Source organism: Lucilia sericata, unplaced genomic scaffold (assembly GCF_015586225.1).
Source record: "Lucilia sericata isolate MDLA Ls3-8-SP2 unplaced genomic scaffold, ASM1558622v1 Contig000396F_arrow, whole genome shotgun sequence".
Lineage (NCBI taxonomy): Eukaryota > Metazoa > Arthropoda > Insecta > Diptera > Calliphoridae > Lucilia > Lucilia sericata.
Genome location: NW_023994414.1, coordinates 31,319 through 319,676, shown reverse-complemented (window position 1 = coordinate 319,676; position 288,358 = coordinate 31,319). Strand labels below are relative to the sequence as shown.

General features: G+C 29.9%; 6 protein-coding genes and 1 long non-coding RNA gene across 8 annotated transcripts; 5 read left to right on the top strand and 2 right to left on the bottom strand.

Annotated features, from left to right (window-relative positions):
- Positions 1-12,807: 12,807 nt before the first annotated feature.
- On the top strand, positions 12,808-35,163 carry LOC119604456 (the record flags this gene model as incomplete). The annotated part of the gene is made up of 3 exons (XM_037957080.1): positions 12,808-12,955; positions 14,380-14,478; positions 34,535-35,163. Coding segments are annotated over 3 exons (348 nt in total), but the record flags the coding sequence as incomplete, so codon positions are not given.
- Positions 35,164-60,426: 25,263 nt separating this feature from the next.
- On the top strand, positions 60,427-62,368 carry LOC119604457 (cysteine and histidine-rich domain-containing protein). The gene is made up of 4 exons (XM_037957081.1): positions 60,427-60,673; positions 61,021-61,360; positions 61,432-61,843; positions 61,927-62,368. Exons 1-4 carry the CDS (start codon positions 60,613-60,615, stop codon positions 62,194-62,196), a joined length of 1,083 nt encoding a protein of 360 aa, XP_037813009.1. The 5' UTR covers positions 60,427-60,612; the 3' UTR covers positions 62,197-62,368.
- Positions 62,251-63,330, bottom strand: LOC119604458 (RWD domain-containing protein 1). Its single transcript, XM_037957083.1, has 3 exons — positions 63,279-63,330; positions 63,114-63,199; positions 62,251-63,057 (listed from the first exon to the last, which is right to left on the bottom strand). Exons 2-3 carry the CDS (start codon positions 63,187-63,189, stop codon positions 62,402-62,404), a joined length of 732 nt encoding a protein of 243 aa, XP_037813011.1. The 5' UTR covers positions 63,190-63,199; positions 63,279-63,330; the 3' UTR covers positions 62,251-62,401.
- A 113-nt stretch (positions 63,331-63,443) lies between these two features.
- On the top strand, positions 63,444-64,291 carry LOC119604459 (ATP synthase subunit e, mitochondrial). The gene is made up of 2 exons (XM_037957084.1): positions 63,444-63,565; positions 63,692-64,291. The coding sequence occupies exon 2, from the start codon at positions 63,756-63,758 to the stop codon at positions 63,999-64,001; it is 246 nt and encodes an 81-aa protein (XP_037813012.1). The 5' UTR covers positions 63,444-63,565; positions 63,692-63,755; the 3' UTR covers positions 64,002-64,291.
- Positions 64,292-65,506: 1,215 nt separating this feature from the next.
- On the top strand, positions 65,507-222,463 carry LOC119604455. The gene is made up of 4 exons (XR_005231514.1): positions 65,507-65,804; positions 68,737-68,763; positions 171,352-171,369; positions 222,394-222,463. It is a non-coding gene; the product is annotated as an uncharacterized LOC119604455 (long non-coding RNA).
- On the top strand, positions 72,855-75,821 carry LOC119604454 (DNA repair protein XRCC3). The gene is made up of 5 exons (XM_037957079.1): positions 72,855-73,397; positions 73,470-73,601; positions 73,656-73,999; positions 74,277-74,480; positions 75,411-75,821. The coding sequence occupies exons 1-5, from the start codon at positions 73,343-73,345 to the stop codon at positions 75,639-75,641; spliced, it is 966 nt and encodes a 321-aa protein (XP_037813007.1). The 5' UTR covers positions 72,855-73,342; the 3' UTR covers positions 75,642-75,821.
- On the bottom strand, positions 78,707-222,264 carry LOC119604453 (putative mediator of RNA polymerase II transcription subunit 26). Of its 2 annotated transcripts, XM_037957078.1 has the most exons (5): positions 221,950-222,264; positions 221,261-221,528; positions 152,830-154,302; positions 131,687-132,048; positions 78,707-80,283 (listed from the first exon to the last, which is right to left on the bottom strand). In XM_037957078.1, the coding sequence occupies exons 3-5, from the start codon at positions 154,235-154,237 to the stop codon at positions 79,027-79,029; spliced, it is 3,027 nt and encodes a 1,008-aa protein (XP_037813006.1). In that variant the 5' UTR covers positions 154,238-154,302; positions 221,261-221,528; positions 221,950-222,264; the 3' UTR covers positions 78,707-79,026. The 2 variants fall into 2 exon arrangements, with proteins under 2 accessions (XP_037813006.1, XP_037813005.1); XM_037957077.1 differs by having other exon boundaries at positions 221,261-222,264.
- Positions 222,464-288,358: the final 65,895 nt, after the last annotated feature.

Genomic DNA, 288,358 nt, shown 5'->3' with positions numbered 1-288,358 from the left:
TTTTTCTCTTTGGTAAAATTTTCTATCGCTTATTTTCTTCTTTAATAAATCAATTAATTTACTCTTTAGTTAAATTTTCGATCACTGATCTATTAAGTTTCTCTTTAGTAATAAGTTTAATTACTGATCGATCTAGATTCTCTTTAGTAATTTTTCGCTCATTGATCGATTAATTTTCTGTTTAGTAAATTTTTTAATAACTAATCTAAAAAATTAATCTATTTTTCTTCACTTTTCGATCACTGAGCTATAAATTTTCTCTTTTTTTGTTTTTTACTGATTGTTCAAGTTTCGCACTTTCGTAAAATTTTTATTCACTGATCGATAAATTTTCTCATTTTAGTAAATTTTGAGATTATCGATAAGTTTACTAACTTTAATAAAATTTTCGATCACTGATCGAAAAATTTCCTTTTTTTAAATAAAATTTTCGATCACTGATCGTTATATTTAATTTCTTTAGCAAATTGTTTGATGATTGATTTATAAACTTTTCCTTTTGTAAAGTTTTCGGACACTGAGCGAACAATTTTCTTTTAGCAAAATTTATGATCACTGATCGATCAAGTTTCTCTTAAGCAATTGGTTTTCACTTTATTAAATATATTGATAACTAACCGAAACATTTTCTCTTTATAATATTTTTGATGACAAATCGATCTAATTACCCTTTAGTTAATATATATAGTTTTAGTAAAACTATCGATCAATGATCGCTAAATCTTTTTTTTTGTAAAGTTTTTTAGGTCACTTCTCTTATTAGTAAAATTTTCGATAACTGATCTTTAGCAAAATTTCTATAAATCTATAATATTCCCTTTTTAGTTACATTTTCCATATATTATCTTTAAGTTTCATATTTGATCACTGATCGATAGTTTTTCTATTTAGAAAAAAAACTCGATAAATTTTTTCTTTAGTAAAACTTTTAATAACAATTATGATTAATCATTATAATAAATAATAAAAAATATGTTGGTGATTATTTCAAAAAAAGAAGTTAATTTTTTTTTTGACAGACATTTTACACTTATTTTTATAACTCCAACAAATTGCCCAAACTTATAAAATTGTTACATAAAATTTATAAAAAATATTAAATGTTTACAATTTTAAAGAAACATAAATCTATAACTTTAGACACCAGACCTCAGGTTATAATAGCACTCATACATATTCATACATAAATTTTTATTTTAGAAAATTGTTAATATTATTAGCTTTGGGTGATTCTTTATTACCGCCATAAAGTAGATGGAAAAAAATATGTATTTTATGGTTAAAAAACAATTTAATATTTTAATGAAAAATATAATACAATTTAAATACAATTAACAGGCCACGTTATTGTTAATTTGAAACTAAACTATAGCTAATAAATTTTTGTAATCAATTGTATAAAAAAAAAAATAATTTATAAGCTAAAATTAAAAAAAACTAAACTGTAGGAGTAATTTAAGTTTTAAAATTCTAATTCTTTAGAATTAATTTTATTAGTACTAAAACAATTAAATGCTTAGCAATTATTTATTACTAATTAATTGAAGCAATTAAAATTTTCTTTAATATTTTTTTCAAGCCTTTAGCATTTAAGCTGTTAAATATTTAAAAATATAGATTAAATTGAAACGTTTAAATTAAGTCACCTTCTGTGTAAAGCTTTGTCTCTTTCTGCTGTTTTGCTGCTGCTGTTACCTGACCAAGTGACCGAAAATGTTAATGGTTGCAATAAATCTAAATATAATCAAAACTCTTTTATTAAAAATAACAATATTGTGCACATACAAATAGATTTAAGTCCCCCCCTCCATATATGTGGGCTGGGGCTTAAGCTAAACGAACAATTCAATAATGTTATAAATTAAATGGAAATATATGTATTAAACTTTTCTTTTTTATATATGAGGAGGATTTTTTCATTGTTTGGAAAAAAGTAACAAAGTTGTTACTAACTCTAGTTGGTTTTTGGCCAAAAATATAGAGATGAAAATGTACTGTTAAGGCGTAGTATTTAAAAGGGTATAGAGGAAATTATCATAATTTTCAATCACTGAATTTTCTCTTTTAGTAGAATTTTTGATCACTAATAGATCTATTTTTTCTATCTTTTTGTTAAAAATGTGTTATTCATATAAGTTTCGAGAATATTCTCAGAGTTTGTTTTTGATTGATGAATTAACTCTCTTAAGTAGAGCGGTTCGATCTCTAATCGATCAATTTTCTTTCTCTTTTGTTCAAAATTTCTTATTAATATAAGTTTCAAGACTATTCCAAGTTTTTGTTTGATAAATTAACTCTCTTTCGTAGAATGGTTCGTTTCCTAATAGATCAATTCTCTCTCTCTCCTCTTTAGTTAAAAATGTGTTATTAATAAAAATTTCGAGAATATTCCTAGAGTTTGTTTTTGAGTGATAGATTAACTCTCTTTCGTAGAATAGTTCGTTCACTATAGATCAATTCTCTCTCTCTTTTGTTAAATATATCTTATTAATATAAGTTTCAATAATATAATTGATGAATTAACTCTCTTCAGTAGAATGGTTCTATCACTAATCACTTCACTCACTCTGTTTTGTTAAAAATATATTATTCGTATAAGTTTCGAGAATATTCTTAGAGTTTGTTTTCGATTGATGAATTAACTCCCTTTAGCAGAATGGTTATATATAAATTTTCTCTCTTTTTTTTTAAAGTGTCTGGTACATATAAGTTTCGAGAATATTCTTAGATGAACTAACTCTCTTTAGTAGAATGTTTTGATGACTAATAGATAAATTGTCTCTCTCCTAGAGTTGGTTTTTGATTGATAAATTAACTCTCTTTAGTTTAATGTTTCAATCACTAATAGATAAATATTCTAAGTCTTTTGTTCAAAATGTCTTGTTCACATAAGTTTCGAGAATATTCCTAGAGTTTGTTTTTTATTAATAAATTTTCTTTCTTCAGTAGAATGTTTCGTTTACTTTTCGATAAATTTTCACTTTCTTTTGTTGAAAATGTTTTAACCATATAGTTTACACAATATTCCTAGAGATTGTTTTATTCTCTTATTCCGAAAAACTTTCGAGAATATTCTTAGAGTTTGTTAACGAAAAATATTAAAATTCGTATCATAATTGTATGAGATTAATCTAAATATTGATTGCATTAATAGGGGCAAGATAATAATAGTGATCAAAAATAAAAAATATTTGTTTTAATCGAGAATATTTAAAGAACTTCTTTTTTCGAGAATATTCCTAAATTTTTTGTTATTTTTTAATTCTTTCCTAATCAATGATTTAAAAAATCGGTTTCAATGAAGAATATTTAAAAAATTTGTTATGCTTGAAAAAATACTATTTTTTCGAGAATATTCCAAGAATTCTTATAAATTTATTACAATATATTTTTTTTTAAATAATAAAAAAATTTGCAAATTTAAATTTGCAATTATTTATTTTATATTTTAATTTTTTTAAAGAAACTCATATTGTGTGTGTTTTTTTTAGTTTTTAAACAGCAGGCAGGCATTTGTTGACGTTTAAATGATCAAAACTCAGCATCGGCTGCTTTTGGCCACAATAAAATAAACTGAAAAGTATTTAGATACATTGTCTAACACAGCGCCTGAGCACCACTGACACACAGTCAAATCAAGAAGTAACAAAAAATATGAAAAAAACAGTAGACAAAAGCTCTCAAATAATATATTGGCATGCTATAGTGCAAGAAAAGAAAAACTCTTAAAGTTTTCCGGCAGTTCTGGGAAAATGTCCCAAACTAGAGAGGTATCCTATTATTTTGGATGATTAGGTGATTGTCAACTGACTATTTAATAGATAATTTTGGAGGAGAAATGAATCAGTTCTAAAAAATATTGAAAAAAAAGTGTTTACATTATTGTTTACATGGGGACACTAAAGTGACAACTGACTTTAAGCTAGTTTACTTGTAAAGTAACTAAATGATTAATTTTTGCATTCCAAACAGCCGATAATATAGAATATGGATCAATCAATTAAATAACCCTATAGAAGACTAAGTGACTACTCTATAGTTTACTTGGGGACACTAAAGTGACAATTGATTAAAGTAATCCATTAACTTGTTTATGTATTAGAAAGAACTTACAATGTATAAAGGCGTACCATCTTATCTTAAAACATTACCCTGTCTACTTTGTTAACTGCTGGGTAGTTAGTTAGATTTTCTTTTACTAGTAACTACCTATTGTGCCATTTATACATATGCCTTGTAGTCTACAACATGTATGTTATTAATCTCACGAAATATAGTTTGTAAGTTTCATTTTCCAAAATAAATAGTTTTATTTTCCTCTATTTCAGTTTTCCACAAAATATGCAAGATACATGATAGGGAAGGCAAATAGTATATACAGAACATCAGGCTGTTATTTAAAGAAAAAAATTATTGAATTTAAAACAAAAAACACAAACAAAAAGTTATACATAAAATAAAATTAACACATTCATAATAGATTTGTTTTATCCTAAACATAAATCTTATTTTATGCTTAAAATTAATAAACAATTTAAATAAAAGTTTTTTTTTTTCATAAAATTTAAAAAAAATAAATAAAATAGTTGTAGCATAAGGCGGCTTAACAAAGAGTTTAATATTTTATTATTCGATATGATGATATATTTAATTATATTTAAGGCAAGAGGGAAAGTTTTGTTAAGGAATACCGACCAATAGACAATATAGTCTAGTTCAAAGTCCAGCCATAGTTTAGCCCATAGTCTAGCCAATAGGCAAATCCATAGACTAATCCATAGTTCCTAGACTAATTAATAATCTACTCACATAGTCCATAGTCTACTCAATAGAATAGTCAAAGAACTAGTCAACCGATTTATCCATAGTCTAGTTTATAGACTTTTCAATAGAGTAATTCATAGTCTCATCGATATACTAGTCCATGGTATAGTTCATAGAATTGTCAATAAACTAATCAATATATTAGTCCATAGTCTAGTCAATAGAATAATCAATAGATTAGTCAACTAGTCAATGGAGTAGTCCATAAACTAGTCGAAACATTAGTTAATAGACTATTCCAATTACAAGTCCACAAACTAGTCGATAGCCAAGTCCACAAATACCAGTCTACAGTCTAGTCTTGTCCATATACACATACATAAAGTATATAGAAAAACCAATATACTAGTACAGTCCATAGACTAGTCCATAAACTAGTTCATAGACTAGTACAAAGTCCACTGACCAGTCCAAAGTCGATAGATTAGTCAATAGACTAATAAGCCGAGGGAATTGTCCAGTTTGTTTTTAATCGATGAATTAACTCTCTTCAGTAAAATGGTTCTATCACTTATAGATACATTTCCCCTCTGTTCTTTTAAAAATATTATTCATATAAGTTTCGTGAATATTCATAGAGTTTGTTTTCGATAGATAAATTAAAAGGGAATTGATGGTTCATTCACATAGATCAATTTTCTCTCATTCTTCTAGTTCTTAAATGAACTAACTCTCTTTAGTAGAATGGTTTGATGACTATTAGATAAATTGTCTCTCTCTCTTTTCTTAAAAATGTCTTGTTTATATAAGTTTCGAGGATAATACCTAGAGTTTGTTTTTGATTGATGAATTAACTCTCTTTAATTTAATGTTTCAATCACTAATAGATAAATATTCTAAGTCTTTTGTTCAAAATGTCTTGCTCATATAAGTTTCGAGAATATTCCTAGAGTTTGTTTTTCATTAATGAATTTTCTCTCTTCAGTGGAATGTTTCGTTTACTTTTCGATAAATTTTCACTTTCTTTTGTTAAAAATGTCTTATCCATATAAGTTTACACAATATTTCTAGAGATTGTTTTATTTCTCTTATTCCGAAAAACTTTCGAGAATATTCTTAGAGTTTGTTAACGGAAAATATTAATATTATGTTAAAATTCGTAGCATAATTGTATGAGATTAATCTAAATATTTATTTCATTAATAGAGACAAGATAATAATAGTAATCAAAAATAAAAAAATGTATGTTTCAATCGGGAATATTTAAAGAATCCTTTTTTTTCGAGAATATTTCTAGAATTTTTGTTATTTTAAAATTCATTCCTAATCATTGATTAACAAAATTGGTTTCAATCGAGAATATTTAAACAACTTATTTTGCTTAAAAATAATATTTTTCGAGAATATTCCAAGAATTCTTATTATTATCAATTATAGGGTAGGCAATTGATTTGTTCATAATTTGTATAATCTTTTGGTAAAGATTAGTACTAATCAAATTCCCTACCTAGTCCATACATTCTTATCACAACAATATAATTCTTATTTAATAAAGAATGTTTCCAAACAGGTCTTGAAAATATGCAATACCAAAAGTGCTGAATATTTTGACATTAAATAAAACCATCAATAGTAAAGTAAAGAAAATGAGTTCTTGGAATATTCTCGAAAAAATTTTAATCTTAAAGATTTGTCATAATTGATCACAATTAAAAGTATAAAATATTTCGACTTTAAATGCAACCGGCAGCAGTAATGAAAATAAAACGAGTTCTTGGAATATTCTCGAAAATTCTTAGAAGCAAAATTGTTTACTTAAATTTGAAATAAACTTATTTTATATTAATTATACAAAGATTTAAACAAAGTTTACAAAATGTATATTTCTATCAGTGCTTTTAAAAAAAACTAACAGCAGTAAGGAACAAAAAACGAATTCTTTGAATATTCTCGAAAAATTCTAAATGTAAATTTTTTATTTTTTTTTTAATAAACTATTTTTAATTAAATTATACAAAATATACAAATTTCCTCAGTGCTACCAAAGATTTTGGTAAATTGCTCATTCACTGACCATATTAATTTTTTTTTTTTGTAAATTTTTTCAACTTTTTTAATCGTTTATTTTCTCACAAAAATATTTTTACTCAATTTACTTGTCATTTGTTAAGATTTTTTTGGTGACTAATTTATAATTAATTGGTTTTAAATTGTTTGTGAGTTGTTGCAGTTTGTAGTTTGCTTTTAAATTGGCCATATCAAATTTATAATTAATTAAATTGTTTATATTTTTTGTTATCAGATTAAAACGGTTTATTTTGTTTCACACTTCTCACCAATAAAGAAATGTGTTTTGGCAATAGAAATTTTTTAAGGTGTGAATTGCTTCAAATTTAAGTTACAACTTTCAAAAAAGGAAATATTAATTAATACATTAAATTTTGGAGAAAAATTAAACTAAACAAAAAGATATTATTATGTTTAGAAATATTTATGAATTTGACTGATTTCCTCCTATTAACTATTTTTCAACGTCAAATAGTGTTGTAAATAATTGCTAACAAAAATTTATCAAATTTTTGCCGACTGATTTTTATTTAACACAAAATTACTCTCAAATATTTTGACTGTAACATATGTTTAAAGAAAAAGAATTACTATTAAAAAAAAACAAAATTTAAAAAGTGTTTTTGTATAAAATAAAACTTTAATCATTTGGGTGTTTCACTCGTTACAGCTCAAATTGCTTTAAATGGCGGTAGTAAAAATATCCTTGAAAACTACTTTTTTTCTAATGCAAAGTTGACTCATTTATTTTCCACTATTTTGCCATTTTATTTCCAACACCCAGCCCCCTTCCTAGTTGAGATCTAATTTCTTAAGCTTTTGACTACAATTACAAATTAGTTTAAATAAATGACCTTAGTTAAGATAGATTTCGTAATGTGGCAAGTGCCGACCGAGATTGTTTGCTGCTTGGCTGCCACAAGTAAGTCAAGTAAATTGTATTTAAGAGAGCACTGGAAACGAGAGAGTTAAAAATATAGAGAGCTTGTTTATGTTAACTTTTTTAAAAAGACTTGAATGGACTTCAGCTTTAAAGTGAAGTGATTTTGTTGAACAAGTTCGGTCTGGTCTATTAAGGAATTAAATTATGTACACTGGGGAAATTTTATAGAAAGGTGTTTCCAACTGAACTAGAACTGAACTAGAACTGAACTAAAACTGAACTAAAACTGAACTAGAACTGAACTAGAACTGAACTAGAACTGAACTAGAACTGAACTAGAACTGAACTAGAACTGAACTAGAACTGAACTAGAACTGAACTAGAACTGAACTAGAACTGAACTAGAACTGAACTAGAACTGAACTAGAACTGAACTAGAACTGAACTAGAACTGAACTAGAACTGAACTAGAACTGAACTAGAACTGAACTAGAACTGAACTAGAACTGAACTAGAACTGAACTAGAACTGAACTAGAACTGAACTAGAACTGAACTAGAACTGAACTAGAACTGAACTAGAACTGAACTAGAACTGAACTAGAACTGAACTAGAACTGAACTAGAACTGAACTAGAACTGAACTAGAACTGAACTAGAACTGAACTAGAACTGAACTAGAACTGAACTAGAACTGAACTAGAACTGAACTAGAACTGAACTAGAACTGAACTAGAACTGAACTAGAACTGAACTAGAACTGAACTAGAACTGAACTAGAACTGAACTAGAACTGAACTAGAACTGAACTAGAACTGAATTAGAACTGAACTAGAACTGAACTAGATTAGAACTCAAAACATAAAAGAACAAATTTGGTTCTTATTCCCAGAATTTTTAGAATCGTTTTTATTCCAAAAATTTATTGAATCATTTTTATTCGTGAATATTCCCAAAGTGAAAGTTAAATCTTTAAAACATTAAACTAGAAATTTTTTCGAATATTATCAATACTATAAAATTGAATCAAAATGTAGTTAAAAATGGTTACAGCAATCATTGAGAGCTCACAGTCATCATATTTTTAATTGTCTTAACCATAATATGTTAAATCCTCCAGTTAAATGATTACAGTAACCAAGTATACTTTCAGTTTTATTGTTGTAAGTCATATATTACGATTACGGTAGCCATTTGAATTTAATGTAATATGGTTGCAACAAATAGAGATATGATTAAATTTAGCATAATATTGTTGAATTTTTGAAATTGTTTCTCTAGGTGTATTAATGTTAATTTTCTTTAAACACCCACCCACTCTAAAATGCTTGTTAAATGTTCTTTTTAAATAGATTTTTTTATGATTAAATGCTGATAAATTATTTAAAGTTAAAAAATGCCTTCACTAATACACTTAAAACTTTAAATATGCATTACATAGATACAATAAAAAACCAAGAATTTTAAATGCATTTTGATTTAAAAAAATCGATCTATATCTACAAATACAATACTTAAACCATGCAACTACATGTGGCGTACAAATTTAAACATTATTTTCAATAAAAAAAAATCATTCATTCATTTATTGTTTTTTAAATATCTGCCCTATAGTAATGGAATTTTTCAAATTGTTTTTTTTTTTCTAAACATTTCCTTGTTTGTTTAATTTTCTTAAAAATTAGTCATAATTTTATTTTTATTATATCTTTTTTATGACTTTTTTTGTGTTACTAAGCTTATCTCCGGTTGTAAAAATAAGAAAAAAAATTAAAAATAAAACGTGATACTTGGGCTTGTTTTAATTGTTATTTTTGGAATATAGTAATTTATTTATAATAACATTAACATTAAGTTATGACTTTTAACTTGGCAGAGTGGACATTAATGTCTCTATAAATTAGTGGGATTTTTTTCTTGGTTTTATTTTTAACTAAAGTTAGAAGTGTTAGTTTTCTTAACAAAGAATCAGGCTTGATTTTTTTTCTTTAAACGGAAATTATAGCGAGATTTTTATAAGAATTTAATAAATTATTATTTTTATTAGTCTATTGATTAGTTTATTAACTAGTCTACTGTCTAGTCATTTCAACGGTATATTGACAAGCCTATGAGCCAGGCTTGGCTGGACTGTGAAGTAGTCCATAGACCAGTCTGTTATCTAGTCTATTGAGTAGTATGTTGACTAGTCTACTGACTGGTCTGTTGACTACTCTACTGACTTGTCTCTTGACTAGTCCATTGACTTGTCTCCTGACTAGTCTATTGACTATTCTACTGACTTGTCTCTTGACTGGTCCATTGGTTATAGACTGGTCCACTGACTAGTCTGTTGACTGGTCCACTGACTAGTCTGTTGACTAGTCTATTGACTAGTCTATTGACTAGTCTATTACTAGTTTTTGACTTGTCCATGGGCTATTCACTAATGAGTTGTCTATGGACTATTCTACTGACTTATCTATTAACTAGTCTATTAACTGGTCTATTGACTTATCTGTTGACTTGTTATTGACTAGTCTATAGACTATATACTGACTAGTCTATTGAGTCTATGGACTAGTCTATGAACTAGTCTATGGACTAGTCTATGAACTAGTCTCTGGACTAGACTATTGACTATAGTCTTATAAGTTATCTATTGACTATTCCACTGAATTGTCTATTGACTCAGCTATTGACTAGTTTCTTGGCTGTTCTCTTGACTTTCTTGAGTCTATTGACTACTCTACTGACATGTCTATTGACTATTCTACTGACTTGTCTATTGACTATAGACTGGTATATTGACTAGTATCTTGACTAGTCTGACTTGTCTATTAACTAATCTATGGACTATAGACTGACTAGTCTATTGACTAGTCTAATGAATTGTCTATTGACTATTCTACTGACTTGTCTATTAACTAGTCTACTGACTGGTCTATTGACTTGTCTGCAGACTATAGACTGACTAGTATATTGAGTAGTCTGATGACTAGTCTATGAACTAGTCTTTGGAATAGTCTATCACTAGTCTATTGACTTGTCTATACACAAGTCCATAGACTAGTCATATCTATGGACTAAAGACTGACTAGTCTATTAACTAATGTAATGATTTGTCTATTCTACTGACTTGTCTATTAACTAGGCTATTGACTAGTCTATTGTCTAGTCTATTGACTATTCTATTAATTAGTTTATTGGCTAGTCTCTTGAGTAGTCTATGGACTATTCTATGGACAAATATATTGACTAGCCCCTTGACTACTCTAAGTATTAACTAGTTTGTTTACTAGTCTATTGAGTAGTCTGTTTACAACAGACTATTACCTATTCCACTAACTAGTCTATGGACTAGTCTATTGACAGGTCTATTGACTACTCTGTTGATTAGTCTTTTGGCTAGTCTGTTGGCAAGTCAATGGACTTATCTGTTTACTAGGCTATTGATTAAACTGTGAACTAGCCAGTTGACCAGTCTGTTTACTAGTGTATTGACTAGTCTCCTGACTAGTGTATTAACTAGTGTGTTTACTAGTCTCGACATGTTGCTAAGCGCAAGACTACATTATCAACATGTTGCTAGCAACATTTTTATTTACCATCAATTTTTAGAATTTCAAAAATTTTCTTATTATTCTTCCCGTTTCTATAAAAAGCCTTTAAATTTAAACAAAAAATTACACAATTAAACTTTCAACACTTACACTGATCTATAACTTAAGTATTTAAACTCTTGTCTAATACTATTATCTAAAAACTTTTATCTAGTTCATTTTTTTTTCGTAACTTTTCCTCTAAATAAAAACTATTAACAAGGAAGTGTTTTTTTTGTTTTAGCAAAAAATTAAAACATTTGGTTGTAATTGTAAGTTAAGTTGAAACTATTTGGGTCTGTTGCAAAGGAAAAAAATGTATTTGTAACACCCCCTTCTAAAAGTGAATGTTATTAAAGTTGACCAGTCTTGGAGTTTTTTTTATGAGCCATAATTTTATCTATTTAGTACTTATCATTGTTTTCTTACTAACGTTTATTCATTAATAATTGTTTTTCTTAGTATTTGTTGTCGATTTTTTGGGACAATCATTGGTGCAACATGTTGTTCATTTAAGCAACAACATTTGGTACGTTTTTTTTAGGTTTTTTTGGAATTAAACGTTTAGTTTTCTTAAAGTTATAAAATACACTTTTAGAAATTTACAAGAAATTTAGAAAAAATTATTCTTAAATTTTATTTGCAACATGTTCTTAGTTATAAATTCAACAATGTTTATAAACATGTTGCTTTCTAAACATTATTATTCTTTTAAGTGTATTTTTGCCATAAAATAATTAAAATCATAAATAATATCTTTATAAAATATTATTAAAACTTAATGCTTTTTTTCCAATAAAAACCCCTGCAACAATATTTAAATCTTAACTTTACGTTAACACTCAAATAGTATAAATCCAAACTAAAGTTGAAGTTCAATTCAATTTATTTTCATAAATAATAGTTGTTATTGTTAAAGCAATTTCTTAAATGTTTATAAATATCTTTTATAGATTTTTATTTTTTGCTTTAAAGGCATGAGTTTGGGAAAGTATATTTCAAGGTTTCCTAAAGTGTTGTGCATAGTCTTGACTTAACTTTCAAATGCGGAAGCCTTAAGTGGCAGGTTACGTTTTATTTTCAAATTATTTGAAAAAGCCGTAAGAGGCTGGTGGGTTGGTTGATTTGGCCAAACGGTTCAAAGAGGCCAAAAAGTAGCAGTAGAAGTAGTTGATGTTATTAAACGCCGATAGTTTAATAAATGGTTGCTTTACTAAAGGGCTGAACTTGAGGTTAAAGTGATGATTGTTAAATGATTTTCCACAAAATTTATCATTAAAACACTTCAAATGAGTGAATGATTAATGAAGTTTTTAAAGTAATAAATTTGGTGAAAAGTGTTGTTGGTAGTTTTGTTTTTTAAATAAATGAATGATTTGCTGTTTTTTGTCATTTTAAGGAAAGTATGTTTTTTTTCTGGTGGATTTTTTATTAAACAATTAAAAGCAAAGTCTGGTTATTTCCCTATTGTTTAAATGTATTAAACTTATCTTGTTTTTTTTTACCATTTTAGTTAATGATCGTATTTGCCATCTGCACTTCTTTAGTTTTGGTTGCTGGCCAAAATTTCTTATTCGGCCCTTTGCCCAACAGACAAATCAATTTCAATACCTTGGATTTCCCACAACCCACACAAGTGAGAGATCCTAGACAAAATAGAGGTAAGTTGTATAATGTATTTTTTTAACTTTTTTATATGTGAAAGCTTCATTCTTTATTTATAAATTTTAGCTTTTTGAATAGCTTTCATTTGAAATTTCTTTGAAAAGTTTCTTTAGAAAAGTTTTCTTTAGTTTACATCGAAAGTTTCTTAAGAACTTTGAACAGCTTCTTTAGAGAAATTTCTCTAGAAAGCTTTGAAAAATATATTTTTTTAAACTTTAAAAAGTTTCTTTGGAAAACTATGAGAAGTTTCTTTACAAAAATAAAAGGAGTTTCTTTAGAAAACTTTGAACAGTTTCTTTACAGAACTTTAATAAATTTCTTCAGAAAACTTTGAGAAGTTTCTTTAGAAAGCTTTGAAAAAATTCTCTACAGAACTTTGCAAAGTTTCTTTAGAAAACTTCATGAACTTGCAAAGTTTCTCTAGAAAACTTTGAAAAGTTTCTTTGGAAAACTCTGAGAAGTTTCTTTACAAAAATAAGAAGAATTTCTTTAGAAAACATTTAAAAATTTCTTCAGAAAACTTTGAGAAATTTCTTTAGAGAACATTGAAAAATTTCTTTTGAAAAATTTCTCTAGAAAACTTTAAAAATTCTTTTGTAAAACTATGAACAGTTTTTAGAAAACCCTGAGAAGTTTTTTTACAAAAATAAGAAGATTTTCTTTAGAAAACTTTAAGCAGCTTAATTAGAAAACTTTGATATGTTTCTTAGAAAACTTTGAGAAGTTCCTTAGAAATCTGTAAAAAGTTTCTTAGGAAAAAGTTTAGTTTCTTTAGAAAGCTCAGAGAAGTTTCTTTAGAAAAACTCTGAGAAGTTTCTTTAGAAAACATTTAAAAATTTCTTCAGAATTCTTCGAGAAGTTTCTTTAGAGAACTTTGAAATATTTCTTTAGAAAATTTTGAAAAGTTTCTCTAGAAACTTTAAACAGTTCCTTTGGAAAACTATGAGAAGTTGTTTTTAGAAAACTCTCTTTGAAAACTTTGAAAAGTGTCTTTGGAAAACTCTGAGAAATGTCATTACAAAACTCTAAGAAGTTTCTTTACAAAAAAAAAGACAAATTTCTTTAGAGAACTTTGAAAGTTCTTAGAAAAGCTTAGAAAAGTTACTCTAGATAACTTTAAAAAGTTTATCTAGAAAACTTTAGAAAGTTTCTGTAGAAAGCTTTAAAAAGTCTCTCTAGAAAACTTTCTTTGGAAAACTATGAAAACTGAGAAGTTTCTTTACATAAAAAAAGAAAGGTTTCTTTAGAAAACTTTGAAAATTTTCCTCCAAAACCCTAGAAAAGTTTCTTTGGAGAACTTTGAAAGTTTTCTTTAGAGAACTTTGAAAGTTTTCCTTAGAAAGCTTAGAAAAGTTTCTTTGGAAAACTTAGGAAACTTATTTGAAAATATTAACTAATTTTTTACTATTATACTTTATAGGACCCGTTGTCTTCCCCCCATCTCCACCAGACGCAATTGATGAATCCAGTGGTGTGATTGTAGGAGCCTCTGGCTATGGTTTTGTGCCACCCCAACAAAGTAATTCTATTAAAAAATTTTAAATTTAAATTAAACACTCTTAACAAAAGATAAAACACAAAATTATTTAATAAAATTAACTAAATATAAAAAAGCACCATGTAGTTAGAAAAGCACTAATTTTAAAAACAAACAACCAACTCAGTGAATGAAATTTTTTAAAAGCTTTATAATAAAATAGTGCAATATTTTACAATTTATCATAATTATTATTTGTTAAATAATTTTATTTATATTTTTAATTTGCTATATTGAATAATATAATTAATTTTTATTTTATGTTTAATTAACAGCAGCAGCAGAGGTTAAAAATTTATAAAACAACATACATCCGCACTTACAAACACATATACATTAAAACAACTAAGCAAAAGAGCATCTCAAAATGTAACGGAACATTAAACGCCATTTTATAATCAAGTTAACCACACACATACACACACACTGTTATCCTTAATTATTTTTTTACATCCTACAGTGGAGTTTATAGAGCGCGCCATGTACCATTAAATTTATTAATAATTTTTTTAACAATAATAAAAATTCGTAAAATTACACCATATTAAAAGCCCACTAACAATTTTATTTATTTATATTTTTATAATTTTACTTTTTATTAAAAAAAAAAAACAACTGCAATTTGTTAATTGCTTAATTTGAAAATAATTATGCTTTAAGCAGCAAATAAATATTTTATTGCATTATATTTAGAATCAAACACCATTTACAAACAAAATTTTAAAAAATTAACTGAAACTATTTTTCTTTAAATAATTTCGAAAAAATTTACTTTTTTTTACTTTTAAACTTTTTGTAAATGGTGTTTTAAGTCGTTATTTGTTATTGCTACCGCTATTAATTGTTAATAAGTGCTACTGTCTACACAAAAAATTAACATCCACACACAACAACTTAACTAATGGTGCAAATAATTATGATCATGACTGACACTATAATCACGTCTTGACGCAAGTTGAGATCATCGTCATTATGATCAACATCGCCAACATTATAGTCAATGGATGGGTACTAGCAGTAAAATTAAAACTAAACGTGACCAACGAAAAAAAAAAACAAAACTTTGAAAAGTTTATATAGCTAACTTTATTCAGAAAAGTTTCTTTATAAAAAAACTTTGAAAAGTTTCTTTAGAAAACTTTGAGAAGTTTCTTTAAAATACTTTGAGGAATTAATTTAGAAAACTTCGAGAAGTTTGTTTAGGAAATTTACTTGCTAAATTTTTAAAAGTTTCTTTAGAAAACTCTAAAAGTTTCTTCAGAAAACTTTAAAAGTTTCTTCAGAAAACATTCAGAAGAAAACTTAAAGAAATTTTTTAAGAATACTTTAAGAAGTTTCTTTAGAAAACTTCGAAAAGTTTTTTAGTAAATTTCGTTTGAAAGTTTTGAAAATATTCATAAGAATGCTTTGAAAAGTTTCTTTAGGAAACTTTGAAAAGTTTTTTTTTGAAAAGCTTGTTTAAAAAATGTATTTATAAATCGTTAATAAAAACGCAGAAGTTTCTTAAAAAAATCCAAAAACTTATTTAGAAAACTACTTTACAAAGGTTTGAAAACATTCATAAAAACGCTTTCAAAAGTTTATTTTTATATAAAAACTTTGAGAAGTTTTAAAAGTTTCTTTAGAAAACTTAGAGAAGTTTCTTTCGAAAAGTTTCTTTAAAAACACTTTGAGATATTTCTTTAGAAAACTTTAAAAAGTTTGTTTAGAAAATTTATTTACAAAATTTTGTATTTCCAAAGAAACTGGAGAAACCCTTCTTTAGAAAAGTTTGTTTAGAAATTTTCTTTACAAAACTTTGAGAACATTATAAGAACGCGTTGAATAGTTTCTTTCGAAAACGTTGAGAAGTTTCTTTAGAAAACTTTGAAAAGTTTGTTTAGAAAATTTCTTTACAAAACTTTGAGAACATTAATAAGAACGCTTTGAAAAGTTTCTTTACAAAACTTTGATAAATTTGTTCAGAAAATTTCTTTACAAAACTTATAAAAACGCTTTGGAATGTTTCTTTTTTAGAAAACTTTGAAAAGTTTAAGAAATTTCTTTAGGAAACTTTGAAAAGCATCTTTATAAAGTTCTGACAAGTTGTGACAAGTTTCTTTATAAAACTTTGACAAGTTTCTTTAGTAAACTTTGTCAAGTTTCTTTTAAAAACTTTGGCAAGTTTCTTCAGAAATCTTTAAAAAACTTTTAAAACATTCATTAGAAAACTTTAAAAAGTTTCTTTAGAAAACATTCGAAATTTTCCTTTGAGAACTTTCTTTAGAATACATTTAAAAGTTTCTAAAGAAAATTTTAAGAAGTTTAATTAAAAGTTTAAAAATTTCTTTAGAATACTTTGAAAAGTTTCGTTAGAAAACTTTCAAAAGTCTTTGTAAGGTTTTTTAGAAATTTCTGAAAAGTTTTTCAAACATTTTTAGAAAACTTGCATAAGCTTCTTTAGCAAATCTGAATAAGTTTCTTTAGAAAACTGAGAAGTTTCTATAGAAAGCTTTAACAAGTTTCTTTAGAAAACTGAAAAGTTTCTATAGTTTCTTTACAAAACTTTAAGAAATTCTTCAAAACACTTTGATAAGTTTCTTTAGAAAACATTAAAAAACTTTGAAAAGTTTTTTTTGTAAAACTTTAAAAAGTTTTTTTTGAGAATATTTGGAGAAGATTTTATAGAAAACTTTGAAGTTTCATTAGATAACTTTTTAGCAAGTTTCTTTATAAAACTTTAAAATTTTACTTCAGATAACTTTGAGATGATTTTGATAAGTTTCTGAAGAAACTGTGAGGAGCTTATTAAAAAAAGCTTTGTCACATTTATATGGAGAATTTCAAGAAGTTTTCTAGAAAACTTTGAAACGATTTTTTTTGGGCTTCTTCTTAATGAAACAGTTGTTTTGAAAAAGTAAAACCTTTAGTGTTTATCAATCGGTTGATTTGCTATTTAGTTGGTCACGTTAAGCAAATTTTTTTAAATCACTTTGTATGTAGTTAAATTCATTTAGTTGCAACCAAAAACTTTGCATCTCTTCTCTGATATATAAATTATAAAATTTATAAAAATTAAATAAAACTGGTTAAAAGATAAACCTGCTGTAAACATAACAAATATGACATTAATTAACTTTATAAAATTCACTTAGATAAAAGAAAACACTCAAGTTTAATTTAAATATTTAACAAAATAATTACAGAGTAGTAGAAAATTCATAATAAATAAAAATCTTCCTCTTTTTTATTTAAATTAATAATATTTAATAAACAATTATTTGTAGTATAATTAATGCACTCTTAAAACTTGGTTAAATAGTTTTAATAAAATGTAACAAATTTTTATGATTTTTTTAAGTTTTAAACATTTTTCAAAGAATTTATTTTATAATTATTAATAAAATTATGATTTTTGTTTATTAAACTAAATTTTTTTTCCGTTTATTATTTTACTTATTTTATATTTTTATTATATTTTTGATTTTGTTTTATGTTTTTTTTTCCAAAATTTTGTAATTTTATTTTTTTTTATTTAATTTATATTTTATGATTTTGTAATTATTATTAAAATTTTTAATTTATTTCTTTTTAATAAATTTCAATAAAAATAAATATACACAAAACATTGTTTGATTATATCCCTGCCTGTTTCCCCGATTAATGGAAGTTGTTTAACACAAGGCTAGAGCCAAAAAAAAAACTTGTAAATATCTAAATTATTAAATTATTAAAATTAATTCTACTGTTGATCAAAATATTTCATCAATATGTTTCCAAATTCTTACAAGTCTTTCATTAGTTCTGCCTTAAATCCCGTTATAATTATACTCGAATTATATATATTCATGCACCTTAAATTTTTAAGTGCTTGTTTTTATTGCAACTAACTCTATTATTTATGAGTTGCATAAAAATTATTTACTTTTTACTATATTTTATTACTTAAACTTAATACAAGAAACATTTTGTATATTGCAACAAAATACAATACAATATGGGTGAAAGAAACTAACAAAAAACCAAAAAAAAAAAAAAAAAATTAAGTGTTTATTGGCCAAATGGTTGTTGGAAACTAAAATGAGTTTTTTTTTTTTTTTCTAATATTACACAGAATGCCAAGAAATAATTTACACATATAGTTTATTAAAAAATAAACACATATTTTTATATAATTTTTTTTTTAAATAAATTTTAAGTTCTGCAAAGATCGTCTAGAAAATAGGAAAATTATACTTAAAAAAAACTTTTTTTATAAAATTTAAGAAATTCGCACGAAATAATTTGTAAATTGTCCACTCAGAATACGTATCATCATGCTAACCTCAGACTTGCTTATTTTTAGAAGGCTTGTCGTCATGCTCTCGTTAAGGTCACACCATAGGATCTTTGTGGTTCTACCAACCGTTTCAAAATTCCAACAGTACCTAGGGGTTTTTCTCACTCTCGATGCGTCAAATGGTTTTGCGTTCGTCAGGTTAACTATTGCGAGTTAGGTAGTTAGTTAGTTAGTTAGTTAGTTAGTTAGTTAGTTAGTTAATTAGTTAGTTAGTTATTAGTTAGTTAGTTAGTTAGTTAGTAGTTAGTTAGTTAGTTAGTTAGTTAGTTAGTTAGTTAGTTAGTTAGTGTAGTTAGTTAGTTAGTTAGTTAAGTTAGTTAGTTTTAGTTAGTAGTTAGTTAGTTAGTTCGTTCGTAGTTAGTTAGTTAGTTAGTTAGTAGTTAGTAGTTAGTTAGTTAGTTAGTTAGTTAGTAGTTAGTTAGTTAGTAGTTAGTTAGTCAGTTAAGTAGTTGTTAGTTAGTAGTTGTTAGTTAGTTAGTTGAGTTAGTTAGTTAGTTAGTTAGTTAGTTAGTGTAGTTAGTTAGTTAGTTAGTTAGTAGTTAGTTCGTTAGTTAGTTAGTTAGTTAGTTAGTTAGTTAGTTAGTTAGTTAGTTAGTAGTTATGCCGACGAAAGTCCAAAGTTCCATATTTGAGGCCTAGAGTCAAATTTTTGCTACATTTCGATTTGTTATGACAGAATCGACCGGAAAATAATTTCGTTCTTTAAACCAAAGAAGTTGTACTATTTGAAATATTTGCAACAGATACAACTTTGCATGCCAATCGACTCAGAACTCACTTCCTGAGTTCGATGAAATTGGATACCTAACCTAGTCATTAGTAGTAGTATGTAGTAATAAGTACTGCAGTGTATTTTGACTGATTTCGTAATAGAGTCTTCATAAGAAGGCTAGAATCAATAATAAATATGTTCTTATTGTCAGATTGAAATACTTCAGATGGGTTCTGCAGCAAGCACATCATTTTCTTTGTTCATAAAATTCTTAAGGCCTGCAGTAATCATAGATTTGGAAAATTTTCAAGAATCAAATTCATTATATATACAGTTTTAAACTGTATATAACTATCTCTTAAGAAACACTAAACTAAATTAGTAAATTGTTTATACCTTACGTTTGCATATAAAATTATACAAAATTTACTACCAAACCTAGTTTTCCATCACAACATAATAAATGAATGATTATCATCCATTTATAAAGAAAAAACAAACGACAACTTAAACTTCAGAAAAAAAAAATAACAAAAACATGAAAAATGAAAAAATAATGTAACAAAATACTTGTTGTCCAGTTGTCCAGTTGGATTTGGTACCTACTTAAATTACATTTACATTTTTAACGCTAATCATTACTTATTTATTATGTAGCAAATGTAGAGAAGTATTTGTTTATACTGAGATGAATTTATTTAAATATTTATATGTAATTTGCTACAATTTTTGATAGTAATACGTTTTATTGCTTAACTGAACAAACATGAGAGACAAAAGAAGCCTTGTACTAGGAAAAAAACATTAAAACAAATGACAAAATCATGTGATCGATATGCAAAAAAATTTTATAAATATATAAAAAATTACTACATGATGAAAAACTGAAACATGAACAGTCGGTCAGACATGGGACAGAACAAGGAGCGAACAAATAAAATAAACAAACGAGACCCATTACAATTTCGACAAAATAACCCACCACTAGTGCAACTACAATAACTAGTGTTCACTCACGTAGTTACTCTGATTTTAAATGGTTTAAACATGGACAAATGAATTGAATCCAAGAAAATATAAATAATCTGGAATAAAATTTTCTCAAAAAAAAAGTACAGTCAATGTTTGATTTGACTCAGTGGGTATATATTTTGAAGTTATTATATGTTTTTCTTTGTCTGAATGAGTGACCAGTATTCATATTTTTTTTGTGAACAATTTGAAAGCACTTGTCGCTTCGTACATGAAAAATAAATGAAATGAAATAAACGTGATCATACAAATTGACAAAAGCCTTTGGGATATTTTGTTTTCCGGTAGTTTTAAGAGTAGTCAAGATAGCCTTTTTATATAGACATTTTCACAAATTTTTTATTAGTTTGTTAGGAGTATTTTGGGTCTATTTACCTTTGTTTGGCAAAAAAAGGAAAGGTAATTGATTACTTCATATATCACTGGTAATCTAGAATGGTAGCATTTGCTACTGTATTGTGTCAAAGTAATTTTGGTTCGTTTATCTTTGTACTGAGAAAAAAAGTAAAATGACTACTTTAAATACCACTATTAATTTGGGAATGTAGCCCAATTGTCACTTTAGTGTCAATTGGTAGTCTAGAGTGTAATCAGTTCAAAGTTTTTTTTTACCAATTTATCATTTGTCACTTTAGTGTCCACAAGTTGTATTGTTTATTAACCTTTGTAGCGCCAAGAAGAGAAGATCGGTTATTTCACATAACGCTGGTAATCTATGATGTACCCAATTGTCACTTTAGAGTCTCTCAGTAGTTTATATAGTAATCAGTTTTAAGTTTTTGTTTACATTTCATCCTCTAAATTATAGTCATTTGTTATAAACCTTTGTAGTTTCAAAAAGAAAAGTCGATTGATTACTTTACATAACACAGGTAATCTATAATGTAGCCAATTGTCAATTTAGTGTCTGTAGTAGATTATAATGTAATTAATATAAATTTTACTTTCATATTCCAATCGTAATCCTTTTCAGTCCTAAGTGGTTTTGTTCTATTTTCCAACAAATAATTCCTTTGATTACTTTACAAAACACTGGTAATCTATGATGTAGATAATTGTCACTTTAGTGTTTCTAATTAGTCAAAGCTGTAATTAGTTTAAAGATTTATTATTTTCATTCGAAATCATAGTCTTTTGTCATTTTAGGGTTCTTAAGTAGTTTTAGTTTATTAACCTTTGTAGTGTCAAAAACAGAAGTCGTTTGTTTACTTTACATAACACAGGTAATCTATGATGTAACGAATTGCTACTAAGTAAACCAGACTGTAATCTGTTTAAGGTTAAATTTAGTATTTTAAAGATTAGTTCAGTTTATCAATGAAATATCTATTCACTTCCACCTTTGTTATTCTGGTAATGAAATTCACCCAGTTCTGCTGGGTTTTCCACATTCGTCTGATTTTTTTTCTAAATATTTTCATCTTGCCAAAAGATTTGAATAATAAATGAGAAAATTTGTAATATTTGTTACAATTTTGATTTACTTTATTTTTTGTTGTAGTTGGTGTACTAAAACAAAATAAATTGTATTATTAAAATCATTGTATTTAAACTTCTAATGAGGGAAATGTTTGCACCACAGTATTATGTATATTATTAAAAAAAATCAAGAAAAAAAATCATTGTAGTTATTTTAGTTCAATTATATACAATCTAAATAGAAAATATGAAGAAATTATAAGTAATAAAAAATTTCCTTAGGAGTCAATAATTTGAAATTATTGGTAATGACTAAGCTGACCATTGCTGCATTACTTAGTTCAACACTTTTGCAATCTAATAATAGTGTGGATAGTAGTTATAGGTACACTAAAAGAAACGAACTAGCAATAGTGGGTATGTCACACGCCTTGGAAAACTAAAACAGCTAGACTTTCCAAACTTTGTACGATAAACTGTTGTGTCAATATGAACATGGGCGGACAAGAAATAATGGGCATGGTACCTCCCAAAATAAGTTAATACCGAAATTATTATATCTGGAAAACTATAAAAACTAAAGTGTTTATATTACGACTAATATTAGTACAAATGGGTAGACTAGCTATAGTGGGCGTTGGAGCCATTTTGGTACCAATATGAATATTTAAAACAAATATGGGAGGACTAGAAATAGTGGGCGTGATAGCTTCCATATAAAGATAATAATGAAATTCATTTATCTGAGAAACTATAAAAGCTAGAGCGCTTAAATGTTGCAAGAACAACTGTGACATCCTTGGAAATAGTTGTCTAAACAAATTGTCTAATTATGGGGGCGTGGTCTCTCCCATATGAATTAAATACAAACTTCGTATATGTGGAAAGTATTAAAGCTAAAATCAGCAAATTTTGTACGGAATGTGAACACCCTTTTGTTGTCATGAAAGATTGCATTATTTAAAATGCAATCCCCATCAACTTATGACCCATTCCAGTGCATTCCTTAACCTATTAAAGCCAGTGCAACCACACTACTGAGAAGGCTCTGTTGATTCTACAACAGCACCTAGAGATGTATTTGGTAATCCGAAATACCCAGCCAATAAATCAGAATCCCTCTGTATGTCAGATAATGTAACAAAGAATGTAGGAATTTCCAAAGTCAATTCGAACCCAATAATTGCCCCGACAAGTTGAGTAGAAGGCCTCAACCATAAGTCGGGTAGCATGAAACAATATGCATCCTGTTGAGATGGCAACAGCACCGAAAACTGCCCTGAAATAAAATGTCTACTACATCAGTACTAATCTCCTGTTGGGCAGAGGAGTCTTTTCCGATCGTTCACCAACTTACATCAATTCCATTCTCAGATCATAAAGGACGGTCTACGACAGGCAACTATTGAGTGTCGACCTGAAAATTCCACAACTCTTTCTGGCGACCTTCTACGCAAAGAGTAAGAGATACTCAATGGGTTCAGGAATCCAGCATAAGTTGCTCTGTCACATAACCCAGTGACATCTGTTGAGATGGCAACAGCACCAGAGAGAGAATCCAGACATATACATATGTCATTTGGATATATCAGTCCTTAAACCAACATTCTCTAAAGGCGAATTTGGGTTTAAACCCGAAGGAATCTCAACCAACCGACCAGCCAGTACAAGTCTTGCGGGCAATTGGACACCTGTAGTGCCAGATTATATGGTGCTCTGGTTAGATCTCATTTCAAATCATTCCAAAGAATGATCGGGGATACATTTGATCATCATCAGTTTATAGTCCCGGCAGACTAGAGGAATTGGTAGCACCTAATTTTCCCCGGAATATTATAATAACACTAAGATGGACATTTCACCAAGGGTGGTTCACAAAACATACAGACAGATGGACAGACAGACGGAATTTGAAAACAAACTTAACTAAAAAAGGTGGTTTGCGTAGACGGACAGTCGGACATTGCTAAACCGTCTTCGATACCTATTAGGAGTTACAAATTGTATATGCACCTTCTAAGGTCCAAAAATTTAATTTTGGATATTATGAACTGAATAACAAACTTACCCAGCAAAAACAGTGTAATGACTTGTACCTACTCAACAACTTACTTTTCAATGACTGTTTGCATTACTTAGAAGGAGTCTAGTAATTACTTACAAATAATATATTATGTAAGTATGTACTTACTTTTTACCCTGGACATGTTGTTTTCAAAATTTGCGAAAACTAATAGTAGACGCGCTGGAAGTTTCCGCTGTGGATATACCCTTCTCATGAAGGTGGAGGGTATAAAAAGAGATGTCTATAAATTCTACCTTAAATTAGAGAGAAAATTATTCTTTTTTTAAATTTAAATTGCAGAAATTAAAAAAAAAACATATGCCCAAAGATTTCTTATTAATAACTTTATTTGCATTTTTAAAGCCTGTAAACATTCCACCTTTGTTTATAGCAAAAAAAAACTAAACAAATATTTTATATAAATTGGACATGATATTTGTTTTTAGGCTGAAACTTTAGAAATATGTTTTCCGATTTAAACAAATAGAAATATTTATTTTATTTTAATATGTATTTTAAATTGTTGGAAAAAAACTTTGGAAACTAAAAAAAAAACACATGTGCATAAATTAATAGTGGGAGTTGAGTTTTCAGTTGAAAAATAAATAAAATAAAAACGTAGCCGCAGAAAAACATGTATTAACAACATCTTAAAATACTGCATAAAAAATAATACTTCTGCACCTTTTTGGTGCTCAGGCAATTGAAATCAAGAAAATAAAATGGTTTTGTTGAAAAAGAAAAATAAAATCAACGAAAATAAAAGTGAATTTAAATTTAGTTACATTTTATGTATAATATTTCTTTTTTTGCAAATTTTTATTTTGTTTAAAGGTATTTTTAGTCTTATACAAGTGCGCTCAGGCTGCTCATTCAAAAGTTTTTGGGTCATTAATCTCGAGGTTTGTTGTTTTTTTTTTTTTTTTTTTGTTTAGTACAAATAATATACATTTGTGTTGTTCATAAGTTTTAAAACTAACAGCTGAGCTGAAATTTAGAAAAAGTTACTTGAAATATTAACAAGAAAAAGGAGTATTTGTTACTCTTACTAAACTAAATACTTTTTTCCACCGGCATTTTACATGAATTTACAAAGATTTTTCAACTATAGGGAGTTTTAAGTATGAAATAATTTTTTCTTTTTGGGATTTGTTAAAGGCGAAACATTAAAAAACAATGTATGTTTACATACATTGTTTTTTTTTTTTCTATTTAACAATTTAATTAAAATTGTAAAGTGTGGTTTTATTAAAATTTATTGTTGTTTCTTTATATAAATTTTAGTTTAGTTTTGTTTTCTGATATGTGTTTGTCTAATACTTCCTAGTGGTGTTAAGAAAACAAAAGATTTAAGACACAAACTTTGTTTTAAGACAAAACCTAAAACACTTTCAAATTTTTTGTAAAAAAGCACTTTTGTATAGGTAAGTTATAAATTGTTATGGGTAATTAAACGGTATATAATTACTTAATTTAAAAATTCTTTTAAAACAACAAATTAACGAAGAAATATTTTCATATTAGTTAGTTAGTTAATTAGTTAGTTAGTTAGTTAGTTAGTTAGTTAGTTAGTTAGTTAGTTAGTTAGTTAGTTAGTTAGTAGTTAGTTAGTTAGTTAGTTAGTTAGTAGTTAGTTAGTTAGTAGTTAGTTAGTTAGTTAGTTAGTTAGTTAGTTAGTTAGTTAGTTAGTTAGTTAGTTAGTTAGTTAGTTAGTTAGTTAGTTAGTTAGTTAGTTAGTTAGTAGTTAGTTAGTAGTTAGTTAGTTAGTTAGTTAGTTAGTTAGTTAGTTAGTTAGTTAGTTAGTTAGTTAGTTAGTTAGTTAGTTAGTTAGTTAGTTAGTTAGTTAGTTAGTTAGTTAGTTAGTTAGTTAGTTAGTTAGTAGTTAGTTAGTTAGTTAGTTAGTTAGTTAGTTAGTTAGTTAGTTAGTTAGTTAGTTAGTTAGTTAGTTAGTTAGTTAGTTAGTAGTTAGTTAGTTAGTTAGTTAGTTAGTTAGTTAGTTAGTTAGTTAGTTAGTTAGTTAGTTAGTTAGTTAGTTAGTTAGTTAGTTAGTTAGTTAGTTAGTTAGTTAGTTAGTTAGTTAGTTAGTTAGTTAGTTAGTTAGTTAGTTAGTTAGTTAGTTAGTTAGTTAGTTAGTTAGTTAGTTAGTTAGTTAGTTAGTTAGTTAGTTAGTTAGTTAGTTAGTTAGTTAGTTAGTTAGTAGTTAGTTAGTTAGTTAGTTAGTTAGTTAGTTAGTTAGTTAGTAGTTAGTTAGTTAGTTAGTTAGTTAGTTAGTTAGTTAGTCAATTAATCAAAATATTTTATACTCCCGTTTAGAGACTAGTCATTTGAGTTGTTCTTTGACAAATCATAAACTGGTAGATGTACTTGTTAATAGATTTGTCCATAAACTTTTCAATAGAGTAGGCAATAAACTATTCAGTTGGCTTGTAAACAAGCTGGTCCATAGACTAGCATACACTAGTCAATTGACTGATCCATAAACTACTCTGTAGACTAGAACATTTAATAGTCGAAGATTGCTTGATGGAATCACCAGTTATCTGATTCATAAACTAGCCAACAGACTAGTTCATATATTAATAGATTTGTCTTAGACTATTTCAGAAACTAAACATTAGAATAACCAATGAACTAGTCATAAATTTATTAGAAAATTTTATTTTGTACCCGGTTTTGAAACGAGTTTATTCATTTATATTATTATTATAATTCTGTCACTTAAAAACTGTTTCATTTAGTCACTAGGTCAAACTTTATTAATCTCTTTAATAAATTCAGAAAGCGCTAGGGCGTCACCCCCATAGACGGTTTTTTTTTTTGTTTTGTAAACCAAGTGCACACGTTTGCATACAAAATAAAATTTAAATAAATACAAATGTTAATAAAAATAGTTGATTTTAAACACCTGATTTGAGACTCATGGAACTCTCAAATCCATACAAAACTTGGCTCATTAAAAAAAAACTAATATTCCGTCATTCATTTAACAGTCATAGCAATTTTAATGTATAAGGACATAAAATAAATCAAATATTTAATGCAGCTCATAAAAGCTTAATTGAAAAAAACCAACTATCAAAATTTGTAACTAATAAAGTGACAATTGTGCCAAAAAGTATAAAAAAGTACCATAACTAACCTTTCTTCAATGAAACGATTTACTATAGTTGTTTAAATAAAACCAACGATTTTAACAAATGGTCTCTAGCACGCCTAGCTAAAAATAAACATTTACTGGTTAAAGGCTTCAAGTTTAAAATAATGTTTTCTATGATTTTGCTAAAACAATATTTCATTCAATAAATCTTGCTACTCTTTCAAATCACTGCAATTTCTATGTTTAAATAACAAATTGGAAAATTGCCCACAATTTAAATCAAAAATTGAAGACAGACACCTAAGCAGCAAATAATAAACCATTGAGTTAAACTTAAAGAGCAGTTTGTTTGTCTGTCAGACAGTAAGTACCAATAACACAATAAAAATAAAGAATTTGTTTACTACAATTACAATGGAAAACAATTGCAAAGCAGTCAATATCCTCACCACCCACTACCAACCTCCATTTAGCCATGTGTCCAGTCATCATTGTAACCAGCCAATCGTTCATTTAGTCAATTTATACAACAAGAGTTGACTCTTGTTTTAACTGTCAGACAGACGTCCATCAATGTGGCATTCGTCAGATAGATTATGTTACTTTAAAATGTTGCCTCCAACGTGTTTAACCTTCGTGAAATTTTTAACATAAAATACACATATAATGTCTGGACATAAATCCCTGTAAAAGTAAATAGCAAGTTTATGGGTGTTTAAAATGGAGGCACTTTTATTGAAATCAGAGGTCAACACAAAGAGAACATGTCGAACTTAACAAATGATACAAAGCTATATACAGTTTTGACATATTTTATTCTATTCGTATGTATTGTTCATTTTTAACTTTACTCAAATAGTTGCTCTCGGCCCCTGTTGTCTGTGACAGCAGATCAATGCTTTACATTATTGTATTGATTGATGTTTAACATAAAGTGTGACAATTTGTTAACAAATTCAAACTAAACTTATTTCTTTGGCAACATTTTTCAAGATAATCGTCGTTTTAATTTAGTTTCGAAAATGACTAATCGATTTGAATATTTTTAAAGTTTGGCTAACAAGCTTAAATTAGAATACAAATTAAGTAAGTGGAGTACATGACTAATTTCTTAGATATTTGAATGTTTAATACTCCATTTAAATTTAAGAGCACTTGGATTGAGAATTTTGCCCTTAAATCTTATTTACGTTGGTAATGATGCTGATGATTTAATGGTAATAATGATGATGATGAAAATTTTCAAATTGTAAAACGGCCTCATGGTATGATCCTAATGGTAGTTAGATTCTATTGTCCATAGACTGGTCTATAGACTAACTAATATACTAGTAAATAGACTGTGCTACATACTACTCAATAGAGCAGTTTACATACTAGTCAACAAACTAGACTAGAGAATAAAGTAGTACATAGACTATTCCATAGATAAGTCAATAGACTAGATTATACATTAGACAATAGACCAGTGTATAGAGTGTATAGAGTCAGTAGATATCTCCATAGACTAGTCAATAGACTATTCAAAAGACTAGTATATAGAAATAAACTAGTCAACAATACACATACATATATACATAGTTTATTGTACAATAGAGTAGTACTTGGCTATAGAATAGCCTATAGACTAGTCCATAGAGTATAAGGATTAGATAATTGACTAATCCAAAGACTACTTCGTCAACTAATCGATGTACCAGTAAAAAGACTAGTAAGTAGACTAGTCTATATATGCTACTCCACTGACTAGTCAATAGACTAGTTAAGAAATTATTCAATATAATGGAATATAGAATAGTACACAAACTAACTCGTAGATTAGTCAATAGACTAAATAGTTAATAGACTTTAAGCCAATAGACTAGCCAATACATTACTTCTTCAAAAGACTTAAACACTAGTCAATATACTATTCAGCAAACTAGTCAATGGACTAGAGAATAGAGTAGTACAATAGGCTAGGCGAAAGACTTTTCAAAAGATTATTCAATAAACTAAGCAATATACTAGAGTATAGAGTAGTATACAGACTGTACAGTCAATAGACTAGTCAATATACTAGAGAGTAGTATAATAGACTAGTACATGAACTTGTCAATATATTAATTAAAAGACTATTCAATAGACTAGACAAATGCCCAGTCCTAGGGTTCCATAAATCGACTTTAAAATAATCAAAGAATCGACTTTTTGTTTGAAAAAGTCGAAAAGTCAAAGTCGAATTTTTTGTCCTAACAAAGTCGTTAAGTCGACTATCTTGTAAGAAAAAAGTCGAGGAATCGATTTTGGATAAATTCCTTTTGGAAAAAGTCGAAAGACGTCGAGTCGGAAAAACAAGATATTAAAAAGGTTAGAAAGTCGACTTTTCATGAAATACAAAAGTTGAAAAGTCGTCTTTTTATAAAACGCAAAAAGACGACTTTTTATAAATAGAAAAAGTCAAATAGTCCATAGACTAATCAACAAACTAGTCAATAGACTATGCAGTACTATGTATTATACTAGCGGATGTATTAGTCAATAGACTAGTCCATAGACTACTCTATAGATTAGTTAATAGACTTTTGGGTTCCATCTCTTTATACCCATCATACCAGCAAATATTCTTTCGAACCATATAATCGCCAAAGTCCTGTTTGTGATCTCGTTGGATCATCCAGTTTAAGTCCAGCACTATATGTATATATCGATATATTTTTTAAGAACCAAGTTAGGATACAAAATATGACAATAAGTTCTAGCAGTGATCTTAACTGATCGTCAATGGTTTGCTTGATAAATATATACCAAAATGAATATAAATATATAACCAATATTGACCACAAGCATATAACCATTTTGGTTGGTTAGCCCATTCGGGTATTGAGTCATCTGATCGCATATCTCTCTTAAAAACTCCTACATCAGTTTTAGGGATAGTTTGCTTATGTCTTTATTAAATGCATAACATCCTTGGTAGCCTTAGGATATAAGGCCTCCAATATCAAATTGTAATCCCTTGTGCAGGAAATTTAATTGTATCTTTTCATTGATTGCTCATTCTAAAGTAAGTACGCATTTTTTAACAACATCTTTCTCTATATCCGCTCATTATCTCAGACTTATAAAAGCTGCTTTAACTAATGTGGTCTCTCTTTATTTAGGTTAGTTTTTCTATGTTTACTATTAGTTCTTAAAAATGTTCCAATCTTTCTCTTTAAACTTTTTTGTCGATTTTTAAAGGATAAAATTTCTTTTGGGAACCTTCCCGAAGTTGTTATTTAATAAAATATTTCAAAATATAATAATAATCTTATAATTACTAAACTACTTCTAAGTAATTCATAAAATAATCAGTTATTGAAAAGTTTACTAGATTATTAATAGTAATACGTTACTTGGTAGTGAACATTTTTCTTACCTTCATATTTATTTTAAATTACTAACATTTTTTATTTAATTAATAACTAAACATTGTTATAACATAACGCAAAGTCTGACAAATTAATCATCATATTATTAGTTGGTCTTGAGCAACGTAGCATGACTGTGTAATCGACTACACACTCCATGATCTACTTTGTCAGTGTTAATTGTTTGGTTTTGGTTGATGATTTGGTGACATTGTTAATTAATATTTAACAATAAACGCATTAACTTTTACTTTAAAATTGAAGAAATAATTTCAAAGTCTTACTAATTACTTTGGTAGTTGACATTTTAACTTGAAGCCTATGTAAGTAAGTGAAACTCTTGTAATTAAAAGCATAAAAACATGTAGGTCATCAGTGATCTACTTATTAATTACTATTAGTATTACAAAGTGCTTACTTAGAGTCAGACCTTCAGTGCTTTTGTATTTTATAAGCTAAAAGTTTTAAATTGTTTTTGATATCGTGAAGTTATTTAATTTTTTCTTAAATATTCAATAACTCTAGTTAAACTTTAAATATATTATAATTAAAACATTTTTCATAATAATTTATGTAAATTAAAATATTGGCATTTAAAGTCATTCATACTTTGTGGCCATAAATATCAACACATTTTAAAGCACACTTTACTTTGTTGGACTTTTCTCATATTTGTTTGCCTTAATCTTATTTTAAGAATCGATTAAAGATAATTTGACCCACATTTAGTTCGAGCATAGACCAAAGATAACTAAAGTAATCGCTACTGTTGAACAATATGTATATTTGATCTCTAGCATACAGCGATAATAAAACGTTTAAGTAATTGACGATATGTATGTACGTGTATCTTCTTAAGCTTTTAAATAGATTACAAAATTTAAATAGGCAAACACGAATTGTAAACGCCCTGCCCAATATCATGACACACCTCAAGAAATAACAGATCTTGTATTACTCACGAAAGTTATAGAAACACCAATAAAAATCGTAAGCTCTAAAGGGGATCAAATATGATCACTTGCTCTATGTGGTACCTATTTCTGTTCAGAATTATGTTACCTATAACTTAACAAATTTAACTTTACCTCAAAATGCAAATACTTCAACAATTCAATATGTATGTAAATACATTCAAACACACATACACAAAATATTGTCTTACCAGAAATTAAAACAAAAAAACCAGTTAATTTAAAACAATTTGTTTAAAATTTACAACTGTAAAAAACACAATGCAACAAGTTGTTTGTTTTCGTTCATCTACTTCCAATTCGATCGATCAGACAGACTGTTGTCTGTTGCTAAGTTCTCTGCTACCGTCTTCTGGCGACGAAGCGTCATTAAATAACGTTGACGTTATTTATAACCAATGAAATATTTAACATCTGTTGGAAAGCTAAAAAAAACAATATTTATAAATAAAACCAATAATAAAAATCACTTTATATGTAAGGAATTAAGTAAATAGGTTTTAAATAAAAACATTTACATAGCTACAACTTATTAACTAACACTGCCCCCTCATCTTAACAATTACTAGTAAATCTAAAAAAAACAGTATCTTTGAATGTTATGGCTTAGATATCAATTTAAATATTCATAAATAGTTACGTGTAAATATTTATAAATATTTATTAACTAAAACAGATGCTGTAGTGAATGGTAACGTTTGTTTTAAAACTTGTAACAACATGCGATATTTTACATGTATTTTAAAAGTTCAAATAAAATGATGTAAAACGTAACGTATAAATTAAAAATTACTAAATGCATTTAACCCTTAAGGGAACTGGAGGTTTTTATGGGAACAGAGATTCGGAAACTCAATGATAATGTTACTTAAATTTTAATTCAGTTTTACTTCTGTTCTATTTTAGTTTAGTTCTATTTCAGTTTTAGTTCAGTTCAAGTTCAGTTCTAGTTCAATTCTAGTTCAGTTCTAGTTCAGTTCTAGTTCTAGTTCAGTTCTAGTTCTAGTTCAGTTCTAGTTCAGTTCTAGTTCAGTTCTAGTTCAGTTCTAGTTCAGTTCTAGTTCAGTTCTAGTTCAGTTCTAGTTCAGTTCTAGTTCAGTTCTAGTTCAGTTCTAGTTCAGTTCTAGTTCAGTTCTAGTTCTAGTTCAGTTCTAGTTCAGTTCTAGTTCAGTTCTAGTTCAGTTCTAGTTCAGTTCCTAGTCAGTCTAGTTCAGTTCTAGTTCAGTTCTAGTTCAGTTCTAGTTCAGTTCTAGTTCAGTTCTAGTTCAGTTCTAGTTCAGTTCTAGTTCAGTTCTAGTTCAGTTCTAGTTCAGTTCTAGTTCAGTTCTAGTTCAGTTCTAGTTCAGTTCTAGTTCAGTTCTAGTTCAGTTCTAGTTCGGTTCTAGTTCAGTTCTAGTTCAGTTCTAGTTCAGTTCTAGTTCAGTTCTAGTTCAGTTCTAGTTCAGTTCTAGTTCAGTTCTAGTTCAGTTCTAGTTCAGTTCTAGTTCAGTTCTAGTTCAGTTCTAGTTCAGTTCTAGTTCAGTTCTAGTTCAGTTCTAGTTCAGTTCTAGTTCAGTTCTAGTTCAGTTCTAGTTCAGTTCGTCTAGTTCAGTTCTAGTTCAGTTCTAGTTCAGTTCTAGTTCAGTTCTAGTTCAGTTCTAGTTCAGTTCTAGTTCAGTTCTAGTTCAGTTCTAGTTCAGTTCTAGTTCAGTTCTAGTTCAGTTCTAGTTCAGTTCTAGTTCAGTTCTAGTTCAGTTCTAGTTCAGTTCTAGTTCAGTTCTAGTTCAGTTCTAGTTCTAGTTCAGTTCTAGTTCAGTTCTAGTTCAGTTCTAGTTCAGTTCTAGTTCAGTTCTAGTTCAGTTCTAGTTCAGTTCTAGTTCAGTTCTAGTTCAGTTCTAGTTCAGTTCTAGTTCAGTTCTAGTTCAGTTCTAGTTCAGTTCTAGTTCAGTTCTAGTTCAGTTCTAGTTCAGTTCTAGTTCAGTTCTAGTTCAGTTCTAGTTCAGTTCTAGTTCAGTTCTAGTTCAGTTCTAGTTCAGTTCTAGTTCAGTTCTAGTTCAGTTCTAGTTCAGTTCTAGTTCAGTTCTAGTTCAGTTCTAGTTCAGTTCTAGTTCAGTTCTAGTTCAGTTCTAGTTCAGTTCAGTTCAGTTCTAGTTCAGTTCTAGTTCAGTTCTAGTTCAGTTCTAGTTCAGTTCTAGTTCAGTTCTAGTTCAGTTCTAGTTCAGTTCTAGTTCAGTTCTAGTTCAGTTCTAGTTCAGTTCTAGTTCAGTTCTAGTTCAGTTCTAGTTCAGTTCTAGTTCAGTTCTAGTTCAGTTCCAGTTCAGTTTCTAGTTCAGTTCTAGTTCAGTTCTAGTTCAGTTCTAGTTCAGTTCTAGTTCAGTTCTAGTTCAGTTCTAGTTCAGTTCTAGTTCAGTTCTAGTTCAGTTCTAGTTCAGTTCTAGTTCAGTTCTAGTTCAGTTCTAGTTCAGTTCTAGTTCAGTTCTAGTTCAGTTCTAGTTCAGTTCTAGTTCAGTTCTAGTTCAGTTCTAGTTCAGTTCTAGTTCAGTTCGAGTTCAGTTCTAGTTCAGTTCTAGTTCAGTTCTAGTTCAGTTCTAGTTCAGTTCTAGTTCAGTTCTAGTTCAGTTCTAGTTCAGTTCTAGTTCAGTTCTAGTTCAGTTCTAGTTCAGTTCTAGTTCAGTTCTAGTTCAGTTCTAGTTTAGTTCTGGTTCAGTACTATGGGATATCTCTAGAAAGTTATACAAAAAATCGATTAGCTGTTAACGAGTTAATTATAGTATTAAATATGCATGAAGATGAAGTAATTATTTAAGTATGCAAATTAATCTGTTACAATACACCTGTTAACTTTATTCATTACTAATTTGCATTTCCGTAATTACTGGTAACAAATAAGCTTAAATGCCCACTGTAACTAACACACACAAGAATGCTTAAAAAACTGATACTACTAAACCTCTTAGCACTTAATCGTGAAGTGCTTTGAGTCACGTGTTTGCAATAAATGAAAGTAAAATTATTTATTTATATTTTTTTATTTACAATTTCATATTTAGGAACATCATATTTTACATCGGCTTATCGATCGAATGGACCCACATCATATGCTGAATTTAACTATTATAATTTTCCGTATTTACAACGATTTACGTTTTAGTTTTAAATTAAAACCAACAATAAGAACCACAAAAACAACAAACAACAGCAGTAGCAACAACAACAACAACCATAAAGCAAAACAATCGATCAATTGATCGGTATGAAATTCTCATAAAAGCAGCCAAAAGAAGCCAAACAGCAACTAAAGACGGCTGCTTCTGAAGACAGGAGGTATGAGGAGGCAAAATAGGCGACAGTCGCTGAGACTTATTGCAAATGCAAAAACCAGTCATAGTTTTAGTATTTGTGTATTGTATTAAAAAGACATACAATATTTAGAAGTAAAAATATAATAATCATTTATTTAAATAAAATATTTTAAAATAAAAAACTTGTGCATAAAATAATTATCTTTATTTTGATTGTAAAATAGCAAATATATATTTTTAATTTCACCTTTAATTGTTTATCTTTAGTGTAATTTATTTTCTAATTATATGTATGTACATTTTCTTATGAATTTTAGCTTGTAAATTATTGTAAATAATTAATTATTTTGAAATTTTTGTGTAATTAAAATAAATAATTAAAAAAAAATAAATATATAAATGCATAATTTGTATAATTAGATTAAAGGTAGGTATTTAGAATGATGCTTACATAACATCAATATTATTCTCATTTGTCCTTAATATTAATCAAGTGTCAACCAAAGTGATAAATTATTCAAAATTTTTGAGCTCATAATTATGTTAAATATACAGCACAATAAAATATTATGTAAATATAAATATATTCACAAAATGTTATCGGGCTTGGTCCATATTTGCCCCTAGCCCCCATATAAAGCCTCTTTCAGAAAATTAGTTTTTCATCCATAAATTGCTTAAATGTATCGGAACAAGGGAATATTAAAGATAAATGCTTTATTATGAAAAATAAATCACATTTAATATTCATAACATATGGTCGGTCAAGCCCGACTATACTTTCTTACTCGTTCTTCTTTCATTTCTTTTCTTTTTCTTTTCTTTTCTTTTCTTTTCTAGTTCTGTTCTAGTTCTGTTTTAGTTCTGTTCTAGTTCTGTTCTAGTTCTGTTCTAGTTTTGTTCTAGTTCTGTTCTAGTGCTGTTCTAGTTCTGTTCTAGTTCTGTTCTAGTTCTGTTCTAGTTCTGTTCTAGTTCTGTTCTAGTTCTGTTCTAGTTCTGTTCTAGTTCTGTTCTAGTTCTGTTCTAGTTCTGTTCTAGTTCTGTTCTAGTTCAGTTCTAGTTCAGTTCTAGTTCTGTTCTAGTTCTGTTCTAGTTCTGTTCTAGTTCTGTTCTAGTTCTGTTCTAGTTCTGTTCTAGTTCTGTTCTAGTTCTGTTCTAGTTCTGTTCTAGTTCTGTTCTAGTTCTGTTCTAGTTCTGTTCTAGTTCTGTTCTAGTTCTGTTCTAGTTCGTTTCTAGTTCGTTTCTAGTTCTGTTCTAGTTCTGTTCTAGTTCTGTTCTAGTTCTGTTCTAGTTCTGTTTCAGTTCTGTTCTAGTTCTGTTCTAGTTCTGTTCTAGTTCTGTTCTAGTTCTGTTCTAGTTCTGTTCTAGTTCTGTTCTAATTCTGTTCTAATTCTGTTCTAGTTCTGTTCTAGTTCTGTTCTAGTTCTGTTCTAGTTCTGTTCTAGTTCTGTTCTAGTTCGTTTCTAGTTCTGTTCTAGTTCTGTTCTAGTTCTGTTCTAGTTCTGTTCTAGTTCTGTTCTAGTTCTGTTCTAGTTCTGTTCTAGTTCAGTTCTAGTTCTGTTCTAGTTCTGTTCTAGTTCTGTTCTAGTTCTGTTCTAGTTCTGTTCTAGTTCTGTTCTAGTTCTGTTCTAGTTCTGTTCTAGTTCTGTTCTAGTTCTGTTCTAGTTCTGCTCTAGTTCTGTTCTAGTTCTGTTCTAGTTCTGTTCTAGTTCTGTTCTAGTTCTGTTCTAGTTCTGTTCTAGTTCTGTTCTAGTTTTGTTGTACTTCTGTTCTAGTTCTGTTCTAGTTCTGCTCTAGCTCTGTTCTTGTTCTATTATAGTTCTGTTCTAGTTCTGTTCTTGTTCTATTCTAGTTCTGTTCTAGTTCTGTTCTAGTTCAGTTCTAGTTCAGTTCTAGTTCAGTTCTAGTTCTGTTCTAGTTCTGTTCTAGTTCTGTTGTAGTTCTGTTCTAGTTCTGTTCTAGTTCTGTTCTAGTTCTGCTCTAGTTCTGTTCTAGTTCTGTTCTAGTTCTGTTCTAGTTCTGTTCTAGTTATGTTCTAGTTCTGTTCTAGTTCTGTTGTACTTCTGTTCTAGTTCTGTTCTAGTTCTGCTCTAGCTCTGTTCTTGTTCTATTATAGTTCAGTTCTAGTTCTATTCTAGTTCTGTTCTAGTTCTGTTCTAGTTCAGTTCTAGTTCAGTTCTAGTTCAGTTCTAGTTCAGTTCTAGTTCTGTTCTAGTTCTGTTCTAGTTCTGTTCTAGTTCTGTTCTAGTTCTGTTCTAGTTCTGTTCTAGTTCTGTTCTAGTTCTGTTCTAGTTCTGTTCTAGTTCTGTTCTAGTTCTGTTCTAGTTCTGTTGTACTTCTGTTCTAGTTCTGCTCTAGCTCTGTTCTTGTTCTATTATAGTTCTGTTCTAGTTCTGTTCTAGTTCTGTTCTAGTTCTGTTCTAGTTCTGTTCTAGTTCTGTTCTAGTTCTGCTCTAGTTCTGTTCTAGTTCTGTTCTAGTTCTGTTCTAGTTCTAGTTCTGTTGTAGTTCTGTTCTAGTTCTGTTCTAGTTCTGTTCTAGTTCTGTTCTAATTCTGTTCTAGTTCTGTTCTAGTTCTGTTCTAGTTCTGCTCTAGTTCTGTTACAGTTCTAGTTCTGTTCTAGTTCGTTTCTAGTTCAGTTCTAGTTCATTTCTAGTTCAGTTCTAGTTCAGATCTAGTTCAGTTCTAGTTCAGTTCTAGTTCAGTTCTAGTTCAGTTCTAGTTCTAGTTCAGTTCTAGTTCAGTTCTAGTTCAGTTCTGTTCTAGTTCTGTTCTAGTTCTGTTCTAGTTCTGTTCTAGTTCTGTTCTAGTTCTGTTTTAGCTCTGTTTTAGCGCTGTTTAGTTCTGTTTTAGTTCTGTTTTAGTTCTGTTCTAGTTATGTTCTAGTTCTGTACTTGTTCTGTTCTAGTGCTATTTGAGTTCTATTTTAGTTTTATTTTACAATTAAATTTTATATATCTATGACCATAAATGTACTTACATGTTTATCTGTATATTTTAAATTATTTTTTCAGGTAAAGAACACTTAAATTTATTAAAAAGGTAAGTGAAATGTTTACATTTTATTATACCAAAATTCTCAAGTTGAAGTAAAAAAGACAAAGAGATATTGAATATGATGTAGTATTCTCTTGCAAATTCCTTTTATCAAATGCAGCATTGTAGATACTTACGCCATGTAAACATATTTTTATGTAATTTTTACAAATTTTAAATGTCAATTAAGTGTAAATGAGTCAGTTATAAATTACATATTGTTCGTGCATTTAAAACAAAACTGCAGTTGTCAATCATTTTTTTAGACTTCACCTCAACCTTGTTGTCTTAATGGTTGCAATAATTTCAAACAATTTTCTATTCACACCATTTAACCTAAAAAAAACATAAACAATTTACATGTGTATTTAAAACTAGAAAATTGAAAACAAAAGATATCAACAAAAATGTCACATTTTTAACACACTATTAAAAAATACCATAAATGAAAAACTGAAAAAATAAAAACAAAGAATATGTTCAACATGATATCCAGCGCCTTTAGGTGAATAATACAAATCGCACAAATATTTAGTCACTTCTATATTCTCTGTTTAACTTGGTTTTCATTTTAACAAACAATACCGCGTTTAAAGGAATATACAAACATTTTCTGAAAGAATTCATGTACTACCAAAAATTAAAATAAACAAATTTAAATACAAGTTTTAGTGAAAACATAAAACAGAATAAACAAATTTTTGTTCACATGTGTAGAAAAGCTTCGTAAGACACCGCAGTACCAGAAAAAAGATACATGAACATACATCGGAGGAAAAAATTAAAACAACGCCATGCAACAATGGTTAAATGCAAATATGTATTTTTCTTAGCGTTACAATGAAAATGCGTTTAATTTAGATGCTGAATTTAGCAGAGTTTTACACACAGTCATATGTAGATGTCGTACGCTTAGCGAAAAAAGCACTTAGTCATTTTTTTTTGTTGTAAAAACATCATTGTAAATTAATAGTGAAAATATAAAAGTCTGCATTCAACTTCAAAATAATTTCTAGTTCTAGTTCAGTTCTAGTACAGTTCTAGATCAGTTCTAGTTCAGTTCTAGTTCAGTTCTAGATCAGTTCCAGTTCAATTCTAGTTCAGTTCTAGTTCAGTTCTAGTTCAGTTCTAGTTCAGTTCTAGTTCAGTTCTAGTTCAGTTCTAGTTCAGTTCTAGTTCTAGTTCAGTTCTAGTTCAGTTCTAGTTCAATTCTAGTTCAGTTCCAGTTCAGTTCTAGTTCAGTTCTAGTTCAATTCTAGTTCAGTTCTAGTTCAGTTCTAGTTCTGTTCTAGTTCAGTTCTAGTTCAGTTCTAGTTCAGTTCTAGTTCTGTTCTAGTTCAGTTCAGTTCCAGTTCAGTTCAGTTCTAGTTCAGTTCTAGTTCAATTCTAGTTCAGTTCTAGTTCAATTCTAGTTCAGTTCCAGTTCAGTTCTAGTTCAGTTCTAGTTCAATTCTAGTTCAGTTCTAGTTCAGTTCTAGTTCAGTTCTAGTTCTGTTCTAGTTCAGTTCTAGTTCTGTTCTAGTTCTGTTGTACTTCTGTTCTAGTTCTGCTCTAGCTCTGTTCTTGTTCTATTATAGTTCTGTTCTAGTTATGTTCTAGTTCTGTTCTAGTTCTGTTCTAGTTCTGTTCTAGTTCTGTTCTAGTTCTGTTCTAGTTCTGTTCTAGTTCTGTTCTAGTTCTGTTCTAGTTCTGTTCTAGTTCTGTTCTAGTTCTGTTCTAGTCTGTTCTAGTTCTGTTCTAGTTCTGTTCTAGTTCTGTTCTAGTTCTGTTCTAGTTCTGTTCTAGTTCTGTTCTAGTTCTGTTCTAGTTCTGTTCTAGTTCTGTTCTAGTTCTGTTCTAGTTCTGTTCTAGTTCTGTTCTAGTTCTGTTCTAGTTCTGTTCTAGTTCTGTTCTAGTTCTGTTCTAGTTCTGTTCTAGTTCTGTTCTAGTTCTGTTCTAGTTCTGTTCTAGTTCTGTTCTAGTTCTGTTCTAGTTCTGTTCTAGTTCTGTTCTAGTTCTGTTCTAGTTCTGTTCTAGTTCTGTTCTAGTTCTGTTCTAGTTCTGTTCTAGTTCAGTTCTAGTTCAGTTCTAGTTCAGTTCTAGTTCAGTTCTAGTTCAGTTCCAGTTCAGTTCTAGTTCAGTTCTAGTTCAGTTCTAGTTCAGTTCTAGTTCAGTTCTAGTTCAGTTCTAGTTCAGTTCTAGTTCAGTTCTAGTTCAATTCTAGTTCAATTCTAGTTCAGTTCTAGTTCAGTTATAGTTCAGTTATAGTTCAGTTATAGTTCAGTTATAGTTCAGTTCTAGTTCAGTTCTAGTTCAGTTCTAGTTCAGTTCTAGTTCAGTTCTAGTTCTAGTTCAGTTCTAGTTCAGTTCTAGTTCAGTTCTAGTTCAGTTCTAGTTCAGTTATAGTTCAGTTCTAGTTCAGTTATAGTTCAGTTCTAGTTCAGTTCTAGTTCAGTTCTAGTTCAGTTCTAGTTCAGTTCTAGTTCAGTTCTAGTTCAGTTCTAGTTCAGTTCTAGTTCAGTTCTAGTTCAGTTCTAGTTCAGTTCTAGTTCAGTTCTAGTTCAGTTCTAGTTCAGTTCTAGTTCAGTTCTAGTTCAGTTCTAGTTCAGTTCTAGTTCAGTTCTAGTTCAGTTCTAGTTCAGTTCTAGTTCAGTTCTAGTTCAGTTCTAGTTCAGTTCTAGTTCAGTTCTAGTTCAGTTCTAGTTCAGTTATAGTTCAGTTCTAGTTCAGTTCTAGTTCAGTTCTAGTTCAGTTCTAGTTCAGTTCTAGTTCAGTTCTAGTTCAGTTCTAGTTCAGTTCTAGTTCAGTTCTAGTTCAGTTCTAGTTCAGTTCTAGTTCAGTTCTAGTTCAGTTCTAGTTCAGTTCTAGTTCAGTTCTAGTTCAGTTCTAGTTCAGTTCTAGTTCAGTTCTAGTTCAGTTCTAGTTCAGTTCTAGTTCAATTCTAGTTCAGTTATAATTCAGTTCTAATTTAGTTTTAGTTCAGCAGAAAAAATAGTAGTTTACCATAAAGATGTTCGATGTAAACCTGAACTTTTCTCAGTGTATATTTCGATATTTTCTTTTGTGTAACTTTAACAGTAAATTCAACCGCAAAGCAAACGTATGTAAATCTATTTTTGTAAGTTTTGCATTTGGAAAAATACAACAAAAGTAAAGATATTACCAAATTTCAAATGATTTCTTTAGATGATTTCCATTGTACTTTGTCGTTGTCTTATATTTCCACCAAGTAGAGTTAAACTTCAATCTTCTACTAGCGACATCTAACAAATGCTTATAAATTGTGTGGTTTTATTTAGATTATTAGATTTTTTCTATAAAAATTTCATAGTAAATGGCTGTTTATGGTCATATTTTAAAGAAGTGTTATAATTTAACTACAATTTAAACTATATTTGGAACCAAGTGCAATAAATATGTAACAATTTTGAAAATTATAAAATTTTTAAAATTATACGGCGAAACATATGGTTTTGTTTTAGTGAACAATTTCTGAAATGTTAAATGTTTCCATATTGATATCATTCTAAAACAGCATGAGATCTTTTTTTACTAAGTTTGGAGGAATGATACACCATTTGCTTTAGCAACTTGATATAGTAATCTTAAGTCAAATGAGACGTTTAATGCTTTTAAAAGTTATCCAATTATTTGCCAGGGTGTACCGCAAGTTTAATTTTATTATTACATTAGAATTGTTTCTTACTTAAGCGTTTTTGCGCAATATTTATATAGCATTTATTTACTTATTTTTAACATTCACTCCATTTTATTTTTTATTTTTTTTTTTCAAAACATAAGGATTTTTGATTTGTTTGTGTTAAATATTACAGCTTTTTGGTACCGCATTTTGACCGTGATTGTTCTTGACTTAAACTTGTAAGGTGTGTTGTTAAGTTAACTTTAAGTCAACTCAACTTGCTCTCCAACCATAAACGTACCTGAACTTCAGTCAAAATGACAAAACTATTAATCGTGACAGCAAACAGGCGTTTAAAATGAGTTCTTTTAGTTTTAGATTTGAAAAACATATAGATCGTATAAAAGTCATAAATTTGTTTGTAAAAAAGTATTTAAAAGTATTTTACTATAAAGTTTATTATTGTTAAACCATAAATGAGAAAAACAATTGTTTACATTTAAATGGAGCATTTAGAAAAATTATGAAGTGTAAAAATGTTTTACGACTCTAGCTTAAGCTCAATTTAAAAGAAAATTTTAACAAAAAATAGTCTAGAATTTGAAAATGACAGATTGTTGGGGGGTTTTGAAAAGATTAGAAATATGAATTCGTTTTTAAATGTTGTTTATATTTTTAAGGCAATTTTATAAAAAAAATTTCCTTGCAGACTGATAAATGCATGATGAAGGTTAACTTCTTCATTCATAGAAGCTAGTATTTCTGAAAAACAATTTCCATAGAATTAAAAATGCTCTAGTTTATGATTAGTCTAATGATTAGACTATTAACGAGTTTATTGACTAAGTTGTAGACTAGTCTATGGATTAGTTTGTAGATTAGTCTAAGCTTAACGATAGACCAGTCTAATCAGCACTCTATTCCATAGACTTTTCAATAAACTAATCAATAATATAGTTCATAGTCTAGTCCATAGTGTAGTCAATGGTCTAGCCAACATTCTACACAATAGTCAAGTCAATAGTCTAGACAATAGTCTAGTCAGTAGTCTAGTTAATAGTTTAGTCTATAGTCTAATCAAAAGTCTAGTCCATAATCTAAGCAACAGTCTTGCCAATAGTCTTTTCAATAGCCTAGTCAAAAGTCTATTTCATAGTATAGTCAATAGTTTAGTCAAGTCAATACTCTTTCCAATAGTCTAGTCAATAGTATACTCTATAATCTACTCAATAGTATACCTAATAGTCTAGTCAATAATGTAGTTAATAGACTAGTAAATAGTTCAATCAATAGTCTAGTCCATAGCCTAGTCAATAGTTGAATCAATTGCCTAGTCCATAATCTAGGCAATAGTCTGGTAAATAATGAACTCAATAGTCTTCTCAATAGTGTAGTCCATAGTCTAGTCAATAGTGTTGTCAATAGTCTGTTCCAAAGTTGAGTCATTTGTCTAGTCAATAGTCTAGTTAATAGTTTAGCCCATTGCCTAGTTAATAGTTTAGTTTACTCAATAGTCAAGTCAATTGACATGTCAATAGTCTAGTGCATAGCCTAGTCAATAGTTAGACTATATATATAATCATATATCTAGTTCATAGTCTAATCAATATTGTAGTCCATAGTCTAGTCATTGACTCAATAATTTAGTCAATGGTTTAGTCAATAGTTTAATCCATAGTCCATTCTATAGTAAATGCACTAGTCAATAGTCTTATCAAAAGTTTAGTCAACAGTAGATTCAAACGTGTAGTCAATAGTCTAGCCAATAGTCTAATCAGTAGCCAATTCCATAGCCTACTTAATAGTATAGTCAAAGACTATTGCCTAGTCCATAGACTAGTGCATAGATTAGTCAATAGACCAGTCAATGACTTGTCCATTTAAGTCAATAAATAGAATATTCAAAAGATTATTTCATTATTTCATCCACAGACTAGTCTATATTCAATAGCATGGTCAATAAACTAAATAAAAGGGAATATAGTGTCAGAGCAGTTAAACGAAATATGTAGTTTCTATTTTCAACATGCGTAAAAATCCAACAGTGCGTATACGCACTATTCAATTTTATTTGTAAGCATGAATATTGTTCATACGCACCATACATTAAAAATTTGTAACACATTTTTCTGACCACATTCTTTAAAAAGCAATTTAATTTATTCTAAATATTTTAATAACAATTAATTTTTTTTTATTAAACTCTACATAACTTGGCAATTAACAAGAAATATTTTCCTTTAAAGTTTTTTAAATAATTTTCCTTACAAAAAATCTCACATAAAATAACAATTAGTAAAGTTTTTAACATGAAAGACCCACCCAGAAAAATTAGAAAAAAATAAACATTTTATAAATTACATTTTAACGACAAATATTACAACACATTTTTTTTTTGTTTCTTATACATTCATTCACTCATTCGCAATCGACACGTATGGAAATTAAATCAAACTTAAATATCCCACCATTTTTAAATGCCGACAACGTTTTCCTGAAACCAAACAAAAAAAAAAAAAAAGAAAAACTATTTAGACCACAATCAAATTGTAACAACAACCATAACAAGGGTAATAATAAGAACCAAACAATAATTGCAACAATTGTTATATGAATTTTTATATATTGTTGTTGTTATGGCTGCTAACAACCATCAACCACAAAGCAGCAAAATTTATTTAACAAACGACAAAATGTGAAACACATGTTTGTTGTGTATTGATTACTGATTGAATACAAATAGAGGGCATTAATTAATTAAGAAAATCATTTTGAAACGATTCGTAATGTAATGAAATAAATTCCCCAAAAGCTAAATGTGAACTTCTCATAGACATTTTTCGTATTTATTTGTGTTTTTTTTTTTTTTTTGCATAAAAATAGACGCCTTCTGTTATTAGCCACATTTTTGCTGGCGTTTTTATGATTATTCTAATTTAAATGGTTTAACCAATAACATGTTAACCGACAATTACAGGGGAAGTATAGTCATTCCGGACAGACATTTGCATTTAATTTTCAACACTTAATTTAGAAACCTATGTTTAGGTGTTTGTTATGATGAAATTTTACTGCTACTAAACGTATTCTTCCCCTGTTAATGAAACGTACAAGCCATACGTTAATATGATTTACAGCCTAAATTTTTTAAGCAATCAAGGTCGATTAAATTGTACCCTAAAGTAAAATTTGCACGGTGCTGATCGTTCTAGAGAAGTTAGTGCTGGTTTGCAAATAAGATAAATATTTGCAATATTAACAATATCTGCAAAATAGGTTGCTGGATAACGACATCTATGAGTCACCTAGTCGAAACGAAGAGTGTGTTTATGAAAGGAAAAATTTTAGTACCTCTTCACTAACTACTAACTAACTAACTAACTAACTAACAAAACGAATAGAACAACGAACTGAAACTAACTAACTAACGAACTAACTAACGAACTAACTACAACTAACGTAACTAACTACTAACTACTAACTAACACTAACTAATGAACTAACTAAACGAACGACGAAAGAAGAACTAACACTAACGAACAACTAAAAAACGAACGAACTAACTAACGACCTAACTACTAACTAACTCACTACTAACTAACTAACTAACTAACTACTAACGAACGAACGAACTAACGACGAACGACGAAAGAACAACGAAAACTAACACAACTAACTAAATAACTAACTAACTAAACTGACAACTACTAAACTAACTAACTAACTACTAACTAACTAACTAACTAACTACTAACTAACTAACTAACTAACTAACTAACTAACTAACTAACTAACTAACTAACTAACTAACTAACTAACTAACTAACTAACTAACTAACTAACTAACTAACTAACTAACTAACTAACTAACTAACTAACTAACTAACTAACTAACTAACTAACTAACTAACTAACTAACTAACTAACTAACTAACTAACTAACTAACTAACTAACTAACTAACTAACTAACTAACTAACTAACTAACTAACTAACTAACTAACTAACTAACTAACTAACTAACTAACTAACTAACTAACTAACTAACTAACTAACTACTAACTAACTAACTAACTAACTAACTAACTAACTAACTAACTAACTACTAACTAACTAACTAACTAACTAACTAACTAACTAACTAACTACTAACTAACTAACTAACTAACTAACTAACTAACTAACTAACTAACTAACTAACTAACTAACTAACTAACTAACTAACTAACTAACTAACTAACTAACTAACTAACTAACTAACTAACTAACTAACTACTAACTACTAACTAACTACAAACTAACTAACTAACTAACTAACTAACTAACTACTAACTAACTAACTAACTAACTACTAACTAACTTAACTAACTAACTACTAACTAACTAACTAACTAACTAACTAACTAACTACTACTAACTAACTAACTAACTAACTAACTAACTAACTAACTAACTAACTAACTAACTAACTAACTAACTACTAACTACTAACTAACTAACTAACTAACTAACTAACACTAACTAACTAACTAACTAACTACTAACTAACTAACTACTACTACTAACTAACTAACTAACTAACTAACTAACTAACTACTAACTAACTAACTAACTAACTACTAACTAACTAACTAACTAACTAACTAACTAACTAACTAATTAACTAACTAACTAACTACTAACTAACTAACTAACTAACTACTAACTAACTAACTAACTAACTAACTAACTAACTAACTAACAAACTAACTAACTAACTAACTAACTAACTAAATAAATAACTAACTAACTAAATAACTAACTAACTAACTAAGTTAGTTACTTAATAGCCTAAGCAATGGAAAAGTACAAAACTAGTCAATAAATTAGGGCAAAGGCTAGTCCATTCATACAAAAACTACTCCATAGATTAGTACAGAGACTACTCCACAGATTAGTCAATAGACTAGTCAATATTTTCTTCTACTGACTGGTCAATTAGCTTGTCAATAAATTTATCAATAGACTAATCCATAATCAATACAGTAGTTCATAGACAGGCTATTCCTTAATTTTATCGATAGATTAGTCAATAGTCTAGTCAACGGACTAGTCCATCAACAATTTAATAGACTAACTTATAGAATAGACTACCTCATAAACCAGCCTAATGGATAGACTATTCAATTGAATAATCAATCGATTTATCCATAGACAAAGCTATAAAGTAATCCACAGACTAGTCCATAGAATATTTAGCAGTCTAGTCACCGGAATAGACAACAAACGCACCTATCCATAGTCAATAGCCTTACCACTAATATATATAGTCAACCATAGACTTATGCATAGTCAAGAGTTCATAGACAGGCTATTCCTTAATTTTATCGATAGACTAGTCAACAATTTAATATACTAACTTATAGAATAGAGTACCTCATAGGCAATGCCATAAACCAGCCTAATCGATAGACTATTCAATTGAATAATTAATAGACTTATCCATAGACAAAGCCATAAAGTAATACACAGCCTAGTCCATAGAATATTTAGCAGTCTAATCACCAGAATCCATGGTCAATAGCCTTGCCACTAATCAATATAGTCAACCATAGACTTATGCATAGTCAAGAGACTAGGTCATAGACTAGTCCATTTTTTCTATCGAAAAAATTATCAACACATTAATTAAAATTTTCCTTAAGGCGTTACTCTAAATCCTGTAAAATATAAACAGGCCTTAAATTATCGAATAGGGTGCCTAATGAACAGGGGGAAATAAAGGAGTATTTTATATGTTTTATTTTTGTGTTAAAGAAAAATATATAAGATTAAATCAAAAACTACTTCTACTACATGGTCTTGGAGTTGTAACATGCAAAGGTTATAAATCATGTATGAACATTTTTTTAGTTATTTATTAACATTTGGAAAAACTGAAAAATATTTTAAAGACAAAATTAACATTTGGCCATTAAAAATTTTATTTGGTTTTTCATGCTAAAAACAATATACTTCATGTTGCATTTTTGGGTTTTCAGAAATGTTTGATAATTATAAATTTCTAAAAATCTTTGGTAATTTTTGTCGACCCTAATGATTTCTATTATTTTTACAGTTTAAGTGCTAAAATTTTGTTTATTGTCACAAATAGTCTGTCGTATTTTTTATTACCATTTTAGGTAATAGTTTAATTTTTCCCAAAAAACAAAAAGGTTACTTAGGTTATCGTTATTTTCGAACAAATTTAACAATGTCCATTTACAACACGCAAATTTATGCAAATTATTAAAAAAAACCCACCGACAAAAAACAAAAGAAAATGAAATGAAAAGACACTCAAATCCAGAAGTTATGACAAGCACCCACCGCTACAAATTCCCGTAAGGTGTTGCACATAGCCCATGGAATATATATAGACAGACAAAAAACAGCAAAAATATTGTTAAAATTTTGTCATTTTAACAAAACTAAAATTATTGTTACAATTTTAAATTTCAAACGTAAAAATGAAAAACCCCGACTGAATGATTCATATCGCTTGTTAAAAGCTATTTTTTATTTTGTGGTTTTAACAAATTTTGTAATAGTTAACTTCAATCACCAAAAAATATTCTATATAAATATACACAAATTTGTCTGACCTTAAGCTTGTTTACCAGTTACAATTTCTGTGTTCTTTTTTTCTATAAAATAACTAGAACCTTAACCATTATAGTTCTCAAAATGATGAAATCAAAAAATGTTAGAACTTAATAATTTGTTTTCTGGTTTAATGTTAGTTAAGCTTTAATGAAAAAAAAAAAACAATTTTAATATATATTTTTTTATTAATTGAGCAATTTTTAATTTATTAACTTCTCACGATTGCTCCATAATTTGAATATGATTGATGATAACGCAAATTTAAAAAGTTATCTTTCTAAAGCTGTTTGCAAAGATTTGAAAGTAAAGTAAAATCTTAAACATTTTTATTATATATTTAAAACAGTAAAGCTACTGTTTACAGACAGACAAATCCACACGCAAACTTAACACTTTGAGAATTTTAATTTCATTCTTTATTGTTTCTGTCAAAGATCTTTATAAGTATATATCTACAGATCAGACGTTAAACTAATCTATGCATACAAATATATAAAGCAAACCTTTGAGCGATCTATAGAAGACACTATAGACTAGTAGACTATAATGTGATCAATAGGCAAAACTATAGACTGGTCTATAGACTTGACCATAGAATGATTTATATACCAAAATATTGAGTATTCTACAGGCAAGACTATAGACTAATTTATAGACATGAAAATAGACTGATCTATAGACTATAAAATATAGACTGATCTATAGACCAGACTATATGTATATCAGACTATAGAATAAACTATATACCAGACTATAGACTGATATATAGAACAGAGTATAGACTAATCTACAGACCAGACTATAAATTGATCTACATATATACCAGACTATAGACTGAATTGTAGGTCAAGCTATCGACTGAATTGTAGGTCAAGCTATCGACTGAATATAGACTGATCAATAAACCCGCCGATAGACCTAACTATACACTGATCTATAGAAGGGAGTAAAAACTAATCCATAGACCAAAATATAAATGTATCTATATACCAGACTATGGACTGATCTATATAACAGACTATAGACTGATCTATAAACCTGATAGATCATACTATTGACATCAGACTACAGACTAATATATATATATATTAGAGTATAGAGTGATGTACAGACCAGATTATATTTTGATCCATAGAACAGACTATAGACTCTTCTATAGAATATGCTATAGACTGATATATAAACCAGACTATAGATTGATCTATCGACCAGACTATTGACTGACATATAATCCTGATGAACAAACTATACAGTGACCTATAGACCACAATAGAGACTAGTACTCTAGACCTTAATATGATCTATAGACAATACTTTAGAATGATCTATATACCATATTTTAAACTGATCTGTAGATTAGGTTATAAACAGAACTATAGACTGATTTATAGAACAGACTATAGACCATGCTATAGACTGATCCATAAACCAGACTCTAGATTGATCTATCGACCATACTATATACTGATCTGTAATCCCGATGAACAAACTATAGAGTGATCTATTGATCACACTACAGACTAGTAGACTAAACTATAAAGTGATCTATAGAAAATACTATAGACTGGTCTTTAAACCAAGCGATAGACCTTAGAATGATCTATATACGAAACCATTGACTAATCTATAGACCAGAATATAGCCTGATCTATAGACCAGACTTTAGACTGAACTATAGACTGAACTATAGACCGAACTATAGACCGGACTATAGACAGAACTATAGACCAAACAAAAGACTGAAATATAAAACATAGACTAATCTATAGACCAGACAAAAGAAAAATATGTAGAGAAGAAACTGATATATAGATTAGATGGAGACTGGAGACTGATCATACTATAGATCTCACAAAAGATCGATCTATAGTTTAAATAATAGACTGATCTGTAATCCCGATGAAGAAACTATTAGAGTGATCTATAGATCACACTACAGACTAGCAGACTAAACTATAACGTGATCTATAGAAAATACTATAGACTGGTCTTTAAACCAGGCGATAGACCTTAGAATGATCTATATACGAAACCATTGGCTAATCTATAGACCAGATTATAGCCTGATCTATAGAACTATAGACCGAACTATAGACTGAACTATAGACCGGACTATAGACAGAACTATAGACCGAACAAAAGAATGAAATATAAAACAGAATGAAATATAGACCAGACAAAAGAATAATATGTAGACAAGAAACTGATATATAGATTAGATGGAAACTGATCATGCTATAGATCTCACAAAAGATCGATCTATAGTTTAAATAATAGACTGATTTGTAGACCAGTCAGAGCTATTTATATTGAATAGACTAGTGAGTGCTCAATAAAGCTTTTAATTACTTTAAATTAGAATATATTCATTTTAATTACAGATCCGTGTACGCAGTAAGGCGGATTAATGGTTATTATAATATTATTTTTAATTTAATAGTAAATATGGAACTTTTTTCTTTGTTTATTTTTATAAAACAAAAGCATTCATTACTATATAGATTACTTTCATTTTTACTAGTAATATTGTTATTATTGTAATTAGATTTACGGATGTATTAAGAGTTTTTTTTTTTCAATCTATTTATAACTCATGCAAATAAGTAATATGTATTTAAAATACGTGGAAATGTTACTTTTTTGATAGGTTAAATCTTATGTCTGTAATGAAGGTCAAGTAATTGACAATCTATAATTAAGGATTTAGTTGTATCTAAAGCTTAAAAGGATGTGAATGATGAAAAAGTAATTTACTCAAATTGTGATTTTAAAAAGTCACTCAATCAAAAAGGGAGAGATCAATTTTTTTTTATTTGATTTTAAAAATTCTTAAGAACGTACGTGACTTAAAAGTATTTTTAATTTCAATAAAATACAAATAATATCAAAATCTATTATTTAACTTTTGATTTTATTGGACAAAAGAGTTTTAGAATTTCGAACAAAGAACTTAAAAATCATTTACTGCTCAATTCATGACCTTGAAAAAAATTCTTTAACCTAAAACTTGATTTTGAAATCTATCCGTGTCCTAATATACAAATCGGCTTGCAAATTATAAAAAAGACGAAAATTTATGAATTTATTGGTTCCAACTAATCTCTAATTAAATCTTTAAAAGTGTGTCTTTTTTCCATTCATCTTTATGACGCAAACATTTTTTTGTTACTTCCGCTCTTGTTGACAGCAGGTGGAATAATTTTTTTTTTTTTTTAATTTTAAAATAAAAGTTCAAAGACCGCATTTGTTATACAAAATTTCATATATTTATTTGTTATTTAAATTTTATTTATTTTGTTTATTTAAAGCAAAACAAATATTTATATTTTTATTTGATTTTTTTTTTATTTAAGTGATGTTTCGTTATAATGTAAATTTTAAATGCATTCTTAAGCAAATTAATAAAAATTAATCTCCATGTGAATGAAAATAATTATGTTTATACCCACCATCAAAAAAGATGGGGGGTATATTGATTTTGTCATTCCGTTTGTAACACATCGAAATATTGGTCATAGACCCACAAAAGTATATATATTCTGGGTCTTCATTAAATTCTAAGACGATCTAGCCATGTCTGTCCGTCCGTCTGTCTGTCTGTTGAAAGCACGATAGAGTCCGAATGGAAAGAGCTAGAGGGTTGAAATTTCACATAAATATTTCTTATAGGTAAGGTTTGTTTGGTATTGAAAATGGGCAATATCGGTCCACGTTTTCGAATATTCCCCATACAAGTGGCCCCTTGAAAAGCAGCTTTAAGAGCCATAACTTGTTTAAAAATACGAACATAGCGTGAAATTCGACATAAGTAAGTTTCTTATGATCCAAAATCACTATACAAGATTTTATGAGGATCGGTCCATAATTGACCCTACGCCCCTATATAAGGTCCCCTTCAGAAAATTACTTTAACGCTTATAACTGGCCTAAATATACGAGTATATAGATGAAATTCGACATAAGTAAGTTTCATTCGAGTCAAACAAGGTTTGATGGTGGCAGTGATGCCAGGAGATTTTTTTCAGAAATCCCTACGCTTATGAGAAAAAATCCCTTTTTTCCCTACACTACTTTTTTCCAAGTTTATCTTAAAAAAATACAAAAATAACGTAAAAAACTAAAATATTAGCTCCGTTTTATAATATACATATATACATATATATGTATTTTTTTAATTTTTAGGAATGAAATTTCAAGAATTTAAATTTTTTTCTTTTAATATTACATAATACAAATCTCTTCAGTTAAGATTAAAAAAACAAGACAATTGAAAGATTTATGGCAGTATCACGATTCGATATTAAAAATTTATTTTATGTTTTTTAAGGTTTACTTTCGCGTTTACTTTTGCGTTTACTTTTTGCGGTTTACTTTTATAAATTTTCAGAACATTAAATCTAAATGAAAGATTTTAGTATGTCGCATGTTTTGTAGACCTCAGTTCAAGAAACCCGAATTATGGATTATGCCAGTCTTGTAGCGATATGTAGGTACATATATTGTAGAAATTACAAGCGGAATTTTTACTAACAATACACTTAAAACTGATTTCATTTTTAATTTTAAAGTTTAATACATGAAAGGGTATATTTTTAGTTGTTAAAAACTATGAAATTGAAAAATCCCTACAATTTGACAATAGTAAGAAATCTTTCCCTTTTTCCCTACACGTGAAATTTTTGAAAAAAATCCCTACAAAAAGGGAAAAATCCCTACACTTGGCATCACTGATCTATATCATTATTTGGCAATAAATATTGTGCATTTAAATGATTTTCTGGAGGGGACCTAGTATGAGAGCTATGACCAAATATAGACCGATCGTAAAACAATTTTATGGTGTAACTTATGTATATAAGAGCAATATTTGTGCTAAATGTATGGATATCAATATTTTGTGATGAGTTATGTGCGTTTAAGTGATTTTCGGCAGAGGACGTTGTATGGGAGCTATGACCAATTATGGACCGATCGGAGAAAAATTTCAGTTCAAGAAACCCGAATTATGGATTATGCCAGTCTTGTAGCGATATGTAGGTACATATATTGTAGAAATTACAAGCGGAATTTTTACTAACGATACACTTAAAACTGATTTCATTTTTAATTTTAAAGTTTAATACATGAAAGGGTATATTTTTAGTTGTTAAAAACTATGAAATTGAAAAATCCCTACAATTTGACAATAGTAAGAAATCTTTCCCTTTTTCCCTACACGTGAAATTTTTGAAAAAAATCCCTACAAAAAGGGAAAAATCCCTACACTTGGCATCACTGGATGGTGGGTATATAAGATTCGGCATAGCCGAATATAACACTCTTACTTGTTTTTTGTATCATTTAATTTTAAGTGCTGTTTTGTTTTTAATAGTTAATCGTATGCAAAAGTGTGGGTGGTTAAGGCAGCTTGATTTAATATAACGACTTGATAGTAATTAGTGGGTCTGGCATTTGTATTAAATTTTAATAAAGAAATTTTATATTAAATTTAATAATTCAATGTATATTTCACATTAACGATGGTTAAGTTAGAGATCACACTAAAGACTGATCTATAAATTTTAATTGAAACTGATCTGTAGATCAGACTAATTTGTACTCCAGACTAGGGTTCTATAAATCGACTTTCGAATAATCGAACAATCGACTTTTTGTCGAAAAAAGTCGAAAAGTCGAAGTCGACTATTTTGTTCCAAAAAAGTCGATAACTCGACTATCGTCTGTGAAAAAAGTCGAAAAGTCGACTTTGTGAATAAAAGTCGAAAAAAGTCGAAAAGTCTGAAAGTCGAAAACAGTCGATAAGTCGAAAAAAGTCGATAAGTCGAAAAAAGTCGAATAAAGTCGAAAAAAGTCGTAAAAAGTCGAAAAGTCGAAAAAAGTCGAAAAGTCGGAAAAAGTCGAAAAAAGTCGGAAAAAGTCGGAAAAAGTCGAAAAATCGAAAATTGTAGAAACAAGTCAAAAATAGTCAAACATTTTAAAAAAGTGCAAAAAAAAGTCAAAAACTCTAAAATAGTCGGAAAAACTCGAAAAAAATAAAAAAATAGTCGGAAAAAAGTAGAAAGAAGTCGAAAATAGTCAAAAAGTCGAAAAAATCGAAAAGTCGAAAAGTCGGAAAAAAATCGAAAAAAGTCCAAAAGTCGAAAAAGTCGAAAAGTCGAAAAAAGTCGAAAAAAGTCGGAAAAAGTCGAAAAGTCGAAAAGTCGACTATTTATAAAATACTTATAGTCGAAAAGTCTAAAAGTCGACTTTTATTTAAATGAAAAAAGTCTAAAAGTCGAAAAATCGACTTTTCATAAAATGCAAAAAGTCGAAAAGTCGACTTTTAACTAAATGAAAAAAGTCGACTTTTCGTTTCAACTATAGAACCCTACTCCAGACCGGGGACTAGTCTATAGATTAGATCATAGACTAAATAAACTTAAAGACACGTTTATAGATCAGTCAGAGATTGAACTCAAGACCAAACTACAAAGTGATCTATAGACTAAACTACTAACTGATCTATAATCCAAACTACAAACTTATCTGTAGACTAGTTTACAGATCAGTCAGAGATTGAACTCAAGGCCAAACTACAAAGTGATCTATGGACTAAACTAAAAACTGATCTATAATCCAGACTAGAGACTAATCTATGGACTAAACAGGGGTTAATCTGTAGACCAAACTACAAACTAATCTGTATACCAATTTACAGATCAGCCAGAGATTGAACTCAAGACCAAACCACAAAGTGATCTATAGATTAAACTACAAACTGATCTATAATCCAGACTAGAGACAAATCTGTGGACTAAACAGGGGTAGACCAAAGTATAAACTAATCTGTAGACTAGTTAACAGATCAAACTACAAAGTGATCTATAGACTAAACCACAAACTGATGTATAATCCAGACTACAGATTAATCTACAGATCAAACAAGGAGCTAACTACAAAGTAATATATAGACCAGACTAGAGACTGATCTCTAGAAGAGACTGAAGACAGATCTATAGATCAGACTAGACACTGATCTCTAGATAAGACTTGAAATTGATTTATATAACCAACTAGATAAACTATAGATAAGACTAGAGGCAGATCTTTAGTTCAAACAAAAGTCCGATCTATTGTTTATATAGACTAGAATATAATTTATGAATGATCTACAGATCAGACTAGCGATTGATTTATAGATAAGAGAAGACAGTGATATGTAGACCAATCTAAAATAAAATATAGACTTTCCTATAGACTAGATCAGACTAGAGACTGGTCTATAGATCAATTCAGAAATTGATTTCAATACCATACTATAAAGTGATCTAAATGCTAAACTATAAACTGATCCATTAACCAGACTAGAGACTATACAATGGACCAAACCAATAAATAATCTATAGACCAGGCCATAAAGTAATATGTACAGCAGACTAGAGACTGATCTATAGAGTAGTCTAAAAACATATCTATAGATAAATTATCTTATCTAAAGACTTCTCTATAGCTCAGACAAAAAACCGATCTATAGTTTAGATAATAGACTGATATATACACCAGACTGGGATGTACACCAGACTAGAAACCAATTTGTACAATATACTAATAACTAATCTATAAAGAAGATATTGATTTATAAATAAGACTAAAGACTGGTATACAGATTAGAGACTGATATATAGATAAAACTAGAGATAAATCTATACATCAGACTGATCTGCATAACAGATCTGATAAGAGACTAATATATATAACTGAATAAAGCCTGAACTATAGTTCAATTTGATCAATTTGTGGGACAAAATAGTGAGTGATCTATAGACCAAACTAGACATTCATTTACAAACGAATATCTATAAGTATATGAAACTGGTTTATATGTAGATTGAACTAGAAACTGTTCTATATTTCAGACTAAGCTGGGATTTACATATACAAATTTTTTAGAGGGTTTTGATTTTTAAAAAATTGTGCTTATAAATTTTCTATAAAGTATACGGAAGTCCTAAAATTTCTTTAATCTTGTCTCAAAACAAAAGACTCAAGACACAAGCGTGATTTTTCTAATACTTCTTTTACATAAAAATACAATTCACTAAAATAATCAAAGTTGCCATAATATTAATTAATCTTATTACCACAACCACTATGTAGTATTTAGTTGTAATTACAAACATGCAATTGTTTATACATATAAATAATTTTTAATTCATATTTTCGGATTTATTTAATATTTTACCTTTTCATTCTTTTTTTTTTTTTTTTTTTTGCAAAAAACGACAGATGTGAATAGAAAAATATTATGTAATTATTTCAACAATTCATATTTATTTATATAAATTTTTTCAGTTTTAATTTCAATGCCAATGTATATTTTATAAAAATGTACATATGTATGTCTGTCTATCAGTATGTCTCTCAAATAAGAAATCTGTTACAGAAAAGTCCATGCCAGTTAATTCAATTGTATCTACTTAAATTGTGTGGAAAATATTAAAAGAAAAACAGAGTAACAGATTTGACACGCCATATTCATATAGTGGTAAGAATATTGTTTTTGCTGTTGTTGTTGTTTTTACTTTATTATATTTTACATTTTGAAAATATGGCACTAATTATTTAAAGCCTTAAGCATTTGCCATGAGAATATGAATATGAAAATGTACTTGTCTACATTAATACACCAATACTTTTACAAAAAATATCAAAATTCTATGAATGAATGTTTTGAAAAATGAAAAAAAAATGTTTGCATTGTGTTTGCCGTCGAAATTGTTATAAAATGTAACAATATTCAGCAATATCAACAACTTAACCAACTGCCAAAATGCTATGAAATGCCAACACGTAGTTCAATATTATAACAACTAGATAGTTTTTTATTTAATTTTTTTGTTAAATACATACATTTTTTTATTTATTTTCTTACTTATAGAAATCCAAAGACAATTGCATTCTTTAAAAAGGCGTGAAATCTTGTAATTTCAAAATAAAACTGTTGAATTTTAAAGTTTGATGTGAAATATTCTATTCAAATAAAATCTAGATCTATAATAATCTATAAATCAGAATATAGATTAATCTAAATATATACTTATCAGAATAGATGCTGATCAAATGAATGAGAAAGAAGTCTGATCTATAAATCAGAATAGAAACAGATTTATAGATTAAGAATAGACACTTATCTAAGGATCAGAATAGAGTTTAATCTGTATAGCAAACAGATCCGTAGATCAGAATAAATATTAATAAGATAGACACTAAGCTATAGGTAAGAAAAGAGACAGATCTATAGATCAGAAAAAAATCTAACCTATAGATCGAAACAGAAACTGATCTATAGACCAGAACAGAGATTAATCTATAGATCACAAAAGATACTATATAGATAAGAATAAAGACTGATTTATTGATTTCAATGAGGACTGAGCTGTGATCCAGAATAGACAATGATCTATAGAGGAGAAGTTAGACTGTTCTGAATATAAGAATAAAGATTTGCTGAACAGAATAAAGGGTAATATATTAATCTTAATAGAGATCATATTAAATACTGATCAGACTGATCTGTGAATCAGTGCCCCGTTTCTGTAATTCTCGCATCGACAAAATCTGTTGAAAAATTTATGATTATCTTGTGTAAAACAGGGTGAGTACAAGAAATTTAAAAAGTTCTTATTAAATTCTAATGAGTACAGTTTAAAAATAATCTGAGTCACACTGTTAAAAACTGGAAGACTATTATATTTTAAGTTTTTTTCTCGATTCGAGAAAATTACAGAAACGAGGTACAGGTTATAGATCTATATAGAATCTACAGTTCAGAGATTAGATCAGAAACTGATCCATAGATTTATATAGAGACGAGAAAATAGACTTTGATCTGTAGATCAAAGAATAGAGACTGATCTATAGATCAGAATAGAAGCTAACCTATAGATCAGAACAGAAACTTAGAAATATGTATAATAACAAACATCAACTTATCATTACAATTTTAGAGTCTGATACGAAATTGATCTATAGATCACAAAAGAATAATGGATAATATATAGATCATAATAGAGACTGATCTATAGACCAGGTTATGAACTGATCTATAGATAAGAATAAACTGCTCTATAAATTAGAATAGAGAGATCTATAGAGACTGATCTATAAACACATATATCTATAGATCTGTTTATAGTCTAATCTATAAACCAATTTATAGACTAATCTATTGATTACAATAAACTGATCGGTAGATAAGATTATATACTGATTTAAAGATCTGAATGGAGACTGATTTCGAAATAATACTGATCATTAAATCAGAATAGACACAAAATTCTATATTGACTGATTTATAAATCAATAAAACTTCCTGCCTTCTGTGGCATACACTACTTAGTATATCCCCTATACAATTTATCCACATAAACCACATAACTAACCAAGAAATAACTACATAATCAAAAATAATTTTAATTCTTTAACCAAATTAACGTCATATTTTTTTATTATTGAAAATTAAACAGCATCAAGGCAGCAGTACTTGTTTTATTGTTGTATTCAATTCAATGTAATTATTTGCACGTTTGCACTAGGTATGAGTAGAAGCGTGTAGGGGTAAATTAATATATGTTTCAATGTGTGTGTATAGTTTTGAGTAAATCCCTGCAGTTTGCGGTAACTGTATTTTTGATTATAGAAATAGCTAAGTGACTAGTTTTTATATCAAACGCCTGTCATTGGAGCAAGTCAATTAACTGAATAGACTCTGCAACAGATAACTTCTGATGAGTAATGGAACTACTTATCTGTAGATTATTTGGGGACACTAAAGTGATGTTTCTCATCCTCTCAGCATTAATTTATAATAACTCTTCAAAACACATGGTTTATTATTAAGAGACAAAATACTTCCTAAAAGGAATACACTGACCCCTTGTAAAACTGCTGGGATCATACTCACTCACACTATGATGGAATTTAAATTTGAATTTTTAACGTATTTGTTGTGCAAAAAATAGCAAAGAAAAAATATTGGTCTGTTGGTCACGTAGGCCAAAACACTTGTCATGGTATTGAAATTAGTGTATGAAAGTTTTTAAAACATAAAAAACTATTCTTTGAATTAAATAAGATTTAGAAAACAACCACTTACTAACTTTAACTATTTATAGTACGTTAGTTAAGCATATAATTAAATTTTTATTACTTTTTAATTGTTGACAACCAACAAAAAGCTCGTGTTTCCATGCCTGCATTTTAGAAAAAAAAAATCAAACAAACAATGCAAAAATTGGTTCATTTTTATAATATTCAGAACTGCAGTAATCAGGTCAAGGTGTTTCAAGGTTAATTTGAAAAATATTTACATATTCATGTATACATTATTTTTGTTGAAAAAAAGAATAAAGAAAAAACGACAAGTTCATTTTAAGAACATGACGCTAGACTTTTTATAAATGATAAAAATTATATTTCGTACAATGTATTTCAGTTCTACGACACAAAGAATGATTTATGCCGTTTGCATTTATTTTCAGTTTAAAAGATTATAATCAAAATATTTCACATACTGTGAGTAAAGTTCTAAACATTCTAATATGTAATATATCACATATAAATCGATAAATCAGACAAAGCTTGAATTTTATATCAGACATTATAATGATCTTAAAATCTGCACTACTAGATCTACATAGATCAGACTAAATATAGTCCAGACTTAAGGTTCGAGTAAACCAGATTGTCGACTGAAATATGGAATATGCTTTAGACTGATCTTTAGATCAGACTACAGACACAAAGTACACGCACAAAACGATTTCATTTTCTGAGGGGGACTTTGTATGGGAGCTAGGATCAAATTAGGCCCCATCATTACGAAAACCGGCAGTATCATTTAAACTTACATAAAACAAAATGTTTGCTGATTTTTCTAGCAATAAAATAATATTTAACATACATATTTAATTATGAACTGATATTTCCTATTTTGCGGGTAAGATTGTGTGGGGGCTAGATGAAATAATGAAGCGATTTTAACCAATAGGCTTCGTCCGTCAAAAGAAACGTTTGTGCCAAATTTCATCAAATTGTCTTGAAAATTACGACCTGTAGTTTGATTGACATGAACACACAGACGGATATAGCCAAATCGATTCCGAAATTATAATATTTCTGTGCGTTTTGCATTCAGAATTAAATATTTCGAAGAACTCTTATTTTTCATGTCTAAATTAAAAAGAAAACATAGGTATTTTGCAAAATTATAAAAAATAAAGTCATCCCTTAAATTACAATGTCCTTCGTTTTAATTTGAATAACATAAAAGATACCGTTGAAAACATAGCCGGCTTTTGGCAGATTTTAAGTCGCCGGCGAAAATTTTAGTTTCAGCTGTTGCCGCCGATAATTTTTGTCGACGCTGGTCTCTGCGACCGTATGATAAACATTTGTGCATTTCGGTTTTTCTAGAAGAAAAGAACCTCAAACACTAATAAACAAATCGTTTGTAATTTTAAGTAAAAGTTTACAAATATTTCTGTTAAATTGTAATTTATATAAAGAAAATGTTACGTTGCTACAATCGAGGATGCGGCCAAGAATATGAGCCAGAAAATAACAAAGACGGTAAGTAAGATGTTTAAACAAATGAAAACCCTAAACCATAAATTTTGTAAACATTTTACAACTTTTTTAAAAATAGTGAATGAAACTATTGATAAAATGATAATAAAAGGACAAGATTTTAAAAACTATTTATTATAGTTGCCTTTAAAGCAAAAATCTGTAAAATGTTTATTGAAAATAGCAAAATTTATGGATGTATCTTTTCGGTTGTTAAACACAAACCCCCTGCTTGAGTTTTATTTCAATTCAAAACTATTTTAGTGTGTATAGCGAATATTTATCTAAGTTTCGAGAAATTTCCATGACTAATCATTGGAGTGGGGGTTGTGATTTGTTCTCTTTTCTAGATTCTTGCCGTCATCATCCTGGTGAACCTTTTTTCCATGATGCCTACAAAGGTTGGTCTTGTTGCAATAAAAAATCTGTAGATTTTACAGAATTTTTAAGCATAAAGGGTTGCACCCTTTCAAAACATTCAAATATCAAACCACCAGAACCTGAAAAACCAAAAACTGAAAACAAAGATGAAGTAGTGGTAGTTAGAGCGCCTATTAAAGAATCAATGGAAAGACCACCTGTTGACACTGCCATGACTGAACTGAAAGCGACTGTGGCACCGGCTTTAAAAGATTTAATAGATAACTTGGTGACGAAAGATCCCGTTTTAAATGATTCCTTGAAATCAGGGTAAGTTGTTGAAATTAAAGTATGTACATACATATGGAAAAAAAGTACTTAATTCGGAGAGAACATTACAGTGAAATTGCTATTGGCACCTCTTGTAAAAACTCTGGCTGCACTTACTCTTACACCGGTACTGCTTCCGATAATGGTGAATGTCAGTATCACAGTGGTGTACCCATCTTTCACGAAGGCATGAAATATTGGTCTTGTTGCCAGCGTAAAACTTCAGACTTTGCTGTGTTCATGGCTCAGAAAGGTTGTGTTTATGGTCAACATAAATACATTAAAGAGGACGATGACAAGAGGGTGGTACAATGTCGTTATGATTGGCATCAAACGCCCAAAGATGTCATTGTTTCAATCTATGCGAAAAAATATCATTATGCCCAAAGTACAGTAGAAGTAAATCCTGTACGTCTGCATTGCATTTTAGTGTTTCCAGATCAAGAAAACGCTAAATTTGAAATTGATTTAGAATTGAGAGGTGTAAGTAGTTCTTGCCTTGAGTTAAATGATATTGTTTTATCCTCTAAAATTTCATAATATTCTTTGAACTTCCCTTTTTCTAGATTATAGATGTTGACAATACTAAGGTCCATATGTTTGGCACTAAAGTAGAGATTACCATGCCTAAAGCCGAACCATGTTCATGGGCGAAATTAGATTTCCCAAGGGAAAAATTACCGCCACCAGTTAAAGCCGGCCAACAACCAACAAGAACAAAAACTGTTTCGGTTAACGAGTCCGATGATGATGGCTTCAATTTGGATGACATTGAGGCGGTAAATGCTGGTATACAACTGTCCGAACTGGCTTCTACTAAAAATGATTTAGATTAAATTTGTTAGCTGCATAAATTAATTTAAAAAGGATTTTGTTATCCCAACTACATGTTTCATTTCAAAAAGCCACTATATTAATATTTTTTCTCATACAATTATTCTTCAACTACCAAAAACAAATCAAATTTTTCTTTTTATAAAAAATATAGACAAAAATATGCTTAAAATTTCAACATATATTAAAGAGTATTCAATTTAATGTTTAATCATCACCGGGCACCCAGTCCTCATCATCCTCATCGTCATCTTCATCCAAATCAAGTTCACCAATTCCTTGGAACAAGGTTTCATCAATTTTAACACTTTCAATACTGTCACCAGCTTCCAACAAGTATTTAATATCAGACTCATTGAGGGTGTTATCACGCATGAACAGTTCACGTCCAGTTAGCTTTTTGCAATCGGACGATTTTTCTCTTTTGGCGGCTATACCGGTGCTTTCCTCAAATTCCTGTTTCCATTTCAAAAAGGTTTCCACTGTGACACGTGTACCTTCGAATTTCTTACGTTCTGCTTCTTCGGATTCCAGTAGTTTACGTTCGGCTTCCTCTTCTTTGGCTTTTTTGAATTCATCCCATCTCTCATTTAACCATTCTTGGGCAGTACTCACTAAACTGAATATCATTTCCATGCCAATATATTCCTCTATAGATTTTTCTATATGTTCTAATAGTCGTTTTTCATAGCCTTCCTCAAAGTTGACGGGCTCATCGATTTCCACTAAAGGCGCCTCATCGGGATAAGTGGGTGTGTAAGTGAAGACCAAGAAACAGGCCAAACCATTTTCTCCCTGCTCTTTATCGTACTCTTCGGTGGCTATAGGTATTTGGAATTTGTGCAAAGGCTCTGTCTCCAAAACTGCAAGAAAAACCAATAAAAGAAATATTTACTATTGTTGTTGAAAAACCACTTACTCTCCATATCGCCACAGTAAATGGAGTCTAGGGCCTCAATTTCATTGTTCTGGTCTTCCTGATAATTTCTACTCATTTTATATCGTCTTTATAAATAAATCCCAACGATAAATAATAAAATTAAAGAAATTTGTCCAAATATTTCGTGGCAAAAGAAAATAATACCCTGCAAATGTGTTTGAGGTTAAACTCTACAAAAATGTCAAAATTATTTTATAAACAAACCAAATAACAAAGATGCCACTCTACTAGTGTAATTGCAGCGTTTTTTAATAATTTCAAATTGGCAATACTGCTATTTATACCAAAAAGTTGCCACTTTTTGTTTTTATCTTGTATTGACATTCTTTGCAAAAGTCACTTTGACAGCTGTCTTAAAAAATTTGAGGTTAGACAATTTTATCAACGTCTCTTGTGAATTTGCTTTGGTTTTGCAAAATTTGAGATATTAGGTAAATTTTATTAAAAAAAATTGTGTAAAAATTAAAAATAAATGTATAGTTTCTTTAAAATGTTAAGAAAAAATCATTAATAATAGACTTGTTTTATTATTTTAACAATTTCCTTTTGTTTTTAAGGTTTTTCTCTAACTTTAACGTTAGTCGCCGCTGCATTACATAACTTCAGAAAAAAAACAGCAAAATGTCTCAAGCTCCCGTACGTGTATCTCCTTTGATCAAATTCGGCAGATGGTCCTTGTTGACCCTTGGCATTGGTTATGGTGCCTTCCACCAAAACCGCTTGTCCAAGAAGGAAGAGAAGGTACGCGAAATCGAAGCCCAACAAAAGGTCATCCGTGATGCCAAATTGGCTGAGGAAAAGAAACGCAGCGCTGCCGCTGAAATGCGTGCCTTGGAGGAATTGTCGAAACCCACCAAGAAGGCATAAATTCACAATTTCAAAATGTATTTCGTAAAACTTTATTTAAATTAAATAACTAAAAACAAAATTAATGAAATAATAACATCATTTGGATTTAAAATCTATACAAGATGTTGTTGCGTGTAAGTGTAGTAGTGTATGGAAGTGGTCACTTTATTTGCAAGCCAACACCGATCGAAGTAATTGCTGTTTTATAAAGTTGTTCTTTAAAAAAGCTCAACTTAATATGCAAACATTGTTAATTTTTAAGAATAAAGTTGGAACTGAATGCGATAAAAAATGTGATTTTACACAAACCAATTGTTTTTTGATGAAGTGTTCTACAAGTTAATTAAAGGATTTGTAGAGAAAGTAATATGAAATCGTGTAGACCACCTGTTTTATGTAAATACTATTTCAAATTTGAAGTGCTTTTTGAATTAATCAGGGTTGTCATAGAATCCAATCATTGTCGGAATTGGTTTTGAAAAGGAACAAAAAATACATTATTGGTTTCATGAAATCTTATATTTTCGGTTTTTTGCTCGATTATGAATCGTGTTCTATAACAGAAAACTAATAATATTAGATTTTATTAAATCTGATTACGTTTTTTTAACCTTTGAAATCCAGTTCCGGAACGGAGACCTATTTGTAATAAAATCCGAACTGGTTTAATTTTTTCGATCTATATAAATTATATAAAATTTGGTAGTACTAATTTTGTTCCATCGAATTACCTTAAATTAACTTTTTTCAATTCAATAATCTTATTAAGTAAATTTTTCTAAAAAACACAATTGTGATTTCTTATTACAAATCAGGCTTTTTATCATAATGGTCACGTGCATAAAACATTAATTCCTTAATTCTTTTTTTGAAATTGAGTAATATTTTAAAGAATTAAAGATTCTTCAAACTAATACCACACGATTAAATTCCAATAATTAAGCCTTAAAGCTTTCGATGTAGTTGAATTAATTCTCCAATGAATTAATTCCTGCAGAATGTTCAATTCCTTCTGAATGAATTCATTTTGAATTAAAAAAAAACTTTTCCAATTGATTTTTAAATTCTCTCTGAATAATAAAAATTTTGTTTCAATTTAATCTATTACAAACTGAATTCAAAAATTTTTCTTTTATTTAATTTATAATAGAAACAATTATACAAATTAGAATTCAATAGAATTCATTCCTAAAAAGAATTAATTCTCTTAGGAATTAATTCAATGGAAATTTAAAACCACGAAATTGACTTTTAGAATTTAAATTCAATGAATAACTTTAAAATAAAGTAATGTAATGTCTAAAGCCGAATTAAAAATATAAGGGAATTAATTCCAAATAGAAATTATTCATTCTTTCCAAGCTTTATGTACCTTGCCACTTCGTTGATTTGTTTTAGCAAATACACAAACCTTAAACTAAATACTATAACAACTGGCAACTTCATTGATATTTTGTTTTCTCTGTAAAACAATAACTGTGGTAGCACAGTTGTCAGAAAATAAAATTAATTTGTGCGGGAAGTTGATCGAAATGTTAAAAAAGTTATTTTTTCCGGTTCAGTGTAATAAAAAAGTGTTTTCAAATGTAAAAAAAGTGTTATTAAAGTGAAGAACTGCAACGTTTTTAGGACATTATTAAAAAACGAATAGAACTTTAGTAAGAAACTTAAAAACTAAATAGTGACGCGTCGTGTTGGTAAAAAGGAATTAAACTGAGAAAAAAACGAAGTTTTTCAAAAGCTATCGTACATTATTAAATTGTAAAGTGTTTGTTACAAAATCTTCTAAAAAATTTTTATATAAATTATAGCTGCGAAAGGGTAATATAATTTGCACCACCATTAGCATGCAAGTCAGACATTAAACATGCAAAAAAGACAGCCAGCCATTAAGTCAATAACAAAAACAACAATTTATCTCACATAACGGCACTTACTGCAGGATTTCTCTTGTTTCGTTGGCTTTCTTATTGGAAATAGATGAATTGTTAGAAAATTTACCTGCCGGAGTTAAAGATTTCGTTGAAAAATTTTTTAGTTTGTAAAGTTTTCAAATATTACAAAAAATGAGGTTTTATTTTTCTCTGTCTTAAGCTAAAATCAAAAAAAATCATTGTAACACCCATGACACATTTATTGTTGCAAGAAAGTTCTCCACGTGATATTGTTTTAAATTCATATGTGACAAAAATTAGGGCAAAATAGGGTATAAAATGAATGTTATGTACAGTGTCTCTCATAAGTATTCGAATTTAGGTAAACTATGAAAAGAAACCAAATTTAATAATATATTTTGTGTGGGAAATAAATAAATAAATTTGTTATATTGTCTAGATAGTCTTTAGTTTTGATATCACGCCCCTTAAAACTTGAAAACTTTACATTTACTTAAATTAGTTATGCTTTTTTTAAAAAAAGTCCATGAAACTACTTCACAAAAGTATGCGAATTTTTCCTGTATTTCATATTTGATCATATTATACGATACACACATTTTAGAATCGCATGGTTTTATGCTTAATATGGTTTTAAGGGGTTACTATCAACCGCATGGATATATTTTTGACCCATTTGGTCCACAATTTTGGGGGATTTGTACCCTCTTTTCATGTAATATCATTAAAATGGCGATTTTTGGCTATATTTGTAATGTTTTCACCCTTTTTCCAGAGATAAAACCAAAATTTAATATTGGAATTAAATAGAAACCATAGGGTATCTAAAAATAATATTTTTTGTTATAAGGATCTGTACTTAAACGTTCCAAGATGTATTTTTGCTATCGTTTTGCAGTTTCTAATTGAATTATCTGGATCATAAGTCCCTTTTCGTACCTCTAGGGACGATATTTTCCGACAAAGTTGTCTAGTGTATATTCATGTACATATTGGCACTAATGTATTTTAAATTTTCAATATATTATAGCGGTATACAACCCCAAAACATGCCTTAACAAAACGTCATCCTATATAGTAGATTTCAGTTTTTACTACTCGTAACTTTCACGCTTATGTTGCCCGTTACAATAACACTGTAAGTCCTAAATTTTGGTTTTAATTTGATCATAGTAAATAATATTTAAACACATATCAACATTTTTGATGTGATCATAATGATATCGTGCCATGCAGCATGGAGGCCATTGGTATATAAAAATAATGATTTTACTATTTTGAATGGTGTTTCTTCGAGGCATGTTTTGGAGTTGTACACTTCCACAACACATTGAAAACTTAAAATGTATAAAAGCTGATATCTAAAAGAATATATACCAGAAAACTTTCCCCGAAAATAGTTGATCCTAGTATTATAAAAATGGACTTAAGTTCCAATATATTGAATTAGCGAAAGAAGAATGATCCGAATAATTTATCTTGGAACGTTTAAATACAGATTCTTGTAACAAAAGATATTATTTTTAGACACCCCAAGGGGTCTTTTGAGTCCCAATATCAAATTTTTGTTTTATCTCTGGAAAAAAGGAGAAAAATTTACAATTATGGTCAAAAATCGCTATTTTAATGATATTACATGAAAAAAGGGTACAAATTCCCCAAAATTGTGGACCAAATGGGCCAAAAATATATCCTTTCCGTGGATAGTAACCCCTTAAAACAATATTACGCATAAAAACCATTCGATTCTAAAATTTGTGTTGCGTATAATATGATCAAATATGAAATACAGGAAAAATTCGTATACTTTTGTGAGGCAATTTCATGGACTTTTTTTTAAAAAAGCACAATTAATTTAAGTCAATACAAATTTTTTAAGTTTTAAAAAGCGTGATATCAAACATAAGGACTATCTAGACAATATAACAAATTAATTTATTTATTTTGCACACAAAATATATTATTAAATTTGGTTTCTTTTTATAGTTTACCCAAATTCGAATAATTATGAGAGACACTGTAGTTATAATTATTTTTATATATTTTTTGTTTTAGTTTCAGATCTGTTAACTCGACCATATACCATCAAATGGTCGCTTTTAAATTTTGGCTGTTCTGCCTTAGATAAATGTACTCGTAGCACTACAGAATTTTCTAGTATAAAGGATGTCAGCAAGTGACATATTCTTTTACAAATGTCCTTGGCCTTACAACTGCCTCAAGAACCGGATGGTTTAGCTGGTGGTTTTACTTTCATTGGCACTGAGAGTTCTTTTTCCTCGAAACGTTTATTTGAAATATACAAAACATTTGCTGAACGCTATCCTTCGTTAGATATTAACTAAAGTAAGCCTAAATTTTTATTTTAAAAATTAATGCTTTCTCAATGCCCTCACAAAATTGGCAACTTCTTTCAGCAAGTTCCTTAGAATACAAACTTTCAGTTTTATTACTATAATCTTTATATGAATTTATTTTGTATTTTCGATATATTCTAAACATACTCTATGTTCTAAACCTTTTGCTGTACTTCTATAAAACGAGTTCATTTATTTTGTTTAAATGCTTTTATAATTTAATAACAAAATTACCAACTTCATGCTTTATATTTCTAAGAATATGGTTTTTAACTTTTGCTATCAAAATTAGGACCTCCTTTTGATTGGATTTTCAAAATTTGGATTTTTAAAATTTTTTTGAATAAAAAATAACCTCGTAATTTTAAAAAGTTTTAAAATCAAATGTCTTGTACTATTTCATCACTGATTTCGTCATTGTGAATTGATCTAAATAATATTGACTGTGGCTGCTGTCTTTCGAACTTATGCAAACTCAACAATTATTTACTACTTTAGCAGAACTGTGCCTTCATTTGTGTTAATCAGGTGAGTACGAGATACTATTGGATGTATTGTTATTGTATGTGTTTATAGTAATTGAATATTCAATTTTACAATGCTGAAGGTTTTTATGATAAAATTTAATATACTTGATTTTTCACCATTTTGCAAAAATTTTATAAAAAACTTGTTATTCTTTTTTATGCTTTTTGCAGATAAATGAATTATCAATGATTTCATATACATGCATATTTTATAATATTACATTATTATTAATCATTTGTCCTTATTGAATACTTTCTCTAACTTAATTTGTCGTTAAACGGAAATATTATTGAAATTTTCTGAATTTGTTGAATGATTCCTATATCAGAATGTAAAGATTTTTCCGAAAAATGTTAGTTAGTTCTTTTAACAGTCTCATTAAACTCGTTCCAATAGTAACGAGTTCACTATTTTGAACATAAAATTATAGTTGTATAGAATAAATGTCTACTCTTTATCCTCAATATTAAACAAGTACCAAGTAGGTACAGCCCATATTCTTCAGTTATAGTATAGAACAAAGAATAAACAAGAAGTGAAACGCTGTCATTTTTTTACAACAATAACATTACGCTCTTTTCACAGACGAGTGCTGTGTAAATCCAACACATATGTAAAAATTTTATTCTCTCTCCAAACTTCAAAACTTTTTCGCGAAAATTTGAGGATAATAGCACTTTGAAATATTTTTTATCACTTAACATTATATTTTATATTTTTTTTGCACAATTTGAACACATTTAATAGCCCGAAAATAATATATTTTTTACAAACAAAAAAAAAAAATATTTTTTATTTTTTGACATTGAATTTTTGTTGGTTGAAATTAAAACTAAAAAAAACAATGTTGTAAATTTTCGTATGGTAAACAAAAAAAGATATTTCAAATAAATAATTTATTTTTTCAATATTATAGATTAAAAAACAAATAGACGTGTTTATAAAATGTTTGTAGATAAAATATGTGGAAAATATCTTAAGAAACCTTTCAAAGTATAAATTGAAATGTAATATTTTTTTTTTCAATATTTTTCAATACGATTTTTTGCAACTATGTTGACTTGAGAATTCTACTAATACATTCTTAGAGTTAGGTACCGGATGACAGTAGACTTAGGTACTTTTGACAACAGTTTCATTTCTTATTTATTCTTTGGTATAGAACTTGTTATTTAACTTATATACTATTTATGACTCACATTTGTGAGAAGGGAATACTTAAGTTTGTCATTCCATTTGTAATTACCACAATCAAATTTTTTGACCATATACATTAAACCAGGGATGGCATAATTGGCACGATGGTACTTTTTGATGTTCAAAAGTACCGTGATACTCCCGAGTCTTATTTGATACTCTCAAAGCATCTTTAAAATTTCAAATTATTATTCAAATTTAAAATTCCTAGAATGTTTTAGCACATATCTACATATAATTATCAAAAACGCATCAACTGAAAGTTCTAGAAAAAACGGCGAATAAAATTATACAGTAATGGAATTATCTTCACTATTACCAGAATAAAAGAAATCTAGTTTTAGAAGCCACTTATTTAGAAGTATGTTTGCAAATCACTAATGCAGTACATTTCGAAATGGAATTTAAAATTTTTTTCTTGATTGGCATTATATGAATATTAATCTAATTAAAATTCCATTGTTAATATTTTATGAGAAAATTTCAATATTGAAAAAATGTTTGACTTTAAGACTCATTATTTTCAAATGACAGAAACTCGAAGGTTTCAATTTCTATCTAATATGAAACGATATGTTTTGAAATTATGCATTCAACTATAGATAATATAAGAAATATTTGGTCAAAAATATTTGGACTTTAAAGCAAATTATTGTTTGTTGTCATATTCAGAATCGGATGTACTAGGAAATATCCTATGTAAGGTCTCATGTCATGGAGCGCAATGTGTAGAATTTGATATGACAATCGATTTTTGAAAAATTAACACCTACATATTTTAATTTAATAACACATATATAAGAGATTTATTGACAATAAATTATCGTTACTAATACTTGTAGCTCAATTATTTCTGAATTTCATTAAGGCCATATTTATTAAAATATAACAAAATGACTGCATTAAATTTAAATATTAAATATTTACAAAGTACAATATCGGGATGATATTTTTATTGGAGCTATTTGATACCATGTACCCATTTGCTGGACAAGAAATTTCATCAAATCATATCTAAAATGTTAACATTGAGGGATAGACAAATATTCATCATATCAAAATATAATGCCCTTTCTACTTCCGTTGTTTATTTTTTAAAAATGTCTAAATATATGTAAATGCATTTAAGAAATTACCAACTTTCAGCAAAAAAATTATTTTAGTACTCTGAGATCCAAGAAAGTACCCTCAGAAATATTTTTTGATACTGAAACACAATCTCATTTTCCATCCCTGCATTAAACTGTCGATTTAGAGATGTATATTTTTTTGTGTGTAGTTGTTGCTGGGGCTGACAGCCCTTGGCCGATAACTTCGGGTCATTCCGGTACGTAAAACCGGCTGTCGGGGAATATTTTTTTGTCTGTCTATTCGTATGTTTCTTGAAAACAATTTACTTAAGGTTACATAAATCTCTCGGATCCAAATCTCTTATAATTGTATCAGATATGCTTTCCAGAAGATTGTATTTTAAAATTGACGAGGTCGGTCTAAAAATTACAAAGTATATATATCAAACAAAGATATGTACATATTCGAATGACCTTTCATTTGGTATGCATCTTGTCTAGGAAAAAAACAATTATTTTTAATACATAATAACGCTTACTTCCACAAACCATTTATCAATACTTAATTAGTACACCTTGCCACTACGTTAATTTATTTTAGCAAATACACCAACCTTAAACAAACATCAATTCTAAAACAACTGGCAACTTTATTGATATTATTTTTTTTTTCTGTAAAAAGTAAGTATGGCAGCACAGTTGTCAGAAAATAAAATTAATTTGTGCGGGAAGCAGAGACCTGCGCCGATCGGCTCACAGCCGACTGAGCCGAGCCGCCGAATAAATTTAGAAGCCGCCGCCGCCGAAAATTTTTTCGGCTTATATCGGCTTAAATTGAGCCGCCGATTCCTATATGCATATTAATACTATATGTATTAAAATTAAACAAATTAAAAATTATTACCATTTTATATTGTTTAAGCCCCCTTCACACGAGCACACAAGTAATATGATCTGTCAAAATTTTGTGTAGAAGAGAACGGATAGGATCGTCTAAACGCAATATGTAATGAAACCATCACACATTGAGAGAAAATACGGATGGAAAATGTGACAGTCGTATAGCTCTCTTCATTTTTTTAAATGATTAAAAAAACAAGCAAGTCGCATTAGATCAGGGATGTATTTTTATGTAAACACATACAAAAAAATGAAACAGCTGTTTCCATCTTACTTTGTTATTGTTTTATACCAATCGTTTAAACACAAAAAATATAAATCATACGACTTTTATTCTCTTTTTTGTCATATGGATGGAATTTCAATTTACTTTTTCATTAGACTTTTCGTATGTAAAATGTGATCGTCTGAAGGGCCCTTTACTGAAAATTTAAAATATTTAAAAAACGTTATTTTTATATATGGTTCGAGGCATTACTCGAATTTCGTGTTTTTGAACTGAGTACTACAAATTATGCATTCCAATTCTTTATATAAATACGTACATATGTATGTATATCTGTTTACAAACAAAAAAAAACTAAAAATAAAACTCATGCTTTTAGATGTTGTATTTATTTTAAATTCAAATGAGAAAAATTTATATGTTTAAAATTTGTTAAAAAAAAAACATTCTTTCGTTTTTCTCGAAAAGACGTTTTTTGAATTATGTTAGTATTGTGAGCATTATTTTTGATTGGCCTGATGTTTTCCTTTCCATATCACAAAACTAAAAGAACTTCAATAATGTCTGTTTTTATTAATCGGAAACGTGAATACTAAAAACGTTTATTTTTAAATTTTATACAATATGGCAAATTTTATTCGGCTCACAGCCGACTTAAAGCCGCCGCCGAAACTTTTCTACATAAGCCGCCGCCGCCGTCAAATTTGCTCGGCGCAGGTCTCTGGCGGGAAGTTGATCGAAATTGTGAAAAAATTTTCTTTTTTCCGGTTAAGTGTAGTAAAAAAGTGTTTTTTAATGTAAAAAAGTGCTATTAAAGTAAACAACTACAACGTTATTAGGACATTATTAAAACAAATCCAACAGAACTTTAGTAAAAAACTCAAGTGACGCGTTGTACTGGTATAAAATAATATAATTAAGGAAAAAAGTGTGTTAGTTTCTCATAAACACTGTTAAATCAATAAATTGCAAAGTGTTTGTTACAAAATCTTCTTCAAAAGTTGAATACAAATTATAGCTGCGAAAGTGTAATAATTTGCGCCAGCATTGGCATGCAAGGCAGGCATTTAACACGCAAACGAAAGACAGCCAGCCATTAAGTCAATAACAATAACAACAACATTGGTATCTCACATAACGGCACTTACAGCAGGACTTTTCTTGTTTCGTTGGCTTTTTATTAAAAATGGCTGAATTTTTAGAAAATTTATCTGCCGGAGCCAAAGCTTTGGCTGAAAAAGGTACTTTAGTGTGTAAATTACTAAATCCAAATATTACTAAAATGGTGTTTTTCATTTCATTTGTATCTAAAGCTAAAATCAAAAATGCCGAACAGGCCATTTTAACACCTATGGCACATTTATTGCTGCAAGAAAGCTCGCCACATGATATTTACGTTTTGAAATCCTCTGCCGCAAAAATGGTGGCAAAAGAACGTATAAAGGGTAAATTATGGAGTTATTTCTATAATAATTTTTTTCATAAACTTTTTGTTACAGTTTCAGATCTTTTAACACTACCCTACAGCATGAAATGGTCTCGTTTAAGTTTTTGCTGTGCGGCCTTAGATAAATGTACCCGTGGTGGTATTGTTACTCGTGGCATTACAGAATTTTGTGGCATTTCTGGTGCCGGTAAAACTCAGCTTCTTTTACAATTATCCTTAACGGTACAACTGCCTCAAGAACTGGGTGGTTTAGCTAGTGGTGTTGCTTTCATTTGCACTGAGAGTTCTTTTCCCTCGAAACGTTTATTTGAAATGTCTAAAACTTTTGCTCAACGCTATCCTAAGTTAGATATTAACTATTTGGCCAATGTTCATGTGGAACATGTTTTGCAAAGCGTAAGTTTTTCTTTACGATAATCCTTTTGCTAAATTCCTATAGCTATGTTTAAATGCTTTCATAATTTAATAACAAAATTATCAACTTCTGGATATACATATATCCTAAAACTACGCTTTTTAACATTTCCTAATAAAAATAGCATCTGCTTTTGATTGGCTTTTTAAAATTTGGGTTTATTAAACCTGTAATCCTAATTTAAATATAAAATACGCTCATAATTTCAATCATTTCCATTAATTTCAACCATGAATTTCAATATTGACTTCATATCAGGAACAACTTTTAAAATGTGTTTCCGAACGTTTGCCACCACTGATGTCGTCGCTACGTATTGGTCTAATTATTATTGACTCGGTGGCTGCTGTCTTTCGTACTTATACAAATTATATTGAGCGTGCTAAAGATATGCGTAAATTGGCAAATTATTTACTACATTTAGCTGATAAATACAATTGTGCTGTCATTTGTGTTAATCAGGTGAGTACGAGATATTATTTGATTGTTGTTTTTGCTTATATTTATTGAAGATTCAATTTTGCAATGATGTAGGTTTTTTAAATAACTTTAGAAATTGACTCATTATTGCACTATTATAATTTGCTTTTCTACCTATATTTTATGCGAAAATATTAGAGAACCAAAATTTCTTTTTTAGTAGTTTTATAGATTTACTACGACTGTTTTGAATTGTTATCATATACGTTATAATATTACGCTATTATTTATCATTTGTTTTTACTTCTTTATCTTATATTGTCGCTAAACGAAACTGGTATAGAAATTTTCTAAATTTGTGATATGTAAGTAAGTTTTTTTAACAACCTCTTGACATTTGTTCTAATATTAATAATTTCAAATGAGCTCTAAAAAGGGTTTTTAACTACTTCAGAGGGTTGGCAATTTTGAGCCAATATTATACGTCTATAGAATAAATTTCGCCTCTTACTACCATTGGTGACATTTTTATATAAAAATGTTTAGGCTAAACTTCTAACTAGTATCAAGTATAGCCCATTAGTAAAGCTAGCTGGCATTAGTCAAGTTAGCTGTAGAACAAAAAAAAAAAAAAAACTTTATATACCCTTTACCTTCTTTAGAAGGGTTTATATAAGTGTTTGTATTCTGAATTTTTATAAATAGCGAACTCGATCTAGCGATGTATATCTGTCCATCTATCAATTCCTATGGAAATTAGTTAGCTAGTAAGTTTACTAATCCACTAATTAAACAATTTCTCTGCTTGACACCAATCTGAACGCTTCCATTAATTCACTTTACTTTTGCAATTAACATCATCATCAACAACATCTTCTTTAACATCATACAACGCAACCGTAATACTAACACAATAATTGAAACTATTATCCAATATATTTCCCCCTCTTCTCTCTCTCTGTCTCCCATCAGGTAGCCACGATCAGTGATAAACAGCCTGAAGTACCATGTTTGGGTCTATCCTGGGCCCATTTAGGTCGTACTCGTATGCGTATCACTAAAATACCCAAACAAATACAATACAATGATAAACTTTTAACGGTACGTAAATTAGAAATTCTATATTCTCCCGAAACACCCATAGAATATGCAGAATTTCTAATAACCGAACAAGGTGTCATAGATGTACCGTGCCTTAAATAAATACAACTTATTTTCTTTTTTTTTCAATTGAATTTTGGCATATATTTTATGACTGTTTTGTTGTTAATTAATATTTAAAGCTAAACATAAGTTTTGTACATTTAATAAGTTATTATACATATACATATATGGTTTCTTTCCTTTTTTGCTTTTTAAATATACATAAAGTTTAGGTTTTTATTCTTATATTCTTATAATTAATATTAGTTATTGTTAAAAAAATAGCTTAGAAGAGAAAGTTTTGTATTTATTTGTTTTAAAGGATTAATTTGAAAAAAAAAGAAATATATATACGGATTTTCTTTTATATATTTTATCATAAATGTTATGGTTATTTTTTTATTGAACAGCTAAAATTGAGCATTTTCCTTATTTATATTATTACTTAAAATTTAAGGTTTTATTTAGGGGTTGTTCCTCTAAATGCGAACGAAAATAATATTTTTTATTTTATATTAAAAGCAACAAATAAATTCGCAGAATTCGTTTGTATTTAGAGGAAGATAAACTTAATTACTTAAAATTATTTATTTATTATGTATGTATTTTATTGTGATTTAGTTTTATTACATCGTATACTTTAAATTAAAATTAATTTTTGAATTTATTTAAAATTTTCAATTTATCACATGAAATATTAATAGTTTTTTTTTTTTTAATTATAATTTATCATCTTAAAAATTCGTAGAATTATAATACTTTAAAGACTTGCTCCAAAATAACATATTCTTCACATATTATTTAATATTCTCTGGTGTTCCATTTAATAGTTTTTTTAAAGATCAAAATTAATGGCACTTTTAGGCTTTCGCGAATTGATGGCACTTTTAAGCTTTCGCCAATTGGTTTTCAAAGTTTTAGTTATTATTTTTCGTAAATATATCTAAACACATTTTAAACATTGAATTCTTAACCAATTCCAATTACTTTTAACCAATTATAGAACAGTTGAAATTTAGAGAGAACCTTTTGGACCTTTTGGACAATTGTGATAGCCTTAAAATGATTCTTATCTAATTTGGGCTGTTTTATTATTGTTGTGGTCCCCGAGAGGATCATTCGTTAATTCTAACTAATTTAATTAGATTTGTTGATGCCATATTCTTGGAATAGTTACGTAAAAGGTGTTGTACCGATTCTTCTTCGTTTTAACAAATCCTGCTATATGTTATGTGAGATTTGACATGTATTAAGAGTCAAGAGATTTAAAGTCCTTTTCTGTGAAATATAGGGTCAGACAATATTCTGCAAATGGTATTAGTGGATCACTTAAGATTCTATTTTTCTGTCATTCTTTCGTTGATTGTGTACAGTCAGCTGTTTTTGCGAACAGGATTCTTCAATTACGCACTCGATGGCAATTTTGTTTCATCGAATGTCGTCGATTTTATCATGTTTTAGTAATCGCTATTTCTAAAGAAAATAACTATATCTGTGAATCATTCATTAGCAGATGAGTTTGCTCTTGAAAGTTTGTCTATAACTAGTTCCAAGAATGACAATATTTTACAAATTCTTTAATTTAAATACACTCTTTAGAAACAGTGAGCAATACTCTAGAATAATATTTATCTAAGGACTATAACATGTTGCTATTTTAAGCGTTTAATCTGAAATTTAATGGTTCTTAGTTTAAGAACTGTAACTCGAATTTTCTTTTGTAACAAGTCTCTCAAATGCTTCTAAAAGTGAAGAACTTTTTTAAATTTTAAAACCAGTCTACGTTTGACTGGCGAGATCTTATGCTTGAATTCAATAAAGAATAAAGCTGATAACAAACCAAGTAACAATATGGGAAAAGCATAGAACTCTTCTCTAGCGCTCTGTTCTAGAATTACAGAAATACTTTTCATTTTTTAAAGCAAATTCCAAAATGGTTTTAATTAATTTAAAATTTAATAAAAAATTTCAGAATTTAATTAAAAAAGCAGTAAATAAATATGTATTATTATAACAACTCCTTGTTCAGTTGTTGCTTATATAAGAAGCTTCCTGGAAAGAGTAGTTAAGGAAATATAAGAAAAAATTCCGTTGGAAATGCCTTCATGCTGAAGGAAATGCTATCTGAAACAAGTATTAATTATTTCATTTACTTTCAAGAGTGATAGTTCATTAGTTTTAGTATATTTCAGATTAGGGAATAAAACCGAATGTTAACTTCAGTTGTCTACCCACGACAGTTGGATTATCGATCCGGATTGACTTGAACCACAACGTGAGCAAAAATTTACTATTGTGATTCTTTCGTAAACTGATTATATACAATAGATTGTAAATCGGTTTTATGTACCGGAATGATCCGAATTTATCGCCCAAGGGCTGTCAATACACAACTATATAAATGTGCGTGCGAATTTAGAAAAATGGAACAAGAAGGAATAATTTTAAAATGAATTATTTTTTTTTTCGAGGCCCTCGAAATAGGTGATTGTTTTTGAAATGATTTCATATTTTAGGTTTATAAATAAGAAATAGTCATTCGGGTCTAACTCCTGCAAATAGGGCTTAGCAATTTGTAGCTTAATTTATGGATATTTGCCATGCACACTTTACATGTTCATCTTTGCATTGTCTTTATTGTGATTAAATTCGGCACTCATCCTAGGGAAAGCTTTCTCATACCCTAGTGAACATTCAAAACTTAAACACGTGAGTCATTTGTGATGCACATGGATCCCAAAATCTATAGCAGTTTCAATCTCCGATCGGTCAACACCATGTCGTGGATTTTTTCAATTGTCTCGGTAGTTAAGCCTATAACTGAGCTTGTACAACCACAATTGTGGTTTGAGCAAACAAAATTTCGAATAATTTTAATACGTAGCCTACCAAATTTTGACAGGAGTCCTTTGACAAATGTTTGTAACTAGGGGCAGTGTTGCTCCTGTTAAGAGTTCTGAAATTCAAAAAGTCAGAGACTTATTGACTTTTCCTCGCAACATTTAATGAAACAAATTCGAAACTTTAGAAAGTTTAGAAAAAAAATTCTAGTAAAAATTGAATAGTATTACTACAAATACATATTTTATTTTTCTTCAGAAAATGGTATTACAGAAAGCACAGGATATAGTAATTATTTTTTTTATTCGATTCTCTTTAAGATAAAAAAATTAAAAATAATGACATACATTTATTTACATATTAGAAATACATATCTTAATATATCTAATTTAATAACATATATAATTGAGCTTCTTTTAAGAAATATTTAGTTATTTTAAATATCTTAGTACATATTATGCATTAAGTTTACTTTTAATAACTAGTCTATATTATATATATTTAATTTATATAGAATTAATTTAATTTTTTTGGCACACATTTAACTTTTCTTTTTTGACTGGAAGATCTTTTTTAATATTATATTCTTAAATTTGAGTAAATTTTAAATTTCCTTCATTTCAGCATCGTTGTCAGCATCCTCTGTTTCATTGTCCGTTGTCAATCCGTTTTTATTCTCAATAAAATCTTCAAATTCCATTTGATGATCTTTATCATCCACACGCTGATCCTTAATATTATCACAAATCAACATTTTCTTATCTTCCACATTATTATCCTCCTCATCCTCTTCGATTTCCTTCACTTTACAAAGGTTTTTTGTTGTTAGTTTAGTTTCCTCTTTAACATTCAATTTATTTAATTTTTGTGAACTTTCTAATTTGATTGAAGACTTTTTATCGTCAGTATTTTCAGTTCTTTTATGGGATTTTTCCTTAATGGTCAATGGTGTAGTTTCGTTGGCATTTAGTTTGGCCATTGCTAAAGCATTTGAAATTTTTGATGCAGCCAATTTACTTTCAAAATCCATTTCACCATAGTGTGGACTTTGACCATGTGCTGCTCTCAGCAATGTTAATTGCAATTCACGATGTTGCGGTGATTCTTCGAGTTTGATTTCTAATTTTTCAGTCTGTTCCAAGGGTGCTGCAGGCTCTACCGTTAATGGAATTGCATGATGATGATGTGGTATATGACGATGATGATTATGACTGTGATGATGGTGGTGATGATGACGATGATTATTTTGTGTTGTTGTTGTCTGTTGTTTCGCATTTGTGCCATTATCCATAGCCTTTGTATTATTTGATGATTTGTCTGCAGTGGAAACATTTAAAGCACCCCCTCCTGCAGCTGTTGCATTGCTGTTGTTGTTATCATGCTTTGTGCCTGCAGCATTTTTCGAGGTTTTCTCTAGTATTGCATTCAATTGTTTTTTGATTTTTGTCGTTTGTTTGGCGGTTAATTTTGCACTTAATTCATTTGCAATATTTCGTTTACTTTCAATATTACTGTTGCTGTTGCTACTACTATTTGTGTTGTTAGTGTTGTTGTTGTTGTTGTTGCTACTATTGCTGCCAGGTGAATTGTGTGAATTCTTTTTTGTTGCTGCCACTACCATTGTTTCAGCATTTGCTGATAATGTTGTTGTGGTTACTGAACCATTTGTTGTTGCCGGTGTTTTGCCATTTCCATTTGTATTATCTGCTGTAGTTGTTGAGGATGTAGATGTTGCTGATGATGTTGTTGTTGTTGCTGTTGATTTACCATGATTTGCCGATTTTACTTCGGCTGCCTCAGAGTTGGTGACATTATCTTGCCGCTTCCATTTAGTACGACGATTTTGAAACCATATTTTAACCTGAAAATTAAAAATAAGGAAATCAATTGAAGTTTAATGAGTTTAAAATTGCGGGAAATAACTTATTTTAAATATAAATTAAAGTATTTATCAAATATTTAATCAAGTTAAACCAAAAATGCATACGTATATACGAACAATTTTGATTAATTTCTGACAGGAAATTAAAAAATCTATTCATTTACCACTTAATTTAGAAAACACTTTATAGTATTAATAATTATACCCTACACCACTATAGTGGGGAGGGTATTATACGTTTGTGCTGATGTTTGTAACACACAAAAATATTGGTCCTACACCCACCTTTAAGTATACCGATCGACTCAGAATCACACAAGGACGAAGCCTATGGTTGAAATCGGTCCATTATTTCACCTAGCCCCCATACAACCGTACCTCCCGATTTGGGCTTTTTATGCCATAATTTCGTCAAATATACTATTATCTCTCTATAAATTGGCACAAATAAGTTTTATATAAGTATAAATGACACTGCAGATTTTCGTAATGATCGCCCCATATTTGACCCTAGCCCCCATACAAATCCCCCTTCAAAAATTGTCTTAAACGTCTAAAATTGACTTGTAACCATTTGTATCGCAATGAAACTCAACATAATTATCTATTATTTAAAAATATAGCCTTTTCCCAAATTTAATGAGGATCGGCCCATGTTTGACCTATACTCCTATATAAAGCCTCATTTAGAAAATTTGGTTTTTATCAATAAATTGCTTAAATACTTTGGAATTAAGGTAAAATTCAACATAAAAGTTTCTTTGTGAAAAATAAAAATTTTTAAAATATACTCATGGTGTAGGGTGTTATATGGTCGGCCATGCCCGACTATACTTTCCTACTTGTTTTTATTAATTTAATTTTTTCTCTCATGAAATCAACTGAAATCAAAAATTCGTTCCACACTAGAAAGTATTTTTTTCAAAACTGTAGGCAAAAATAAAAATTTAGCAAATTCATACATATTGATGTAATTTAAAAACCAATTAACTTTTTTCCTTCAGCATATATATATTTTGCGACACTCATACTTATGACGCTTACGCAAAAAAAAAAAAAAAAAATAAATTTAATAAAAAACTAAAACCGCTATAATAAATTTAATTAAAAATATTCTATATTTAATCTGAAGATTAATGCAGCTGCATATTTTTCGCACTTAATGTAATAGAAAATTTACTTACTATTACAATTAATGCTGCAAACATTTTTTGCGTAAATCAAATACGCTAAAAATTTAAATCATCTAATAGCTAAATACGTATTTTCCCATTTGACTATAATGCTTTATACTGGTATAAGATATATAGTGTATAAATCGTGTATCTACTATATCGTATTAGTGTATTTGGCTACCGTTTGTAATAAGTACAACTAGATATTTGCTTGACTGACGAGATTTGTAGGTTTTCTTCTCTTTCTCTCAATTGCAGTGCCACACAGGTGCTTTAAGGTATGTTATCATGACATTTAATTAAATTAAACAAAATTAACATTTATTTAATTTCAGAATCGAAACTGATATATGTATATTCGGTTTCATTCCCTTGTGTCATTCTATCTTTATTTTCAATTAAATGTGTCAATCCATTTTTATTCTCAATAAAATAATTCAATTATATCAGCCGATAGTTCTCGTCCAAATTACATTGATCCTTAATAGTATCAAAAACTATTATTCCTATATTTGTTATGAGTTTCATGACGGTAGATTCCAATAAAAAGTATTAGCACAACACTTGCTAAAAATTTCCATGAATTCTTGGATTTATTTTAAACCACTAATAAGGAATTATCAAAGGACCTTTGGGTCTACCGATAACATATATCGTGTTACCCCAGAATTTCTTGACCAATGTTCAGGGCCACTTTTCAGAGATCCTAAGATTATTTGGGATAAACCACTATTAAGGAAATCTGTGACTACTGATTCCGTATATCGTGTTATCCCAGCCCCTCCTTAAAATTCCATAATGACCACAAATCCTCTCCAGAATTTCTTGACCAATTTTCAGGGATCCTAAGATTATTTGGGATAAACCACTAATAGGGAACTATCAAGGACCTTTGGGTCTACCGATACCATATATCGTGCTATACCAGCCCCTTCTTAAAATTCCATAATGACCACAAATCCCGCCTAGAATATAGAAATTTGTTGTTTTCTTTATTTTTTTTATTCTGAAAATATTTCAGAAATATTGGATATATGATTTTGTTAACCAATTATAGCCTTTTGACTGTTAATTGGTTAACAGTGCACTGTTAACTGCAAAAATAGCTATGTTAAAGAATTTGGTTTGCGTTTTTACTAGTTAAATTCGAATTTATCTTCACACTCTCAACAAAGCCATATATACCTGCGACTACTTCTTTTTTTAATATCCTGGACTTAAACTTTTCATTTAGGGACTGACTAAATAATCTATTATCAATAAGTGATAACTATTCCAATTAAGTATTTACAACCAATTCAGATTATAAATTATGTACACTTTATCTTTCAACGTGATTCCTGTTAGTTTAATTAACACTCTTGAGAGTTTTGCAAAAACCTGGGGAATTTACACTTCAATTTCTTGATCACCTAAAACAGGCGGTCAAAAGAATGTTAAATCGAATAAACTGTAACTACTGTCACTGACTCTAGACTACCACTAAATCTACTTTCTTGCTAATATAACGTGCCCCGAATCTTGATGCTGTAGATCATATTTAAACCAGATTTTGTAGCCTGAGGTCAATGTTAAGATGAATTGCCTGTTCCTCATTGGTTATCATACCATTTTTTAAACTTTGGCTTAGATACGATAAAAACTATCTATTAGGCAACTTTAGGAACTATCTCTTGAAGTCTCCAATTATTGTATAGTTAAAAAAATTTAAAGTATACACTCTTTCAAACTTCTCTCACTCATTCCGCTTGTTGGGTGTTTAGTGAATTGTGCATTTTCGTACATGTACGTTTGCAATAGTGTCGCCATACATTAAATATATGCTATATAGTTTGTTTATATTTGTTGATGTTGGTGCTGCTGCTTTTTCGTATAATTTTTATATCTGAACAATTTTTCATACTTTTGACTAAATGAAAAACGAAATGTATGTTGCCACATTAGAGTGCCGCCAAATACAATTCAAGTATTTGCATAAGATTTCTTTTAAGCATTTTTTTTTTCGTTTAATCGTAAGAAAGCAACTACAAGAAATAAAAACTAAAAACAAACAAAATCATGAAAGACATGACAACAGTTGAAATAATTTTGTGATACCTTGCTTGTCCCAATTGCATTGCCAGCAAGGCAGTCAACGAGCCAGCCAAACAGCCTGCCAGACAGTCAGTGAGTTGCTAGTCAGCCACAGCAGGCCAGGGTGGTATTAAGAAGCCAGCTTGACTGCAAAATGTTTTTATACTTTCTTCGCCTTTACCGCTCTTTATTTAAATTTAGCATTTTACTATCTGTTGTACTAAATAAGACCAACAAAAGGCGGCAAAAGTCACATTTTATGTTTAATATAATTGCTTGGGTGGTTGCTAAAGGAAGTGTTAACAATGGGATGAAAAAATTTGCAATAGTTCACTTATTCTAATTAGGCTATAAAGATTTTATGGTTTAAATTAACTAAAAAGTAATAGCTTAAGGACTTGGTAAATTAAAAACTAGTTTCATTGCTTCTTGCTGCAACCCACTGTGCAGTTGTAGCTTCACCAAACATTAGACCACTTTAAATGCTACATTTTTGGGCTTTTTCTTACTTTTTTTTTGGAATATTAGCAAACTACTACATAATTCTAGCAGTGCTACTGCAGCGGCAGCTGATGATGATTGTGCTTGCAAACCAATTAAAATTCAAAGAACCATGAAGGCCTGTTTATATAGAATGTTTTTATTTCTCTTTTTTTTTTTTTTTGCTGCAACTACTATTTGAACACAGAAAATTAAGAACATTTTTTCAGAAGGTTCTTTATTTCTTTCTTTATACACATTTTCTTCTCATCTATTCTGTTGGAAAAATACAACTTAAAAGAAAGAACAAATTACTTTAAGGTTTTTATAATTGATGTTAAGCAGCAGTAAATTAATGATGCTTCTACCACAGTTACTGACGACGACGACGACTGACTTTAAGGCTGAAGTTATAAAGAATTTCTTTTTTACTTTTTTTTTTTGATGGTTTTGTTGTTCTTGTTATTATTGCTATTGTCCAGCTGTAGAAACTATAAAGTTTTAAATATTGTACAACAAAGTAGAAACAAATATTTCAAGTATTTCCTTTACAGTTATAAATCTTTTTGTGGATTTAATGTAAACTTTTCGGAAATAAAGAATTTGGTGAAATAAAGGAAAAGTTGTATTACAAAAAGAGGTAAAAATAATGGCTTTCAATGGTTCTTACTAAAAGGTTATTAGCTTTTGTAATATCACATTCAAATTTGATCCTTGTCTTAAAAAGTATGTACTTTGTAAAAGTCAACCACATAACACGATATCGAAGGATATGTTGGAAGAATTATTCTCAGCTCTTTCCTCGTCATAGAGGTTTTAACTTTCTATATTGACTGAAAAAATTGCAGAACAAATGCCAAAAAATTTAACGAACTGGGATGTGTATCAAATTTTTGTTGTTGCTTGACTGTGGCCTATAGTTCTTTTATGTGAAAAAATCTTCGTTTAATATAGCTGTCGCTGAGTTGATTATCTTTGACTGATTAGGTCTCGGGTCGCTTCGGAGCAAAGATCCAATTGTCGTGGGAACGGGATCAAATTGGTAATATCAGAATCTATACCCACAGCTAAGGAATCTACGAGACTATTGAAGGTGTTCTTAATTTGTACCTTGAATGCTGAGTATTTATCATTAAGAAGGCGAACATTTTCGGTCTATGGTTTTAGCCATATGATACCAAGGGAACTTGTACCCTTGGACTTTGTACTGTTCTAGTTATTGGAGAGATCCTTTAGGGATTCATAAAATGGTTGTGGATGAAATCCAAGTCGCTGGAAGAGTATATTGGTTTAAGATTAACGCATGGTGAAATCAATATTTTGGGACAAATTTGTTACATATTGGATCTTTTATCTAATTAATAGCAGCCTACAGAGGAGTGACTGCTGGAACTGTATGTTGGAAATTAGTTTACATTACAAGGTCAGTATGAAGATTGAATCAAGGGTGTGAAGGATGAGAATATGTCAGATGAAAGATTTGTGTGACGTGTTGAATGTTGATGGATGTATCGTATTCCTGTATGTGTTTCACCGATAAAAAGCATGGTCCGGTATTCGCCATGTACCAAATTGTCATCTGAGGGTTCTTTGCCATTCAGAAAAGTAACGGTAGTTAATCGCTACTATAGTTGAGGTCTTAGACCGTCAATATATGCGTTTATGTAAATCACAGAATTTATTCTATAATAAATATGGCGCCTAATTGGCAAAAGGCAATTAGGGCGATATTAAGTGATAGAATTAAATCTAAGGCCGTATTTGGATTGTAAGAAAGCTTTAACTGAATACTCTACTAGTGGTTAGGTTTGCATCGTATGAGTACCAGGACACTCGGGAGTAGTCGGCAACGAAAGGGCGAATGTAATAGCTTTAAATGGAAGGGAGCTCGAGGTAGTTAACCTGACGAACGCAAAATCATTCGACACAACAAAAGCTGAATTAAAAATATGCGTGAGGGACTCCCATAAGGCCTCTTGGAATAATGAAACGATGGGTAGAACCACAGAGCATTTTCTTTGCCACTGTCAGGCATTCGTCGAAGTTAGATCCAAGTATCTTGGAAGTGATTTTATTCCAGTGACTAACACTGATTGGAAAATTCTTAGGAATTACGTCCAGGGAACTGAGTTTCTGAACATTGAAAAATAATACATTCAGTGAAGAATTTTGTTTTTAATAAAAAGGAGCGGACAACAGGCCCGATAGTGACTTAGGTACATATACATCCGCCTATCAACCTTTCCTAATCAATTAATTCAACTTTGTCTTCACTTTTAGAAAAGGATACTGTTTATTGTCTCCGAATAGTATATGATTCAGAGTGGAGGGTTTACGATTACGTTCAGGGACACGGAGTTAATATAGATGGTCGCAAGCATCATATGGTTAAAACATGACCATAACTCATCGATTACTTTTACGACTCATTCATGACCTGTTTACAAAAATCCTAATTATGATTAATCCAGAAGAGTCTCTAAAATTGTGCACATATAAAACAATGACCTTAACGGTTCATTTGCGAGTCCATTACAAAAATGTTCTTGTTCAGAAGACTGGTCATTTTGTTAAAAATTGATCAATTTGTTGGAGTGTCGTAAACATGTTTACACCATGATAACTTGCCGAAATGATGGAGGCTACATTCAGGACGTTAAGAATCATATTGCGAAGAAATTAGCATCGTCTACTATTCGTCATCATTGGTGACTATTCAGAAAGTATTGCTAATAAAGAAAAATCAAGATAATTAGACGATTGTTTGGCATCTCGAAAGTTCGAAAAGTTGAGACTCTTGATGACTACATGGCATGACGTGTTAATAGGCAAATAGTACCTATTAACACGGTGTCCTAGGGTGACCCATATCAGAAGGAATTGACGTGTATCACACGTACTAATTCTTCTTTTGAAGAAATATTTCGTAAACTATTGGATAAACAAATGCGTTTTTTAATTGATTTACAGGTGGGATCCCAGAGTTGGACACCTCGGGTCAGTAAATATTTCTTTTTGAATAGTTAAACGTTTATTTTTCATCTACTAAGTAATTTTCATTAACTAATTACTAGAGATTTTTATAAATTTTTAATTTTTTTAATAAACTTTAATTTTTTATAATAAATTCTAACATTTTATTTATTTTGCTGCTCAAATAAGAAATAATCAGGATTATTCCTGCAATTTCAAAAAATTTCTAAAAATATGGAAAATTTTGATTGAATTATTTGAACGAATTTCAAGTAAAAACTTATTTAAATTTGTTTTAAAGAAATTCAAATTATACATTTAACCTTTCCTCTTAATACCCATAATTCTATACTTGCTTTCCCGAATAGAGCAGATTATTTTACAAACCTTTTAAAATCAACACTTAAACATTTTCCAGCAACAAGTTTACGTAGAAGCTTTTGGGCTTTTAAATTATTATTCCCTTGAGTTTAGAGATTTTTTTTCTGTTTTCTTTATTATGAATTTTCATTTTTCCTTTTTGGCCATAATACAATCTGTTTGTGCCTTGTTGGATATACATATATTTTTTTAGATTTTAACGATGCGTAATTTTCATCTTATTTTTCGTTTCACTGCATTTTTGTTGCAAAAACAGTTGCAGCAGCCTCAACTTTAATGGCGAACAATTTGATTTATGTTTATCATCACATTATTTTTTCATACTTATTAAATGTTTATTAAAGTGTAATTAACTTAAAGGCTTTAGAGGTAATATACAAAATTCTTCAGTAAAAAGTTTACGTAGCATTTGTTGTATGTTCTATAATTAAATGTCTGCAATAAATTCATGTGGTTGGGGATTTTCTTTGTTGTGGGGAGATACAAAAATGTATTTAAATCAGCACTAATATTGAGCAAATAAATAGAGATTTTAGTATAAATAAGTAGACAGTTTAATTACCTTAAAATAGATTGATCGTAATGTGATCAGTCGAGATCTTCCCGGTTTCGTAAACTTTATAATTTTTAAGTGTTTCCTTCTTAAAATTCATTCAAAATATGTATTAGAAACCTTTAATTTGCTTAACGCAGAAAAGTAATAAAATTGTCCTACAGACTGTAATGCATTATTCTTCCATTACAGCTAATACATTAATGTGTCTCCATTTTTCTTTTAAGTAAACTCTATTCTATTTTGTATTGCATTAAAATTTAAGTGTAATTAAATAAAAAACCAAAACTCTTTAGAACTTGTTACACTTGCATTTTAATTGAATTTATGATTCATAAAACGGCTCATAATTTTAAATATATCTGCCGTAACACAAAACTTTTTGATCTGACATCATTTTGTATTTCAATTAAACACTCAACATTGTGTCGCCCAAGAAAAAAAATGGATTTAATTAAAACAGATTAAATGTAGTAAAAATGTAATTACACCAACACAATAATATATCTACTTTCATCGTGAAATATTCTAAAAAAATAATGATTATTATTAGATTTATTGTACTTGATAAGAGTATGATTAGTTTGATCATTGATTTGTATTAGTTTATTTGTAAACAATTTAATATGAAATCATCTGTAAAAACGATAATTTTAAAATTCGGTGAGCTTAGCGCGTTTGTTAACATTTAGACAACGGATGTGTATAAAATTTAGATTTCGACAATGAATTGTTACAATGTTGACAACGCAAAGTAGTGTTGTCCTAAGTATATATATACTTTGACAACAGATGTTATTGAAAAATTATAAACTCTTTGGTGTCAATTTGGTACCAGGCGTGTATATTTCCTTTTCCCTCTGTGTAGATCATTTGAAATATATATAGGTAAAACTATAGTTTTCTTGAATTATTCATATCTGCAACATTTATGGAAAGATTTCGTAGGTTTTAAAGAGCAAAATTTTCGAAAGCATATCTGATAGAACTATTTTTACTATTGATCTAAGATCTGGACCACAAAGATGTTTCGGCCCTTCAGAAAATAATTTTCAATATCTCAAACATTTATGGACTGATTTTGCTGGTTTTAAAGAGCAACATTTGATTATAAGTTTTACATGGACGGATGGATGGACAATATAAAATTTATTAAAAAAGTGATTCTCAGCAGATTGGTAAACTTAAGGTGGGTGTATAGCAATAGGTCGATACAACACAGGTTGTGAATATGTCTATAGTTTATGAATAGTATTGTTTTTGTTCTAACAGTTTCGTTATTGTTGGAGAACAACTTTCAGTTGATACAGCTATTTGCTGAGATGTTTATCTGCGGTCGATTTGGGTCATTGTGGGAAAATAGTCTATTCATAGGTGCTGCTGCCGAGCTTAATGTTGGGAATGTGTAGTTAGCGAAAGAATTGGAATAAAGAATAAATACGGGCTATGAGGAGCTCTACCCAAATGTTTTTCTCTTTGAATTTGTCGGATGAAAGAGTTGATCGATTGTTATTTGTATTGTTATTTGTATTGTTATTTGTTTGCTATCGATAAAATTTCCTTCTTCGAAGTGCTTTAGATGATTACCTGCCGTGTTGGCCTATCTCACGGTGGTCTTTTTCAACCACTGAGTGAGCTTTGTGACGACTCACCACCGCCCCTTCAATCTTCAATGAAGAAATCAGGTGGCAATTTCTGTACAAGGCTAAGCCGGTCCATGTACAAGCACTTTCAAGTTCAAGTGTTCGAGCTATCTATCTCTGACCATTGCTGCCCCGTTGCTTAACTTCCGAGATGTAAAACATCTCTTCCGTTTACAACCACGCAGAGACGTAACCGGTAGACCGAAGTACGAATCCATCAAATAAGCCGAGACTTTGTTCTTACTTACAGTGACACACTGTGGTAATTCTGATATGAACAGAGTTTACTCTGAACATATCTGGACAAGGAAGGAAAATTTAATGGTATCACTTGTGTGTGATACCTTTCATCCATCATCATTCAACCCAGCACACTTCTCATTTATCCGACAGATTCATAAGAGAAAAACATACGACACACTCATTTAGGTATACGGGTGGAATGAGGCCCGCATACCTCTATATTCATCCCCTATCATATACAATTGACACCAGCTCATTTCCAACGCTTAGTCCCACAGTCATTCCTCTATGGGGTATCTGTTGTCATTCGGCAACAGCACCGAACATATCCCGAAATATTGACTTTATCTTACATCAGTCCTTTAACCGCCACTTACTCTCCCCGCGAATTTGGGTTTAAACCACAGCCACTACGTGGATCCCGAAGGAACCTCAACCAACTGACCAGCCAGGACATAGTCTTGCGGACAACTGGCCGCCCGTAGTACCAGATTATGTGGTTCTCTGGTTAGACCCCATGTCAACTCATACCAAGGACAAGTCGAGGAGTGAAGTGGCATCACCAGTTTATAGTCCCGGCAGACTAGAGGTACTGGTAGCACCTCTATACCCCCGGATTGCAATACACCAAGATGGGATCTATCATCAAGGAAACATGCCCGGGGGGAAATATCCGAGGTATATGTACATAAATTATGTTAAAGGTTCTAGTAGAGTAATCAATTCAAATTTTAGAACACGATATCTCCAAAAACTGATGTGAAGTGTTCAGCGCAGCTCAGAGAAGTTAACGTTAATCATTTGTTAGCCTGTGTTTCTTAAATACTAGATACTCTTAACAAATTTAAAATTTACATTACATTTAATAAAAATTTCACTTCTTTTCTATAAAAAAAATGTAAAAACAATATCTTCAGAATTAAACACATACAAAATCACATTAATGACATTAAAAGATTAAAAAAGCATTTCATTGAATAAATTTATTACAAATAAATATGTAATTAATAAATTGAATACGTTGTTTAAATCCCATATCGTTACAAAATAATTTCATTTTAATGTCTGATGAACAGACAAACCCCAGCAGACCGGACCAAAGCAGAACACAAACACATTACATACAATAATTGCAACTCATAATCATTATAATCAATTCCACTTTCAATTATAATTTCAATTTTACATTAAACGAGTAAGAGAAGTATGTATTTATACAAATATTTTTATTCTTTTTTTGGTTGGTTTTCCCATTATAAAAGTTTCATTTTCACTGCAGGTCTGTCTGTGTCTATTGGTTTTATTTATACAATTTGTAAAGTGCGTATTTCTGTCTGTTTCCGTATGTTTCTTTTTTTTCAGTTTAAACATTTAAATAATTACATTTATTTGTTAATTTTTCTTTTTTTCGACATACAAGTAGTCCTATAATAGTGCTTGGTCTCGTGGTGGCGATATTGTTTATTATTTTAAAAGTTGTTACCATATAAATGTCTGCCACACCATTAAATCCATTAAATGTACATATTTTTGTTGTTGCTGTTGTTAATTTTGTATTATTTTCATTTATTTATTATTATTTTTTTTTGTTAAACATTTTCATCATCATTATCGTTGTTGTAGTCGACGTCGTGGTATTAACAAAATGAAATAATGAAAATGAAAATGTGAAAAATGGTAATAAATATATTGAGTGTTTACTTTATGAATGTTCAAAAACATCAGAAATAACAACTGCAAAGAAATATATATAATTTTTTAAATGGCCAATAAAATAAAACAAAAAAAATTAAATAAATAAAGTGAGAAGTTTGAATAGATTCGTATTTTGTAAATGCAGAAGGTTTAAATAGTTTATTGTTTAAGAGAAATTATTTAGTTTCTCTTTTCTATGATCGTTATTAAAAAAATCGGAAAGAACCATTTGAAAAATGGTGGAATTGAGGGAAATAAAACTAAATTTTGTATGATTTTTTATTTAGTCATAAGTTTAAAGTTGTTTATTATTGTAGCGTACATCAGAAGCCGATAAGATGATGATCTTTATTTGGTGTAGTTGTGATCGTGTTCTGAAATTGATTTAACACTCTTGTCTTAACATTTGACATTAAGCTTTTTACAAGTTTTTTTTATATATTTTTGGTCCTCGAGTTGAGTTAATTAATAATCTTGTTTTGATGAAGTGGTAAGTTCTCTTTGGTAGTATATAAGACTTGGATAATAATTAAAGAAACGGTCCCTGATCCTCTATGTACAGGCTTACATAATGATAAGTGCAGTGCTGATCGTGTTACATTTCTGCTGACATATTTTTTCATAAAACTCTCATATTATGACATGGACTTGATGTAATGATCATCAACATCCTTAGAAAAGAATGAATGCAGATCAAGACTTTTCATGTTGATGATTTTGATCAGTGTAGTGGTGTTTTTGTCAATAAGTGATAAGTGGTTTGTTCTTTCTTTGCCATCTTCTAGGCTGGCATTACCTTAATAGTCGAAGTATTTGGTGTTGATATATATGTTGATCGTGTTCACTTTTATACTGACAATTTATTTCATTAATATCATGTCATGACATTTACATATATTTATGACTTCGATTTAATGCAGTGATCGTCAACACTCTTAGAAAAAAATGATCGTTGGTGTCCACGAGTCCCCTGGTTTGATCTATCTTTGTCATTATCTAGGCTGGCCATGCATCTGTAGCAGTAGTATTCAGTATTGTTACGAACTTGCTCGTGATTCAAACGCTTTACTGTGTTAGAAAAGGACACTAGGTTTCCCTTTAGCGGATCATGTGTATCTAAATTTTTGTCAGAGATGCTCTTATATGAGTTCTCTTATCGGACTTGTGAAGTTTAAACGTGAAGGTTGTCAAAGTCATCGTTCCAGGAGATTGGTTTTCATTGAACGGTAGATGAGATTGACATTATAACCAAAAATTACCAGAAATTTTTCTCAAATTTAAAGTCTAAAGTTCAGGAAAGATTGCTAAAGTCAATGTTTGACTATAGTCTAGTTAGTATCTGTGACCAAGAACTTTGGACGTTTGTTTTTCTGCTCGACATTTTGTCAATTTGTTTCTTTGCGTAGAGATAACGCAGTTTAGTGGAGTAAAAGCAGCAATAGAATACCACCTTGAGAGAACCGCTTAGTTCTCTCTAAATATCAGTTAGACGAGATTGAGTTTTTACTCAGCTTCGAAACTTAAATAACCTGTGGTTTTTCTCAAATTTCAAGTCGATATTTTAAGGAATGTTGGTTTTAAAAGCACTTAACATTGAGAAAGGCTCCTCTGAGCTGAAGTCATGGTGGCAAAAAGGCAACTGAACTTAAAAACGCTCATATAAACTCATTGTATCTCTTAACATTGACATTGAGATGAATGCTTTTGCCTGTTCTTGATCTTACCCTTTGGGAGCTCCACCTATCCTAGACTAGTTTAAGAACTAGTCCAGACACTATTCCAGGAACTAGAATAGAATACATTGAACTGGATCATACCCTATCCAGTGTGCCAGTCTATAGACTAATCAATGAACTGTTCTATTAGCTAATCTAATGATCGTGCTCTTATGTCTCTAGTTCCCTGGAACAGTACACTAGTCTGTGAACTATTCTAGGGAACTGTCTGTGTACTATTCTAGTGATTGGTTCTTCCACTTTTCCAGGGACTAATCATACACTAGACTAGTCCATATAATATTAGGTATTTGCCCTTAAGACCCTTCTAAAGACCAGTACATTCACTAGTCTGCGGTCCTGTCCATATACTAGTTTAACGACTAGTCCATACACTAGTTTATTGACTAGATTGTTCTATTTACTGGTCTATAGATTGGTCCATTAACGAGATCATCCCCAATTTCGAGCCTAAAAAAGTGTTAGCTCTTTACAAAACTAAGAACAAAGGTTTTAAGAATTGAGTTATATCAATATAAACATTAGAAAGAAAACTTCATTTTGGGGAAAACATCATACATTTAAAGCTCTGTGTCTTTAGCAACAAATTTGTGTTTGGCTCTTTTCAATAGCATTTGTTCATATTATGGACTATGAATATTTGTGTATATAGCCTGCAAATAGTTTGTTTTTTTCCTTATTGTAGTACATGTTGATATTGTTATTGTTGTACTGAGTTTTGTTGTATGTTATTTTACGCACATTAATGGTTTTTCGAGTTAATGGCGTGTGGCATGTTGCGACTCATCGTTTAGCAGTGGTTGGCTATTATTTGTTTATTTACATACATATGTATGTATATTAACAGCATTATATATTTACATACATATTTTAATACTTTATACGTGCAACATTCGTATTTAAAACATGCATCATCATTACATTACACACAGACTTATGCCATAATGCATTTTCAACATTATTATGTGAATGTGTATAGGTATTGTGTTTACTTTCGGTACTGATTATTGTATGAGTAATTTTTAATACAAAAATTAATTATAAACATTTAAAAGATCATATATTAAAAAAGTAAATATAATTAAATGCATTTAATATGTAAACACTTAAAAAATATATATAACAAACATAGAGTATGTGTATATTTTTAAAATTCATTATTTTAATTATTGCAGGACATCAGTGAGTGAAATGTTTGCATTCTTTAAATTTACATATTTTTAGCTTAAACTTAACATGTAGTAAACCAAATATCTTTAAGTTTTTTCTGCCAGAGTTAACAATAATTACAAGATTTTGTTCTCCTTTGCCTCTGTATGGTTTATAAAACTATTTCAGTTAATTAATTATACGAAACAAATCGATATATATTAAATGTATTAAAAATTTCCATTAATAATAATGTATAAAACACATTAATCCCTCTACAATTCCAATCAATCCATCCATCCATCCCTCTAATAAACAATATTATGAAGCAAATTATTATAAATAGAAAAAAACAACAAAACTACTTAGAATATACACATGATAAAGATAAATAAAAAAATAAAATCATACTTCTTAAATGCTTAATTCTCTACGATTTTCATTTGATTCAATTATAAATTATAATTGAAATAATACTCGTAACAATTGCCCACATACTGTCTATAAATATTTTAAATAGCATTGTTAACAATCTGACAACTGTGCCCCGTGTTGGTGGTGGCAGTGAATGCTAACAGAACGGTGCGGTATGTCATGATATGGTATGTGTGGCGATGGGGCCAAACCCCAACTCAACATATGTATATAGAGAAAGAAATACAGATAAACAGACAGACAGACAGACATACGAATATACAAGGAATGAAGACTAAAAGACACAACAATAATTATTTTGTGGCACAAGAATACCCCTTGAGCGACAACGTAAAACAATAAAATAACTCATTACTGACTGGTTGTTTAACTGTATTGTCTTTCGATTTCTAGGAGAATGTTGAAAATGTAAAATTAGACTGCTGCAGAATTGTAGGGAGAAAAGAATTGCATAGTAAGGATATCTCTTAGAGAAGTCCTTTACAATTTGTATATCTTGAATACCCCAATCTCTACCTCACAACGTTTGTATTCTGTGTTAAGATCGGTTGTAGGGGTATAAGATCTCTTTTTCCATTGCCATGGGTCTACTCAATTGTCTACTGTTTCGGTTTGTGACTAAGAATAGGGGATCTATAAGTCTAGAATGTCAATGTCTGCAGAAAAGCTAGAGATGGTCTTCTTGTTGCTCAATGTTCTTTCAAGCTTAATTATAAGATCAGCTCTTGCTTGTCAGGTTTTGTACCTAAACCCCTCTTATAAATAGACCAAATAATTTTATCTTCCAAATCATTTTGCATCCACCCAATTATCATAACTTAAAGGTGACTCAACAATAGTACATTTCAAAATTTGCTTTGACTTCAATTTTCTTATTTTTCTGTGTAAGATTTTAATTATAAATTCTTAATGAATTTATACAACCAAAACAGAAAAACGAAATTATGAAAAACAGAAATAAAATTAATTAAATAAAACACACAATAAACACAGCATGACTATAAAATATTTAAAAACAGATTTTTTTCCCTAAAAAAAAAGAACAAACATTTCATTTCATCATCATCAATATTTTATTCAAATTTAAAACACATCTAACCAAATAAATAATATTATATTTTTTTTTTTTGAAAATTCAAAATTATAATTTAATGTTGAATCGAAGAAAATTTATTAAAAAGAAAACATTTATGAAACTTTTTTTTAGGTTTTTCTGTGTTGTTTCAAACAAATGTTTGCGTTGATCGATGTATTATTTTGAAAGCATAGAATTTTGTATGAAAAAAAAAAAAAATAAATCCTCATATAAAAAACATAATGTATTGTTGATTTTAAAATATAAAAAAAAAATTCTTAAAATTTCCGTTTATTTTATTTTTATTTTTTTTTTCATGAATGATTCTTTTTCTGATTGTTGTTGACCACAGTATATTATTTGTAGAAATAAAAAAAACACACTTAATTTTTGGTTTTGTTTAATAAAATATTTTAAAAGTAAGTCAGTCACTTTATAATGCGCCACCACACTTGTTGCTTGATTGGTTTAAAACTACAAAGACTATTCGGGTGTTTTTAGTTGTTGCAAATGTTGGTAACATTTCGTTGATTTCTGCTGAAAAAATTCATATTCGTAAAACTAGAACAGAACTAGAACTAGAACAGAACTAGAACAGAACTAGAACAGAACTAGAACAGAACTAGAACAGAACTAGAACAGCACTAGAACAGAACTAGAACAGAACTAGAACAGAACTAGAACAGAACTAGAATAGAACTAGAACAGAACTAGAACAGAACTAGAACAGAACTAGAACAGAACTAGAACAGAACTAGAACAGAACTAGAACAGCACTAGAACAGAACTAGAACAGAACTAGAACAGAACTAGAATAGAACTAGAACAGAACTAGAACAGAACTAGAACAGAACTAGAACAGAACTAGAACAGAACTAGAACAGAACTAGAACAGCACTAGAACAGAACTAGAACAGAACTAGAACAGAACTAGAACAGAACTAGAACAGAACTAGAACAGAACTAGAACAGAACTAGAACAGAACTAGAACAGAACTAGAACAGAACTAGAACAGAACTAGAACAGAACTAGAACAGAACTAGAACAGAACTAGAACAGAACTAGAACAACTAGAACAGAACTAGAACAGAACTAGAACAGAACTAGAACAGAACTAGAACAGAACTAGAACAGAACTAGAACAGAACTAGAACAGAACTAGAACAGAACTAGAACAGAACTAGAACAGAACTAGAACAGAACTAGAACAGAACTAGAACAGAACTAGAACAGAACTAGAACAGAACTAGAACAGAACTAGAACAGAACTAGAACAGAACTAGAACAGAACTAGAACAGAACTAGAACAGAACTAGAACAGAACTAGAACAGAACTAGAACAGAACTAGAACAGAACTAGAACAGAACTAGAACAGTACTAGAACAGAACTAGAACAGAATTAGAACAGAACTAGAACAGAACTAGAACAGAACTAGAACAGCACTAGAACAGAACTAGAACAGAACTAGAACAGAACTAGAACAGAAGTAGAACAGAACTAGAACAGAACTAGAACAGAACTAGAACAGAACTAGAACAGAACTAGAACAGAACTGAACAGAACTAGAACAGAACTAGAACAGAACTAGAACAGAACTAGAACAGAACTAGAACAGAACTAGAAACAGAACTAGAACAGAACTAGAACAGAACTAGAACAGAACTAGAACAGAACTAGAACAGAACTAGAACAGAACTAGAACAGAACTAGAACAGAACTAGAACAGAACTAGAACAGAACTAGAACAGAACTAGAACAGAACTAGAACAGAACTAGAACAGAACTAGAACAGAACTAGAACAGAACTAGAACAGAACTAGAACAGAACTAGAACAGAACTAGAACAGAACTAGAACAGAACTAGAACAGAACTAGAACAGAACTAGAACAGAACTAGAACAGAACTAGAACAGAACTAGAACAGAACTAGAACAGAACTAGAACAGAACTAGAACAGAACTAGAACAGAACTAGAACAGAACTAGAACAGAACTAGAACAGAACTAGAACAGAACTAGAACAGAACTAGAACAGAACTAGAACAGAACTAGAACAGAACTAGAACAGAACTAGAACAGAACTAGAACAGAACTAGAACAGAACTAGAACAGAACTAGAACAGAACTAGAACAGAACTAGAACAGAACTAGAACAGAACTAGAACAGAACTAGAACAGAACTAGAACAGAACTAGAACAGAACTAGAACAGAACTAGAACAGAACTAGAACAGAACTAGAACAGAACTAGAACAGAACTAGAACAGAACTAGAACAGAACTAGAACAGAACTAGAACAGAACTAGAACAGAACTAGAACAGAACTAGAACAGAACTAGAACAGAACTAGAACAGAACTAGAACAGAACTAGAACAGAACTAGAACAGAACTAGAACAGAACTAGAACAGAACTAGAACAGAACTAGAACAGAACTAGAACAGAACTAGAACAGAACTAGAACAGAACTAGAACAGAACTAGAACAGAACTAGAACAGAACTAGAACAGAACTAGAACAGAACTAGAACAGAACTAGAACAGAACTAGAACAGAACTAGAACAGAACTAGAACAGAACTAGAACAGAACTAGAACAGAACTAGAACAGAACTAGAACAGAACTAGAACAGAACAGAACAGAACTAGAACAGAACTAGAACAGAACTAGAACAGAACTAGAACAGAACTAGAACAGAACTAGAACAGAACTAGAACAGAACAGAACTAGAACAGAACAGAACAGAACAGAACAGAACAGAACTAGAACAAAACTGGAACTAGAACTACAACAGACAAATTGTCTATAGAGAAAATTTGTTTGAAATCTATTTTTTATAAAGAAAATTGCTTTGCGACAAAAATTATAAAAAGTAATTAGAAATTACAAAATTAATAGGAATTAAAATTTTAAGAAATTTTTTATATAGAAAATGAATTAGCGACAAATTAATTTGCATCAAATTTTCTATAATTTGTGTCTGTATTGCTCAAAATTTACACGCTTCTTTAAGAAAAAAAAAGTGGTAAATGAATTAATAATTTTTCGCTTTTATAACTAGAGCATTTAATTTTTTTAATTATAAAACAAATAGCGTATCGAATAAGCCAACCCCACCAACAATAATTTAAAATTACTTTTTTCAACACTTAATACAACTTGTGTGTATAATCAAAAAGACGTGAAAAAATACGAAACTTAAAATTTATTAAGTGGCCTGCTGCCGACCGCCTCTTTTTTGTTTTGTTCTTAATGTGGTTTTTCTTATTTTTAATTTTTTTTTTTATCAAAATATTTTAAAAATAAATTTCTCGATGCCATAATAGCGACTAATATACTTTTCTCATTAAGTCGCTTTTACGAGTATACAACAATAAATCATAAATTTTAAATAAACAAAAAAGAAACAATTTTTGTTTTTAAATTGAAAATTAAAAAAATTTAAACATAAGTCATTTACACACTCACATAAATAATAACAACAAAAAAGTCTAAAAATTTCAACGCCTCTTAACAATTTCCTTAAAATTTTCTTAATAAAAATTAAAGAAATTAGGTTAAACGAATTAAAAATTTATAATAATAAACTATTCACAATTAATCTTTAAGCTGAAAACTGAAAGTGTTATTATAAATTTAAAAATGTTTTGTATTTTATTAAATGCCAGCCATTAGCCCTGGCATTTCCCTCATTCTATCAATCTATATATGAACATCGTTTTTCCTAATTATCATACCCAACTCATTACAAATTTATCAATCATTGCATCACATTAACACTCGTTGTATTATTCATACAAGTTTTTCTTTTTTTCTTTTTTCATTTGCTTTAATTAATGTAAAGATTTGTGAAAGAAATGTAACACAATTTTGAAAATTAATTAAAAAAAATGTTTTTTTTTTGTCTAATTTTCAATATTATATTTTCTAGCAGTTTTCTTTGCCATTTATTTTTGATGTGTTTTCAATTTTAAGCTAATTTTTAATGGTACTGTAATGCACTTTTTTTGTAATGTAATTGTGGGCCAGATTTCATTAATGTTTTCAAATTAATGAAACAATATTTTAGTCAAAAGCAGTGATGAACAATAAGAGGAAGGAAATGTAATAAATTTAATTGAAAAATATTATTATTGTACAAAAATAGTCGTAAAAGATTTTATAAATAATTTAGTTCCACTCTTGTACAATGTGATAAGATTTTCGTTTTTGAAATAGATGCCTGGGCCTAGGAATCTATATTGAAAATCAAGAAACCAATCACAATACTAGTTTCCAGGCAGAAGTTAGTCCAATAATAGAATACTTATGTAAAGTGGATTGAAATACATGCAGAGATTGACATATTTACCGATAGTCAGAAGGCAAGTGGTGATAAGGTTACATCTAAGACTGTATTGGATTGTATGAGGACCTTAAACGAATAACTTTCTAGAGGTGAGGTTTGAATCATTTCAGTAACGCAGTTCACTCGGGAATAATCGGCAATGAAATAGTGAATGTACTTGCTATAAAGGCTCTCAACTATACATACGAATATAGAGCATATTGAGAGGACAGAGTCGGTCTAATTATATTTTTTCGCATCCTATATTAATGTTATACTTGCTGAGTCCAGGGAACTGTATCCTTTACTAATTGCAACAAATGTAGTACATTGCAACTTATCGAAATTAGATCAAAATATCTTGGGAGTAATGTTGACTCAGATATTTCATCCCTTAGGAATAATGAATGTAGAAAATTTGTATGGAACTGCGTGTAGGAAACTGAGTTAATGAAAATCGAACGATAATACCTTCAAAGAGCTCTATATATACAACATTTTTTCTGTAAAGAAGTGCACAACATTGCCGATAGCGGCCTAGGTGTAATCTTACGAATCTGATGTAGTAAAGACCCTTTCAAGATATTCCAACCCAACACTAGTATGAACACAGACTCACGAACAAGCAGTTGTATACTTGTTGAATATACATTTTTCAAGGAACTGCATCTTTTTATATTTTTTTTAATGATTTGATGGTAAATTTTGGACCGATCCTCCTAAGATTTTGGTTCCAGTAAAACTTATTATGTCGAATATCAATGCTTTCTAAGCCTTATATGAAGGCTTTGATACAATATGGTCCGATGCTTATAATATTTGACAGAAAGATTTTAGATCCTATAAAACTAGTTCATGACGAATTTTATCAATATACTGGTATTTTTAATGTCATTCTATGACAAAGGCCGTTTATAGGAGATAAGGTCAATCATGGACCGATCGTTAAAGAAGAGTTAGAACAATGTACCTATAAAACTTGTTTATGTCGAATTTTATTGCTTTTCTATAATTTTGAAGAAGTTGTTTATAAAGGGGACCTTATATCGGGGGTAGGTTAATTATGAACTGATCCCAATTTTTAATTTAACAGTGAGATTTTAGTTCCTCCAAAACTTATTTATGTTGACTTTCGTTGATTTACTGGGATTTTGAATAAAGTTATGAGCTTTAAAGCAATTTTGTGAGGGGAACCTTATATGGGAGGTTGGGTCAATTAAGGGCTTTTCTCCATAAAATATGGGGGAGATATTTTAGTTCCCCCAAATATTGTTTAAGTTGAATTTCGTTGCTTAAATTTTTTGAAGCAAGTTATAAGAGTTAAAGTCATTTTCTGAAGGAGAGCTTATATGTTGGGTAGGGTTAATTATGGGCCTATTTCCAAAAAATTTAGCAGAGAGATTTATGTTCCCTCAAAACTTGTATATGTCGAATTTCGTTGCATTGCTATCATTTTGAAGCAAGTTACGACCCTCATAGTCGTTTTCTGAGAGGGACCTTATATGGGTGGTAGGTCAATTATGGACCGATTCTCGTAAAATTTGGTAGGGAGATTTTGGTTCATATAAAACTTGTTTATGTGCAATTTCATTGACATACTGATGTTTTTAAACCAGCTATGACGGTTTACACAGTTTTTTTCAGAGGCCATTTGTATGGGGGCTATGCGAAATCATGAACTGATATGGCCCATTATCATATGATATGGCTAGATCGTCTTAGAATTTAATAAGGACCCAGAATATATATACTTTTGTGGGTCTGTGACCAACATTTCGATTTGTTGCAAACGGAATAACAAAAACAATATACCCCCCATCTTTTTTTGATGGTGGGTATAAAAATACTGGTATCATAGTTACAAATAACTTGCTCGAAAGCATGTCTGACAGAATTATTAAAGATTCGGATTTCGCAGATATCTGGGGTCTTCTCAATACTGATTTTTACAAACATACAGACAGGAAAGACTGACAGACTGACGGACAGGCAGACAGACGGACACAGTTTAATCGACTCCACAATTACAAACGGAATATGTATATACCCTTCTCACGAAGGTGAAAGGTATAAAAATGTACAAAATATATCGAACCAGTAAAAGTTTAGTATATGGAAAAGTTTTAGTATATGGAAATAGTTAAAGACTTGTCCCCGATTTTTGACGAATTTGAGTGTTTTCGGTTAATGAATTAAAATATGTGGTCTCAATTATGAGCATCATTTTCAACATAACCTTTTAATGTCGCCCCTTTTGGTTTTTTGTTATTCCTTTTCCCAAATCTTTACATTAGATGGCGTTAAACTGTTAAAAAAATACGTTTCCAACATTTTACATTCTGTCTGCCATTTTTATCTTCCCATCTGTTTTATGGCATTCCTATTCAAGTGTATGATTTAGGTCCAAAGCAAACAGCCACAAGTCTGTTATGAATTATAAGTTATTAAAAGAACAAGGTGTTTGTATTTCATTCCCCTACAATCTATAACTTACTTCACAAACTGACACCCTGGCCCTCTTACCATTTCGACATATTGGATTGTTGTCGTATGGCAAGAAAAAGTATCTTTTGGTTTTACTTTTTTGTTCATTTTACCCATTTTGAAATCTGTTTACATTTTGGCATAATTTAAATAAATTTCATAATACTTTGCATTCATACTCACTTTAGAATATCGTACACAAAAAAAATATTGTATTTTTTTATACTTTATAGAGTCAATACAAATGGAAATGAAAATTAAGTGAAAAAAATCACAAAACAGCGGAGCAAAAAAAAAATTACTAATTAAGTGCGTGATTTAAATAGAATTTCATGTTTTTGTTTTCAAAACTGACAGACAGACGGACGGACTTAGGGACAGACAGACAAAGAAGCAGGCAACATTTTTGTAGAAAAAATGATGTGGTTGGTGTGCTCAAGTATGCAGAGTAAATATGTTGTGATGATTGTACTTTTTAAATTGATGAGGTTGCTGATGATGATGAGTTTCGTATAGTCAAGACTAAGCGATACATCCGCAAAATGTTTTATGTTTTGATTTAATATTTTTTCAATTTCTTTTCGTTTTTTTAGTATTTTTTTTTTCAGTTGAGATTATGGTAAAATGTTCTTATTCTTGACAGACATTCGTCATTAACATTTATCTCATTAAGTTTTGAAATAGACATTTGTCTGAGTGTTCAATGTTTGATACAATTTTCTGTTGCTCAAGTATTGGCGGGGAGCTGAAGCGGGAAACTTAATGTTTTTTTTCAAACAGGAAATGTTTTTCACATACTTAGTGGTAATGTTTTTTTATTTTGTTTATTTGTACGAGAAGCTAAAGAAAATAAATTGTTTCATGATATTTTGTCGTTGTACTAATTAATGCTGAAAATGTTTTTTTTTCTGTTGTTAAACAAAAAATGATTTTTCCATTAATTTTACATTTGGTTTATTAAATCTAATGCTGTTAAGTGCAGAGGATGTATGTACATTGTTACAAGCAGGGTACTTTTAAAGTCGTTGTTGTTCTTTTTTTGTACATTTAAACAGCAAATTGACTTATTATTAGCAAAATGTGTTTTTATTTTCTAAGAGTATAAAATTAATGATATTTTCAATTTGTAGCCCAATTGATTTTCTTGTGAAAATATTTTAGTTTTTATGACGTTTGAAATTTGTTTTTCGTTTTTTTGTTTCTCTTGTTAGTGGCTTTTAAATATTTTTATGTTCATTTAATATTTTAAAATATTAATTACTGTTCTGTTTTGCTTATTTTATTATTAAATAGCTGTACGAGGGTCGAACGAAAAAAGTTTAACAACAAAATTATAATAGCAACAATACTACTTGTAGCAAACCAAATTAGACGGAAAGCTTTTTCAAAACAATATCTTAATTTAGCTCTTTTTGATTAACACTTTTGATTGCTTGACAACAAGAAAAAGTCCAAAAAAGCTTTTTTTTTTAAAAAAAATTCTAAAATTATCTAAATAAACCATGGACCCAATTACAACATTCCTGATTGAATGGGCTTTTGATTCAAAAATTAGTTTCGGTATCAAAATTTAACTAAATTGTTTGTCCCAAAAAGCTTGAAAAAATTATTCAACTTACTTGTGAAAATAGCTTTTTCTAGAAACACGCCTTTTCATGAAAATATATATTTTTCTAGAAAAAAGCTTTTCTATGAAAGATCTTTTTCGACGAAAAAACTTTTCTATAAAAAGATATTTTTTGAAAAAAATCATATTTGTTTGTGTGAAGTTTCTAGAAAATGCTTTTTTTCAAATGAAATTTTTCTAGAAAAATCATTATTATTTTCTATGAAAAAGCTTTATTATGAAGACGCTTTTTTACAAAAAAACTTTTTTATGAAGAAGATTTTCTATGAAAAAGCTTTTTTATGAAGAAGCTTTTCATAGAACGACTTTTTGTAAAAACTTGCAATGTGCGTATTTTTCAGTACTTAAAATATGTTTTTTTTTGAAAAGAAAGCTTTTTATAAAAACATAATTTCATAAACATCTTTCTCTATATGAAAATCGTTTTTGAAGATTTTTCAACTTGCTTATGAGAAGTGCTTTTTATAAAAAAAGCTTTTTTTCTTAGAAAAAGCTTTTTTTGAAATAAAATTTTTTTAAAAAACGCTATTCTTTTTTTGGAAATGACATTTAAAAAAAATTTTTTCTATAAAAAAATCTTGTCTATGTATAGAAAAAACTTTTCTTATCAAAAAGCTTTTCCATGAAAAAGCATTTTTATGAAAACTGTTCTATGAACATTTATTTTTGTATGAGAACAACTTATTGTAAAAACTTGTAACCCAGACGAGTAACCAAGACTTGCTTATGTGAAGTCTTTTTTTTTTTTTCTTAGAAAAAGCTTTTCTATAAACATTTTTTTGGAAATGACATTAAAAAAAATTCTGTAAAAAAATCTTGTCTATGAATAGAAAAAACTTTTCCTATCAAAAAGCTTTTCCATGAAAAAGCTTTTTTATGAAAACTGTTCTATGAAAATTTATTTTTGTATGGGAACGACTTATGGAATGGGCACATGTTTTCAGTATTTAAGAGTTTTTTAGAAGAAAGCTTTTTATAAAAATATTTTTTTAAATTATACGTGCTTTTTTTAGGGGAAAAGAAGAAACGAAACAAATTTTCTTATTGCAATTTTTTATTAATAAGGAAAAATATTTTGGTAACATAAAAAGCTTTTATCGAGAAAAATTAAATTTTATGAAAATATATATATATAAAGCTTTTTCTTAAAAATAAGCTTTTCTCCTAAAATTTATTTTCAAGATCAAAGTATTACTTATGAAGAAGTTTCTATATAAAGAAAAGCTTTAAAAAAAGCTTTTATAATTTTTTTTTTTTTTAAAGCTTTTCTTCTAAAATTTTCTTTCCAGATCAAAGTATTTTTTCTAAAAACGTTTCTTATGTGAAGAAATTTTTTTCTTAACTTTTTGACATCCCTCGTATTCATTAAAAATATTAACAATTTCGTTGGCATGTTTTATGAAAACAAAATTTTTGTTGTGTGTTTTGTTAATTTAAGAAATTGTGCAATTAATTTTTTATTTTTCAAAAACTATTTAAATGTCAATTGTTGGCAATATAAAATTAAAACCAATTAGTAAACAAGTGTAAAAAATACCAGCCAAAGATGGCTCAATTTGTTAATAAACGAATTTAGATTGTATTTTTATTTTTTGCTTATTTATTAGACTATTGAACCTATTAAAAATTTAATCAAAATAGTATGTTTATCGGAATGGTTTTTCTACAAACTTTATCGTCATTATCTAAGTCATTTGAGGACGTTCATGGCCTTAACTTATAAGGGATCTTTTAGGTATTCTATGAAAGATCTATTGACTTTAAATGCTAAATAATTTTAAACATTTTATTCATACACCTAAATATGTTTCACACTTATTACTTTAATATATAATATCACCTACAGACATGAATATTAAAATGAAACTCTCTATTAAAATCATGATAATTTGTAGATACAATATGTAATTATCACATATGTAACCAAATACATACACATACATATACATTTTAAATGTCTATTCTATTGTTATCTGAGGTTTTAACCGAACTTCCTATTTGTTCTTTGATTTTCCTTCCCATTTTCTCAAACTGAATGTTTGAAGAGAACAACAACGACAATAATGTTGTCATTATAATTTATGTGTTTAAATAATATTAAGTTGTCATTGTTGATTATATCTCGTAATGTACATAAACATAATGTACACAAATACTCGTGCAAATACATATTACGTAAGTATGTAGTATTTATATTTACATGTACATAGATGTATTAGGATGGATTTCCATTTAAGGGAAAAATATGACTTCTACTTATTTTTTAATTACTTTGAAGTAATTTGGTAATGTTTACAATCTGCCAAAGGTCTAAGTTGTTAAGTTATACTAAGACTTTGGTTACTTTAGTTATGCGTTAAATGTTGTAAACTAAATGCGAATTACACTGAGAGCTAAGGTAAAACCATTACTTAGTAATGCAGCTGATATATAGCAGTCATTGGAATGTCGTTGATTTTCTATAATATTATGTAATTGCCAAGTTTTAGCTAAAGAATCAAATTTAAATTTTATTTTCAAGGACATTCTAATGTTTGTATTTTACTCAATGTTGTACATAGAAATTATATACAAATGACATTTGCACTTGTGCTTATTGCCTAACAGAAACTCTCAAACCTACATAAATGTTTATACATACAAACATGCGTACATATGTATGTACATAATAATGTCCTGTACATACAAATGTATTGTAAAATGTTAAATGAAAATTACTTAACCGCATATGTTTAATTATAATACTTACATACATATACATATAAGAACATAAGTGTTTGGGCATACACCGAAAAAAATCGTTATAAAGGTCTTAAATGCTAAATTGAACACAGAAAAAGCTTTTCACTGTTAAAGGGTTCAGTACATTTGCCTTGGTTTGTGCCAATTTATATATTTTAGCATTTTTATGCATTTTACTTGTAATGTCAGTTATGTTAACTGGTTACTTTATACTTCCCAGGTAATCTAACAGGAAGATAAAGGTAATCTTCAATCAAGTGTCTCTAAGTTAGCCGAATAGTAGTTACGTTTATAATATTTTTGTTGCTATACTTTGGGAAGTAGTTATTTTAATCACCCCAATAATCTATTACAGTGTAAAATGCCTATTTGTAATCGAAGTAAAGTGTGATTTTAAGCTGTGCAAAGCTAATTAACTCTAACAGTAACTTGAATTCTATTAATTGATTTTTGAACTATCAACCAGAAAACCTATACCGCATACATACATATATCGGTCCTGATGTGAGCACCTTTATCAGAGTCTCTAGTAGGAATCGAACCCTCTACTCTAATAGTAACTTGAGTTCTATAAATTGATTTTTGAAAGATCACACATAACACCTATCCGACATAAATATATCGGGTCTAATGTGAGCACCTATATCACAGTGTCTTGTGGGAATCGAACCCACTGACAGTTACCTACTCGATTTTGGAGATAAAACGAATCTAATTTTGTAGCAAGAACTTCGTGTATCGAAATGCTATACTAGCATCTTGATCGAACTAGGGTCTCTCTCGGGCAGTAAAACCTTCTGGTTATTGGTCAAGAGGGTAAAAGATAATGGTAGTTCTTTCGATTGTTTACAGGGATATTCACAACCCGAGCTGATTTATTCGCAAGTAACTCTTGCTTCCCAGAATTATTATCCGTACTATGGGAGTATACCCATAGCTCGTCCATTGCCTTCTGTAAAATTTCTGCCTGCTGGAAGATTGCAAATATAACGCCAATGCCTAAGAATATAATCGTCCAATATCAATTTGTTCTATCATCTTGTCACGTATTTAGAGTCTAACAATTTACTTAAAGATCAGCAGCATTTCTTGCGTAACGGTAGCTCTACGACCGACATATTAGCTTTTATATCGGAAAAATGGTGTCATTTGATTCTCAATTCGAGTAAAAGTGTCTACATATTTCCAATGCACTCGATAGGGTTCTCGATTTGTACCGAGATCAGAGATTAATCTATACATACTCTCATGTTAATTCTCAACACTGGTATTTCTTTAAGAACATATTACGAAATGACAATAATGTAATACCATTGGAAGTACTATTTTGCTAAAATGTTGTATAGTATATGAAATCAATTATATAGTATATATTTGGTTCGAAGGACCATAATTGTTTAATTTATTTATACATATATGTTTTAATTTTAAATAGCATTTTAATAATTTTATTTTCTATTATTTTCAGGTAAGCTTGCAAAATTGTTTATTAAATATATTGATTGACCTATTCGGTAAGTTTTAAATTCTAACAGCTGCATTATTTGGAAATCTTTTCCAATATCAACTCAATAAAAATATTTGAAGGTAGGCTATCAAAACCGCATTAAAATTCTCATTTAAGAATAATTTAACAACCAACCGTTTATTTAAATGTCCATTAAAATTATACGAAAAGTGACTTTAAAACTAGAGGTGCACAAATAGAGAATAGTAATTTGTGTTCACTATAACAATAATTGTCGTAATAACTCATATTTCTAGAAGTTATCTCTCTTTTTAGTTTTACTTACTAGCAAACAAATATCCAAAGAAAATTTATGATTTTGAGGGCGGGTATAATACACTTGTATGTAAATTAATTGTACACAAACTCTAATAATTGTTGGCATCTATAGCATGTAAATGATTTACAATATGATATACATACATATACATATATGTATTTGTGCAGCTGCCAGTGTGTGCAATTTAAATACTCATTTATAGTTTAATTTTAACTACATACTTACATAAACATCATAACCTCAGAAATACATCCATTCAGATATATGCAAACACATTTATTATTATCGTATTTAAAGTTTAATCCTTTTATAAGTACTTATAATATTGAAATAATTTTACAATTACATGACTAATAGTGGCTTTGGTCGAAATATTGAAAAATACATATTTTTATATTTATTTCAAAAGTAATAAATTTCTCTTTTTATACCCACCATCAAAAAAGATGGGGGTATATTGATTTTGTCATTCCGTTTGTAACACATCGAAATATTGGTCATAGACCCATAAAAGTATATATATTCTGGGTCCTTATTACATTCTAAGACGATCTAGCCATGTCCTTCCGTCCGTCCGTCTGTTGAAATCACGATTGGGACCACTTTTTCGGATAGCCCCCATACAAGTGGACCCCCAAAAGCAGCTTTAACGGCCATAACTGCTTTGGAAATACGAGTGTAGCGATGAAATTCAACATAATATATTATATATTATATAAATTTCATATGATTCAAAATCTTTCTACCAAATTTTTTGAGGATCGGTCCATAATTGACCCTACCCCCCATATAAGGTCCCCTTCAGAAAATGAATTTAACACTCATTACTGGCCTTAGAATGCGAGTATACGATGAAATTAGGTATAAGTCAGTTTCTTACAAAGCAAAATCTCTTTACCAATTTTTTTAAGGATCGGCCCATAAATGACCCTACCCCCCATATAAGGTTCCCTTCAGAAAATAACTTTAACACAAATTACTGGCCCAAAAATGCGAGTGTAGCGATGAAATTCGGTAAAAGTAAGTTTCTTATGAACCGAGACCTCTCTGCCAATTTTTTGTATGATCGGCCCATAAATGACCCTACTCCCCTTCCGAAAAATACAATCATTACTGGCCCAAAAATGCGAGTATAGCGATGAAATTCGGTATAAGTAAGTTTCTTACGAACCAAAACCTCTTTACCAGTTTTTTTTAGGATAAATGACCCCACCCCCATATAAGGTCCACTTCAGAAAATGACTTTAATGCTCATTACTGGCTAAAAATAAGAATATAGCAATAAAATTTTACACGATTAAGTTCCTCGCGAGCCAAAATATCTTTACCAACTTTTATGTGGATAGGTCCATAATTGAGACCTTACTCAATTACTCATACGCTCACGGTTTAAAAATATTTGTTAGTTCAAAAGAGCTCGGTCTATAATTGACTTAAGCCATATTCCAAATATCACGCTGATGTTTATAGGGGAGCATTCCTTTTACGGCATACGGTTTGATGGTGGGTATATGAGATTCGACAAAGCAGAATATAACACTCTCACTAAAAAATTGCAGAATTATAAAATATAAAAAATTTGTGCTCTTGTCCCAAATTTTGACTACTGCACGAAATTAGAACGAGCAGTGATGCAGAACAGAACGAAGTCATAATTAAAGAACAACTAGAAAATATTTAGAACAGAACTATAACAGAACTAGAACAGAACTAGAAGGGAACTAGAACAGAACTAGAACAGAACTAGAACTAGAACAGAACTAGAACTGAACTAGAACAGAACTAGAACAGAACTAGAACAGAACAGAACTAGAACAGAACTAGAACAGAACTAGAACAGAACTAGAACAGAACTAAATCATCATTTTCCGATAAAGTTTCAAACAATTTATTCCATTTTAATTATTATCTGTCTCTATTTTTGTTGTATGTTTTCACTAGTCAAAATGTTACTAATTCATACTGGCAACATGACTATTTTGTATAAGATATGTAAGTCTTTGTATGTGTGTGCAAAATTTATAATCGTATATAAATATACTTGTGTATATTGGTATTTATATAATTATGCTCTTGACTGAGTAATTTTATCCTTCTGTTAAATGTTGAAAACGTAATTAAATGAAAATACTAAGTTTTTTTGTTGCTGTTGCAACTCTAAAATGAGGTCATATGCACTGAGAAAAATGTTAAACAGTTGACAAATAAGCCGAACCTAATGTAACGCATTACTAAACTAATTGAAATTTTAAAGTATTGTGACAGAGCATTAAATTCAAAATTATAAGTACCATTTACTCCACATTATTTCTCAGTGTAGACAATTTATTATAACCTTTTTCTCTGCTTACATTTAGCCAATGCCAATTAACATAATTAGTTATGGGAAAAATGGATTAAAATACACACATAATTAAAGAATCAACAACAACACACAAAAAAAGTTAAATTGAAAGCAAAAAAAGCTACAACAACAGAAAAAACTTAATCATAAAATATCAAAATAATAAATTAATTAAAATACAAAAATGAGAAAAAACTAATTAAAATCAAATTGGTTAAATAAGGCGTATAAGCATTATTTAATATAATTTTCTATAGTTACGTGCATATGTACATATGTATATTAAAACATATTTAGTTTTTTCACTTAAAACTAATATTTAAATTTATTTAATGGCAAATAAAATATTTACAAATTTAAACGAAATATCAAAGCATAAAAACAATTAACAAATTGTGTGTTTAATTATTTACACATTAAATTTGAATATTATATAAAAATTATTATAAAAACTACAACAACTACGAAAAAATATCAACAATTAAAAAATTTGCTATAAATCACGCCTCTAAAAGTGTACGTGTGTGTGTTTTCCCATATAAAAAACTAAACAATTCAACAAATGAATGAATAAATAAATAAATGTTTATGTTATTTGTTTAATTTTTTCCTGTATCTCTTTATTATTGTTTTTTTTTTGTCTCTAGTTCTTCTCAGTTGCATGAAATACGTGCCAAAATAGTATCTATGGCATTTTTTAAATAAAATCTATGCTCCGCCTTTTAACAAATACGTGAAATTAACAACAACAAAATCTAAATTGTTTAAATAAATAAAACTGAAAACAGTTGGTATTTTGTGAGAGTGTGAGATTGTATTGTGTATGTGTGTAATAAAAATAATTTAAACCAACACTTGTGCTTTTTTGTTTAAACAAAAATATCGTTTAGTTTTTTTTTTTTTCATTTTAATTTTTAATATGTTTATATGGCCAATAATAAACTTTGTTGCTGTTGGCCATTATAATCACACACACACAAGTTAATGAAAATATCGGTGTGTATGTATGTGGCTTTAAGTGTGAGAAAATATGTATGTGTTTAAATGTAGTGGGAAAATGTGTTTTGTATAAAATCTCACATATGATTTTCTAGATTACTTTGTATAGGGTGATCGGAAAAAAATTTATTTTTTGAATTGAACAAAAATGAACTAGTACTAGGAATTCGAACTAAACTAGAAGAGAACAAAACCGAAATGGGACTGAATTCGAACTAAACTTGAAACCGAACTAAAACTAGAACTAGAACTAGGACAGAACAAGAACAGAACTAGAATAGAACCAGAAATCAACTAGAACTGAACTGAACTAGAACAGAACTAGAACAGAACTAGAACAGAACTAGAACTGAACTAGAACTGAACTAGAACTGAACTAGAACTGAACTAGAACTGAACTACAACAGAACTAGAACTGAACTAGAACTGAACTACACTGAAAATAATCCCTGCCTAATATACACGAAAAATGTTGTACATTGTACGAAATGCTTCGTGGTTTCGCACCACGAAATTCTTTCATAATATATACGAAATTGTACGAAATATTTTAGTAAAATGCAAAATAATTTTATATAATTTTAGAAAAAAAAAAATATGTTCATTTTACTATTTTTTTAAAGACATAAATATTTTAGATCTTTTAAAATAATTATTGTAAATTTAGAAAAATATTGCGAATTAAAAAAAATAAATTTTTTATGTTTTTTAAAAAACATAAAAAATTTTACAGGAAATTAGGCAGCTAATTTCCTGTAAATTAAAAATTACGTTTAATTTAACTCCCTTAAAATTACGAAAATAAAAAAAAAATCGTAACAAAATTATTTTTTTGTGAAATCAAAAATAATTCGTGTATATTACTAAATAATCTTGTTACGAAAAAAATTCGTTACTTTCGTTAAATATTACATGCCATAACGAAATTATTTTTGTAAAAGAAAACAAAGTTTCTTACTATATACGAAAAAAGATATTACGACATGTTTTCGTACTTTCGTAAAAAAGTAGTTACGAAATTTTTTTCGTAAAGTTAAGCATGGATTATTTTCAGTGTAGAACTGAACTAGAACTAAACTAGAACTGAACTAGAACTGAACTAGAACTGAACTAGAACTGAACTAGACTGAACTAGAACTGAACTAGAACTGAACTAGAACTGAACTAGAACTGAACTAGAACTGAACTAGAACTGAACTAGAACTGAACTAGAACTGAACTAGAACTGAACTAGAACTGAACTAGAACTGAACTAGAACTGAACTAGAACTGAACTAGAACTGAACTAGAACTGAACTAGAACTGAACTAGAACTGAACTAGAACTGAACTAGAACTGAACTAGAACTGAACTAGAACTGAACTAGAACTGAACTAGAACTGAACTAGAACTGAACTAGAACTGAACTAGAACTGAACTAGAACTGAACTAGAACTGAACTAGAACTGAACTAGAACTGAACTAGAACTGAACTAGAACTGAACTAGAACTGAACTAGAACTGAACTAGAACTGAACTAGAACTGAACTAGAACTGAACTAGAACTGAACTAGAACTGAACTAGAACTGAACTAGAACTGAACTAGAACTGAACTAGAACTGAACTAGAACTGAACTAGAACTGAACTAGAACTGAACTAGAACTGAACTAGAACTGAACTAGAACTGAACTAGAACTGAACTAGAACTGAACTAGAACTGAACTAGAACTGAACTAGAACTGAACTAGAACTGAACTAGAACTGAACTAGAACTGAACTAGAACTGAACTAGAACTGAACTAGAACTGAACTAGAACTGAACTAGAACTGAACTAGAACTGAACTAGAACTGAACTAGAACTGAACTAGAACTGAACTAGAACTGAACTAGAACTGAACTAGAACTGAACTAGAACTGAACTAGAACTAGAACTGAACTAGAACTGAACTAGAACTGAACTAGAACTGAACTAGAACTGAACTAGAACTGAACTAGAACTGAACTAGAACTGAACTAGAACTGAACTAGAACTGAACTAGAACTGAACTAGAACTGAACTAGAACTGAACTAGAACTGAACTAGAACTGAACTAGAACTGAACTAGAATTGAACTAGAACTGAACTAGAACTGAACTAGAACTGAACTAGAACTGAACTAGAACTGAACTAGGACAGACCTAGAACTGATTACCAAATCAATAATCTAATAGAAATTAGATAAAATTTTTATTGGCTCATCCTATTATTCCTCTACACTTATAATGTGTGTGAGACATTTTTTCCACCCATTTATATTTATGTGCAAGTTTTAAATGTTTTTGCTGTTTATTGAATTTAAAATATTTATAAAAACACCGTTCATTTTTGTAGAAAATATTTATGTACAAGTGTTTGTTATATTGACACATGTGCTGTTTAGGCCACCATTTTTTATGCGTTGTTTTTTTTTGTTTGTGTTTTAAATATTTATATAGCCATTAATTTAAATATTTATGAATTTAATTTAGTTGTTGGTTTTATAATTGTTACAATAAATTATTAAAAATTTTCTAAATGGTTCCTTTTAAGTTTATTTTAGAATAACAATTAGTTAGAAAAATTATTAAATGGAAATTAATTAATGAAATGAAGCATTTATAAATTTTATTCTTTATGACTATTTAATACGATGATGAGGGACTAAATATAAATACATATTAATAAATATAATTAAAATGATATCTATGAACTACACTACATAACTTAATGAAAAATGATGTTTCTCTATTATATTCGCGAATGAATTCATAAAGTTTAATTTTTCTTTTATATCTTAGCGAACTTCATTATTACAAATACATTTAACAAATTTCCGGTTGATTTAAGTTTATGTATTTTAATATTTATTTTTACTTTTGGTTTTCAATCTCTGGCATTATAACCACCAGCTAATGTACTTCAACGTATTCGTACACGTAGTTGTAGACGTAATTAAAAATGAAAATAAATTTCATTTTAATTAAGTTGTGGTTTTTCTCGTAAACACTACACTTTTCATGGTTGCATTATTTGTGTATTTTGTTTCAATTTTATTTGTTATTTTATTTAATGTACTTAATTATTCATAAATGTTGATTTTGAAATTAACAACTGAAAATATGGTTGAATGGTTGGTTGAATGTCCATTTCGTGAGGCATAATGACGATGTAATATGAAAAGGATGACGAATATTCTTCATTTTTTTTGCGTTAATTTAAACAATTAATACACGGCCATTTAATTTCAAGCCAACTGATAAAATAATCTATTTATTTGCTTATTATTTTATTGGAATTTACTATATAATTTCATACTGGATATTTATTAAATATTGCAGTAGTTGAAACAACTGGGCGGCAGTGTGGTAATTTATTGGTTGAATTTAATTTGTTTTTTTTTTACTTATTTAAATAAATCGTGTGTTTATTATAATCTCTAGTGGTTTATTCATGAACAATATGCAGAATGGTTTTAGCAAAATGTGACATTTAATTTTATCCATAAAATTATAATTAATTGTTAAAATTTTCTCTTCACTAGTTCATTTCAAAATACATTATTAAATAACTTTTATAAAAAAATTATACAAAGTGTAATTAAACTGTAAGGTTACATGTGACGTATGATTAATATTTATAATAAATTTATTATATTTATTTTCACGGTGCTACAAAACCAATTGTACATGAAGAAATTGAACTGAACTAGATCAAACACAAGAACAGAACTAGAACAAAACTTGAACAGAACTAAACAGAACTAGAACAGAACTAGAACGGAACTATAACAGAACTAAAACAGAACTAGAACAGAACTAGAACAGAACTAGAACGGAACTAGAACAGAACTAGAACAGAACTAGAACAGAACTAGAACAGAACTAGAACGGAACTAGAACAGAACTAGAACAGAACTAGAACAGAACTAGAACAGAACTAGAACAGAACTAGAACAGAACTAGAACAGAACTAGAACAGAACTAGAACAGAACTAGAACAGAACTAGAACAGAACTAGAACAGAACTAGAACGGAACTATAACAGAACTATAACAGAACTAGAACAGAACTAGAACAGAACTAGAACAGAACTAGAACAGAACTAGAACAGAACTAGAACAGAACTAGAACAGAACTAGAACAGACTAGAACAGAACTAGAACAGAACTAGAACAGAACTAGAACAGAACTAGAACAGAACTAGAACAGAACTAGAACAGAACTAGAACAGAACTAAAACAGAACTAGAACAGAACTAGAACAGAACTAGAACAGATCTAGAACTAGAACAGAACTCGGTTTGGATTTTGTAGCCCAGAATTCTTTATAAGTAAGTTTTCCTGGGATTATTACAAACAAAAAACTTTATAATTAGTTTAATTTAATTGTTCAGTTGTTCAATTTTTTTGCTTTAAATATAAAAATGTTTTTTGCTAATAAATAAACTTTTTGTGTGTTTATTATGATTTTATATATATTTTTAGCAGAATTTATTAAATTTATTACGATAAGGTTCATAGGTTTTGCGGTTAAAAAATTGCAAACAATAAATATGTTAAATAATAATTATGAAACAAATCTGTAATTATAATTGCCGTCACTGTTTGTTTGCGTTTTTTTAATTTTCTAAAAAATTGAGGGTTTTAATAGGAAAACTAATAGCTATTTTTATTAAAATATTAGTTATAATAAAATAAATAAATTGAAAATTTTAAATTCGCAATAGCTATTATAGGAAAATTTTTACTAAAATAAATTTGATCTAAAGCTTTATTTCTAATCCATTTATTTACTAAAATCTTTATTTAAAACTTATGAATATATGTAACTAAGTTCATTACAAAACTTCTTTTAGTGCATAAACCAGACAATACTGCAATCTAAAATATTTGATAAAATGCCAATTTTAATTTCTAATTAATTAACTCAATTATAATAACGTAAATAAACTTTCTAACCCCAAAAACCAAACATTTTAATTAAAAAATAAAACTAAATATTAAATACATTTAATAACACTTAAAATCCAATTTACAAAATTTCATAAAATGCACAAACTACAAACAATATCTCTTATCTATTTAATGCAAACTACTGTCCACATTCCCTTTCAGTTCTCGGATTATATGTTTATATAATGATACAAAATAAATACCACTTAAGTTGTTTAATATTATATCTATATAGTAACAATTGTATGGTCAGAAATAAGTATTAGTTTAACAATATGTTTGCATAGTTATTATTATTATTATTATTATTGATGATATTGTTATTATTAATAATATTTTGTATAAATCCATTATATAAATTTGTTACAACAAAATTTGAAATTCTATTCTATTTCTTTCCCTCTGATTTATTGTTTAGTTTAAACACTCAAAAATCCTTGTGGCTTTTCTGCATACCAACTAGCAAAATAACTAATTTAGGTGTGATTATATATGTATACATATATTGATTGTAAATGTAATATATGTTGGCATATAGGTAACTACATACATACATATAAATATGTTAAATTAAAACATATTTTATATAATAACAATTATTTTAGGGGGTATTAAAATTGAGTGGAATAATACTTGGTAAAAGTACTTTTTAGACAATTATACAATGTCCATCGTTTTAGTACCAAAAGTCAAAATAGTATAATTTTTTCCTAATTCTTCCGTATGACTGGGTCAGGTAGTATTATTTAGTCTATGCCAAGTAGCAACATCCTGTTGAAATAACCTTTAGCCCGTATTATCATGGCAGTAACAATCTTTAGGAACCGTAACAGCGGCTTCATTTTAGAAGAAGTACACAGAGGGAAAAAGAAATATATACGCCTGGTACCAAATTGACATCAAACTGTTTATAATTTTTCAATAACATCCGTTGTCGAAGTACATACATACGTACGGCAGCACTATGTATGTAATGTTGACAACATTGCAACAATTCGTTGTCGAAATCTAAATTTTATACACATCCGTTGTCTAAATGTTAACAAACGTGGTAAGCTCACTATTGGCAACGGATTGTTTGTCAATAGTGAGCTTACCACGTTTGTTAACATTTAGACAACGGATGTGTATAAAATTTAGATTTCGACAACGAATTGTTGCAATGTTGTCGTACGTATGTATATACTTTGACAACGGATGTTAATGAAAAATTATAAACTCTCTGCCGTCAATATGGTTCCAGGCGTGTATATTTCTTGTTCCCTCTGTGTAAGATCCGATGATGTCACAAGCTTGAAAAGCGCATCAATCGGAGTCTATAGAGTCTATTGTAGATTGGTCTCTTAATTGTTTATTAACAAATTTAACTATTTTTGTTAAAATGTTCATAATTCAAGTACAAATCGAGCTCAAATCTAGCCCATTTTGGAATTAATTTAATCTTTTATATTCTTAAATCAATCTTGTTTTTATCTCAAATGAAGTAAGTATTTGAATTTACATCAACTCCAAATTTCTCAACAGAAGTACATTGTAAGATCACTTTGACCCTCAAAAAGGCTTCATATATAACAGATTCGTACTTTAAGTCTATTCACTATTTAAATGTATAATATAGGTCCACAATTTCATATATTACCCATACAGGTAAACCTGAAAATTAGAAAATGTTCTTAACTTTCATAAGTGACATAAACAAGTTTTATAAGAACAAATATATGTATATCAAATATAATGATGTAGGGCCCTTATCTCCCCTTTTACAGAAAATCACTTTATTGTCAATAAATTGGTTGGTGTTACGACAAAATTTTATAAAAATAATTTTTTTCTATAAAATTATTAACATCAGATTCTATATAGTTCGATCTAAAGACCCGAAAAGTTCCTTATCATAAAATAAACCTGATGTTAATATTAGTTGGTTAGTTAGTTTGAAATGAGAATACATATACATGGGCCTCTATCGGGCCTGTTGTGCGCTCCTTAACCGGTGCCTCAGGTGGGAATCGAACCCACCACATCTGGCCTATCAGACTAGAACAGTAACCATTAACCTACCGGAGGCCACTGTTCATATTAATCCAGCAAAAACTTTACTTTCCCAGTAATCGGGCAAGTAATATTGGAGCATAGCGAAAGTATTTTTTTTGGGTGAATAACTACTTATTTTATAAAATAAATGATTTCAAATGTGCTTAACTGACTTTCCGGCATTTAAACCGGACAGTTGTATAGTTGTTTCAAGGTCCATTGACAATAAATTCCATTCAACATAAATTAATAATGTTATTGGTAACGACTACTCATTACAAAGAAATGTATAAAACAACTCCATTACAATCATCACTCATTATCAAAATTTAAAAATCTTTTGCTGGGAACACATTTGGAAAGGAACGATTCATAATAACATAAATGTAAAAGTGGGCGTGGTATCTCCAATATGAATTAATTACAAAAATTCGTTTATTTAGGAAACTATTTGTGTTAGAATTTTCAAATTATGTACAACTAACTTTAACATTCATATAAACATTTGGAAGAAAAGTGGGCGGACCTTCCCATATGAATATAGTATAAACAAGTAAGAATTTATAGGCGGACATGAACGACCTTACCAGTGATTGTGTTAAAAATTTTGATTATTTTATTTAATAATAAAGTATTAAATTTAATTTTTACCTTAATTCAGAAATATTTTAACGATTTGTTGACTAAAAAGGGAGTTTCTAAATGAGGGGTTATATGGGGGCAGATGGTTAATATGGTCCTATCCCTATAACTTTTAGTAGAGGGATTTACGTATACATTAGTTATTTATGCAGAATATCATCATGATATTAGTGTTTATAAGTGAATTTTGACCATCAAGTCATTTTCTGAAGGGGACTTTGTATGGGCGATAGGGTCAAATGAGGCCCGATCATTACGAAAATCAGCAGTATCATTAAGACTTATATAAAACTAAGTTTTTTGCCAATTTTTGAAGTGATACAAGAACATTTAACATATTTATGAGCTCAAAAGCCCTATTCGGGGGTACAGTTGTATGGGGGCTGTACGAAATAATGGGCCGATTTTAATAATTTCTAATAGGCTTTGTCCTTGTCATAAGAAGAAAATTTCATGAAATTATCTTGACAAAGTTTACATGGACACACATACTTTAAGGTGGGTATATGATCAATATTTTTGGGAGTTACAAACATCAGCAGGGTATAAAAATCGTATGTTAGGGAAACTATTAGAGCTAAATGTAAACTTTTGGGTAATAAATTTACGGACTTTCAATAGGGGGCTTGGCACATGAATAAAAAATAAAAATTCCTATATCTGGGCAATTCAAAAATCATATTTATATAGATTTTAGAGTAGAAAAGCACACTAGGTATATTTAGTTAACATATAAAATTTCTTATTTGATCTGGGATATTCATTTTTACAATTTTTCCCTTTATACCTTTCCCTCTCATCACTAATTGTAATTGCAGCGCTATTATAAATTGCCATATTTTCTTTATCTGAATATGTATGTTGCATGTTGAAAGTAGTATTAGTAAAAGTAATAATTATAATAACATAAACCACAACAACAATAATAGCAATTTAAGTACGTACTAAAATGCCTTGCAGCAAAATGAACTCAAACGTTTACACACGAACATTTATACATATACATATTTAATAAACATCTGATATTAATTGAGATTTATTGACTAATTATAATAAATTTATGTTGAATATATTCTCGGAAACCCCAAAATAAAGTTATTAAATGTTTAAAATAAACTTTAAGCGGAGTAAAATGAACAGTAATTGTTGAAAAGTACATACTTTAATGTTGTGTGTTGTATGTATGGGAAGTTTTATAGTGTTGGTGGCAAATAGAAATTGTTACAGGTATTTAAATGAAATTTTTGCTAAATTTTTAAAACTTTATCGTGGTTAACAGTCGATATTGTTGATCTATTATAGAACTTTATAATTAGTTTTAGCATTTCTAGATTTTGTAATGGTGCAATGTCAGCAAGACAAATTCATAATGTACTGCTGTCTTTTCTGGAACTGTTTGGATAAATCTGCAAATTGGTACTTGAAATTTTCAAGACGAAGTTTTCGGGAATATATTAGTTTGATCTTTTAATTCCATTTTGCTACAATGTCAGCAAGACAACTATAAATGTCCTGCTGACATTTCAGCAAATACTTGAAAATATCATTAAGTCTTAAATTTTTAACTGGGAATTAATAAGTTTGATTTTTATTCAAATAATTTCGTTCTGACATAAGTTTAACTGCTATCACACCTTTGTAACGATAAGTTTTACATATTTATACCCTACACTACTTTAGTGGGGAGGGTATATTGCGTTTGTGCTGATGTTTGTAACGCACAATAATATTGGTCCTATACCCACCTTAAAGTATACCAATCGGCTTAGAATCATTTTCTGAGTCGATTCAGCTATGTCCGTCCGTCTGTCCGTCTGTAATCCATGTAAACCTTGTAATTAAATTACAGGTCGCAATTTTGAAGATAATTTAATGAAATTTGGCACATGATCTTCTATTGTCCCAGGGACGAAGCCTATTGAAAATGGTTAATATCGGTCCATTATTTCACCTAGCCCCCATACAACTGAACCCCCGAATAGGGCTTGTAAACCTTGTAATCAAACTACAGGTCGAAATTTTGAAGATAATTCAATGAAATTTGGCACATGATCTTCTATTGTCGCAGGGACGAAGCCTATTCAAAATGGTTAATATCGGTCCATTATTTCACCTAGCCCCCATACAACTGAACCCCCGAATAGGGCTTGTAAACCTTGTAATCAAAATACAGGTCGCAATTTTGAAGATAATTTAATGAAATTTGGCACATGATCTTCTATTGTCCCAGGGACAAAGCCTATTGAAAATGGTTAATATCGGTCCATTATTTCACCAAGCCCGAATAGGGTTTATAAACTTTGTAATCAAACTACAGGTCGCAATTTTGAAGATAATTCAATGAAATTTGACACACGATCTTCTATTGTCCCAGGGACGGAGCCTATTGAAAATGATTAACATCGGTCCATTATTTCACCTAGCCCCCATACAACTGAACCCGACGTATAGGGATTTTAAGTTTATAATTATGTTTAATATACTCGTATCTCGACAAGAAGCTGCAAAACCAAGTTCTATGCTAGTCTTGATTACTCTCATGAATTTTATAATTATTTGACCATAGCCCCTACACAAATGTCCACAATTTTATTCAACAATAAATGGCTTAAGTATAATTCAAGGCAAGGTGCAATTCAACTTGCTTTATTATGCTTTATTATGAAAACTAAATCATATTTTATTTTTGTAACAGGTGTAGGGTATTATATGGTCGGCCTCGCCCGACTATAATTTCTTACTTGTTTAATTTAAACCTGTTTTTCCTTAACAATTGATAACTAAACTTTATGTCTTTTATTGACAGCCAGCTGTCATTTGAAAACTCAAATCAAATGTTAAAAAATTTCTCTTTAAAAATAATGAAAACAAAAGCTTCCATTAAAAATCTATAAATGTATTTGAAAACCTTTCACCAATTTATTGATTTGTCAAAACACTCAATAAAATAAACAACACGAATAAACAAAGCAAATTTGCTACAACTGTCAAATAATCACAAAAATACATCAATAGACACACACTCTCAAAAAACATACGCCAAATGTAGGGGGGCTGTGTTAAAAAACAAATTGAATACTTAGTCTTTGTTTTTGACATCAAGTCTTTTTCATTTTAGCCAACAAATTTAATAAATTGCCAACTAAATGCCTACACTTGTTTTCAATTGTTTTTGTTGGCTGTTGTCCGGCTAAGCACCAAAAGAAACACTGGCAAATATTTTCATTTCTATAGCAATTTATTATAGCTTATTGCAATGCGCACACAATTGCAACAAAATAGCAAAAAGATTTAAAGTCTCTAATCAAAAAACGAAGGAAAACAGAAAAAAAGATTAAACAAGCCACCAAATACTTAGAGGTCAAAATTTATTACAAGAAATACCAGAAAAACTATGAGGCAACAATGTTGTTGCTTGAACAAAAAATTAAAACTGGAAATTAAACCTAAAAAAAATTGTATACATTAATGTTGAAAGTAATAATGTCTGTTTGAGATTTGCTCTCATCTCTAGCTAATTTAACTTGATCGTATTTCATGGCTGACATTTTCGATGACTGACTGTATGAAAAACAACATGACAAACCTCTTGCATTTACATGCAACTAAATATTTCAAATATTTAATTTTAAATAGAGAGAAAGAATCTCATAAACTCAAATACTTGCGGCTCATTTAACAACATTTACGAGTTAAATGTTAAATATGTTGAAAAATTTTGTTAAATAGACATAACATTAGAGATCATAGATACATATTTTGTATAATGTGTGTGTGTGTCCTCATATAATAAACAGTATTATGTTGATTTTAATTTGGGGCTACTTTGATATTAATGTGTTTACAATGTTTATAGAGAGACATAGTGTTTATTAGATGACAGAATTTTGAAGGTATTGCAAACCTCTTTAGCTTTCATTCTTTGAACATTTAATTTAAAATATCTACTATATTTCACTTCCTTTTCATTAAAAAAGTTTCTTTTCATTTAAAATATTGCTTTTATTGAAAAAGCTCTTTTTCCTTAAAAAAGCTCCATTTGATTCAGATTTTATTTTTAATATAAAAAAGTCTTTAAAATTAGGTTTTTTATACAGAAACAATAAATTTTCTTTCAAACAGCTCCTTTTTCTTTGAAAAAGTTTCATTTCAGTGAAAGTGCTCATTTTCTTTGAAAAAGCTCTTTACTCTTTTAAAGGCACTTTTCCTTTGAAAAATTCTCTTAAGAAAAGCTTTTTCTCCTTAAAATTATCTTTTTTGCTTAAAAAGTTCTTTAACTTCAAACTGAATACCAATTTTTCATTGACATTTTTTGTCTTTCTTTTTTTTTAAGAAAAAGCTCTTTCTCCTTCAAGCTCTTTCTTTCAGAAATGTTTTTTCACTAAAAAAATCTTTTTTTTGGGATAAAGCTTTGGGAACGTTAAAATTTTAATTTAAAAGCCTCTTTTTCATTGAACAAAACTATTTTTTTTTTGAAAAAGCGTATTTTTCGGAAAAAGCTCTTTAATTTCATTGAAACACAGAAAATGTAATTTTTCATTGAAAATGTATTTTACTTTACAAAGCTCATCAACTTTAAATTGAATCATAAAATATGTTATTTTTCTTTGGAGAAAAATGTTTTTTTTTTATAAAAAAGCTCTTTTTTATTAAGAAAACTATTTTTTTAAATAGAAAAGCTCTTTTTTATTATAAAGCTCTTACTATTGATAAAGCATTAGAAACGTATGTTTTGTTAAAAACGCTTTTTTTATTGCATATTTTTTTGAAAAAGGTATTTAACTTTATTGAATCACTGAAAATGCAATTTTTTATTGAAAAAATATTTTCCTTTAAAAAGCTCATTGGAAAAATTTGTTTGTTATTAAAAAAGCGCTTTTTCATTAAAAAGCTCTTATTATTGATAAAGCACTAAGAACGTATTTTTTGTTAAAAAATATATTTTTTATTGAAAATTTAATTTTAATTAAAAAAGATCTTTTTAATTGAAAAAGTTTTTTCATCTGAAAATCAGTTTTTTTAATTAAACACTTCTTTCTTTGCAAAATATATTCATTGAAAAAGTTTTTTTTTTAATTGTAAAAGTTTTTTTCTTTTAATAAGCAAGCTTTCTTCCTGCAAAAGCTCTTTTTCCGTGAAAAATAAATTCTTGAAAACGTTCCTTTCTTCAAATGCTTTTTTCTTCCAAAAGCTCTTTTTCCTTAAGAAGTCCTTTAACTTCAAATTGAAACAAGTTATTTTTTCTTGGAGAAACTTTTGAACTTTTAAATTTTTCTTCCTTTCCTTTCAAAAGCTTTTCTTCCTTTCCTTTCAAAAGCTCTTTTTCCCTAAAAACTTCTTTAAATTCAAATTGAAACAAGTTACTTTTTCACACTTGAATCATAGAAAACATTATTTTTCATTAAAAAAGCCTTTTCATTTATAGAATGTTTTTAGTTTTTATTGGAAATTCGTAGTTTCATTAAAAAACTCTTTTTATTGAAATTATCCTTTTCTCTTAAAAAAAAAACTTTATTACTTACAAAAGCTCTTATTCATTTAATATACATATGTATTTTTTTGCATCTAAAGCTAAAGCCAAAAAAATAACTTTTTTACGAAGAAAAATATTTTTTTTTTTAAAAAGCTTTTTTTATGTCAAATTTTTTTTCACTTAATGTCAACAAAACAAATCACCTGCTTACAAACTGCCTCATACAAAATGTATCTAATAAACACTAATGCATTAAATAAATTAAGCTTTAAAATAGACACATACATAAACCAAATTAAAACAACAAAAAAAACTTATAATCATTTAAATATACACGCACTAATAACAGGTCGAGTTGAAATGAAACGAATTGAAATTGAATTTTGTGTGTTGTTTTTAGTATTTTAAGCATGACTGGCTAGACTCGTATCAAAAATGTAAATACATTTGTAAATATGTATGTAAGCGAAAATTCATACCACTAAACATACATGTTCAACTCATATTCCTGAACTCTTGTATTCAAAATCGGCAACAACTAGACATGATTATTATTTCATTTTACTCCCAACCTTACCCCCCTCCTCCTTTCACGTTTTAAAATAAGGCAAACACTTATTTTGGTGAGTTGCTTGTTGTTGCAGTTGCACATTTAATGTACACACACATAATAATATTGAAATGAAATGTTTGTAAATGTTTACATTTTGTGTACTTAATATGCAAAATGTAATTTGCCGCGTCGCGTGACGTATGTAATCACTTTTATTTTATTCAACAGATCCCCTCTTGTCATTTCCTGTCTCCCCTTTTTTCAAGTTTTCACATTGCCCCATGCTACCTTATACATACTAATACATATAATTGAAATGCAACTGCAACAATAACAAGAACAACATCATCATCATGCTTTCACTTAATTTCAAATTTATGCTTAAACACTAATGGAAATAAAATTTATTTAAATCTTAAATTTTGAGGGTTTTCGGGTATTTTGTATTTGTAAAAATTTTGATTAAATTTTGTCTAATTCCTAAAATAAAATATCAAATTGTTTCTGCCTAATTATCAGCCAAAGAGAACAAAGTCCTGGTACTGCCGATATTGAATAAATTTCTGTATGGTAGCTGTTGAAAAAGTCAATAAAACATTGCACATATTTAAATTTTAATAATATTTTTAAGCTTTCCCTATTTATAAAAAATAAAAAAAATTGAAATAGTGGATTTAATCAGTTTGGCTTGTGAAACATCCATATGTACATCCAAATTAGTGTCTGTATACAAAAAAAAACCTTCCAAACCATCCTCTATAAATAGTCATGCACTATTTATACCATCATCATATGTGCATATGTATATGTATACATACTTCCTGCAATTCCGGTTATAAACCCCATGTCAAAGATTTAACTTTTAGTTATGGTGCAAAACGGACGACTCCGATCGCATATCAGAGTAGAATTAGTCGAAAACTTTTAGGAACTGATCATAAATAGTATATCATGGTCAAACTGCGCGCACTCTACAGGTCGCAATTTTCAATATAATTTGATGTAACTTGGCACTAAGTCTTACTTTGACCCAAGGACGAAATGGTTAAAATTGGTCAGTTATTTCGTATAGCCCCCATACAACCGTACCTCCCGAATAGGGCTTTTGAGCTTATACACGGAGGGAAAAAGAAATATACACGCCTGGTACCAAATTGACCCCAAACTGTTAATAATTTTTCAATAACATCCGTTGTCAAAGTATACACATACGTACGACGACACTATGTAATGTTGACAACATTGCAAACAATCCGTTGCCAATAGCGAGGTTACCACGTTTGTTAACATTTTGACAACAGATGTGTATACAATTAGATTTCGACAACAAATTTTTGCAATGTTGACAACGTTGTGTTGTCGTACGTATGTATATACTTTAACAACGGATGTTATTGAAAAATTATAAACTTTTTGGTGTCAATTTGGTACCAGGCGTATATATTTCTTTTTCCCTCTGTGTAAATATGTTTAACGTTCTTGTATCACTCGAAAAATCGGCGAAATTTGGTTTTATATAAGTATTAATGATACTTCTGATTTCCGTAATAATCGGGCCTTTGACCCTATCCCCCATCAGAAAATGACTTGATGATCAAAATTGACTTATAAACACTAATATCACGATGATATTATGCATAAATAACTTTAATGTAGACGTAATTCTCTCTAGCAAAATTTCTAAGGATATGACCATATTAACTCCCTGCCCCCATATAATCCCTCTTATAGAAAATCCCTTTTTTTTGTCAACAAATTGGTAAAATGTTTCTAAATTAAGGTAAAAATTAAATTAATAAAAGATAATCAACAAATTAATATAATCACTGGTGTAGGGTATAATATGGTCGGCCATATGATACTATTACTGTTTTTTCTACTAAAAATGTTCTTTTTGTGGTTAATGTTATTTAAGCCAAATTATTTGAATTATATAATACTACCATTTCACTTTTTGAGAATGACTTCAGAAATAGTGAATTTGGAATCAAATAAAAAGGACTTCCCTCCTATGACAAGTCTGTGTTAAAATCATCACTTTTGCAGGTCGTTGTCAGTACTTCCAAAGAGTAAATTTTACTTCTTTTTCGCTTCATTGGAAGTTCTTGGGTAAAGTGGGTAAATTCGAGGTAAAAATGGTTTTCCTATATGAAAAGATTTTGTCCAAAAAGGGATACATTGACACAATTTACAACTGTTGGATTGTATTCTACACACTCACAAGCCTAGACTCATACAATTATTAACAAGGATTTCATATTATTGCTGTGTTCTTGTTGTTGTTTTTGTTGTATGCATTTGGAAACATTTGGTGTGTATACATATTTAAAACATTTTTAAATGTACTTTTCCCTATAATAGTATAATTGTTTAAAGGAATGTATTCCTTAAAGTTGTCTGTTATAAACTTTTCAAAATAACAAATTTCACTTAAAAGAAACTATAGTTTGGTTGAGAACTTTTTCTTTTTGAAAAAAATGAGTCATTAAAATACTATTTTCACATTACAAAACTTTAATGAGAATTTTTGAATCCTTAGATATAGCGAAAACAATTTGGAAATTACCGTCTGTCTGTCCGTCTGTCCATCTGTCTGTTTGTCTGTCCGTCTGTCCATCTGTCTTTTGTCTGTATTCATATTGAAGTTAATTTTCTGAAGGCTCCACATATCCATATATTTAATAATTCTATCGAATTTCGGTTACCTCTTTAAAATGTAATTGTTTTATTACAGTTGGCTGTTTTAAATGGATTTCTACTTTTAGATTGATTTCAATCTAAAATTAATACTTTAAATTCACTGCAAAATATGTATAATACACTTGCACATATTATGTTGATTGTTTGTCCAACAACAACTACGACAATAAAAGCAGCAGCAACAACAAAAAAATCAACAACAACAACAAAAAGTATTTAAGTTATGTGGTATGCGGCTGAGTAATTAATTGATTTTTATCTGACTTAAGGCTATTTTACAGTTTGTTGATGACAGTTTAAATTTGTTTATATCTCGTTCTCTCCAAATACACACACACGCATACAAATCCATACAGGAAAACATACATAGATACAAACCTATAATTTATATGTAAATACATACATACATATGTATGTCTACCTATACATATTTACATACATAAGTGCGTTTGTATATATATATTATAGGTATGCAAGTGTATCTAGATAGATTTATTTAATCTGTTTTTTTTTTCTTTTCTATTTGTAATGTTTGGGATTTAGCTTGTATGTTTATAACGTCGCAAGTATGTTGTCGTTTTTACTTATTTATGTTTATTTCATTGTATCACTTTTTTCTGCTGTACATTTTAGATTAAAAATGTTGATTTTATTTTCATGTTGTCATTTTTCAATTTCTTTCTGACTGTTGTTGTATTTAAAATTTATTTGATTTTTATTGGTTACTTAGTGTTGTTGGTATTTTAGGATTTTTTGTTGTATTTAATTTTTTTTATTATTGAAATATTGTATTTGTGGCATTTAGATATTTTATTTTTTTTTTGCTTTTATTGCCTGGTGTATTGCAAAGCTAAAATGTTTTGGGATTATGAGGGGATTTACTATATAACGATATAGATGCAAATCTTTTGAGAAGAAATTTAAATACTTTTTAATATAAATCTTGTGTGTGTATTTTATTTAAAATATTTTGTGTGTTTTATTTTCTAAATGCAATAAAAATAATTTAAATAAATTTTAACACACATTCTTGCAAGACATTAAATTGTAGATTTTATGTTGAAAAAAATAAAGATTTTATTTTTGGGATAAATAGGCACTTGTTTAGTAGTTTCTTAGACTAGATCAGATACTAGTAGTTAGACTGTTCAACGGATTAATACATAGACTAGTCCATAGAATAATCAATATATTGGTCCATAAACTAGTCCATGGACTAGTCCGAAGACTAGTCACTATACTAATCCATAGAAAAGTCAAAGGACTAGTCGCTAGACTAGTCCATAAACAAGTCACTAGACTAATCCATAGACTAGTCCATCGACAAGTTACTAGACAAGTCCATAGACTAGTTCGAAGACTAATCACTAGATTCGTCCATAGTCTATTCTAAAGACTAGTCAATATATTTGATGATAGAATACTAGTTCATAGACTTGTCCACAGACTAGTTCATAGACTAGTACATAGACTAGCTTATAGACTAGTCCATAGACTAGTTCATAGACTAGTCCATAGACTAGTTCATAGACTAGTCAATAGACTAATTCATAGACTAGTCCATATGCTAGTTCATAAAATAGCTCATAGACTAGTCCATAGACTAGTTCATATACTAGTTCATAGACTAGTTCATAGACTAGTCCATAGACTATTCAATAGACTAGTCCATAGACTATTCAATAGACTAGACCATAGACTAGCCTATAAACTAGTCCAAATACTAGTTCATAGATTATCCCAATAGATTAGTCAATAGAATAGACCATAGACTAAACAATAAACAAATCTATACACTAGTTTGAAGACTAGTCACTAGACTCGTCCATTGTCTATTCTAAAGACTAGTCAATAGATTTGTTGATAGACTACTCCATAGACTTCTTCATAGACTAGTCCATAGACTAGTCTATAGACTAATTCACAGTCTATTTCATAGACTAGTCCATAGAATAGACCATAGACTAGTTTATAAACTAGTCCAAAGACTAGTTCATAGATTATTCCAATAGATTAGTCAATAGATTAGACCATAGACTAGTCAATAGACAAATCCATAGACTACTTCGAAGACTAGTTACTAGACTCGTTCATAGTCTATTCTAAAGACTAGTCAATAGATTTGTTGGTAGACTACTCTATAATCTAGTACATAGACTAGTCAACAGACTAGTACATAGACTAGTCAACAGACTAGTACATAGACTAGTCAACAGACTTGTCCATAGACTGGTCCATAGACTAGGTCATAAAAGTCAATAGACGAGGCCATATACTAGTCCATAGACTAGGCCATATAGTTGTACATATACTTGTCAATAGACTAGTCAATAGACTAGTCAATAGGCTAGTCTATAGACAGGTCCATAGACTTTTCTATGGACTAGTTCATAGACTAGTCCATAAAGTAGTCTATAGACTAGTCCAAAGACTCGTTTATAGACTAGTTCATAGACTAGTCCACAGACTAGTTCATAGAGTAGTTCATAGACTAGTACATAGACTAGTCTATAGACTAGTCCATAGACTAGTTCATGGACTAGTCCATATACAAGTTCATAGGCTAGTCCATAGACTAGATCACAGACTAGACCATAGATTAGATCGTAGACTAGTCTATCGACTAGTCCAAAGACTAGTTTATAGATTAGTTCATAGACTAGTTCATAGATTGCACCATAGACTAGTCAGTAGACTAGACCATGTAGTAGTTAGTTAGTATACTAGACAATAGATAAGACAATAGAATATTAAATCTACAAGTCGATAGACTAATCCACAGACTAGCCAATAAACTAGTCCACAGACTAGTCAATAGTAGTTAATAGATTACTTCTTAGACGAAACAATATACAAGTCTGTAGAATATTTAATAAACTAATGCATAGAATAGCATGATAACTAGTTCATAGACTAGTCAAAAACTTTTCGAGAGACAAGACGATATTTGAATATGTTTGAATACCTATACATCTACAGTACGTATGATTAATATTTATTAGCATTAATAATCATACGCACTTTTCAAACTTCATACAAATTTAAAAATTTCTTTTACATAAAAAAACTCCCTTAAAATTAACAACCAAATTTCCAAATCTCACTCACCTGCGTCTCAGTCACATTTAACAATTTCGCCATTTCTGTTCGTTCACTCGAACTAAGGTACTTTTTAATTTCAAATTGTTTTTCCAATTCGAATATTTGCCTTCCCGTAAATGTAGTTCTGGCCTTTTTCTTACGTCTAGCATCTGTTGAACCCGAATCGGAATCATCTTCTGTTGTTTCCATATTTACAGCTGGCGGTGTAGTACTCATAGATGAAGGTGCTAAACGTTCACGTATTAAACTGTCACTACTGCCCGAGGGACTAACATCAGGCGGTAAAGTGATATTCGAGGGCGGCGCTATGGCAGAGGAAAGTTTTTTCTTTTTAGCACAAGTTTTATTAGCAGTTGTTTGACTAGAATCTAGAAAGAATTTTAAATAGAAAAGAAAAATTTTTATTTTTTTTACATTGTTTTCACTATTTGTTCTTAATTACTTAAGCTTGTCATAAATAATGAATACATTTTTTATTTATTTGTATTGAAATGTTATTTTAAACCCTATTTTTTATTGTGTCTGTTTCTATGTGTCTGTCTGTTTTTGTTTGGTTTGTTCATTAATTAATTGCACATGTTTAATTCACGATTTTTTGTTATTACTTTATTATTTTTTCCTATTTTTTTTGCCTTTTAATTTTTTAAGTTTTTTTTTTGCAATTTTTATTTGCCATTAAATGTCCTCCTCTATGGTTGTAAAGTCATTATGAATGTATTTCATTAATAATGATTTTATAACCAGACATTTTACAATTAAATTACTTTTATTGTATTGCAACTTTTTTTACAAGACACTTGTGATTGTTGTGACGGCTGTTATAAAGATCAGTTTAGTTTTAGTTTATATCTGATAATTTACTCTGTTCTCCTGCTAGAATTCACTTCATTTTCGTTTCCTTGTAAGCTATTTCTATTATATACTCTAGCCGTTATTCAAGGCTTAAAACCATATTCAATTTTTTATAATGACAATATGTATTTAATTATACAATTTGTTCTATTATATTTTTCCAGTTATATACATTTGTTATATAATATTGATAGATTATAAAATTGACTATAAATGACAAGTTATTCACAGTTTAATATGTATAATGTTGGTGGCAAAAACATTTTGCAAAATATAAACTCAAAATCAATTGATATTTAAATTAAGTTAACAAAATAACATAACAAATACAATTTATTTTCTATTATAATTTAAACTAACATTTGTTTGTAACTCTCATTACAATATACTTTTAAAAGTTAACACTTTAAAAAGCTATTGCTGTCCATCCGTCCGTCTGTCTGTCTGTATCTATTAATGTTTTTCCACTTTTTAAAAATATAATATTTCAATTTATATTAATTATTCCATTAAATAAAAAAACACCAACCAAGATATTTAAATGTCATTTACTGCTGTTGAACATTTAAATTTCATTTTAACTACATACAGCGAATAACAGCTTATTGCAACAATATTATTTATTATTAAGTCTCTTATAAAATTAAATGCATTTTAAATAAATTCGAAAAATGTGTTGCCAGCCATTTGTTTGTATGTTGTTGTTTTTTTTTTTCGATTTTGTTCATTTCGTTTCATTTCCATCAATTTGCCAGCACTTTTGAGTCGTTTGTGTTCATTGGCCATTTTTAATTTGTTTGTATCGTTTTAATAAAATATTTAATAAGAAAATAAAACATTTATTGGATTCGGTATAAGACGAATTTTTATGTACCTTTATAACACTTTTTCGAAAAAAAACTTATATGCCCCCTTTTTGAAAACCTATTCTAAAGGTCTTCGAAATACCTTTCGTTTTAAATATTATTTGGTACATCAACTGATTTATGATATATAGAAATTTGTATCCTATAATAGATCTTTAAACATTTTCTATAGAAAGCTATGAAGATCAGTTTTGTACCGAAAATTTTCACAAACAATTTTCTATAAAAAATATAAAAAATCAGTATATTAAATAGATCAGTTTCATATAGAAATCATTTACGATATGCTTGCATCCATTACTATTAGTTTATTATAGAAAACTTTCACATCGACATCATATTGAAAGCTTTTACTGTCACGATCAGTTTTCTTTAAAATGTTTTAACGTTATCTCTTAAAAATATTCTTAATCATCTCTCAATAAGAACTTTCAAGTTTTCTATAGCAAATAGTTGTATTTTCTTTAAAATCTTTTTTATTAGTTTCTTATGGAAAACTTGCATGAACAGTTTCCTATAGAAAACTTTTTCTGTATAGAAAACATTAACAATAAAAAAGTTGCACGATCAATCTTCTCTAGATAGTGGACTTACTTAAGAGCTATTTATAGGAAGATTTCTATAAAAACGTTGTATTTTCTATATTAAACATTTACGATAAATTTTCTTACATGATTAGTTTGTATAGAAAACTTTCCTGATAAAATGTCTAGAGGAAAATTTCACTATAAGTTCTCTATATTACTATTATCTATTACTAATTAACGATCACTTTTTCATTTAAAACTTTCACGATCTGTTTTCTTAGAGATAACGATCAGTTGTTTATAGGAAAAAACGATCAGCTTTTTACGAAATACTTTCACGATTTACTTGAAAGCTTTCTATGGGAAGATCACGATCACTCTTCTATATTACAGTTTTATGATCAGTTTTCTAAAAAAAACTTTCATGATCAATTTAATATAAAAATCATTCACGATCTGTTGGCTTTAACGATATAGAAAACTTTCACTATAGAAAACTTTTACGATCATGATAAGTTTTTACATTATGTATAATCATTTCTCAATAAGAACTTTCAAATTTCAGTGTTCTATTGTAAATTGTATTTCTTACTAAATCTATTCCATCAGTTTCTTAGGGAAAACTTGCACGATTACAATCCTATAGAAAATGTTTAGTATTATTTCTGTATAGAAAACATTAACAGTAGAAAAGTTGCATTATCAATTTTCTGTAGAAAGTGGATTTAATTAAAAGCTATTTATAGGAAGATTTCTATAAAAACTTTCACGATCAGTTTTCTATATTATAGAAAACTTGCATGATCCATTTTCTATAGAGAATTTACAACGATCAATCTCATATAGAAATCATTCACGTTAAGTTTTTATAGATAACTTTTATTTTACAAACCTTTTTCTGTCAACTTTTACAAACCTTTTAAAGACTTTTCAGGTTGTCTTTAAGCAACTTTTTCAATCATCTCTCAATAAGATCAGATATAATCAGTAATAACAGATTTACTATATGTTTTTATAGAACGATCGTGATTTACTTTCCAAAATGGACTTCCTTCCCTTAAAAATGAAAAATTTGATTCAAATAGAAATCTTTCACGATCAGTTTCTTATAGAAAACATTTACGATAAGTTTTCTATAACAACTTTCATCATCAGTTTTCTACATTTTATATTTACGATCAGTTTTCTATATTAGACATTCACGAAAATGGATTTCCTTCCTTAAAAAAATAGAAAATTTTCACGATCAGTTTCTTATAGAAATCTTTCACGATCAGTTTCTTATAGAAAACTTTTACGATAAGTTTTCTATAAAAACTTTCATGAGCAGTTTTCTACATTATATATTTACGATCAGTTTTCTATATAACACATTAACGATCAGTTTTTATAAAAAAAAAACGTTACCGATCAGTTTTCTATAGAAAACATTCGCGATCACACAAAACACTTAATATCAGTTTTAGTTGGAAAACATTTTCTATATTAAACATTTACGATCAATTTTCTTTCATGATTAGTTTTGTATAGAAAACTTTACTGATAAGTTGTCTAGAGAAACATTTTATGATCAGTTTTATAAATTACATATTAACGATCAGTTTTCCATAGAAAACTTTTACGATCTGTTTTCTTAGAGATCACGATCAGTTGTTTATAGGAAACTTTTAGATCATCTTTGTATAAAAACTTTCACGATCCGCTTTCTAAATTAAACATTTACGATCAATTTTCTATAGATTTCGATAAAAAAAACTCTCATAATCTTCTCGATTAGGTGTCTAAGAGAAATTTTCACGATCAGTCTTCTATAGAAAACTTTCTGCTTTCACGATCAGTCTAAAGAATACAATTTTCTACCAGATAACAGTTTCAGTTATGAGCTTTAGGAATCTTAATTAAACTAAAATTACAAACAGAACGTTTAATTTTAATGCTGGCAAAATGACACAAAAAAGTAAAATATTTAAATTGCAATTGTTAGAAATTTTAATTGTTGTTCATAGTATTAATTTTTAAACAAGTGTTGTTTATTTGTTCGTTTCTTTTTGCTGCTTAATTTAATTGAATTTACTCAATGGATTCCTATTTCATGTTGCTTCTTATTGAAATCTATTTTTAAAATGCACAAATAGAAAATTTAATTTATAAAGGTTAAGAAGCATTTCTTATTTGTGTCAAAAAGAAAATACGAAATATTTTATTTACAACTATAAAATTATAAAAGTAATTGTATGGATTTATAGTCTAGTTATTGAATAATGACCATTTAGAGCTAATTTCAACATTGAATGGGGATCTGTAATGTGAAACATAATTTTGACTAAAATTAATTTAAACAAAAATTTAACCGGTAATTTTACCTTGATTTTAAAATTATAAATTTTTCAACATTTAATCAAACAATTAACTCTCAATTTGGTATAAGTTGTTATTTATTTATAATCCTATTATCATGAATATTAAAATTGTTTCTCTAAATTTTACTTAAATATCATCCTGATACAATCAATTACTCGCTTATTTATTTAAAAAAATTTAATCTAATAAAATTCTTAATCATTAAAACGAAAACAAAGACCGGATATTCATGTATAGAAGAAAAAAAAAATACTATAGAAACTGACGGTTTGTGACTGTGACTGACTGACTAAACAACGAACTCGCTAACTAAATAAACTGACTTGACTTGGCATGGCTTGATTTTGAGTTGACTGACTAAACTTAAGCTTTTGAATATTCATTGATTTGCAATTTCTGTTCAGTTCTTCTATTAGAAAAATAGAAAAAAAAAAAAAACAAAAAACAAAAAACAAACAATTCTAAAAATAATAGAAACAACTGCAACCATAATAAAGTGGGTGTTATTGTCTGGAATTAATTTCTGACAGTACGTGTTTAAATTAGAAAATGACTTTTGTTTTACAAGTATATAATAATTTAGCTGATTTTTTTTCTATTTTTGATTTGCTAATCTTTACTCCTTGTAGTATCAATCATTCATTTGCTCATTTATTCATTGTTCAATGCCTTATTTCCATTATAATTTAATTGCAATTGTATAAATTTGTAAATTGTTTTCTTATTTTTTTTCTACTCATAATTTGTTTCTTTACTCGTGTCTTAATAGTTTTTGTTTATTAATAAATGTTTTGTTTTCTATTAAGTATTATTGTTGCAATTGAAATATTTATTTATAAATTTTCTATTGTTATTTGTGTAATGTATTTACATATATTAATTATAGTTTGTAAATTGTATATGTTGTGTGAAATTGTTGAAATTAAATTTTCAATTAAATAAAGTTACTTTCAAAATAGCTTTAATTGCGATCAGTTTTCTGTAGAAAAGTATTCTACTCTATTTTCTATATAAATGATCAGTTTTCTATAGGAAACTTTCACGTTTAGTTTTCTATGATTTTTTTAGTTATCTCTAGAAATCGAAAACTTTAATAATCACAATTTTAAATCGATCAGTTATTTTTAGAAAACTTAAACGATTATTTTTTACTTTCTCGGTCAGTTTTCCAAATTTTTACGAACATTATAGGAAACTTTCAAGATCAATTTTCTATATTCTATATTTTCAAGATCTGCTTTGTATAAAAAAACTTTTACGATAAGAGTTCTACAAAAGAGTTTCATTCATTCAGTTCACTTCAGAAAAGCTTTGTTCTAGTTATTGTAGTTCTGTTCTAGTTCTGTTCTAGTTCTGTTCTAGTTCTGTTCTAGTTCTGTTCTAGTTCTGTTCTAGTTCTGTTCTAGTTCTGTTCTAGTTCTGTTCTAGTTCTGTTCTAGTTCTGTTCTAGTTCTGTTCTAGTTCTGTTCTAGTTCTGTTTCTAGTTCTGTTCTAGTTCTGTTCTAGTTCTGTTCTAGTTCTGTTCTAGTTCTGTTCTAGTTCTGTTCTAGTTCTGTTCTAGTTCTGTTCTAGTAGTTCTAGTGTTCTAGTTCTGTTCTAGTTCTGTTCTAGTTCTGTTCTAGTTCTGTTCTAGTTCTGTTCTAGTTCTGTTCTAGTTCTAGTTCTGTTCTAAGTTCTGTTCTAGTTCTGTTCTAGTTCTGTTCTAATTCTGTTCTAGTTCTGTTCTAGTTCTGTTCTAGTTCTGTTCTAGTGTCTGTTCTAGTTCTGTTCTAGTTCTGTTCTAGTTTCTGTTCTAGTTCTGTTCTAGTTCTGTTCTAGTTCTGTTCTAGTTCTGTTCTAGTTCTGTTTCTAGTTCTGTTCTAGTTCTGTTCTAGTTCTGTCTAGTTCTGTTCTAGTTCTGTTCTAGTTCTGTTCTAGTTCTGTTCTAGTTCTGTTCTAGTTCTGTTCTAGTTCTGTTCTAGTTCTGTTCTAGTTCGTTCTAGTTCTGTTCTAGTTCTGTTCTAGTTCTGTTCTAGTTCTGTTCTGTTCTGGTTCTAGTTTGTTCTAGTTCTGTTCTAGTTCTGTTCTAGTTCTGGTCTGTCTTTCTAGTTCTGTTCTAGTTCTGTTCCAGTTGTGTTCTAGTTGTTTCTAGTTCTGTTCTAGTTCTGTTCTATTTCTGTTCTATTTCTGTTCTATTTCTGTTCTAGTTCTGTTCTAGTTCTGTTCTAGTTCTGTTCTAGTCTGTTCTAGTTCTGTTCTAGTTCTGTTCTAGTTCTGTTCTAGTTCTGTTCTAGTTCTGTTCTAGTTCTGTTCTAGTTCTGTTCTAGTTCTTGTTCTAGTTCTGTTCTAGTTCTGTTCTAGTTCTGTTCTAGTTCTGTTCTAGTTCTGTTCTATTTCTGTTTTCGGTTGTTCTGTTCTAGTTCCTGTTCTAGTTCTGTTCTAGTTCTGTTCTAGTTCTGTTCTAGTTCTGTTCTAGTTCTGTTCTAGTTCTGTTCTAGTTCTGTTCTAGTTCTGTTCTAGTTCTGTCTAGTTAGTTCTAGTTCTGTTCTAGTTCTGTTCTAGTTCTGTTCTAGTTCTGTTCTAGTTCTGTTCTAGTTCTGTTCTAGTTCTGTTTTTCTGTTGGTCTGTTCTAGTTCCTGTTCTAGTTCCGTTCTAGTTCTGTTTTAGTTCTTTTCTAATTCTGTTCTAGTTCGATAAGTTTGAAATCAAATCTAATGTGAATTGCAATTTAATGTAAAATTTTTACCTACTTAATGTAAAGTTTTCAATGTGTGAAAATATGTTGATTCATTAAATACCGGATTACTAGGAAACTATTTAAATTAGCAAACAAAGCTCTTTCAACTCAGAACAATTAAAATAATTTCATCTTAAACTTTTCGAATTAACTAAAAGTAACAAATTTTCCTACTAATTGCAATTAGCAGACTAAATGACCTGTCTGCTGCTAACTCTGCTACACTAATGTCTGTCTAATACATTTTGTTTTGTTTTGTCTGACGGCAAGTTAAAGTTTCTTAGGAAATCGGTAAAGAACAATAAAGGCCTACACTCCAAACAAAATTCTAATTAATTTTTCAAATTTCTATTTAAATTTGATATTCGCACTTTAACAATTTACATACATTCATGTGAATGAGTGTCTGCCTGTGTGAGCTTGTATCTCATTAAATGATTTTTGTTTGTTATTGGTGTTGTTCTTTTCTTTTTGCTGTTGTTGTTAATAATTGCAAAATTTGTGTCTGAATTGATATTGAATAAATAAAAAGTCATATTAATCGACATGTTGTTGAAATAAATGCATGATTTGCATGCTTAACACATTTTCGAAAACCAAACAAAAAAAAAAAAAAAACTGAAATAATATTTTTTTCCAATTAAATAAAGTTCTGAGTGTAGGCTGATTAGTTCTGTTGCTGTTGTTTTGTTGTCGACTTGTTTAAATGTGTTGTAGTTTATTTTTTTCTTGCAACTTTATTTTTATGCCATATTGGGTGGTAATTATAAATACAACAGCAATAATAAGAGTAACAACAAAAAATTGTTTAACAAGTAGTCTAAACAATAAAATGTAAAAAACTTTACAGTAATAATAAACAATTAAGTACAAGAAGCAGTGGGTTAAGACGAATTCTGATTTTCGTACATTCCAGAACTAGAGCAGAACTTGAACAGAACTAGAACAGAACTAGAGCAGAACTAGAACAGAACTAGAACAGAACTAGAACAGAACTAGAACAGAACTAGAACAGAACTAGAACAGAACTAGAACAGAACGAACAGAACTAGAACAGAACTAGAACAGAACTAGAACAGAACTAGAACAGAACTACAGAACTAGAACAGAACTAGAACAGAACTAAACAGAACTAGAACAGAACTAGAACAGAACTAGAACAGAACTAGAACAGAACTAGAACAGAACTAACAGAACTAGAACAGAACTAGAACAGAACTAGAACAGAACTAGAACAGAACTAGAACAGAACTAGAACGAACTAGAACAGAAAAAAGAACTAGAACAGAACTAGAACAGAACTGAACGAACAGAACTAGAACAGAACTAGAACAGAACTAGAACAGAACTAGAACAGAACTAGAACAGAACTAGAACAGAACTAGAACAGAACTAGAACAGAACTAGAACAGAACTAGAACAGAACTAGAACAGAACTAGAACAGAACTAGAACAGAACTAGAACAGAACTAGAACAGAACTAGAACAGAACTAGAACAGAACTAGAACAGAACTAGAACAACTAGAACAGAACTAGAACAGAACTAGAACAGAACTAGAACAGAACTAGAACAGAACTAGAACAGAACTAGAACAGAACTAGAACAGAACTAGAACAGAACTAGAACAGAACTAGAAGAACTAGAACAGAACTAGAACAGAACTAGAACAGAACTAGAACAGAACTAGAACAGAACTAGAACAGAAACTAGAACAGAACTAGAACAGAAACTAGAACAGAACTAGAACAGAACTAGAACATAACTCGAACAAAACTAGAACAGAACTAGAACAGAACTAGAACAGAACTAGAATAAGAAAGAACTAGAACAGAACTAGAACAGAACTAGAACAGAACTAGAACAGAACTAGAACAGCAGAACTAGAACAGAACTAGAACAGAACTAGAACAGAACTAGAACAGAACTAGAACAGAACTAGAACAGAACTAGAACAGAAAACTAGAACAGAACTAGAACAGAACTAGAACAGAACTAGAACAGAACAGAACTAGAACAGAACTAGAACAGAACTAGAACAGAACTAGAACAGAACTAGAACAGAACTAGAACAGAACTAGAACAGAACTAGAACAGAACTAGAACAGAACTAGAACAGAACTAGAACAGAACTAGAACAGAACTAGAACAGAACTAGAACAGAACAGAACAGAACTAGAACAGAACTAGAACAGAAACTAGAACAGAACTAGAACAGAACTAGAACAGAACTAGAACAGAACTAGAACAGAACTAGAACAAAAGAAAGAAATAGAACAGAACTAGAACACAGAATAGAACAGAACTAGAACAGAACTAGAACAGAACTAGAACAGAACTAGAACAGAACTAGAACAGAACTAGAAACAGAACTAGAACAGAACTAGAACAGAACTAGAACAGAACTAGAACAGAACGAAATAGAACAGAACTAGAACAGAACTAGAACAGAACTAGAAACAGAACTAGAACAGAACTAGAACAGAACTAGAACCGAACTTAGAACAGAACTAGAACAGAACAGAACAGAACTAGAACAGAACTAGATACAGAAACTAGAACAGAACTAGAACAGAACTAGACAGAACTAGAACACCGAACTAGAACAGAACTAGAACAGAACTGCACAGAACTAGAACAGAACTAGAACAGAACTAGAACAGAACTAGAACAGAACTTAAGCAAGAACTAGAACAGAACTAGAAAACCAGAACTAGAAGCAGAAACTAGAACAGAACTAGAACAGAACTAGAACAGAACTAGATCAGAACTAGAACAGAATAGAACAGAACTAGAACAGAAACTAGAACAGAACTAGAACAGAACTAGAACAGAACTAGAACAGAACTAGAACAGAAACTAGAACAGAACTAGAACAGAACTAGAACAGAACTAGAACAGAACTAGAACAGAACTAGAACAGAACTAGAACAGAACTAGAACAGAACTAGAACAGAAACAGAACAGAACTAGAACAGAACTAGAACAGAACTAGAACAGAACTAGAACAGAACTAGAACAGAACTGAACAGAACTAGAACAGAACTAGAACAGAACTAGAGCAGAACTAGAACAGAACTAGAAACAGAACTAGACAGAATAGAACTAGAACTAGAACAGAACTAGAACAGAACTAGAACAGAACTAGAAACAGAACTATAACAGACGACTAGAACAGAACTAGAACAGAACTAGAACAGAACTGAACAGAACTAGAACAGAACTAGACACAGAACTAGACAGAACTAGAACGAACTAGAACAGAACTAGAACAGAACTAGAACAGAACTAGAACAGAAACTAGAACAGAACTAGAACAGAACTAGAACAGAACTTAGAACAGAACTAGGAACAGAACTAGAACAGAACTAGAACAGAACTAGAAACAGAACTAGAACAGAACTAGAACAGAACTAGCACAGAACTAGAACAGAACTAGAACAGAACTAGAACAGAACTAGAACAGAACAGAACAGACTGAACAGAACTAGAACAGAACTAGAACAGAACTAGAACAGAACTAGAACAGAACCTAGAACAGAACTAGAAAGAACTAGAACAGAACTAGAACAGAACTAGAACAGAACTAGAACAGAACTAGAACAGAACTAGAACAGAACTAGAACAGAACTAGAACAGAACTAGAACAGAACTAGAACAGAACTAGAACAGAACTAGAACAGAACTAGAACAGAACAGAACTAGAACAGAACTAGAACAGAACTAGAACAGAACTAGAACAGAACTAGAACAGAACTAGAACAGAACTAGAACAGAACTAGAACAGAACTAGAACAGAACTAGAACAGAACTAGAATAGAACTAGAACAGAACTAGAACAGAACTAGAACAGAACTAGAACAGAACTAGAACTAGAACAGAACTAGAACAGAACTAGAACAGAACTAGAACATATTTAGAACAGATCTAGAACAGATCTAGAACAAAAGTTATATTAATAGTGACATTCAATTTTCTATAGCAGAACTTAAACTGTCGTAAATTGCACATATTTGGAGAAAAACCTAATATGCGAACTTTGAAAATAAAAATAATGAAAATTAAATACAATATTATTTTTAGACATGATAGCAAATTGAAACTAATAATGATAAAAGTTGCTACAAAGACAGAAAAAAGATAATTATAAATAGTCAATGGTAATGAAGCAAATAAAGCAAACAAATTGCAAACTAACCCACTAACAGTGCTGGCAGCCACAGTCCAGCTTTTACTTTAGTTTTATTGTCAAAAAAAAAAAAAAAAAAAAAAAAACATTTAGCCTGAATCCGTTAGAGGGTTAAATATGTTTATTTATTCCTTCTAAGAACAAAAAAATAGTGAACTGATTTTAATAAGCACAGCGCCACATTTAAACATTTTGTAACGCCCAAATTGCTTGCACTAATTAGCATACTTGAGATTGAAATCTGAATGTCGTGGGTTTTAACGAAACAATTTTCCCACAAAACTAAGCAATTAATTTTGGATTAAAAGGTGTGAATTTTTTGACTCTACTTAATAAATTAAATGCAGAAAATAATTTGTGATTTAATAAATAACAACCGGAAATTTTCAAAATTAAAATATGAGATTGATTTGGCTTAGAACGATGTACATAATTGTTTTTTTATTATTTTAACTTAATATTTTCAAAACAACATATGATTTTTATTTATTTAGATGCCAACTAAAATGACGCATTAATTAAAATCACAAACAAAATTTTACAAAAAGCATTTTATTATAAAGTGTCTGAAATAGAGTCAACCTTGTCTAATGTGATCAAATGCACCGATTCGTAACGTTGCAAAATAATAAATAATTCTGGTTGCTAATATTAACAAGATAATTAAGAAACAATAGAATATAATTGTTTTTATTATTTTCATTTGCACAACAAACATTTTACGTAAAAAAACTGCAGTTTATTAATTTAGAATTAGTTGATAGTTTAAGTCATTAATACATACAATGAATATTTTTTTATTTAAAACTTATAAATTACTAGGTATGGAAAGAAAAAAGAATAGTCAGTCATATAATACAATATATAAGTATTTGTGTGCAGTTGTACTCATCATATTTGCTGCTAAATGTGCTCATTGAATAGGTTATAGAGTGTAATAAAATAAATACAAATTTTAATTCACTATAACTTACTACAATTACTATTGTTGTTGTTTTTAAATACGATAATTATTATTATTATATACATATAATATTTACTAGATAATATAAAAGGGTTAACTTAACTAAAAATAATTTGAAACTGAACTGGAATTGAACAAGAAATGAACCAGACCTGAACTAGAACTGAACTGGAAACTGAACTGGAACTGAACTAGAACTGAAACTAGAACTGAACTGGAACTGAACTAGAACTGAACTAGAACTGAAACTAGAACTGAACTAGAAACTGAAACTAGAACTGAACTAGAACTGAACTAGAACTGAACTAGAACTGAACTAGAACTGACTAGAACTGCACTAGAACTAAACTAGAACTGAACTAGAACTAAACTAGAAGAACTAGAACTGAACTAGAACTGAACTAGTTCTGAACTAGAACTGAACTAGAGCTGAACTAGAACTGAACTAGAACTGAACTAGAACTGAACTAGAACTGAACTAGAACTGAAATAGAACTGAACTAGAACTGAACTAGAACTGAACTAGAACTGAACTAGAACTGAACTAGAACTGAACTAGAACTGAACTAGAACTGAACTAGAACTGAACTAGAACTGAACTAGAACTGAACTAGAACTGAACTAGAACTGAACTAGAATGAACTAGAACTGAACTAGAACTGAACTAGAACTGAACTAGAACTGAACTAGAACTGAACTAGAACTGAACTAGAACTGAACTAGAACTGAACTAGAACTGAACTAGAACTAACTAGAACTTAACTAGAACTGAACTAGAACTGAACTAGAACTGAACTAGAACTGAAATAGAACTGAACTAGAACTGAACTAGAACCGAACTAGAACTGAACTAGAACTGAACTAGAACTGAACTAGAACTGAACTAGAACTGAACTAGAACTCAACTAGAACTGAACTAGAAGAACTAGAACTGAACTAGAACTGAACTAGAACTGAACTAGAACTGAACTAGAACTGAACTAGAACTGAACTAGAACTGAACTAGAACTGAACTAGAACTGAACTAGAACTGAACTAGAACTGAACTAGAACTGAAGTAGAACTGAACTAGAACTGAACTAGAACTGAACTAGAACTGAACTAGAACTGAACTAGAACTGAACTAGAACTGAACTAGAACTGAACTAGAACTGAACTAGAACTGAACTAGAACTGAACTAGAACTGAACTAGAACTGAACTAGAACTGAACTAGAACTGAACTAGAACTGAACTAGAACTGAACTAGAACTGAACTAGAACTGAACTAGAACTGAACTAGAACTGAACTAGAACTGAACTAGAACTGAACTAGAACTGAACTAGAACTGAACTAGAATGAACTAGAACTGAACTAGAACTGAACTAGAACTGAACTAGAACTGAACTAGAACTGAACTAGAACTGAACTAGAACTGAACTAGAACTGAACTAGAACTGAACTAGAACTGAACTAGAACTGAACTAGAACTGAACTAGAACTGAACTAGAACTGAACTAGAACTGAACTAGAACTGAACTAGAACTGAACTAGAACTGAACTAGAACTGAACTAGAACTGAACTAGAACTGAACTAGAACTGAACTAGAACTGAACTAGAACTGAACTAGAACTGAACTAGAACTGAACTAGAACTGAACTAGAACTGAACTAGAACTGAACTAGAACTGAACTAGAACTGAACTAGAACTGAACTAGAACTGAACTAGAACTGAACTAGACCTGAACTGAACTAGAACTGAACTAGAACTGAACTAACTGCACTAGAACTGAACTAGAACTGAACTAGAACTGAACTAGAACTGAACTAGAACTGAACTAGAACTGAACTAGAACTGAACTAGAACTGAACTAGAACTGAACTAGAACTGAACTAGAACTGAACTAGAACTGAACTAGAACTGAACTAGAACTGAACTAGAACTGAACTAGAACTGAACTAGAACTGAACTAGAACTGAACTAGAACTGAACTAGAACTGAACTAGAACTGAACTAGAACTGAACTAGAAATGAACTAGAACTGAACTAGAACTGAACTAGAACTGAACTAGAATGAACTAGAACTGAACTAGAACTGAACTAACTGAACTAGAACTGAACTAGAACTGAACTAGAACTGAACTAGAACTGAACTAGAACTGAACTAGAACTGAACTAGAACTGAACTAGAACTGAACTAGAACTGAACTAGAACTGAACTAGAACTGAACTAGAACTGAACTAGAACTGAACTAGAACTGAACTAGAACTGAACTAGAACTGAACTAGAACTGAACTAGAACTGAACTAGAACTGAACTAGAACTGAACTAGAACTGAACTAGAACTGAACTAGAACTGAACTAGAACTGAACTAGAACTGAACTAGAACTGAAATAGAACTGAACTAGAACTGAACTAGAACTGAACTAGAACTGAACTAGAACTGAACTAGAACTGAACTGAACAGAACTGAAACTAGAACTGAACTACTGTTTTAACTAGAACTAACTAGAACTGAACTAGAACTGAACTAGAACTGAACTAGAACTGAACTAGAACGAACTAGAACTGACTAGAATTGATCTATAACTGAACTAGAACTGAACTAGGAAACTGAACAAACTGAATTAGAACTGAACTAGATCTTCAACTAGAACTGAACATTTGTATAAAACAATGTTGTTCAAATGCATATTTAATTAATAATAATAATTATTTGTATTTTAATTGGGTAGTTAATGAATTAATAACATTCAGATTTAATTAATTCGCATTATTGAGCTTAAGGTTTTTTTGTGGAGAGAAATACATTTAAAAACATTAATTAAAATGACATTAATTTCTAGACAAAAAACCAAAAAATAAAAACGCGAAACACATTTATTATTATTTTTTAATAAAATAATCATGATTCATGGATAAATAATTTAATTAAATATTAATAAAAATTAAATAAAATAAACAATAAGCAATTAAAGAAACACTAACACTCACATTTGTTATAAAAAAAATGAAAACAAAAAAAAAAAACAATTACACAGAAAATTGTGTAAAAATGCCATTAAAATACACAACCATTCTGTCAGCCGCTCTGTCGTACTGACTGCCCAATGAGTCAGTAAGTTAGAGTCATAACAGCGCAGTACGAGCAATAAAATGTCATTTATACATTATTTTTTTGTTCACATAAAAATACGAGCAAAAAAACTATTTGGGTCAACACAACAATTAACACTCGTCGCAGTCATTTAAGGGAGAATAGCGAAAAAAAAAAATAATTAAATAAAAAAACCAATGTGACTGACTGGTAAACAATTGTAATCAATAAATATTTAACAAGCAAATATAAAACTAATAATGCGAAGCAAAAAGTTTTTAATAATAATTATTTGAAAACATTGCACTCAGAAAAATTTCCAATATAATTTGCTAAAGTGACCCACTTCAATTGACTCTTAATTGATGAATTCATTCTATTGTTTTTTAAGTTAAGGCAGACCAATGAAATATTAATGCTTCAAAAATGATGAAAAATTTTAACCAAGAAAACAGGAGAAAACCTCCTTGTGAAATATATGATTTATTACACTTGTTTACAGTTTTGTAATTTTATTACAAAAAATTCCATGTTTGATGCAAATTATTTATTTCAATGCATTTTAATCATATTTAACAGTCCAATTCTTAAAATAATATTTAAACAAAACAATACTATAGTGAAATTAAATAAAAATCCGTTAATATTTCATTTTATCCATCATTCAATACGTACAAACACATTAAGTTGTAATCGACCATAATTCAAAAAATGCAGTCAACAGTCTACACTATACAGCAATAATAATCACACATTTCAATTTAAGGAAATAAAGAAAAAAAAAAAAAAAAAACACATTCTGCACTGAAAATTCATTAAATAACAACATTAAAATACATACACAACAACAAGAAATAAATAAGCTTAAAAGCCCTATTCGAACATACATACAACAACATCAATAAACTATTGTTTGTTCAACTATTTGCTGTTTTCATTCCAAACAGCAATAAAACAAATTGTGAAAAAAAGAAAATCAACTATTTGAGAAAAAACAACTAATGCTAATTCAGCGATTTTTATCCGATAATACTGTTCTGAAAATTTATTGGAACAGAATCGAACTGGACTGAGAAGTCGAACAGAACTGAGAACTCGAACAGAACTGAGAACTCGAACAGAACTAGAACAAACTAGAACAGAACTAGAACAGAACTAGAACAGAACTAGAACAGAACTAGAACAGAACTAGAACAGAACTAGAACAGAACTAGAACAGAACTAGAACAGAACTAGAACAGAACTAGAACAGAACTAGAACAGAACAAGAACGAACTAGAACAGAACTAGAACAGAACTAGAACAGACTAGAACAGAACTAGAACAGAACTAGAACAGAACTAGAACAGAACTAGAACAGACTAGAACAGAACTAGAACAGAACTAGAACAGAACTAGAACAGAACTAGAACAGAACTAGAACAGAACTAGAACAGAACTAGAACAGAACTAGAACAGAACTAGAACAGAACTAGAACAGAACTAAACAGAACTAGAACAGAACTAGAACAGAACAGACAGAACTAGAACAGAACTAGAACAGAACTAGAACAGAACTAGAACAGAACTAGAACAGAACTAGAACAGAACAGAAAAACCAGAAACTAGAACAGAACTAGAACAGAACTAGAACAGAACTAGAACAGAACTAGAACAGAACTAGAACAGACTAGAACAGAACTATAACAGAACTAGAACAGAACTAGAACAGAACTAGAACAGAACTAAACAGAACTAGAAATAACTAGACAGAAACTAGAACAGAACAGAACAGAACTAGAAACAGAACTAGAACAGAACTAGAACAGAACTAGAACAGAACTAGAACAGAACTAGAACAGAACTAGAACAGAACTAGAACAGACTAGAACAGATCTTGAACAGAACTAGAACAGAACTAGAACAGATCTTGAACAGAACTAGAACACAACTAGAACACAACTAGAACAGAACTAGAACAGAACTAGAATAGAACTAGAACAGAACTAGAACAGAACTAGAACAGAACTAGAACAGAACTAGAAGAACTAGAACAGAACTAGAACAGAACTAGAACAGAACTAGAACAGAACTAGAACAGAACTAGAACAGAACTAGAACAGAACTAGAACAGAACTAGAACAGAACTAGAACAGAACTAGAACAGAACTAGAACAGAACTAGAACAGAACTAGAACAGAACTAGAACAGAACTAGAACAGAACTAGAACAGAACTAGAACAGAACTAGAACAGAACTAGAACAGAACTAGAACAGAACTAGAACAGAACTAGAACAGAACTAGAACAGAACTAGAACAGAACTAGAACAGAACTGAACAGAACTAGACCAGAACTAGAACAGAACTAGAACAGAACTAGACAGAACTAGAACAGAAACTAGAACAGGAACTAGAAACAGAACTATGAACAGAACTAGACAGAACTAGAACAGAACTAGAACAGAACTAGAACCGAACTAGAAACAGACCTAGAACAGAACTAGAAACAGAACTAGAAACAGAAACTAGACAGAAAATACACGAACAGAACTAGAAGCAGAACTAGAACAGAACTAGAACAGAAACTAGAAACAGAACTAGAACAGAACCTAGAAACAGAAACTAGAACAGAACTAGAACAGATCTAGAACAGAATCTCGAACAGAACTTAGAACAGAACTACGAACTAGAACTAGAACTATAACAGAAACTAGAAACAGACCTAGAACAGAATAGTAGAACAGCATCTAGAACAGAACTAGAACAGAACTAGTACAACTAGAACAGAACTAAACTTGAAATTACACAAAAGGACCTTTTTGATGTATTCTTATGCACAGATTTGAAGATTTGCATTGAAATGTCTATGAACTCATCAATTGCTCCCATTATGAATCATCTGAATTTAAAACGAAAAAAAAAAAAAAAAAAACGTTTAACGTTGAAGATGATGCTTAGTTTTTGAAATCAGTCATCTATAATTTGATACAAAACACGAAAAGACTGCAGGAACTTAATCATCTGAAATAACAACCTACTGAGCCACTTAAATTTAAATGAACAAATTAAATGAGAGACTGAATGTATAGCATAAACCAAAACAATTTTTCAAAAAACTAATTTGATAAAATTAAGAAATGAATACTAAAGGAGAATAAAAAACTCGTGTGCTAAAATATGAAGAATTTATTTTTAGCTAAAAGGCATAAAATAAATTCTTCAACATTTAATCTTAAAATGACATTCTAATATGAAAACAATTAAATTAATTTTAATTTGAAAACACAAAAACAAAACAAACGCAAAAAGTCAACAAAAAAATCAACACTAGAAGAATTTCAAATTTATGCTTTATAGTGGGAATTTCTTTCATTTCTTTCTACAACCAAAAAGAAAACATATTTTTGTCGAGATTCATGATTATTAATAAATTTGAAGAGTCAGAGCAGATAAGGAATGTTTTCATTTAAGTTAGGCATTATAAGAAGTAATGCTGAAGCAGTAAATAAAAAATATTAGAGAACTATTAAGTTGTAGAAAAACTATTTCAGTGAACTAAAATTAAAATATATTTTAAATAATTTATATTTAAAAAGAATTTATATTTTAAAGTTCTGTTCTCTACCCCCACCCATATACGACACATGCCTGTTTTTTGTTGTACAAAATTCATATAGTTTTTCAAACTCACTTGTGGCCGAAAATTATAAACAAAATACAAAAAGAAGGAAAGATTCCAAAATATCATTCTTTTTATGAGTAACGAACAACGATCTGGCAGTCTTTTGAAGATTCAAAAGATGATGAACTCATATTTAAATTCATTTTTATGTTGTCTTTTATTTTTATTGTTTCGGCATTTCATTCCCTCCTTAAAAAAAAAAAACTAAAAAAATCTTCTGTTTTTTTTTTTTTTTTGTTGGAACTTGTGACGTTGTCGACAAACAAACACTAAATGATTTAAATAATTTTTCATTTCTCATTTATTTATATTTTCTTTGTAGTTAAATCACATTTAATCTTTATTTAATGTTTTCTCTACAATTTTGTTAATTTTGTTGTGATCATTTTAAAATTGTGTCACTTGTGGAGCAACCAAAAAAAGACTGAAAAAAATGAGTTATATTTTTTTAAACACATTCATTTAAATGGCATATATTCTGCTTTATTTATCTCACAATGCTTGTTTAAACAAAAATATGATGTGTCATTAAAAATCTAAAGGAATTTTTAAAATCATTAGCAGGGGGGGAAAAACATAGAGTTTTTGTCACTTTGAAAACAAAGTTGTGGTGTCTATTTTTGGTATGAAAAATAAAATATGGTCTCAGGTTGCAAATTAAATATTTCTCCTTGGAAATGGAAATGTCAAAGTTTAAAATAATAAATTAATTGTGGTTGCAAATGAGTTAGAAAATCAATAAATTTTATATGATAAAAATTAACGAATTTAAAAAAGTTCTGTTCTGTTCTAGTTCTGTTCTAGTTCAGTTCTAGTTCAGTTCTAGTTCAGTTCTAGTTCTGTTCTAGTTCTGTTCTAGTTCTGTTCTAGTTCTGTTCTAGTTCTGTTCTAGTTCTGTTCTAGTTCTGTTCTGTTCTGTTCTAGTTCTGTTCTAGTTCTGTTCTAGTTCTGTTCTAGTTCTGTTCTAGTTCTGTTCTAGTTCTGTTCTAGTTCTGTTCTAGTTCTGTTCTAGTTCTGTTCTAGTTCTGTTCTAGTTCTGTTCTAGTTCTGTTCTAGTTCTGTTCTAGTTCTGTTCTAGTTCTGTTCTAGTTCTGTTCTAGTTCTGTTCTAGTTCTGTTCTAGTTCTGTTCTAGTTATGTTCTGTTCTAGTTCTGTTCTAGTTCTGTTCTAGTTCTAGTTCTGTTCTAGTTCTGTTCTAGTTCTGTTCTAGTTCTGTTCTAGTTCTGTTCTAGTTCTGTTATAGTTCTGTTCTAGTTCTGTTCTAGTTCTGTTCTAGTTCCGTTCTAGTTCTGTTCTAGTTCTGTTCTAGTTCTGTTCTAGTTCTGTTCTAGTTCTGTTCTGGTTCTGTTCTAGTTCTGTTCTAGTTCTGTTCTAGTTCTGTTCTAGTTCTGTTCTAGTTCTGTTCTTGTTCTGTTCTAGTTCTGTTCTAGTTCTGTTCTAGATCTGTTCTAGTTCTGGTCTAGTTCTGTTCTAGTTCTGTTCTAGTTCTGTTCTAGTTCTGTTCTAGTTCTGTTATAGTTCTGTTCTAGTTCTATTCTAGTTCTGTTCTAGTTCTGTTCTAGTTCTGTTCTAGTTCTGTTCTAGTTCTGTTCTAGTTCTGTTCTAGTTCTTTTCTAGTTCTGTTCTAGTTCTGTTCTAATTCTGTTCTAGTTCTGTTCTAGTTCTGTTCTAGTTCTGTTCTACTTCTGTTCTACTTCTGTTCTAGTTCTGTTATAGTTCTGTTTTTGTTCTGTTCTAGTTCTGTTCTAGTATAATTTTTTGTTCTGTTCTAGTTTAATTTTAGTTCTGCTTAAGTTCTGTTCTTGTGCTGTTCTTGTTAAGTTTTGTTCATTTTTTCAGTATGTTCCAGTTCTACTGTAGGTATTTCTGTTTTGGTTCTATTCTAGTTCCTATCTAGTTATTTATAATAAAAATATCACATTAATAAACTTACCTTTCTTTAGGTGTTTTCCCAAAAGCGAAGTTGTCTTCTCCCGATCAGTGGTTATACCCAAAATTTGATTTTGTTTTACGGCAGGAGGTGGTGACAAAGAATCTCTTGATTTTTTGGCCACACATAAATTTAGCGGTTGATCCATTGGTTGCGGAGCCATTGGTGTTAAATCTGAACCCACAGCAATACTTGTCGCCACTTGATCATCTTCGCTGGTCTCACTCACCGAAGCACTGCGCAGCTGAGACTGATCATATTGATTGATTTGTGCGGAATATTGTTGTTGAAAGTTGCGTAAAATACTTTTTGGTGATTTTGCGGGGGCAGGTGGTATATTTGTGGCGGACGAATTTGAAGATTCGTCTTGAGTATCATGTGTTAGCCTAGAATTGAGTAATGTTGTGGTCAATGAGATGTTGTTGCTATCACGTAATCCTAAAATATCCGCTATGGTGTGAGGAGTAGGTCGGTTAGGTGGACGGGCATAAACATGTGGATGCCACGATGGTGGCGTTGCCATATTTGTAGCTAACAAATGGGCTTCGGTTGAAACGTTGGGAGAGTGTGATTGCCTTTGTTGTGGCGTTTTTGCAAGTATTCCAACAGGTGGTGGTGGAGGGGTTGACATATGTTTGCCTCCTCCCGCTGCTCCACTGCCTGCATAGCCATTAGTGTAATTAATTTGTTTAATAGGAGCCTCTAAAGATTTTTGTAAAAATGTTGTGTTCGCTGTTGGCATCATTGTTTGCTGTTGTTGTAAGTCAGGGAATTTTTCCTTAGAATTGTATTGATTAGGACTAGCTGTTGTTGGTGTAGTAGAAGTTGCAATGCCACAACTACCTGTTGCTGCTGGTGATAATGCTTCTGCTGTTGCATTATTATGTGTTGTTGTTGCTGCTGCCATATTCTGACTCGAAGGTGCAGGTGTAGTTGTTGCTAAATTCATTGTATGATTATAATTGTTATTATAGGTTTCTAACATATTGTTGCTGTTGCTGTGACTACCAATGTTGTTATTGTTGATTGTGCTACAATTATTATTGTTGTTGTTGCTGTTGCTATTATTGCTACTGTTGATATTATCATACATTGTATGTGAAGCTACGGGTGGTATCGTTAAAGGACTACGATACACATATGAACTTGTTGCCATTTTATGTTGTTGTTGCTGCTGTTGATGATGATATTCTTGCAACTTGTAGTTACCACTAGCAATGTTATTATAATGATTTTGCTGTTGATAATAATGTTGTTGCTGTATCTGCTGTTGTAGATGATGAGGGTTATATAGCTTTTGTGCTACTGTGTTTGTTGTTGTTGTCTCGAATATTGGTACATGTGTTGCTCCACTAACCATTTCTGTTGTTGCTGTGGCTGCCACAATGTCACATTCAATTTCTGGCATCATTTATGAAACATTTTTGCCCGACATAAAATAATAAATTTGTAATTCATTAGAGAATGTGAGTTGTTCTGCAAGTAGATTGTAAAAAAAGAGACGATTTGTTTAAATTTTAATTACACATGGATGAAATTATTGATTTGATATTTTATTTAATTGTTCAGTTCAGTTCTAGTTCAGTTCTAGTTCAGTTCTAGTTCAGTTCTAGTTCAGTTCTAGTTCAGTTCTAGTTCAGTTCTAGTTCAGTTCTAGTTCAGTTCTAGTTCAGTTCAGTTCTAGTTCAGTTCAGTTCTACTTCAGTTCTAGTTCAGTTCTAGTTCAGCTCTAGTTCAGATCCAGTTCAGTTCTAGTTCAGTTCTAGTTCAGTTCTAGTTCAGTTCTAGTTCAGTCCTAGTTCAGTTCTAGTTCAGTTCTAGTTTAGTTCTAGTTCAGTTCTAGTTCAGTTTTAGTTCAGTTTTAGTTCAGTTCTAGTTCAGTTCTAGTTCAGTTCTAGTTCAGTTCTAGTTCAGTTCTAGTTCAGTTCTAGTTCAGTTCTAGTTCAGTTCTAGTTCAGTTCTAGTTCAGTTCTAGTTCAGTTCTAGTTCAGTTCTAGTTCAGTTCTAGTTCAGTTCTAGTTCAGTTCTAGTTCAGTTCTAGTTCAGTTCTAGTTCAGTTCTAGTTCAGTTCTAGTTCAGTTCTAGTTCAGTTCTAGTTCAGTTCTAGTTTAGTTCTAGTTCAGTTCTAGTTCAGTTTTAGTTCAGTTTTAGTTCAGTTCTAGTTCAGTTCTAGTTCAGTTCTAGTTCAGTTCTAGTTCAGTTCCAGTTCAGTTCTAGTTCAGTTCTAGTTCAGTTCTAGTTCAATTCTAGTTCAGTTCTAGTTCAGTTCTAGTTCAGTTCTAGTTCAGTTCTAGTTCAGTTCTAGTTCAGTTCTAGTTCAGTTCTAGTTCAGTTCTAGTTCAGTTCTAGTTCAGTTCTAGCTCAGTTCTAGTTCAGTTCTAGTTCAGTTCTAGTTCAGTTCTAGTTCAGTTCTAGTTCAGTTCTAGTTCAGTTCTAGTTCAGTTCTAGTTCAGTTCTAGTTCAGTTCTAGTTCAGTTCTAGTTCAGTTCTAGTTCAGTTCTAGTTCAGTTCTAGTTCAGTTCTAGTTCAGTTCTAGTTCAGTTCTAGTTCAGTTCTAGTTCAGTTCTAGTTCAGTTCTAGTTCAGTTCTAGTTCAGTTCTAGTTCAGTTCTAGTTCAGTTCTAGTTCAGTTCTAGTTCAGTTCTAGTTCAGTTCTAGTTCAGTTCTAGTTCAGTTCTAGTTCAGTTCTAGTTCAGTTCTAGTTCAGTTCTAGTTCAGTTCTAGTTCAGTTCTAGTTCAGTTCTAGTTCAGTTCTAGTTCAGTTCTAGTTCAGTTCTAGTTCAGTTCTAGTTCAGTTCTAGTTCAGTTCTAGTTCAGTTCTAGTTCAGTTCTAGTTCAGTTCTAGTTCAGTTCTAGTTCAGTTCTAGTTCAGTTCTAGTTCAGTTCTAGTTCAGTTCTAGTTCAGTTCTAGTTCAGTTCTAGTTCAGTTCTAGTTCAGTTCTAGTTCAGTTCTAGTTCAGTTCTAGTTCAGTTCTAGTTCAGTTCTAGTTCAGTTCTAGTTCAGTTCTAGTTCAGTTCTAGTTCAGTTCTAGTTCAGTTCTAGTTCAGTTCTAGTTCAGTTCTAGTTCAGTTCTAGTTCAGTTCTAGTTCAGTTCTAGTTCAGTTCTAGTTCAGTTCTAGTTCAGTTCTAGTTCAGTTCTAGTTCAGTTCTAGTTCAGTTCTAGTTCAGTTCTAGTTCAGTTCTAGTTCAGTTCTAGTTCAGTTCTAGTTCAGTTCTAGTTCAGTTCTAGTTCAGTTCTAGTTCAGTTCTACTTCAGTTCTAGTTCAGTTCTAGTTCAGCTCTAGTTCAGTTCCAGTTCAGTTCCAGTTCAGTTCTAGTTCAGTTCTAGTTCAGTTCTAGTTCAGTTCTAGTTCAGTTTTAGTTCAGTTCTAGTTTAAGTTCAGTTCTAGTTTTAGTTCAGTTCTAGTTGTAGTTCAGTTCTAGTTCAATTCTAGTTCTTAGTTTATCCTAATTCAATTGCAGTTCAGTTCATGGTTAGTTCTAGTTCAGTTCGGATTCAGTTCTGGTTCTGTTCTTTAGTTGTAAGTATGTATGTTTGTGATTAGTCTATTGCTACTATAAGTCAGTCTAAAATAATAAAAACATCTAAGAAAGTCATTTATAATAAAGTGTTATTAACTAATTATACAGAGTTTTGCATTTGTTATAAAATATTTATTTATGTATCTGTATATTAACATATTTAAATAGAATATAATCATTGTGAAACTTTACAACAAATAACATAATAGCATAATAAAACATTATTTGGAAATGAATAGAACAAAATAATATTATTATACATACATAGGTAACATATAATATTCTATATATTATCCTTTATTTAAAATATAACAATTTAATTAAGGCAATTAATTATAAACACTGTTGATGATAATGCTGATAATTAAACTATGTTTATGTAAATGTTCAGGAAACACCCACATACGGATAGAACTATTTAAATATAAAAATTTTATATATGTACATGTTCGACTGACTTTATAAGAAAAGCCCTGTTGAAAAGAAAACCAATTTAAGTTGTTTAAAACTATTAAATTTATTCAAATCCCAATTGGTATAAAGGATAGAGATAGAGAGAAAAAATTAAATATAAATAAATGAATGAATAAATTTAAGCAGAGCATACAAATACATACATATATATGTATGTATGTATGGATATTTTAAGCACACATAAGCATTCATTCGTTTACTCATTTAGTCATTCATTCACATTCAAACACTTATGGAATTAAAATACTATAATAATTTGACTCTATTACACTTATAACATTTTAAATCTGTATGAGAGTGTATGTAAAGATATTAAGACGGTTCTGCTTTTGATAATTTCCAAGAAGTAGTGTATTCTAAAATGTCATATAAATTGTACTACATAGTTCTTATTTCAAATTATTTCTGACTTGTTTTTGAACACCCTTATTATATACATTTAGATTGTAGATAAATTGTTGTAATTTGGCAACCTTCAACCTTTTACTATATAATACAATTTAAATAAAAATATTCATACTTTTACTACCAACAACACCATCATCATGGTGATGATAATGATGTAGGAACTTATATCCTGGAAGTTTTAGAAGAAGTCAATGTATACCATTTACATACATATATATTTTTTTTTAATTTCTAACAAATGTATTAGATCACATGACAAGTACGTTTGTATTTTTAATATTTATTAGGAAATATTTATTTTACTTGAAAACCTGCTAGAAAATTAATATTCCGAAATATTATGTCACAGTTCTGTCAGTAATCTGTGGTTATAAAATGTCAATAGTTTGAGGACGGTCCTTCCGATCTGCAGGAAACAATGAACGTTCCAGTTTTTATGATGGAGAATGTAAATGAAATTGTAATTTGTATATAAAAAATGTTCTGCTTTACCTATGAATATACAAACACACATGTTATTTTACTACATTTTAAATAACACTCTTTATAATGTACTATGAATATGAACAATTCAAATAATTTACACTGTTTCCCATTAAGAGCAAAAAAAAATAAGAGCAAAAAGATTTTAGTTAGGGATCTGAGATAAATTATTATATTCAATAAATTTTAACTAGAACTGAATTAGAATTGAACTAGAACTTAACTAGAATGAACTAGAACTGAACTAGAACTGAACTAGAACTGAACTAGAACTGAACTAGAACTGAACTAGAACTGAACTAGAACTGAACTAGAACTGAAACTAGAACTGAACTAGAACTGAACTAGAACTGAACTAGAACTGAACTAGAACTGAACTAGAACTGAACTAGAACTGAACTAGAACTGAACTAGAACTGAACTAGAACTGTAACTAGAACTGAACTAGAACTGAACTAGAACTGAACTAGAACTGAAACTAGAAACTGAACTAGAACTGAAACTAGAAACTGAACTAGAACTGAACTAGAACTGAACTAGGAACTGAACTAGAGCTGAACTAGAGCTGAACTAGAGCTGAACTAGAACTGAGCTAGAAAATGATCTAGAACTGAAATAGAACTGAACTAGAACTGAACTAGAACTGAACTAGAACTGAACTAGAACTGAACTAGAAACTGAACTAGAACTGAACTAGAACTGAACTAGAACTGAACTAGAACTGAACTAGCAACCTGAACTAGAACTGAACTAGACTGAACTAGAACTGAACTAGAACTGAACTAGAAACTGAACTAGAACTGAACTGAACTGAACTAGAACTGCACTAGACTAGAACTGAACTAGAACTGAACTAGAACTGAACTAGAACTGAACTAGAACTGAACTAGAACTGAGCTAGAACTGAACAAGAACTGAACTAGAACTGAACTAGAACTGAACTAGAACTGAACTAGAACTGAACTAGAACTGAACTAGAACTGAACTAGAACTGAACTAGAACGGAACTAGAACTGAACTAGAACTGAACTAGAACTGAACTAGAACTGAGCTAGAACTGAACTAGAACTGAACTAGAACTGAACTAGAACTGAACTAGAGCTGAACTAGAACTGAACTAGAACTGATCTAGAACTGAACCAAACACTAAGCTTGAAATAAACTTAAATTGATCTCTAAACGGTGTAAAACGTGAGTGGATATTTAATAAATAAAGAAAAATCTGCCAACATGTATGTATACGTATGAAAAATTCTCTATAAAATATTTTCTTTAAAATTCCAGTTTAATTTCATTTGATAAGGACACGTTTTAGCAGGAAAAGAATTTAGAAAATTTATTTTTTACAAAAATTTTAAATAAGGTGGGTGGTAAAATAAATTTATAATGTGTATGTAATAGATAGATTAGTTGTATGTATAAATTAGGTATAATTGTGTGTATGTATGAAAAATATTTATACAGTGTTGTTGGCATTTGTAATTGTGTTAATTCAAAACCCAAACACATACTCATACTAAAATGTACACACATATAAACATGTTCAACCGACAATTAAATAAATACATACATTTTGGGGGAAAATGTATGTATGTTTGTTTTCAATAATAAAATAAAATACACCTTTAAATGGGGGTGTATTATTGGGGGATGTTGGAGATTTATGTGTTTTATGTTTGAAAAACATTTAAATAGTTATTTAACAATTTAAATGTTGGTAGATTTTTTTTATTGAGTTCTTTAAAGTTAAATTAATAAAGAACTTTGTAGACTTATAAAATAGTGATGTTACAAAGGCAATGATAGAGCTATCATTGAACAGCTTTATGGACTTAAGAAGGGGTATTGGTTTCAGTGGGTTCAAAATGATATTTATACTGCAAACGGGGGTAGTAGCAGTAGTGGGTATGATAACCACTTGAATAATATTTAATCATCGATCCTACTAAATACGCTATTATCTTCTTAATTTAAATTTGTTTATAAATATTTAAGGTAACTAAATGTTTATATAAATAAATGTTTCCTAATATGTTATTGAGAATTTATATTTAACTTCCTTTTTATAACCAAATGAATACTTACTAAAGTACTTGAAGAGCTCAAAAATGACGTTGTAATATTTTCGATTTTTTTTCCTTTTAGGTTATTTTAAGTCCTTTCTAAAGGAAACCTGGCCTTTCGTATTTACAATACATTTATGTGAATGTGTGTGAATACAAGACAACTTAATAAATTTATATAAAGAGGGTGAGATTATCGTTCTGTCAAGAGAGAGGCGAGTAGAGGGTGTATGGATATGAATTTCAGTTAAAATAAAACGTGTTTAGATTTTATTTGTTTTTTTAGTAAATATAAAAAATACTTATTCTATTTAAGGACTTATGCTCACATATACCCAGTAGAACTAAAACCGAAACTCAAGTAGAACTGAACTAGCACTGAACTAGAACTGAACTAGAACTAGAACTGAACTAGAACTGAACTAGAACTGAACTAGAACTGAACTAGAACTGAACTAGAACTGAACTAGAACTGAACTAGAACTGAACTAGAACTGAACTAGAACTGAACTAGAACTGAACTAGAACTGAACTAGAACTGAACTAGAACTGAACTAGAACTGAACTAGAACTGAAATAGAACTGAACTAGAACTGAACTAGAACTGAACTAGAACTGAACTAGAACTGAACTAGAACTAACTAGAACTTAACTAGAACTGAACTAGAACTGAACTAGAACTGAACTAGAACTGAACTAGAACTGAACTAGAACTGAACTAGAACTGAACTAGAACTGAACTAGAACTGAACTAGAACTGAACTAGAACTGAACTAGAACTGAACTAGAACTGAACTAGAACTGAACTAGAACTGAACTAGAACTGAACTAGAACTGAACTAGAACTGAACTAGAACTGAACTAAAACTGAACTAGAACTGAACTAGAACTGAACTAGAACTGAACTAGAACTGAACTAGAACTGAACTAGAACTGAACTAGAACTGAACTAGAACTGAACTAGAACTGAACTAGAACTGAACTAGAACTGAACTAGAACTGAACTAGAACTGAACTAGAACTGAACTAGAACTGAACTAGAACTGAACTAGAACTGAACTAGAACTGAACTAGAACTGAACTAGAACTGAACTAGAACTGAACTAGAACTGAACTAGAACTGAACTAGAACTGAACTAAAACTGAACTAGAACTGAACTAGAACTGAACTAGAACTGAACTAGAACTGAACTAGAACTGAACTAGAACTGAACTAGAACTGAGCTAGAACTGAACTAGAACTGAACTAGAACTGAACTAGAACTGAACTAGAACTGAACTAGAACTGAATGAACTAGAACTGAACTAGAACTGAACTAGAACTGAACTAGAACTGAACTAGAACTGAACTAGAACTGAACTAGAACTGAACTAGAACTGAACTAGAACTGAACTAGAACTGAACTAGAACTGAACTAGAACTGAACTAGAACTGAACTAGAACTGAACTAGAACTGAACTAGAACTGAACTAGAACTGAACTAGAACTGAACTAGAACTGAACTAGAACTGAACTAGAACTGAACTAGAACTGAACTAGAACTGAACTAGAACTGAACTAGAACTGAACTAGAACTGAACTAGAACTGAACTAGAACTGAACTAGAACTGAACTAGAACTGAACTAGAACTGAACTAGAACTGAATTAGAACTGAACTAGAACTGAACTAGAACTGAACTAGAACTGAACTAGAACTGAACTAGAACTGAACTAGAACTGAACTAGAACTGAACTAGAACTGAACTAGAACTGAACTAGAACTGAACTAGAACTGAACTAGAACTGAACTAGAACTGAACTAGAACTGAACTGAACTAGAACTGAACTAGAACTGAACTAGAACTGAACTAGAACTGAACTAGAACTGAACTAGAACTGAACTAGAACTGAACTAGAACTGAACTAGAACTGAACTAGAACTGAACTAGAACTGAACTAGAACTGAACTAGAACTGAACTAGAACTGAACTAGAACTGAACTAGAACTGAACTAGAACTGAACTAGAACTGAACTAGAACTGAACTAGAACTGAACTAGAACTGAACTAGAACTGAACTAGAACTGAACTAGAACTGAACTAGAACTGAATTAGAACTGAACTAGAACTGAACTAGAACTGAACTAAAAGTAATTATTGCAGAGTAAATGTAATTTCTAATCTAGGTAGTTGACTACTTCCATAAGATAACCCGAACTGCCGGAAATTGTATGTGTGTTTTCGAGTGGATATGTCTTCATTCTCATGATAGTATAAAACTCTAGGGGTATGTTTGGTCAATTATAAGTTTAAATGATGATTCGAAAGGACTCCCTCCCATACTCTTTTAGCTAACATATTCACAAACATCCATGTACACATACAACTGGCACTTATGGGATTTTGTTGATAAATTTAATAAGGGTTTTTGTTGTTAGTTTTGTTTTTGGGCAATTTTATATACTATATATGAGTGTCTCTATATAAATATACATATTTATTAGGCAGTTGTTTTGCTGGCCATTGTAGTAAAATGTCAAGTTGTCAAGTTTTCAATTGAATTAAAATTAAGTTGTTTATTTTTATTGTCAACTAAGTGGAAAGTTATCTGCTGCTAAGTTGCTGTGTCGTTGTATAAATTTAATGTTTGTTGAATTAAAGAGAAATTTTATTTTTATAGCAGAAAAAAAACTTTTACGTTGCTTATGCTCACACACCACAATTTCCTTAATTAATTTATATATATTTTTTTGAGACCTTGATTTTTTGCTTTTGTTTTCATTATTTTTTTGGTACACTCACATGTGCTTTCGTATGTTAGCTTCCTTTTTTTCCCTTCTTGCCATTTTAACTGAAATTGCGTCATTTAATTAGCTAAAAATTGGTAATGAAATAACTTTCATGTTACAAATTTTTCTCATGCAACTTTTCCTATTTCAGACTCCATGAACTAATGAAATATGTAGACTTTTTAATGAAATATTTGACGCTGTAGCTTTTGGTAAAAGCAAAGTAGTGGTGGTGTTGTGTTTGAGGAGTCTGGGTATAGGGGGGAAAGATGTCACCAAATATGTGTATTTAACAATGTCGAAATATAATTTTAACAACCCCTAAATAACATACTTACATGACATTTAGTTTGCTGAATAATTTTGAAATAAAATTTCTAGAAATTTGATTTAAATATTAAAAATTTAAAGATATTGTATGAGATACTACACTCAAAGAAAGAATTGTGCAATTCGTACTCAAATAAAACTAAATTCCTTAAATCAGGTTCAAAATATTTGATTCAAATGGGGATCAGCTAAGTACATAAAGTGGTGCACTTATTTTGCGAATTTTCAATTGGCTTTAAGCTCAAATGCATACTTGATTGGAAACAAAAAGAGCTTAATTTGAGCCCGATTCGTGCTTGAATTCAGCGTCAATATGTTTTGTGTAAATCAGTTCGATAAAACTGTAAAGAAAGAAATACACTTAATAGAAGACAGTGAAAATAATCTGTTATAGTTCGAAATTATTTAAATTTTAATGAAAAATACTTTCATATCCGTCTTTAATTCAATTAAATTTCTATCTTTCACTTTAAAGTATATAAGAGAAAAACAACAGAAACAAATTCAAATTCTTTAAACCATTTGTTTCAATTTCCTTTCGTACACATTGGCCAATATTGATTCTACTTAACAAAGAAACAAATGAAAAGAAAAATAAAGAAAAAAGCAGGGGAAAAAAACAATGAATCATATACACAGCTCTCGGTTTGTGTCCTAATAAAATTTAAACGGAAATTATAATTGACATGTTGTTTATTTTCCTTAAGCTTAATGTGTCCTTTAATGCTTTTTATTACCCCAGTTAGTAAATAAAGAACATTTGAGTAGAAGAAAGAGTAGTAGTGGTAGTAGTATGACAACAACAACAACACACACACAACTTAAGTGTATTAAATAAAGTTGTAGAATACAACAACCACTTTCCTACAAAAGTTTAATGATTGAGAAGAGCAGAAGTTTAAAAGTTAAAGCGCATAATCCTTAAAACAACATGTTGCTGCAACAATGTTGCCTATTTAGGAAAAACAGAAAGAAAACAACATTTAAATTTTAATATATAATCTAATAATTATTTAATCATTTTATTACAGACCCCTAAGAAACTCTTTAAAATTAAGTTTATTTTTCTTATTTTTTGTTTGGCCTTTAAGTACCAGTCAAAGTTGTGTACTTAAAGTTATTATAAATTCATATATTCTTAGAACTAGAATATGATGAGGAGAACAAAAAAAAAAAAAACGTACACACACTTACTGAATCGACAATTTATTGTAATGAAATAAACATGAAATTCATGAATCCTTCTTGAAATTTTACTTGCAGAGTTTTATGTAACAAATTTCATCCCTTCAAGAACAAATGTGGGTGATTTTTGTCTGACATCAGCATAATTTTATGTTTCCTTAAGAGCTTTATAATATTTCAGTTTTTTTTGCGTTCTAGAGAATTATATTTATTTTGTTCATTCCTTAACTCACATTGAATGACTGGAAGACTGAATTGAATGAGTGTATGTATGTGTGACTGGCTAATGGTAGATTTCTTTCTAATACTTTATAAATTTATTTATAAATGTTTGAGAGTTGAGATGGCAACATGCCTTTTGGCATAGATTTTATTGTTGTCTAACGACTATCTTACCAATAACAAACACAAATATTTTAGTCCTAAATCGTTACACTTAGAGAAATAAAGGGTGAAAAGAAGGTAAAAAAGTGTTAAACTGTGTCAAATCCAACTAAAATCGAATAGATGTGGTTCTAAATGAACTAACAAATTAACTAACTAACTAACTAACTAACTAACTAACTAACTAACTAACTAACTAACTAACTAACTAACTAACTAACTAACTAACTAACTAACTAACTAACTAACTAACTAACGACCGAACGACCGAACGACCGAACGAACGGACGAAACGACCGAACGAACGAACGAACGACCAAACGACCGAACGAACGAACGAACGAACGACCGAACGAACGAACGAACGAACGAACGAAAGAACGAACGAACGAACGAACGAACGAACGAACTAACGAACGAACGAACGAACGAACGAACGAACGAACGAACGAAAGAACGAACGAAAAGAACGAAAACGAAGAACGAACGAACGAACGAACGAAGAACGAACGAACGAAAACGAACGAACGAAACGAACGAACGAACGAACGAACGAACGAACGCACGAACGAACGACGAACGACGAACGACCGAACGAAGAACGAACGACCAAACGAAAGACGAACGAAACGAACGAACGAACGAACACGAAAGAAACGAACGAACGAACGAACGAACGAACGAAACGAACGAACGAACGAACGAAAGAACGAACGAACGAAACGAACGAACGAACGAACGAACGAACGAACGAACGAACGAACACGAACGAACGAACGAAACGAACGAACGAACGAACGACGACGAACGAACGAACGAACGAACGAACGAACGAACGAACGAACGAACGAAACGAACGAAACGACGAACGAACGAACGAACGAAACGAACGAACGAACGAACGAACGAACGAACGACGAACGAACGAACGACCGAACGACCGAACGAACGAACGAACGACAAACGAACGAACGAACGAACGAACGAACGAACGAACGAACGAACGAACGAACGACAAACGACGAAGAACGAACGAACGAACGACGAACGAACGAACGAACGAACGAAACGAACGAACGAAACGAACGAACGAACGAACGAACGAACGAACGAACGAACGAACGAACGAAAGAACGAACGAACGAACGAACGAACTAACGAACGAACGAAAGAAAACGAACGAACGAAACGAACGAAACGAACGAACGAACGAAGAACGAACGAACGAACGAACGAACGAACGAACGAACGAAACGAACGAACGAACGAACGAACGAACGAACGAACGAAGAAGAACGAACGAACGAACGAACGAACGAACGAAAAGAACGAACGAACGAACGAACGAACGAACAAAACGAACGAAAAAAAAAAACGAACGAACGAACAACGAACGAACAACGAACGAACGAAACGAACGAACGAACGAACGAACGAACGAACGAAGAACGAACGAAACGAAACGAACGAACGACGAAGAACGAAGGAACGAAGAACGAACGAACGAACGAACGAACGAACGAACGAACGAACGAACGAACGAACGAAAAGAACAAGAACGAACGAACGAACGAAGAACGAACGAACGAACGAACGAACGAACGAACGAAACGAACGAACGAACGAACGAACGAACGAACGAAGGAACGAACGAACGAACGAACGAACGAACGAACGAAAGAACGAACGAACGAACGAACGAACGAAACGAACGAACGAACGAACGAACGAACGAACGAAACGAACGAACGAAACGAACGAACGAACGAACGAACGAACGAACGAACGAACGAACGAACGAACGAACGAACGAACGAACGAACGAACGAAACGAACGAACGAACGAACGAACGAACGAAACGAACGAAAGAAAACGAACGAACGAACGAACGAACGAACGAACGAACGAACGAACGAACGAACGAACGAACGAACGAACGAACGAACGAACGAACGAACGAACAACGAAACGAACGAACGAACGAACTAACGAACTAACGAACTAACGAACGAACGAAAGAACGAACGAACGAACGAACGAACGAACGAACTAACGAACGAACGAACGAACGAAAACGAACTAACGAACGAACGAACGAAAAGAACGAACGAACTAACGAACGAACGAACGAACTAAACAAACAAACGAACGAACTAACTAACTAACTAACTAACTAACTAACTAACTAACAACTAACTAACAAAACTAACTAACTAACTAACTAACTAACTAACTTACTAACTAACTATCTAACACAAAGCTCGTGGTCGCTCTTTGCAGTCAATGCAACTCATTACCCACATCCGATCCTTTTATTTCTTTACACCAGATACGATGATCACTCCTGTCGTAATATAAACGAAGCTAGTCAGACTTATTTTAGTATTTTGAGTCATAATTTTGCAATGTAATTTCTGTTAAAGTGACAGAAAGAAACTAATCAATTGAAACAATTGACCCACCGAATAAAAAAAAAAACATGATTTATGCAAACTTCTACAAAATGACCTTAAATCAGTCTCATTGCTAAATATCTTTTTCTCAGTGTTTGTATGTATTTTAAGTTCATCTCCCTTCATTTTTTCACAGCTTGTTAAGGAGGAACAAGTATTTGTCATTTGTATTTTTTTATTTAATTTTCTTTTTTTCCTATTCTATTCCATTTTATTTCTGTTACAGTTCTGGTTGTTTTAGTTGTTTTGTTCGTTGTTATTGTTCTGTCAAAGTTTAAGTTATGTTCTTCATTCTTCAGCAATTCCATTTATATTTATATTTTTGTTATTTTCTAACTTATTTCAGAGTTTTTTTTTATCCTCGAACATTTGTTTTTTGTTTTACTCTCAGGCATATTTTTATGGCTTGTTATAATGTTTTATTTTACATATAGGAAAAAATAATATATATGAAATAAGTAGAAAAAAAAAAACGACATTACAATCAACATCGTCATCATAATCAACAACATCATTATTGACAATAGTACATAACATCAAAAAAAATGGCAGAGTTTTGAAAGAAGTTTTGGGCTTACAGATTAAGAAGATTGAGAAATATCTAGGCAAGGAATCAGAGTTAAAACTCTGAGTGCTTTTCCAAGTTGCGTTCAAAACGTTTACGAGCATCAGGAGTCATCCAAGAGCAGTGTTTTAGACGTCCTAAAGTTAAAGTTATAAAAGTAAATCGACAATGTTCCGCCACATTTTGTCACTCGTGTAAAACTATTTAGCAAGAAGTGGTTGTGATGTTTTGCTTTACTCGCCTAATGGTTTAGACTTTGTTCAGCCCGATTACCATTCTTTGGATCGATGCAGATTGACGCCCCCCTGCTCTATACTTAGCTGCAGAATAGAATATCCCTCTTGACATCAAAATATAAGCATTTCTTTTGGCTGATAATCCAAAATCATTGTGCGCTACTGAATCCGTCTTATCAAAAATCATGGAAATTGGGCACTATGAAGACGAGAGACCATGAAAGGCGATTTTGCACATCCGAATCATTACTTGCGATGAAAAATGTATCCATTACGATAATCCGTAGGGTGAAAATTATATGTGAAGTCCGATCGTCACCAAATCCATAGCGCTAAAGTAATACTCTGTATATTTTTTGACCCTATACCGAACAGAATCGATTCGTTTAAAGACCAAAAACGATTGGGCACCTGTTAAAAACTATTGAGATGTAAATAATTGGAAAGTTTTGTCTCATCCGCCTTACAGTCCAGACCTTGTCTTATCCAACTTTTACTGGTATCGATCGAAAGAATACTTTCTTAAGTTCAGAACAAGGTATCTGAAATAGGATTGATAGTGGTCCATTTCCATTTAAAAAAAAACTTCCAGCAGGTCGCATAGAGGAATAGGTGTATTTCTTCCGATCCGATATTGTTATATATCTATCTGACTTTTGTATAACAAACTGAGGTTAATTGTCTACTTTATGCATCCCAGGTGATGTGATGAATTTTCCTCTATTTCATCTTAGTTTCCTTTTAAGGTTATAACAACAAAAATTACACTTTTTGTCCAACATTATTACTTAAATATTTTTTAACTCTCTTAACAAATTCTATAAACTACCTCTTAATTAAATTCCTAACCCACCACAATTAACATACCTTTAAAGCTCTGCCAAGAAAAAAAAGGAAGAAAAAAATCGCAGGGAATACTTTTGAACTGACTCTGTATCAGAAGCACGCGTTCATAACGACGTTATTTATAGAGTGTTTGTTAGAACATGTTTATGTAAAAAAGTATGTTGGAATGATGATGAAGTGGAACCATGTGAATGGTGAATGATGGATAGAGTGAGTAAATGACTGAAGTTGTGTATGAATGTTTGTGTGTGTAACGCAAAAGAAGTAGGTGTTTCTTCTGGTACTTTATTTATATAATAAAGGAAGCAGAATAAATATAGAACTTGTAGAATAGAATGGAATTGTATGAGTTTTAAACTTAGCACGAGGTTTTAGTATTCATGACAGTTTCCTACTACGTTCACTGCTGCTGTTGCTGTTTTCCACTGTTCTGTATTGTTTGTTATTTATTTAAAGAAAAAAAGTAAAAATGTCTTTTTAACAGGACACGTTTATTGAATCAATAAAATTGTTTATTATTAAATAAAATAATAATGTTTTATTTAAATAAATAAAATGTTGTTGCTATTTTCATTTTAAGCACTTTTACTTGTATGCGAATTGTACAACTTTAATTTTTCTTTTTTTTTTTTTTGGATTTAAAAGGATATATTGTTGTTAGCATTTGTGACTGTTTAAATCTATAGAAAAAGTATTTTTATTTTATTTAGTTAAAAGAAAATTGGCACGAGGCCAAATGAAATCAATGCCAGTGTTAACACTCTTCGGTGGTGCTCTACTACCCTTACTACAGCTACTACTATATATATTCGACTGCTTTTTAAACTGTTTTTTTTTTTCAATTTTTTTTTTTTGGGATTCGTATAAATGAACTTGTTGTTCGTTTCGGTTCTGCTCTTAATGTTCAGTGGTTCTTGTTATATTTGTCGTTGCTACTGTCTCTGCTGCAGTTGCTATTGCTACTGTACAAGTTTTGCTACAGTCATTTGCTGCTTTACTCTTGTTGTTTAGCAACAATGTAGTGGATTGAACGAACGAACATTCTAACAGGAATTTAATTTGACATTTGACAAGGATCAACATTGTATGAAGAACAGGTATATAAATACACACATGCTTTATTATATATGTATATGAATACATACATATATGTATATATAAAACCCATCAGTTTTGCTATTGGCCAAAGTATCCCTTTTAAACGCTGGTATCTTTTTTGATTCTTTGAACACTTCACAGTACGTGATTTTTGTTATGAAAAACAAATTAAGTTGTTTACTTTTCTCATCACTGGTAATTAAGTTTAGAGTCAATTGCTACTTTACTGATTCCAAGTAAACTAGTGTGTAAACACTTTCGGAAAACTTTCTTCCAAAATGAAATGTTATGAAAAACAAATTAAGTTGTTTACTTTTCTCATCACTGGTAATTAAGTTTAGAGTCAATAGCTACTTTACTGATTCCAAGTAAACTAGTGTGTAAACACTTTCGGAAAACTTTCATCCAAAAATGAAATGTTATGAAAAACAAATTAACTTGTTTACTTTTCACGTCACAGGTAATTAAGCCTAGAGTCAATAGCTACTTTACTGATTCTAAGTAAACTAGTTTGTAAACTCTTTCGGAAAACTTTCTTCCATAATGAAATGTTATGAAGAACAAATTAACTTTTTTACTTTTTACGTCATTGTTTACTTTTCTCATCACTGGTAATTAAGTTTAGAGTCAATTGCTACTTTATTGATTCCAAGTAAACTAGTGTGTAAACACTTTCGGAAAACTTTCTTCCATAATGAAATGTTATGAAGAACAATTTAACTTGTTTACTTTTCACGTCACAGGTAATTAAGCCTAGAGTCAATAGCTACTTTACTGATTCCAAGTAAACTAGTGTGTAAACACTTTCGGAAAACTTTCTTCCATAATGAAATGTTATGAAGAACAATTTAACTTGTTTACTTTTCACGTCACAGGTAATTAAGCCTAGAGTCAATAGCTACTTTACCGATTCCAAGTAAACTAGTGTGTAAACACTTTCGGAAAACTTTCATCCATAATGAAATGTTATGAAGAACAAATTAACTTGTTTATTTTTCACGTCACAGGTAATTAAGCCTAGAGTCAATAGCTACTTTACTGATTCTAAGTAAACTAGTTTGTATACTCTTTCGGAAAACATTCTTTCAAAGTAATGCATTTAGCGGTTAATTGTCGTGATGAGAACCAATTGTTATATCTGTGAATTTATCTTCCCAAAAAAGCAATATTTTCAATTCTGTTATTTACCTTAAATGGTGAACGTGGTAACATTTTCAGTTTCTAACACCCAGTACAGCTGGGCATTTAACTCTAAATATAATATACCAAATAATATAAAGGAAGTATTTTAAAAGTATTCTCTTAATATGAAATAACATTTCACATTTTCTTTTTTTCTGCTTTTTATAAACGTTTTTTTTCTTCATATGTTCCAAAAAAAAAAACTTGTCGAAAAAAGGAAATCAATAAAAAAAAAACCCAGAATGACAAAATACACTTAAGGTAGAATAGTAGACTTTTAATAAGTGTGAAATCTTAAGCCGGGATTTAGTTTCAAATAAAATCTTAACATCTCATGTTTCTTTCAGCCAACAGTTTGTAGACATGTATTTGAAAGAAAGAGTAATTAATGACATTTTATGTTCTGAAATCATGGTCTGTAAAATTATAATCAAAAAAGTAGATTAATTTTAATTATTTTATACGTTTTTATTAAATGATCATGGCGGAAAATTAACCTTTTATTTTTTTTTCTTTTTCTTTGCAGATCTTCGACATAATTTTGGTAAGTTTTTATACAAATATATATTTTAAAAATTTTCTGTTCAAAGAAGAAAATATAGGTTTGTGATATAGTATACGAGATAAAACCATATATCAGATTTAAGAAGTTGTAAATTTTCACAATGTCTAGTTATTTTTTAACTTTAAGATATATTGACAGTTCCTATACAAAAATTGTCTTCACTGGACGAATAACTACCAGTTAAACGATAACTCGAGGTGGTGAAAATGGGAGCTTTATTAGGATGACCTCAATCATGGTTTTTCAATAAATTGCCTTCCTGCGAGTTAGTATTCATCTCTTAGCGCTTAGGATTTGACTCCTTCAGATAGCCTGTAGATGATAATGATTATTTGAAGACCATTGCTTTAGAGTCCTTGTTAGCGCTAGTCTCTTCTTGCAGGCTGGTGATCGTCACCTCTCTCTTAGGATTTTTTCCCCATTTTAAAGAATAATTTAGCATTTTTTCCACTTAGAATTTCAGTATGCTGCCACATTCCTTAATGTAAAGTTTACATTGTAAACGGATAATACCTCTTCTCTGGTTTTGACATTATGTGGCTTTGACAGTATATTTCCCTCTTGGTTTTATTAACATTGTAAAACTGAGAGGTTCGGACGGATTCTCTTTGTCTTAGAAGAGTTTTCTAAAAATGAAATTTTATCAAACACTTTCCAAAAGAAAATTATCAAAAATTTTCAATAAAATTAAGTTTCTTTTTATAGAAAATTTTCCATAAATTTTCTTTTTATAAAAAATTTTCTTCTTATAGATAAATTTTCATTTTATAGAAAATTTACGATAAATTTTAATTTTATGGAAAATTTTCGATAAATTTTAATTTTATAGAAAATTCTCGATGAATTTTCACTTTAAAAGAAAATTTTCAATTAATTTTCTTTTTATAGAAAATTTTCGTTAAATTTTCCTTTTTATAGAAAATTTTCGATAAATTTTCCTTTTTATAGAAAATTTTCGATAAATTTTCCTTTTTATAGAAAATTTTCGATAAATTTTCCTTTTTATAGAAAATTTTCGATAAATTTTCCTTTTTATAGAAAATTTTCGATAAATTTTCTTTTTATACACAATTTTCGAAAAATTTTCTTTTTATACACAATTTTCGATAAATTTTCTTTTTATACACAATTTTCGATAAATTTTCTTTTTATACACAATTTTCGATAAATTTTCTTTTTATACACAATTTTCGATAAATTTTCTTTATATACACAATTTTCGATAAATTTTCTTTTTATAGACAATTTTCGATAAATTTTCTTTTTATAGACAATTTTCGATAAATTTTCTTTTTATAGACAATTTTTGATAAATTTTCTTTTTATAGACAATTTTCGATAAATTTTCTTTTTATAGAGAATTTTCGATAAAATTTATTTTTATAGAAAATTTTCGATAAATTTTTCTTTTTATAGACAATTTTCGATAAATTTTCCATTTATAGAAAGTTTTCGATAAATTTTTTCCTTTATAGAAAGTTTTCGGTAAATTGTCTTTTTTATATTTTACTTTTTAAAGAAAATTTTTGATAAATTTTCCTTTTTATAGAAAGACTTCAATAGATTTATCCCTTTTATAGATAGTTTTCGATAAATTTTCTTTTTATAGACAATTTTTCGAAAAATTTCCCTTTTATAGACAATTTTTCTATACTTTTTCCTTTATAGAAAATTTTCGATAAATTTTTTCCTTTATAGAAAGTTTTCGGTAAATTGTCCTTTTTATATTTTAATTTTTTAAGAAAATTTTCGATAAATTTTCCTTTTTATAGAAAGACTTCAATAGATTTATCCCTTTATAGATAGTTTTCGATAAATTGTCTTTTTATAGACAATTTTTCGAAAAATTTTCCTTTTATAGACAATTTTTCGATACTTTTTCATTTATAGAAAATTTTGCTTTTTATAGACAATTTTCGATAAATTTTCTTTTTAAAGAAAATTTTCGATAAATTTTCTTTTTATAGAAAATTTTCGATAAATTTTCTTTTTATAGAAAATTTTCGATAAATTTTCTTTTTATAGAAAATTTTCGATAAATATTCTATTTATAGAAAGATTTTGATAAATTTTCCTTTTTATAGAAAGTTTTAGATAAATTTTCCTTTTTATAGAAAGTTTTCGATAATTTTTTTTTTATGGAAAGATTTTGATAAATTTTCCTTTTTATAGAAAGTTTTCGATGAATTTTATCCATTTATAAAAAGTTTTCGATAAATTTTCCTTTTTATAGAAAGTTTTCGATAAATTTTCTCTTTTATAGAAAGTTTTCGGGAAATTTTCCTTTTTTTAGAAAGTTTTCGATAAAATTTCCTTTTAATTAAGTTTTCCATAAATTCTCAGTTTTTTGGAAAGATTTCGATTGATTTTGCTTTTTAAGGATAATTTTCGATAAATTTTCCCTTTTATAGAAAATTTTCAATAAATTGTCCTTTTTAGGAAAGTTTTTGATAAATTTTCCTTTTTATAGAAAGTTTTTGATAAATTTTCTGTTTTATGGAAATTTTTCTTTTTTTTTGATAAATTTTTCCTTTTTACGCACAATTTTCAATAATTTTATCCTTTTAAAAAGTTTTCGATAAATTTTCTTCTATTGACAATTTTTCGTTAAATTTTCTTTTTATAGAAAATTTTCCTTTTTTTGAAGAAAATTTTATTTTTATATAAAATTATCGATGAATTTTCTCTTTATAGTAAATTTTCCAAAAATTTTCTTTTTTCTAAGAAATATTTCCAAAAATTTTCATTTGTATTTTCTTTTTTATAGAATATTTTCTTGAATTTTTTATAGAAAACTTTTGATTAAGAAAATTTCTTAAAAATTTAAATTTATTGTTTTCTATATAAAAGTGTGTAAAAAATATGCAAATTTTACTAGGTCAAAGTAAAAAGTTATAAACTTTACTTTGTAGCAAAAAATAATAAAGGAAATATGTACTTACATATGTGCATACATATGTATTTTATTTAAAAATGTAAACTACTTACTTAACTAATGCCTTTAGTAATAAAGATTACATACATTGCTTTTTACTTTTACAAATGTGACATTACATTATTACACATCTTAGTAACAATTCTCGTCTATTTACTTTTGCTTTAAAGAAAAAAAAAAAAAAACGGAAGCATATAAAATTTTCACTTCCTTTTAAAAGCCACAATAAAGACCTGTACTTGAAAACTAATAAAGGAATTACATGCTAAATTGTAAATACTGCAACAACAATTAGATATTTTTTCTAATAAAAATGAGAAAAAAATATATATATTTTTGTCTAAGTTTTATATAGATGTGTATGTGTGAGTGTTTAGGAATGATATATAAATCCAATATAATGACTTAAATTACCACAAATCAGTTGGTTACATGAGAGGTTAAAAAGACAATTTTTCTCATACTAGTTAATGGTTGTAATAAAGGGCATCCAATGTGTATAAATATTGCCAAGATAACAATAAATAATAATGTATATGTTTTGGTAATAACCCAGCAAACATAGAACTTTAAGAAACGGAGAAAATGTAGCATTTATTAATAGAGAAATGTTCAAAATTTAACTTTAAATTTGATATATATTACAAATGTCTTTTGGATATCAAACTTTTAAACTTTTGTTTGCTGGGTATTATAGTCTATGTGTATTTTTGTGCTCTTTTAACCTTTTGTATTATATCCGTTTTGATATTTTTATTGGAAATATATGAGAGTGGTTTTAGAAAAGGTTTCTTCTTTATTATAAAAAATATATATGTATTTTATTCTTTTTATAAAGAAAATGTCTTTTTATTGTTTTCATTTTCATCATTTATGACTTGTACGGTTAAGAGTATATAGACGTTTTATCTCTGTAACTGTTTAAATATCTATTAACCAGTTGATCATAATTTGGATGAGCTAAAGTTAGCTAAATAAGTTGATTTTGCGATGTCCGTTTTATTTGTGCAATTCATCTTAGTTAAGGTCTAGTTTATCACAATTCATGTACCGATATATCAAACACATTAGTGCGATAATTTGAGAATCAGAATGCCCACCATCATGACGATGGAGATATATTGATTTTGACATTCCATTTGACATATATCGATATACATATGTATCTGTTGTAGACCAACAAAAGTTTATATGTATATAAGTTTATATGTATATTCTAGGTCCTTCTTAGATTTATGACGATCTAGCCCTACATGTCTTTCTGTTGAAATCATGATAGGGTCCGAATAGTTACATCTATGGGTCTGAAATTTCTTACAAATATTCTCTATAATAGAAAAAGTTTGTGAGCAATGCGTTTAGCCCCTTAAATATGTTTATTATAGATCAATTGTGATAACATTTCTCGGATACAAAGTTCTGTATATAGGAAATATATATAAATATGTATATCAAGTGAAAGGTATTATGAAGACCTTTCTAACGTAACGTAACTCATTGAAATAGTATAGGTTGATCTTAAAAATAATGAATAAACGATAAGTATGGATACTCGCATGATGTAATATTTGGAAAAAATTTACACAATTATTTTGGTCAACTGGGTATCGTAAAACATTTCTGTTTTATAATAAATATAAAATATATTTTTGGTTTATTACCTTCTTCAAGGAATTTTGTTATTTTTTTTTTCTTTAAATGTCTTTTCTAGTTTAACTGGTCTTGAACTCAATATTTTATTTCAGTTTTTATTTTTGCCTTGTCGTACAAAATTTCTTTGCTAAAGGAAAACTTTTTCGTATTTTTTATTTTCTTACAAGGACATTTTAAAGAAATAGCTTGTTTACATGAGTTGACAGATCATTGTATAATAAAGTCATTTTTAAAATGAATTTCCTTTAGATACAATTATACTGAATAATAAATATAAAGGAAAATGTGTCATTAATGGGTATGAAATTGTTGACGTCTTGTGTACTATTAAATCATTAAAGAAGAGTCAATTATATCATGATTATTCTATTAAAGGGGCTTAGTGAAGAATATAAGACATAATATAAGATTTATATTAGTAATTTTACTAGTATTTTTGTTTAAATGTGCTGAATCCAGAAATCAAGTACGCATCGAGCTTAAATCAAGCCCCTTTTGGGATCAATTCAATATTTTATGTTCTTAAATCAACGAAATCTTGGCCCCTATTTTATTCATTTGTATTTGTTCAGTACTTCCTTCATTGTTTTTATGATTATTTTTTCAATTCGTTACCTTGTTGCTATTTAAGTTCGTAATGCTTTTGAAATGATTAAGAGTTTGGTTATTTTCTGTGCCTGTCTGCTGCCTGCTTTTGTACGTTTTGCTTGATTTTTGGCATCGGCAATTAACTTTTACTTAAAACCATGATTGATGATTTTTTAAAAACCTAAAACGGCATCATTTGCACAGATTTCATAAACATTTTACCTTCTTATTCTTTTTTTGTAGAGAATTTGATTGTGAGTAATGTTTTGTTAGTTGTTTGGCTTTAAATGCAAATTGCTAAAGTTTTAAATCATTGTTAAGTGATTTTTAACTAATTTTTAAGAATTTTGAAATAGTACTTTCATACGAAATAAAAAATAACCATTGTATCATCTTGATTATATTCTCATATTATGTTTCTATCAACTTTTCAACATTTTGCAATTAACTCATTACTAAACTATATCTCTGTAATGCATATGGTAGTCTATGAATTGTATATCATCCTTAAGTATAGCAATTCTCTGACAAGTTTTATCTGGTACATTTTCGCATTATTATCTAATTAAGAAAATTTTCTTACTTCTTGCGATGTTTCTAAACCCCCACCGGCCTTTAGATAGTGCAAAAAGCAATTTTGTTGATTCAGAATATAAAAAAGAGAATCTCCTGACACACAAACATTCAAAGAGCGAAAAAGTAATGTTAGATAAGAGGAGATTTTAAATAAAAGAGTGGGTAGGTAATTCCTTTGGTGGAAACGATAAAAATGGAGAAAATAAAAGAAGAACTTATATTAATTTTCTAATTTGCATGTGAAAGAATGACAAATAATTGTTATAGGGGAGAAATTGATTTAACCCTTGTGTTAACCGTTAAGGTGCATAACTCATACGATTTTAAAAATAATAATTTAGAATCATGTATAATGGACTTCTTAAAAAACTTTAAATGAAAGAAAAATCTCACTTAATTTATGTCGGATTCTTTACCTCAGATCTTAATATCTTATGTATATCAGTTCTTTCATTCGCTAGTCTAATCATGCGCTCAGTCAGGCAACGATATCCTAAAATACAGCAGTATCCCCATGACATTTTCTGTACTTTAACTAAATTATAAACTCCTGTTAAGTAGTCCATATTGTAGTCAATAGAACAGTCTATATTTTATTATTTTTTCTAGTTTATAGTCTAGTCTATAGTCTAGCCTATAGTAAAGTCTATAGTATTGTCTATAGACTACTCTATAGTCTAGTCTATAGTCTAGTCTATAGTCTGGTCTATAGTCTAGCCTATAGTCTAGTCTATAGTCTATTCTATAGTCTAGTCTATAGTCTAGTCTATAGTCTAGTCTATAGTCTAGTCTATAGTCTAGTCTATAGTCTAGTCTATAGTCTAGTCTATAGTCTAGTCTATAGTCTAGTCTATAGTCTAGTCTATAGTCTAGTCTATAGTCTAGTCTATAGTCTAGTCTATAGTCTAGTCTATAGTCTAGTCTATAGTCTAGTCTATAGTCTAGTCTATAGTCTAGTCTATAGTCTAGTCTATAGTCTAGTCTATAGTCTAGTCTATAGTATAGTCTATAGTATAGTCTATAGTCTAGTCTATAGTATAGTCTAGTCTATAGTCTAGTCTATAGTCTAGTCTATAGTCTAGTCTATAGTCTAGTCTATAGTCTAGTCTATAGTCTAGTCTATAGTCTAGTCTAGTGTCTAGTCTATAGTCTAGTCTATAGTCTAGTCTATAGTCTAGTCTATAGCCTAGTCTATAGTCTAGTCTATAGTCTAGTCTATAGTCTAGTCTATAGTCTAGTCTATAGTCTAGTCTATAGTCTAGTCTATAGTCTAGTCTATAGTCTAGTCTATAGTCTAGTCTATAGTCTAGTCTATAGTCTAGTCTATAGTCTAGTCTATAGTCTAGTCTATAGTCTAGTCTATAGTCTAGTCTATAGTCTAGTCTATAGTCTAGTCTATAGTCTAGTCTATAGTCTAGTCTATAGTCTAGTCTATAGTCTAGTCTATAGTCTAGTCTATAGTCCAGTCTATAGTCTAGTCTATAGTCTAGTCTATAGTCTAGTCTATAGTCTAGTCTATAGTCTAGTCTATAGTCTAGTCTAGTCTAGTCTATAGTCTAGTCTATAGTCTAGTCTAGTCTATAGTCTAGTCTATAATCTAATCTACAGTCTAGTCTATAGTCTAGTCTATAGTCTAGTCTATAGTCTAGTCTATAGTCTAGTCTATAGTCTAGTCTATAGTCTAGTCTATAGTCTAGTCTATAGTCTAGTCTATAGTCTAGTCTATAGTCTAGTCTATAGTCTAGTCTATAGTTAGTCTATAGTCTAGTCTAGTCTAGTCTATAGTCTAGTCTATAGTCTAGTCTATAGTCTAGTCTATAGTCTAGTCTATAGTATAGTCTAGTCTAGTCTATAGTCTAGTCTATAGTCTAGTCTATAGTCGTCATAGTCTAGTCTATGTCGTCTATAGTCTAGTCTATAGTCTAGTCTATAGTCTAGTCTATAGTCTAGTCTATAGTCTAGTCTATAGTCTAGTCTATAGTCTAGTCTATAGTCTAGTCTATAGTCTAGTCTATAGTCTAGTCTATAGTCTAGTCTATAGTCTAGTCTATAGTCTAGTCTATAGTCTAGTCTATAGTCTAGTCATAGTCTAGTCTATAGTCTAGTCTATAGTCTAGTCTATAGTCTAGTCTATAGTCTAGTCTATAGTCTAGTCTATAGTCTAGTCTATAGTCTAGTCTATAGTCTAGTCTATAGTCTAGTCTATAGTCTAGTCTATAGTCTAGTCTATAGTCTAGTCTATAGTCTAGTCTATAGTCTAGTCTATAGTCTAGTCTATAGTCTAGTCTATAGTCTAGTCTATAGTCTAGTCTATAGTCTAGTCTATAGTCTAGTCTATAGTCTAGTCTATAGTCTAGTCTATAGTCTAGTCTATAGTCTAGTCTATAGTCTAGTCTATAGTCTAGTCTATAGTCTAGTCTATAGTCTAGTCTATAGTCTAGTCTATAGTCTAGTCTATAGTCTAGTCTATAGTCTAGTCTATAGTCTAGTCTATAGTCTAGTATAGTCTAGTCTATAGTCTAGTCTATAGTCTAGTCTATAGTCTAGTCTATAGTCTAGTCTATAGTCTAGTCTATAGTCTAGTCTATAGTCTAGTCTATAGTCTAGTCTATAGTCTAGTCTATAGTCTAGTCTATAGTCTAGTCTATAGTCTAGTCTATAGTCTAGTCTATAGTCTAGTCTAGTCTATAGTCTAGTCTATAGTCTAGTCTATAGTCTAGTCTATAGTCTAGTCTAGTCTAGTCTATAGTCTAGTCTATATTCTATTCTATAGTCTACTCTATAGTCTAGTCTATACACTTTTCAATAGTCTAGTATATAGTCAAGTCATAGTCTACTCAATAGTCTAGTCTATAGTCTACTCAATAGTCTATAGTCTAACAAATTACGTATTTTTAATGGTTGGTTCGAAGGACCATATTTTTATTGTTAACCTGTCACCTCTAATAAAGGGTTAACAACAGTTAAAGGACTACGTATGTTATTAATTGGGGTTGAAAAATAAAAGTAAAAATTTGAAATATTTACACAGGATTAAGAAGGAAAAAAAGTATTGAGAAAAGTAAACAAAACAATAAAAGAAATTAAGTAAAATTAAAGAAGGAAAGTGGGTAGATTTCAACATTATTTCTAATTGCGTTGTTATATAACTCATATTTTAGATTTATAACATTTCATTACTTTTTTTAGCTTAAGCCTATATAAAATTAAACCCTTAATAGAATAAAAATATCAATATACAGTATTAATTGCGTTGTTTTCTAACAAATACAAAAACTCAAGAACCCAATAATTCCCTCACTACAATAACAATTACATTACAAATAAAAAAAAAACGATTAATTTTCTTTTTAATGAAAATGTTTTACACTTAAATGATTTTCATTTCATTTGCTTTATTATTATTGATTTAACTTTTAAATCAGATAAATTTACTAGACATATCTTTGCCAACACCATTAATACAACAACTTTGTTACAAGAAAAAGGAAAGAGTCAAGAGAGAGGCAAGGGATTTATTTGCCTGCTAGCAATCAAGACAAATTCAGTTTAGCATTAGCAGCAGCAAGAAGGAAAAACTTAAGGATGTGATTATTATTTTTATTTTCATTTTATTATTATTATAAATAAACTGTATAAATGTCTTTCAACTGTATTTAATTATCATGAAATTTTATGAATCAAAACGGAAATCATCTTAAAAAAACACTCATCATTAATGAGCACCATAGCCAGCTAAACGTGTAGTTAACAACCAGTCATATAAAAGGAGAAATACATACATACGTACATATTCCGTCAGGCAGTCAGTCATAAGGATGGTCTAATAAATGTTTTTATTTTTTCATATAAAAAAGTTTTCTTACTCACACTTAATATCATCTGTGGCATGATGGTTGTTGCTTTTTTTCTCTTCTGTATTTGCCACTAATATTTCCTTTAAATATTTTTCTTTATGTTGTGGCTCTTGAAAGCTTGTGAAAGAAATTTATTCATAATTTTGTTTTTATTTTATCAAGTTTGCAACAAACTTGTTTAATAATGTGTGGGTTTCACTATTCTGGAATTTTTGTTTAATCTTTAGTTAAAGATAATGGGGGATACATTTTTAATTGTTTATAAATAAATTTTTAACATATAAGTTTGGTTTGTAAGAAGAATTCACAGTAAATAGTAATAATAAGGGCCTACGAGCCACACAGTAAATAATTACACTTGGATTACTACCTATTCGGACAAATTTCTAGAAATTCGTTAATATAATCGGAGTTTAAAATTGGAATTTTTTGATATTTTTCATTAAGAATATATGAAAAAAAGCTTTAAAATAAGTCATTATGTGTATTTTAGTTCTAAGTAGTCTGAAGTTGTAAAAGATTTTGTTTTTATTAAATTAATTCTAATGAAACAATTTGGTTTCATGAATAGATTTTTAATATGATCGAAATAACATTTTTGTACATAGCATGTTTGTAGAACTAACTGAAATATGGTCCTACGAGCCATACATTGAACTCATCTCTAGTGATAAATGCTTAAAAATACTACTCGAAGAACCATGTCGGTTTATTACATAATTTATAAGCCTCAATTGCGCATTTAAAGAATTCATATCAAATAAAAAGTAATATGGTCCTACGAACCACTTAAGGTTTCGTAGGACCAGAACTAACAGAAATATGGTCCTCCGAGCCATACATTGAACTCATTACTAGTGACAAATGCATAAAAATACTACTCGAAGAACCATTTCTGTTTATTACATAATTTATAAGCCTCAATTGCACATTTAAAGGATTCATATCAAATAAATAGTAATATGGTCCTACGAACCACTTAAGGTTTAAAATCCGTAGGTTTAAAAATACTACGCGGAGCATTGATTCGATGGCTCATTGCTGCTCAATGTCTTAATTGAAAGTATATTTGAAGACTCAATACTATATTTGAAAAACTCACAGGAAGCAAAAAACAATATGGTCCTACGAGCCATCGATTTAGGTTTAAAAAGCACATAAAATCACTATGCAGAAATTTATTTGGTAGAACCATTGCTGGTCACACGCATAACACACGCCAATAGTTGTTTAACTTAGAGATGATCATAGGACCAGTTTTGTATATAGTTTATATGACAAATGGAATTCTTCTATTTCAAATCATGTCATTATTCCAGATTTGGATTTCTTTCAAAAGATATACAGTCAGAAGGACATTGTTAAGTCGACTTCGCTATCGGTTATAGCTATAGGGATCACAATATATATATACTTTATGGTTCGCGGTATCTCAGTAAAAGTTTTCTTTGAGTTTAAATGTCATTTGTAATCCTAATAAAAAAACGTCCATTATAGAGATTAGAACCAAGTTATGACTTTAAAGCAATGGTCGGCACCTAAAGCTTCTAGAATACGAGATTATAATCTGACTAACTACCATAGAGTTGAAATTTATTACAATAAACAAATACGAAATCAAAATTGCGTCGTGTGAAATACAATTTTTTGAAAGCTGTGAGAGGAATGGTCCTTCGAACCATGGAATACATTAACATTATGTGAAAAAATTGTCATGATTTTTTAAATCAATCAGCTAATTATGTTTTTTATATACCCTACATCACTTTAGTGGGGATATTTGTAACGCACTATAAGTATACCAATCGGCTTAGAATCATTTTCTGAGTCTATTTAGCTATGTCCGTCCGTCCATCTGTCCGTCCATGTAAACCTTGTAATCAAACTACAGGTAGCAATTTTGATGATAAGTCAATAAAATTTGGTACATGATCTTCTATTGTACCAGAGACGTTGACACCAGTCGGCTTAGAATCATTTTCTGAGTCGATTTAGCTATGTCCGTCCGTCCGTCTGTCCGTCCATGTAAATTTTGTTATCAAACTACAGGTCGCAATTTTCAAGATAAGTCAATGAAATTTGGTACATGATCTTCTATTTTACCAGAGACGTTAACATCAGTCCATTATTTCAGGTAGCCCCCATACAATTGAACTCCCCGAATAGGGTTTTTAAGTACACAATTATGTTTAATATACTCGTATCTCGACAAAAAGCTGCAAAACCAAGTTCTATACTAGCCTCGATGACCCTAATGAATTTTATAATCATAGGGACTCATTTGACCCTAGCCCCTATACAAAATATGACTTAAATATCCACAATTTTATTCAACAATAAATGGCTTAATTATATCTGAGGTATCAAGGTACAATTTAACTATAAAATGTATGAATTTCATGCTGAAATTTATGCGTTATATTTTTATTATATGGTCCTTCGAACCTTTGATACATACAAAGTTCGTAACATAAAATTTCAGTTCATTTGAGCCTTTTGCCATAAAGTGAAAGCACTCAAGCAGCTAATAATTTTAAAAAATTTATAACTACTGTTTTAATATTTCAAATAAAATTTATGGTCCTTCGCACCTTAATTTTTTAAGGAAACAACTCATTCTAAGTAATTTCACTTGACGCTAAATATTACTTAAACAATAACGGCCAATTCACTTCATATAGTTTTTATACCCTACACCACTTTAGTGGGGAGGGTATATTGGGTTTGTGCTGATATTTGTAACGCACAATATTATTGGTCCTATACCAATCGGCTTAGAATCATTTTCTGAGTCGATTTAGCTATGTCCGTCCGTCCGTCCGTCCATGTAAACCTTGTAATGAAACTACAGGTCGCAATTTTGAAGATAATTTAATGAAATTTGGTACATGACCTTCTATTGTTCTAGGCCTATTGAAAATGGTTACGATCGGTCCATTATTTTACCTAGCCCCCATACAACTGATCCGGACTAATAGGGCTTTTAAGTTCATAATTATGTTTAATATACTCGTATCTCGACAAAAAGCTGCAAAACCAAGTTCTGAATAGGGCTTGTAAACCTTGTAATCAAACTACAGGTCGCAATTTTGAAGATAATTCAATGAAATTTGGCACACGATCTTCTATGGTACCGGAGACGAAGCTTGTTGAAAATGGTTAACATCGGTCTATTATTTCACCTAGCTCCCATACAACTGAACCGGACTAATAGGGCTTTTAAGTTCATAATTATGTTTAATATACTCGTATCTCGACAAAAAGCTGCAAAACCAAGTTCTATACTAGCCTTGATGACCCTCATGAATATTTTAATTATAGGGACTCATTTGACCATAGCCCCTATTCAAAGCCCCCTTCAAAATTCGACTTAAATGTCCACAATTTTATTCAACAATAAATGGCTTATGTATATCAGAGGCAAGGTACAATTCAACTCAAATGCTTTATTATGAAAACTAAATCAAATTTTTTTTGTAACAGGTGTAGGGTATTATATGGTCGGCCTCGCCCGACTATAATTTCTTACTTGTTTTATTTAAGCTTTCCTTTCATATTTAACTCTTTAGTATAAAAATGTGGCAACAAATATTTTTTTGCAAAACATTTTTTACATTATAAATTTATAGTTGAAAACAACTTGAAGGCAGTAGTTTATTATACAAAAATCTCTGCATAACTTAAAACTCTAATGATGATAATGATTATGAAGACAATGATGGGTGACTTGACTACTTGATACAACACAAAAATAACGATAATAATGACAATAATTATATGACAGTGTGTTGGGGGTGTATCAGTTAGATATACTGTCATATTTATAGAACTGCTGAAGAGTGACAGACGTACGTACTTTATAATTGTTTCTATAGAGAATAGTAAGTGTGTGCATAACTAATGTTTAATAGCATGACATTAATTAAACATATTTGATTGTGCAAAATGTCAGCAACAAAATAGATAGACATTTTATACAATCCATTCCATCAACTAAATAAATATACACTGTGGAAATTTTTTAGTATTCTATAATAAATGTCAGAGTGTCAAAGAGATGTCGTTTTACAGAGTTATAAATAACTGTCAAAGTTACTGAGAATGTATGTATTTTATTTGCGTTAATTTGTATTAATTTGTTTAGAATTGTGTCTTTGGAATTAGACATTTGTTTTTCCCAGCAATATTGACAGAAGTCTTGTTTATAGTTTTAGATTTTATTGCTTTGAACTAATAGTTTAGCGATACTTGATTATGGTAATAAAAATGAATGAAAAATGTTGGTTCGAAGGACCAGTTTTTAATGTAATTGAAACATTATTTCTGTGCACTTTACAATTGGATTTGTTCAGTTTGACTAAAATTTCTACTAACAAAATAATGTTTTGTTTCGAAGGACCGAATTTTAAAATAATTTTATAAACCTGATCTTTTTTTGTGTAAATTGTGAAGTACTTTATTGCAGCAAATACAAATTACGTCTCTTTACTTCATATATGCAATTAAAGGGAATAAAAAGTTTCGTATATAACATTAATGTCTGCACTTCTGTCTATAAAACAGCCGTAAAACATTATTATCACCCTTACAATTACATCAGGCATAATTATCGCCCTAGTCAGCAACATGGTCTTTGTCAACGTCATCATCAACAAAATATAACACATACATTATTACTATCATTATGAACAACTTCATTGTATTCGTAATTATGGTTGACATTGTAGTCATTGCTGTTCTTCACTTGATTTTATTTTTAAATTTATATCTCAGACAATACCTCACACTCATAATCGAACATCTGAGTCCTTTCGATATTTTCAGCACCCAAACCTTGCACCAAGCCGTGAGTGATATGTTTGAAAATATTTCCAATTTTAAATCAGCAGAATTTGTCCTTAAATGATTGAGATATCTATATCTCAGTTATCCAAGGACCTATATCTCAGTTATTACGAATTCAGGTAATTTTTTCTTTTCAAATTTGAAGTGTATATAATATTCAACACAACCGAATTTAATTCTCTTATTCCATTTTCCTTTTCTATAATCTGGATTTTTATTCAGTTGGTTCGAGGAAACAAAATTAATTTTCGTTTATAATTCTTTTTGTTTTATTGTAATTAAGTGACACAAGTCAATTTATTTCGCAATTTATCATTAATTAATGTGTGTGTGTGTTAAAGGTTGTGTATATGCGCAGGGTCTGTCTGGCCGATGTTGTCTGTTGAAAAGAAATCTGTTTTAAATGATTTTGGTATTAAATTCTTTTTATTGAATTTATGACATGATTAAAGTTTCTTGGTAATTACAATTGTTGGTGAATTAAAAATGTATTTCATTAATTATTTACAGAATGGTTTAATTGATCGAATAAGAGATTTTGGTTTAAAGCGATTAATAAAGTGAGATTTGTGAAAATCGTTTTATGTTCTTAACTACTGGCATAAAGGAAATTTAAGGAATTTTTATAATTAGAAATAGTTTTCCGATCATATTCAAAATATTAAAAAACAGTACAGTGGACGTCCAATAGTACGTATACTCTTTATTACGAATATCCAATAATACGAATGGCAAAATTGTTGCATTGTCTACTCTATAGTACGAATAAAGTCACAATTTTTCTGTTCGATAGTACGAATAACACATTTTTTATGGGAATTTTGGTTTTATTTACGTATGAATGAAGTTTTTATTATGTTTTTATTTTATTATTTCGGTATCATTCACCTTAAGCTCAGTAATTTTGAAGTTTTTTTGTATTTATTACAAGTATTTTGTATTTTTAAAAATCCTATACACACAATTTACTGCATGTATATTTACAAATCAACAATTATTTAGTGTTATTAATTTATTTTATTGGAATTTTGATGACCCAAGAGAAGAAATTAAATTGGATGATAACGCCAATGAGGAAAGTATTTTATTAGTTCCCGACAATAACTCTGCTGAGAACAATATTGAAGCCTCAAAAGCGCTGTTATGGAAAAAGCCGTAAGAATCATTTTACAATGTAATAAACATCGATGTTAAATGATGGATTTTTTAATAAGTAAAATGATATTTATATACATATGTATGTATGAACTGTTAATTTTGAAAGTAGTGTGACTCCACATTCCAAACAATGGGTTTAAGGATAACTATTCTAATTTTTAAGAGAAAATTATAAATTAGAGAATTGTGGTATATTCCATTCAAGTTTCTAATAAAAGTTTTATGTAATCTGAACATTTTAATACATTTTAGAACACATATGTAAATTGCAAATTGTCTTTGGCACACATCTTTTTAAAAACATTAAAATTTAAAACCTTCTACATATATCTCATTTCAACCATTGGACTCACGATACTTTCAAAATTAACAATTCATATACGTAAATATGTCCCTTTTATGCCTGTTTATGTACAAGAAATTTATTTAAAATAATAAACATTTATTATATTTTGTTCCGTTATGTAATTTTTCATGAAAAATAAAACAAAAATAAATAAAATCCAATATTTTATGTGTATTATTTGAATTTAAACATACAAAATGTGTTGTTCAATAATACGAATTTTTCGGTAATACGAAAGGGCCTGACACTATATAATTCGTACTAGTGGACGTCCACTGTACTCCCAACCAACAACAATCTATTGCTAATTATATGTAGACCTATGATACAAATAAGGAGTATATACTAGACTATAGACTAGATCATAGACTAGACTATAGACTAGACTATAGACTAGACTACAGACTAGACTATAGACTACACTATAGACTACACTATAGACTATACTATAGACTAGACTATAGACTCGACTATAGACTAGACTATATACTAGACTATAGACTAGACTATAGACTAGACTATAGAGTAGACTATAGACTAGACTATAGACTAGACTATAGACTAGACTATAGACTAGACTATAGACTAGACTATAGACTAGACTATAGACTAGACTATAGACTAGACTATAGACTAGACTATAGACTAGACTATAGACTAGACTATAGACTAGACTATAGACTAGACTATAGACTAGACTATAGACTAGACTATAGACTAGACTATAGACTAGACTATAGACTAGACTATAGACTAGACTATAGACTAGACTATAGACTAGACTATAGACTAGACTATAGACTAGACTATAGACTAGACTATAGACTAGACTATAGACTAGACTATAGACTAGACTATAGACTAGACTATAGACTAGACTATAGACTAGACTATAGACTAGACTATAGACTAGACTACAGATTAGACTATATACTAGACTATAGACTGGACTATAGACTGGACTATAGACTGGACTATAGACTAGACTATAGACTAGACTAGACTATAGACTAGACTATAGACTAGACTATAGACTAGACTATAGACTAGACTGTAGACTGGACTATAGACTAGACTATAGACTAGACTATAGACTAGACTATAGACTAGACTATAGACTAGACTATAGACTGGACTATAGACTAGACTATAGACTAGACTATAAACTGGACTATAGACTAGACTATAGACTAGACTATAGACTAGACTATAGACTAGACTATAGACTAGACTATAGACTAGACTATAGACTAGACTATAGACTAGACTATAGACTAGACTATAGACTAGACTATAGACTAGACTATAGACTAGACTATAGACTAGACTATAGACTAGACTATAGACTAGACTATAGACTGTAGACTAGACTATAGACTGTAGACTAGACTATAGACTAGACTATAGACTAGACTATAGACTAGACTATAGACTAGACTACAGACTAGACTATAGACTAGACTATAGACTAGACTATAGACTAGACTATAGACTAGACTATAGACCAGACTATAGACCAGACTATAGACCAGACTATACTCTATACTATAGCCTAGACACAAGTTTAGAGTTGACTCTAGACTGGACTGGTCCATTGATTAGTATTTGGACTATTTATAAAAAGTTTATAAATATTTTCCAATATCAAAACGTACTGAATTTTATATGCCTGTTACATATTTTAATTTCTCTAATATTTTAAAATAAACTTATCAAAATCTATTAATTAATACATGTAGTAGCAAATACTTATTAATTAAATCTATCAAAAACTTAAAACAAGTCTGTATATCATTTAAAATTTAAAAACTATTATCTCATTTCTTAACTTAACAAATTTAATATTAATTAATTAGTAGCACCAAACAAACAAAATATTTTTTAAACTCTTTTTAACGCTAATTAATAAAAATTAAAAAGACATGTTTTATAACATTCAAATTTATGTGATCAGATTTTTATCGCCAAAAAGAGAAAAAGGAAAAGAAAACCTGCTGAACAATTTTGTTAAGTAAGCTTTGACAGACTTAGCTTAAAGTTTTTAAATAATGATGAATCCATTATTTAAAACAATTGACAAAATAATAAAGAAAGCAAAAAGCTTTGCTAAATTAAATGTTGAAAAGTACAAAAAGAACTTAATATAACAACATCATTATCAATTTCGTTATTATAACAGAAAACCATTTAGCTTTATTACCATTCAAAATTCAAGCAATGTAGTTAGTATCTATGTATCTGTGTGTTTTTTGAGCCATTTTCATCAACCATACAATTTCAATTTTATCTTATGTTTCTTCTTCTTTTAGCTTTTTAATAGCCATAAGAACGCAAAATTATAGCACAACCATTAAAATTAACAGAAATAATAATAAAACGTAAAAAAAGTGGTAAAATTACCCGAAACATTTCGATGGCCATTAAGTAGAGTTGGGTTTGCTTTTCTGTAGCTAAAAATAGACCATCCACAGCAACAGAACCAGAACATTTTTAATGACTTTTTAAATGTAATGAAAGTAATTTTCTATACAATTCTTCTTTGTGAACTTTATACATAAATGTAAATGGTAGTTTATTTATGTCCTTCTGTCTGTCTGCCAGTTTCGTTAGTCTGTGAGTTATTAAGTCTTCTCCACGTAATGACAGTGGTGGGAAAATATTAAATTTCAGTTTTTTTGGAACAAATTGATTGAAGGGTTTTGTTTAAAAAATTTCATATTTATATCAAAAAATTCTCTTAAATATTGCAATTAATTTCTTACTATTTTTACTTTATTAGTGATTTATATATTTTTAAATTTCAATTACATCTTCCTTATTCCCACTGTTAATTTTCAATTGTCCCTTTTAAACTCCCACATTTACCGCTGCATCTTCGCAGACCTTACCCCTAACGTTTTGTCTTCCAAAGAGAAGGGAAATAAATAAATGAAATAAAATACAATTTAATTTGTTAAATGGGAGCAACAAAACAAAAGGAATTAACGACAAGCACAAGCTGGATAAAAAAAGAAATCCTCTAGATAGACAAACACGACTTTCAAGGACTCTACAACAAAAAGAGAGAAATAAACATTAGTAAAAGGCAGCTGGTTCCAAATTTGTAATATCCTCTATTTAATGTTTAATACACGACCTTGCGATGGTTATTCTCTTTTAAGCATAATGTCAGAAAGTGCCAAGTTATACAATTATCTGAAAACGACTGATCCTAACAAGATCATATACCTCCTTTTAAGTTCCACAGTTTCACAAAATTAATTTAACTTCTAATCTCCGTAACTGCATCAAAAACTTTAGATACCATCTGACTCAAACTGAATCTTTGCCAACATTTGCTTTTGAAAAACTTATTATTTATTCAATGTCTAACCTTTTATTGAAGACAACCGATGCCGATTGAATACACTTTCTCGTAAAGTTCCTCTACAACCCCAATAAAAAAATCTTTTGAAAGAAATTAGGAAATTCCGGAAGCATTAGAAATTTGTTCTTAACTTAAAAATGAAGACATGTTTTATCTCTTTAACATAATTCAATTTAGCTAAAACTAACGTTACCCATTGTAGGGTACTCAATAATGAAAACCCAAAAACAACAAGAATTCTACAAAACATTTTGTGAAAATCTCTGGTAATAAAAAGTCGAGCAATTAATTAGTATCCAGCTCTTATACTTATCATCATTATATTTGTTGTTCTTACTGCTACTGCTGCTGACGCTACTGAAGATGAGTCTGAAAATGTGTGTATGTAAGTATTTTACTTCCATCTGGGGTAACAGAGCGTAGTATACATATGTCGGGTGGGCCGGTTGGATCGGTCGCTGAGTATCTTTCCTGTATTTAACTGAGTATATGCGTTTGAGTGTGTCTGTGTATGTATGTCTCTATAACTGTGTTTACATTACAGTTACAAAGTATAAAGGATTAATTAAACTAAAAGAAGGAATGATGATGATGATGTTAATGTACTCACTTCAACTACAACCGGCTCATTCGTTCATTTTTGCTAAATACTCTCAACTCTTTAGTTAAATGCGAACAGAGATGGGAGAGCGGAAGAATGTAAGAGTCGATAAAATTGTTTAGTTGAACATTGTTTTTGGCTTGAATGAGTGGATGAAGCAGTGATGCCAGGAGATTTTTTTCAGAAATCCCTACGCTTATGAGAAAAAATCCCTTTTTTCCCTACACGCACTTTTTATTTTCCCTACATTTTTCCCTATACTACTTTTTTCCAAGTTTATCTTAAAAAAATACAAAAATAACATAAAAAACTAAAATATTAGCTCCGTTTTATAATATACATATATATGTATTTTTTTAATTTTAGGAATAAAATTTCTAGAATTTAAATTTTAAATTTTTTTTCTTTCAATTTTACATCATACAAATCTTCCAACCCTGACTCTTCAGTTAAGATTAAAAAACCAAGACAATTGAAAGATTTATGGCAGTAACACGATTCGATGTTAAAAATTTATTTTATGTGCCCCCAACAAAATAATTTTCATAAAATAATTATTTTAAATAAGGTTTACGTTTGCGTTTACTTTTTGCGGTTTACTTTTATAAATTTTCAGAACATTAAATCTATATGAAAGATTTTAGTATGTCGCATGTTTTGTAGACCTCAGTTCAAGAAACCCGAATTTTGGATTATGCCAGTCTTGTAGAGATATGTAGGTACATATATTGTAGAAATTACAAGCTGAATTTTTACTAACGATACACTTAAAACTGATTTCATTTTTAATTTTAAAGTTTAATACATGAAAGGGTATATTTTTAGTTGTTAAAAACTATGAAATTGAAAAATCCCTACAATTTGACAATAGTAAGAAATCTTTCCCTTTTTCCCTACACGTGAAAATTTTGAAAAAAATCCCTACAAAAAGGGAAAAATCCCTACACTTGGCATCACTGGGATGAAGGCAACAACTACAATAATAACAAAAAATTAAACGTGGTTAATGTTATCTATTAAGTTAATGAATTCTTACATGTACAGAAATGTGGGTAACTAGAAACAGAACTAAAAATAATTTAGAACTGAACTAGAACTGAACTAGAACTGAACTAGAACTGAACAAGACCTGAACTAGAACTGAACTAGAACTGAACTAGAACTGAACTAGAACTGAACTAGAACTGAACTAGAACTGAACTAGAACTGAACTAGAACTAAACTAGAACTGAACTAGAACTGAACTAGAACTGAACTAGAACTGAACTAGAACTGAACTAGAACTGAACTAGAACTGAACTAGAACTGAACTAGAACTGAACTAGAACTGAACTAGAACTGAACTAGAACTGAACTAGAACTGAACTAGAACTGAACTAGAACTGAACTAGAACTGAACTAGAACTGAACTAGAACTGAACTAGAACTGAACTAGAACTGAACTAGAACTGAACTAGAACTGAACTAGAACTGAACTAGAACTGAACTAGAACTGAACTAGAACTGAACTAGAACTGAACTAGAACTGAACTAGAACTGAACTAGAACTGAACTAGAAACTGAACTAGAACTGAACTAGAACTGAACTAGAACTGAACTAGAACTGAACTAGAACTGAACTAGAACTGAACTAGAACTGAACTAGAACTGAACTAGAACTGAACTAGAACTGAACTAGAACTGAACTAGAACTGAACTAGAACTGAACTAGAACTGAACTAGAACTGAACTAGAACTGAACTAGAACTGAACTAGAACTGAACTAGAACTGAACTAGAACTGAACTAGAACTGAACTAGAACTGAACTAGAACTGAACTAGAACTAGAACTGAACTAGAACTGAACTAGAACTGAACTAGAACTGAACTAGAACTGAACTAGAACTGAACTAGAACTGAACTAGAACTGAACTAGAACTGAACTAGAACTGAACTAGAACTGAACTAGAACTGAACTAGAACTGAACTAGAACTGAACTAGAACTGAACTAGAAACTGAACTAGAACTGAACTAGAACTGAACTAGAACTGAACTAGAACTGAACTAGAACTGAACTAGAACTGAACTAGAACTGAACTAGAACTGAACTAGAACTGAACTAGAACTGAACTAGAACTGAACTAGAACTAGAACTGAACTAGAACTGAACTGTACTGGAACTGAACTAGAACTGAACTAGAACTGAACTAGAACTGAACTAGAACTGAACTAGAACTGAACTAGAACTGAACTAGAACTGAACTAGAACTGAACTAGAACTGAACTAGAACTGAACTAGAACTGAACTAGAACTGAACTAGAACTGAACTAGAACTGAACTAGAACTGAACCAGAACTGAACTAAAACTGAACTAATGAATATTTTTCTGCTTTGAAATTATTATGTCTACATTTTTGTATTTTAATTTTCCTTTATTCCACCCATTTAATTTCTTTAACTATATTTTATCCTTATTTTTAAAACATAAAATTTATGTTATTGTTGTACTTCAAACACTTGAAAATATTAATTAAAATGTATTACCAGGCAACACTGTGTTATTAACAAAGTATAAAATTCAAAAAGTGGAAAAAGGTATAAAATATCAAGCAACATTATTGCACTTAACTTTATGTACAGAGAACAACAATAATAAATAAATAAATACTTTTCCTAGAAATTTTAGGAAAAACAAAGAAAATTCTTTTAAAAAAATAACAGAACGAAAAATTATAATTATATAGATATGTACGTACTACATGTATATATGCATATGTATACATATTTACGTACGTATAAAAATAAATTATATCCTTGCTCTATATTTCTGCTAACTTGTATTTACTTTTACACTCATACACATTCAGTCATCACACGTTTGCAAATTCTTAGCAAAAATATAAATTTTTTCTGCTTAAATTCAAGGTATTCCTTATTCTTAGCATTTACGTGTCTTATTAAGTAGACTTATAAATATATTTTCCTTGAAGTTGCTTTTCGTTTTTCATTTCTTTAAGGGTTTGTCGTGTTTGTATTTAGCTTGTTTTTGTAAATTGACTTAATTTTAACTTTATAAATATAGCAAGAAATGACTCGAAATGTATCTAAGAGATGAATAATATATCTTTTAGACATTTTATTTAAAATGGTGCCAAATTGAGTTTTTGTTTTATTTAATTTATTAGATTGTTTGCCTTAAATATTATTACGTTTACTATATAATCAAGACACATTTGGGCGTTCAATTCTGACAGGACCTATATCTGGGATCTATATGAAATGGGTCGATTTCCAGACTTTGTCCTTGGTTCAAAATAAAAGTAATATTAACTATCTTTCTTCAATTATTTTATAATTTGTTTAATAAAAAAAATTAAAACGCAGACGTACGGATAGACGGACCAACGAATATGACTTAATCCACTCTGAAAGTGAATTTTATGAATGTGTAGGGTATAAGTGTCTAAATTATATTAAGTATTTATAAATTGTTTTATACTATGTATAATTTGTTTATAATTATACGTAAGCAAAATCTAAATGCAAAACAATTTAAAATACATTTTACCTTAAGCTTTTTTCCAACTAAATCAAAACCCGTATAAAGTAACAAGTAATTAATTTAAAATATTGTATATATTTATACAAAAATAAACTTAATAGAAAGTAATTAAATTTTGAGATTAAAAGGTTTTTAAGTATAATTCATATCATGTGATTATGACTAATTATTTACATGTAAAAAGTTGAATTAATTTTAAAAATACATATTTCATATGTATGACAAAAATACTTTAAGTTATTAAAGCAAAGATCGAATGAATATAACTTGTCCACATTTTCACAAATATTGAACATTATTTTTTTCTCTTCATTTTATTAATACATTTTTCACATGATTTTTTTCTTAATGTTTTATTCCTAAAAGTTCATATCAAGTCGTAAATAACAACTAATCACCTAATAGAAATAAGTGGACCATTTATTTCCTTATTATGCTGACACCTCCTAAAAGTATACACTGTATGTATGTACTTTTATACTAAAAACATGTTTATTTTGAAAATGTTTGTGTAAATTTTTGAGTATATGTATGTTTTCTATAAGAGCTTTAATTAAATCTTAAGTTTTAAATAATAAATAAAGTCATTTAATAATAAATTTTATTATATATCCTGTCTGCCCCTAAAAGTATGTCATACTTAAGAGAGAGAGAGAGAGTGTGTGTGTTTGCTGTGCAAGACTTTCAATATGATTCAATGTATTTAATTTAATTTATTATTTATCTCCTGCCACTTAACAAATATTGAATTTCTGTTTATATAATATTGAACATACATATATACAAACATTTTTATATAAAAATAAACTCATCAGTATCTTTTTTTTTTAAGTCTGAGCCACATATTGTTTATATTTATTTATTTTTTATTTATAAAAACGAAAAATAAAATTGTCATTGAGTAGGAGTATCAAAAACAGATGCAATTTCAAATTGTGCAAAATATAAAAAAAAAAATTTTATATAACAGACACAGATAAAGATTTCATACCACTTGAAATATTGATTATTTTCTGAACGATTTTACTTTGTTATAGCAATGGGTTAAAGAAATTTAAAATATTTTATAAAATTTAATTGTGACAATTTTGCCGATGATGGTTCGTATGATTTAACAAACCTTATAAATGAATAATAATAGGACCTCTTGTTTGGGTACTATTATTGCTTTTAACAGATGGACAGACGAAAGGATATGGCTAGGTAAACTGGAATACTGTAATAATCTACGATCAATATGACAAGTCAGTTCAGTTCTAGTTCAAGTTCAGTCCTAGTTCAAGTTCAGTTCTAGTTCAAGTTGAGTTCTAGTTCAAGTTCAGTTCTAGTTCTAGTTCTAGTTCTAGTTCTAGTTCTGTTCTGTTCTGTTCTGTTCTAGTTAAGTTCTAGTTAAGTTCTAGTTCAGTTCTAGTTCAGTTCTAGTTCTGTTCTAGTTCAGTTCTAGTTTAGATCTAGTTCAGTTCTAGTTCAGTTCTAGTTCAGTTCTAGTTCAGTTCTAGTTCAGTTCTAGTTCAGTTCTAGTTCAGTTCTAGTTCAGTTCTAGTTCAGTTCTAGTTCAGTTTCTAGTTCAGTTCTAGTTCAGTTCTAGTTCAGTTCTAGTTCTAGTTCAGTTCTAGTTTCAGTTCTAAGTTCAGTTCTAGTAGTTCTAGTTCTAGTTCAGTTCTAGTTCAGTTCTAGTTCAGTTCTAGTTCAGTTCTAGTTCAGTTCTAGTTCAGTTCTAGTTCAGTTCTAATTCAGTTCTATTCAGTTCTAGTTCAGTTCTAGTTCTAGTTCAGTTCTAGTTCAGTTCTAGTTCAGTTCTAGTTCAGTTAGTTCTAGTTCAGTTCTAGTTCAGTTCTAGTTCAGTTCTAGTTCAGTTCTAGTTCAGTTCTAGTTCAGTTCTAGTTCAGTTCTAGTTCAGTTCTAGTTCAGTTCTAGTTCAGTTCTAGTTCAGTTCTAGTTCAGTTCTAGTTCAGTTCTAGTTCAGTTCTAGTTCAGTTCTAGTTCAGTTCTAGTTCAGTTCTAGTTCAGTTCTAGTTCAGTTCCTAGTTCAGTTCTAGTTTCAGTTCTAGTTCAGTTCTAGTTCAGTTCTAGTTCAGTTCTAGTTCAGTTCTAGTTCAGTTCTAGTTCAGTTCTAGTTCTAGTTCAGTTCTAGTTCTAGTTCTAGTTCAGTTCTAGTTCAGTTTCTAGTTCAGTTCTAGTTCAGTTCTAGTCGGTTCTAGTTCGTTCTAGTTCAGTTCTAGTTCAGTTCTAGTTCAGTTCTAGTTCAGTTCTAGTTCAGTTCTAGTTCAGTTCTAGTTCAGTTCTAGTTCAGTTCTAGTTCAGTTCTAGTTCAGTTCTAGTTTCAGTTCTAGTTCAGTTCTAGTTCAGTTCTAGTTCAGTCTAGTTCAGTTCTAGTTCAGTTCTAGTTCAGTTCTAGTTCGAGTTCTAGTTGCAGTTCTAGTTCAGTTCTAGTTCAGTTCTAGTTCAGTTCTAGTTCAGTTCTAGTTCAGTTCTAGTTCAGTTCTAGTTCAGTTCTAGTTCAGTTCTAGTTCAGTTCTAGTTGAGTTCTAGTTCAGTTCTAGTTCAGTTCTAGTTCAGTTCTAGTTCAGTTCTAGTTCAGTTCTAGTTCAGTTCTAGTTCAGTTCAGTTCTAGTTCGGTTCTAGTTCAGTTCTAGTTCAGTTCAGTTCTAGTTCAGTTCTAGTTCAGTTCAGTTCTAGTTCAGTTCTAGTTCAGTTCTAGTTCAGTTCTAGTTCAGTTCAGTTCTAGTTCAGTTCTAGTTCAGTTCAGTTCTAGTTCAGTTCTAGTTCAGTTCTAGTTCAGTTCTGGTTCAGTTTTAGTTCAGTTCTAGTTCAGTTCTAGTTCAGTTCTAGTTCTGTTCCAGTTCAGATCTAGTTCTAATTTTTAATATTAAGGATCCGATGCTCGGGCAAATTGTCATGAATAGACATGCCCTACAGACTCCATTACATCGAGAAAAAATTACTGTTTAGTGCGGTTTAGACACTGGTAGCATCTTCGGACCTTATTTCTCTAAAAATGATGACGAAGCTTCTGTTAAAATCAATGGATATCATCAGGGTTTAATGAAATAAAAATCTCGCGATAACTTGCAATTCTCGAAAAAGTTGCCCAAAATTTGATGTCCAGAATGCGCTTTATGAGGAACAACCGCGGTGGCCATATGTTCGAATTCATTTTACAAATTTCTTGATCTATCGATTATAGCATTTTCTCTGGTTTCACTTAAGTGATCTATAAAAGTTTATAGTTCTATTTTGATCAGGAATGAGTATAAAAATTGATCTTTGTAAATGGTTCATTTTTATTTGGTTTTTCAGCTATCATTGGAAATTTAACCATATAGAAGATGATTCGATGGTAGTGGAAACGATGCTTTTTGTGAATTAAGTTGTTTTTTGACGTTTGAGCACTTTTATAATTTATATACTTCCTTTATTTTCAAGAAATGCAGGTATACTTGAATGAAACTGTTCTATTACATCTCAGATTGTTTATGTTTTTCTTTGAAATGACCCCCCACATTATTTAAACGGCTTTTCTCTTTACATAATACCTTTTTATCGATTGTATTTATCAAACAATTAAGAAAACTGCATTCACAATTCATTGCCTCTGAAGGATTGTTTAATTCAACGTTATTAAGTAATAAATTTATTATATTTCCTTGTATTTTATTTCCTTTCACCAAAAAATGACCTTCTTGTAAGCAATGGAAAGAGGAAAAAAATATATAAAAAATTTTAACATGCAACAGTAAATTATTTTGCAACATTACTAAAGGTTTTTTTTTTTATTTTTTGCATTTTTTACAGACTTCTTTATGCAAAATTGCATGATGAAGTCCTCGAAAGAAAAAAGAAATACTCATAAGTATGCCAAGTTTTGTATTCAGTGTGTGTTCGTTCGGTAAATGAATTAATTTTAAACCCTTTTTAATTTGGTTCGAAATTCATACTCAACTCATGGCTATAGAAGTGAAATGATTACCATTTTGCGTGCACTTTTTTTCGCATACTTTTTTTTTCATTCTTACTTTTTAGGCATTTATGGCCATTTCGGTATTTGTGTGTGTGTGCTCTTGCTAAGGAAGTCGAGTTTTATGAAGAATTGCGAAATTCTGAATGGTAGTTTTTCGTTTGTTGCGTTTATTATTTTTTTATTTATAAATATTTATTTATGTATTTAAGGTTAATTGATATTTTATGTTTATGTGGTTATAAGTTGGTATGGGTAAGTGCAGGTAATGGCCATGGTAAAGGAAATTAAGGAATTTTTAATGTAATTAAAGATACACTAATAAATATGGGTCCAAAACCATAAAAATACTTTGAAACCGAAATAATATTACTAATAACCACAATACTAATAACAAATAACGCAAAATATCTTGCACAGAAAATTATAATTTTTTACTCAAATCCCATTTTTCATTTTTCACAAAAAGTCAGTTTTTTTCATTAAATATTCGATTTTCCACAACCAATTTTAAGTTCTAGTTCAGTTCTAGTTCAATTCTAGTTCAGTTCTAGATCAGTTCTAGGTTAGTTCTAGTTCGGTTCTAGTTCAGTTCTAGTTCAATTCTAGTTCAGTTCTAGATCAGTTCTAGTTCCATTCTAGTTCAATTCTAGTTCGATTCTAGTTCAAATATATTTCAGATCTAGTTCAGTTCCACTTCAGTTCTAGTTCAATTCTAGTTCGGTTCTAATTCAATTCTATTTCACTTCTACTACAGTTTAAGTTCTAGTTCAGTTCTAGTTCTAGTTCATTTCTAGTTCTACTTCAGTTCTAGTTCAGTTCTAGTTCAGTTCTAGTTCAGTTGTAGTTCAGTTGTAGTTCAGTTGTAGTTCAGTTCTAGTTCAGTTCTAGTTCAGTTCTAGTTCAGTTCTAGTTTAGTTCTAGTTCAGTTCTAGTTTAGTTCTAGTTCAGTTCTAGCACGGTTCTAGTTCAATTCTATTTCAATTCTATTAGTTCTAGTTCATTTCTAGTTCAGTTCTAGTTCAGTTCTAGTTCAGTTCTAGTTCAGTTCTAGTTCAGTTCTAGTTCAGTTCTAGTTCAGTTCTAGTTCAGTTCTAGTTCAGTTCTAGTTCAGTTCTAGTTCAGTTCTAGTTCAGTTCTAGTTCAGTTCTAGTTCAGTTCTAGTTCAGTTCTAGTTCAGTTCTAGTTCAGTTCAGTTCAGTTCTAGTTCAGTTCTAGTTCAGTTTAGTTCAGTTCAAGTTCAGTTCTAGTTCAGTTCTAGTTCAGTTCTAGTTCAGTTCTAGTTCAGTTCTAGTTCAGTTCTAGTTCAGTTCTAATTCAGTTCTAGTTCAGTTCTAGTTCAGTTCTAGTTCAGTTCTAGTTCAGTTCTAGTTCAGTTCTAGTTCAGTTCTAGTTCAGTTCTAGTTCAGTTCTAGTTCAGTTCTAGTTCAGTTCTAGTTCAGTTCTAGTTCAGTTAGTTCAGTTCTAGTTCAGTTCTAGTTCAGTTCTAGTTCAGTTCTAGTTCAGTTCTAGTTCAGTTCTAGTTCAGTTCTAGTTCAGTTCTAGTTCAGTTCTAGTTCAGTTCTAGTTCAGTTCTAGTTCAGTTCTAGTTCAGTTCTAGTTCAGTTCTAGTTCAGTTCTAGTTCAGTTCTAGTTCAGTTCTAGTTCAGTTCTAGTTCAGTTCTAGTTCAGTTCTAGTTAAGTTCTAGTTTAGTTCTAGTTCAGTTTTAGTTCTGTTTTAGTTCTGTTCTACTTCTGTTCTAGTTCAGTTCTAGTTCAGTTCTAGTTCAGTTCTAGTTCAGTTCTAGTTCAGTTCTAGTTCAGTTCTAGTTCAGTTCTAGTTCAGTTCTAGTTCAGTTCTAGTTCAGTTCTAGTTCAGTTCTAGTTCAGTTCTAGTACAGTTCTAGTTCAGTTCTAGTTCAGTTCTAGTTCAGTTCTAGGTCAGTTCTAGATCAGTTCTAGTTCTGTTCTAATTCAATTCTAGTTCAGTTCTAGTTCACTAAAAATTAAAATATTCACTAAAAATAGTTTTAGTTTAATAATAATTCGATTCGAAATGTGTAATCTTTTGTTAAAAATATAGATTTTTCATTAGAATTTGGTTTTTTAATCAAAAATTCGATATTTCACAAAATATCTGAATTTTCATTATCAGTCGATTTCTTTACAAAAAAGTTTTATTTGCATTAAAAATTCGATTTTCGCTTTAAATCCAGTTTTATATTTAAATACAATTTTTCATTTAAATTGAAATGTTCAAAATTTATTAAAAAATCGGTTTTCATCAAAATTTCCGATTTATTCACTACTCCGTTATTATTTAATCATGTATTCCATTTAATATAAACAAACCTATTAAAAAATATCTTTATATTCATTTCTGCTTTAAAGTCTCTAGCAATTTAAATAAACTACTTAATAATGTATTCAAATTTGAATTTTAAATATGTGACAAATAATTACAGCTATTTCTTTGCTTTAAAACTTACCACCATTAAGTGTTTATTGTCGGCTTCTTTAATTTTATTTCAAAACAATTTACTGACCTGTAAAGAACAAAAAACAACATTGTAATTAAATTTTTAAAATATTTTTAAAACCTTAGGGCAAAATAAATATACAATATGTATTTTTTTTGTAATAATAAATTAAAAATTTGCTTGAATTACTCCAAAGTCTGTCATGTTGAATTATAAATAATTCATTTTTTCGATAATAAAATAAACAACAAAATAATATGTTCAATAAAAAAATCACATTAATTTTAGCTTCATGTACATATGAGTGCCAGTCAACCAGCCAATGACTACATTGTAACGCAAAAAAATGTTTTTGTTTTTATTGACGTCTTGTTTTTGACCACTTTATTTCGAATCAATTGTGATTGATTTACTGTCATTTTTTTATTATTGTCTTTAGTAGTTTTTTTAATGTGTTTTTTTTTGTGTTGTTATTAACTAATGAATTATTTTAACACCAGGTCTTGTTTGTAGTTTTACAAAAGCTACTTATTTAATTGTGTACGCTACAAAGAATGTTTAGTGGGCATGAGGTAAATGTTGTTACTCGAATCTACGCAATATTTTTTGTTTTCATTTAAATAATTGTACAGTTCTTGTACTGTTCTAGTTCGTACTAGTTCTGTTTTAGTTCTGTTCTAGTTCTGTTCTAGTTCTATTCTAGTTCTGTTCTAGTTCTAGTTCTGTTCTGTTCTATTTCTGTTCTAGTTCTGTTCTAGTTCTGTTCTAGTTCTGTTCTAGTTCTGTTCTAGTTCTGTTCTAGTTCTCTTCTAGTTCTGTTCTAGTTCTGTTCTATTTCTGCTCTATTTCTGTTCTAGTTCTGTTCTAGTTCTGTTCTAGTCATGTTCTAGTTATGTTCTAGTTCTGTTCTAGTTTTGTTCTAGTTCTGTTCTAGTTCTGTTCTAATTTTGTTCTACTTCTGTTCTATTTCTGTTCTATTTCTGTTCTAGTTCTGTTCTAGTTCTGTTCTAGTTCTGTTCTAGTTCTGTTCTAGTTCTGTTCTAGTTCTGTTCTAGTTCTGTTCTAGTTCTGTTCTAGTTCTGTTCTAGTTCTGTCTAGTTCTGTTCTAGTTCTGTTCTAGTTCTGTTCTAGTTCTGTGCTAGTTCTGTTCTAGTTCTGTTCTAGTTCTGTGTCTAGTTCTGTTCTAGTTCTGTTCTAGTTCTGTTCTAGTTCTGTTCGAGTTCTGTTCTATGTTCTGTTCTAGTTCTGTTCTAGTTCTGTTCTATTTCTGTTCTAGTTCTGTTCTAGTTTCTGTTCTAGTTCTGTCTAGTTCTGTTCTAGTTCTGTTCTAGTTTCTGTTCTAGTTCTGGTCTAGTTCTGTTCTAGTCTGTTCTAGTTCTGTTCTAGTTCTGTTCTAGTTCTGTTCTGTTCTGTTCTATGTTCTGGTTCTGTTCTAGTTCTGTTCTAGTTCTGTTCTATTTCTGTTCTAGTTCTGTTCTATTTCTGTTCTAGTTCTGTTCTGAGTTCTGTTCTAGTTCTGTTCTAGTTCTGTTCTAGTTCTGTTCTAGTTCTGTTCTAGTTCTGTTCTAGTTTCTGTTCTAGTTCTCTGTTCTAGTTCTGTTCTAGTTCTGTTCTAGTTCTGTTCTAGTTCTGTTCTAGTTCTGTTCTAGTTCTGTTCTAGTTCTGTTCTAGTTCTGTGTCTAGTTCTGTTCTAGTTCTGTTCTAGCTTCTGTTCTAGTTCTGTTCTATTTCTGTTCTAGTTCTGTTCTAGTTCTGTTCTAGTTCTGTTCTAGTTCTGTTCTAGTTCATGTTCTAGTTCTGTTTCTAGTTCTGTTCTAGTTCTGTTCTAGTTCTGTTCTAGTTCTGTTCTAGTTCTGGTCTAGTTCTGTTCTAGTTCTGTTCTAGTTCTGTTCTAGTTCTGTTCTAGTTCGTTCTGTTCTAGTTCTTTTCTATTTCTGTTCTAGTTCTATTCTAGTTCTATTCTAGTTCTGTTCTAGTTCTATTCTAGTTCTTTTCTAGTTCTGTTCTAGTTCTGTTCTAGTTCTTTTCTAGTTCTGTTCTAGTTCTATTCTAGTTCTGTATTAGTTCTGTTCTATTCTAGTTCTGTTGTGTTTCTGTTCTAATTTTGTTTTAGTTCGGTTTTAGTTCTTTTCTAGTTCTGTTCTAATTATTTTCTAGTTCAATTATATTTCGTTCTAGTTCTCTGTTATTATTCTTCTAGTTGTGTTTAAATTTTATTGTCAAATTGGTCCATTTTTATGAACACTTGCATTAGGGAAGGTAACACAAACATTCCATCAGTCCACTTTATAATCACACACATATTAAGTTGAATTATTCAGTTTCGTTGGATCTTTTGTATCTCTTTTTATCCGTTGCATACGGAAAACAACAACCGTTTAATTTGACTAATGAAAAATTCATGTTGTTGCCACTTGTAGTGATTTTTTTTGTTAATGCTGCTGCTACGCTTTATTGCAAACTTAAATTTTTTATAAATTTTTCTTTGAACAACAGTTGAACAAGTTGTTTTTTTTTGTGTATTTTTGCTGTTCAATGTTTTTGAAATGTCTCTATAGGTTGTCAGTTTTACAAGCACATATTTTTTTATTATTGTAGTATTTCTTTACAAATATCTCATTTTGTCTTGGAAAAAAACACTAATAATAAGTTTGCTGCCATAAAAAGCACATTGGCCGAATTGCGTTTATTGAAATGGTCGTTTAATGTTGTCAATTATTAAATTTTTTTCGTTTTGTTTTTATTTTTGAACGATAATCTTTTTAAACACAGAGCGGCTTTTATAAGAAATTTTGTAGTTTGTTTTTTTATTGTTTGTCAATTTAAATTTAATATGCCTTAAATGTCGCTAAATATGATGGATATGATTTTTATTTATTATTTTGTTGCTTTGTGTTTTTTTTTTTTTGAGTTTGTATTTATTTTTAGCGTTAAACACCGTTATCGTTTAAATTAACTTTTTTATTATTCCGGTTTTCTTTAAATAATTTTATTAAAGCAGAAAAATAAAGGATTGGACAGGTTATTGTAAAAAACTCTTAGTTAATGACTACTGATTATTGTACGCATTACTTATAAGTTCTTTAGTATTAACTGGCTAAAGATTTGTATACATATTTAATTTTCAATAATTTTTTTAAATAAATAATTCTTTTTAATATCTGTGCCTAAAGATTCAGATCAGGTTTTTTTTTTCATTTTATATTACTTTTGTTTTTATTAATTTTTAAGTAACTTAAGACTAGGGGAATTTTGTTTTTGCCTCTTTTAATTTAAATTGCTAAAAAAAACATATATTTTTCTCAAAAACCACAATTACTTATTTACTAATTAATGTCTGACTTTTTAACGTTTCCCATTAAAAATTATAAATCAGGAATATTTTTCTTAAAAAATGTTTATTTTTGCGCTTAACTGGTAATTAGCAGATTTTAATAAAATGCTAACATTTTAAAAATAAATTTAGGTGTTTATTTGAAATATGAAAATTAAGAAAATTTAAGTATTCTAAAATGTGCAACCAAATAATTAAAAAAAAAATAGAAATATCTATTCTTAGAATTTTGAGTTAAAGAAAATAAACCAAAACATGAAATTATTTGACAAGCTTTGATCGTTTCATAATCAGTTGACTTCAATGGGCCTGAGAATGGTGTAAGTTTCTTGTAGTATATGGGTCAGTATTAATTAAGACAACATAACAAATTGTTTACACTGCCAAGTTTTTAAATAAAATGCTTTTAAAAATTTATTTTTTAACTATGTATGTATTCCAGAAATTGTTTTCGCATTCCGTTACTAGTGTAAACCGATTTGTGGAAATGCGAAAATACTTTATATAAGAATATAACAGCTCTTTTAAATAATTAATTTTATTTAAAGAGTTTAGTTCCAATGCAGATCTTCATGCAGTTCTAGTTTAGTTCTAGTTCAGTTCTAGTTGAGTTCTAGCTCAGTTCTATTTCAGTTCTAGTTCAGTTCTAGTTCAGTTCTAGTTCAGTTCTAGTTCAGTTCTAGTTCAGTTCTAGTTCAGTTCTAGTTCAGTTCTAGTTCAGTTCTAGTTCAGTTCTAGTTCAGTTCTAGTTCAGTTCTAGTTCAGTTCTAGTTCAGTTCTAGTTCAGTTCTAGTTCAGTTCTAGTTCAGTTCTAGTTCAGTTCTAGTTCAGTTCTAGTTCAGTTCTAGTTCAGTTCTAGTTCAGTTCTAGTTCAGTTCTAGTTCAGTTCTAGTTCAGTTCTAGTTCAGTTCTAGTTCAGTTCTAGTTCAGTTCTAGTTCAGTTCTAGTTCAGTTCTAGTTCAGTTCTAGTTCAGTTCTAGTTCTAGTTCAGTTCTAGTTCAGTTCTAGTTCTAGTTCAGTTCTAGTTCAGTTCTAGTTCAGTTCTAGTTCAGTTCTAGTTCAGTTCTAGTTCAGTTCTAGTTCAGTTCTAGTTCAGTTCTAGTTCAGTTCTAGTTCAGTTCTAGTTCAGTTCTAGTTCAGTTCTAGTTCAGTTCTAGTTCAGTTCTAGTTCAGTTCTAGTTCAGTTCTAGTTCAGTTCTAGTTCAGTTCTAGTTCAGTTCTAGTTCAGTTCTAGTTCAGTTCTAGTTTAGTTTTAGTTCAGTTCAAGTTCAGTTTTAGTTCAGTTCTAGTTCAGTTCTAGTTCAGTTCCAGTTCAGTTCTAGTTCAGTTCTAATTCAGTTCTAGTTCAGTTCTAGTTCAGTTCTAGTTCAGTTCTAGTTCAGTTCTAGTTCAGTTCTAGTTAAGTTCTAGTTAAGTTCTAGTTAAGTTCTAGTTCAGTTCTAGTTCAGTTCTAGTTCAGTTCTAGTTCAATTCTAGTTCAATTCTAGTTCAGTTTAATTCAGTTCTAGTTCAGTTCTAGTTCGGTTTTAGTTTAGTTCTAGTTCAGTTCTAATTCAGTTCTAGTTCAGTTCTAGTTCAGTTCTAGTTCAGTTCTAGTTCAGTTCTAGTTCAGTTCTAGTTCAGTTCTAGTTCAGTTCTAGTTCAGTTCTAGTAGTTCTAGTTCAGTTCTAGTTCAGTTCTAGTTCAGTTCTAGTTCAGTTCTAGTTCAGTTCTAGTTCAGTTCTAGTTCAGTTCTAGTTCAGTTCTAGTTCAGTTCTAGTTCAGTTCTAGTTCAGTTCTAGTTCAGTTCTAGTTCAGTTCTAGTTCAGTTCTAGTTCAGTTCTAGTTTAGTTTTAGTTCAGTTCAAGTTCAGTTTTAGTTCAGTTCTAGTTCAGTTCTAGTTCAGTTCTAGTTCAGTTCTAGTTCAGTTCTAGTTCAGTTCTAGTTCAGTTCTAGTTCAGTTCTAGTTCAGTTCTAGTTCAGTTCTAGTTCAGTTCTAGTTCAGTTCTAGTTCAGTTCTAGTTCAGTTCTAGTTCAGTTCTAGTTAAGTTCTAGTTAAGTTCTAGTTCAGTTCTAGTTCAGTTCTAGTTCAGTTCTAGTTCAGTTCTAGTTCAGTTCTAGTTCAGTTCTAGTTCAATTCTAGTTCAATTCTAGTTCAGTTTTAATTCAGTTCTAGTTCAGTTCTAGTTCGGTTTTAGTTCAGTTCAGTTCTAGTTCAGTTCTAGTTCAAGTTCAGTTCTAGTCCAGTTCTAGTTCAGTTCTAGTCCAGTTCTAGGTCAGTTCTAGTTCAGTTCTAGTTCAGTTCTAGTTCAGTTCTACTTCAGTTCTACTTCAGTTCTAGTTCAGTTCTAGTTAAGTTCAACTTCATTTCTAGTTCAGTTCTAGTTCAGTTCTACTTCAGTTCTAGTTCAGTTCGATTTCAGTTCTAGTTCAGTTCAGTTCTATCATCTAATGATCATCTAATACATATATTTAAATCTCTGCCCTAATCCCATTTGTATGTAAATAGATCTGTGTCTCTCATATATGTGTCATGTCTAATAGAATAAAAATGATTCTCATACAAATTACAAATGACCCTAGTTGTATTTCAGTTCTTTCTTTGTAGTCAGTTTTTATATAATTTTAATTTTGCAACAAACTGGCAACCAACATAAAACTAAATAAAACAACGACTTTAATCAATTTAGAAATTCCACGAAATTGCTTGTCATTCATTTCGAAAAAAATAAAGAAAGACAAATTTATAATGATATAACATGTTGATGAGAAGACATTTAAACTTTTCCAGCGTATGTAGACAAAATAATTCAGAAACTAAAACAACAAAAACAACTACAAAATTATTCATAATACTTGGATACCGGGTTGTGGTGTTAGTTTTATTTATTCATAAAGCAAAAACCAAAAAATAATAAAAAAGCAACTAACAATTATTAAGAAATAAAAATATGAAATTAATCACAAAAATGGCAAAAGACAAAAATTTAAATAAAAACTGAAAAATAAACAAGTAAATGATAAATTAATGGACGGGCATTTGGTCGGTCGTCTAGTGTTTGAAGCCATAAAAATTGCAAAGCAATTAACATTTAAATGAAATTAACAAGAATTAACGGTTTGAATATGGGCTAGTCCATATTTTTAAACATTTTATGATATCTCGTTTTTTCAACAATTTCAGTAAAATAGAATGAAATATTACATTTAGTTAATAACTTCTAGGAATACTTTTTTCTCAGCGGAATCACCCATATAAACAAATAAGAATTCCAATCATATGCGTACATTTGCCACTACTGTGTTCAGTTACGAGTCTGCATTAAAAGTGTAAATAATGGTTTTGATATAAATCAAACTATTAAACTGTACTCGGTCGGTGTTGTTGTGTTTATTTAGTGCACACAATAACAATTTATGCACAGACATAGGTATCACGGTATGTGTATGTTCCATACCGCCTGTATGTTCGTTCGTCCGTCTTTCCATCCATCGGTCGTACTTAATAATCAACTTGTTTATTAGACGCCTGTTAAACATGCAGATCGGCATAAAAAAGGCTGAAATACTTGTATGTATAGTGAAACGCATTTGAACAAAACCGCAACAGTAGCCGTCCAAAGTATTTAAATTATTGTTTATTGTAGATGTTGCTGTTGTTGTTGTTTTTAAATAGCATGACTCCGCCCATTCACATTTGTTATCTAAAAAATGTTTAAAAGAGGGAATAGAGCTCATAAAAGTAGAGTGTAGACTACGATGTAAGTGAAAGATGCAAAATATACAGTGGATGTAATTTTATTAAGGTTAATAAAATATCAGTTCTAGTTCTGTTCCTTTCCTAATACCTTCCAATTCACTTTGTATTACCTTAGTTCCAGTTCACTTCTGTTTCAGTTTTATTTTCGTTGAATTGGATCCATATTTTTGCAATTCTTTTTATTTCAGGTTCCATCCTACTTCAGTTCCATTTATACTTTAATTAAATTTCGGACTCAGCGGGTTTTACATCTGTTTCAGCTCGGTTCTAAGCTACATAAGTTTAGTTCTAGTTCATTTCTAATCCAGTTCTAGTTCTCTTCTAGTTCTGTTCTAGTTCTGCTCTAGTTCTGTTCTAGTCCTGTTCTAGTTCTGTTCTAGTTCTGTTCTAGTTCTGTTCTAGTTCAGTTCTGTTCTAGTTCTGTTCTAGTTCTGTTCTAGTTCTGTTCTAGTTCTGTTCTAGTTCTGTTCTAGTTCTGTTCTAGTTCTGTTCTAGTTCTGTTCTAGTTCTGTTCTAGTTCTAGTTCTGTTCTAGTTTTGTTCTAGTTCTGTTCTAGTTCTCTTCTAGTTCTGTTCTAGTTCTGCTCTAGTTCTGTTCTAGTCTGTTCTAGTTCTGTTCTAGTTCTGTTCTAGTTCTGTTCTAGTTCTGTTCTAGTTCTGTTCTAGTTCTGTTCTAGTTCTGTTCTAGTTCTGTTCTAGTTCTGTTCTAGTTCTGTTCTAGTTCTGTTCTAGTTCTGTTCTAGTTCTGTTCTAGTTCTGTTCTAGTTCTGTTCTAGTTCTGTTCTAGTTCTGTTCTAGTTCTGTTCTAGTTCTGTTCTAGTTCTGTTCTAGTTCTGTTCTAGTTCTGTTCTAGTTCTGTTCTAGTTCTGTTCTAGTTCTGTTCTAGTTCTGTTCTAGTTCTGTTCTAGTTCTGTTCTAGTTCTGTTCTAGTTCTGTTCTAGTTCTGTTCTAGTTCTGTTCTAGTTCTGTTCTAGTTCTGTTCTAGTTCTGTTCTAGTTCTGTTCTAGTTCTGTTCTAGTTCTGTTCTAGTTCTGTTCTAGTTCTGTTCTAGTTCTGTTCTAGTTCTGTTCTAGTTCTGTTCTAGTTCTGTTCTAGTTCTGTTCTAGTTCTGTTCTAGTTCTGTTCTAGTTCTGCTCTAGTTCTGTTCTAGTCCTGTTCTAGTTCTGTTCTAGTTCTGTTCTAGTTCTGTTCTAGTTCTGTTCTAGTTTGTTCTAGTTCTGTTCTAGTTTTGTTCTAGTTCTGTTCTAGTTCTGTTCTAGTTCTGTTCTAGTTCTGTTCTAGTTCTGTTCTAGTTCTGTTCTAGTTCTGTTCTAGTTCTGTTCTAGTTCTGTTCTAGTTCTGTTCTAGTTCTGTTCTAGTTCTGTTCTAGTTCTGTTCTAGTTCTGTTCTAGTTCTGTTCTAGTTCTGTTCTAGTTCTGTTTCTAGTTCTGTTCTAGTTCTGTTCTAGTTCTGTTCTAGTGCTTTCTAGTTCTGTTCTAGTACTGTTCTAGTTCTGTTCTAGTTCTGTTCTAGTTCTGTTCTAGTTCTGTTCTAGTTCTGTTCTAGTTCTGCTCTATTCTGTTCTAGTTCTGTTCTAGTTCTGTTCTAGTTCTGTTTCTAGTTCTGTTCTAGTTCCTGTTCTAGTTCTGTTCTAGTTCTATTCTAGTTCTGTTGTAGTTCTGTTCTATGTCTGTTGTAGTTCTGTTCTAGTTCTGCTTTAGTTCTGTTCTAGTCTGTTCTAGTTCTGTTCTAGTTCTGTTCTAGTTCTGTTCTAGTTCTGTTCTAGTTCTGTTCTAGTTCTGTTCTAGTTTCTGTTCTAGTTCTGTTCTAGTTCTGTTCTAGTTCTGTTCTAGTTCTGTTCTAGTTCTGTTCTAGTTCTGTTCTAGTTCTGTTCTAGTTCTGTTCTAGTTCTGTTCTAGTTCTGTTCTAGTTCTGTTCTAGTTCATTCTAGTTCTGTTCTAGTTCTGTTCTAGTTCTGTTCTAGTTCTGTTCTAGTTCTGTTCTAGTTCTGTTCTAGTTCTGTTCTAGTTCTGTTCTAGTTCTGTTCTAGTTCTGTTCTGTTCTAGTTCTGTTCTACTTCTGTTCTAGTTCTGTTCTAGTTCTGTTCTTGTTCTGTTCAAGTTCTGTTCTAGTTCTGTTCTAGTTCTGTTCTGTTCTAGTTCCGTTCTAGTTCTGTTCTAGTTATGATCTAGTTCTGTTCTAATTCTCTTCTAATTCTGGTTCCGTTGTAGTTTTGTTCTTGTTCTGTTTTAGTTCTATTCTAGTTCACTTTAAGTTAATATCTAATTCAACACCACTTCAGTTAAATATTGCATCAGAAAAATTGTTGTATGAACTGTATCCCAACAACCCCTTTAATCGAATTAACGTGACTGTTTAAATGCTAATTCGCAAAACCGTCCTTACTAAACTCTCCAAGGCAGGCGCCCCTCCTCATCATAATGAAAACATGAGTGTTTAACAATTCTCACACCAAAGTATTAAATTGATTTTTATTATTTTGCCAACAAGCTGCCAGGCAGTCAGTTAGTCAGTTCATTCATTTAAATACTTTTGGAATACACGCTAAAACCAACATGTTGTTAATGTTTTATATTTTAGGTCTTTCGGTTTTAATACCAGCGTTTTATACCAGTTTTGACTATAAATGATGAAAAGTAATGTGAAAAGAAAGAAGGTTAAAAATACAAACGAATTGCACTTAAAATGTAATTAATCATTTATTTTATTAGATGCAATTTTTAAGTGGTATTGCTACTTACAAATTAACGCAAAACTAAAACACTCAAATAAAAACTACAAAATACTCATATAAATTTAAATTGAAAATACAAGTCGAGTAGCCTGCTTGATATCTACCTGAATGAGTTTTTTTAATTTTTACTATTTTAATTGAAAAAAAGTAGTTTAACAGCTTTTTTCATGCTGTGAAATAAAACAGATCAAAGTAACTACTGACTTTTTGCTGTTGCACTTTTAAATCCAATCAATAATTTTGTCAAGTTTGGGAAGCAATCCCAACAAATACTCTACAACAAATTAATAAATGTATAAATATAAATATGAAAATAAAATTTTGTGATTAGAGCTTTTATGTTATTTATTTTTTTCATTATTGTTTGTTAGTTAACCTTCCCCATTTGAGACTTTTTTATACAATTTGTTTCTTACTTGGGTTTTGTAATTGACATTGCAATTATCACTTGAAATATTGCTAATCACAGGAAATAGAGTAAAACTAATGCAAGTTTTTTTATATTTTTAATTCATTTTTTTATTATGTATTATTTATAGAAAATTTAATGAGCTGGTTTTTATTAAATTTTTTTTGTTTTGTAATGCGAACCATTTCTTGTTTATTTAATATGGAGTGGTTATTGAAATTAATATTTTATTTTTCTTTAATTAATGTTATTTAAATGAATGTCATACATACATTGTAATAATTAACATTTGCAAACAAATTTTACGAGGTCAAGTCGTTAAGGTTTTACTGCGATCAAGTTTGAAAAGCTTTTAATTAAACTTTTAATTTTAATCATTTATTTGATAAAAGGTACTTATTTATATCAAACTGGAATTAAGCAAAATTCTATACATTTTTTTAAGTATGTAGTAGTATAGTTAGTAGGGTAGTTCTAGTTCAGTTTTAGTTTAATATTATTTCAGTACTAGTTTTATTCTAGTTCAGTTCGGTTCAAGTTCGGTTCAAGTTCAGTTCTAGTTCATTTCTAGTTCGGTTCTAGTTCAGTTCTAGTTCAGTTCTAGTTCAGTTCTAGTTCAGATCTAGTTCAGTTAGTTCTAGTTCAGCTCTAGTTCAGCTCTAGTTCAGTCTAGTTCAGTTCTAGTTCAGTTCTAGTTCAGTTTCTAGTTCAGTTCTAGTTCAGTTCTAGTTCAGTTCTAGTTCAGTTCTATTCAGTTCTAGTTCAGTTCTAGTTCAGTTCTAGTTCAGTTCTAGTTCAGTTCTAGTTCAGTTCTAGTTCAGTTTCTAGTTCAGTTCTAGTAGTTCAGTTCTAGTTCAGTTCTAGTTCAGTTCTAGTTCAGTTCTAGTTCAGTTCTAGTTCAGTTCTAGTTCAGTTCTAGTTCAGTTCTAGTTCAGTTCTAGTTCAGTTCTAGTTCAGTTCTAGTTCAGTTCTAGTTCAGTTCTAGTTCAGTTCTAGTTCAGTTCTAGTTCAGTTCTAGTTCAGTTCTAGTTCAGTTCTAGTTCAGTTCTAGTTCAGTTCTAGTTCAGTTCTAGTTCAGTTCTAGTTCTGTTTTAGTTCTGTTCAAGTTCAGTTCTAGTTCAGTTCTAGTTCTGTTCTAGTTCAGTTCTAGTTCTGTACTAGTTCTGTACTAGTTCTGTACTAGTTCTGTCCCAGTTCAGTTCTAGTTCAGTTCTAGTTCAGTTCTAGTTCAGTTCTAGTTGAGTTCTAGTTCAGTTCTAGTTCAGTTCTAGTTCGTTAGTTCAGTTCTAGTTCAGTTCTAGTTCAGTTCTAGTTCAGTTCTAGTTCAGTTCTAGTTCAGTTCTAGTTCAGTTCTAGTTCAGTTCTAGTTCAGTTCTAGTTCAGTTCTAGTTCAGTTCTAGTTCAGTTCTAGTTCAGTTCTAGTTCAGTTCTAGTTCAGTTCTAGTTCAGTTCTAGTTCAGTTCTAGTTCAGTTCTAGTTCAGTTCTAGTTCAGTTCTAGTTCAGTTCTAGTTCAGTTCTAGTTCAGTTCTAGTTCAGTTCTAGTTCAGTTCTAGTTCAGTTCTAGTTCAGTTCTAGTTCAGTTCTAGTTCAGTTCTAGTTCAGTTCTAGTTCAGTTCTAGTTCAGTTCTAGTTCAGTTCTAGTTCAGTTCTAGTTCAGTTCTAGTTCAGTTCTAGTTCAGTTCTAGTTCAGTTCTAGTTCAGTTCTAGTTCAGTTTTAGTTCAGTTCTAGTTCAGTTCTAGTTCAGTTTTAGTTCAGTTTTAGTTCAGTTCTAGTTCAGTTCTAGTTCAGTTCTAGTTCTATTTCAGTTCAGATCTAGTTCAGTTCTGGTTCATTTCTATTTCAGTTCTAGTTTTGTTCTAGTTGTGTTCTAGTTCTGTTCTAGTTATGTTCTAGTTCTGTTTTAGTTCTGTTCTAGTTCTGTTCTAGTTCTGTTCTAGTTCTGTTCTAGTTCTGTTCTAGTTCTGTTCTAGTTCTGTTCTAGTTCTGTTCTAGTTCTGTTCTAGTTCTGTTCTAGTTCTGTTCTAGTTCTGTTCTAGTTCTGTTCTAGTTCTGTTCTAGTTCTGTTCTAGTTCTGTTCTAGTTCTGTTCTAGTTCTGTTCTAGTTCTGTTCTAGTTCTGTTCTAGTTCTGTTCTAGTTCTGTTCTAGTTCTGTTCTAGTTCTGTTCTAGTTCTGTTCTAGTTCTGTTCTAGTTCTGTTCTAGTTCTGTTCTAGTTCTAGTTCTGTTCTAGTTCTGTTCTAGTTCTGTTCTAATTCTGTTCTAATTCTGTTTTAGTTCTGTTCTAGTTCTGTTCTGGTTCTGTTCTAGTTCTGTTCTAGTTCTGTTGTAGTTCTGTTGTAGTTCTGTTCTAGTTCTGTTCTAGTTCTGTTCTAGTTCTGTTCTGGTTCTGTTCTAGTTCTGTTCTAGTTCTGTTCTAGTTCTGTTCTAGTGCCTTTCTAGTTCTGTTTTAATTCAGTTCTGGTTCTGTTTTAGTTCTGTCCTAGTTAAATTTTAGTTAAATTCTAGTTCATTTTTGATCTAACATTAAAGTCTGAAGTACACATTTACCGCAATGTACTTGAATAAATTACGATTAGAGTTTATAAAAAAATTAAATGAATGAATTTATTTTTATGATTATTTTAAAAAGTAAAAATAATTACATATTGAAATATAATTAGAAAAACATTGTAATTTATATTATGAATGCTAATTAAAATCAACGTCTTCGACTATTCATATTGTCTATTAATAAGAAATATGTAATCAAAGATTTCTTTTATTTGTACAAATAAATAAATATTAACCCTTGCAGAATCGCAATAAATGATTTTAATTTACCTGGTCTCAAACATATGTACATTAAGATTACAAGACCAAAAGAGTTCGGATAAATTTGCAATTTAAATTTAAGTAAGATTCCAATCATGTCAGTATCGTTAAAAAGATCTTATAAATTTGTATCCCCTATATATCGCGCAAGAGGTTAAAGTTGAATTTTCATATAGAAATAATTAAAAAACCACAACGACAACTAGAGATACAAAATGATAGAAAACAAATGAACAAAAAAATTCAAACTGGTTCAGATTACACACTCACACGCTCTATTGTTGTCACATTAATTAAGTTGTTGCTGTTTTTTTTTTTTTTGTTTTCTTATTGTTGTTGTTGGTTTCATATGGTTATTGTATACTTTTGGTTTTGTACCCATTTAGTTTTAACAAATATACACTAACAGCAACAATAACATTAGCAGCAGTAGCAACAACAACAATTATAAAAACTGTTAAATTCAATTAAGACAAGTGACAAATGAACAACTAATTGTAAGCAAAACAGCATGAATAATTACAAACATATAAAGTTAGCCATGTTACAATTATACATGAATTTGTATTTATAAGATACTTTTTGTGTATGTGATTTGGGGATTTCATAAATAATATATCATTAATCTATGTGAAAATATCTGCAGTTTTTAATATTGTATAACAGATCGGAAATAAATGTACATTTATAAATATGGAAAACATATTTATCTCTTGTCTTTCATAATTATAAAGTTAAAATCTTGGTAGGAATTGTTTCGAAAAATTACTCGAAAACATTAAAATAAAATTTAATTTGGAATTTAAACTGAACTAGAACTGAACTAGAACTTAACTTGAACTGAACTAGAACAGAACTAGAACAGAACTAGAACAGAACTAGAACAGAACTGAACTAGAACAGAACTAGAACAGAACTAGAACTAGAACTGAACTAGAACTGAACTAGAACTGAATTAGAACTGAACTAGAACTGAACTAGAACTGAACTAGAACTGAACTAAACTAGAACTGAACTAGAACTGAACTAGAACTGAACTAGAACTGAACTAGAACTAGAACTGAACTAGAACTGAACTAGAACTGAACTAGAACTGAACTAGAACTGAACTAGAACTGAACTAGAACTGAACTAAAACTGAACTAGAACTGAACTAGAACTGAACTAGAACTGAACTAGAACTGAACTAGAACTGAACTAGAACTGAACTAGAACTGAACTAGAACTGAACTAGAACTGAACTAGAACTGAACTAGAACTGAACTAGAACTGAACTAGAACTGAACTAGAACTGAACTAGAACTGAACTAGAACTGAACTAGAACTGAATTAGAACTGAACTAGAACTGAACTAGAACTGAACTAGAACTAAACTAGAACTGAACTAGAACTAAACTAGAACTGAAAACTAGAACTGAACTAAACTGAACTAGAACATGAACTAGAACTGAACTAGAACTGAACTAGAACTGAACTAGAACTGAACTAGAACTGAACTAGAACTGAACTGACTAAAGACTGAACTAGAAACGGAACTAGAACTGAACTAGACTGAACTAGAACTGAACTAGAACTGAACTAGAAACGAACTAGAACACTAGAACGACCTAACTGAACTAGAACTGAACTAGAACTGAACTAGAACTGAACTAAACTGAACTAGAACTGAACTAGAACTGGAACTAGAACTGAACTAGAACTGAACTGAACTGAACTAGAACTGAACTAGAACTGTAACTAGAAAACTGGAACTATAAGAACTGAACTAAGAACTGAACTAAGAACTGAACTAGACCACTGAACTAGAACTGAACTATACTGAACTAGAACTGAACTAGAATGAACTAGAAAACTGAACTAGAACTGAAAACTAGAACTGGAACTAGAACTGAACTAGACTGACTAGAACTGAACTAGAAAACTGAACTTAAAACTGAACTAGAACTGAAGCTAGAACTTAGCACTAGAAACTGAACCTAGAAACTGAACAGAACTGAACTAGAACTGAACTAGAACTGAACTAGAAACTGAACTAGAACTGAACTAGAAACTGAACTAGAAACTGAACTAGAACTGAACTAGAACTGAACTAGAACTGAACTAGAACTGAACTAGAACTGAACTGAACTGAACTGAACTAGAACTGACTAGAACTGAACTAGAAACTGAAACTAGAACTGAACGAGAACTGGAACTAGAACTGAACTAGAACTGAACTAGAACTGAACTAGAACTGAACTAGAACTGAACTAGAACTGAACTAGAACTGAACTAGAACTGAACTAGAACTGAACTAGAACTGAACTAGAACTGAACTAGAACTGAACTAGAACTGAACTAGAACTGAACTAGAACTGAACTAGAACTGAACTAGAACTGACTAGAACTGAACTAGAACTGAACTAGAACTGAACTAGAACTGAACTAGAACTGAACTAGAACTGAACTAGAACTGAACTAGAACTGAACTAGAACTGAACTAGAACTGAACTAGAACTGAACTAGAACTGAACTAGAATGAACTAGAACTGAACTAGAACTGAACTAGAACTGAACTAGAACTGAACTAGAACTGAACTAGAACTGAACTAGAACTGAACTAGAACTGAACTAGAACTGAACTAGAACTGAACTAGAACTGAACTAGAACTGAACTAGAACTGAACTAGAACTGAACTAGAACTGAACTAGAACTGAACTAGAACTGAACTAATAGAACTGAACTAGAACTGAACTAGAACTGACTAGAACTGAACTAGAACTGAACTAGAACTGAACTAGAAACTGAACTAAAACTGAACTAGAACTGAACTAGAACTGAACTAGAACTGAACTAGAACTGAACTAGAAACTGAACTAGAACTGAACTAGAACTGAACTAGAACTGAACTAGAACGGAACTAGAACTGAACTAGAACTGAACTAGAACTGAACTAGAACTAGAACTGAACTAGAACTGAACTAGAACTGAACTAGAACTGAACTAGAACTGAACTAGAACTGAACTAGAACTGAACTAGAACTGAACTAGAACTGAACTAGAACTGAATAGAATGAACTAGAAATGAACTAGAAATGAACTAGAACTGAACTAGAACTGAACTAGAACTGAACTAGAACTGAACTAGAACTGAACTAGAACTGAACTAGAACTGAACTAGAACTGAACTAGAACTGAACAAGAATTGAATTAGAACTAACTAGAACTGAACCAGAATTGAACCCGAACTAAAACTGAACTAGAATTGAAATTGATCTGATCTTCCCAATTATTATATTATATTTTTGAATTTATTTATTTCATTACTTTAAAATGAAATAAATTTAATTTTGTAATTAAATACTCTTAATACTCAATATGAAATTCCAATGTTTATTTAATACACTTATTTAATAACATTGTATATTACAAATTTGTTAAATTAATTTCAAAATTCCTTTTGTAGCAATTAATAATAAAATTTCACAGAAGTCAACTTATATAAAGAACTAAATATTTAATATTTGCATAATTATTCATTTGAAATGTTAAAATTTCTCTGTATAACTGAGATTCCCCAGAAAATAACTGCAGCGTTTATCTTGAAAATTTTGTGTAAACAAATGAATAAATTAATTAAATTAAATTTCGTACTCATTGAAAAATGTTTTCATAAATGTGGTAATTGTGTCTGTATAACAATAATTGCTTCAAAAACAATTTATATAAAAGGCGTTCGTTTAGTCATTTAAAGTAATTAATAATTTATAACAATTGTTTTTGCAGTCATTAAATTACAATAATATTTTTAACAATAACAACAAGACAAAAAGGCACAAATACACAATATCTGTTATTACAGCAACAATTTATTATCAACAGCAATTATCGACAAATTTGTAAAAAAAAATACACATGCACTGCAATAAAACAACAACAAAACACTTGCCAGTTTTTGTATAAATATGAAAAATATTAAATAGAATTGTTGTAATGTGTTTATTAGTTGCACAAAAACCCATCAAGGTATTAAATTTTTTCTCCATTTCATTTAAACTATCAGCTATTCTAGATAAATAGATAAAATTTCATAACAACTAAATTGAAAAATAAATAAAAAATGTAATTAACAATTAAATTGATTGTATCATTTATTAAATAAATAATAAAATATTTCAATTGCATTCAATATAAAATTTAAATATTTATGTTTTTTTTTTTTGTGATAGGAATTGAAATGTTTAAAACATTAGAGAATAAAAGGACATTTAAATAAATAGATATTTAGCATATATTTCTGAGAAATTTAATTATGTGTCAGTAATTTGTGACATTCATTTAATAATGATTTTGTTAATTCTAGTTTACATATTTTTATAATTTTCATCTATTAAAGTTTTTAGCTTTTATAAGATTTCGTACACAAATACATGTATATATGTATTTGTGCAATTTGTCATTGTGTAAATCTATCTCTGTTGAAGAATTTGTCAAGGTCTTCTTTTATGACATCAAATTAAAATATTTTTTAAACCTTTAAGATGGAATACGTGTTATCTAAAGAGATAAAATTCAGTTCTAGTTCTAGTTTCAGTTCTAGTTCATTTCTAGTTCAGTTCTAGTTCAGTTCTAGTTCAGTTCTAGTCAATTCTAGTTCAGTTCTAGTCAGTCTAGTTCAGTTCTAGTTCAGTTCAGTTCTAGTTCAGTTCAGTTCTAGTTCAGTTCTAGTTCAGTTCTAGTTCAGTTCTAGTTCAGTTCTAGTTCAGTTCTAGTTCAGTTCTAGTTCAGTTCTAGTTCGTTCTAGTTCAGTTCTAGTTCAGTTCTAGTTCAGTTCTAGTTCAGTTCTAGTTCAGTTCTAGTTCAGTTCTAGTTCAGTTCTAGTTCAGTTCTAGTTCAGTTCTAGTCAGTTCTAGTTCAGTTCTAGTTCAGTTCTAGTTCAGTTCTAGTTCAGTTCTAGTTCAGTTCTAGTTCAGTCTAGTTCAGTTCTAGTTCAGTTCTAGTTCAGTTCTAGTTCAGTTCTAGTTCAGTTCTAGTTCAGTTCTAGTTCAGTTCTAGTTCAGTTCTAGTTCAGTTCTAGTTCAGTTCTAGTTCAGTTCTAGTTCAGTTCTAGTTCAGTTCTAGTTCAGTTCTAGTTCAGTTCTAGTTCAGTTCTAGTTCAGTTCTAGTTCAGTTCTAGTTCAGTTCTAGTTCAGTTTAGTTCAGTTCTAGTTCAGTTCTAGTTCAGTTCTAGTTCAGTTCTAGTTCAGTTCTAGTTCAGTTCTAGTTAGTTCTAGTTCAGTTCTAGTTCAGTTCTAGTTCAGTTCTAGTTCAGTTCTAGTTCAGTTCTAGTTCAGTTCTAGTTCAGTTCTAGTTCAGTTCTAGTTCAGTTCTAGTTCAGTTCTAGTTCAGTTCTAGTTCAGTTCTAGTTCAGTTCTAGTTCAGTTCTAGTTCAGTTCTAGTTCAGTTCTAGTTCAGTTCTAGTTCAGTTCTAGTTCTAGTTCAGTTCTAGTTCAGTTCTAGTTCAGTTCTAGTTCAGTTCTAGTTCAGTTCTAGTTCAGTTCTAGTTCAGTTCTAGTTCAGTTCTAGTTCAGTTCTAGTTCAGTTCTAGTTCAGTTCTAGTTCAGTTCTAGTTCAGTTCTAGTTCAGTTCTAGTTCAGTTCTAGTTCAGTTCTAGTTCAGTTCTAGTTCAGTTCTAGTTCTAGAACTGAACTAGAACTGTTCAGTTCTAGTTCCGTTCTAGTCAGTTCTAGTTCAGTTTTAGTTCAGTTCTAGTTCAGTTCTAGTTCAGTTCTAGTTCAGTTCTAGTTCAGTTCTAGTTCAGTTCTAGTTCCGTTCTAGTTCAGTTCTAGTTCAGTTCTAGTTCAGTTCTAGTTCAGTTCTAGTTCAGTTCTAGTTCAGTTCTAGTTCAGTTCTAGTTCAGTTCTAGTTCCGTTCTAGTTCAGTTCTAGTTCAGTTTTAGTTCAGTTCTAGTTCAGTTCTAGTTCAGTTCTAGTTCAGTTCTAGTTCAGTTCTAGTTCCGTTTCTAGTTCAGTTCTAGTTCAGTTTTAGTTCAGTTCTAGTTCAGTTCTAGTTCAGTTCTAGTTCAGTTCTAGTTCAGTTCTAGTTCAGTTCTAGTTCAGTTCTAGTTCAGTTCTAGTTCAGTTCTAGTTCAGTTCTAGTTCAGTTCTAGTTCAGTTTAGTTGAGTTCTAGTTCAGTTCTAGTTCAGTTCTAGTTCAGTTCTTCAGTTCTAGTTCTAGTTCAGTTCTAGTTCAGTTCTAGTTCAGTTCTAGTTCAGTTCTAGTTCAGTTCTAGTTCAGTTCTAGTTCAGTTCTAGTTCAGTTCTAGTTCAGTTCTAGTTCAGTTCTAGTTCAGTTCTAGTTCAGTTCCGTTTCTAGTTTCTAGTTTAGTAGTTCTAGTTCAGTTCTAGTTCAGTTCTAGTTTCAGTTCAGTTCAGTTCTAGTTCAGTTTCTAGTTCAGTTCTAGTTCAGTTCTAGTTCAGTTCTAGTTCAGTTCTAGTTCAGTTCTAGTTCAGTTCTAGTTCAGTTTCTAGTTCAGTTCTAGTTCAGTTCTAGTTCAGTTCTAGTTCAGTTTAGTTCAGTTTCTTAGTTCAGTTCTAGTTCAGTTCTAGTTCAGTTCTAGTTCAGTTCTAGTTCAGTTCTAGTTCAGTTCTAGTTCAGTTCTAGTTCAGTTCTAGTTTCAGTTCTAGTTCAGTTTCTAGTTCAGTTCTAGTTCAGTTCTAGTTCAGTTCTAGTTCAGTTCTAGTTCAGTTCTAGTTCAGTTCTAGTTCAGTTCTAGTTCAGTTCTAGTTCAGTTCTAGTTCAGTTCTAGTTCAGTTCTAGTTCAGCTCTAGTTCAGTTTTAGTTAAATTTTTGATTAGTTCTACTAAAATGTTTGATTAGTTCTAGATTACTTTTAGTTCTTTTAATGTTTGAGTATAATCCTACCCCCAAAGGGTTAAACTGTTAACATTATAAACCCATTAACAACTTTATGTACAATTTTATATTTATAAACTTACCTTTTTAATTTTAATTTCTGTATAATTTGGTTTTTTGCTGTTTTAAATATTTATTTTAATTTAGTTTTATAATTACACTTAAACAACTGCAGTATAAAATATACATTCATACATATATATTTTTTTTGCTCTTATTTTAAAATGTAAACTTTTATTCACAGTTTTTTTTTCTAATTTTTTCTGTTCTGTTCTGCTTGCACTCGTATTTTATATTTTTTCTTATTTTCCACACAAAAGGTCACGTGTTGTTGGCTGTATTACATTTTGTCTAAATAATGAAAAAAAAAATTATAACAAATTTCTTTTTTATGCAATTTTGTAATAGCAAACAACAACAAAGTTAAAACCACAGCAACAGTATGAGTAAAATAAAACTTTTGTATCCTTGTAAAATTTAAACAAAAGAGAAGCACAGTGTGTGAGAGAGAGTAAAATTTGTTGATGAAGACAGCAACAATACTCACACCATCAACTAGAGATGTTTATAAAATAATGTTGATATGGTTGATAATAATGTTGCTGATATATAGATAATGAGGTTGCTGCTGTTGTTGTTGTTAATAATTATTATAATAATGTTGTAATTTATCTTTTCTATTTATATTTTTTCTGGTTTCTCTTCGATGTTTTTGAAGTGTAGGTATGTATTTATGTAACTATGTGCAAGTGTATGAGTTGTGTTTATATACTTTATCTAAATGGTATTGTTTTCTTTCTCCTTTGCTATTTTGTTGTTGTTATTTCTTCTATATATAGATATCACTGTTGTTGTTGTTTTTAATCCTTAATTAGTGTAACAAGGTGCAAATTAATCCACTTTAGTTAATTAAATTGTTTAGTATGTTACAACTCAGTAGGAGGGATTTGTTTTTTATTTCTATTATTTTCCCTTGTTACTACAGCTTTTGATAAGTTTATTTATTAATTTATTTTTAATCTATTTTTCTTGTTTTTATTGTATAAATAATTAATTTTATTTTTATCTTATATTTTTTCCTTTCTATATAACTTTGTTTACACTGTTATTTGTTGATGTTTAATATATTTTTTTTTTGCTATTTATTCTCAGTTATAATTTTAATATGAAATTTCCACTTTTTTGCTATAATAGATTTTATTTTTTTATATTTCAGATTTATTGATTGATTTGACTTGCATTAAATAGTGACAATATGTACCTGGAAAGAGAAGAACGAAATTGAAATAAGTAAGTGCATGTTTTATATTTTAAATTTTAATTTAATGTTTTAATTACATAATATGAAAAATATTAAAAAGTAATACAGAAAACGAATTGTTTAAAATTGTTTTGAAATGTTGTAAAATCGCCCGTTGGCAAAGCTCATAAATTTAAAAAATTTTGTTAATACAGTTCTATTTTAGTTAACTTTTAATCCTGGCAATGTTCAGTTCCATTTCTGACTAAATTCCAGTTCAGTTCTAGCTCTGTTCTTGCTCATTTTTAGTTCAGTTCTAGTTGAGTTCTAGTTGAGTTCTAGTTTAGTTCTAGTTGAGTTCTAGTTGAGTTCTAGTTGAGTTCTAGTTGAGTTCTAGTTCAGTTCTAGTTCAGTACTAGTTCAGTTCTAGTTCAGTACTAGTTCAGATCTAGTTCAGTTCTAGTTCAGTAGTTCAGTTCTAGTTCAGTTCTAGTTCAGTTCTAGTTCAGTTCTAGTTCAGTTCTAGTTCAGTTCTAGTTCAGTTCTAGTTCAGTTCTAGTTCAGTTCTAGTTCAGTTCTAGTTCAGTTCTAGTTCAGTTCTAGTTCAGTTCTAGTTCAGTTCTAGTTCAGTTCTAGTTCAGTTCTAGTTCAGTTTCTAGTTCAGTTCTAGTTCAGTTCTAGTTTAGTTCTAGTTCAGCTCTATTTCAGTTGTAGTTCAGTTCTAGTTCAGTTCTAGTTCAGTTCTAGTTCAGTTCTAGTTCAGTTCTAGTTCACTTCTAGTTCAGTTCTAGTTCAGTTCTAGTTCACTTCTAGTTTACTTCTAGTTCACTTCTAGTTCACTTCTAGTTCAGTTCTAGTTCAGTTCTAGTTCAGTTCTAGTTCAGTTCTAGTTCAGTTCTAGTTCAGTTCTAGTTCAGTTCTAGTTCATTTCTAGTTCACTTCTAGTTCAGTTCTAGTTCAGTTCTAGTTCACTTCTAGTTCACTTCTAGTTCACTTCTAGTTCACTTCTAGTTCAATTCTAGTTCACTTCTAGTTCAGTTCTAGTTCAGTTCTAGTTCAGTTCTAGTTCAGTTCAGTTCTAGTTCAGTTCTAGTTCAGTTCTAGTTCAGTTCTAGTTCAGTTCTAGTTCAGTTTCTAGTTCAGTTCTAGTTCAGTTCTAGTTCAGTTCTAGTTCAGTTCTAGTTCAGTTCTAGTTCAGTTCTAGTTCAGTTCTAGTTCAGTTCTAGTTCAGTTCTAGTTCAGTTCTAGTTCAGTTCTAGTTCAGTTCTAGTTCAGTTCTAGTTCAGTTCTAGTTCAGTTCTAGTTCAGTTCTAGTTCAGTTCTAGTTCAGTTCTAGTTCAGTTCTAGTTCAGTTCTAGTTCAGTTCTAGTTCAGTTCTAGTTCAGTTCTAGTTCAGTTCTAGTTCAGTTCTAGTTCAGTTCTAGTTCAGTTCTAGTTCAGTTTAGTTCAGTTCTAGTTCAGTTCTAGTTCAGTTCTAGTTCAGTTCTAGTTCAGTTCTAGTTCAGTTCTAGTTCAGTTCTAGTTCAGTTCTAGTTCAGTTCTAGTTCAGTTCTAGTTCAGTTCTAGTTCAGTTCTAGTTCAGTTCTAGTTCAGTTCTAGTTCAGTTCTAGTTCAGTTCTAGTTCAGTTCTAGTTCAGTTCTAGTTCAGTTCTAGTTCAGTTCTAGTTCAGTTCTAGTTCAGTTCTAGTTCAGTTCTAGTTCAGTTCTAGTTCAGTTCAGTTCTAGTTCAGTTCTAGTTCAGTTCTAGTTCAGTTCTAGTTTAGTTCTAGTTCAGTTCTATTTCAGTTGTAGTTCAGTTCTAGTTCACTTCTAGTTCACTTCTAGTTCACTTCTAGTTCAGTTCTAGTTCAGTTCTAGTTCAGTTCTAGTTCAGTTCTAGTTCAGTTCTAGTTCAGTTCTAGTTCATTTCTAGTTCAGTTCTAGTTCAGTTCTAGTTCACTTCTAGTTCACTTCTAGTTCACTTCTAGTTCACTTCTAGTTCAGTTCTAGTTCAGTTCTAGTTCACTTCTAGTTCACTTCTAGTTCAATTCTAGTTCACTTCTAGTTCACTTCTAGTTCAGTTCTAGTTCAGTTCTAGTTCAGTTCTAGTTCAGTTCTAGTTCTAGTTCAGATCAGTTCTAGTTCAGTTCTAGTTCAGTTCTAGTTCAGTTCTAGTTCAGTTCTAGTTCAGTTCTAGTTCAGTTCTAGTTCAGTTCTAGTTCAGTTCTAGTTCAGTTCTAGTTCAGTTCTAGTTCAGTTCTACTTCAGTTTTAGTTCAGCTATATTTCAGTTCTAGTTCAATTCTAGTTCAGTTCTTATTCTGTTCTATTCTGTTCTGATTAATTGTTTTGTTTCCTTTGTTTCCAGTAAAAATATCAATTTATGAAATATTTTGCCAATATGGCTCTAAATTAAGCAAGTTTCTCCTCTCCCTTTTGTTTAAGGGAGTGACCAAATCAAATTAATTTTTTAGCACATAGTGAGGTAATTATTTTTTTCAAAAATATTCCCTAAACTCTAATCGATTAATTATGTATTTAAAATTAAGCCATCCATTATGGATTTTGTCGAACTATTAAATCATTTCCAACAGCTTGAAATAAGTCTACTTTCAAAACTCCCTCCATAAATAAAACAAAATTAAAACTTAACACAAAATTCCTTTTATCTCTATGATTTCATTCCACATTTATTTTTGCGCTATTATTAATTTGTTTCCACTTCCAGTCTTTCGAAAATGTTTTATAATTAAACTCAAAAAATATTTAAAAAAAGCAGAGAATTAACAATTTGAATTTTTCTTGTACAATAAACAAATTAACAAATTTCTCACGCTTTATCGCTTTAAAAAGCAATTAAGTATTTAAAGTTCATAAATGTCAGTAAATTGTTTTTTTTTTTCATATTGTTAATGGGACTTCAAGCTCAAAACACATACACAGCGACGGACAGACAGACACCACTTAGCAATATAACAACAGCTATAATAATAAAATTAACAAAAAAATAAATAAAAAAGAAATATGCAAAAAAAAAAAGAATAAGTAAGAAAATAAGTATGGCATGGACAGCCAAAAACAGAAATGTTAAAAATAATTTTTTTTTAAATGAAAAGTATTTATTTACTCGCATGTAGGAAAACACATTCAGCTCAGCTAAATGCGAGTAAAATATAAAGCCCGTCGGCAAGTTTAATTGTTAAACAATTTAAACTACAACAACAAAAAGAAAACGAATAATGAGTATAAAATAAATGATGTGTTATCACAACATAATTAACACAATATCACTGGCTTTACACTGTAACTGCTAATATTTTTTTTAATGTGAGTGTAAAAAGCTTAACCCATAAAGCATCATTTAGCATAAAAGACACATTTAGTAAAAATGCCTGAATTTAAAAATTTAAAAGACGTATTTAGTAAAAATGCCTGAATTTTAAAACATTTCTTGGTATTAAAATTTTTATTTTGGGTGTATAATTTCAAAATTTGTGAAAGAATTCTTTATAAAAACAAATAATAGTTGGACGAAGTAATATGTCTGAACCAAAAAGCGGATAAGACATCCGAAAATCTTTAGTAGTAATTTCTACAATAGTGGAATGACTCATTTTCATTACTTACTTAAAAATACCAGATCGCGATTAAATTTGATAGAAAATTATCCACCAGATTTCATGAAAATCGGCCCATAATTGAGCTCATTCTCATGTAAACCTTTCCACAGAATATCAATTTATAGCAACAAAAAAAAAAAAAAATATAGTTAAAAAGATATAGATACAATCAAATTAATATGATTTTAAAGAAATTAAAGACTCTTTAAAATTTTATTCCATATTGATCCTAGCCTCTATTAAAGGTCCTCTAACGAAAGTCGCCCTGATACCCTAATTAATATCGATATGTGGTAATACAAATTATCAGGTCTTAGAAATATGTAATAAAATAAGTATTGGTCTCATAACAAAAAGATCCACTAAGACGAGATTTTTGAAAATTCAAGTATTTAGGGGACAAAAAAGGTTAAAAACGAGTAAATTCGGTAACATCATATGTCCGAAACTATAGAAGTTACAACAAAACTGTAACTGTAAAACAGGTGTCGGGTACTTTTTTAAAAATTTGCCCTTTTAGGGACTAAATGGGAAACATTAATTTTGGTATCTTTTGAAACGGTGAACATAAAATAAAATTTTTAATTCATTTGTAACTAATCGAAAAAATAGAATGTAAATTACGTAATTACGGAGTACCTTGGATATTCGGACGTTTAAGGGTTGAAAACTGTACCTATTTTTTTGGTACCTTTTTCATAAAACATTGATTTTGACATTTCGTTTGTAACACATCGAAATATTGATCATAGACCCACAAAGGTACCTATATATTCTGGGTCCTTATTAAATTCTAAGACGATCTAGCCATGACCGTCCGTGTGTCTGTCTGTTGAAAGCATGACAGAGTCCGAACAAAAAGAGCTAGATGCTTGAAATTTTCCACAAATATTTACTATAGATAAGGTTTGTTTGGTATTAAAAATGTGCAATATCGGGTCATGTTTTCGCATAGCCCCCATACAAGTGGCCCCCGTAAAGCAGCTTTATCAGCCATAACTGTTTAATAAGTGCGAGTATAGCGATTAAATTCGACATAAATGAGTTGCATATGAGCCAAATTCTTTCTACCAAATTGTATGAGGATTGGTCCATAGTTGACCCAACCCCTCATATAAGTTCCCCTCCAAGAAATGACATTAACACTCATTACTGCCTTAAAATAAGAATATAAGTTTCTTACGAGTTAAAATCTATTTACCAAATTTGATGAGGATAGGTCCATAATATACACTATCACCCATATAAGGCCCTCCTTAGAAAATGACTTTAACGCTCATTACTGCCTTAAAAATAAGAGTGTAGCGATGAAATTCGACATAAGCAAGTTTCTTACAAGTTAAAGTCTATTTAATAAATTTTATGAGGATCGGTCCACAATTGACTCTACTACCCATATAAGGTCCCCCTCAGAAAATGACTTTAACGCTCATTACTGGCTTGAAAATACTAATATAGCGCTGAAATACGACATAAGTAAGTTTCATACGAGCAAAAATCTCTCTAACGGGGGTTTTTAACTATGACGAGGGTAGCGTTGTACTCCGGGTAATGCTAGTCTTTTATAATTTTCTAAAAATCTTCTACAATAATTTATAAGTTCAGAATAAGTTACTGTGTGAACAGTTAACACCCTTAATACGAGTACTCGGTTTTCATACATCTAGCACTCTTGAGTTCTCCTGTTTGAAAATTACTTCTTAGTGGATCCATCTATCACATTCCTATATTGATAAGAGTATGTATTTATGTACATTGGTATTTCATTCCGTTTTAATAATCCTTCAGAATCTAGTTAATCAAGTCATTTAAGCAATGTCTGTCTTTCCGTATGTCTGCTGTAATCAACTTTTCGAAAGTTCTAAACCCAAAATGTAAATTAATTTATCGGACAAATTATTTAAAATTTTTATTTTAAAAATTAGCTTAATTTTTAACAGATTGTTGAGATAAGATAGAAAAATCACGACTATTGTTTTTTTTTTTTTTTTTTTTTTTTTGGAAATATCCTGGATAATCTGTTCTAAACAATTTGTATATAAAAAGTGTATTTTGATTACCTTTCTAATGCAGTACCCAAGAGTTTTGACACCACTGTGCATTTTACAATTTCGATAATTCCCAAAACTCAGTGGGTTAAGCTATTGCAATTTCTATAACATTCCCTTATAAAATACAACCGATTTTTTTTAACAATATGTATATAATAGTTATAGCTAACCCTTTCCCACATGATTAAAGAAATCAAATAAATAACAAATAGAGGTGCAGTATTTATAACACATTCAATCGCACATAAATTAAAATTGTAATTATTTATTTGTAACCAATGAAATGAATGATCAAACAACATGAAATAAAATTTGTTGATTTTTTGTTGTTGTTGTTCGTCATTAAAAGCAATAAACACATAATAATATCAAAATAACGACAAACAGCTACAAAAATAACAAAATAATATAAACAAACGTAAATAATTGTTTAGAATACTGGTGATACAAAAACGTGTATACCGCGAATTACTCCAATGACAATAATGATGATGATGACTATAATGATGATACAGTTTAATACATTGTAGTATGAGTGTATGTAATTTGCCGCTTAAATGTTGTTTGTTTTATTGTTTTGAAACTCGCATATTGAATGGCACGAAATAAGTCCCCCTGGGTCATTGTATTTCATTCTATCCTACAGATACTTTAATAAACCCACTCACACACATACTATATACAAACATATACATGATTTTTCTGTGTCATACCCAGACACAGTGCTCTGGTTTGTCTGTTTGTTTGTTTGTAAATTTTACAATTCAAGTACTCAATCGTTTAAATGACGATGATGATGATGTTGTTGATGATTTTATTGTATTTTGTTGCTGACAATGATGATGGTAGTAGTGGTGGTATGTTTTTTCATTTAGTATTATTTTTCCTTTTTTTATTTTATTTATACATACAGTGTCTCACATAAGTATTCGAATTTGGTTGTACTTTGAAAAGAAACATAATTTAATAATATTTTTTGTGTGTGAAATGAATAATTAAATTTGTTATATTGTCTAGAGAGTCCTATGGTATAATATCACACTCTTTAAAATTTGAAAAAATTACATTTACCTCAATTGATTTAACTTTTTTTAAAAAAAGGCCATAAAATTGCCTCACAAAAGTATTCGAATTTTTCCTGTATTTCATATATGACCATATTATACGAAAATTGTGTTAAGGGGTTACTATCGACCGAAATTATATATTTTTGGCCCATTTGTTCCACAATTTTGGAGCATTTGTACCATCTTTTCATGTAATATCATTAAAATGGCGATTTTTGGCCATAATTGCAAATTTTTCTCCTTTTTCCAGATATAAAACAAAAATTTGATATTGGGACTTAAAAGACCCCTTGGGGTATCTAAAAATAATATTTTTTGTTACAAGAATCTGTATTTAAACGTTCCAAGATAAATTATTCGGATCATTTTTCTGTCACTAATTCAATATATTGGAACTTAAGTCCATTTTTATAATACTAGGATCAACTATTTTCGGGGAAAGTTTTCTGGTATATATTCTTTTAGATATCAGCTTTTATACATTTTAAGTTTTCAATGTGTTGTGGAAGTGTAAAACTTTAAAACATGCCTCGAAGAAGCACCATTCAAAATAGTAAAATCATTATTTTTATATACCAATGGCATCCATGCTGCATGGCACGATATCATTATGATCACATCAAAAATGTTGATATGTGTTTAAATATTATTTACTATGATCAAATTAAAACCAAAATTTAGGACTTACAGTGTTATTGTAACGGGCTACATAAGCGTGAAAGTTACGAGTAGTAAAAACTGAAATCTACTATATAGGATGACGTTTTGTTAAGGCATGTTTTGGGGTTGTATACCGCTATAATATATTGAAAATTTAAAATACATTAGTGCCAATATGTACATGAATATACACTAGACAACTTTGTCGAAAAATATCGTCCCTAGAGGTACGAAAAGGGACTTATGATCCAGATAATTCAATTAGAAACTGAAAAACGATACCAAAAATACATCTTGGAACGTTTAAGTACAGATCCTTATAACAAAAAATATTATTTTTAGATACCCTATGGGTTCTATTAAATTCCAATATTAAATTTTGGTTTTATTTCTGGAAAAAGGGTGAAAACATTACAAATATAGCCAAAAATCGCCATTTTAATGATATTACATGAAAAGAGGGTACAAATCCCCCAAAATTGTGGACCAAATGGGTCAAAAATATATCCATGCGGTTGATAGTAACCCCTTAAAACCATATTAAGCATAAAACCATGCGATTCTAAAATTTGTGTATCGTATAATATGATCAAATATGAAATACAGGAAAAATTCGCATACTTTTGTGAAGTAGTTTCATGGACTTTTTTTAAAAAAAGCACAACTAATTTAAGTAAATGTAAAGTTTTCAATTTTTAAGGGGCGTGATATCAAAACTAAGGACTATCTAGACAATATAACAAATTAATTTATTTATTTTCCACACAAAATATATTATTAAATTTGGTTTCTTTTCATAGTTTACCTAAATTCGAATACTTATGAGAGACACTGTATGTATGTATGTAGTGCATGAATGTCTTTTTTAATGCATTTTATGCCGCTAATTGCAAACAAGTCAACTACTGTTTATTGAAATACATACTTAGTATTACACTCTTAAGAAAATGTTGGTAAAATGAATTTAATAAATGGAAACTTTTAGACATTCCACCATTCGAAACATATATAAGATATGAGGCGGCACTTATAGCCGAACGACTCTTTACTTCAAGCGAACCGACCAAAGGCTGTTATAGGACACATCATCGGACGTTCCCGAAAGCATACCACATACATAGAATATGTCGTGAACTTTGTAAGAATCATCCCAGATAGAACGTCGTGGTCAAGCCATACATTAGAGCAAATGCCCGTACAGATGGCTCTCAACTGGGGGAAAAAAGGTCCTGGGGGACAAAACGTGCCTGAGGTTTTATATTGAAGACCCAGAAACAGAAATATACTACTGTTTACTTAATAACAACACTAGTTTCTAGGCAGCAGTCCGAGCAAGAATATAAGGCTTAAATTGGATTACAATAAATACGGCGCCTTCAGGGGTTAACATATTTACCGATAGCCAAAACACAATTAGAGCGATATCAGGTGTTAAGGCTAAACTTAAGAATCTGACAAAGGTAAGCTGTGCATCTTCTGGGTACCAGGCCACTCGGGAGTAGTTGGCAAAGAAATATTGAATTTACATGCATTAAATGAAATAGAATTAAATTGATGAACTAAATCTAAATATGGGCGATAGAATCCCATAAGGCCTCGTGGATGCATTAAAGGAAATAGAGTTAAATTGATGAAATAATTCTAAATATGGGCGATAGAATCCCATAAGGCCTCGTGGTATAATGAAACGGTGGGTATAACATCAAAGATCCCTCTTGGAATAATGAAACGAGAGCAGGACGAGAAGACTCTCAAGTCTGAGGTTAGTTTGAGGTTTTATTACGGGCACATCTATACAAAATTAGACTTGCGGATTCAGACAAAAGTAGAACATGTAGAGAAGACAGTGCCATTGTTAGATTTTCGTAGAAATTAAAACCAAATATCTATGGAGTGATATTATTCCGGATATAATATTCCCCACGAACACTAATTGGAAAATTTTTTAGAATAACATTCAGGAAACTGACTTTCTGAAAGTAGATTATGTAGAGAAGACAGTGCCATTGTTAGAGTTTCGTAGAAATTACAACCAAATATCTATGGAGTGATATTATTCTATTATTCTGTATATAACATTCCTTACGAGGACTGGTTCGAATATTCTTTAGAATAACATCCAGGAAACTGAGTTTCAGAACATCAGACGATAATACCTTCATAGATAACTATATAAGGTTTGTAGTGAGTATTGCTGAAGAAATTCCCGGAATATGCGACTAGATATTAAGATCAAAATCATCGTTAAAAAACTGTTTAGAAAATAGAGTTTAAAAAATTTTACTTTACTCGACATTAAGTTGAGACTTTGGCCCATTCTGCTACTATTTGCCTCGATTAATGAAAAATTCTATCACTGCAATACACATCTCTTCCAGGAAACTGAGTTTTTGAACATCAGACAATAATATCTTCATTGATCACTATATAAGGTTTGAAGTGAGTATTGATAGAAAAATTTCCGGAATAGATATTAAGCGCTATTATCGCAACAACACTTAACCACATATTGCAATCATCGTTTAAAAACTATTTAGAAGACAGAGTTTAAGAAATTTTGCTTTACCCGATTTTAAGTTGAGTTTTTTTTCCGTTCTGCTACTATTTGCCTCGATTAATGCAAATTGTATTCATTGCCATACGCTTCACTTCAGAGCGAGTTATGCCAAATTAGCTTAATTCGGCCCATTTTTTTTCTATTTTGTCGTTGAAACAAATTATCTTTATCCGAAATTTTCTCCTTAGAAACAAGACCTCTAGTTCCCGTTCTTTGATCAGTGATTTTTGTCCAAATTTGTCGGCCTCGGAGCGAGTTCTAGGAAAACTTTAGAGGATACCTTTAGAAAAGTTCTGGAACTAGTTTTCACGACAATGTTCCTCAGAAAAAGTTCCAGAAGTAATGGCAATATCACTAGTTCCACTATCTGTTCAATAATCTGAAGTAGTTCTGTTTGTGTCTATTCTAAAACGAGTTCATTTAGACCAAATTTCAGGAATTTGTAGCTCATGGTTAAAAACGATTGTTTTAATCGCACTGTTCCGTGATTGAAATAGGGTCTAATAGTCAGGCCTTAGAAAGTTGGTCACCTGTATAAGTTTTTTGGTTTTAAGTCCCCGTTTACCAAATGCTAGTTCTTTAGTATTACTAACCTAAACTTTTCGAGTGTAAACAATTATAATTGCACATGTTAGTGTACAATTTAGAACCCTACTTTTTTATAGTTGTTTCCATAATAGATGTTTTATGAAAAAAATCGACTGTTTTATATAAATAAACATTATTGTATAGAATTTTTCGCGCCTTCTCTTTGTCGCTGTTATTATTAAGTATTATTTATAATACAATTTATGTTGTTGTTCCAGTTGTTAATGTTGCAATATTGCAAATAATTATGTGATAACAATGATATGAAAAAAAGTTCAGTATAAAAAAAGTATTTGTTTAATAGCAAATGTTTATAAAAACCACTATAAATGATATGAAAAAAATAGGATTTGAAAACAATATTTATGATTGTAATTATTTCAACATATTTTAGAACGACAAAGACCTTCATAAAACGACATTATAAATGTTATATCATTTCAATTCTCGAAAGTGTCACAATTACATATTTTAACATAACACCCTTTAAATATTAAAAATAAACTCTCATTTCATGATCCCTTTCCATTTTTTTATAATTATTTCATGATAGTAATTGAAGAGATAACATTAATTGTTTTAAATAAAAAAAAATATATATATATACATATATATTGTTTAAAAAATATTTATAAAATAAAACACCATAAATGACGCTTCGCTTCGGTAGCAACTGATAGACAAACGGACATTATTTTATTATTGTTATTATTGCTTGTTTAATTAATTAAGTGTTCATTTGACTACTGATTTTTTTATAAGTTTCTTTTTTTGCTTTGTTTTTTCTTTTCTTTAAGAAATATAATTTATTAAGTAAATATTTGTTGTTTTAATTAAAGAAAAAATATAAATATATAGTAAATATAGAAATAATATTGCTAGGAGAATTTTTATTTACAAAGTTATTAATAAATACACTTGGGTTTATTCTAGTTTTCTATTTTTTATTTAATTGATAAACATAATAGATTTAATTTGTTTAACAACCGACCTTAATTAAGGTTTTATTATTGTACTAAATTTATAGTACACTAGCTATAACCAGTGTGCTTCGCTAACCATTAAAACCATATAATTAAAAAGATACTTTACAATTTTATATTCACTTTAGTGTTAAATTGATTTTGGAAGTTTAACTAAGTTCGCCTATTTTTTCCAATTATTCATATGTATTTCAGTATTGCTCTTGCAAAATTTGATTATTCCAGCTCTAACGGTTTTCCAGATATACGAATTTTTGCATTTAATTCATATGGGAGGTGCCACGTCCCTTATTTTTTATCCCCTAATATATTACCAATCACATGGATTTCAGTGTTGTTCATGCAAAATTGGAGGATTCTGGCTTTAATAGTTTCTTAGTTATAGAATTTTTTTTTATTTAGGAGGTGACACGCCTCCTAATACTTGTCCGCCCATTTTTATCTTAAATATTCAAACTAATACTAATGCGGCTCCTAAAAAATTTTAGAACTCTTACTGTTTTATGTTCTTAAATATACTAATTTACTATTTTCTTTATGTGGGAGGTGCCCACTCACTATAAGTAGTCAGTCCACCTATGTAGACCTTAAATGTTCATATGGATGTCAAATCAACTGAGAACAGTTTTATAGTTATGCGACTGGTTCTATGGTATGTGAGCATTGCAATTCGCCTACTTGAAATTCGAAAACGAAAGGTAGCCTATAATTCTTTACAGACATACTGGAAGATATTGTGAAAAATTCAAGAAAATAAAGGGAATACTGACATTCTCCCGATATATATTTGGAAAATATGTTATACAACAAAAATCGGAGCGTACTTAATCCTAGACCCATATACATATGTTAGTCTTCTCAAAAAGATAACTAATATACACATATGTATGTATGCATATTTACATATATTGCGATTTATCATAGCTCAAAGATTGATCCATTAGGGATCTTAATTGCCTTTAAAAAGAAAAAGTATGAAGGAAGACAGAGTTGAAGAAGATATGGAGGAAGAGGCAGACGAAAGATTAGAAGTATACTACATCCCATCATTATTGAGTTCAAAAGAGACGTTCCATTTACCAATAACATTTTATAAGGTTCTGAAGAGCTTTAATATTCAAGTACTAATCGCTCTTAAATCGACTTCAAAACTTTCCTTAACTTCTTAAGTCCGCGCAGCCGCACTATAGAGAGGGCTTCTATTGATACGGCACTTGGGGACATACATATGCTCCTTATGTACATATGTATATCGCAATCCCTTTTTCATGCCAAGAAAAGCTTTCGCTATTGGATGTGTGGTTCATAAGTGTGAACTTTGAAACGCAAGAGAGAAACCCTTAGAACATCCAAAAAAGCTTAAAGACCACACATTACACATATTACTCCATGGAGATTGTTGTCTATCTTGAAAACTTGTTGTCTTGTTTGAAAGTGGGATTTACTCAAACGGAAATTTTAAAACGTTTGCGAGCAGCAGGTTTTAACCAAAAGCGGGGAATTTGGGTACCATACCAATTTAAACCGAAAGATCTTGAAATTCTGCATGAAAATAATTTTTGCGCGAAATCGTATGTGAAGCTCGACCAACCAGAAGAATCGTACGAAAGCCAAATATTCATGGCGCTAAGGTAATACTCTGTATTTGGTGAAACCAAAATACAGATGCGAAAAACTGGCCGGTCCAACATAGCGAACTAGTATCGAATGCAAATGATTGGTTTGAAACAAGCATTGGTTTAAATACCCAGGATACATGTTGAACCATTGATTCGAAATGCTGTTTTAACGCTATAAAAGAAAGTCATTTTTGTACCAAATCATTATTATCGATGCACAAATGTATCCATTATAATAAGCTGTACCCGACTAAACAGACGACTCTTCACAAAAGCCAAATATCCACGGTGCTAAGTTAATGCTGTATATTTCATGGAACCTGAAGGTCCTTTATTTTATGAGCTGCTAAAAACTGGCCGGACCAACATTGTGAACCGGTATCGAATGCAACTGATTGGTTTGAAACAAGCATTGGCCTAAATACTCCCTGAATATGCGGTCATCATGACAACTCTCGGATACATGTTGAACCATTGCCACCCGTTAAAAACTAGTTTGAAAAAAAGTTGTTGGGGCCCTGCCTCTCGTTTCAGAAGGGCGTATCCGTAATGGACTTGATGCGTTCTTGACCTTAGAAAATGAGCAGATCTATTGGCACGGAACCCATTTGTTGCTATAAAGATAAAAAGAGATTCATGACCAATACTTTTAATAAATTTTTATTGTGCATACATTATATCCATACTTCTTGCCAAAAAGATTTGCCACGATATCTAAGTTAATTAGTAGGGAAGAGTATACAGTAAATATTTTGACTACTTTGGTCAAGCTGTGAGCCCCTTTTTGTTCTTAGAGCAATCGTTAAAAAACTGCACTTGACTATTTCGGAACGTTTTTAAAGCTAGAAATGCGAGTGTTAACTGCGATACAGTTGAATAACCAAACTCGGGAATTTAACGAATGATTTTCGCTAGCAAAACTATAAACACCAGTGCGCAAATGTGATCTTCCGCTGTAACAACAAATCTGAATTGAAAATATCGATATTAATTTACAATAATATTCTTTGTATTTTTAAATATTTTGTCCAATAACTTTCTTTTTTTAAAGAACTGTTTCAAACATATGGTAAGCTATTATGACGTCAATTACTAAAACACTTTATCCGAAAAAAAAACAACCAGGGTGGGATTATAAATTATGGATTTGCTTAATGACAAAAATAAGTTTCCAATAAAACCATATTATCTATTGACATCATTAGTTCTTAATATGTTTATTTCACACTTATAAAATTTCCATTTAAAAATTGTTTTACACATTTATTCCCGCTAGAGTTTAGAATGTTCATTATAGTATTTTAGATCATAAAATGTTGTGTTGTATTCTTACTTGTTTTTAAGTTAGAAAAAGAGTTAAGAGCCATAAAAGTATCCAAGGTTTAAAGTTTTAGGAGATTTTTATAATTTTTTTCATAATTTTTTTTTATAGGTTTCTTTCATAATTTTATTATTAAGTATTATTATATTTATTATTATATTTTTTGCTTTTGTTATAAATCTTTTGTTAAAATTGATAAAAATCCACTTTTAAAAACAGATACACTTTAAATGGCGTTTAATATTAAAGTATGCTAATTAGCTTTAAATTAAAAAGCTTTAAGCAAAAACAATAAAAATCAATATTTTATTTGTTAATATTTTAATACGTTTTGTTATTTATATTTTTATTTATTTTGTGTGTTTGTTTTGAAAATTGCTGTTGTTGTTAGATTTAGACTTTTATTGTTGTTGTTGTTTTTTAAGAATTATTTCTTTTTTTAACAAAAAGCTAAACAAATTATGTTAATGAAATCGCCACCTGGTTTTAATAAAACAAATTTTTAGGAAATTTAATTGGTTTCTTTTTGTTTGTTGTTGTGGTATTTATTTTTAACTTTTTTGTTTGTTTTGTTTTTTTTTTTAAGCATTTAAGCGTTTACAGATTTGTCATAAAATTAACACTGTTTACAAATTTAAATTCACTTAATTTTATTTATAATTTTTTATTAATTTGTTAAAATTTTAATTTAAAAATATTTAATAATATTTTGTTTTTATGACATTTTTTATTATTTTTTTTTAAATTTAATTAGTTAAATTTTATTTTTTTAAACAAATTTGAATTAAAATTTTTATTATATATTTTTTTGTTTATTTTTTTATGACTTTTTAATATGTATTTGTTTCTTTTTTGTCAAATATTTTTTTTATGGCAAAAATTAAAAAAAAATTTAAATTTATTCATATTTTGGAATTTTTATTATTTTTTTTAAATTTTTCTTTTTTTATAAATTAATTCTTTTGTTGTTTTTTTTCTATAAATTTTTAAAATTTTTCATAATTTATTTGATTTTATGATTTTTTTCACTTTTCAAATTCCTTTTTTCATAGTTCACTTAATTGCTTGAAATTAATTAAATAATTAATTGCCGTCGGTAGAAATCACTTTATAATTCGTTAAATGTTTTCAATTTAAATTATGCGTATTTAAACGTTTTATAACACGTTACATTTTCATTTGAATTCACAAAAACAATAACAAACAACGATACAATTGCTTTTTTAAGCTCTTTTCATTCTAAACTGCAAAATACTACAACGACAACAAAAACAAACATAAGAAATCATCTTCATTATGATCATAATTTTATAAAGAGATGGTCATAATAATCATTGCAACATTGGTGCTGTCGCTGCTGCGTCGTCTACCACAAGTCACAAAATATACTTTCAATGCAAACAGATTAAAAAAAAAAACACACACAGACACACACTAACCGTTTATAGAATGAACAAAAAAAAAATCGCCAAAACAATCAACGCAAAAAATAAACGTGATAAACAAACGTACGTACGAGACCGTTTTAAATTGTACGGCAGACGAGAATATTTGTAGAATACAAAAAAAAACGTGTATCCACTAGATTGTTTTTAAGTGAACTAAATGGCACGACAATAAACGACCGAACGTTTAACTAAAACTGAACTCCACTCCACACAATTATACAACAAACAAACATTTAAGCAACAAACCCAACAACCATTCAATCCATTCATACATTCAATTTACACACAGATACAAAACATACACTCGCACACACACACACACATCTCTCACATCACATGTATCGAGTTAAGATGATGATGATTATGATGTTATTGCTTTCTTTTTTATTATAATTATTATTGTTGCTATTGCTGTCAAAGTAGAATAAGAACAAGAAGAGCCACCATACAGTGCTTAAGAGTTCATATATATAAAACCCCATTCAATCACACTCACGTACACGCACCCGTACTCACGGTCTTACGAATGAACACCAACGATGTCTGTTGATGAAATAAATAAAATTTTATTATTAATTTTTATGATTTGTGAACTTAAAAGAGCTGCTTGAACTGCGCCGTACAACTATTTAACGACGACTGAATGTGGCAATTATGTATCTAGATACATTTTGCCCAACTTTAACTCACAACATATACAAACATACACACACACACATACATTCAAAATCAGCAACAACGACAATAATAACACAACAGCCCAAGAACACTTTACTCTGCTTTACTACTCGTAATCGTACTTGTACCACCACCACCAACACCATCATCATCATCACTCACTACCACTCTGCCGCTGCTTCTATAGCTACTGCTTACGTATGAGTATTTTGTCTCCCCATTTTGCCGCATACAAAACAAAATTGTTTATGAACGTTTATGTGTGCGCCAACGTTAATGTTGCTTTCTTGTTCATTATTATGAATGATAAACATCATTATTATCATGTTGATAATCATAATAATCGTTTAAAAATCATTTGTTGTTTATTGCTATTGCACAGTGGGTTGCGGGGAAATGTTTTTTCTTTCAAATTACAAATTTAAAAATAAATTTTTAACTCCTTAAGTGGTCCTTTGGGAACCGTTTCCAATAACTTTTGATATGAAACCATATCGTATCTAAAACTATGTTATCTTTCTGACATCTTTTTAGAGATCTTGGTATCTAGTGTGTTTTAATCAATTAGCCCCAAATCCTAGCCCCCTTATAAAGGATTTTGCAATTGGCAAAATCGTGCAAAATCATCATGGCAACTGAAACGATTAAGAAGGACATTCGTTTAGGTGTAAATTTCTCGAATGATTCGATTGTGCAATGGGTCGAATGATCAATTTTCTTTCATTATCCAGATATATTTTGGGGTTTACTCTGTTAAAAACTAACCTACCGTTGTGTGTACCCAGTGTGTAGGGAAGGAAGTCGATGATCGTACTTTCGGCTACCAAATACGTCTCCAAGTGTGTAGGTATTGTCGGAGATTGGATAGCAAAGTACTTGTACATTTTACCCGCGTCAGATATGGACTACAAAAATTACCAATTGAGTGTTCTCTGCTAATTGAAAAGGGGCGGTGGTCGGTCGTTTCTAGCACATCCTTTCGTTGAAAAATAGCCTCTAATAGGTCGGGTATTCACATAAAGAACTTCTGAAACTTTGTTCCTTTGTTAACGCCGCTATTGCAATCACTAAACATAAAACTGGAAGAGTTCTTAACTTACCGAACTCTAGAGTTCTTAAGCTGGATTTAAAGGAATCAGTTACCCGTTAGTTTGTGTCCTGTTCTGGTTATTGATGCATACACTGAGGTAGAAACACAAATCACGGAAAGATAATGTTGGTTGAAGGCCTAATATATGGGCTAGTGGCACATTTCGGAATACCAAATAAGTCTCAGAGCCCGGTTGCCTAATCACCCCCTCAGTGTTGTGGACTAGTATAAGGGTAAGCAGAGTTGGACTCTGTCGACTTCGATAATAGTCTTTATGGGGTTGGTGTAGCAGGGCCACTACGGTAACAGATTAGATAGCTCGATACTTTAGCAAAATTCTGTACGGAAATTGTCAACTTATTATTCCTTGACAGACATTTAGGGGCATTTGTGGGCAGTATAAAGTTCAAAACTTCTCTTTGATTCCTATTGGAAAGTTACACATGATAAACTTTGGCTTCATATTTGTTTGAGGAGCTTGCAAACGTCTAAATTCTAAGATCTGGTTGCCTTTGACTATCCCTGTATATTTTCACAAACGTAGGATAGTTTTTGTCCGATCTGGCTTTTCCTTGGTGTTCAGTTGTTGACTAATTCTTTATCGAACCTAATACTTTGGATTTGATCAGCATACGTTGAGAAATGAAGTTTATAGAGCCACATGGCCTGCTGTAAAATGGATACAGCTAGTTGCTTTTTAGGAGTTGGATCGGTTTTTATACATTCCATGTTTAGCAGTGATTCGTTATATTCATCTCGATTTTGAATAAATCTCACATGAAAAGATCATTCGGAATCCATTTAACCCATTGTGATCTCTAATATAGTTCCAGAGATTTCCATCCAGTACTTTTAATGCATTTTTTATATTCGTTATTGGCAGTACAGATCATAAAGTAAGTTTTTACTTTGATTACTCAGTCTGGCTTCTTTTAGAGTTGGACAGTCATGTAGAAGGTGTTGTACTAGTTATTCTTCTTCTTTAAGGGGTAAGAGAATCAATGGATACTTTCGTGAAAGACAGGAACAGCAATTTGTATATTCTCTAAGTGTTTATAGCGAACCATTTGAGTTCCAACTATTCTGCCGCCCAGAAGAATAAGAATAACCTTTTGCAAAAGACTTTGTCCAATGACAAATTGGTTTCAAGGAATGCTCTTGTTTTGCACCCTACAAAAATTGCGACTGCTCCGCAGAGTACACCCCAAAGAACTAGTACTGGTCCAAAACTAATCCATATATATGGAGGAAACATACTCCATTTAACATTGTGATGTTTTAGGTGAGGATCACGTAATCCAACGGATCATGTACTCCAATTATGTTAACAGGGGTGTAGTTTTGGGATGACCCAAATGGGTCATGTACTCCAATTTGTTGATTCAACAGAGTATCGTCTATGTTGGTATAGGGAGTAAATGGAATCGAGAATACATTTTGTCCTTATCATATACTTTTGCGAAATGACGATCGTTTGATTGCACTTTTTGATTTCAACGAATGCTCTTGTGTTCGGAAATCTATCGATTCAATAAAGTATCGTCTATGTTGATATAGAAAGTGAGAATAGATTTCGTACTTATCATGTTCGAGGTGAGAGTCAAAAGAGATGTAAAACTGTCGACGAACATGCCTCTAGATTTAGTTCTCGAATGTTTCTTGCAGGCATATCAAATGAAAATCTGATCATGATACTCCCTCTATATATAAACGTCTACTGTCGAGACTTCAAAGTCAATTCTGTTTCCTTTTGAAAATTAATATATAAAATTTTCCACACTTGTTCTCAATTACCGACCCACTGTTTGTTGCTTATTTCACACTACTTGTTTTGGGTTTTGTGCATGCAGTAGTACATTGTACAATAATATTTCAAAAAAGCCCTCCCCAGTAGTTCATCATCATGGCAGTTTTGTGTATGTTTTTTGTAGTATAATGTACTACTGTATTAAAACTGAGTGTGTGCGAGTGTTGTTCTTGTATATGAATAAGTTATTTTTAATGCATTTGTATTGTGTTGCGCGCGCCCCCATAAATAACACAGAAACATATAAAATGTGAAATGATATATTTATTATAATTACAATTACAATTATAATACTTTTTGGGCTCTCTCTCTCTCTTTTTCGTTCATGTAATGTAGCAATTTACACTGTTGTTGCTGTTTATGTTGCTCCTTAACTCTCATTCTTTTGTAATATTTTGTTGTAATTCTCTCCATAGAGTATTATCTGATGCTTTATTAAATATTTAATATATCCTCTTGTTCATCCTTAAACTCCAACTTGATAGCAACATTATTATGATTGTTATTGCTGGCATTTGTATCACTGTATCTGTGTGTGCCATCCGTCTGTCTGTAAGTCTAGGTAACTACAAAATTCATTTTATATTGTTTTATTTAATTTCACAGATAAACAAATACTTTTATTCTACTAATAAAATCGTACATTTATACTTACCACTCACTCATCTACTCACCCACATTTTCACACACTCACTCAATCATTCGTTTAATCGTCCGTTCGTTTTTATCGTTGACTGTTCGTTATTGCTTGTAGTCATTATCATCATCATCATCGTCTATTAAATTGTAATTGAAAATTGTTTATTGTTGCTTTATTTTCTTTTTTTTCTGGTATGCTTTTAATACAGCTTTTCGTTTATTGCTGTTGCTGCTTTTATTGTTGTAGTTGTTGTCATTTTATTGTTTGTTTATACGGTTAAATGTTCAAGCAATCATCCTTGTTAAATGGTTTTTTATTGTTTCTAAACATTATAAAGCTATTAAGTTATGTTGCTGCAACACTATTAAGTGGTGAGCAAATGTTGCTAAGAGGCTTAAATAAATATGGATTAAAATTGAAATTTTGTTGCATTATAATTTATTTCAATGGAATTTTGTAGAACGTTTGAAAATTGAGTGTGAGTCAGAGAACAAAATTATATTTTTGATTTATTTAATGTTATAAAGTGTTTATACAATTGATCGGTAATCATAAATGTTTAATGGAAAGTATATTGATTAGAAAACATTATCATAAATATAAAACAAAAAAATTTTTTACATCTTTAACTCATTGGCGCAGTAGATTTTTTAATTGAAGTTTATGTCAACAAAATCATTAATCAGATTACAATTACTCAGTACTAATAACTTTGATAAGTTACTCCAAATTTCGTCTTAAATTATATTAATAAAATTTCAAGAATACATTCCTTTAAATTTCGTTTCACAGCTCCATTTAGAAAGATTCATTGTTTTTCATTCGTTTCAAAGTTAAGTCGCATTGGGTGCCAGTGGGTAGCCCCTCAAAGTTGGTTACATCGTTTATTAAATTTAAAAAAATCGCCAGAGATCCATTTATGATCTGAATGAGCTGAAATTTAAAACTTAACTGCCCGTTAAGAAGATCTACAAAAATACGCTTATATGGGTTATATCTTTTGCTTTAAGAGATATTTAGGATGAATAGCATACGCACAATTGGGACGAACGTCGAATTTTTCGGAACGAATATTCGTCGTCAGAAATAGAACACACTTGGGTATATGAAAATGTACACAATCATTGCGTATGACGAAATTCGTCGTACGTAACGAACTATGCGATAGGTTTATTTCTATTTCTTACGCAGGCGAACGACGAATTGATGGGGAAAATTGGTTTTAAAACCAATTCCGGTAGTCCGAATTTGCTGAAATTGGCGATTGTGAGTACATATTCAAAAATTCGAAGTTATGTTCGAAAAATTGTTTATGCTCTTAAAATAATCTCTGGGTCATAAAAACTAAAAATAAAATTTTCGAACTTAAGTTCGAAAAATTTTTAAAGCCATTAAAACCAGTTTTCGTGGCCCGAATTGTCTGAAATTTGGCAGTCTGGAGTACATTTGATGACACTACAATGCTATGTTGGAATATTTCAAATTAAGTTCGAAAATTCGAAAAAATTTTGAAACTGTTAAAATAATCTCAAAATTGGGGATATTCACAAAAATATAATTTTAGTTCTTTTCGAGGCCAATTTCTTACATTTTCTAATTTCGAAATAATGTTCGAATAAATTTTAAAGCTGTTAAAATTATCTCAAAATTGTGGAGATTCACAAAAATATAATTTTTGTTATTTTTTCTTACTTTTTCCAATTTCGAACAAACAAATTTTGAAACGAATTCGCAGTACGAATAATTTGATTGTGTTTCATTCGACGAATTTACGCGACGAATTGTTGTCGACTAGTTCGTCGTGCTATACGAAATTCGTCGTTCGTCCCAATTGTGCGCATACCATAATTGGAGAAAATTGTTTTAAAACCAATTCCGGTAGTCCGAATTTGCTAAAATTTGGCGGTTGTGAGTACAGCTATGACAATACAATATTATGTTCGAATATTCGAAATTATATTCGAAAATTCGAAGTTATGTTCGAAAAATTTTTTATGCTCTTAAAATAATCTCTGGGTCATAAAAACTAAAAAAATTTTTTCGAAAATTCGAAAAATTTTTAAAGCCATTAAAACCAGTTTTCGTGGCCCGAATTGTCTGAAATTTGGCAGTCTGGAGTACATTTGATGACACTACAATGCTATGTTGGAATATTTCAAATTAAGTTCGAAAATTCGAAGTAATGTTCGAAAAAAATTTTAAGCTGTTAAAATAATCTCAAAATTGGGGATATTTTTTACATTTTCTAATTTCGAAATAATGTTCGAATAAATTTTAAAGCTGTTAAAATTATCTCAAAATTGTGGAGATTCACAAAAATATAATTTTTGTTCCTTTTTCTAACTTTTTCCAATTTCGAACAAAAAAATTTTGAAACGAATTCGCAGTACGAATAATTTGATTGTGTTTCATTCGACGAATTTACGCAACGAATTTTTGTGAACTAGTTCGTCGTGCTATACGAAATTCGCAATTGTGCGTATACCATAAGTTTTTTATACCCACCATCAAAAAAGATGGGGGGTAAATTGATTTTGTTGTTCCGTTTGTAACACATCGGAATATTGATCATAGACCCACAAAAGTATATATTCCGATAGAGGCCAAGCGGAAAAAAAAGTATGGAAAATGGGCAATATCGGTCCACGTTTGCGCATAGCCCCCATACAAATGGCCCCCCGAAAAACTGCTTTAACAGTCATAACTGTTTTAAAAATATTTTGTTTTTAAAAATTAATCTTTTGTTAATCCGAAAGGGATGTGTCCATAATTGACTTAAGCCCTATTTCAAATATCAACCTAATGTTTATAGGGGAGCATTCCATTAACGGCATACTATTTGATGGTGGGTATATAATTCTTACTTGTTATTCTTAAATTTTCCTCATCTTTTTTGTTTTTTTATGTGGCAGGCCTACGTAGGGCCGTCAAATTTTTAAAAATATCTTCTGGTTTTCTGATAAAATTCGGCTGGACCTATTTTTCTGAAATTCACAGTGTCTCTCTGTATAATTGGAAGGAACTGGAGACTTCTTTTTACTTCAAAATTTCAAGCGGGCGACGTGCCACGCCCATATAAGTGTTAAAAGTCACATATCTCAGAAACTGCAAGAGCTAGAGTCCTCAAATTTCGTAAAGAAAATTTAAGTAAAATGGGCCGCCTAGCTACAGTGGGCGTGGCACCTCCCAGGTAGGTAGGTTGATAGGAGGATGTATACTACATCAAATCCGAAGAAATACACCTAGGCCACTATCGGGCCTGTTATGCGCTCCTTATCATGAAAAAAAGGGAACGGAATGAATACAGTGTTCAGAAACTCAGTTTCCTGAACGTAATTCCTAAGAATCTTCCAATCAATGTTAGTCAGGAATGTTATTTCCGGAATAACATCACACCCAACGTACATGGATCTAACTTCGCCGAATGCCTGGCAGTAGCAAAGAAAGTGCTCCAGAGTTTCACAGTCCTATCCACATGCTCTACATTCGTCTGAATCCGCACGTCCAATTTTGCAGAGATGTGCTCGTAATCCTGTGTGTCATCATACTAACTTCAGACTTGCTCATTTTGAGGAGATTGGTTTTGCGTTTGTCAGGTTAACTGCCTCGAGCACCCTTCCCTTTAAAGCTATTACATTCGCCCTTTCGTTGCCTACTGCTCCCAAATGGCCTGGTACCCATATGATGTGAACCTTACCTCTGGGAGAGTATTCATTTAAAGCTTTCTTACAATCCAATACGGTCTTAGATTTAGTTCTATCGCCTAATATCGCCCTAATTGCCTTCTGGCTATCGGTAAATATATTAAGCGCTGTGGGCGCCATATTTATTCTAATCCAATTTACGCATTCCGTTATTGCTCGTACTTCTGCCTGGAAGCGTGTGTTATGATTTGTTAAACGGTGGTATATTTCTGTTTCTGGGTCTTCAATATAGAACCCCAGCCCAACTTTGTCCCCCAATTTAGAGCCATCCGTGTAACAACGGATTCCTAATGGTATTTGCTCTAATGTTCCGCTTGACCAAGACATTCCATCTGGGATCAGCGTTTCAAAGTTTCCGACATATTCTGTGTCTGGTATACGATCAGGCACATCCGATGATTGTGTATAACCTTCCAATGTGTCCAGTACACATTGATGACGGGTCCTATAACCGTTTTTGGCCAGTTCGCCTAAAGTAACGAGCCCTTCGGAAGAAAATCCTAAGTGAGAAAACATATGGGCGGACTTGCGGACTAATAGGGTGAATATGGTATCTCTCATATGAATTATACACTAAAATTAGGTTATGTGCTAAACTATTAGAGTTATGATCTTAAAATTTTCCAGAAAGACCTTTAACAGCCATATAAATATTTAGGAGAAAATGTGCGGACTTTCATAAGGGGACCTTGGCACCTCCCATATACATATTAAATATAAGAATTCGTAGAAACTATTAGAGATAGAATCATCAAGTTTTGCACGTCGAACTCCGACATCGATGTGAAAATTTGGTTAATAAATGTCTTATGGAAATTTTTTGAATATTTTTCGAATCTAAGAGCTTCTTACATAAGATCGACTCAATATTTCGATTATAAAATATATTAGTTTCTAAATAACATATGATTTAAAAAGATACTTATACCAACCCTATTATTATATCCTATTGTCATTAGTTTAATTACTTATTAAAACAAATGTATCTGTTTAAAATACATGTTAGTCTGTTGATGTTTTTCTTATTCCGGTTTTGGATTTATTATATTGCTTTAATACCCCTTATTAATTTCTGAAAAAAATAAATGGGCTTAAGTATTAAAAAAATTCCCATGACGTTACTAATTGAAGTGTATATTTTCACTGATACTCATTTAAATAATTTCTTCTCTCATTTCATAATAGTTTTATATACAAAAGTAAAGCAACATGTAGCTAAACATTTAAATAATAAAACATACATATATCTAGCTAGGAAACCCCACTTTATCACAGAGATTCGTAGTTGTTGCTCATGTGTTGTATATGTATGTATGGATCTGTGGGTCTGTAGTTGTTTAAACACATACATTTTTATACACTTTGTCATTGTACACGATAATTGTTATTTTACGAGTCAAAGTATTTAGAAGGAAAGAAAACAAAAAATAAATAAATTAAAAATAAAATAAAAAATGAATGAATATTTAATTTGTTCATTCGTAAATGTTGCTGATTTTGCAATAAAAGAAAACAACAAAAAAGCATTTTAAACAAATTAATTTCTTTAATTTGTTTTAAAGCAAAAAGAGAACAAAAAAATTTAAATAAAATAAAAAGGAAACCCAACCACTTAAATGTTGGAATTGTTATTATTGTTGTTCTTGTTGTTGTTGTAATTTTATTTTTAGGAAAATGAGTTAATTTCACGCAGTGCTCTGAACAAGGCAACAAACACAACACGACAAACATACAAACACATAATGAACTTAAGTACTTTGTGAGTTATTATGGCGCTGGAGGTCGTTCGTTTATTTGCTAGTTGTTGTTGTTGTTTTTATTATTATAGTTATTGCTTTAAGTGTGTCTGTTGTAGTCTTGTTTTTATTTCGGTGTGTTTTTTTTCCTTCTTCTCTGGATTCATAATAATTGCTTGGGGAGCGTAAGCGGGAGGATCCATGGCAAAGTCTATTTAGTTTCGTTTTTAATATGATTGTTGTTTTGTTTAGGTTTTTTTTTCGTTAGTTTTGTAGCATTCTAAAATTTTTTGTTATTGTAGTTTTTGTTATTTGATTTAATGATGACGTTGTTCTAATAATGAACTGCATTTTTTACTGGAGTTTGTTGTTATTTTATTTTCGTTTCTCCCTGCTTAAGTTTTTTTTTTTCAAATCAGTAAGTGTTGTTTCTGTTGATGATGTATTTTGTTAATGATTTTGATTTATTTTATTCTAAGTATTTCATGTTAACCCTACATGCAGTACATATATAGCTAATGGACTATAGTGCACCATTTACTGCACAGTGGGTATAATTGAAAAATGTTTGGAGCGATATCAATTAAGAATATGAACATACAATGTAGGAATAATAATTTTTAATTAATTATTCCTATTCTGTCTGGATGACTTTCTAAATCGTGCGTGATTAATATGACTAGATCTCTGAAACAGCTTTGTTCACATCTATGGCATAACTTCATGGACTGGAGGCAATAAAATATTGCCTTCAAAATAAAAACTTTACTTTCAGAATCTCTTGAAATGATGTTCCGACGTAAGATACATATTTGAAATTTTGAGCTACAACTTATTTTATAAATATTTATGTAAAAGTTTAACCATCTTCTAAGAATCATAAATATAATTTCGCTTGTTTGAGATTATCATTCTTTCTTCTCGTTTTACAGGAACATACAGTCTCTTCTATTAAAAATATTGGAATTCTTTACTTTTCTCCAAAAAAGAAGAAACTTTAGCATTGACTTCAATAGATAATAGGGTGCAAATTGCATCGTTTCAGTGTGAAATCCTAGTTTATATATTATACCAGATCGTATGATTCCATAGCTACTTATGTATTTCCGGTGTGTCCAACAAGACAATTTGTATCGGACCACTCAAGACCAAATTAAAATGAATAATAGCCTTGTTCTTTGAAATAAGTTGAGCAGTTAGTGAGTTAGTAAGTTAGTAAGTTAGTAAGTTAAGTTAGTTAGTTAGTTAGTTAGTTGAGTTAGTTAGTTAGTTAGTTAGTTAGTTAGTTAGTTAGTTAGTTAGTTAGTTAGTTAGTTAGTTAGTTGTTAGTTAGTAGTTAGTTAGTTCGTTAGTAGTTAGTAGAGTTAGTAGTAGTAGTTCGTTAGTTAGTTAGTTAGTTAGTAGTTAGTTTAGTTAGTTTAGTTAGTTAGTCTAGCCTTAGTTAGGTAGTTAGTTAGGTTAGTTAGTTAGTAGTTAGTTAGTTAGTTAGTGTAGTTAGTTAGTAGTTAGTTTAGTTAGTAGTTAGTTAGTTAGTTAGTAGTTAGTTAGTTAGTTAGTTAGTAGTTAGTTAGTTAGTTAGTTAGTTAGTTAGTTAGTTAGTTAGTTAGTTAGTTAGTTAGTTAGTTAGTTAGTTAGTTAGTTAGTTAGTTAGTTAGTTAGTTAGTTAGTTAGTTAGTTAGTTAGTTAGTTAGTTAGTTAGTTAGTTAGTTAGTTAGTTAGTTAGTTAGATCTAGACTGTAGGCTAGACTATAGACTAGACTACAGACTGGACTATATACTACACTATAGACTATACTATAAACTAAACTATAGACTAGACTATCGACCAGACTATAGACTAGACTATGCACTAGACTTTAGACTAGACTATAGGCTAGACAATGCACTAGACTATAGGCTAGACAATGCACTAGACTATAGGCTAGACAATGCACTAGACTTTAGACTAGACTTTAGACTAGACTATAGACTAGACTATAGACTAGACTATAGACTAGACTATAGACTAGACTATAGACTAGACTATAGACTAGATTATAGACTACACTATAGACTAGACTGTAGACTAGACTATAGACTAGCTTATAGACTAGACTATAGACTAGACTATAGACTAGACTATAGACTAGACTATAGACTAGACTATAGACTAGACTATAGACTAGACTATAGACTAGACTATAGACTAGACTATAGACTAGACTATAGACTAGACTATAGACTAGACTATAGATTAGATTATAGACTAGACTACAGACTAGACTATAGACTAGACTATATACTAGACTATAGACTAGACTATAGACTAGACTATAGACTAGACTATAGACTAGACTATAGACTAGACTATAGACTAGACTATAGACTAGACTATAGACTAGACTATAGACTAGACTATAGACTAGACTATAGACTAGACTATAGACTAGACTATAGACTAGACTATAGACTAGACTATAGACTAGACTATAGACTAGCTTATAGACTAGACTATAGACTAGACTATAGACTAGACTATAGACTAGACTATAGACTAGACTATAGAACATGACTATAGACTAGACTATAGACTAGACTATAGACTAGACTATAGACTAGACCTATAGACTAGACTATAGACTAGACTATAGACTAGACTATAGACTGACCTAGAGACTAGACTATAGACTAGACTATAGACTAGACTATAGACTAGACTATAGACTAGACTATAGACTAGACTATAGACTAGACTATAGATTAGATTATAGACTAGACTACAGACTAGACTATAGACTGACTATATACTAGACTATAGACTAACTATAGACTAGACTATAGACTAGACTATAGACTAGACTATAGACATAGACTATAGACTAGACTATAGACTAGACGATAACTAGACTATAGACTAGACTATAGACTAGACTATAGACTAGACTATAGACTAGACTATAGACTAGACTATAGACTAGACTATAGACTAGACTATAGACTAGACTATAGACTAGACTATAGACTGGACTTATAGACTAGACTAGACTATAGACTAGACTATAGACTAGACTATAGACTAGACTATAGACTAGACTATAGACTAGACTATAGACTAGACACTAGACTAGACTATAGACTAGACTATAGACTAGACTATAAACTAGACTATAGACTAGACTATAGACTAGACTATAGACTAGACAATAGACTAGACTATAGACTAGACTATAGACTAGACTAAAGACAAGACTATATATTGGACTATAGTCTCAAGTAAAGACTAGACTACGCTGTTCCTGACTCTTATGGGTTCCGCATCACATAAGTTAATTTTTTTTTTGTTATTGTTTTCAATCGTAATTACTTTTGTTTTTCATCATTATCATTATTTAAATAATGAACTTCTAGCAGAAGTAGAAGTCGTAGTTATAGTTATTAAATACGAATAGTAAGTGTTACTAATTGATGATGATAATGACGATAATGATGACGAGGTTGATGTTGATAGAGAAATAAACTTGATTTTATTATTGTTGTTGATGATGTACAACAATTTGTACTAGACAAGTACTGTTGGATTGCTGCTGTTGCTCCTGTTATTGTAGTGGTATCAGCACGTTCGTTCGTTTATTTGCAATTTCTAGATACTTTTTACTTTTGTTGTAGATATTTTTTGTAGTATTTTGTTTTTACAATTCTTAGTCATCGTTTGTTAAATTAAATTTTATGTTTTATCTTTTATTTTAGTATGAGTTTGAGTTTATTTCATTTTAATAGTACGATAGAAGTACGTAGTACTTTTGTTCCTTTTCATTTGTAATTAATTAATTGTTGTCGATTTTTCATGGTACTTTTTGTTTTAAATTGTATAGAATAGAATATTTTTAATTAAATTTTAAGTGAATGGTTTGTTTTTATTTGCTCTATCTCTCTCTTCTTCTCTATCTTTATTTTTCACGTTAGGAATGAATTTAATTTCTAATGATTTTATAAATGATTGGATAAATATTGGGTATTGGAGGTATGGGGAAGGTGTTGACTTAATATCATTATTTGATGTTATTTAAAGTTCTTTTGTTATTAGTGATGAGGAAAACTAAGTAAATTGAATAATTTAACTTGATGATGCCATGAACTTATATGAACAAATTTTGTCTTGAATTTTATATCGATTTAAAGATGTTTTCGGAACTGCTATTCTAAGTCGAATCCACTTACTTGTTTTTAAACTCAATTAACTAATTACTATGTAAAATTGTGGTTTGTTTTTAAAATACGTACCTTTTATTTTCAATAAACATTCATAGTTTTTTGTTCTAACCCTTTTATAAAAATGCATTAATAAATACCAAAATCGTGCTTTATTTGATTAAAACGGAAAAACAGTCAGTCACTCACTCACTCACTTATTGAATTCAAATAACAAAAAAATGAGAATTTATAAAATTTCATTTTTGTTTGGCACGTGTAAATTGAATAGACCCTGCCTGATGATGGCTTACTGTCTGACACATCATGATGATGATGATGATCATGGGCACAACAATATGAAAAACCTTTCTCATATTCATACATATTTATACTCCAACCAGTCCATAGCAAATAACAATATGAAAAAATATATATTTTTTTTCTTTTTTCAAACATACATAGCCTCAGATACAATGTACAAACAAAAAATTCATAAATCCCAATAATTGAGCAAAAAACACGTTAACGTTACTTTGCTTTATTGTTTTATACAATATTTTTTTTTTGCCGGTATGAGAAACAAAAACAAATAAAATTGTTGTAATCAAACACCAGAAGACTTAACGTGCCAGACAGACTGACTGCTTCTGATTTTGTTTCCAACTCGGGTTTTTACGCATTTTTGTGATTTTTCCCTTTTACACGGATTTGTTAAAGCAACGAACACGAACAGGAACTTAAACTAAATACTGTTGTTGTTTGTTCCTCTTCCAAGTTTTTTCCCCTAATATAATTTCTAATTTTAAAGTCATTTGAAGTAATATGTTATATTGTTGACAAATTTATTGATTGAGTTCCATTTACATCTTTATTTATTTATTATTGCAATAAGCACTTTAAGCTAAAATAGTATTGAAAGAATAGTATTCCGGAGTAAGCCGCATTTTCATTTCAAAATTCTCCATCGTATGCCTAAATAACATTTGTCAAACATGAGTCCATTTTCGCTGGTAACGTCAGTTCTTACTGAATTATTATTTAAGTTCAATCCCAATTACAACTTCTGCAAATGATCCTTTGGTGGCATAAAATTTGTCTTTTCCAAGAAGGAAAAACTTTGTTTTAATTCTTTCGTTCCAAGTGCCATTTTGTTATTAACGACCCAAACGATATTAATTGGTATTAAATAAATACTTATAAAGGAAATAAAAATATAAATAACCAACTTATATCATCTCCACTCTTAATGAATTTATATTAAAATATTATGTAACCATTAATATTGGCCTTAATTTGATATTTTAATGGTCCGCTCTCTCTTTCCTTTCTAATTCTCTTTTACTTCCCCAAATTCATTACATTAAGTATATTTATATACATAAGTTGTAGTTGTGCTAATCTTATAGTAAAAATAGTTTCGTTAATTAGCAACTTAATTAATATCCCATGAAGTACTTCAAGGATTCTTATGTTTAGAGGGACCAGATGAAGGCAAATTTTCACACTCAAAATAAAAACTTCGAAATGTATGTAACTGACTATAGACTAGATTATACCCTAGACTATAGATTAGCCTATAGACTAGAACAAAAACTAGACTATAGACTAGACTATTAACTTGACTATAGTCTAGACTATTAACTAGACTATAGACTAGATTATAGACTAGACTATAGACTAGACTATAGACTAGACTATAGACTATACTATAGACTAGACTATAGACTAGACTATAGACTAGACTATAGACTAGACTATAGACTAGACTATAGACTAGACTATAGACTAGACTATAGACTAGACTATAGACTAGACTATAGACTAGACTATAGACTAGACTATAGACTAGACTATAGACTAGACTATAGACTAGACTAGACTATAGACTAGACTATAGACTAGACTATAGACTAGACTATAGACTAGACTATAGACTAGACTATAGACTAGACTATAGACTAGACTATAGACTAGACTATAGACTAGACTATAGACTAGACTATAGACTAGACTATAGACTAGACTATAGACTAGACTATAGACTAGACTATAGACTAGACTATAGACTAGACTATAGACTAGACTATAGACTAGACTATAGACTAGACTATAGACTAGACTATAGACTAGACTATAGACTAGACTATAGACTAGACTATAGACTAGACTATAGACTAGACTATAGACTAGACTATAGACTAGACTATAGACTAGACTATAGACTAGACTATAGACTAGACTATAGACTAGACTATAGACTAGACTATAGACTAGACTATAGACTAGACTATAGACTAGACTATAGACTAGACTATAGACTAGACTATAGACTAGACTATAGACTAGACTAGACTAGACTATAGACTAGACTATAGACTAGACTATAGACTAGACTATAGACTAGACTATAGACTAGACTATAGACTAGATTATGCTTGACTATAGACTAAACTATGAACTTGGCAATAGACTAGGTTATTGGCTAGACTATAAGTAATACTGCGTACTATGCTATTTTATTAGTTCCGAAAATTTTTTGATCGTACTGATTTTTTCATGCCAGTTCCTAACGGAAGTTTATTTGTAATGCATTCAAACTTAACTAAATTTGTTTACAAATATTAAATACATATTTAAATTTCCAACAACTGGTCACTTTTTTCAAGAATATTTTATCTAAAGCAATAGTCTATTTACTCTAAAATACATACATACATATGTATATTCCATTATAGAGTAGTAAATACTACCTCGAATAATCACTATTATAATGATGTCAACAGCAACATTTATTTAATTTATGTTCTCATACTTCCGTTTCCCCGAAGTAATACAAAAGAAAAGAAGAAAAACAAATTTACCTCTCTCTACTCCTTGCTATCTTCATAATCAATCCTATTATACATATTCCTAACAAACACCTCCCTCAACCCACTCACCCTAGCCTAACATATAGTACTTATGACGCATAAAGCAAAAATAAAACCAACAGACAAATCAATTTAATGCTTTTAACTATAACAATTATTTTATTAGTTTTGCAACATGTTGCCAAAGGTCAAGTGGTTAGGCAACATTTTAACAATTTACTTTCTCTCTCATATTTTTTTTATATTAGCCTTTATTCTCTCAGCTTGGGAGAGTTGTTTCCTGTTTTTCATTTATTTCCTATTTTACAGTTACTTTTACTCCTATTTGTTGTTGTTGTTGTTGTTGTATAATACTCATACCATTAGAATTTCTCTTTAGGGTTATTGGCATACTTCTGTTTATTTGCTGTTGAATGTTGCCATAAATTTTGCAAGTGTTTTCAATTAGCGCACATTTTGTGACTTAAATATTCAATGAGTATGTATGTATATGTGTGTGTGTGTGTTTATGTATTTAGAAACATATACTAAAATGCATTAGCTATTAGAAGCCAGCTGTTTTAATATATATGAAGTACCGATGGTATGCTATTGCCACTTAGATAACAACTAGTTACTTTTGTGTATACTGGTATAGTAAGAAGTAATATATTGTGCAAATTATGTTATCAATAAAGTATAATTATTGTCATATAGTTGGCGAACAGTAATACAAAAAGTGTTATTTTTTAATTTAATAAATGAACTACTTATGTTTGTTAAATTTTTCGATCAGAAATACTCAAACGAAATTTAAGCTTACGTCTTCACTTCCAGAACTGCAAGTTTTTCCTATGACTGACGACTATTAAGTTTCCTTTTAACAATCTGTTAATAATGTCTGCGTATGTACAAGTATTTTAATGGGTGTTTAGTTTAGTCATTCAATTTTATTATTTAATGTTGTAACCAGAAGCAAAAGAAGAAAAATTCAGGCTTTTGTTTACAAATATTTACTTATACTTTCACACAATGTAATTAATTATTAACTAGAAAAAGCTTTTTGTAAATCATATGGCTTATTAAATGGTCAATTATGAAAATAAATAATGAAAATATAAATATAGAAAAGAGTCACGTTAATGAGTGACTGATTCATCATCGCAAAACTTAGAACCATGAAATTTTAATAGTATGTACATATTTGTTGGTCAAATCAGTCCACTAAGGAGGGATATTTGGAATTTCGTGTTTTACACAAAGAAAAAATAAAATAGCTTATCTGTCCCTGTTTCCTATTCGATTTGTGTGTTTTTATTTTTAAAAACAGAACTAATTACTAGACTACATCTTTGTAAGCGACTGAGGTAAGACCTTATTTAACATCTTACTTGTAAGCGGCATATACTTGTTTCCAAAATGACATTACCGTGTCAAAATAATGAGAGAAAACCCTGTAAAATAGCAATTTCCGTTTAATGCCCACAATTAAGTTGCAATATAAAGTCATGATGAAGGAAAAAACACAGAAGCAAAAGTAAGCAACAAATACCTCTTAATAAAAAGAAAACTAAAATCATACAATTCAACTAGGATGCCAAAGGATACTCCAAATTCAAACCCATAGACAAGACCGTACCCAGCAAAAAAAATCATACAAAAATATTTCAACATAAATTTTCAAACATTTCAAAAGTAGAAGAAAATTAAATTCTTTTTAATCTCTTTCAAATATACAAATACACCCAGCAAAAACTTACATTGAAAAGTAATGATAAAGTATTTCTATATCAGATTATAAGAAAGTTATTACTAGAGTACTTCTAAGTAATGCAGACAGTAAGTAATTGTAATTGAAAAATAAGTGGTTATGTAAATACAACCCATTACCGAGTTTTTGCTGAAAAATTTGTATTTTCCCTAACAGGAATAGAATTTTTTCACAATTTTTAAATTCTACGTTTTGTCTCCTTTTTTTGCTGAGTGCAGAGAAATTTAATTATGTGTTCGAGATAAATGGGGAGAGATACTTGCATTTGTGGTATTTTGTAGTCACATCTGGAATGATAATGGTTATTTCTTCAGATTAGAAATAATTTAAAAATTGTTTTTAAATATAAAATTGGTCCAAAACTTTTTCCAAATTCATATCGATATATTTTCTCTAAAAAGGCATCAAAAAGAATTTTCTGTAAATGGAGATTTTATCGAATTTTTTTAAAAATATAACTCTATCTAAAAAAAATTTATCGAAAATTTAAATAAATTTTAAGTGAACATTTTATTTAAATTGAAATTTATCAAAAATTTTTTCTGATTAAAAAATTTAAAAACAAAAAACCTTTAATTAAAATTTTATAATTTTTTCGATAATTTGTAGAAATTTTTTTCTAAATATTTGGAAAAACAAAACAAAAAATTTATTGAAAATTTTAAGAAAAAATCATCAAACATTTTTTCTAGAGAAAAAAGTTATTTATCTAACAAAAACTTCACCTAAATAGAACATTTATCGAAAAATTCTGCTAAATAGAGAATTATCAAAAAATTTTCTCTAAATGGAAAGTTTTTCGAGAAATTCTTCCACTAGAAAATTCATTGATGATTTTCTTTAAATAGAAAAATTGGTGAAAAATTCATTGAAATTCATTGAAAATTTTCTCTAAATTATAATAAATTTATCGACACAATTTAAAAAAAAAAAAAAAAATTTATAAAAAAAATCTCTAAATATAAAATTCTATGAAAATTCGTCTTTTCTAAATTTGGAATTTATCAAAAAATTATCCTACCAATTTATCGAGAATTTTCTTTAAAATTTGGCAAAACTTTTCGATAAATAAAAAAAGTCGATATGTAAGAAAAATATTATTTAAATGGAAACGTTCTTAATTTTTTTTTTGCCAATTTTGACTGTATCATGAAGTCCCAGCAAAAACTTAAATTGAAATTTATTGAGATAAAAAGCTATAAAAACTACTACTACAAATAAGTACTTAAATAAGTCATTACAAATAGCGAGCTTAAATGTTGTTTTGTTTTACGCACAGTTGATAGCACACGATCAAATAAAATGGAAAAACTTAAAATAAGTACTTACGTACATGCTTATATGTAAGTCATAATTATAGTGCTTGAAGGTAATGTAGATGGTATGTAGTATATATTGAAAAGTATGTTGTTGTTTAAGTAAAAGTCATGACCAAGTTTTTGCTGGTGTAGTCCTACATGTACAAAGGTTTGATAACAGAAGGCAGTTTTCTGTTGAGCAACAATAACAAAGCAATTGCATTTAAAGTTGAATAAAAAAAAGAGTGTGTGAAATAAAGAGAGCAGAGTAAAATACATGACTGGCAAATAAAAATGAAAATAAAAGTAAAAAATGTGAGAAAAAGGATTTTATAAAGCAATTACGTAAATACGTCTAAGGAAGGTCATACAGCTGTATGTGTTTTTTATTGCGAGTACATACATACATACGTATGACTGTAGTTAAGTTACACTTTAAGGCTTAAAAAGGAAATGAAAAAGGAAGTGTCTACAATAGGACTAACACGCACACTAGTACATGAGCATAACTGTAATTTACTCGTATGCAACAGTCTGTTCTCATTTTTTTTGTGTCGAATAATTTATTAATAAAAGAGTAAATGAATCAAAATGTATATGCTAGAGTTATCTTTAAAAACTTTTCATCCAATGGTGTTTAAGATTATTTTACTTTTTAAGGAGATACCATTTTTGTAAAGTGTTTAATGTAATTTTTATTATTTAAATCTTAACAAATTAAGTTAAAATTGCTGAATTTTAGTCTCCAATATTTTCCAAAAAATTCCAAGATTTAAATGCTAAAACCTTGAATTAACTTTTTAATTGCTAGTTATATTTCATCATCACCATTAGGAACACAGTTGTTGTAGAAGCAAATTATATTTACACTTTCTCCAATACATTCATACAAGAATGAAGTCACATACCCCAGCAGTTTAACAAGGATGTGTTATATTTCTTTAAGACATGACTAACTTGGATTTAAACATTTACTTCCATTATTTTAGGACTCGCAACAGTACGACTGATTGTAAATTTACTCAGACAAAATTTGAGTACTCTAACTGTCGAGCTATACAAAATTCAGTAAATTCTTCTAGTAGCATATGTCACGCCCACCACTCCATTATCCTTAATTGTTGCCCTTAATATGACAACAGATAGTATAATTATTCCCAAAGAATTTCATAACCTATTATATTTTCCCAGATAATATGCGGTAAGGTAGGTGCCACACCCACTAATGTTAAAACGCCCATTTAAGCACAACAATTTTAGAACTCTAGCTTTACTCGTATATACTCTATATTTGAATACCATGCCCACTATTGATGGTCCACACATTTTTCCCCCAAATGTTCATAAAAATGCCAAAGTTGCCCATACAAAATTGTATCTCTCTTGCTTCTTTAGTTTCTCATTGGGAAATTTGTGAAGGATAAATGTTCTTTATCCTTTTAAAATAACTAGTATACAGTTCTGGTACTGTAAAGACTTTTACTCATAATAACTCTATCTTTGTGCAATCCCAGTAAAATATACAAATTTGTTTTGAAATTTAAAATATTTTCAACATAACAAAAACTTCAGTAGTTTACAAGTGATTTGCCTAAATTGGTTTTTGAAAAATTATGTTTACTGGGATTGTTCTATTACACATAAAACACCCATTAATGCAGTCATTTGAACACATGCCACTATACTCAAACTCCTTATGCACTTATTTAATATCATCCTTGCATTTAGATAGAAATGTCAGTTACTAAAAGGAAGCAAATCAAAAATGTTTTGCTTTAGAATTTAACTTGTTGCAAAATTTTAAAAGTATTCAATCGTTCGTGATGTTTGTAATGCACAACAAGAATATTAGTTCTATACCCATAAGTCGATTTAGCTATGTCCGCCCGACTTTCTGTCCATCCTTGAAAACATTGTAGTTTTAGGTCCCAATTTTAAAGATAATTGAATGAAATTTGGTATATAAAAATAAAAATGCTTATAATAGGTCCATTATTTCACCTAGCCTATATACAACTGAACGCCCTTAATAGAGCTTTTGAATAAGTCTTAATGACCCTACCGAATTTCGTAACGATCGGTCCTCATTTGAACCTATCGCCCATACAGAGTTCACTTAAAAGAAAGGAACTTAGAAAAATTTCAATCTGTTGTATGTAGAATCGTTTTACAGCTCGATTTCATTCAAATGTCATTTAAACTATGATTCGTTTAAAGCTCTTGTGCGCCTAACTAATGAACCAACATTACTTTAGTCTAGTTCAGTGCTTTCTATGGATGTGTACATGTATGTATGTATGTGCTTTTTTAAAATTGCGATCCAAAGTGCTCTGCAGTTTTTATAACTAGTTTTACATTGGCGAATATGTCTACTATAGTAATAGCAAAGAATATTTATTACGAGAATATACCTCTCGACGTGCGGGTTGTTATGATTTACACATATTCTTTATGTATCATGACCCGCTATTGAAAATTTATCTTGTATGAGATGCAAATTTTATGTATTAAATAATATTCTTTCGTAATAGCCACTGTATTAGAAAGTAACTCAAGTAACAATTATTAATAATAAATTTAACGATGATTAAAGAATGATCTATTGATTTCCAGTTGTCGCAAGCGCAAAATTTGTCAATTGGTGCTTATAAAACTGCAGGGTTTTTCTTTACTATGTGTATATTACATTCATATAACTTTCATTGCCATCATCATAATTACATCATTGTTTAGTTTCTGGATGGTTGTAAATCCATACAACAACATTCATACTAGGGTTTCTAATTGAATGAATTATTAATCATTTCAAAATCATAATTGTACTACACGGATCGGACTATTGGGTTCAAAACTTAAAAATGATTTTGCTTCAAAAATGCCAAATTTTGTGACAACAACTCGTCATATGCATACGGGCTATTTTGTTTAAGATCTTCAGGTTAGAGGTTATTCTGACGCGCAAGACAAAGGCCTGCCAAAGCGTTTGAATACCAAGAATTTGAATCTTTACTCCATGAAGATTGTTTTCAAACTTAACAAAAGATACAAATTCTTTGGAAGCTATTCAAGCTGCAATTACAAAACGTTTGTGAGCTGCGGGATTCGCCCCAAAGAAATTGACTCCAATACGAATTGAAGAAAATAATTTTTACACCGAATCATTACTCAGGTTAAAAGATCATGGCTGACTAAGCCAACTGTATTTGATGGAACCAAAACGGTCCTATGTTTTATGAGGTGCTCTAAGTTGACCAGACCCTTACAAAGAACATGTCTAGAATGCAACTGATTCATTTGAAGCAAGCATTAGATGAAAAATTCCCACAATATGCGGCCAGATATAAAAGCGTAATATTCTATTCTGGCAACGCTCGATCATTTGTTGCAATACCTATTAAAAAGTATTTTGTAGTGTCCGACCGAACGTTCGGATACGGGTTCGGAGTTCGGTAAAAAGTGAAGTTCGGTCAATGTTCGGTGTTCGGCGAAATTTTGACCGAACATCATCATCGTATCATATTTTTATATCAAAAACTTTTAAAAATGCTGAAAATCTGTTTACAGAAGTTATCATACATCCTGGCTGTACAATAAATTTCGGATATACATAGGTACAAAAAGCCTTTTTAACTGTTAGTTTTTTCGGCTGATTTGAAAAACTGTTAACCAGAAACTGATTAAAAAGCTAAGAAAAGTGAAACATTTAATTTGAATTATAAAGTTTCGATTATAAATCCTTAATCTCGTTTGTAACATCGAGATTTTCTAGGTTCTTATTCTCAAACGATCTAGACATGTCTGTCAGTCAGTCAGTCTCTTGAAAGAACGATAAGACCTAAACTATTGTTTGATTGGTATTCAAAATGGACAAAATCGGTTTACATTTGGACATGGCCTCCATATAATGTTCGCTTTAGAAAATTACTAACGTTCATAACAGGCTTAAAAATGCTAGTATTTTTATGAATTTATACTTAAATTTTTTTATGAACCAAAATTTCATATAAATTGGCAAATTGAAATTTGCGAATTGTGTTAAGTATTGTATATATATTTTTTATTTTTTTAAAAACTTATTTTACTGATTCGATAAAATTCATTTTGATTTCGATACATATTTAAAACGAAATTTTGATCACATTGGATCATAATATCATGTATAACAATATTATGATAAATACAAAAATATCATGATGAAATATTTTGACGGTATTTAATCATATGATATTTTTAAATTGTTACAATAACGATAATATGTTTTGACTACAATCATAATTTTAATCATAATATGTTGCTCTTAGAATATGGTTATCACAACCATGTTTTTTCTCAGCGTGCTTTTACAGATCATTGTCAATAAATCGTTTAAAACCCAAAAATAAAAAAGTATTAATTTTCATTTAAAAAAAGTTAGTGTTCACCGAACTTTGAAACTTTCAAATTTACCGATGTTCGGGTTCGGTGTTCGGTACCGAACAAAATTTTGAGTTCGGTCGGACTCTACTATTTAGTAACAACTAGTTGGCAAGTTTTGCCTCACCCGCTTTATAGTCCAGATCTTCCGTTCGACACCTATTTGTTTCGATCGATGTAGAACGCCCTCTCTGGTACACTTTTCACTTCATAACAGTGTATCGGAAATTGGCATGACTCGTTCATGGCTTCAAAACATTAGTAGTTTTGGCTGAATTCATATGTTACCAGAAAGGGTGGAAAAAAGTCAAAGCTAACAATGACGAAAACTTAGAAGCTATACTATACTCATTTAATAGTTGAGTTCTCCTAAATCCCTATCACTATTTCTCCATTACATAATTTTTTCGAGATGATAAAACCATGTTTTCGTCATATTCGACTTAAATTCGTTAAGTCGTCTGAACGACATAAGTCTCGCATAGGAACCCTAATTCATACTCATTAACGTTTTCATTTAAACAAATTTACAATGAATTGATTCTCTAGTATATTTTAAAATTAAAAAAAGATATATAATTACAGTTAAATGAATTTAGCACACAATTAATTATTTTACATGGAATTGAAGTTTCGACTAAAAGCAATTTACACAATTCAAACTTGAGGCTCAAACTGTATATAAATTTACTAATGTGCGACGGTTCATAATCATATGATAAAGAAATACTGTCCCGTAAGTGGAAACTACTTTGTTTAACTGAAATATTGAAACACTAAAAAACAATAGAGTAATGCATACTCAATTCAATCCAGAACTGTTTCAGAAGTACTGTATTCCTTAAACCAAGTGCAAGATACTTGATTCAAGTACAGATCCCTTAAGTCAAAGTTATCTTACAATGTACTTATTTTGAGAAATTTCTGTTTAATTACATTTCAAAATCCTTACATGATTTTTATTGGATTGAATTCAGAACATTTCTGCAAACAAATTAATTACAATTTGTTTTTAAATTACAAACACAGTGAGACAAAATAAACGAAAATTGAAATACCTGGGAAGTAATTGAAATTTGCCAAACACCTCCAGAATCTTGAGTTACGGGTTAAAAACCGGTTTTTCGTACCTTTAAGCACATATAAGTCAGTAAAATAGTAACATATAAGTCAGAATGAAGTAATTAAGTTGTGGTATTGTGAATAAGACTGCGAACTAATGAACTAGCGACCCAGGTTCGTATTCTGTGTGAGAAAACTACTATTTGACTCAGAATGAAGTAACTAAGTTGTGGTATTGTGAATAAGACTGCGAACTAACGAACTAACGGCCCAGGTTCGTGTTCTGTGTGAGAAATTTGTTTTGAGTGTAAAAAAAAACTAATTTTTAAATTCCTATTTGTAATTACTTATATAAGTAGTTATTTGTATGCGAGCGTGGTAGGTACCTGCCTCCAATGTCAAAAACCTTGTTGAAATATGGAACAAAAAGAGACAAAAAATCCTCAAGTATTTAGTATGTATAAAAAATACATGTGTACACAGAGGGAAAAAAGAAATATACACGCCTGGTTGACACTCAAACTTTCAATACCAATTTTTCAATACCATCCGTTGTCAAAGTATATACATACGTACGACAACACTATGTAATGTTGACAACATTTCAACAATTCGTTATCGAAATTTAAATTTTATAAACATCCGTTGTCTAAATGTTAACAAACGTGGTAAGCTCACTATTGACAAACAATCCGTTGCCAATAGTGAGCTTATCACGTTTGTTAACATTTAGTCAACGGATGTGTATAAAATTTATATTTCAACAACGAATTGTTGCAATATTGACAACGTTGAGTTTTCAACATTACATAGTGTATGTATGTATATACTTTGACAAAGGATGTTATTGAAAAATTATAAACTCTTTGGTGCCAGGCATGTATATTTCCTTTTCCCTCTATGTATATATTTCAAAAATTTTCCTTTGACCCAGGCACATGACTTTATTAACTTATTTCCGGTTAAAAAAAATTTAACCTCCAAAGTTAATTTTTACAAAATTTACCAAAGCCTTTTAAGAAGAGTCCTTTTCTACTCTAAATAAGCTCTTAACTTAAAAACTTAGGGAATGTTTGTCATATCTTTAATTTAATTCAAATAACTTATGATTCATGTAGATTTTTTTTTTAATTTCTTACATGTTGTACCATTTCCTCTAAATAAACTGTGGGGATTTTCATTTCATTTGTTAAACTTAAAATAACTTTTAAATGTCTATCAAAAAAGAAACTTAATCCCGGAGAATTATTATTATTCCTGTCTCTAAAATACACATATTTAAACTGCTACTATACGTACATGAATGTGTATTACAAACTAACAAGTATTTAAATATGTTTTAGTGTATATGTATGTAGATGTATGTATGTACTTATGTATAAAAATTGTTTGTAAAGGAATGACAGAAAAATCACTTAACTTTATGAATTTCAAGGGAATGTTGTCATATTTTGTCATGTTAATATGTAAATTGACTTAATTTTATACCACACACACTCACTCAGTCTTACCAACTCACTCACTAAACCTTCTAGAATCAAACAATCTAACAAATTTAAATCCATACCCCCAGACTTTTACTAAGAAGTTTATTACAACGCGTTGTAAACTTATAGTCGAAAATGTATGTACAGTTATGGGCAGGAGATTAGGTGTAAATTTATTAAAATATAAGATAGGCATTACGCTTTTCATTTGCAACAAAGCTAATAAATTTGTAGATTTTCCTCGCTCTCAAAAATTATAAATTATAAAATTATATTTTCTTCATATTCTAATTTACTTTAAAATAAAAATGAAGCACCTCCTTTTTTGCCCACATGTGTATACGTAAAACACTACAACAGCAGCAACAACTGATAGATGATGGTTAACAAAACAGAGAAAATTTCATAAATTTTCATAATAAAAACGAAGAGGACGAAGTTTTTTTCTTGCGGATAAAAGACACACCTTTTGCAGGAGATAACCAACAGAAATATTTAGGAAGGATAGGTAAAGAAGGTAATATTGTAATAAAGAAGTTTAAAGCTTAAAGCTAAAACGAACATTTGTAAAGAAACAATATCTAAAAAAGCAACAGTAATAGTTAATAAGTAGACAATTTTTATTAAAGGCGGTCGCTTTAAATTTACTTTATGACATTTCATATGTAAATTTGTTGTTTGTGTTTAATAAATTTCGAATAAAACTCGGGTATTCATATGGTGCAAGATTTAGTCTTTAAATGTTATACAAATAGGTCTCTTAATTATGCGTTTCTAAAGCACAAAAATATTGGTTGCACCTTTAAGTATAACGATCGACTCATAAACACTTTCAGATTCGATTAAGAAATGTCCGTCCGAATGGCTGGCTGTCCATTTTCAAGATATTTTGATGAAATTTTGGACCATACGTGTTTTTCGGCCCGGACGAAGCCTATTGAAAGTTGTTAAAATCGGTCATTATTTTACCTAGCCCCCATATAACCTGACCTTCTGATTCTCATAACTACGACAAATATATAAGTATCTCTTCAGAAATCGGCACAACAGAACAGTTTTCGCTATCACTAAGAATCAGCTTTCTGTACATTTCTACTAAATATAGCTTAATCACATCATCTATATTTAGCCCTATTTCCTAGGTTTTTAATATATTATTCAAATGATTTAGAATAATGATCATCGTTTTTTTTTACATCACTTATCATTTGAGTAGGGAATTTGAATAATAACGTTTACATATTGTATGGATTCTATGACTTGGTTAAACATGTTATACCACACAATAACTTAATTCAAAATTGTACCAACTTTAGTTTATTTGAAAAAAACTGACAGTAGAATAAACAAGTACATTCAAACAAGACATTTAAAGTTTTCTTAAATAGAATTTATATAGGTTCATTAGGGTCATACACAATTTGTAAGATAAACAAAATTGGTTTACAACATTCCTATTTAATTATTGAAAACAACGGGAGAAATTAATAGCAACCAGGGCTCGAGAATAGTCCATAAGCTAAGCAAAAGAATAGTACTTAGACTAGATCATAGACTTCTTCATAGAATTGTCAATGGACTAGTCCGTAATTGTAATTATATGTAAATTTTTGTGATCGGGAAAAAAGTCTCTGGAGGTCATCAAGTTTAGATCCAGATAACTCACAAAGGTTGTAAATGCAATAGTTCTCAAGGAAGATGGAAGACCGTCTCTTCGTCGCCCAAGCCGATTTGAATGTCTGCCCAGCACCTAGTGTCCAGCAACACCAGTACACCCGCTTATTTCTGGTTATAAGTTGCCTTGTGCGTTTCTCATTGAAAGAAAGCAACATTAATTTGGACCCTCTACATGTGCCTATATTACTCCACCTATTTTCAAGCCTTTTGAAGAAAGAACCTGAGAAAACCATTTTTGATAAAACCTAACAGAGTTCCTACTGAATGAAACTGCATTGAAGATATTTAGAGAAGATTCCGTTCTGGCTAACTCATCTGCCCGTTCATTTCCATAATGTTGCCTATGCGTAAAGGCCCAAAGGCGACTCAGCCTTGATCTTTCTTATTTTATTTGACTAATTGGGAAGTGGTTCAGCATTTCAGCCTGAACAACACTACAGTTATTGGGAAGACATTGAGAGATACTTATCCCAGCTTCTTTGTAGAAAAGACTAAAGATTAGTACTTTTTCAAAATTTCAGTTAACCATGCATGATACTGTATGGCATGTTCTCTTTGTGCCGATCATCGATATGATCTTGTTATCATAAGAACATGAGTTTTCTTCTCAATTTGGTAATAGTTCGTAGTGCTTTAGCTTTAAACGAATTTCTTTATTAAGTCCTTTTTAATGTTAAACATAGTATTTTTTTTAATCCAGTTTTACTCTTAGACCTTATTCTTTAATTGGTCTTGTTTTAGCTTTAAACGCATTTTTGTAATCAGGCTTAAGCTTTTTTAAACCAGTTCAGTAGTTAGTTAGTTAGTTAGTTAGTTAGTTAGTTAGTTAGTTAGTTAGTTAGTCAGTTAATTAGTTAGTTAGTTAGTTAGTTAGTTAGTTAGTTAGTTAGTAGTTAGTTAGTTAGTTAGTTAGTTAGTTAGTTAGTTAGTTAGTTAGTTAGTTAGTTAGTTAGTTAGTTAGTTAGTTAGTTAGTTAGTTAGTTAGTTAGTTAGTTAGTTAGTTAGTTAGTTAGTTAGTTAGTTAGTTAGTTAGTTAGTTAGTTAGTTAGTTAGTTAGTTAGTTAGTTAGTTAGTTAGTTAGTTAGTTAGTTAGTAGTTAGTTAGTTAGTTAGTTAGTTAGTTAGTTAGTTAGTTAGTTAGTTAGTTAGTTAGTTAGTTAGTTAGTTAGTTAGTTAGTTAGTTAGTTAGTTAGTTAGTTAGTTAGTTAGTTAGTTAGTTAGTTAGTTAGTTAGTTAGTTAGTTAGTTAGTTAGTTAGTTAGTTAGTTAGTTAGTTAGTTAGTTAGTTAGTTAGTTAGTTAGTTAGTTAGTAGTTAGTTAGTTAGTTAGTTAGTTAGTTAGTTAGTTAGTTAGTTAGTTAGTTAGTTAGTTAGTTAGTTAGTTAGTTAGTTAGTTAGTTAGTTAGTTAGTTAGTTAGTTAGTTAGTTAGTTAGTTAGTTAGTTAGTTAGTTAGTTAGTTAGTTAGTTAGTTAGTTAGTTAGTTAGTTAGTTAGTTAGTTAGTTAGTTAGTTAGTTAGTTAGTTAGTTAGTTAGTTAGTTAGTTAGTTAGTAGTTAGTTAGTTAGTTAGTTAGTTAGTTAGTTAGTTAGTTAGTTAGTTAGTTAGTTAGTTAGTTAGTTAGTTAGTTAGTTAGTTAGTAGTTAGTTAGTTAGTTAGTTAGTTAGTTAGTTAGTTAGTTAGTTAGTTAGTTAGTTAGTTAGTTAGTTAGTTAGTTAGTTAGTTAGTTAGTTAGTTAGTTAGTTAGTTAGTTAGTTAGTTAGTTAGTTAGTTAGTTAGTTAACCAGTGCTTCAGGTGGGTATCGAACCCACCACCTCCGGTCTACCAGACTAGAACACTAAGCTACCAGGGGCCACTCCAACTTCTTAAGTCCATATTCATTTTTAAAGGTATGTGCCTTTTTTATAAATATGTATAAAAAAGGCATCGTTTATTACCCTACAATTGCAACTATCCTAATTCACATCTAAATTTACAACAATTCATATGATTGAGACTTAAATAAACTTTTGATGTCACAGTATATTTCTTCAAATCATAATGCAAAACTAAACTTGAAAATTCAAAAAGAAAAAACTCATAATAAAAACGACTAATAATATGGTCCTGAGTAAAAATATCAGGAAACATTAATAACTCCAACAAGTACTACTTGTATTTACTTGAATTTATGATCTTTTATGTGTGATGAGTATGACTGCTGCAAATATGTACATCTGTAGGAACTACGCACATGTAAAGCCGCCCCTCATACTCTACACTTGCTAACGATTATTTCATTTTGTCTGACAGTCTGTCCGTATGACTCCCAGAAAGCCTGCCTGACTGCCTGTCTTTCTCTTTCCCCAAAACGACTTGTCTCTTCTGTCTGTTTTTGTGACAATATATTGAGGTAGATGTATTTATGAAGTTATTATATTTATGCACTCCATTCATATTGGTTTGGTATGTACATATGTATGAATGCATGTATTCACTCACTACTCGTAGGCATAAGGTCTTTTTTTTAGTTGTATTTTATTAAACAAAGTTGTTTAAACGTATGCCCACCCACATTTTATTGTTGTACTGGAATGAAATATTTACAATTGTCTTGAATTTGTACTTTACTGTTTGCTATAGTATCTATATGAATTTTTTTATTTGTATTTTTTTGCCTTTACCATAAAATAGTACAATTTACCTTGTTATAATGTTGATTGTTTGAACAGTTTTTGATTGCACTTGAAGAAATTGCAATTAAAAGATTTTTGAAATAATTTACAATTATAAAAATAGCTTACAATTTGTTTCTATTTAAAAATATCGGTGACGATTATACATATAAAAAAATGTTTTAATATCGTCATAAATACCGGCAGTCAATTCTAAACGATATTCCAATAATAGCATTATCAGTTGCTAACACTGATTTTTGAAATCAGCTGCCTTAATTACAATTACATTTTAAGTAATCTATAACAATTACTTGTAATTGTAATTGATATTTGGCTAATTACAATTATTTGAAACTTGTTATTAAGCAATTACCATTACTTCTAATTGAAATTAAAGTTTTTGCAATTACAATTGCTCAATTACACATTAATTGTTATTTCTCAATTACACATTACAAGTAATGTAATTGACCATGTAATGAATTATTTTATGTAATAATTATCCCCCAAACCTGATATAAAGAAGAATTTTAAACCACTATTTGTCTCTTTTCCTGATTAATCTGAATCCACAACAAATGCCAATTATTCTTCACGTGTAATTTTCTATCTAATTCCTTACAAATGCTTAACTTTTCTTTTATTTTTGCTTGTGAAAATGTTTCTTTTATTTTTGCTACTTTTCTATAGGAAGTCAAAATGTCTTCTTGTATATTCTTTGTATATTTTTATACTTAATTGTATGTACTTTTGTCTGTCACATACACTCTGTCTGTCTATCCTACCATCCGTCCGTCCGTCCATGACTTGGTTGGTTTTTGTTTATTTTTCGTCAATGTTGTCTGAAATTAATTCTTGTCAAGTTAAGCAATTTCTTTGGAATTATATACTCTGTTTCTTTTCTCCGCTAGTGTGTTTCGGTTTCTGTTTATTTTCATGTTTTTTTTTTTAATTTTCGTATTTATTATTTTATATTTTGTAACTTAAATACCCGTATATCAAGTACTAAAACCTCTTTGTCTGTTCAGTTAAATAACTAAAATTTGCCAACATTTGTTCACATTGTAATACAAAATTGACTCTTTTTTACCTGTTCCACTGTCTGGCGGTTTTATTGTTTATTTATTTGTTGAATTTTTGCATTTTGCGGGTTTGGTTTTGATGAAGTCGTGAACACTCCTTCAATTTCTGGTTACATTACGAGTTTATTTCATTTAATTGTTTTCGAATTATGTATTCAATCATTTTTTATATAAAATTGATTTAAAAAAAATGTAAAAAGTTTCGAAATATTGTTGTTAGTAATTGAGTTATAGTTGATAGATACATTTTTACAATAATATTCAAATGGATACTTGTTTAAGTTTTAGTCCACTTTTAACTTCATAAGTAGTTCTTGGTCCATTTTAAGCATTGCACGGAGTTTTTTTGAAGAGAGCTTTAATATGGTTCTTAAGTTAATATAGCTTTAAATAACGTTTTCATATCCTACACTACTTTTGTGGGAAAAATTTTCCAATTTTTCATCACAAATAAATCTATATATATAAAAATTAATGTGTGTTTATTTTTGTGGGTTTGATTGTTTATTTGTTTGAAGTCTATAGACGGTTAAACTACTGGATTTTCTTGAAATTTTCACAGTGTCTTTGTGTATGCCTGGAAGGAACTATAGGCTACTTTTTATTTTGATATTACAAGTAGGCAAACTGCTACGCCCACAAACAAAGTAAGTATTAAAAGTAGTCTATTTCAGAAACTACTACATCTAGAGTCCTCAAATTTCGTATGGACAATTTTGACATAGATATGAACAATTGTGGCCAAAATGGGCGGACTGGGCATAGTGGGCGTAGCACTTCCTATATACAGAAAATATTGAATTAGTATTTCTGAGATAATATATGTATGATATGAATATTTCAGACAAAAATGGGCGGACTAGCAATAAGGAGCCGAGATACCCCCATGTGATTTAAGTACAAAAATTCGTATATCTGAGAAACTAGAGCTAGAATCCAGAAATTTTGCAAGATCAACTTTGACATCCATGTGAACATTAGTGTAATAAATTGGCGGATTAGCAATAGGGGGCGTGACACCCCATATATTAATTAAGTACAAAAATTCTATTAGAAATAGAATCCTCAAATTTTGCAAGAACAACTTGGACATCCATTTGAACATTAGTGTAATAAATTCTCATATAAGCATTAGGGGGCGAGACACCCCATATATGAATAAAATACAAAATATCGTATATCTGGGAAACTGTTAGATATAGAATCATCAAATTTGCAAGAACAACTTGACACCTATGTGAACTACAACAGGTAGGAGACTGAATTGTTGTACAAGTAGCTTTAGCATCAATATGAACATTCGATTTAAGAATAATTCGACTAGAAATACTGGGCGTGGCTACTTGCATATGAATTAAATACTAAAAGTCGTATATCTGGGAATATACAGTGGCGAGCAAAACTGGATACATATCAATCAAGTGTATGTTAAAAACCCAATAAAATCAAGAATATATTAAACAAAAATTTTATATTGGTTTTAAAATAAGCAATAGAAGAATAAGAAAATAAAACAATAGAAAATTCGCGAATATTGAAACTTTATCTCAAGTTTTAGCTAATTTTATTAAAAAAGTCTATGTATCCACTTTTGCACGTTTAAATTTAATTAATCCAGCAACACAAGTAAATTTAAAAATAACAATGAATTTGAGTACTGCTACTTGATTTACCTTTGAAGAAAGCATCAAAACAAACAGTTACCATTTTTGAGTCATATTTGTATTTTTTTGCAAATATTTTAATTTTCTAGTTTTAATTAGAAAAATATCAAGTTTATTGGGAAACCAAATGGTCGAAATGACAAAAAATAATTACTGTGCTCGTCAAATTGCCAAGAAGTTAGGAATTTGCCACCGAAGAGTGCTACAAGTGCGAAAAAGAAAAATATGAGCACACCAGAAGTTAAGAAATGTCGATCGTGTTTGCTTTCGGAGAGAGATGCCAGAACTATGGAGCGTTTATTGACATCCAAACAGGTAAAAATACAAAAAACAGGCTATGGTCGCCATAAATAAGTCCTTAAGTGAATGGGCAGTCCGGGGAGCTCTTCGTAGAATTGGCCTTATATCAGCTGTAAAGCAGAAAACACCAGCGTTATCAGAAAAAAGTGTGAAGGATCGTCTTAAATTTAGCAAGAACCACAAAAATTGGAGTGTTGATGGCTGGAAAAGGGTTATATGGTCCGATGAAGGGTTATATGGTAAGATGAAACGAAAACTAATCGTTTTCAGTCTGATGGCAAGGAATATTACTGGCACCGCCCTTATGAAAGCTTAAAAAAGCACCAAGTAAAACAAAAGGGTGAAACAAGCGGGTGGTAGTCTGATGGTGTGGGCTTGTTTCACTTGGTAGAATCTCGGTTCTTTAGTAAAATTAGATGCTATAATGAAAAAGGAGGATTATTTGAGTATTTTCAATCCAATATTCCAGATTTTGTGGAAGAATGTGCATATCCAGAGTCAGAGGTTATACTCCAACAGGATGGGGATCCGAAGCATACGGCAAAAATCGTAAAGAATTGGCTTTCAGCGCAGAATTTTCAAACGATGCAATAGCCAACTCAATGCCCGGAAATCAATCCAATTGAAAATTTATGGGCTTTGTTAAAAAAACGTCTTGCGCAATTCGATAATGCACCAAGAAATCTTAAAGAACTTTGGTCGAGAGTACAAACGGAGTGGTCTAGTATTCCGCACCGGACCATTGAGACCTTGGTCAAAAGTACGCCTAAACGTATAAAAAGTGTCATAAAAGCAAAAGGACTTTGCACAAAATATTAAAAATCAAATTTTTTTTAAAACGTGCAAAACTGGATACTTCGACTTTATTTATAAATATGTTTTAATTTTTAGATTAATATTTAATTATCATGAATTTAATTTTGTTTTCTTTTTATATTGCTTTACTGAATATTTAAAATTGAAAACTTTATTATTTTTCCTTTATTTTATGGGTTTTGTAGCATTTTTAAGTCTTATTAGCTAAACATGTATCCAGTTTTGCTCGCCACTGTATGTATAACAACTAGAAAAAATTGTATATGGGAATATTGTTTTTAGTGTAGCAAAGCACACTGGGTAAGCTAGTATTATATAAATATAAATCTATCCATCAAATTTTATCGGGATCGGTTTATATTTGCCCAACATGCTATATAGTTAGTTAGCTATTAGTTAGTTAGTTAGTTCGTTAGTTAGTAGTTAGTTAGTTAGTTAGTTAGTTAGTTAGTTAGTTAGTTAGTTCGTTAGTTAGTTAGTTAGTTAGTTAGTTAGTTAGTTAGTAGTTAGTTAGTTAGTTAGTTAGTTAGTTAGTTAGTTAGTTAGTAGTTAGTTAGTAGTTAGTAGTTAGTTAGTTAGTTAGTTAGTTAGTTAGTTAGTTAGTTAGTTAGTTAGTTAGTTAGTTAGTTAGTTAGTTAGTTAGTTAGTTAGTTAGTTAGTTAGTAGTTAGTTAGTTAGTTAGTTAGTTAGTTAGTTAGTTAGTTAGTTAGTTAGTTAGTTAGTTAGTTAGTTAGTTAGTTAGTTAGTTAGTTAGTTAGTTAGTTAGTTAGTTAGTAGTTAGTTAGTTAGTTAGTTAGTTAGTTAGTTAGTTAGTTAGTTAGTTAGTTAGTTAGTTAGTTAGTTAGTTAGTTAGTTAGTTAGTTAGTTAGTTAGTTAGTTAGTTAGTTAGTTAGTTAGTTAGTTAGTTAGTTAGTTAGTTAGTTAGTTAGTTAGTTAGTTAGTTAGTTAGTTAGTTAGTTAGTTAGTTAGTTAGTTAGTTAGTTAGTTAGTTAGTTAGTTAGTTAGTTAGTTAGTTAGTTAGTTAGTTAGTTAGTTAGTTAGTTAGTTAGTTAGTAGTTAGTTAGTTAGTTAGTTAGTTAGTTAGTTAGTTAGTTAGTTAGTTAGTTAGTTAGTTAGTTAGTTAGTTAGTTAGTTAGTTAGTTAGTTAGTTAGTAGTTAGTTAGTTAGTTAGTTAGTAGTTAGTTAGTTAGTTAGTTAGTTAGTTAGTTAGTTAGTTAGTTAGTTAGTTAGTTAGTTAGTTAGTTAGTTAGTTAGTTAGTTAGTTAGTTAGTTAGTTAGTTAGTTAGTTAGTTAGTTAGTTAGTTAGTTAGTTAGTTAGTTAGTTAGTTAGTTAGTTAGTTAGTTAGTTAGTTAGTTAGTTAGTTAGTTAGTTAGTTAGTTAGTTAGTTAGTAGTTAGTAGTTAGTTAGTTAGTTAGTTAGTTAGTTAGTTAGTTAGTAGTTAGTTAGTTAGTTAGTTAGTTAGTTAGTTAGTTAGTTAGTTAGTTAGTTAGTGAGAAATTATATGGGGGCTGGGTGAAATCGTGGACCAACTTTTTTGATGCTGGGTTATCAAAAGTAGTTATTGCTCAGTTTAAATTGTATGTAGTTCATTATTTAACCTTTCTTCTTCAAAACTTAAATAGTTTTTACTTCAACAAATCATAAATCACTTTCCTTTATGAAAAAAAAAAACATCTTGATGTTAGATATAAATCACTAATGCACTCCATACTTTAAGTATTTTTTGTATAGAAAAAATTTGGTTTAAAATTTCAACAATTAAATAACAATATAACAAATTAAATATAACTATAAAGCTATTACTTATATTGATTAAGTAAATAGCTTGATAGAATTTCATATAAGGCTTCTCCAACTCATACTAACAATAATCAAATGACCATAAAATATTTATCAATTTAAAATATCATCATAGGAATACAGAAAAATATATACAAACTTATCAATATACATACATATCAACTAAATGTATATAAAAATAAATTGTTGCAAGTCCTATTTCAAATGGAATTGACAATTAATTGTCTGCCATCTAAGCATAAATGTACGAATTTACACATTTACCAGACAACAATCAATTGATAAAAATATAACATTAGAGTTGAGCAAGTGGTTCAGAAAAGGGTTAAGAGGTGTTATACAATTTAAGTTCAAAAATTTTTGATGAAAAATTCAAGTTTCTCTATTTAAGGAATAGCTACCGATTCTAGAGAGCAAAGTGCTGAGATCGTAAATTTACTTCCATTTTTCAATCGATCTCCCTATTTAAATAAAATATAAAAGTGATCTTATAGAACGTCCTTTCTGATTTTATCATTGTTTTTAGGATTGTTGAAGTGATCGCCGGATTTTGTGTGATCGTAATATGTGGTCATTTTCTCGACTTTAATGATCACATAATTTTCCCATAATCTTATGTGGTTCCCTTTAAGTTTCATGAGTCACTTGTACAACATTGTTATTGATAGAACTATCAGAACTTCATATGTACATATAGAATATGAGTTTGAGTTGCAAATACAAGAATTGTGATGAACAATTACAATATGCTTTTGTGCATATAAAACATATTTATCTACAAATATATAAAGATATACAGACAACTACCTAAATAACTGCATAGAATGACAATAAATCATAAAATTGAAATATACAGTAACAATTGAATGGATGGACACACATGTATGCATGGATGTTGAGTGTCACCGAAATAGACACAGACATTATTAAATTGAAATTTGTAACAACAATATAAAAAATAAACATAATAATAAATAAATATAATAATAAATAAATAATAATAAATAATAAATAAATAAATAATAAACAATTTAATAATGTAGGATGAATTGTTAAGGAACTATAAATTATATTAAGGCTCAAATTCCTTCTTAAGGATCTGGTAAAAGAGCGCACAACATTGACAATAGTGGCCTACGTATACATATTTCTTAGGATCTGATGTAACAAACATTCTCCTTTCAAACTATATATATATGACTATATATTTTGAAAATCTAAACTGATGGATTCTGCATAGCACATGATAGGGACATGAAGGATTATCGTGATCCCTTTCTCTTGACATAATATATTGACACCATTTTGAAGAACGAAAAGTTGCAAAAAGTTTCTTCTCTAAAATCTCATTAAATTCTAACATTCAATGTTAAATTTTATATTCCTATGTTAAATACTATAGAAAATTCAAAAAGTACCATTTGAAGTACGAAAAGTTACCAAAAATGTCCCTTTTATAAATTATCATTTCAAAAGGGAACACATAAAGTGTTTTCTTCAATGTGTTTCGTTTCAAAAGATACCATTTGAAGGTTGTTGATCAGTCAGATCGTGGCATTTTAAAATGTATGTTTCTAGAAAATTCAAAAAGTACCATTTGAGGGTCGAAATTGTACCAAAAAGTTCCCTCTTAAAGAATCTCATTCAATAAGGTACACGATCCTTATTAAAAGTTAATAAGGAACATTTAATGAAATTGTACTTGAGGGATTGAAAAAGTAATTTGTTTTATCCGAGAATTCGTTATAACCAAGTTCGTTATAAGACATGTTTTTTTTTCGTATGCAAATTGTTACTGAAATCTCGGAACTTGAAAAATAGTTCATAATAACCGAGAATTTGTTATAACCGAGTTCGTTATAAAGAAGCTTGACTTATAAATTTGAAAGTTCGGCCGAACATGAAATTTGTTCGGTTTTCAAAGTTCGGTGAACACGAACTTTTTTTAAATGAAAAATAATACTTTTTTATTTTTGGTTTTTAAACGATTTATTGACAATGATATAATTATCTGTAAGAGAAAAAACATGGTTGTGATAACCATGTTCTAAGAGCAACATATTATGATTAAAATTATGATTGTAGTCTAAACATATCGTTATTGTAACAATTTAAAAATATCATATGATTAAATACCGTCAAAATATTTCATCATAATATTTTTGTATTTATCATAATATTGTTATACACGATATTCTGATCTAATGTGATCAAAATTTCGTTTTAAATATGTATCGAAATCAAAATGAATTTTATCGAATCAGTAAAATTAGTTTTTAAAAAAATAAAAAATATATATACAATACTTAACACAATTCGCAAATTTCAATTTGCCAATTTATATGAAATTTTGGTTCATAATGAACGTTAGTAATTTTCTAAAGCGAACATTATATGGAGGCCATGTCCAAATGTAAACCGATTTTGTCCATTTTGAATACCAATCAAACTGCAACAATAGTTTAAGTCCTATCGTTCTTTCAAGAGACTGACTGACAGACATGTCTAGATCGTTTGAGAATGAGAACCTAGAAAATTTCGATGTTACAAATGAATTCAAAGATTTATAATCGAAACTAGATAATTCAAATAAAATGTTTCACTTTTCTTAGCTTTTTAATCAGTTTCTGGTTAACAGTTTTTCAAATCAGCCGAAAAAACGAACGGTTAAAAAGGCGTTTTGTACCTATGTATATCCGAAGTTTATTGTACATCCAGGATGTATGATAACTTCTGTAAACAGATTTTCAGCATTTTTAAAACTTTTTGATGATATAAAAATATGATAAAAAAAACATTTCATAAAAAGTTCGGCGTTCGGTGTTCGGTCAAAATTTCACCGAACATCGAACATTGACCGAAACTCACTACCATTTATGTTGTTTATTGTCTTAATTCCGAAATATTTTAACAATTTGTTAAAAAAAGTGATTTTGGGAAAGAGTTGTTATACGGAGGCATGGGCAAATATGGGTCTATCCATATAAATTGTAAAGATTTTATGCAGAATCTCATAGTGATATTAGTGTTTTTACATTTTTGACCTTTAAGTCATTTTCTTAAGGGGACTTTGTAAGGAGGCTGGGGTCAAATGATGCCCTATCATTACTAAAATCAGCAGTATCATTTAGACTTATATAAAACTTGGCCGATTGTAGAGATACAAAAACATTTAACATAATTATGAGCTCAAAAGCACTATTCTGCGGGTACGGACAATTTTTGCTAGGACCAATAGGTGAAAAGTTACCCTGTATGATCAAAATATCCAACTTTGATCCCCTCTAACTCTGGCAGTTCTTGACCGATAGAGCTGATAATTTGTGTTTGGCCTACTATCCAATAGTACTAACCTTTGTGCAAACTTCATCAAAATCAATTTTTTGAGTTGGGTCACTTGACATGAAATTGCCCATATTTATATAGATTGGTATTTTAACCTCTCTCAGAAATTTTTGTTTAAATAAATTTTGAATTTATCCCCAAATTAAACGATTTTATCTCTCACATTTACACAAAAATATACAAATTTTAAATGAGTATGATAATTGCTGCAAAAAGCCACAAATTGATATAGACATTTACAGAGTTGCCAGATGAAAATGACATCTATAATTAAACAAATTGAATAAATGCAAATCTATAAAAACTGTAGTTTATAAAACAATTTTAAATTTTAGTTAATGCTTTGGCAATAAAATAATCGGACCAGGGTTGGCATAATTCTATTATATATTAATAAGACGAAAATGTCCTCTTAATCCCACATTTTACCGAAGTTTTTGTCAATATTTCAGTTAGTGTTCAAAAACATAGTACTATACTCAGGCTTGAGGATATCGGTTCTTTTATTAGTATATTTAGAATCGGAAAATTGTGATTTAGATTGTAGAAATGTTTGTCACAATTGATTCAGCGTGAATTTATTTAATGCTGGTTGGTTAAATTATAAAATTTCCATCCCTGACTTACAAAAAATCTGAACACAATGACTATAATGATTAACAGCATAAACATGAAGTAAACTATAAATGAATATGGATTTAAAATGTTTAGATTGAATAAATAATATTGTCACATGCGTAAGTTCGCCAAACAAACATAAATAAATAATAAAAATATGCAACCAATGAACCAGCAATCAGGTCTGTTGTCGTCTGGTGGTAAATGGATTATGATTATATTGCCATAAGTCAGCAAAAACAAAAAGTAAAACATGAAAAATCATTTGGCCCCAAACAATTATGTATATATTTTTTCAACTTTGCCATTTAAATAAAAGCTCAGAAATACAATTTCATAAAGTTTTTAATTGTTTAAATAATAAATAAGTGATGTTGAGTAAAATTTGCGTTGGTTGCATGGATGAATGACTGATGGACTGGTTGGACGGACTGTTATAATCCTTACAGTAGTCAGACATAATTTAAAAATGAACATATTTGTAGTGAAGTATTTTATTAAAAAATTATGAAAATATCTCGTTTTACTTTTTGCCAAAGGTAGAGCATAGAGAAGCAACAATATGCAACAGAGTTTTAAATACGGCACATAAACATTCAATGCCTGCAGCTTACAATGCCAATTGCAACAATTTTCGTTTATGCAACCCAGTTGTTTTAAAATGGATTAATTGCTATCTATTAGATAGTATTGATTCTAATCTAATATATTTTTGAAAATTTTAATTGTCATTTAAGTGTCCAATTAATCCATAGAGAAAGTCAATTGATAACGCAGAGTCCCAAAGAATAGTACTGTATCTTAGTAAGTAGTTCTTTCAGCATCGAAATTGAATATATTAAAGTTAAGAGAGGTTGCAGTCTGAGAATCTATTTTCTTCTGGGGCAAGAATAATGTCATATTATATGATCATAGGGTAAATTCTTTGGCTATATAATTCTATAAAATCAATCGTTTGGTATTGTCTTTCCGAATTGCAGGGAGTTTTATCAAAGCAAAGTAAAATAGATTATAGTACCTCCTACTACCCTAAAATTACACACACACTCACTTACATATATACACTAACATTGTTACATAAATAACAATTCATAGACTGTAAAACTGCTAGACAGTCGGACTGACGTTCAAACTAATCGACTGATGGTAGGTGAGTGAAAAACTCACATGTCTTTCTCTACATAACATACTCTCCATATATGCAGACAAATCATAATATACCCTCTTTTTTATCTGTATGTTGGAGGACCTCATACTCATTATTATATGTTCTCTTGTTCCCAGTCGAAAAGCACCCTTTTTAACAACAATAACAGTCTGTTTCGTATTCCCCAACTTCCTTAACATAAATACACACTTGTATAATTTTAAGATGAACATTGTATACAGTCAGTCGTTCGGTCGGTCGGTCTGTCGATCTCCCTATATGGTAGTTGTATGATGTCTAGAATTGGCGTTTGTTGTTTGATTGTAACATACAACTACAATAAACGTGATGATTATTGCGTTTATGAGTCGAACAGAAAATTCAAAATTGTAACAACTTCATTTCATTGTTGACGGTGTTATAACGGTATAAAGTAAAAATTACAGGGACGTCGATGGTGTATTCAAACAGCATTTTGCAAAATTAAATTTTTGTTTAATTTTTAGAAAGTAAGAGTGTTAACTTAAGTGGACGACTGCGTCATCTGTACGATAGAACAAGGATTATACAATAAAACAAGGATTATACAATTGATATTTTGATTCTGATAACTTATTCAACATAACTTTTATCAGTTGTTTTATAGACTTTGGCTCTAATCTCAGAACATGATGTCAAAGTGTTTTACGTTGTCCAAGGTGGTACTTTTCCAACCACAGTCACATCTCTATGGTGTATCTGTTGTATCGGCAATAGCACCAAACTTATTCCGAATTATAGATTTAACCGTGCATCAGAGTTTTAACCGACATTTTCTTCCGCGAATTTGAGTTTAAACCACAACCACCCGGAAGGGACCTCTCCAATAACCAGGACAAGACAAAGTCCGAAAATCTGCCCTGTGGGCTACCTTTTCCCGATTATATGATTTTCTGGTTCGAATCATTCCAAAGGCCGAGGATACATTTGATCAACACCAGTTTATAGTCCCGGTAGACTAGAGGTACTGGTAGTGCCATTTTCCCTGGTATTGCTACAATACTTTCATCGAGGTAACATGCCCCCGGTGGGTTTGATCTCAGAACAGTTTTAGTATATGTTAATGTATTTACCAGACTAGTTCAAACTCTATTTTGCTTCTCTGACCCCGTGCGGAATTTTTTAAATCTCCAAACTCCCATACATATGTTTATTACTATTAGTTTTTGGAATACTCCCATTAACCTAGTCCATAAGTAGAGTTGGATGAATTGGAGAATACGTCAGAAGTATCATGTCTATTAAATATCTCGTACATTTGAAGAACATTCTGGGCAATTATTAGAAGGGAGTTCACATAGGACTATAAATCTTTTAGTATGAATGCTTCCTTCATAACCGAAATAACGTTCATATTCTCGTGCATTTCACGGACTCAAGGTAGCGAACAAGATTTCTTTATATACACAGAGAAAACAGATTCATTGTGACAACCGAATTTGTTTCCAATCGAATTCAGTCGGTTCTCACAACTATGCCATAATTTGATTGCAATTACTGTAAAATTCGTTTACTATTACTGAATATATGGTGTACACAACTATTTTAAATTATTATTCGGTAATCTGGATTGAAATTATCGGTATACGCAACTGAAATATTATTTATTGAAAACCAATTTGTGGATTATGTGTATCTTAAAATAAATTTTATTTTGTTTAAAACATTTACAATAAAATATGAATATGTATGTATGTAAATACAAACTTATAAATATAAACCAGCAACATTTCCCTTCTTGTTTTGAGATTTTGATGGTAGTTGGGATTTTGCTCTTCATACTGTCCAACATTTCCAAAGCTACCTTTCCACCCTTTTCCGCTGCTGTAAAATGATTAAAAATTATTTAAAATAACCACAATAGATTTTAAGATATATAATGGACTAAACATTACCTTTTTTTTATCAGCATTAAGTTATCTTCAAATGTAATTAGATTTTTTTAAATTATAAATTCGTTTTATTTTATTTATTTTTGTTAACGTCAACTATAATTATTAAATAATCGGTTGTGAACACCGAATTTGGTTCCTTTAACCGCAATAGTATTTTAAATAATTTTGGTTGCAATGATCAATATTTGATGTTCTAAAGTTTTAATCCTAAATAAAATTCGGCTGCATTTACTGAATTTACAAAAGAATTTAATAACCGATACATTTCAGTTCAAATTATTGATTTGGAAATTGTTAAAACCACAATTCGATTATTATTATGGTTTTTTAATACTGAGTATAGAAAATCGGTTAATTATACAGTTTTTCAATAACAGCGATACAATTTTAATTAATTTAACTAAATATTTATCATGGTAACCGATTTCCAATCGATCTGTTTTCTGTGTGTAACTCCCATGTGATTACTGCCTACTCTGGAATGTTAATATGCACTCTTAATGGTAAAAGCAGGATTATACGGAGTGTTCTTTACGATTTGCATTCTGGACTTCAAATTTTGGGTGACATTTTCGAGTATTGCTGGCCCTATATGACGAATTACACAGCAGCGTTAAATTGTTGCTAGTTTATCGCTATTAACTAGTGAATTCATGTGGCCCACAGAAAATTACCGAAAGATTTCATATCGGACGACTTCGGAAACCAATTGTTAGATTCATTACTCGAAATCAAGTTACCACGAAATTTTGATCGATTTATCGTCGCGAACGGACAAGGTGGCTTAAGGACCACTACCGCCCTACGTTACAGTTCAGCATAAACCCATAATACCCACTTCACAATACTGATATAGATAATGGTTTCGATTCGCTCAAATATTTCGGAAGTTTGATTTCAGTTTTTATTACGAAAAGAGCTAAAGAATAATAATATTATTAAATCCCTCCTCAATTAACAATAACTACGTTACCAAATCTCGGTTTGTTGTTTTTCACAATTTTATCCATTTGACCTTTATAGTCTGAATCCCCAATTATATTTGCAACAAAATTGTGCTCATACAATACCATAGAAACTGCTACTGCTGTATGCAGCATGCGCTTGCGGGCAATTAACTTCCACGTTGTATTTCATACATATATTTTTTTGTGATTCGCACTTTTTTTTTATTTTCAACTGTAAATTCTTATAAATTGAAATTGTTCTACGAGCAGTGAGTGCAGCTAACAAAGCAGTTAACAGCGAATGCTAACAGGAAAAGGCAGGAGTAAATAAATGGTGCAGTGGAGTGAAGTAAAGAAATGACAGACATATTATGTATTTCATATTGTTGCATGGTGTATTTTTATAAATGTTTGTTTGTATGTATGTATGAATAACATCGATTCATTTAGCATTGTTTACCACAAGTGATTAATAGGAAAATGCGTTTATATCTCTTTTATAGTCTGTGCCATTGATGAAAAAAATAAAAATAAGTGTATGGACGAGTAAAAACGTTTCTGTTTCATGTGTTTGTCTGAGGGTGTCTCTATATGTACATACATATATTTAAATGTACGTGCAAGTCTGAGTGTTTGAGTGGGAGTGGAATCGATTTGAATTCAATGAAATTGTATTGAATTGCTAGTTGTTTGGTTGGTTGAGCTCACCGGCGTGTTCGTTCGTTTATTGCATGGCATATGTCAAATATGTATATATTCAGATGTTTGTAGTGTGTTTGTAGGTACGAATACAATAAACGTTTCCCAATAGTATTCACCAAATGATTTGTCATTTTTTTAATTATCGGAATCATTTTACAGATGTGTTTTATACGTACGTTTGTTTTTATCTTAAACAAGTAAGAAAGTATAGTCGGGCGTGGCCGACCATATGATACCCTACACCAGTTATGAATATTAAATGTGATTTATTTTTCATAATAAAGCATTTATCTTCAATATTCCCTTGTTCCGATACATTTAAGCAATTTATGGATAAAAAACTAATTTTCTGAAAGAGGCTTTATATGGGGGCTAGGGGCAAATATGGACCAAGCCCGATAAAATTTTGTGAATATATTTATATTTACATAATATTTTATAGTGCTGAATTTCATCGCTATATTTGTGTTTATAAGTTAATTTGGGACATTCAAGTAATTTTCTGAAGGGGACTTTGTATGGGAGCTAGGGTGAAATGGGGCCGTATTTTATCGATATATCTGTATATTTAACATAATTATGAGCTCAGAAGCCCTTTTCGGGGGGTTCTGTTCTATGGGGGCTAGGTGAAATAATGGACCGATTTTAACCATTTCCAATAGGCTTCGTCCTTGGGTCAAATTTGCGTGCCAAATTTCATGATATTGTCTTGAAAATTGCGACCTGTACCTTGCGCACAAGGTTTACATGGACAGCCAGCCAGACGGATGGGCGGACATAGCTTAATCGACTCAGAAAACGATTCTAAGCCGATTGGTATACTTTAAGGTGGGTCTAGGACGAATATTTTTGTATGTACAAATCCAATAAACCCTCCCCACTAAAGTGGTGTAGGGTATAAAAAGTGATGTTAAATTTGAAAAAAATTGTTAATTGTCGGAAAATGTTTAAAGTATTCATTATTATTATAATTGTATTAGGAAATTGACAGATGAGTTATTAAGTGTGTATAAAGTTTAAATAAATTGTATTTTGGAAAATAGGTTTCATGCTATAGAACACTTATCTTTTTGTATCCAGCTTTTTCTGGTTCTTATTGACATCTCCGATATTTATCGGGTTAATACTAGGAAGATACATACATACATATACACACAAAAATGGTTTCCCTCCCTTACATTTTAAAAAAAGTAATTACATTTTTAAAAAAATTCCTGACATATGGTTTCAGCAAGATGGGCCTACACAAAATATCCCGAAAGTATATATAACTTCAAGAAATGCTTATTTTGCGTGGCTACTCTCTGATTTTAGAAAAATCTATAAAAATCGCAAATCATTTCAATTCAGCTAGTCGATCATTTCAATTTCAATTCAGCTTAAAGTATACCAATCGGCTTAGAATCACTTCATGAGTCGATTAAGCTATGCCCTTCTGTCCGTCCGTCTGTCTGTAAACCTTGGGCGCACTCTACAGATCACAATTTTTGAGATAATTTGATGAAATTTGGTCCAACGACGAACGCTATTAAAAATGGTTGAAATCGGTCCATTATTTCACCTAGCCCCCATACAGCCGGACCCCCCGAATAAGGCTTTTGACCTCACAATTATGTTAAATGATCTACTGTCTCTACAAATATTTACAAAACTCAGTTTTATATAAGTCTTAATAATTCTAGCGATTTTCGTAAAGATCGGGTATTATTTGACCCTAGCCCCTAGACAAAGTTCCCTTCCGAAAATGACTCGAATGTCCATAATTCATTTATAAACACTAATATCATGATGAAATTTGGTTTTATATAAACATAATTCCCAACAATAAATTTTATAAGGATCGGCTCAATTTCTGCCCCAGCCTTACCTTCCGATTTGGGCCTTTTATCTAAATACTACTATCTAACCAATCTAATATACTACTATCTATTCAAAAATTGGCACAATATGCTGATGTTTGTAACACTCAAAAATATTTGTCCTTAAGTATGTCAGTCGGTTAAGAGTCACTTTCTGATTCGATTAGGCTATGTCCATCCGTTTGTTACCGAGTAAACCTTGTGTGCTCGCTACAACTCACAATTTTCAATATAATTTATTAAAATTTGTCACATGGTTGGTTGGTTGGTTTACGTGGTAGTTCACTACGCGCGAACTGTCAAGTAGAATCGAAGAGACTCCGTTTTGAGCGGACCAATCCACTTGTCAGATATTGTATTTGTAGTATTAGATCCAGCCCGTAGCTGTGAGAAATCTGAGGATATCATTAAGCCTAAACTCAGATATCTCACCAAGGTTAGATATGAAGTGATTGCCAAGGAAGCAGTTTCTCTTTACGGCCAGAGCAGGGCATTCGCAGAGGAGATGGAAGACCGTTTCTTCCTTTTCCCTGTCCTTGCAACTGCGACAGTGATCATTGTAAGGGAGACCAAGCCGACTTGCGTGTCTGCCTATTACCCAGTGTCCTGTTATTACTGCTATCAGCCTCGATATGTCCCGCCTACTCCGGTTTATAAGGTGTCTTGTGCGTTTCTCATTGAAGGAGGGCCTTTACATGTGTCTAGGTTATTCCACCTATTTTCAGCTTTTTGAAGACAAAATCTGAGGATATTGCTCTTGATAAAACTTAACGAAGTTACTACTGAAACGGCGTAGGAAATGTCAAGAGCAGATCCCGTTCTGGCAAGCTCATCAGCCTGTTCATTACCGTAGTAGTCCCTATGCGCAGGGACCCAAACAAGGGTTGCAAACCAAACTAGTTCTTGCATTGTCTAACTAATAGGGAAGTAATAGTATACGAGTTTAGTCAGAGAAGTGCCACTTGACTATCGACAAAGATTCCTATGTTGCCGCGAATATTGAGGTCATGTAATACCCTACAGGCTGACATTATAGCAAATATTTCAGCCTGTAAGACACTACAGTTGTTGGGAAGACGGTGGAATAGACTTACCCCAGCTTCTTCGCAGAAGACACCAGAACCAACACCGCAGTTCATTTTAGAACCATCTGTAAAGATTCTGGTGGTATATTCGCTCGGTAGATTACCTCTGCACCACTCGCTCCTGGAAGGAACTCAGACTTTGAAGACTCTATCAAAGTCCGTGTGTAGGGTAATATAGTCGGATGGTTGGTTCAATATTGGAGGTAACAAGCTTAAAATCTTAGCGTGTCCATATGTTCTTGATCTCCAACTTCCGGATGAGTTAAGCCATACTGCTCTTCTCTGGATTCAATGACGAATTCTGTTGAAACTTATTGAAATCTGTCTTTTATTTCTCCTTGTCAGCATACAACATAATTGCTTTATTATTGAAAATGAATCACATTTGATATTCGCAATTGGTGTAAGGTATCATATGGTGGGCCACGCCCGACTATATTTTCTTACTTGTTTTCAAAATATTTTTAGTCAGTTCACTGAACTCGTTACGATACAAAAGTAATATTTATACTAGTCTACGGACAAGTCTATTGACTGGTCTACGGACAAGTCTATCAGTTAACCTATGGATTAGTCTATGAATTAGTATATGGACAACTCTATTGACTAGCCTATGTAGAATTTTATTATTTATAGAATATTGTACTGGAATATTGTACTGACTAGTCTATGGAATGGTCTATTGAGTTGTGAGTCTATGGACTTGGATACAGACTAATATATGGATTGGTCTATTGTCTAGTCTAAAAACTGGTATGTATATCGAATAGTCTACGAACTGGTCAATTGAATAGTTTATGAACAAGTCTATTGATGTACCTATGGAATAAGTTTAATCTTCTCTATGATCTGGTCTGTTTTATAGATAAGGCTACTAATTAGCCTATGGAATATTTTATAGACTAGTCGATCTAAGGACATCATATATTAAATAGTATGTGGATAAGTCTGTTGACTAGTATATGAACTAATATATTTAGACGTCAATGTCCTAATAAACTTTCTTACTTACGCGTTAAATGATTTTTTTCAACCCTTTTCAAATTATCAGAAAAATTATAAAAATATTTGCATTATGTCAGTTCACGGAAATCGTTACAAAACAAAAGTAATTAACTAATTTGATGTTATTATATGTACAGCTATCTTTTAATTAGATACTTAGCATTAATTAGGCAGCATAAATATTAAATTACAATGAGTTTATGTATAACAAGGTAGTAATAGTAGAAAAAATACTTCTGTTTAACAAAATGTCAGGAAATTACGGACGCATTGTATTGATATGTTAGCTTTACTTTGCATAAGTAATACAACAATCTATGATCTGATCTATGGATAAGGCTATTAGTTAGCCAATGAAATATTTTATTAACAAATCTATAGAATATTCTATGGACATTAGGGTTATAACTTTTATAACAATTTTTGAAAATATTCAAATCGGTCCTATCCATCCAAAAAATATTTCACTTTTTCTTGAGCGTTAAAAATTTTTCCGATTTTTACACTGAACAACCTTTTATATATATTAATATTTAAAAAATTTTAATGTTAACTTGTGTCATTGTTTAGCCACTTATATGTAAAAAAGGCAAGAATAGGAGCTGCGGCTTACCCCTATTCAAAATTTAGTACTCAAACATGTATATTTTATTATTAGAAATTCATGAAAATTTGTTTATCGCTTTGCCGTGGAAGGTTTTTGCACAGAA

Bases quoted from the DNA above. Each gene is read 5' to 3' on its own strand.
- LOC119604459 (XM_037957084.1), top strand. From the start codon at position 63,756: ATGTCTCAAGCTCCCGTACGTGTATCTCCTTTGATCAAATTCGGCAGA.
- LOC119604458 (XM_037957083.1), bottom strand. From the start codon at position 63,189: ATGAGTAGAAATTATCAGGAAGACCAGAACAATGAAATTGAGGCCCTA. The intron at 63,058-63,113 runs GTAAGTGGTTTT...TTTTTCTTGCAG, and splicing joins TTACTGTGGCGATATGGAGA to TTTTGGAGACAGAGCCTTTG.
- LOC119604454 (XM_037957079.1), top strand. From the start codon at position 73,343: ATGGCTGAATTTTTAGAAAATTTATCTGCCGGAGCCAAAGCTTTGGCT. The intron at 73,602-73,655 runs GTAAATTATGGA...TTTTTGTTACAG, and splicing joins GGCAAAAGAACGTATAAAGG to TTTCAGATCTTTTAACACTA. The intron at 74,481-75,410 runs GTGAGTACGAGA...GTCTCCCATCAG, and splicing joins CTGTCATTTGTGTTAATCAG to GTAGCCACGATCAGTGATAA.
- LOC119604453 (XM_037957077.1), bottom strand. From the start codon at position 154,237: ATGATGCCAGAAATTGAATGTGACATTGTGGCAGCCACAGCAACAACA. The intron at 132,049-152,829 runs GTAAGTTTATTA...AATTCTTTCTAG, and splicing joins GGGAAAACACCTAAAGAAAG to ATTCTAGTCAAACAACTGCT. The intron at 80,284-131,686 runs GTGAGTGAGATT...TTTAATTTTCAG, and splicing joins TAAATGTGACTGAGACGCAG to GTTAAAATATGGTTTCAAAA.
- LOC119604457 (XM_037957081.1), top strand. From the start codon at position 60,613: ATGTTACGTTGCTACAATCGAGGATGCGGCCAAGAATATGAGCCAGAA. The intron at 61,361-61,431 runs GTAAGTTGTTGA...AGAACATTACAG, and splicing joins AATGATTCCTTGAAATCAGG to TGAAATTGCTATTGGCACCT. The intron at 61,844-61,926 runs GTAAGTAGTTCT...CCCTTTTTCTAG, and splicing joins TTGATTTAGAATTGAGAGGT to ATTATAGATGTTGACAATAC.